The 230,000-nt window shown below is 46.9% G+C and overlaps 4 protein-coding genes and 1 pseudogene across 9 annotated transcripts in view; 2 read left to right on the top strand and 3 right to left on the bottom strand.

Annotated features, from left to right (window-relative positions):
- Positions 1 to 21,327, bottom strand: part of LOC139385935 (SH2B adapter protein 2-like) — a 35,715-nt gene extending 14,388 nt beyond the window's left edge. For both annotated transcript variants that reach the window (XM_071131238.1, XM_071131237.1), the window contains exons 1-2: positions 21,197 to 21,327; positions 9,686 to 10,631 (exon numbers count right to left, since the gene is read on the bottom strand). In XM_071131238.1, coding sequence (XP_070987339.1) covers positions 9,686 to 10,600 — 915 coding nt within the window. In that variant the 5' untranslated portion in view covers positions 10,601 to 10,631; positions 21,197 to 21,327. The remainder of the gene's footprint in view (positions 1 to 9,685; positions 10,632 to 21,196) is intronic.
- Positions 21,328 to 69,435: 48,108 nt separating this feature from the next.
- On the bottom strand, positions 69,436 to 195,223 carry LOC139386125 (homeobox protein cut-like 1). Of its 5 annotated transcripts, none has more exons than XM_071131559.1 (23): positions 195,090 to 195,223; positions 160,331 to 160,441; positions 150,346 to 150,393; positions 136,477 to 136,555; positions 134,347 to 134,484; positions 129,120 to 129,243; positions 124,001 to 124,077; positions 123,833 to 123,899; positions 109,558 to 109,606; positions 106,863 to 106,967; positions 105,841 to 106,029; positions 104,837 to 104,895; positions 98,291 to 98,336; positions 97,806 to 97,902; positions 93,523 to 94,251; positions 91,623 to 91,703; positions 89,453 to 89,554; positions 84,173 to 84,687; positions 83,717 to 83,861; positions 81,315 to 81,704; positions 80,867 to 81,055; positions 78,337 to 78,613; positions 69,436 to 70,592 (listed from the first exon to the last, which is right to left on the bottom strand). In XM_071131559.1, the coding sequence occupies exons 1-23, from the start codon at positions 195,150 to 195,152 to the stop codon at positions 70,136 to 70,138; spliced, it is 4,137 nt and encodes a 1,378-aa protein (XP_070987660.1). In that variant the 5' UTR covers positions 195,153 to 195,223; the 3' UTR covers positions 69,436 to 70,135. The 5 variants fall into 5 exon arrangements, with proteins under 5 accessions (XP_070987660.1, XP_070987657.1, XP_070987656.1 ...); XM_071131556.1 differs by having other exon boundaries at positions 81,315 to 81,701; positions 195,090 to 195,205; XM_071131555.1 differs by having other exon boundaries at positions 84,173 to 84,684; positions 195,090 to 195,205.
- On the top strand, positions 163,056 to 165,160 carry LOC139386425 (piggyBac transposable element-derived protein 4-like; annotated as a pseudogene).
- Positions 195,224 to 208,275: 13,052 nt separating the features above from the next.
- LOC139386267 (alpha-(1,3)-fucosyltransferase 4-like) lies at positions 208,276 to 209,424 on the top strand. Its single transcript, XM_071131764.1, has one exon. The coding sequence runs from the start codon at positions 208,276 to 208,278 to the stop codon at positions 209,422 to 209,424; it is 1,149 nt and encodes a 382-aa protein (XP_070987865.1).
- A 17,675-nt stretch (positions 209,425 to 227,099) lies between these two features.
- Positions 227,100 to 230,000, bottom strand: part of LOC139386134 (collagen alpha-1(XXVI) chain-like) — a 57,781-nt gene continuing 54,880 nt past the window's right edge. The window contains exons 13-15 of the mRNA XM_071131567.1: positions 229,330 to 229,420; positions 228,621 to 229,055; positions 227,100 to 227,335 (exon numbers count right to left, since the gene is read on the bottom strand). Of these exons, the coding sequence (XP_070987668.1) occupies positions 228,835 to 229,055; positions 229,330 to 229,420 (312 nt within the window). The 3' untranslated portion in view covers positions 227,100 to 227,335; positions 228,621 to 228,834. The remainder of the gene's footprint in view (positions 227,336 to 228,620; positions 229,056 to 229,329; positions 229,421 to 230,000) is intronic.

The following is a 230,000-nucleotide window of genomic DNA, read 5'->3' as shown; positions in this document are numbered from 1 at the left end:
GGACTGACTAGCTGTCCTGAGTCCTCCACTCAGCTCATCTACCTGTAGGACTGACTAGCTGTCCTGAGTCCTCCACTCAGCTCATCTCCCTGTACTGACTAGCTGTCCTGAGTCCTCCACTCAGCTCATCTCCCTGTACGACTGACTAGCTGTCCTGAGTCCTCCACTCAGCTCATCTCCCTGTACGACTGACTAGCTGTCCTGAGTCCTCCACTCAGCTCATCTCCCTGTAGGACTGACTAGCTGTCCTGAGTCCTCCACTCAGCTCATCTCCCTGTAGGACTGACTAGCTGTCCTGAGTCCTCCACTCAGCTCATCTCCCTGTAGGACTGACTAGCTGTCCTGAGTCCTCCACTCAGCTCATCTCCCTGTAGGACTGACTAGCTGTCCTGAGTCCTCCACTCAGCTCATCTCCCTGTAGGTCTGACTAGCTGTCCTGCGTCCTCCACTCAGCTCATCTCCCTGTACGGACTAGCTGTCCTGAGTCCTCCACTCAGCTCATCTCCCTGTACTGACTAGCTGTCCTGAGTCCTCCACTCAGCTCATCTCCCTGTAGGACTGACTAGCTGTCCTGAGTCCTCCACTCAGCTCATCTCCCTGTAGGACTGACTAGCTGTCCTGAGTCCTCCACTCAGCTCATCTCCCTGTAGGACTGACTAGCTGTCCTGAGTCCTCCACTCAGCTCATCTCCCTGTAGGACTGACTAGCTGTCCTGAGTCCTCCACTCAGCTCATCTCCCTGTAGGACTGACTAGCTGTCCTGAGTCCTCCACTCAGCTCATCTCCCTGTAGGACTGACTAGCTGTCCTGAGTCCTCCACTCAGCTCATCTCCCTGTACTGACTAGCTGTCCTGAGTCCTCCACTCAGCTCATCTCCCTGTAGGACTGACTAGCTGTCCTGAGTCCTCCACTCAGCTCATCTCCCTGTACTGACTAGCTGTCCTGAGTCCTCCACTCAGCTCATCTCCCTGTACGACTGACTAGCTGTCCTGAGTCCTCCACTCAGCTCATCTCCCTGTACGACTGACTAGCTGTCCTGAGTCCTCCACTCAGCTCATCTCCCTGTAGGACTGACTAGCTGTCCTGAGTCCTCCACTCAGCTCATCTCCCTGTAGGACTGACTAGCTGTCCTGAGTCCTCCACTCAGCTCATCTCCCTGTAGGACTGACTAGCTGTCCTGAGTCCTCCACTCAGCTCATCTCCCTGTAGGACTGACTAGCTGTCCTGAGTCCTCCACTCAGCTCATCTCCCTGTAGGACTGACTAGCTGTCCTGAGTCCTCCACTCAGCTCATCTCCCTGTAGGACTGACTAGCTGTCCTGAGTCCTCCACTCAGCTCATCTCCCTGTAGGACTGACTAGCTGTCCTGAGTCCTCCACTCAGCTCATCTCCCTGTAGGACTGACTAGCTGTCCTGAGTCCTCCACTCAGCTCATCTCCCTGTACTGACTAGCTGTCCTGAGTCCTCCACTCAGCTCATCTCCCTGTACTGACTAGCTGTCCTGAGTCCTCCACTCAGCTCATCTCCCTGTAGTGACTAGCTGTCCTGAGTCCTCCACTCAGCTCATCTCCCTGTAGACTGACTAGCTGTCCTGAGTCCTCCACTCAGCTCATCTCCCTGTAGGACTGACTAGCTGTCCTGAGTCCTCCACTCAGCTCATCTCCCTGTAGGACTGACTAGCTGTCCTGAGTCCTCCACTCAGCTCATCTCCCTGTAGGACTGACTAGCTGTCCTGAGTCCTCCACTCAGCTCATCTCCCTGTACTGACTAGCTGTCCTGAGTCCTCCACTCAGCTCATCTCCCTGTACGACTGACTAGCTGTCCTGAGTCCTCCACTCAGCTCATCTCCCTGTACGACTGACTAGCTGTCCTGAGTCCTCCACTCAGCTCATCTCCCTGTAGGACTGACTAGCTGTCCTGAGTCCTCCACTCAGCTCATCTCCCTGTAGGACTGACTAGCTGTCCTGAGTCCTCCACTCAGCTCATCTCCCTGTAGGACTGACTAGCTGTCCTGAGTCCTCCACTCAGCTCATCTCCCTGTAGGACTGACTAGCTGTCCTGAGTCCTCCACTCAGCTCATCTCCCTGTAGGACTGACTAGCTGTCCTGAGTCCTCCACTCAGCTCATCTCCCTGTACTGACTAGCTGTCCTGAGTCCTCCACTCAGCTCATCTCCCTGTACTGACTAGCTGTCCTGAGTCCTCCACTCAGCTCATCTCCCTGTAGGACTGACTAGCTGTCCTGAGTCCTCCACTCAGCTCATCTCCCTGTAGGACTGACTAGCTGTCCTGAGTCCTCCACTCAGCTCATCTCCCTGTAGGACTGACTAGCTGTCCTGAGTCCTCCACTCAGCTCATCTCCCTGTAGGACTGACTAGCTGTCCTGAGTCCTCCACTCAGCTCATCTCCCTGTACTGACTAGCTGTCCTGAGTCCTCCACTCAGCTCATCTCCCTGTAGGACTGACTAGCTGTCCTGAGTCCTCCACTCAGCTCATCTCCCTGTACTGACTAGCTGTCCTGAGTCCTCCACTCAGCTCATCTCCCTGTAGGACTGACTAGCTGTCCTGAGTCCTCCACTCAGCTCATCTCCCTGTACTGACTAGCTGTCCTGAGTCCTCCACTCAGCTCATCTCCCTGTACGACTGACTAGCTGTCCTGAGTCCTCCACTCAGCTCATCTCCCTGTACGACTGACTAGCTGTCCTGAGTCCTCCACTCAGCTCATCTCCCTGTAGGACTGACTAGCTGTCCTGAGTCCTCCACTCAGGTCATCTCCCTGTAGGACTGACTAGCTGTCCTGAGTCCTCCACTCAGCTCATCTCCATGTAGGACTGACTAGCTGTCCTGAGTCCTCCACTCAGCTCATCTCCCTGTAGGACTGACTAGCTGTCCTGAGTCCTCCACTCAGCTCATCTCCCTGTAGGACTGACTAGCTGTCCTGAGTCCTCCACTCAGCTCATCTCCCTGTACTGACTAGCTGTCCTGAGTCCTCCACTCAGCTCATCTCCCTGTAGGACTGACTAGCTGTCCTGAGTCCTCCACTCAGCTTATCTCCCTGTAGGACTGACTAGCTGTCCTGAGTCCTCCACTCAGCTAATCTCCCTGTAGGACTGACTAGCTGTCCTGAGTCCTCCACTCAGCTCATCTCCCTGTACTGACTAGCTGTCCTGAGTCCTCCACTCAGCTCATCTCCCTGTACTGACTAGCTGTCCTGAGTCCTCCACTCAGCTCATCTCCCTGTAGGACTGACTAGCTGTCCTGAGTCCTCCACTCAGCTCATCTCCCTGTAGGACTGACTAGCTGTCCTGAGTCCTCCACTCAGCTCATCTCCCTGTACTGACTAGCTGTCCTGAGTCCTCCACTCAGCTCATCTCCCTGTACTGACTAGCTGTCCTGAGTCCTCCACTCAGCTCATCTCCCTGTAGGACTGACTAGCTGTCCTGAGTCCTCCACTCAGCTCATCTCCCTGTAGGACTAGCTGCCCTGAGTCCTCCACTCAGCTCATCTCCCTGTAGGACTGACTAGCTGTCCTGAGTCCTCCACTCAGCTCATCTCCCTGTAGGACTGACTAGCTGTCCTGAGTCCTCCACTCAGCTCATCTCCCTGTACTGACTAGCTGTCCTGAGTCCTCCACTCAGCTCATCTCCCTGTACTGACTAGCTGTCCTGAGTCCTCCACTCAGCTCATCTCCCTGTAGGACTGACTAGCTGTCCTGAGTCCTCCACTCAGCTCATCTCCCTGTAGGACTGACTAGCTGTCCTGAGTCCTCCACTCAGCTCATCTCCCTGTACTGACTAGCTGTCCTGAGTCCTCCACTCAGCTCATCTCCCTGTACTGACTAGCTGTCCTGAGTCCTCCACTCAGCTCATCTCCCTGTAGGACTGACTAGCTGTCCTGAGTCCTCCACTCAGCTCATCTCCCTGTAGGACTAGCTGTCCTGAGTCCTCCACTCAGCTCATCTCCCTGTAGGACTGACTAGCTGTCCTGAGTCCTCCACTCAGCTCATCTCCCTGTAGGACTGACTAGCTGTCCTGAGTCCTCCACTCAGCTCATCTCCCTGTAGGACTGACTAGCTGTCCTGAGTCCTCCACTCACCTCATCTCCCTGTAGGACTGACTAGCTGTCCTGAGTCCTCCACTCAGCTCATCTCCCTGTAGGACTGACTAGCTGTCCTGAGTCCTCCACTCAGCTCATCTCCCTGTAGGACTGACTAGCTGTCCTGAGTCCTCCACTCAGCTCATCTACCTGTAGGACTGACTAGCTGTCCTGAGTCCTCCACTCAGCTCATCTCCCTGTACTGACTAGCTGTCCTGAGTCCTCCACTCAGCTCATCTCCCTGTACGACTGACTAGCTGTCCTGAGTCCTCCACTCAGCTCATCTCCCTGTACGACTGACTAGCTGTCCTGAGTCCTCCACTCAGCTCATCTCCCTGTAGGACTGACTAGCTGTCCTGAGTCCTCCACTCAGCTCATCTCCCTGTAGGACTGACTAGCTGTCCTGAGTCCTCCACTCAGCTCATCTCCCTGTAGGACTGACTAGCTGTCCTGAGTCCTCCACTCAGCTCATCTCCCTGTAGGACTGACTAGCTGTCCTGAGTCCTCCACTCAGCTCATCTCCCTGTACTGACTAGCTGTCCTGAGTCCTCCACTCAGCTCATCTCCCTGTAGGACTGACTAGCTGTCCTGAGTCCTCCACTCAGCTCATCTCCCTGTAGGACTGACTAGCTGTCCTGAGTCCTCCACTCACCTCATCTCCCTGTAGGACTGACTAGCTGTCCTGAGTCCTCCACTCAGCTCATCTCCCTGTAGGACTGACTAGCTGTCCTGAGTCCTCCACTCAGCTCATCTCCCTGTAGGACTGACTAGCTGTCCTGAGTCCTCCACTCAGCTCATCTACCTGTAGGACTGACTAGCTGTCCTGAGTCCTCCACTCAGCTCATCTCCCTGTACTGACTAGCTGTCCTGAGTCCTCCACTCAGCTCATCTCCCTGTACGACTGACTAGCTGTCCTGAGTCCTCCACTCAGCTCATCTCCCTGTACGACTGACTAGCTGTCCTGAGTCCTCCACTCAGCTCATCTCCCTGTAGGACTGACTAGCTGTCCTGAGTCCTCCACTCAGCTCATCTCCCTGTAGGACTGACTAGCTGTCCTGAGTCCTCCACTCAGCTCATCTCCCTGTAGGACTGACTAGCTGTCCTGAGTCCTCCACTCAGCTCATCTCCCTGTAGGACTGACTAGCTGTCCTGAGTCCTCCACTCAGCTCATCTCCCTGTAGGACTGACTAGCTGTCCTGAGTCCTCCACTCAGCTCATCTCCCTGTAGGACTGACTAGCTGTCCTGAGTCCTCCACTCAGCTCATCTCCCTGTACTGACTAGCTGTCCTGAGTCCTCCACTCAGCTCATCTCCCTGTAGGACTGACTAGCTGTCCTGAGTCCTCCACTCAGCTCATCTCCCTGTACGACTGACTAGCTGTCCTGAGTCCTCCACTCAGCTCATCTCCCTGTACTGACTAGCTGTCCTGAGTCCTCCACTCAGCTCATCTCCCTGTAGGACTGACTAGCTGTCCTGAGTCCTCCACTCAGCTCATCTCCCTGTAGGACTGACTAGCTGTCCTGAGTCCTCCACTCACCTCATCTCCCTGTACTGACTAGCTGTCCTGAGTCCTCCACTCAGCTCATCTCCCTGTAGGACTGACTATCTGTCCTGAGTCCTCCACTCAGCTCATCTCCCTGTAGGACTGACTAGCTGTCCTGAGTCCTCCACTCAGCTCATCTCCCTGTACTGACTAGCTGTCCTGAGTCCTCCACTCAGCTCATCTCCCTGTAGGACTGACTATCTGTCCTGAGTCCTCCACTCAGCTCATCTCCCTGTACTGACTAGCTGTCCTGAGTCCTCCACTCAGCTCATCTCCCTGTACTGACTAGCTGTCCTGAGTCCTCCACTCAGCTCATCTCCCTGTACTGACTAGCTGTCCTGAGTCCTCCACTCAGCTCATCTCCCTGTACGACTGACTAGCTGTCCTGAGTCCTCCACTCAGCTCATCTCCCTGTACGACTGACTAGCTGTCCTGAGTCCTCCACTCAGCTCATCTCCCTGTACGACTGACTAGCTGTCCTGAGTCCTCCACTCAGCTCATCTCCCTGTACGACTGACTAGCTGTCCTGAGTCCTCCACTCAGCTCATCTCCCTGTACGACTGACTAGCTGTCCTGAGTCCTCCACTCAGCTCATCTCCCTGTACGACTGACTAGCTGTCCTGAGTCCTCCACTCAGCTCATCTCCCTGTACGACTGACTAGCTGTCCTGAGTCCTCCACTCAGCTCATCTCCCTGTACGACTGACTAGCTGTCCTGAGTCCTCCACTCAGCTCATCTCCCTGTACGACTGACTAGCTGTCCTGAGTCCTCCACTCAGCTCATCTCCCTGTACGACTGACTAGCTGTCCTGAGTCCTCCACTCAGCTCATCTCCCTGTAGGACTGACTAGCTGTCCTGAGTCCTCCACTCAGCTCATCTCCCTGTAGGACTGACTAGCTGTCCTGAGTCCTCCACTCAGCTCATCTCCCTGTAGGACTGACTAGCTGTCCTGAGTCCTCCACTCAGCTCATCTCCCTGTAGGACTGACTAGCTGTCCTGAGTCCTCCACTCAGCTCATCTCCCTGTAGGACTGACTAGCTGTCCTGAGTCCTCCACTCAGCTCATCTCCCTGTAGGACTGACTAGCTGTCCTGAGTCCTCCACTCAGCTCATCTCCCTGTAGGACTGACTAGCTGTCCTGAGTCCTCCACTCAGCTCATCTCCCTGTAGGACTGACTAGCTGTCCTGAGTCCTCCACTCAGCTCATCTCCCTGTACTGACTAGCTGTCCTGAGTCCTCCACTCAGCTCATCTCCCTGTACTGACTAGCTGTCCTGAGTCCTCCACTCAGCTCATCTCCCTGTAGGACTGACTAGCTGTCCTGAGTCCTCCACTCAGCTCATCTCCCTGTACTGACTAGCTGTCCTGAGTCCTCCACTCAGCTCATCTCCCTGTAGGACTGACTCGCTGTCCTGAGTCCTCCACTCAGCTCATCTCCCTGTAGGACTGACTAGCTGTCCTGAGTCCTCCACTCAGCTCATCTCCCTGTAGGACTGACTAGCTGTCCTGAGTCCTCCACTCAGCTCATCTCCCTGTAGGACTAGCTGTCCTGAGTCCTCCACTCAGCTCATCTCCCTGTACGACTGACTAGCTGTCCTGAGTCCTCCACTCAGCTCATCTCCCTGTAGGACTGACTAGCTGTCCTGAGTCCTCCACTCAGCTCATCTCCCTGTAGGACTGACTAGCTGTCCTGAGTCCTCCACTCAGCTCATCTCCGGGGGAAGAATATAAAAAGGGATACTTCCTGTTCCTCTCGCCCCACTGAGATCACATCACATCCTTGGCAATAGTCAACAATACCGTGACTCCATTCAAAAACTGTACCTGAAAAACAGTTTGTAACTAATCTCATCTGACATGACTAGATTGATTAAAAGCACCATGGAGGAGACGTACCTACTTCTATAGGAAGTCAAATCTTCGTGGAGTTAAGGAGAACAGGAAGCATTTTGGTACTGGCCCTCTGTCTGTTCTGCCTATGCCTCCCTCGTCTTGTTATAAGACAGGGTGCTGCCTGAAGTGTACCGTATGACAAGAGTATTGTGTATTCTCTCCTCCCGTAGTCTGTCTGTCGGCCTGTCTGTCTGTCTGTCTGTCGGTCTGCTTGGAGATTGATGGTGTGCTGGTGGGGCCTGAAGTGTACCGTATGACAAGAGTATTGTGTATTCTCTCCTCCCGTAGTCTGTCTGTCGGCCTGTCTGTCTGTCTGTCTGTCGGTCTGCTTGGAGATTGATGGTGTGCTGGTGGGGCCTGAAGTGTACCGTATGACAAGAGTATTGTGTGTTCTCTCCTCCCGTAGTCTGTCTGTCTGTCTGTCTGTCTGTCTGTCTGCTGGGAGATTGATGGTGTGCTGGTGAGGCCTGAAGCAAAGGCAGAGCATCCGGACCAGACCGGGGCCAGGCAAGTGAGACTTCATGCCTCAGATACTAAGTCTCACAGACACCGTCGACTCCACAGAGCTTTGGCTTGTGAGAACCTGGACCCATAGCCACTTAGTATCACATCCGGCCGTGATTGGGAGTCCCATAGGATGGCGCACAATTGGCCCAGCGTCGTCCGGGTTAGGCCGTCATTGTAAATAAGAATTTGTTCTTAACGGACTTGCCTAGTTAAATTAAAAGGTTAAATAAATTATTTTGAAGTGTCTCAGAGTACGAGTGCTGATCTAGGATCTGTCCATACAATATTATTAGTATGATCTCTATCAGGCCAATGTTCTCTGTCCTGTTCTCCATCCTGATCACTGTTCTCCTTCCTGATCACTGTTCTCATTCCTGATCACTGTTCTCCTTCCTGATCACTGTTCTCCTTCCTGACTACAGTTCTCCTTCCTGATCACTGTTCTCCTTCCTGATCACTGTTCTCCTTCCTGATCACTGTTCTCCTTCCTGATCACTGTTCTCCTTCCTGATCACTGTTCTCCTTCCTGACTACAGTTCTCCTTCCTGATCACTGTTCTCCTTCCTGATCACTGTTCTCCGCCCTGACCACTATTCTCCATCCTGACTACTGTTCTCCATCCTGATCACAGTTCTCCGTCCTGATCCTACTCTAAGAGGCATTGTGGATACGGGCCCTGATTAGACAGCTGTAGTGAAGCAGTCACTGTTGAGCCGTGGACTTGTACGTCTCTTCAGGGAACAGTGTCTTTGTGGCCATTGGGCACCTGGATCACAACATCAAGTGGTCTCTTTTCCCACCTCAGTGACTGAATCAGTTTACAGAAACTCTCTCTATGTAATAACATTATTAATTCATGTAAAAATCATAAAATGACCAAACCCGTTCACAGGAATGGATAACAGTAGAGTTTCCTCCAGTCTCCACAGATTTGGGAAAATCCACATTTTGTTTTTATACCCCAACTTTGTGGAACATTCTGGAGAGTTCACTGCAGTTAGATGTGCCGGTGCCACTCAGGAAGTTTAAATTATTGATCGAGGACCTCTATGTAGTTGAATGTGATTGTTTTAAAATGTGTATTTTCTATTGTTTTTACTGTGCTGAATGTGATTGTTTTAAAAAATTACTTGTAGTATGTTTTAATATTCAGTTTTTTATTGTCATGTGTACAGGGCTCTCTTATAAAACAGATTAGAATCTCAATGTGACTCCCTGTTTAAATAAAGGTTCAATAAATCAAATCCTCATACTGTGTCTCTCCCCGTAAAGCCATGTGTTCCTGAGTGTGTTTCCCCTGAGTCTGCTGCTTAACAAGCTGCCTGATTTGAGATCCCTCTATCCCCCTCCCTCCCTCCCCCCAGCTCTACCCCCTTCTCCCTCCCCATCCATCTCACTCCCTCCCCCTCCAGCTCTCCCGCCATCCCTCTCACTACAGCTCATCCCCTCCTTCCCTCCCTCGTATCCTTGGGCCCCCTGGTATGAAGGGAGAGCAGAGAGATTTAAACAGCTTCAGTCTTATTTTCTCACTTTAAGGTCAGAACCAGTGATCTGTGAAGCCCACATACAAATATGACAAATATGACAGTGTGTGTGTGTGTGTGTGTGTTTTTGTGTGTGTTTTTTTGTCCACGTCCATATACTGTAACTCTACCTTGGGTGGCACATAGAACTCCAACAGGAACTTGTCACCCCCTTCGTCCCTCCTGGTCTTCCTCAGCAGCAACCTACACTTCTGCCACTGAGGCACCCCTATACAGTTAGTATCATCAGCTACCATGTAACGCAGAGCACCCTCTCTCTGGATCTCCAGCAGCTCAGCCTTGTGCCCCTGAGACCCCCTGGGAAGACGCAGTCTCTGGGACCATCTGTCCCCACCTGGCTCCCCTCCTCCGTTGACCCGTCTGACCCCTCCGGACCCCACTACAGGGTCTGGTTCAGGGGAGGCGTGGCGGTGCCAGATCTCCTTCACCCCGTCCACCACACACAGACTCATGTTCCTCAGAGAGAATCCCTTCTTGAAGCGGGCCTTGGGGTGTCCCACTGACACGTCCTCTGAGCTGCGTGACTGGCCCAGAGCAGAGGGCTTGTGGGCAGGCTGAGGGGTGCGGGAGGTGGCCATAGAGGAGGAACTGCCTATCCCTTCTAGTCCTAAACCTCCACTGTCCATACTGTCCAGGGACTCGCTGGAGGCACCGGCGTCCTTGCGCCGCTGATAGAGGTCGTTGTGTCCGTAGGGCAAAGGGCAGCCCTGGATCCCCAGGAAGGGAACGATGCTGTATTTGGGGGGAGCGTTGGAGCCGTCGTCCCCTGGCAAGAGCGAGGCCTGGTGGTCCCTGGCCTGGGTGACAGCAGCAGAAAAACACTCCAGGAAGTGTCTGGCGAAGTGCTGCGAGAAGCTGCCGTCGGCGCCCAGGGCGTCGTAGCACGGGTTCTCCGTCAAGAAGCGGCGGAACTTGTGGGCAAAGTCGGAGGCGGAGGCACGGGCATGGAGCTCGCAGAACTCTCGCCAGTCGGGCAGCGGGCATGAGGAGAACTCCGGGCTGCCGGGCACTGCCGCACTGTTCATCACTGGGCCATGCCAACCCACCTGGGAGAGGCTGAGAGAGATGACAGAAGGAAAGGAAGAGGGAGAGAGAGAGAGGTGTGAGGTGAGAGAGAGAGAGAGAGGTGTGAGGTGTGAGGTGTGAGAGAGAGCGAGGTGAGAGAGCGCGTTCCAACATACCGTGTGTCTGTCACCAATAGCAGGGAAAGACACATTACAGTGAGAATGTGTGCAGCCTAGCATATACAAATGACAGCGCCAACAGTCCCTGCCATGTGAAAATGAATGTGGGAATGAAACAGACTGCTGAGGCTGGGAGATCGTGAGCGTGTCATTTCCCTAAATAGAGGCGACAGGCCACAGCCCTTCTCTCTCTGTGGAAGAACGATTTCCCCACACAGCCCTGCTACACCGACACACATCAATCACAAGGCTCATATACCAGCTGACATCATATGTTGTTAAGAGGTTATTGACATGGACGTGACTAGAGCCAGATGGAATCTGCAGGAAATCATTTCCTTTTAATAGTTTTTATCCGGCTGTGTTCATCTAATAAAAATAAAAAATCTGTATCCTTGTTTTGTACCAGTGTTTGATTTGGAATTCTACAGATAGCATGACTAAAGCGCAGATACAATATAATTAAATACAATCTAAATACAAGAGAAACTTAATATATGAACTGTTTGTCAGCTAGAAATCTAAATGTCTAAACGCAAACTGATGAGTTCTCCCTCCCTCTCTTCCCTTTGTCTAGAGGCAGCCTGCATTAGTTGTTATCCCTGTAAATTAATGTGACAGAGACCGCCTGGTTCCTCCTCTCCTACTGGAGATACTCATCCCTCTCATATCTCACCCCCCCCCATCTCTCACTCTCATCCCTCTCACCCCCCATCTATCTCATCCATCTCACCCCCCCATCTCTCTCCCTCTCATCCATCTCACCCCCACCCCCCCATCTCTCTCCCTCTCACCCCCCCCATCTCTCTCACTCTCATCCCTCACCCCCCATCTCTCACCCCCCCATCTCTCTCCCTCTCACCCCCCATCTCTCTCTCTCATCCCTCACCCCCCCATCTCTCACCCACCCCCATCTCTCTTCCCCCCTCCCCCATCTCTCTCACCCCCCCCGCCCCATCTCTCTCTCTCATCCCTCACCCCCCCCCCCATCTCTCCCACCCCCATCCCTCACCCCCCCCCTCCCCCATCTCTCCCACCCCCATCTCTCACCCCCCCCTCCCCCATCTCTCTCTGCCTCTCATCCCTCACCCCCCCCATCTCTCCCACCCCCATCTCTCACCCCCCCCTCCCCCATCTCTCTCTGCCTCTCTGGATGTATGACTCAACCATATCCCTTCACTCCCTGCATCGCCAGGCCCAGGCTGTGCCAAACCACATCAGATCACACACAAACACTCTCTCTCGCTCGCTCCCCCCCCCCCCGTTCTCTCCACTCTGAAGCCCTGCAGTAAAGAACCAACTGAGCTGGATTAAAATCAGGTCACATGAAGGACCCTGACTGAGCCCAGGGAAGGATAAGGAGAAACCCCACAGTACATAGAGCTGAGAGAGAAACCCCCCAGTACATACAGCTGAGAGAGAAACCCCCCAGTACATACAGCTGAGAGAGAAACCCCCCAGTACATACAGCTGAGGGAGAAACCCCCCAGTACATACAGCTGAGGGAGAAACCCCCCAGTACATACAGCTGAGGGAGAAACCCCCCAGTACATACAGCTGAGGGAGAAACCCCCCAGTACATACAGCTGAGAGAGAAACCCCCCGGTACATACAGCTGAGGGAGAAACCCCTAAGTACATACAGCTGAGGGAGAAACCCCCCAGTACATAGAGCTGAGAGAGAAACCCCCCAGTACATACAGCTGAGGGAGAAACCCCACAGTACATACAGCTGAGGGAGGGAGCTTCCATCTACCACCTTCTTTCAACATGTAAATACTTGTTTGTGATGCACCGAGATAAAAGTACATCTAGAGTTTGTGGAGGGAAGGGTAAGATAGGGGGAGGAAGGAGGAGAGGATAGGAGGGAGGAAGGAGGGAACAAAGGATAGGGGGAGGAAGGAGGAGAGGATAGGAGGGAGAAAGGAGGGAACAGAGGATAGGGGGAGGAAGGAGGAGAGGATAGGAGGGAACAAAGGATAGGGGGAGGAAGGAGGAGAGGATAGGAGGGAGGAAGGAGGGAACAAAGGATAGGGGGGGGAGGAGGAGAGGATAGGAGGGAGGAAGGAGGGAACAAAGGATAGGGGAGGAAGGAGAGGAAGGAGAGGAAGGAGGAGAAAATCAGAAGTGTTCAAAATCCTCATGTTAAGTGAAATCCCTCGCCTCTCTCAACTCTGGATCCTGTCCCAGAGGAAATACAGCAGGAATGATCGGCATCAATGTCTCCAGTCTTCCCTCAGATGAATCCCAGCCAGAAATCAGCACAATGTAATTGAAGAATCCATAGTCTCGAACCACTTCTGGGAAAATTGGACAACACTAAACAAACAGAGTTATTTATCCAAAATGGAGTTGTACGGGTAAACCACTTCTTCAATCTTTTTGGCCCTAAAACAAAGAACAAACAGCAAAAACATATACATGATCAAATACAAATCTTAGTTGTTATTAAAAGACTACCAGAACCCACTGGATTCTCCAATTACATTGACTGAACAAAATACAAAACCTTCAACCCAAAAAGGCCTGTGGTGTTGATGGTATCCTCAATGAAATGATAAAATATACAGACCACAAATTCCAATTGGCTATACTAAAACTCTTTAACATCATCCTTAGCTCTGGCATCTTCCCCAATATTTGGAACCAAGGACTGATCACCCCAATCCACAAAAGTGGAGACAAATTTGACCCCAATAACTACCGTGGAATATGCGTCAACAGTAACCTTGGGAAAATCCTCTGCATTTTCATTAACAGCAGACTTGTACATTTCCTCAATGAAAACAATGTACTGAGCAAATGTCAAATTGGCTTTTTACCAAATTACCGTACGACAGAATTTTTAAAGGGTCTGCTATGCAAATTGATGGAAAGTGGTGTTGGGGGAAAAACATACGACATTATAGTATGCTAGGCTCAGCGACCAGGAGATAGTATGCTAGGCTCAGCGACCAGGAGATAGTATGCTAGGCTCAGCAACCAGGAGATAGTATGCTAGGCTCAGCGACCAGGAGATAGTTGGCTAGGCTCAGCGACCAGGGGATAGTATGCTAGGCTCAGCGACCAGGAGATAGTATGCTAGGCTCAGCGACCAGTAGCTAGTCTTCTGTTCCCACATGCTTCAAGAGGGCCACCATTGTTCCTGTTCCCAATAAAGCTAAGGTAACTGAGCGAAACGACTACCGCCCCGTAGCACTCACTTCTGTCATCATGAAGTGCTTTGAGAGACGAGTCAAGGACCATATCACCTCCATCCTACCTGACACCCTAGACCCACTCCAATTTGCTTACCGCCCCAATAGGTTCACATGACGCAATCGCAACCACACTGCACACGGCCCTAACCCATCTGGACAAGAGGAATACCTATGTGAGAATGCTGAGACCCTGGGTCTCGACCCCGCCCTGTGCAACTGGTTACTGGACTTCCTGACGGGCCGCCCCCAGGTGGTGAGGGTAGGTAACAACATCTCCACCCCGCTGTTCCTCAACACTGGGGCCCCACAAGGGTGCGTTCTGAGCCCTCTCCTGTACTCCCTGTTCACCCACAACTGAGTGGCCATGCACGCCTCCAACTCAATCATCAAGTTTGCGGACGACACTACAGTGGTAGGCTTGATTACCAACAACAACGAGACGGCCTACAGGGAGGAGGTGAGGGCCCTCGGAGTGTGGTGTCAGGAAATAACCTCACACTCAATGTCAACAAAACAAAGGAGATGATCGTGGACTTCAGGAAACAGCAGAGGGAGCACCCCCCTATCCACATCGATGGTACAGTGGTGGAAAAGGTGGAAAGTGTTAAGTTCCTCGGCGTACACATCACAGACAAACTGAATTGGTCCACCCACACAGACAGTGTGGTGAAGAAGGCGCAGCAGGTCCTCTTCAACCTCAGGAGGCTGAAGAAATTCGGCTCGTCACCAAAAGCACTCACAAACTTCTACAGATGCACAATCCAGAGCATCCTGTCGGGCTGTATCACCGCCTGGTACGGCAACTGCTCCGCCCACAACCGTAAGGCTCTCCAGAGGGTAGTGAGGTCTGCACAACGCATCACCGGGGGCAAACTACCTGCCCTCCAGGGCACCTACACCACCAGATGTCACAGGAAGGCCATAAAGATCATCAAGGACAACAACCACCCGAGCCACTGCCTGTTCACCCCGCTATCATCCAGAAGGCGAGGTCAGTACAGGTGCATCAAAGCAGGGACCGAGAGACTAAAAAACAGCTTCTATCTCAAGGCCATCAGACTGTTAAACAGCCACCACTAACATTGAGTGGCTGCTGCCAACATACTGACTCAACTCCAGCCACTTTAATAAGGGAATTGATGGAAAAATGTATCACTAGCCACTTTAAACAATGCCACTTAATGTTTACATACCCTACATTACTCATCTCATATGTATATACTGTACTCTATACCATCTACTGCATCTTGCCTATGCCGTTCTGTACCATCACTCATTCATATATCTTCATGTACATATTCTTTATCCCTTTACACTTGTGTGTATAAGGTAGTAGTTGTGGAATTGTTAGGTTAGATTACTCGTTGGTTATTACTGCATTGTCGGAACTAGAAGCACAAGCATTTCGCTACACTCACATTAACATCTGCTAACCATGTGTATGTGACAGATAAATTGTGATTTGATTTGAGTTAGTACTACAGGATGCAAATTTCTGTTTGAAAAGGCTAGCCTTAGCTTTCCTACCTGCCTGTATATATTTGTTCCTAACTTCCCTGAAAAGTTGCATATCACGGGGGCTATTCGATGCGAATGCAGAACACCACAGGATGTTTTTGTGCTGCTCAAGGGCAGCCAGGTCTGGAGTGAACCAAGGGCTATATCTATTCCTAGTTCTACATTTTTTGAATGGGGCATTAAGACGGTGAGGAAAGCACTTTTAAAGAATAGCCAGGCATCCTCTACTGACAGGATGAGGTCAATGTCATTCCAGGATACCCCGGCCAGGTCAATTAGAAAGGCCTGCTCGCAGAAGTGTTTTAGGGAGCGTATGACAGTGATGAGGGGTGGTCGTTTGGTCGCAGATCCATTACGGATGCAGGCAATGATCGCTGAGATCTTGATTGAAAACAGCAGAGGTGTATTTGGAGGGCGAGTTAGTTAGGATGACATCTATGAGGGTGCACGTGTTTACAGATTTGGGGTTGTACCTGGTAGGTTCATTGATAATTTGTGTGAGATTGAGGGCATCAAGCTTAGATTGTAGAATAGCCGGGGTGTTAAGCATGTCCCAGTTTAGGTAAACTAGTAGCACGATCTCAAAAGATAGATGGGGGGCAAACAATTCACATATGGTATCGAGGGCACAGCTGGGAGCAGAGGGAGGTCTATAGCAAGCGGCAACAGTGAGAGACTTGTTTCTGGAAAGGTGCATTTTTAGAAGTAGAAGCTTGAATTGTTTGGGTACAGTCTTGCCCTTGGCAGTTCTATCTTGGCGGAAAATTTTATAGTTAGCCATGGAGATTTCAGGGGTTTTGGTGGTTTTCCTAAGCCAGGATTCAGACACGGCTAAGACAAATGGGTTGGCAGAGTGTGCTAAAGCAGGGAGTACAACAAACTTAGGGAATAGGCTTCTAATGTTAACATTCATGAATCCAACCAAGGCTTACGGTTACAGAAGTCAACAAATGAGAGCACCTGGGGAGTGGAGCTAGGCACTCCAGGACCTGGATTAACCTCTACATCACCAGAGGAACAGAGGAGAAGTAGGATAAGGGTACGGCTAAATGCTATACGAACTGGCCGTCTGGCAGGTTTCTGGGCACGATAGCATAGATACATAGTATACAGACAAAGGACTCACTGTAGGATGTGAGTACCTAGGCATTGAGTAATGATGAGAGAGATATAGTCTCTAGAGACGTTTAAACCAGGTGATGTCATCGCATATGTAGAAGGTGGAACAACATGGTTGGTTTTTTATTTTACCTTTATTTAACTAGGCAAGTCAGTTAAGAACAAATTCTTATTTTGAATGGCGGCCTGGGAACAGTGCTGCCTGTTTGTGGGCAGAACGACAGCTCGGGGGTTTGAACTTGCAACCTTCCGGTTACTAGTCCAACGCTCTAACCACTAGGCTACCCTGCCGCCCCAAGGCATATTGTGCAGGGCTACAGTGAAATAAGACAGTAATCACTAACCAGGACAGTAATGGACCAGGCATATTGATATTAGAGAGAGGCATGCGTAGCCAAGTGAACATATGGGTCCAGTGAGTGGTTGGGCTGACTGGGGGACACAGCGATTCAGACAGTTAGCAGGCCGATGCTAACAAGCTAACAGTTAGTAGGCTGGGGCTAAACAAGCTAGCAGTTAGCAGACCGGGGCAGGCAAGCAAGCAGTTAGCAGACTGGGGCTAGCAAGTTAGCCTTTGGGGGACATCGCGATGAGGGTAAGTCTGTTTTTGCCTCTTCGTGCGGTGACGTCGATAGACCAGCCGTGGAATTAGTAGGGTTCCAGGTAGCTCTAGGTAGCTAGCTGGCATAATATACAAAAGTGTGCTAACATAATTGTAATAGGGGTTTTCTAATGATCAATTAGCCTTTTAAAATGGTAAACTTGGATTAGCTAACACAACGTGCCATTGGAACACAGGAGTGATGGTTGCTGATAACGGGCCTCTCTACGCCTATGTAGATATTCCATGTAAAAAAAGAAGCCATTTCCAGCTACAATAGTCATTTAAAACATTAACAATGTCTACACTGTATTTCTGATCAATTTGATGTTATTTTAAATCCACAAAAAAATAAGCTTTTCTTTCAAAAACAAGGACATTTCTAAGTGACCCCAAACTTTTGAACGGTAGTATATATATGTTCATCAGATGGTTTTAGTACCCTAGCAGTAACTGTGTGTGTGTGTGTGTGTGTATCAGATGGTTTTAGTACCATAGCAGTAACTGTGTGTGTGTGTGTGTGTGTGTGTATCAGATGGTTTTAGTACCATAGCAGTAACTGAGTGTGTGTGTGTGTGTGTGTGTGTTGGTTTCAGTACCGTTAACAGTAACTGTGTGTGTGTGTGTGTGTGTGTGTGTGTGTGTGTGTATCAGATGGTTTCAGTACCGTTAACAGTAACTGTCCCAGGGGATATGGACAGGAAAGGGACATTACTTGGAGCAGAGGCACAGAGGCAACTCCCGCCTGCTAAAACACATTGACCAGGAGACATGAGCAGGGCGATCGGATCCAGTCCTCCAAGGAGATGTTCTGTTCAGTACATCACGTTGATTAATACAACAACACTATTACAGCTGCACTCACACAGTCACACAGTGCTCTGAGGACTTCCCTGCCAGCTCAGCAGGGCTGTGGGTTGGGGACTCTCTCCCTCCAATTGGTTGAAATGGACTGCTGGTGATGGCGTTCTCCCACCCGAGGGACTCTGGGCCCTGTCATGCTTTCTAAGATTATCCTGGCCAGGACAAGTCATGTGTTCTCTTTACTACAGTAAACACATACACAGGAAGTCACTGCTGGGAAGAGCAGGAAATTGCACAGGCCAAATTCACAACCAGACACATAAGATAAAATGATAGGCAGACACAGAACACACACAGGCCTACAAGGGTAGAATGTAGTGTAAACACAGGGCCACAGCCACACAGAAGTCTATCCAGAAGTCATCTGTTTCCTCTGGGAATTATATCTCAAATTAACAAGATTTGTTCCTTTGGGATCCATAAGAGCAGATCAGACAGTGGAGGGTAGTCTAGTGTGACAATACTGGGACTGACTTACTCACCAAAGGAAGCCTGGCATCAGAGGCCAGAGAAACCAATGGCAGCCTAAATGCATAGCAGAATAAAGGATGCCAGAGAGGGGGAGCAGCAGACATTCAGAATAAAGGATGCCAGAGAGACGGAGCAGCAGACATTCAGAATAAAGGATGCCAGACATTCAGAAGAAATGATGCCAGAGAGACGGAGCAGCAGACATTCAGAATAAAGGATGCCAGAGAGAGGGAGCAGCAGACATTCAGAATAAAGGATGCCAGAGAGAGGGAGCAGCAGACATTCAGAAGAAAGGATGACAGCCCATAGATTAGACCTCATGAGGTAAGGGGTCAGAGGTCAACGTTATAGAACCCTCCCATACCACACACTATGAACTTTGACCTGACCTCTTTCTTCCCTCATGAGGTCATATCAGCCCTGCTGGCTGCTTCCTGACTCTCAACCAACTATCACAGAGAGGAATGTTCTCTTCTCCAGGTAGAAGTGGGACGTAGCCTAGCAACAGATCTAGAATCAGTTTTGCTCCCCCCTTCACAGATACAGCCTCTCCTATACAGACTGGTGCTTTCACAGATACAGCCTCTCCTATACAGACTGGTGCTTTCACAGATACAGCCTCTCCTATACAGACGGGTTCCTTCACAGATACAGCCTCTCCTATACAGACAGGTGCCTTCACAGATACAACCTCTCCTATACAGACGGGTGCCTTCACAGATACAGCCTCTCCTATACAGACGGGTGCCTTCACAGATACAGCCTCTCCTATACAGATGGGTGCCTTCACAGATACAGCTTCTCCTATACAGAAGGGTGCCTTCACAGATACAGCCTCTCCTATACAGACGGGTGCCTTCACAGATACAGCCTCTCCTATACAGACAGGTGCCTTCACAGATACAGCCTCTCCTATACAGACGGGTGCCTTCACAGATACAGCCTCTCCTATACAGACGGGTGCCTTCACAGATACAGCCTCTCCTATACAGATGGGTGCCTTCACAGATACAGCTTCTCCTATACAGAAGGGTGCCTTCACAGATACAGCCTCTCCTATACAGACGGGTGCCTTCACAGATACAGCCTCTCCTATACAGACTGATAGCGCCAGACTGGGCTGACATGATGACAGCAGTCAGGGCAGGCATAACTTACTGCCCTATGGCCATACTATTTACAAGCATAATGTACTCAGAGTACACACAAGCATGAAAACAATGCCTGAGGTGTGCTGTATCACAGAAATACTACCGACAGGAATCTATCGCTGTGTTCTGATTCTGGATGTGCCTACTGTTGGTCTACAGGCGCCTCCAGTGCTGTAAAAGAAACAAGGAGGTACTTATAAACAACCCACACGCCACTGTGCATGTTAAACACACTAATTAGCGTGAGAGCAGACCGGAGACAAACAGAGCGAATGTAAATATTGAGTGAGCAGCGTTCCTCCATTATGACCAAAGGTGATAAAGGATAGAGCGCGTGAGACGCTCATTCCGCGACTCGTTGCTTCTTCCGGTTTCTCTCACTCACTAAATTAATTTCACAGATGATCAAAACACCCTGAAATTCAAGATGTGGGAGTTTTCTTTTCATCTTGAAACTATAAAATATGACCGGTGCATACATATGCTGTAATCAGAGAATTAATTCTGTGAACAAATAGGTTACTGGATCATGTTTTTTAGTAGACTGGTAACAAAACCAATCAGTAGTAAACATTGCCTAGATTAGCCTACATGTTGCACTGCAATGATCATTTATTAAGTGGCATGATTGTTGTCTGATCTTCACTGTAGCCTCTGTTTGATCATAGTCTATCGAATGAAACAGTCCGCAATAACAACATTATGCCTATAAGAGCCATTACCAATTAGATAGAACTGTAAAATATATATCACTAGCCTATGCCTTTTAATAATCAATGGGAAAAATCAATATGCATGCTGTGGTACCATGTGCGCGCGGACGCGGTGCTCATGAATGAGAAATAACCGGCTATTGAACGGCTGAGCACCGAGTCTGCGACTGAAAAGACGGGTCCCGAAATCCGCGTCAATGAAGGACTGTTAACAGAGTAGACTTTATAGGCAAAGCCAGGACACAGACTCTGAGATTGGCAATGACTGCTGGAGACATGTTATTGTGGTCTTTGTTAATGTCCCCTCGAGAGACCTACCCCTAGATCCGCTAAATGGATTAGGGGAAAAGTCCCTTACCGCATAGTCCCAATCCCGAGTAGCTTTGTCTTGAGGCCTCTCGGAGGAAGCCCATCAATCATTGAGGTGTAATAAGAACGGCATCAATCGAGTCTGTTATAGCCTAGGCTACCAGTGTGTCGCTACAATGTTTTTAAATGGATGCGTTTCAGCACCCGGAGCGTTGTCGGGGCGAATAGACAGACGGCTATCCTTCAGCACCTGGAGCGAACACAGTGAGGGCTGAGACAAACTGCCGAGCCGAGAATTGCTACCCTCCTCACTAAAGCACGACGCAAACATTTTCATAGCCTATAAATAAAATGATATGTGGAACGTAGCCTAAGCTACAGGTTGGCGACCATAAAGGCAAATAGTAAGCTAGAATGCGCGCTATAGCGCCCGGCAACATCCAAGCAGGTCGGAAGCCACAAAATGGATAACATGAACGCAGCAGCGCTCACCTCGATGTCCGACTCACTGCACGGCGCTACGATCCCCGCTGATGTCGGGGAGCCAATCCTTGCACTGTTGGTTGTTGTTATTTTGTTGTCCAATCAAAGCCAATACTATGCATTACTTCTCTTCATATCGGAGATTAGGAGGCTACCGCGGCAACGTTACGTTTTCTCCATATCCGCTCGACGCACACTACACTTTAGGATCCACCGTCTCTCAGCCCAGGGATGGCTGTGTGTGCGTGTGTTGATCTCTCTCTCTGATCTATTTAACAGTCCTCGCAGTCTGCCCTTAAAGGGGCCGAGCGCGATTCCTGCTTTCTCTAGATCGGTTCACATGCCCAAGGTAGAAACGTTGCGTGTTTCTTTGTGAGCTTGATGGAAGTCTATTATGTGTAATCCCACCAGGCTCCCTCTTCCCCCCCCCCCCAACACGTTTGTTTTACTGTCCCCGTGGGGACAAAACAATTGATTCTCATTCAAAATCCTATCTTCCCTAACCTCTAACCTTAAAAGGCATGTTTCCCTATCCAAAACTGCTCGGAACAGTCTGTGTATATATTATGACGAAATGTTGTGAAGTTTTAGTTCGTTTTGGTCAGTGGTGTAAAGTATTTAAGTAAAAATACTACTTAAGTTGTTTTTGGGGGTATCTGTACTTTACTATTTATATTTTTGACAACTTTTACTTGACGACATTCCTAAAGAAAATGATGTACATTTTACTCCTTACATTTTCCCTGACACCCAAAACTACTCGTTACATTTTGAACACTTAACAGGAGAGAGAACTGGTCTAATTCACACACTTATCAAGAGAACATCCCTGGTCATCCCTACTGCCTCTGATCTGACTGACTCACTAAACAGAGAACATTCCTGGTCATCCCTACTGCCTCTGATCTGGAGGACTCACTAAACAGAGGACATCCCTGGTCATCCCTACTGCCTCTGATCTGGAGGACTCACTAAACAGAGAACATCCCTGGTCATCCCTACTGCCTCTGATCTGACTGTCTCACTAAACAGAGAACATCCCTGGTCATCCCTACTGCCTCTGATCTGACTGTCTCACTAAACAGAGAACATCCCTGGTCATCCCTACTGCCTCTGATCTGACTGTCTCACTAAACAGAGAACATCCCTGGTCATCCCTACTGCCTCTGATCTGACTGACTCACTAAACAGAGAACATCCCTGGTCATCCCTACTGCCTCTGATCTGACTGTCTCACTAAACAGAGAACATCCCTGGTCATCCCTACTGCCTCTGATCTGACTGTCTCACTAAGCAGAGAACATCCCTGGTCATCCCTGCTGCCTCTGATCTGACTGTCTCACTAAACAGAGAACATCCCTGGTCATCCCTACTGCCTCTGATCTGGTGGACTCACTAAACAGAGAACATCCCTGGTCATCCCTACTGCCTCTGATCTGACTGTCTCACTAAACAGAGAACATCCCTGGTCATCCCTACTGCCTCTGATCTGGAGGACTCACTAAACAGAGAACATCCCTGGTCATCCCTACTGCCTCTGATCTGACTGTCTCACTAAACAGAGAACATCCCTGGTCATCCCTACTGCCTCTGATCTGACTGTCTCACTAAGCAGAGAACATCCCTGGTCATCCCTGCTGCCTCTGATCTGACTGTCTCACTAAACAGAGAACATCCCTGGTCATCCCTACTGCCTCTGATCTGGTGGACTCACTAAACAGAGAACATCCCTGGTCATCCCTGCTGCCTCTGATCTGACTGTCTCACTAAACAGAGAACATGCCTGGTCATCCCTACTGCCTCTGATCTGGAGGACTCACTAAACAGAGAACATCCCTGGTCATCCGTACTGCCTCTGATCTGACTCACTAAACACACATACTGTATTTGTAAATGATGGCTAGGGGTTGGAGTGGGCCGCTGGCTTTCCGTACATTTAAAAAACAGGAAAATGGTGCTGTGTTTAACATCAGGAATCTGAAATGATTTGTACTTTTACTTTTGATATTTATGTTATTTTATTTGACCTTTATTTAACCTTGTCAGTTATTTATTTATTTACCTTTATTTAACCAGGCAAGTCAGTTAAGAACAAATTCTTATTTTCAATGACGGCCTGGGAACAGTGGGTTAACTGCCTGTTCAGGGGCAGAACGACAGATTTGTACCTTGTCAGCTCGGGGGTTTGAACTGGCACCCTTCCGGTTACTAGTCCAATGCTCTAACCACTAGGCTACCCTGCCCTTACTATTGATACTTAAGTATATTTAAAACCAAATACTTTTAGACTTCTACTCAAGTAGTGTTTTACTGGGTGACTTTCACTTTTACTTGAGTCATTGAGACTGTTTCGCACAGACTGGAATATGTTCCGGGATTCTTCCAATGACATTATACCACATCAGTCACTGGCTTTATCAATAAATGCAATGAGGATGTCGTCTCCACAGTGACTGAACGTACATACCCCAACCAGAATCCACAGGCAACATTCGCACTGAGCTAAAGGCTAGAGCTGCCGCTTTCAAGGAGCGGGACTCTAACCCGGAAGCTTATAAGAAATCCTGCTATGCCCTCAGACGAACCATCAAACAGGCAAAGCGTTAATACAGGACTAAGATTGAATCCTACTACACCGGCTCTAACGCTCGTCGGATGTGACAGGGCTTGCAAACTATTACAGACTACAAAGGGAAGCACAGCTGAGAGCCGCCCAGTGACATGAGCCTATCAGACGAGCTAAATAACTTCTATGCTCGCTTCGTGGCAAGCAACACTGAGGCATGCATGAGAGCATCAACTGTTCCGGATGACTGTGTGATCACGCTCTCCGTAGACGACGTGAGTAAGACCTTTAAACAGGTCAACATACACAAGGCTGCGGGGCCAGAAGGATTAACAGGACGTGTGCTCCGGGCATGTGCTGACCAACTGGCAGGTGTCTTCACTGACATTTTCAAACTTCTCCCTGTCTGAGTCTGCAATACCAACATGTGTCAAGCAGACCACCATAGTCCCTGTGCCCAAGAACACTAAGGTAACCTGCATAAATGACTACTGACCCGTGGCACTCACGTCTGTAGCCATGAAGTGCTTTGAAAGGCTGATCAGGGCTCACATCAAAACCATTATCCCAGAAACCCTAGACCCTAGACCCACTATGCAAATTGCGCCCCCCCCCCCCCCCCCCCCCCAATTAAGGTGCTAACAACCACCTGTGACACACAACACTTAATGTCAATCACTAACCACCAGTGTTCCCTCTAAACTGCATATAACCATATAATACATATGAGCGGATTAACTTAAATCGAAAATTGGGTTAAGAATTGTGCTCGAATCAACGCAATATTAGCCACCTTCAGTGTACCATACCGAAAAACAAAACGAACTATGCAAGATTTAGTATGCAAAACTAACTGTGCAAGATATCTCCTTGTAGGTAGAGCGCATTGGAGAAGGATTATATTGTATTGATAGGCACAATTGGTGCCGCGTTCAAGACAACTGGGAACTCTGAAAAATACGAGGTCAAATCATGACGTCAGCGATCTTCAGGTCGGAAAGTCGGAGCTCTAAAAAGAGGCCAGAGTTGACAAATTGATTTTTTTTCCCAGTCGGAGCTCGTTTTTTCTCCCAGAATTCCCAGTTGTTTTGACGCACTGAAGTCGAAAGTCGGAGTTCTGAGTTCCCAGTTCTGAGTTCCCAGTTGTCTTGAACGCTACACAGACCGGTGCACCGTAACCAATCAGAGCTGCAGAAGGCCTGTATGGCCTATATTGAACACCACACATCTGCTGCAAACATCTGTAGGCTAAATGATAAAACAGCCATTTCCATATACAAATGTAATGGGATGCATTGTTCTCCCTTGTTTTCGATGGTAGGCTTCTCTGCCTACATTGTGATCAAATAGCCACAGTAGCCTACTTGACCACTGGTAAAACTGTAACTGAAAGCGGATACAGTCTCAGTGTTCACAGTGAACACATGCCTGAAGTTACACACAATTTTCACAATGTTCATGTTTGCGCTCAGCAGACCTGAAATTTGCTCAGTGCCTAACATTTATACCTACTCCATTATATCAGAGTTTATAAGCCTGGTCCTGGTCCTGGTCCTGGTCCTGCTCCTACCCCTGGTCCTGCCCCTGGTCCTGGTCCTGCCCCTGGTCCTGCCCCTGGTCCTACCCCTGGTCCTACCCCTGGTCCTGCTCCTTCCCCTGGTATGCCACATGAACATGCAACCTACCCCAGCCATTTAGGCACAGCAAGATACATACATACATACATTCATTAGGTGGGTGGGTGGCAGGCAGGCAAGACAAGACAAGACAAGACAAGACAAGACAAGACAAGACAAGACAAGACAAGACAAGACAAGACAAGACAAGACATACAGACACACACAGTAACTCATTGAGTGCAGAGTGACCCAGCCTCCACCATACGATTTCTCACAGTATTGTTCTTTCAGACTGTCTCCTGAAAATCATTCACAGGGGGCTTCCTGGGGGAGGGGCTCAGACCAGCTGGACACGGACACACACACACACACACACACACACACAGAGCTGCTCTATGGTCCGACCCATTGAGTTCCAGAATGGGGTGAAAATGTCGGCCATATTGTTCAGGGAGAAATCCGAACCAGTCTGACTGGAACGAATGGCCCTCAAGGCATAATCCTGATTTAACATTTACATTTTAGCAATTTAGCAGATTCTCTTATCCAGACCGACTTACAGGAACAGTTAGGGGTTAAGTGCCTTACTCAAGGGCACATCGACAGATTTCTCACCTCGAGGATTCAAACCAGCGACCTTTCGGGCTACTGGCCCAATGCTCTTAACCACTAAGGTTACTGGCCCAACGCTCTTATCCACTAAGGTTACTGGCCCAACGCTCTCAACCACTAAGGTTACTGGCCCAACTCTCTTACCCACTAAGGTTACTGGCCCAATGCTCTTACCCACTAAGGTTATTGGCCCAAATCTCTTAACCACTAAGGTTATTGGCCCAAATCTCTTAACCACTAAGGTTATTGGCCCAAATCTCTTAACCACTAAGGTTATTGGCCCAAATCTCTTAACCACTGAGGTTATTGGCCCAAATCTCTTAACCACTGAGGTTATTGGCCCAAATCTCTTAACCACTAAGGTTATTGGCCCAAATCTCTTAACCACTAAGGTTACTGGCCCAACGCTCTTATCCACTAAGGTTACTGGCCCAATGCTCTTATCCACTAAGGTTACTGGCCCAATGCTCTTATCCACTAAGGCTACTGGCCCAACGCTCTTATCCACTAAGGTTACTGGCCCAACGCTCTTATCCACTAAGGTTACTGGCCCAACGCTCTTATCCACTAAGGTTACTGGCCCAATGCTCTCAACCACTAAGGCTACTGGCCCAATGCTCTCAACCACTAAGGCTATTGGCCCAACGCTCTTATCCACTAAGGTTACTGGCCCAACGCTCTTATCTACTAAGGTTACTGGCCCAACGCTCTTAACCACTAAGGTTACTGGCCCAACGCTCTTACCCACTAAGGTTATTGGCCCAACGCTCTTACCCACTAAGGTTACTGGCCCAATGCTCTTATCCACTAAGGTTACTGGCCCAATGCTCTCAACCACTAAGGTTATTGGCCCAACGCTCTTATCTACTAAGGTTACTGGCCCAACGCTCTTACCCACTAAGGTTACTGGCCCAACGCTCTCAACCACTAAGGTTACTGGCCCAACGCTCTCAACCACTAAGGTTACTGGCCCAAATCTCTTATCCACTAAGGTTACTGGCCCAACGCTCTTACCCACTAAGGTTACTGGCCCAACGCTCTTAATTAACCACTAAGGTTACTGGCCCAACGCTCTTATCCACTAGCTTACTCGGTACGTTACACCGGAACATAAAACCAAGTCATGTGATATATCAGAAATTGTGTAATAGAATTATTGTCAAGCTAAAATATAGAAATATACTTATGAACAGTTTACATGGGTTTTATACCAATTCTCTGTATAAATATCCTCTAGAATGAATGTACACGTGAACAGAGTGTAAATGTCTTCATTTTTGTTTTCTTGGAAAGCTGTTACAGAATCCGTCTGGCGAGGGCGCTACAGGACGCTGTATCACTACGTTGTGTGTGGATTTATTTAGTTATTATCTGGACCCATGCGGTCAGACTCTTACCAATCCTCACCTTTTCCCCCTCGTGACAAATCCATATATCCTCCAGCTTGCGGCTTCAGCCAATCAGACAATAGCCATGTGTCTCACCCTTGTGCCCTGATTGGCTAGCCAGCCTGACCCATGATCTCCAAGGGAGTAAATATACCGTGCGTTGTAGGGAAATCATGCACGCTCTAGAATGCCCTTCAAGCCAATCAGAAACGAGTATTCAACAATGCCATGGTACAATTTGTTCTATTCCTTGCATTCCATAAACTGCAATTAAATGTCTGTACTACAGAACCATCCTCATGTTCATCTTCGTCAGTGTGTGTAAATAAAGTCCCCTGTGTGTGTTAAGTCTTGGGTTGCTTAACTCCACTTTAACCAGGGTGAGGTAGTCATTGGGTCACAGGTCAGCAAATACGTAGAGCCCGGTCGCTCTCTTTCACCCTCCTTCGAGACGGATTGGTGACTTTGCTGACAACACTACAGTATGGTGGCCCGGCGAGACCACACAGGGAACGTTCCTCACTGCCCACCTGAGGTCCAGGACGACTGCTGTAATATCCGAGAGTGCTTTTATATGATACAATATCAGTATTTGTTTCATTTACAACTTGTCTAAGTCCTATAATCAACTGATTTCAGCCAGCGTTTGGCTGTGGATTGACTATATTGTTTACATGGAAACGTTGGCATATTGGCAGTAAATTTGAAATTTGAATATTCCTCTAAATCTGGCTAGCTAGCTAACAAACATACAGTGCAGATAAATTCTTCAAGTTCAGCAATTTTACATAATTACTTATCACAGTACTGGCAAACCATAGTTGACCAACTCCCCTGACCGTCATCCCACCATAAGAAGGTCCATTACCATTCTAGCATTCTAATTCCTAATTCTATGGTCTAGCCATTGATGCTCCACGCTCCACTCCTCCTGGCGGTGTTCCCCTCCATGCTCCATTAGACAGAAACAAGGTGTGTTTCCCTCCATAGACAGAAACAAGGTGTGTTTCCCTCCATAGACAGAAACAAGGTGTGTTTCCCTGACATAGACAGAAACAAGGTGTGTTTCCCTCCATAGACAGAAACAAGGTGTGTCCTCCATGCTCCATTAGACAGAAACCAGGTGTGTTTCCCTCCATGCTCCATTAGACAGAAACAATGTGTGTTTCCCTCCATTAGACAGAAACAAGGTGTGTTTCCCTCCATAGACAGAAACAAGGTGTGTTCCCCTCCATGCTCCATTAGACAGAAACCAGGTGTGTTTCCCTCCATGCTCCATTAGACAGAAACAATGTGTGTTTCCCTCCATAGACAGAAACAATGTGTGTTTCCCTCCATTAGACAGAAACCAGGTGTGTTTCCCTCCATAGACAGAAACAAGGTGTGTTTCCCTCCATTAGACAGAAACAAGGTGCGTTTCCCTCCATAGACAGAAACAAGGTGTGTTTCCCTCCATTAGACAGAAACAAGGTGTGTTTCCCTCCATTAGACAGAAACAAGGTGTGTTTCCCTCCATTAGACAGAAACCAGGTGTGTTTCCCTCCATTAGACAGAAACAAGATGTTTCCCTCCATTAGACAGAAACCAGGTGTATTTCCCTCCATAGACAGAAACAAGGTGTGTTTCCCTCCATAGACAGAAACCAGGTGTGTTTCCCTCCATAGACAGAAACAAGGTGTGTTTCCCTCCATTAGACAGAAACAAGGTGTGTTTCCCTCCATAGACAGAAACCAGGTGTGTTTCCCTCCATAGACAGAAACAAGGTGTGTTTCCCTCCATAGACAGAAACCAGGTGTGTTTCCCTCCATAAACAGAAACAATGTGTGTTTCCCTCTATAGACAGAAACCAGGTGTGTTTCCCTCCATAGACAGAAACCAGGTGTGTTTCCCTCCATAAACAGAAACAAGGTGTGTTTCCCTCCATAGACAGAAACCAGGTGTGTTTCCCTCCATAGACAGAAACAAGGTGTGTTTCCCTCCATAGACAGAAACAAGGTGTGTTTCCCTCCATTAGACAGAAACCAGGTGTGTTTCCCTTCATAGACAGAAACAAGGTGTGTTTCCCTCCATAGACAGAAACCAGGTGTGTTTCCCTCCATAGACAGAAACCAGGTGTGTTTCCCTCCATAGACAGAAACAAGGTGTTTCCCTTCATAGACAGAAACAAGGTGTGTTTCCCTCCATAGACAGAAACAAGGTGTGTTTCCCTCCATAGACAGAAACAAGGTGTGTTTCCCTCCATAGACAGAAACAAGGTGTGTTTCCCTCCATAGACAGAAACCAGGTGTGTTTCCCTCCATAGACAGAAACCAGGTGTGTTTCCCTCCATAGACAGAAACCAGGTGTGTTTCCCTTCATAGACAGAAACAAGGTGTGTTTCCCTCCATAGACAGAAACCAGGTGTGTTTCCTTCCATAGACAGAAACAAGGAACAATTTACCAGACTACGCCATGGCTTGTCCTAATATTTCTAAATTTCATTCTTTAACTTTTTAGATTTGTGTGTTTTGTTGTGTATTGTGAGATATTACTGCACGGTTGGAGCTAGAAACACAAGCTTTTTGCTACATCGGTTATTACATATTCTAAATAAGCGTATGTGGCCAATCACAATTTGAATTTTGAACCCACATAGACGTTTGATTTCCTCTGAAAGCATCTGAAGTGGTTGAAAGGGAGATTGGCGTCTTGGGGGAGTTTGAGGATGGATGTGTGGGTCTTCTCAACCCCCCCAAAACTGCCTCTCTGTCACGAGAGGGACTGGTGACTGCAAGATACCCCTTCCTACTGAGTTACAGAGAGGGACTGGTGACTGCAAGATACCCCTTCCTACTGAGTTACAGAGAGGGACTGGTGACTGCAAGATACCCCTTCCTACTGAGTTACAGAGAGGGCTTACAATGTGAATATGTGGAGATTATAGAGAGAGAGAGAGCAGGGAGAGAGGGAGAGGGAGTTGGATGGAGAGGGAGAGGGAGGGGGATGGAGAGGGAGGGGGAGAGGGAGTTGGATGAAGAGGGAGAGGGAGGGGGATGGAGAGGGAGAGGGAGGGGGATGGAGAGGGAGGGGGAGAGGGAGAGGGAGAGGGAGTTGGATGGAGAGGGAGAGGGAGTTGGATGAAGAGGGAGAGGGAGTTGGATGAAGAGGGAGAGGGAGGGGGAGATGGAGTTGGATGGAGAGGGAGAGGGAGTTGGATGGAGAGGGAGAGGAAGTTGGGGAGTTGGATGGAGAGGGAGAGGGAGTTGGGGAGTTGGATGGAGAGGGACGGGGAGGAGGAGTTGGATGGAGAGGGACAGGGAGGGGAGAGGGTGTTGGATGGAGAGGGAGAGGGAGTAGGATGGAGAGGGAGAGGGTGGGGGAGGGGGAGGGAGGGAATTGGGACTTCTGTTCTCCCTAGTGACTGAGAACAGAAAAGGCCCAATGAACAGAGCTTACTCAGGCTCCCACAATCCCTCAGCACTCATGCGCCTCACTGGGGTTGACAACTACATATTTATTAAAGCAGTTAATGTGTGTGTGCGTATTTTAGTCAAATTACACCTGTTCTCTCACAGAGCCAGGGAGTCATTTGATGATGTCAGTATGTCTGGGGACAGGAGCAGAGACAACACATAGTAGACAACTAAATACTAAATCATCACAGACCAGGAGAGAAGGATGAATGTGCTGATCCAACTTCATCAACAGAGAGACATCAACAGCACTGACGTTCCCATTCACTCCCACAACGACGAAAAAGCCGACAGTATCAATCAATGACATTTCACTGTGCTTTGTAGAAAAATGAATTTGACACAATGTCCCTGACAGTTAATGTATTCATTTTGACGGTGATTGACACAGGGTGCTCTTCAATAAACACTGCAGGAGACTAAGAGTCTGACTGTAAATAAAATGTTTGTTTTTTGTTGTCATGATGCCATGATCAGTGGATTAGTGCAGCAGACCAGAGTCTCCTCCCGGGGGAAGGAGGAGAGGTGGGGAGTCTCTGTCTGCTCTGAGACCCAGCCCCAGAGTCTCCTCCCGGGGGAAGGAGGAGAGGTGGGGAGTCTCTGTCTGCTCTGAGACCCAGCCCCAGAGTCTCCTCCCGGGGGAAGGAGGAGAGGTGGGGAGTCTCTGTCTGCTCTGAGACCCAGCCCCAGAGTCTCCTCCAGGGGGAAGGAGGAGAGGTGGGGAGTCTCTGTCTGCTCTGAGACCCAGCCCCAGAGTCTCCTCCAGGGGGAAGGAGGAGAGGTGGGGAGTCTCTGTCTGCTCTGAGACCCAGCCCCAGAGTCTCCTCCAGGGGGAAGGAGGAGAGGTGGGGAGTCTCTGTCTGCTCTGAGACCCAGCCCCAGAGTCTCCTCCTCCTGTCTGCTCTGAGACCCAGCCCCAGAGTCTCCTCCAGGGGGAAGGAGGAGAGGTGGGGAGTCTCTGTCTGCTCTGAGACCCAGCCCCAGAGTCTCCTCCAGGGGGAAGGAGGAGAGGTGGGGAGTCTCTGTCTGCTCTGGGGAGAGTCTCCTCCAGTCTCTGTCTGCTCTGAGACCCAGAGTCTCCTCCCGGGGGATAGGAGGAGAGGTGGGGAGTCTCTGTCTGCTCTGAGACCCAGCCCCAGAGTCTCCTCCAGAGTCTGAGACCCAGCCCCAGCGTCTCCTCCAGGGGGAAGGAGGAGAGGTGGGGAGTCTCTGTCTGCTCTGAGACCCAGCCCCAGAGTCTCCTCCAGGGGGAAGGAGGAGAGGTGGGGAGTCTCTGTCTGCTCTGAGACCCAGCCCCAGAGTCTCCTCCAGGGGGAAGGAGGAGAGGTGGGGAGTCTCTGTCTGCTCTGAGACCCAGCCCCAGAGTCTCCTCCAGGGGGAAGGAGGAGAGGTGGGGAGTCTCTGCCTCACCAAGGGGTGTAAGGGGGCCGGGTGAAGGGGGTAGCAGGCTCAGAGCGGGAGGGGCGCCTCTAAACATCTGATTGGCTGGACAGGCGGTCACATGTGTGGGTGACTCAGGCCAGTTGCTGTCAGAGCGAATCAGAACGCATTGGGGAGTGTTCAGCAGGAGCAACCTGACGGAGGTCTGTTTCCATGGCAACGACCGGGGGAACCAGGGGGCGAAGCGACTGCATGCTGGGTAAGAGAAATAGAGAGAGGCAGAGCTTGTGTGGGGGAGAGGAGTTCCCTAGGAGATTAAGGGAATGAGGGAGGAGAGGTGGAGGGGAGGAGAGGTGGAGATGTGGAGGGGTGTGGTGAATGATGCCATCGAAAAACCCCTCACACACACTCTGTATTAATGATGGGAACCTTGATTCTAATTTTTCTGAGCTGACGTAGTTAGCAACACAAAAGAGAACGTCTTGAATGATGTTGAATCAGTGGATGAGATTTCCACAGCTACTAAGAAGTGAATGATGCTGCTTCTGAATGGTAAGCTGAGAATGTTTCACATATAGGACTTCTGGCCTGGGGAGCAGGTTTGGGGTCAATTCCATTTCAATTCAGAAAGTAAGCCAAATTCCAATTTCATATTTTCCTCATTGAAAAGCAATAAAGAGAATTGGAATTGGACTTTCAGTGTACTTCCTGAATTGCCTGGAATTGTAATTGAATGAACCCTGACCCCGCAGGGCAGTCTTAAAGCAGGGGTTTAAAGTAACTGTCCATTTGAAAATCTCACTTTTAAAAGTTCCTATTCTGTTAACTCATACCCAAATAATTTTGTTGACGCATCCTATACTCGTATTCGTAGCCAAAGCATAAATAGGATAAAAAACATTTCAAAAACCCTTCCTCAAAGAGACTGTTTCAAACATGCGTGTTATTTCCTCATAGAGAATAACGTCATCCTCCTGGGGAGAATGAGCTGCCCAATCAGCTGTCTACTTACATGAATACTAATGACCTGTATACGCCCACACCATTCTGTTGTTGGGGTACACTGCCACCATTCTGTCATTGGGGTACGCCCACACCATTCTGTCGTTGGGATACGCCCACACCATTCTGTCGCTGGGATACGCCCACACCATTCTGTTGTTGGGGTACACTGCCACCATTCTGTTGTTGGGGTACGCCCCACACCAATCTGTTGTTGGGGTACGCCCACACCATTCTGTTGTTGGGGTACACTGCCACCATTCTGTTGTTGGGGTATGCCCACACCATTCTGTTGTTGGGGTACACTGCCAACATTCTGTTGTTGGGGTACGCCCACACCATTCTGTTGTTGGGGTACGCCCACACCAATCTGTTGTTGGGGTACACTGCCACCATTCTGTTGTTGGGGTGGCACTGCCACCATTCTGTTGTTGGGGTACACCCACACCATTCTGTTGTTGGGGTACATCCACACCATTCTGTTGTTGGGGTACGCCCACACCAATCTGTTGTTGGGGTACGCCCACACCAATCTGTTGTTGGGGTACGCCCACACCATTCTGTTGTTGGGGTACACTGCCACCATTCTGTTGTTGGGGTACACTGCCACCATTCTGTTGTTGGGGTACGCCCACACCATTCTGTTGTTGGGGTACACTGCCACCATTCTGTTGTTGGGGTACGCTGCCACCATTCTGTTGTTGGGGTACGCCCACACCATTCTGTTGTTGGGGTACGCCCACACAATTCTGTTGTTGGGGTACACCCACACCATTCTGTTGTTGGGGTACACTGCCACCATTCTGTTGTTGGGGTACGCCCACACCATTCTGTTGTTGGGGTACACTGCCACCATTCTGTTGTTGGGGTACGCCCACACCATTCTGTTGTTGGGGTACGCCCACACCAATCTGTTGTTGGGGTACACTGCCACCAATCTGTTGTTGGGGTACACCCACACCATTCTGTTGTTGGGGTACGCCCACACCATTTTTTACATTCAGCACCACTACGTGATGGGAAATATATTATTTCTAACAAAGTTGAGAGCATAGTGACAGGGGAGGTTGAGCATAGTGACAGGGGAGGTTGAGCATAGAGCATGGGAGGTTGAGCATAGAGACAGGGGAAGTTGAACATAGAGAGAAGTTTAGAGACAGGGGAGGTTGAGTATAGAGACAGGGGAGGTTGAGCATAGAGACAGGGGAGGTTGAGCATAGAGACAGGGGAAGTTGAGCATAGTGACAGGGGAAGTTGAGCATAGTGACAGGGGAAGTTGAGCATAGTGACAGGGGAAGTTGAGTATAGAGACAGGGGAGATGAGCATAGAGACAGGGGAGGTCGAGCATAGAGACAGGGGAAGTTGAGCATAGAGACAGGGGAAGTTGAGCATAGAGACAGGGGAGGTTGAGCATAGAGACAGGGGAGGTTGAGCATAGAGACAGGGGAGGTTGAGTATAGAGACAGGGGAGGTTGAGCATGGGGACAGGGGAGGTTGAGCATAGAGACAGGGGAAGTTGAGCATAGTGACAGGGGAAGTTGAGCATAGTGACAGGGGAAGTTGAGCATAGTGACAGGGGAAGTTGAGGATAGAGACAGGGGAAGTTGAGAATGGGGACAGGGGAAGTTGAGAATGGGGACAGGGTAAGTTGAGCATAGAGACAGGGGAAGTTGAGCATAGAGACAGGGGAAGTTGAGCATAGAGACAGGGGAAGTTGAGCATAGAGACAGGGGAAGTTGAGCATAGAGACAGGGGAGGTTGAGCATAGAGACAGGGGAGGTTGAGCATAGAGACAGGGGAAGTTGAGCATAGAGACAGGGGAGGTTGAGTATAGAGACAGGGGAGGTTGAGCATGGGGACAGGGGAGGTTGAGCATAGAGACAGGGGAAGTTGAGCATAGTGACAGGGGAAGTTGAGCATAGTGACAGGGGAAGTTGAGCATAGTGACAGGGGAAGTTGAGTATAGAGACAGGGGAGGTTGAGCATAGAGACAGGGGAGGTTGAGCATAGAGACAGGGGAAGTTGAGCATAGTGACAGGGGAAGTTGAGCGTAGTGACAGGGGAAGTTGAGCATAGAGACAGGGGTAGTTGAGCATAGAGACAGGGGAAGTTGAGCATAGAGACAGGGGAGGTTGAGCATAGAGACAGGGGAGGTTGAGCATAGAGACAGGGGAAGTTGAGCATAGAGACAGGGGAGGTTGAGTATAGAGACAGGGGAGGTTGAGCATGGGGACAGGGGAGGTTGAGCATAGAGACAGGGGAAGTTGAGCATAGTGACAGGGGAAGTTGAGCATAGTGACAGGGGAAGTTGAGTATAGAGACAGGGGAGGTTGAGCATAGAGACAGGGGAAGTTGTGCATAGTGACAGGGGAAGTTGAGCATAGTGACAGGGGAAGTTGAGCATAGTGACAGGGGAAGTTGAGTATAGAGACAGGGGAGGTTGAGCATAGAGACAGGGGAGGTTGAGCATAGAGACAGGGGAAGTTGAGCATAGTGACAGGGGAAGTTGAGCATAGTGACAGGGGAAGTTGAGCATAGTGACAGGGGAAGTTGAGTATAGAGACAGGGGAGATTGAGCATAGAGACAGGGGAGGTTGAGCATAGAGACAGGGGAAGTTGAGCATAGAGACAGGGGAAGTTGAGCATAGAGACAGGGGAGGTTGAGCATAGAGACAGGGGAGGTTGAGCATAGAGACAGGGGAAGTTGAGCATAGAGACAGGGGAGTTTGAGTATAGAGACAGGGGAGGTTGAGCATGGGGACAGGGGAGGTTGAGCATAGAGACAGGGGAAGTTGAGCATAGTGACAGGGGAAGTTGAGCATAGTGACAGGGGAAGTTGAGCATAGTGACAGGGGAAGTTGAGTATAGAGACAGGGGAAGTTGAGAATGGGGACAGGGGAAGTTGAGAATGGGGACAGGGTAAGTTGAGCATAGAGACAGGGGAAGTTGAGCATAGAGACAGGGGAAGTTGAGCATAGAGACAGGGGAAGTTGAGCATAGAGACAGGGGAAGTTGAGCATAGAGACAGGGGAGGTTGAGCATAGAGACAGGGGAGGTTGAGCATAGAGACAGGGGAAGTTGAGCATAGAGACAGGGGAGGTTGAGTATAGAGACAGGGGAGGTTGAGCATGGGGACAGGGGAGGTTGAGCATAGAGACAGGGGAAGTTGAGCATAGTGACAGGGGAAGTTGAGCATAGTGACAGGGGAAGTTGAGCATAGAGACAGGGGAGGTTGAGCATAGAGACAGGGGAGGTTGAGCATAGAGACAGGGGAAGTTGAGCATAGTGACAGGGGAAGTTGAGCATAGTGACAGGGGAAGTTGAGCATAGAGACAGGGGAAGTTGAGCATAGAGACAGGGGAAGTTGAGCATAGAGACAGGGGAGGTTGAGCATAGAGACAGGGGAGGTTGAGCATAGAGACAGGGGAAGTTGAGCATAGAGACAGGGGAGGTTGAGTATAGAGACAGGGGAGGTTGAGCATGGGGACAGGGGAGGTTGAGCATAGAGACAGGGGAAGTTGAGCATAGTGACAGGGGAAGTTGAGCATAGTGACAGGGGAAGTTGAGCATAGTGACAGGGGAAGTTGAGTATAGAGACAGGGGAGGTTGAGCATAGAGACAGGGGAAGTTGAGCATAGTGACAGGGGAAGTTGAGCATAGTGACAGGGGAAGTTGAGCATAGTGACAGGGGAAGTTGAGCATAGTGACAGGGGAAGTTGAGTATAGAGACAGGGGAGGTTGAGCATAGAGACAGGGGAGGTTGAGCATAGAGACAGGGGAAGTTGAGCATAGTGACAGGGGAAGTTGAACATAGTGACAGGGGAAGTTGAGTATAGAGACAGGGGAGCTTGAGCATAGAGACAGGGGAAGTTGAGCATAGAGACAGGGGAGGTTGAGCATAGAGACAGGGGAGGTTGAGCATAGAGACAGGGGAAGTTGAGCATAGAGACAGGGGAAGTTGAGCATAGAGACAGGGGAAGTTGAGTATAGAGACAGGGGAAGTTGAGAATGGGGACAGGGGAAGTTGAGAATGGGGACAGGGGAAGTTGAGAATGGGGACAGGGTAAGTTGAGCATAGAGACAGGGGAAGTTGAGCATAGAGACAGGGGAAGTTGAGTATAGAGACAGGGGAAGTTGAGTATTGAGACAGGGGAAGTTGAGTATAGAGACAGGGGAAGTTGAGTATTTAGACAGGGGAAGTTGAGTATAGAGACAGGGGAAGTTGAGCCTTCTTGGGGTAGGTGGGTGATGATGTCCTGTGACAGTAGATGATGGTGCTAGTAGGTCAAAATTAAATCATGGAATGGGAGTGTGGTATTTTGTATAACTTAAATATATGCCTAGATTCAGACATATATCTCTCTGCCAGTTGTCCGGGACAGGGAGGTTGTCTCGATGTGTCAATTATTATGACAGTTCTCTGCATTTGAGGCGACTAAGCCCATGAAACTGGTCCGTGAGATTCTTGATGTGTTTATCAAGCTCAGACTCCATGTCATCAGATAAGACCTGGTGTCCCTCTGCTACTCTGTCAGAGCCTGTCTTAATCAGATAAGACCTGGTGTCCCTCTGCTACTCTGTCAGAGCCTCTCTTAATCAGATAAGACCTGGTGTCCCTCTGCTACTCTGTCATAGCCTCTCTTAATCAGATACAACCTGGTGTTCCTCTGCTACTCTGTCATAGCCTCTCTCAATCAGATAAGACCTGGTGTCCCTCTGCTACTCTGTCAGAGCCTCTCAATCAGATAAGACCTCGTGTCCCTCTGCTACTCTATCATAGCCTCTCTCAATCAGATAAGACCTGGTGTCCCTCTGCTACTCTGTCAGAGCCTCTCAATCAGATAAGACATTGTGTCCCTCTGCTACTCTGTCATAGCCTCTCTTAATCAGATACAACCTGGTGTTCCTCTGCTACTCTATCATAGCCTCTCTTAATCAGATAAGACCTTGTGTCCCTCTGCTACTCTATCATAGCCTCTCAATCAGATAAGACCTTGTGTCCCTCTGCTACTCTGTCATAGCCTCTCTTCCACACAAGTTCATGTTCCTTTCTTGTTTGTCGTCGTCCCTCCTCAGTGTCATTCAGTCTATAGTTTGTCGTCCCTCCTCAGTGTCATTCAGTCTATTGTTTGTCGTCGTCCCTCAGTGTCATTCAGTCTATAGTTTGTCGTCGTCCCTCCTCAGTGTCATTCAGTCTATTGTTTGTCGTCCCTCCTCAGTGTCATTCAGTCTATTGTTTGTCGTCGTCCCTCCTCAGTGTCATTCAGTCTATAGTTTGTCGTCGTCCCTCCTCAGTGTCATTCAGTCTATAGTTTGTCGTTGTCCCTCCTCAGTAACATTCAGTCTATTGTTTGTCATCGTCCCTCCTCAGTGTCATTCAGTAAATTGTTTGTCGTCCCTCCTCAGTGTCATTCAGTAAATTGTTTGTCGTCCCTCCTCAGTGTCATTCAGTCTATTGTTTGTCGTCCCTCAGTGTCATTCAGTCTATTGTTTGTCGTCGTCCCTCCTCAGTGTCATTCAGTCTATTGTTTGTCGTCCCTCCTCAGTGTCATTCAGTCTATTGTTTGTCGTCGTCCCTCCTCAGTGTCATTCAGTCTATAGTTTGTCGTCGTCCCTCCTCGGTGTCATTCAGTCTATAGTTTGTCATCGTCCCTCCTCAGTGTCATTCAGTCTATTGTTTGTCGTTGTCCTTCCTCAGTGTCATTCAGTCTATTGTTTCATCCCTTGCTGCTGTTAGAAATGACTCCTTCCCTTCTATCACTTCCTTGGCTGCTCTCTAGAACCTCGAGAGGGGGGGAGGGAGCAGACCCCTGCTTGCTTTACATTTGTATACTTGAATTCATATGCATGACTCATTGCAAAAATACTATGCATAATTATGCATAAAAACTACCAAATGTAACAATGTGTATCTAGGGTATGGTAGCCATTGGCTCAACTTTCCCTCAAGGCAAACATTGTGACACAGCTACAAGGATGCACTTTCATGCTAGGTCTAGGACCTCATATTGTAGCTCATGGAGATCCCAACTGATGTATAGAACAATCTTAAAACGATCTACTTTGGTTTAAATACAAGTATCATGAACCCTAAAACACAATATATCCGTTTTTTGGACCTAACTTGCTTACCACCTTTTCAATGTGTTTTTCTTTCACAGACTCCATGAAATGCTGGCCTCTTCCTCAATATTTGGTCACATGATTCATTTTGTGTCTGGTTTCCTTGAAACAAGGGGTGGCTCAAATAACTATTTGGCTCAACATACCCCAATCTTCCCATTTCCATTTCTTGGGGAAGGGAAAACGATTTAACTCATATTGTTGTCCTGACCATCTTCATGGACAGAAGATGGTCAGATGCACACTGGAAAGAAAGATAGAACGAAAGAAAGAAAGAACGACGGACAGACGGACGGACAGACAGACAGAGACGGACAGACAGACAGACAGACAGACAGAGACGGGCAGGCGGACAGACAGACAGACAGAGACGGACAGACAGACAGACAGACACAGACGGGCAGACAGACAGACACAGACGGGCAGACAGACAGACAGAGACAGACAGAGACAGACAGACAGACAGACAGACGGACAGACAGACGGACAGACAGACAGAAGGGCAGACAGACAGACAGACAGACAGACAGACGGGCAGACGGGCAGACAGACAGACGGGCAGACGGACAGACAGACAGACAGACAGACAGACAGACAGACGGGCAGGCAAACAGACGGACGGACAGACAGACGGACGGACAGGCGGACAGACAGACAGGGCAGAATGATCCCTTTATCCACATACACACTGGACAACCGCACATATAGAATAAAAGAGAGAGAAATAGACAAACAAACACAGACAAACCTAAGGTGAGGATAAGAGGAGTGCCAGGATGTCAATAAAGAGAACACATTCTCTATCGCCCTCTGCTGACGGCATGTTGTAGACAGACAGTCAACATGTAAGTGTCTGGTATTTCAACTAGCTACTATTTTATCCCATTTTTCATTGTGTGTTTTGAACTTAAGTAAGATGGCACCAACAGACATGGCAGCTCTGCTTCTAGCTCTTAAGCAACTTGGCAGAATTGAGTTTTTGTTGTGTGTTATTTCTTACATTATTAGCCAAGAATGTTTTTTGTGTTATTATATACAGCCAGAAATAACTTTTGGATATCAGAGTGGCGGTACCTTACCAGCATTACGACCAGGAATACGACTTTCCTGGATTGGATCTTTTGTTTGCACTTCCCAGGGAAATTGAACTTATCCCAGAGGCTGCTCCAAGATGCCACCGGTGGAGAAAAGGTATTCGGAGTGGCATACTTCTAGTTTGACTCAGGATGGTCCTTCCGAGTATATTACTCGTTAATGTCTCTGGACAATAAAGTAGACGAGCTCAGGGCGAGGATCTCCTTCCAGAGATACATCAGGGACTGTAACATACTCGGAATCATGGCTCTCTCCGAATATACTGTCCCAGTCCATACAGCCAGCTGGGTTCTCAGAAGAAGGGCGTGGTGTATGTTTCATGATTAACTACTCATGGTGTGATTGTGAAACACGTACAGACACTCAAGTCCTTTTGTTCACCCAACCTAGAATATCTCACAATCAAATGCAGTCACAGCCGTGTACATTCCCCCTCAAGCCAATACCCAGACGGCCCTCAAGGAACTACACTGGACTGTAAACTGTAAACCACACATCCATTTATTTATTGTAGCTGGAGATTTTAACAAAGGTAAATGAGGAAAACGCTAGTGAAGTTCTATCAACACATTGACTGTAGCACTGGGAAAACACTCGACCACTGCTATTCTCTCTTCCGGGATGCCTACAAGGCCCTCCCCCGCCCTCCCTTCAGCAAATCAGATCACAACTCCCTTTTGCTCCTCCCTTCCTATAGGCAGAAACTCAAACAGGAAGTACCCGTGCTAAGATCTATTCATCGCTGGTCTGACCAATCGGAATCCATGCAAGATTGTTTTGATCGTGCCGACTGGGGTATGTTCCCGGGTCGCCTCGGAGAATAACATTGATGTATACACGGACACGGTGACTGTCGGCGCCCTACTTCCGGCGCCGACAGAGATGGCCGCCTCGCTTCGCGTTCCTAGGAAACTATGCAGTTTTTTGTTTTTTTACGTGTTATTTCTTACATTAGTACCCCAGGTCATCTTAGGTTCCATTACATACAGTCGAGAAGAACTACTGAATATAAGATCAGCATCAACTCACCATCAGTACGACCAAGAATATGTTTTTCGCGACGCGGATCCTGTGTTCTGCCTTACAAACAGGACAACGGAGTGGATTCCATGCAGCGACCCAAAAAAAAAAAAAACTCAGAAAAAGAGGGAAACGAGGCGGTCTTCTGGTCAGACTCCAGAGACGGGCACACCGTGCACCACTCCCTAGCATTCTTCTTGCCAATGTCCAGTCTCTTGACAACAAGGTTGATGAAATCCGAGCAAGGGTAGCATTCCAGAGGGACATCAGAGACTGTAACGTTCTTTGCTTCACGGAAACGTGGCTCACTGGAGAGACGCTATCCGAGGCGGTGCAGCCAACGGGTTTCTCCACGCATCGCGCAGACAGAAACAAACATATTTCTGGTAAGAAGAGGGGCGGGGGCGTATGCCTTATGACTAACGTGACATGGTGTGATGAAAGAAACATACAGGAACTCAAATCCTTCTGCTCACCTGATTTAGAATTCCTCACAATCAAATGTAGACCGCATTATCTACCAAGAGAATTCTCTTCGATTATAATCACAGCCGTATATATCCCCCCCCAAGCAGACACATCGATGGCTCTGAATGAACTTTATTTGACTCTTTGCAAACTGGAAACCATTTATCCGGAGGCTGCATTCATTGTAGCTGGGGATTTTAACAAGGCTAATCTGAAAACAAGACTCCCTAAATTTTATCAGCATATCGATTGCGCAACCAGGGGTGGAAAGACCTTGGATCATTGTTACTCTAACTTCCGCGACGCATATAAGGCCCTGCCCCGCCCTCCTTTCGGAAAAGCTGACCACGACTCCATTTTGTTGATCCCTGCCTACAGACAGAAACTAAAACAAGAGGCTCCCACGCTGAGGTCTGTCCAACGCTGGTCCGACCAAGCTGACTCCACACTCCAAGACTGCTTCCACCACGTGGACTGGGACATGTTTCGTATTGCGTCAGACAACAACATTGACGAATACGCTGATTCGGTGTGCGAGTTCATTAGAACGTGCGTTGAAGATGTCGTTCCCATAGCAACGATTAAAACATTCCCTAACCAGAAACCGTGGATTGATGGCAGCATTCGCGTGAAACTGAAAGCGCGAACCACTGCTTTTATTCAGGGCAAGGTGTCTGGTAACATGACCGAATACAAACAGTGCAGCTATTCCCTCCGCAAGGCTATCAAACAAGCTAAGCGTCAGTACAGAGACAAAGTAGAATCTCAATTCCATGGCTCAGACACAAGAGGCATGTGGCAGGGTCTACAGTCAATCACGGACTACAGGAAGAAATCCAGCCCAGTCACGGACCAGGATGTCCTGCTCCCAGGCAGACTAAATAACTTTTTTGCCCGCTTTGAGGACAATACAGTGCCACTGACACGGCCTGCAACGAAAACATGCGGTCTCTCCTTCACTGCAGCCGAGGTGAGTAAGACATTTAAACGTGTTAACCCTCGCAAGGCTGCAGGCCCAGACGGCATCCCCAGCCGCGCCCTCAGAGCATGCGCAGACCAGCTGGCCGGTGTGTTTACGGACATATTCAATCAATCCCTATACCAGTCTGCTGTTCCCACATGCTTCAAGAGGGCCACCATTGTTCCTGTTCCCAAGAAAGCTAAGGTAACTGAGCTAAACGACTACCGCCCCGTAGCACTCACTTCCGTCATCATGAAGTGCTTTGAGAGACTAGTCAAGGACCATATCACCTCCACCCTACCTGACACCCTAGACCCACTCCAATTTGCTTACCGCCCAAATAGGTCCACAGACGATGCAATCTCAACCACACTGCACACCGCCCTAACCCATCTGGACAAGAGGAATACCTATGTGAGAATGCTGTTCATTGACTACAGCTCGGCATTCAACACCATAGTACCCTCCAAGCTCGTCATCAAGCTCGAGACCCTGGGTCTCGACCCCGCCCTGTGCAACTGGGTACTGGACTTCCTGACGGGCCGCCCCCAGGTGGTGAGGGTAGGCAACAACATCTCCTCCCCGCTGATCCTCAACACTGGGGCACCACAAGGGTGCGTTTTGAGCCCTCTCCTGTACTCCCTGTTCACCCACGACTGCGTGGCCACGCACGCCTCCAACTCAATCATCAAGTTTGCGGACGACACAACAGTGGTAGGCTTGATTACCAACAACGATGAGACGGCCTACAGGGAGGAGGTGAGGGCCCTCGGAGTGTGGTGTCAGGAAAATAACCTCACACTCAACGTCAACAAAACAAAGGAGATGATTGTGGACTTCAGGAAACAGCAGAGGGAACACCCCCCTATCCACATCGATGGAACAGTAGTGGAGAGGGTAGCAAGTTTTAAGTTCCTCGGCATACACATCACAGACAAACTGAATTGGTCCACTCACACAGACAGCATTGTGAAGAAGGCGCAGCAGCGCCTCTTCAACCTCAGGAGGCTGAAGAAATTCAGCTTGTCACCAAAAGTACTCACAAACTTCTACAGATGCACAATCGAGAGCATCCTGGCGGGCTGTATCACCGCCTGGTACGGCAACTGCTCCGCCCTCAACCGTAAGGCTCTCCAGAGGGTAGTGAGGTCTGCACAACGCATCACCGGGGGCAAACTACCTGCCCTCCAGGACACCTACACCACCCGATGTCACAGGAAGGCCATAAAGATCATCAAGGACATCAACCACCCTGCCTGTTCACCCCGCTATCATCCAGAAGGCGAGGTCAGTACAGGTGCATCAAAGCTGGGGCCGAGAGACTGAAAAACAGCTTCTATCTCAAGGCCATCAGACTGTTAAACAGCCACCACTAACATTGAGTGGCTGCTGCCAACACACTGACACTGACTCAACTCCAGCCACTTTAATAATGGGAATTGATGGGAAATTATGTAAATATATCACTAGCCACTTTAAACAATGCTACCTTATATAATGTTACTTACCCTACATTATTCATCTCATATGCATACGTATATACTGTACTCTATATCATCGACTGTATCCTTATGTAATACATGTATCACTAGCCACTTTAACTATGCCACTTTGTTTACATACTCATCTCATTTGTACATACTGTACCCGATACCATCTACTGTATCTTGCCTATGCTGCTCTGTACCATCACTCATTCATATATCCTTATGTACATATTCTTTATCCCCTTACACTGTGTACAAGACAGTAGTTTTGGAATTGTTAGTTAGATTACTTGTTGGTTATTACTGCATTGTCGGAACTAGAAGCACAAGCATTTCGCTACACTCGCATTAACATCTTCTAACCATGTGTATGTGACAAATACAATTTGATTTGATTTGAGTTCATCAGGAAGTGTATAGAGGATGTTGTTCCCACTGTGACTATTAAAACCTACCCAAACCAGAGACCGTGGACAGATGGCAGCACTCGCACTAAACTGAAAGCGCCTACTATCACCACATTTAACCTTGGCAAGATGACTGGGAATATGGTTGAATACAAACAGTGTAGTTATTCCCTCCATAAGGCAATCAAACAGGCAAAATGTCAGTACAGAGACAAAATGGAGTCGCAAATCAACGGCTCAGACGCAATACGTATGTTGCAGGGTCTACAGACAATCACAGACTACAAAGGGAAAAGCAGCCACGTCGCGGACACCGACGTCTTGCTCCCAGACCAGCTAAACACCTTCTTCGCTTTGAGGGTAACACAGTGCCATCGACGCGGCCCGCTCCCAAGGACTGTGGGCTCTCGTTCTCCGTGGCCGACGTCAGTGAGAGAGTTAAGCGTGTTAAACGTTGCAAGGCTGCCGGGCCAGATGGCATCCCCAGCCGCGTCCTCAGAGCATGTGCAGACCAGCTGGCTGGAGTGTTTACAGACATATTCAATCTCTCCCTACCCAGTCTGCTGTCCCCTCATGCTTCAAGATAGCCACCATTGTTCCTGTACCCAAGAAAGCAAAGGTAACTGAACTAAATTACTATCATTAGCACTCACTTCTGTCATCATTAAGTGCTTTGAGAGGCTAGTTATCACCTCTACCTTACCTGACACACTAGACCCTCCTCCATTTGCATATCGCCCCAATAGATCCACAGACGATGAAATGGCCATTGGACAATAGGACAATGAGGAATATCTATGTAAGAATGTTGTTCATTGAGTATAGCTCAGCCTTCAACATCATTCTACCCTCCAAGCACATCATCAAGCTCAGGGCCCTGGGTCTGAACCCCGCTCTGTGCAACTGGGTCCTGGACTTCCTGACAGGCCGCCCCCATGTGGTGAAGGTTGGAAACAACACCTTCACTTCACTGATCCTCAACACAGGGGCCCCACAAGGGTGCGTGCTCAGCCCCCTCCTGTTCACCCATGACTGCATGAACACGCACGCCTGCCCTCCAGGACACCTATAGCACCCGATGCCACAGGAAGTCCAAAAATACATTTTTTAAAATTTGATTTAATCTTTATTCAAGTCAGTTAAGAACAAATTCTTATTTACAATAACGGCCTACACCGGCCAAACCCGGACGATGCTGGGCCAATTGTGCGCCACCCTATGGGACTCCCAATCACGGCCGGTTGTGATACAGCCTGGAATCGAACCAGGGTGTCTGTAGTGACGCCTCAAGCACTGCGATGCAGTGTCTTAGACTGCTGCGCCACTTGGGAGCCCAAAAGGACATCATCAATGACATCAACCATCAATCGTCGGCTACCATCCGGTTACTCAACCCTGCACCTTACAGGCTGCTGTCCTATAGACATAGACATGGAATCACTGGTCACTTTAATAATGGAACACTAGTCACTTTAATAATGTTTACATACCGTATTCTATTCTACTGTATTTTAGTCAATGCCACTCTGATATTGCTCATCCTAATATTTAGCTATTTCTTAATTGCATTATTTTACTTTTAGATGTGTGTAATGTGATTTGTTAGATATTACTGCACTGTTGGAACTAGGAACACAGGCATTTCGCTACACCCGCAATAACATTTACTAAACGTGTATGTGACCAATAACATTTACTAAACGTGTATGTGACCAATAACATTCGATTTGACCCATCCCAACTATGCATTATTGAGGAAGTGCCATTTGAGATGATTCCTCCGGCGCAATTAAAACATAGACTCTTTAAGAACTATGCTGTTATCTCAGAGACAGAGGTGAATATTTATGGAGAGGTTGATGAGAGGAGGAAAACTGACTGACTGCAGAGAGCAAGCCTGAATAGAGGATGCACTGATTAGATGTGAGTGGCAGGTGGGGTGAGGGGGAGGGATTAGCTGACAGGTAAATTGGGGAGGAAAAGGTGAATTGAAGTCTCTGAAGATTGGATCAGGCCAGGGTGATTATGCTGACTGGAGGGTGGATGTGAGATGGTCTGTGGGAGGAAGCAGTGGATGTGTGTGTGTGTGTGTGTGTGGTGGTGGTGGTGGGTTTCCTGTGGTCAGAACACCTCTTTAAAGTTGAATGATCCAGTAAGAGGTTTAGAGACGTGTGGAACTCTTTAAAGGGACTCCTCACATGAATAATTCAGTCTCACTCAGAAGCACACACAAGACCTGAGACCTCCCACAACCCCCGCATACCGTAGACAAGAGACCTCTCATTCCAACACATCAAATTATTGGCACGTTTGAGTGGTAGGGCTCGAGCTACTGCCTGGAGACCAACGTCGAAGAGTGAAGTTGGGGGAAGTGCCTCTGCGACAGCAGGAAGTCCAACAGCAAGGCTCAGATCAACGTGGCAGCGTTGCCATGGTTTTATTAAACTGTTTCTTCACAACGTTGAAATAAACACGTCTCTAAGCCCCATACCCCGACACTCAGACTGAAACCGTGTGTACAAACAATTAGTGCGAGAGAACACCTGAAAATCACATTTTATTTGTATATATCCGCTGTATAGGCGATATGAATCGCTGTAAAATTGGTTCTTTGGACACGTTCGCGTGGGTCAATCAAAAACAACCTTAATGATTGGTTGACATTAGAGCGTCCCACAATGCAGGCGATGGCTGCAGGATGTATGTGGTCTAGAGAAAAGTGCAGAAACATGCAGTCGACTGCAGTCAAAATTTCATGACGTCACAATGATCAATGTCTAAATGATGTCACAATGATCAATGTCTAAATGACGTCACAATGATCAATGTCTAAATGATGTCACAATGACCGCATGATTTTGGTCAAGTTCATGCAGTCGACATGCAAGCCCGTCTATTTTTACCCCGATAATGCAACACACTTTTCAGACTTGACAAAAGTGATCCACTCTGACCTGAAGATCACTGACGTCATGATTTGACCTCATTTTCTTTGCGAGTTCCCATAGCGCTTCCAGGACAACTGGGAACTCTTGAAAAATACGACGTCTAATCATGACGTGATCTTCAGGTCAGAGATCTAGAAAGAAAATTCCCCCGAGTTCCCAGTTATCTTGAATGCACTGCAATCAGAGATTTCCGAGTTCCCAGTGGTTTTGAACACTGCACCAGTTGTGTTGAAAACACCATTAGTTCCTGTGATGCAATATGACAGAAAAAAAAATGTTTTATCCCTTACTGTGACAACATTCACTTTGACATCGTCCACTGTAACATTAAGCATTGATGTGACATTGAACATTCTGGCACCACTTATTGTGACATCATTTTGACATCACTCACTGTGACATCATTTTGACATTGTGACATCATTTAGACATTGATCATTGTGACGTCATTATGATTCACATTGTAACATCCATATAAATTGATTATATTTCTATGACTCCCTGCTTAAATAAAGGTGAATCATTCCACATATTGTGACATCTCTCACTGTGACCAAAACACACAGGTAAATGCATAGAGTTTATTTAGAATGATAGCGAATGGTGATGAGAGTGATATATGGTTTGCAGCTCAAGTTAGTACATGTCCTAATAGCAAGTGGAGGGAGGTGGTCGGAATATAGGAATCTATTTCATCATAACAGTCAATCACATGAGACTCAGCAATCCTTCAGGTGAACTACTGCAACAGAAATCATGACCTGTGTGATGGTCATCTGTCCAAATCCATCAATCTAGGAGCCAAAGACCCCTCAACACAACCACATCACCCCTATTCATCTGACTGAAAACAATGTCCCTGCCTGGACACCCACCCTAAGAAAACAACAGCATGTCATGACACAGATACACTTCAACATAAGATACAAGTTAAACCATACTGCCAATCTAGTTCAATTCAGACATTTATAGCAATAAAAGGGTGCTGTGATAATTCAGATTTATAGCAATTACAGGTGCTGTGATAATTCAGATTTATAGCAATTACAGGTGCTGTGATAATTCAGATTTATAGCAATTACAGGTGCTGTGATAATTCAGATTTATAGCAATTACAGGTGCTGTGATAGTTCAGTAAAATGTGAAGAATTATGTAATCTCAAAGAGGGAAATGTAAAAGCCAAAGATGGGAACTTCATCTTTAAACATTATCTCTTAAGTTGTATAGCAATTGTAATATTCAAATCCTTTCACAAATACACACGTACTTTCACAATATTCCTCAACACCCTAAAAATGACCCGAATCAAAGGACAACAAAACACCCCTCTTGTCAATCACTTCTTCGTTCATCAAAATCATTTGTTTAATAATATCAGTATTGGAGACTACAGGCTAGGACAGAATATAGCAAAACTAAACATATTGGTACTTTGAAACCCTTTGGTACTAGGAAATGGTAAGATACCATCGTTAAGGTCAATAATTAACGTTATTCTTTAACATATCAATGTTACGGTAGCAGAGGACTAGAGGCTGTCAAACTAAAGTTTGACATTTTCACACAACATGGTCTAAGGTATGACAAAATGTCTGACAAACGTGGTTAAATTCTCTTTCACAAGCAGTTCGTTTCTATGCCTTGACACTGGGGAGAGAGCCTGACTAGACAACGTCTATAACTGACCTTTACATAAACCCTAACCTTAACCAAAACTCTTAACCTAATTGCAAAATTAAATATGAGTTTGCATGTCAGCCACCTCCCTTTAGTCTCTCACCCCCCCCCCCCAAAGCAGAGAGAAAGCACACCCCACAGTGGGCAAAAGCATCTACTGGAGAAGATAAAGCTGCTCTTCCAGTCTGCCCTTAGTCTCGCCACGACTTGTTGACATCCCGGTTGACATCACAGGTTGTCCCCGTTCTCATGGAAACGATGTAGGTGATCCGAGTACCTGGCAGACGGACAGAAGGGAGGGGAATGAAAGAAGAAGAGACAGAGAGAATTAAAAGGCAAAGCCTAACCTGACACCGCTGTTCTGCTAGCGGGGGGAGGAAGACCGAATGAAGTACTCACTTCTTAGCACAGAAGGCAGAGCAGTCTCGACCGATGCTCTCACTCCAGGCAGTCTTATACAGCACCTGAGAACACACACAAACACACGTTATGACATCGGCACCGACATCTGTGAATCGCCGATGGGGTGGTGGGAGGTGAAAGGTTACATACCAGGAAGACCAGGCAATGCAGGAAGAGGGTGTAAAAGAAAGCAATGGTTCTGGCCATCTTGTTGGAGAGAATACCACGACCCTAAAACACACGGGTGAATTACTACCGTTTGTTCACACACACTGTGAACGAATGAAAGTCAGTTGGCAACCCATCCCTTATGGGATTAATTGACGCATAAACAAACATTAGAATAATTCACTGTGTTAATTAAATGATCATTCTTCTTCTGGTGTTCTCCTCATTTTTACTCTCGCATAAAGAGTAAAAACATGTAAGATAAAAACTATACATAATAGTAAATGATATCCCTAGAGCAGTACAATAACATACAGCCCCTGTGTGTGTGTGTGTGTGACTCACCAGGCTGAGTGTAACCTTGTCCCAGGGGCTGAGGCTCAGGTATCTGCGCTGGCGTTCCTGTAAACACACATGATGTCTCAACAACAACACACACTGACCAATATACTGACCAATACACATCACCACACACTGACCAATACACATCACCACACACTGACCAATACACATCACCACACACTGACCAATACACATCACCACACACTGACCAATACACATCACCACACACTGACCAATACACATCACCACACACTGACCAATACACATCACCACACACTGACCAATACACATCAACACACACTGACCAATACACATCACCACACACTGACCAATACACATCACCACACACTGACCAATACACATCACCACACACTGACCAATACACATCACCACACACTGACCAATACACATCACCACACACTGACCAATACACTGACCAATACACACTGACCAATACACATCAACACACACTGACCAATACACATCACCACACACTGACCAATATACATCACCACACACTGACCAATATACTGACCAATACACATCACCACACACTGACCAATACACATCACCACACACTGACCAATATACATCACCACACACTGACCAATATACTGACCAATACACATCACCACACACTGACCAATACACATCACCACACACTGACCAATATACTGACCAATACACATCAACACACACTGACCAATATACATCACCACACACTGACCAATACACATCACCACACACTGACCAATACACATCACCACACACTGACCAATATACTGACCAATACACATCAACACACACTGACCAATACACATCACCACACACTGACCAATACACATCACCACACACTGACCAATATACTGACCAATACACATCACCACACACTGACCAATATACTGACCAATACACATCACCACACACTGACCAATACACATCACCACACACTGACCAATATACTGACCAATACACAATCTGCCTAAAGTGTGTGTGGTTGTCCTCACCCTCTTGCTGAAGGAGGCGAAGGGGTCCAGTCTCTCCTCATACTGGGAGGAGTAACGCACCGTAACCGTGTCATCACTGCCTCCAGCCTATAGGGGGAGACAGATCAGTCAGTCAGTCCAGCCTATAGGGGGTTACAGATCAGTCAGTCAGGAAGTCAGTCCAGCCTGTAGGGCGAGACAGATCAGTCAGTCAGTCCAGCCTATAGGGGGAGACAGATCAGTCAGTCAGGAAGTCAGTCCAGCCTGTAGGGCGAGACAGATCAGTCAGTCAGTCCAGCCTATAGGGGGAGACAGATCAGTCAGTCAGGAAGTCAGTCCAGCCTGTAGGGGGAGAAAGATCAGTCAGGAAGTCAGTCCAGCCTATATGGAGAGACAGATAGAGTAAAAGGTGAACAGTTTCCGAGTAGGTTCCTCTGGAGGAACCTACTCACCCCGCCAGGGTAGCTGTGGAGGAAGATACTCACCCTGCCAGGGTAGCCTCTGGAGGAACCTACTCACCCTGCCAGGGTAGCCTCTGGAGGAAGATACTCACCCTGCCAGGGTAGCCTCTGGAGGAACCTACTCACCCCGCCAGGGTAGCTCTGGAGGAAGATACTCACCCTGCCAGGGTAGCCTCTGGAGGAACCTACTCACCCTGCCAGGGTAGCCTCTGGAGGAACCTACTCACCCTGCCAGGGTAGCCTCTGGAGGAACCTACTCACCCTGCCAGGGTAGCTGTGGAGGAACCTACTCACCCTGCCAGGGTAGCCTCTGGAGGAACCTACTCACCCTGCCAGGGTAGCTCTGGAGGAACCTACTCACCCTGCCAGGGTATCCTCTGGAGGAACCTACTCACCCTGCCAGGGTAGCCTCTGGAGGAACCTACTCACCCTGCCAGGGTAGCCTCTGGAGGAACCTACTCACCCTGCCAGGGTAGCCTCTGGAGGAACCTACTCACCCTGCCAGGGTAGCCTCTGGAGGAACCTACTCACCCTGCCAGGGTAGCCTCTGGAGGAACCTACTCACCCTGCCAGGGTAGCCTCTGGAGGAACCTACTCACCCTGCCAGGGTAGCCTCTGGAGGAACCTACTCACCCTGCCAGGATAGCCTCTGGAGGAACCTACTCACCCTGCCAGGATAGCCTCTGGAGGAACCTACTCACCCTGCCAGGGTAGCTCTAGAGGAACCTACTCACCCTGCCAGGGTAGCCTCTGGAGGAACCTACTCACCCTGCTAGGGTAGCCTCTGGAGGAACCTACTCACCCTGCCAGGGTAGCCTCTGGAGGAACCTACTCACCCTGCCAGGGTAGCCTCTGGAGGAACCTACTCACCCTGCCAGGGTAGCCTCTAGAGGAACCTACTCACCCTGCCAGGGTAGCCTCTGGAGGAAGATACTCACCCTGCCAGGGTAGCCTCTGGAGGAACCTACTCACCCTGCCAGGGTAGCTCTAGAGGAACCTACTCACCCTGCCAGGGTAGCTCTGGAGGAACTTGATCTTCTCGTAGAGTTTGATGTTGTCGGCACGCAGGCTGTCCAGCTCACTCTGCAGGGCCTGCATGGTCACCTGCACGGAACGACTCTCCTGGAGGACACAGAGAGAGGGAAGGGGGGTAAGAAAGAGGGTGGAAAAGTCTGTGTGTGTGTGTGTGTGTGTGTGCGCGCGCGCGTGTGCGCGTGTGTGTGTATATATATATATATTAGAGGTCGACAGATTAATCGGAATGGCCCGATTAATTAGGGCCGATTTCAAGTTTTCATAACAATCGGAAATCTGTATTTTTGGGTGCCGATTTCGTAGATTTTACATTTTTTATACCTTTATTTATCTAGGCAAGTCAGTTAAGAACACCTTCTTATTTTCAATGACGGTCTAGGAACAGTGGGTTAACTGCCTTGTTCAGGCGCAGAACAACAGATTTTCACCTTGTCAGCTCGGGGGATCCAATCATGCAACCTTACAGTTAACTAGTCCAACGCTCTAAACACCTGCCTCTCATTGCACTCCACGAGGAGCCTGCCTGTTACGCGAATGCAGTAGAAGCCAAGGTATGTTGCTAGCTAGCATTACACTTATCTTATAAAAAACAATCAATCAATCATAATCACTAGTTAACTACACATGGTTGATGATATTACTAGTTTATCTAGCGTGTCCTGCGTTGCATATAATCGATGCGGTGCGTATCGTTGCTCCAATGTGTACCTAACCATAAACAATACACAGAAGTATATATTTTTAAACCTGGATATTTAGCTATTTAGCAGGCAATATTAACCAGGTGAAATTGTGTCACTTCTCTTGCGTTCATTGCACCCAGATTTAGGGTATATGCAACAGTTTGGGCCACCTGGCTCAAACTTCATTCAAACAGCACTTTCGTGAGTTTTGCCAGCAGCTCTTCGCTGTGCTTCAAGCATTGCACTGTTTATGACTTCAAGCCTATCAACTCCCGAGATTAGGCTGTTGTAAACAATGTGAAATGGCCAGCTAGTTAGCGGGGTGCACGCTAATAGCTTTTCAAACGTCACTCGCTCTGAGACTTGGAGTAGTTGTTCCCCTTGCTTTGCATGGGTAATGCTGCTTCGAGGGTGGCTGTCGATACGTTCCTGGTTCGAGCCCAGGTAGGAGCGAGGAGAGGGACGGAAGCTATACTGTTACACTGGCAATACTAAAGTGCCTATAAGAACATCCAATAGTCAAAGGTATATGAAATACAAATGGTATAGAGAGAAATAGTCCTATAAATACTATATTAACTACAACCTAAAAACCTCTTACCTTGGAATATTGAAGTCTCATGTTAAAAGGAACCACCAACTTTCATATGTTCTCATGTTCTGATCAAGGAACTTAAACGTTAGCTTTCTTACATGGCACATATTGCGCTTTTACTTCTCCAACACTTTGTTTTTGCATTATTTAAACCAAATTGAACATGTTTCATTATTTATTTGAGGCTAAATAGATTTTTATTGATGTATTATATTAAGTTAAAATAAGTGTTCATTCAGTATTGTTGTAATTGTCATTACAAATAAATAAATACATACATTTAAAAAAATAAATAAATAAATAAAAACATTATTTTTAAATCGGCCGATTAATCGGTATCGCCTTTTTTGGTCCTCCAATAATCTGTATCGGTGTTGAAAAATCATAATCGGTCGACCTCTAGTGTGTATATATATATATATATATATATGAGTGGGACTCACAGCCTCCAGCTCCTGGTTGCGTGAGCGGAACCTCTCTCTCTGGCTGGAGATTATGGAGAGGAGAGAGTCCATCTGGCCTTGAGGCAGCTCCCCTTGGGGGGCCATACCTGGGAGGGGAGGACACCCAGCACCGTTATAGACACACCCAGCACCGTTATAGACACACCCAGCACCGTTATAGACACACCCAGCACCACCCAGCACCGTTATCGACACACCCAGCACCGTTATAGACACACCCTGCACCGTTATAGACACACCCAGCACCGTTATAGACACACCCAGCACCGTTATAGACACACCCAGCACCACCCAGCACCGTTATAGACACACCAAGCACCGTTATAGACACACCAAGCACCGTTATAGACACACCCTGCACCGTTATAGACACACCCAGCACCGTTATAGACACACCCAGCACCGTTATAGACACACCCAGCACCGTTATAGACACACCCAGCACCGTTATAGACACACCCAGCACCGTTATAGACACACCCAGCACCACCCAGCACCGTTATATACACACCCAGCACCGTTATAGACACACCCAGCACCGTTATAGACACACCCAGCACCGTTATAGACACACCCAGCACCGTTATAGACACACCCAGCACCGTTATAGACACACCCAGCACCGTTATAGACACACCAAGCACCGTTATAGACACACCCTGCACCGTTATAGACACACCCTGCACCGTTATAGACACACCCAGCACCGTTATAGACACACCCAGCACCGTTATAGACACACCCAGCACCGTTATAGACACACCCAGCACCGTTATACACACCCAGCACCACCCAGCACCGTTATAGACACACCCAGCACCGTTATAGACACACCCAGCATCGTTATAGACACACCCAGCACCGTTATAGACACACCCAGCACCGTTATAGACACACCCAGCACCACCCAGCACCGTTATAGACACACCCAGCACCGTTATAGACACACCCAGCACCGTTATAGACACACCCAGCACCACCCAGCACCGTTATAGACACACCAAGCACCGTTATAGACACACCAAGCACCGTTATAGACACACCCTGCACCGTTATAGACACACCCAGCACCGTTATAGACACACCCAGCACCGTTATAGACACACCCAGCACCGTTATAGACACACCCAGCACCGTTATAGACACACCCAGCACCGTTATAGACACACCCAGCACCGTTATAGACACACCCAGCACCACCCAGCACCGTTATATACACACCCAGCACCGTTAGACACACCCAGCACCGTTATAGACACACCCAGCACCGTTATAGACACACCCAGCACCGTTATAGACACACCCAGCACCGTTATAGACACACCCAGCACCGTTATAGACACACCAAGCACCGTTATAGACACACCCTGCACCGTTATAGACACACCCAGCACCGTTATAGACACACCCAGCACCGTTATAGACACACCCAGCACCGTTATAGACACACCCAGCACCGTTATACACACCCAGCACCACCCAGCACCGTTATAGACACACCCAGCACCGTTATAGACACACCCAGCATCGTTATAGACACACCCAGCACCGTTATAGACACACCCAGCACCGTTATAGACACACCCAGCACCACCCAGCACCGTTATAGACACACCCAGCACCGTTATAGACACACCCAGCATCGTTATAGACACACCCAGCACCGTTAACCCCCGTTATATACACACACAGCTCCTACAACATACCTGTAAACATGGCAGTGGCCTCTCTGATTGGCTCAGGGATGCTGTCAATCATGCTGGTCAGGTCAGACCCCTGGTGGAGAAAACATTAAATCAATCTTTATTTAAAGTGCATTTAAATACTGTACACTAATAAGAACAGATTAGACATGGAGTCATTTGGGGTTCAGGACCCGATTCGGACTTAGGTCAACTTCTCTCGTCTGAATAGGGACCTATGTGCATCCCAGTGATGGGGAGACTAACACCAGTCTCGTAGTGATGTCACAGGGTCAGGGTCGGTGAAAGGTCAGAGAGGTGAAAGACAAACCTCAGCATCAGGGCGTGACAGGGAGGACATGGTCTGGATGCTGCTCAGGTCGTGTTCCAGTTTGAGGATGAGCTCCTTCTGCTCGGCACTGGTCCGGACCGCAGACGAGAACTCCAGCTGCAGGTCTGCGTAGCGTCCTGCGGAGGGAACACGTGGAGACAGAGGACAGCCGGTTAAACACACATCATTATAGATCATCAGTGCTTAGGCTTACAATACATTCAATTACATCTGTATGTTCTGGTCATATGTAGCTCCCCAGTCAGTCACTTAGCGGTTTTCAGACGTCAACAGCCGCGGGTCTCGATTACTCCACGAGACATTTTACCTAGGCTTCTGAAGAACACAGGACCAAACAGGTTCTGAAGGACACTTACCAAACAGGTTCTGAAGAACACTTACCAAACAGGTTCTGAAGGACACTTACCAAACAGGTTCTGAAGGACACTTACCAAACAGGTTCTGAAGAACACTTACCAAACAGGTTCTGAAGGACACTTACCAAACAGGTTCTGAAGGACACTTACCAAACAGGTTCTGAAGGACACTTACCAAACAGGTTCTGAAGAACACTTACCAAACAGGTTCTGAAGGACACTTACCAAACAGGTTCTGAAGGACACTTACCAAACAGGTTCTGAAGGACACTTACCAAACAGGTTCTGAAGGACACTTACCAAACAGGTTCTGAAGGACACTTACCAAACAGGTTCTGAAGGACACTTACCAAACAGGTTCTGAAGGACACTTACCAAACAGGTTCTGAAGGACACTTACCAAACAGGTTCTGAAGGACACTTACCAAACAGGTTCTGAAGGACACTTACCAAACAGGTTCTGAAGGACACTTACCAAACAGGTTCTGAAGGACACTTACCAAACAGGTTCTGAAGGACACTTACCAAATACAGGACAGAACAGGTTCTGAAGGACACCGGATGGAACAGGTTCTTGTCTGAGTTCTGTCCTAACTGGCTTGTTTGTTGAAATGACACTTTCAAAGTGAGGCTTCTGCCTAAAATGTCTCTCTCTCTCTGTGTGTGTGTGTCTGTCTCTCTGTGTGTGTGTGTGTCTGTCTCTCTGTGTGTGTGTGTCTGTCTCTCTTGCTCGCTCTCTGTTCTGTGTGCGTCTCTCCCTCTCTGTGTGCGATGTCATTTAAAAAAATTATTATTACATTTTTGAACCCTCAAAGTTCCAGAATGGGGTGAAAATGTCAGCCATATTGTTCAGGGAGAAATTCAAACCCGTCTTACTGGAACGAATGGCCCTAGAGGCATAATCCTGATTCAATGTTTACATTTTAGTAATTTAGCAGACGACTTACAGGTTAAGTGCCTTACTCAAGGGCATATCGGCAGATTTCCCTTTTAGTCTGCTCGGGGATTCGAACCAGCGATCTTTCGGTTACTGGCCCAACTCTCTTAACCACTAGGTTACCTACCGCGCCAGTTAAAAGATGACCCGAGGGAAACCGAGGTCAACAAAGTAATTGTAGAGCATCATGGCATCACATCCTTCAGTAGGGAATGAGATGGCAGAAACTTCAAACAAAGACAACACCATCTGTGTTTGTATAAAAGAGATTTACTTCAATTATTACACCTAGGGTGCACGTGAATAATCCTAATAACAACACTACATTGTTTATTACAGTGATATTGCTTCTCCATGTTGTGTAAGGGACTGTCTTACAGCGCTGAGAACAGACAACATGACAAAAATATTCAACGGAAACAAGCAAAACCCAAGGCAAGGCCAATGAAAGCAGGTTCAGAAAAATGTTTGGAGCAACCCAAGTGCTAGCTAGGGAAACTAGGATCTCCTAGCCATCCTTTAACAACCATACAAAACACCAACCTGGTCTCAGAGCATTTCGCATTTTTCTGTACGTAAATCCGAGACAATTCAACATTTCGATGATATGATATGTATGGTATTACATTTGTGGATGTCCATCACCGATTTCGTATGATATGTTACGAATTACAATTCGTATTACATGTTACGAATTTGCAAAACGTACAATGTTACGAATTAACAAAACGCTAAAGTTGTCTGTGAGGAGATTCGAACATCGCAACCTTTAGGTAGCTAGACGTTTGCGTTATATGCCCACCTGTAACATATTTTACTAAATGGAGTGTCACGGATTTACGCACAGAATAATACGAAATGCTCTTGAGACCGGGTTGAATACACTGAAACACAAACAAGTGACTGGGATAGGATGAGAAGACTTCAACAACAAATTGTTGCTGACTGAAATTAACAAATTGTAACGCTTCACTCTGAACTGACACAAACAAATGATTGGTTCAAGCCACCTAAAGCATATTAAAGCTTTGTGAAGAGGTAAGGATGAACCTCCTCTCTTCATTTTGGTTTACAACTTACTCTGCGCTGATCTCAAGAGTGGGAAAAGGTGTAGGGAGAATTTGGGCTAGACGTTTCTCACCAAAAGTTCACTTCAACCAAAGTTTCATTTCATCTTAATGGCTGATATCATATTGATAAGAATATTAAATAGAAAGTGTCTTAGCTTGTGAATGATATGTGGATTTTGTGCAGTGAACGGAACAACCTTTTCGTTTGGTTGAGATTTTAACTTGGAAAAAAAAAATGCTTAATCTCTGTATACAACTGCTTTTTCACAAAGACCCAGTAGTGTGTTCTGGTCAGAAATAATACCAAGAGACGTTCAAGCGGACATGGTAATCTCATTATGGGAATCCATTGTCCAAACCACAAGTAGCCAGCTAATGACTGGACAGCATGCCAACTCAATAAACAGGAAGTCAGTCCAGTGCAGGGTTGGGGGTCAATTCCATTTAAATTATAGTTTATTCAGGAAGCATACTGAAATTCCAATTATCTTCAATACTTAAAAAAAAAAATTGGGAACATTTAGAATTTGGTTTACTTTCTGAATTGACAGGAATTTAAATGGACTTGACTCTAACCCTGGTCCAGTGCCTTTTACTAACTGGGCCCTTCTACCCAGTCTCCTCGTCCAGCTACTGACAGACCAGAGCCAGTAGAGACAGACAAGGTAGAAACAAAATTATTATGTTCATGTACTATATATATATATGAATGAGAGGTGTGAGTGTCAATAAACAGCCTTAAATAGGAGAGTTCCATGAGGGGCATAAACACGGGCCCGAACATTCTCCAGTGTGATGTGTTTTGTGCTGTGATGTGAGAAAGAGGAAGTGTGTGTGTGTGTGTGTGTGCTGTGTGTGTGTGTGTGTGTGTGTGTGTGTGTGTGTGTGTGTGTGTGTGTGTGCTGTGTATACCAATGATTCTAAAAGTATTTTCCTTCTTACAAAAAATCCACTTCAATAACATGTCTTTTAAAAAGCATTAGAAAACAGAGCATTGTTTTTTCCTAGTCCCTGACATGGAGCCCAGTGCTGCGGTCCAGACCGCCTCTACAACCACACACACTAACAACTACTACTTCAATAGAACGAACACTATCAGCGTTTTACAACTTCGGGAGACACTAACATGATATACAGTCTGTTGCATCTGTACAGCGTTTTATACAACAGTGTATAGAATCATCTGATTTAGCTTTATAGAAAAATATCTGTGGATGGAAAATTCCTGAATTACACCCCCCCCCCCCCCCCACCCCCCCCTCCTTCACCAAACAAAATAAATCCAAAAAATCCAATCAAATCAGACAATAACATCAAATTGTTCAGCTGTAAAAGCCAGATTAGAATATTTATCACAAAACAACCTTTCCCCATCTTCCCATCAGACACTGCAGGCTGAACCTCGTACAGTCCAATCTGAAAACTTGATTTAGGCTTCCAGAAAGTGACCATCCGTCTAGAGGAAACTGACTGTGTAAATAACCAACCCAAAACACACAGCAGATCCCCTTCTACACAGAATCTCTTGAATGCCACCAAAACTTGACCCTTTAAATTTTTGACAGAAAAGATGTTGAGAAACAAAAATAAGCTAAAAAAAAAAATAAAAAAAAATACAAAGATGACAATCGATGCAATATGTTCCTACAGTCTTCATGAAAAATGATTAGAGAGACCGGTCTATTGGCAGTGGCTGAGGAGAGAAACACAAGATAAATGCCTTTAACCTCTTAAGGTGTGTAGGGCTACAGGCCATTGGACATCAGGGAGTAGGGCTACAGGCCATTGGACATCAGGGGAGTAGGGCTACAGGCCATTGGACATCAGGGAGTAGGGCTACGGGCCATTGGACATCAGGGAGTAGGGCTACAGGCCATTGGACATCAGGGGAGTAGGGCTACAGGCCATTGGACATCAGGGAGTAGGGCTACAGGCCATTGGACATCAGGGAGTAGGGCTACGGGCCATTGGACATCAGGGGAGTAGGGCTACAGGCCATTGGACATCAGGGAGTAGGGTACAGGCCATTGGACATCAGGGAGTAGGGCTACGGGCCATTGGACATCAGGGAGTAGGGCTACAGGCCATTGGACATCAGGGGAGTAGGGCTACGGGCCATTGGACATCAGGGGAGTAGGGCTACAGGCCATTGGACATCAGGGAGTAGGGTACAGGCCATTGGACATCAGGGAGTAGGGCTACAGGCCATTGGACATCAGGGGAGTAGGGCTACAGGCCATTGGACATCAGGGAGTAGGGTACAGGCCATTGGACATCAGGGAGTAGGGCTACGGGCCATTGGACATCAGGGAGTAGGGCTACAGGCCATTGGACATCAGGGGAGTAGGGCTACGGGCCATTGGACATCAGGGGAGTAGGGCTACAGGCCATTGGACATCAGGGAGTAGGGTACAGGCCATTGGACATCAGGGAGTAGGGCTACAGGCCATTGGACATCAGGGGAGTAGGGCTACGGGCCATTGGACATCAGGGGAGTAGGGCTACGGGCCATTGGACATCAGGGAGTAGGGCTACAGGCCATTGGACATCAGGGGAGTAGGGCTACAGGCCATTGGACATCAGGGGAGTAGGGCTACAGGCCATTGGACATCAGGGGAGTAGGGCTACAGGCCATTGACATAGGGGAGTAGGGCTACGGGCCATTGGACATCAGGGGAGTAGGGCTACGGGCCATTGGACATCAGGGGAGTAGGGCTACAGGCCATTGGACATCAGGGGAGTAGGGCTACATACCATTGGACATCAGGGAGTAGGGCTACAGGCCATTGGACATCAGGGGAGTAGGGCTACATACCATTGGACATCAGGGAGTAGGGCTACAGGCCATTGGACATCAGGGGAGTAGGGCTACAGGCCATTGGACATCAGGGAGTAGGGCTACAGGCCATTGGACATCAGGGGAGTAGGGCTACGGGCCATTGGACATCAGGGAGTAGGGCTACGGGCCATTCGACATCAGGGAGTAGGGTACAGGCCATTGGACATCAGGGAGTAGGGCTACGGGCCATTGGACATCAGGGAGTAGGGCTACGGGCCATTGGACATCAGGGAGTAGGGCTACAGGCCATTGGACATCAGGGAGTAGGGCTACGGGCCATTGGACATCAGGGGAGTAGGGCTACGGGCCATTGGACATCAGGGGAGTAGGGCTACAGGCCATTGGACATCAGGGAGTAGGGTACAGGCCATTGGACATCAGGGAGTAGGGCTACAGGCCATTGGACATCAGGGGAGTAGGGCTACGGGCCATTGGACATCAGGGGAGTAGGGCTACGGGCCATTGGACATCAGGGAGTAGGGCTACAGGCCATTGGACATCAGGGGAGTAGGGCTACAGGCCATTGGACATCAGGGGAGTAGGGCTACAGGCCATTGGACATCAGGGGAGTAGGGCTACAGGCCATTGGACATCAGGGGAGTAGGGCTACAGGCCATTGGACATAGGGGAGTAGGGCTACGGGCCATTGGACATCAGGGGAGTAGGGCTACGGGCCATTGGACATCAGGGGAGTAGGGCTACAGGCCATTGGACATCAGGGGAGTAGGGCTACAGGCCATTGGACATCAGGGGAGTAGGGCTACATACCATTGGACATCAGGGAGTAGGGCTACAGGCCATTGGACATCAGGGGAGTAGGGCTACATACCATTGGACATCAGGGAGTAGGGCTACAGGCCATTGGACATCAGGGAGTAGGGCTACAGGCCATTGGACATCAGGGAGTAGGGATACGTTGTAATGAGATGTCATCATGCAGATGTAGGGAATACCGTAGCACAGTAACCCTGATTCCTTTCTGAAATCCTGATTAATCAAGAAATATATATGAACTTAGAACTCTGGGAATGCTTTTGGTTTTTAACCAACAGTGAGAGGTGTGAAATTATGTCAAGAGATTGGCTAAGGAGACGCAGTATAATGAAGGGTTTAGAACCAAGTCCCCTGGGTGCTGCTGGCTAATTGTTGTCGCTAAGGGTTGTTGCTAAGTGTTGTCGCTAAGGGTTGTCGCCAGGCATTGTAAGTCAAACTCAGTATAAAGAAGCAGTTGTGCTGGGCTGCAGGTCATGAGTAAAGAGCCTGTGTTTGGTTTGGAACCACGTGTGAAAGGCGTACATTTCCCAGAGTTATTTGGAGTGCTGAGCTGAACAGGAGGGGTTTGCTTAGCAGCCTACAGTGAGTCTATGGATGGGTCTGTTATGGCTGCTATGGATACGGGCCGTTTCTACCGATGCAATAACAGCAGTATTACTATATCAGATCAATCAATAACTGTGTTATGATGGATGGATAATGCTTTGGAGCTAGGCGAGGTCGTACAGTCTGTAATGTATGGAACAGACAACATAAGGGACACGACACTTCCTTATTTCCTGAAATATATACTCTTTCAATCTCAATTCGGGCAGAGATGATTCTCCCGGGGCCGAGATCAGTCAAAACTAGTTGTCATGAGCCTATTTCCTATCACCAGACACCATTTTGACAAAACATACCCACTAACAGGAAAAGGAAACGGCAACAACAAGGTACAGGGATTCTTCTAAAAGCCCCCGACTTGTACATCAAGGACGCCTTGTGTGACTGAGTTTTTATTGCACTGTGTTCTTCAGGCGGCACCGGTGTAATGTGGCGCCTGTGAAATGGAGACAGCATGTTGTTGCCCCAACGACACACCATCAGACATGAGCCATTGGGAGATATAGATGCTCCGATCTAGGAGATAGTGCCAAGAGATACTCTCTCATCTAGGAGATAGTGCCAAGAGATACTCTCTGATCTAGGAGATAGTGCCAAGAGATACTCTCTCATCTAGGAGATAGTGCCAAGAGATACTCTCTCATCTAGGAGATAGTGCCAAGAGATACTCTCTCATCTAGGAGATAGTGCCAAGAGATACTCTCTCATCTAGGAGATAGTGCCAAGAGATACTCTCTCATCTAGGAGATAGTGTCAAGAGATACTCTCATCTAGGAAAGGGTTTCTTAAACTATAGGTGGGGACCCAAAGCGGGCACTGGGCAAGTGAGGTGGGTCCCGAATTATGAGAATACATCTAGAAATCACATACTATTTCTTCTTAATTTGGGTCGTTGTAGGATGATTTTGGTCACGGGAAGATGGTCAATTTCGCATTTGGGTCTTGAGCTGAAAAAAGTGTGTAGAACCCCCTAATCCAATAGATGGTTCTTAGCGATATTCTGTGATTTTGGATAATAGTGCAAGAGATATTGTGTAATCTTGTCTTGCAGATGTATCGTTTGATTCAACGATCAAGAGCATAAGCGTCGTGAGGGAAAGAGTCAATGCCTGAGCGTGTACTGTAGAGGTCATGTAAATGGTACTGTAGAGGTCATGTAAATGGTACTGTAGAGGTCATGTAAATGGTACTGTAGAGGTCATGTAAATGGTACTGTAGAGGTCATGTAAATGGTACTGTAGAGGTCATGTAAATGGTACTGTAGAGGTCATGTAAATGGTACTGTAGAGGTCATGTCAATGGTACTGTAGAGGTCATGTCAATGGTACTGTAGAGGTCATGTAAATGGTACTGTAGAGGTCATGTCAATGGTACTGTAGAGGTCATGTCAATGGTACTGTAGAGGTCATGTCAATGGTACTGTAGAGGTCATGTAAATGGTACTGTAGAGGTCATGTAAATGGTACTGTAGAGGTCATGTAAATGGTACTGTAGAGGTCATGTAAATGGTACTGTAGAGGTCATGTAAATGGTACTGTAGAGGTCATGTAAATGGTACTGTAGAGGTCATGTAAATGGTACTGTAGAGGTCATGTAAATGGTACTGTAGAGGTCATGTAAATGGTACTGTAGAGGTCATGTCAATGGTACTGTAGAGGTCATGTCAATGGTACTGTAGAGGTCATGTCAATGGTACTGTAGAGGTCATGTCAATGGTACTGTAGAGGTCATGTCAATGGTACTGTAGAGGTCATGTCAATGGTACTGTAGAGGTCATGTCAATGGTACTGTAGAGGTCATGTCAATGGTACTGTAGAGGTCATGTCAATGGTACTGTAGAGGTCATGTCAATGGTACTGTAGAGGTCATGTCAATGGTACTGTAGAGGTCATGTCAATGGTACTGTAGAGGTCATGTAAATGGTACTGTAGAGGTCATGTAAATGGTACTGTAGAGGTCATGTAAATGGTACTGTAGAGGTCATGTAAATGGTACTGTAGAGGTCATGTAAATGGTACTGTAGAGGTCATGTAAATGGTACTGTAGAGGTCATGTAAATGGTACTGTAGAGGTCAAATGGTACTGTAGAGGTCATGTAAATGGTACTGTAGAGGTCATGTAAATGGTACTGTAGAGGTCATGTAAATGGTACTGTAGAGGTCATGTAAATGGTACTGTAGAGGTCATGTAAATGGTACTGTAGAGGTCATGTAAATGGTACTGTAGAGGTCATGTAAATGGTACTGTAGAGGTCATGTAAATGGTACTGTAGAGGTCATGTAAATGGTACTGTAGAGGTCATGTAAATGCTACTGTAGAGGTCATGTAAATGCTACTGTAGAGGTCATGTCAATGCTACTGTAGAGGTCATGTCAATGCTACTGTAGAGGTCATGTCAATGGTACTGTAGAGGTCATGTCAATGGTACTGTAGAGGTCATGTAAATGGTACTGTAGAGGTCATGTAAATGGTACTGTAGAGGTCATGTAAATGGTACTGTAGAGGTCATGTAAATGGTACTGTAGAGGTCATGTAAATGGTACTGTAGAGGTCATGTAAATGGTACTGTAGAGGTCATGTAAATGGTACTGTAGAGGTCATGTAAATGCTACTGTAGAGGTCATGTAAATGCTACTGTAGAGGTCATGTAAATGGTACTGTAGAGGTCATGTAAATGGTACTGTAGAGGTCATGTAAATGGTACTGTAGAGGTCATGTAAATGGTACTGTAGAGGTCATGTAAATGGTACTGTAGAGGTCATGTAAATGGTACTGTAAAGGTCATGTAAATGGTACTGTAGAGGTCATGTAAATGGTACTGTAGAGGTCATGTAAATGGTACTGTAGAGGTCATGTAAATGGTACTGTAGAGGTCACGTAAAAGCAACAGAAAAGACACATCCAATAAACTTCACAATTCCTCAATATACAAACGTATGAGAACTAGCTACATCTTGTAAATATTACCCACAATACTGCCGGCAGTCTCAGCCCCCCCCAAAGTCCTTGCCCTCAGGTAATCCATTATGCAATAAAAACATCAAGTCAGATAATAAGCCGTTAAGTGAACAATACAGCTGAATAAAAACCAAACTACATGTACGATATGACCATACAAGGAGTCTACAGTAAAATAATATCACACTACTTCATGATGCTAATAATAAGAATAATAACAACCCATAAAACAGCTTATAGTAGAAATGGTGAGTGGCAGTTGTGCACTCTTAAGTGTGTGCAAGTACGAACGAGAAACGACCCCCATTCAGAATATAAAAACACACACACACACACACACACACACACGACGGAGAGGCAGTGGGCTGACAGGCACTAAGAGAGGATGTTTATGGAGGGGTAAGGGAGGGAGGGAGGGAGAGAAAGAGAGGGAGGGGTAAGGGAGGGAGGGAGAAGGGTAAGGGAAGGAGGTAGAGAGGGGGAGGGGTAAGGGAGGGAGGGAGAGAGAAAGAGGGCTAAGGGAAGGAGGGAGAGAGGGGGAGGGGTAAGGGAGGGAGGGAGAGAGGGGGAGGGGTAAGGGAGGGAGGGAGAGAGAGGGGTAAGGGAAGGAGGGAGAGAGGGGGTGGGAGAGGGAGGAATGAGAGAGAGGGAGGGAGGGGTAAGGGAGAGACGAGAGGGAGAGGGAGGGGTAAGGGAGGGTCGAGAGGGAGAGGGAGGGGTAAGGGAGGGAGAGAGGGGTAAGGGAGGGAGAGAGTTTTCATAAAGGTCTAAACCAATAGGTGTACAGTACTAGCTACAGAATGTACAAACACAGCATACAGCTGCCGTACACTCCATGTGACCCATAGTCTAGTGTGACACCGTGTGGAATGAAGGACAGGGGACTTGTAGCCTTGGAGAAGGGTCTGGAGTAGGGTATATGAAGTAGGGTGTATGGAGCAGGGTATGGTGTAGGGTGTGTGGAGTAGAGTAGGGGGTGTAGAGCAGGGTGTGTAGAGTAGAGTAGGGTGTGTAGAGTAGAGTAGGGGGTGTAGAGTAGAGCAGGGTGTGTAGAGTAGAGCAGGGGGTGTAGAGTAGAGTAGGGTGTGTAGAGTAGAGTAGGGTGTGTAGAGTAGAGTAGGGGGTGTAGAGTAGAGTAGGGCGTGTAGAGTAGGGCGTGTAGAGTAGAGTAGGGCGTGTAGAGTAGAGTAGGGCGTGTAGAGTAGAGTAGGGGGTGTAGAGTAGAGTAGGGCGTGTAGAGTAGAGTAGGGCGTGTAGAGTAGAGTAGGGGGTGTAGAGTAGAGTAGGGTGTGTAGAGTAGAGTAGGGGGTGTAGAGTAGAGTAGGGTGTGTAGAGTAGAGTAGGGTGTGTAGAGTAGAGTAGGGTGTGTAGAGTAGAGTAGGGTGTGTAGAGTAGAGTAGGGTGTGTAGAGTAGAGTAGGGTGTGTAGAGTAGAGTAGGGTGTGTAGAGTAGAGTAGGGGGTGTAGAGTAGAGTAGGGCGTGTAGAGTAGAGTAGGGCGTGTAGAGTAGAGTAGGGCGTGTAGAGTAGAGTAGGGTGTGTAGAGTAGAGTAGGGGGTGTAGAGTAGAGTGTGTAGAGTAGAGTAGGGGGTGTAGAGTAGAGTAGGGTGTGTGGAGTAGAGTAGGGTGTGTAGAGTAGAGTAGGGGGTGTAGAGTAGAGTAGAGTAGGGTGTGTAGAGTAGAGTAGGGGGTGTAGAGTAGAGTAGGGTGTGTAGAGTAGAGTAGGGGGTGTAGAGTAGAGTAGGGGGTGTAGAGTAGAGTAGGGGGTGTAGAGTAGAGTAGGGTGTGTAGAGTAGGGTGTGTAGAGTAGAGTAGGGGGTGTAGAGTAGAGTAGGGTGTGTAGAGTAGAGTAGGGTGTGTAGAGTAGAGTAGGGTGTGTAGAGTAGAGTAGGGGGTGTAGAGTAGAGTAGGGTGTGTAGAGTAGAGTAGGGGGTGTAGAGTAGAGTAGGGTGTGTAGAGTAGAGTAGGGTGTGTAGAGTAGAGTAGGGGGTGTAGAGTAGAGTAGGGGGTGTAGAGTAGAGTAGGGTGTGTAGAGTAGAGTAGGGTGTGTAGAGTAGAGTAGGGGGTGTAGAGTAGAGTAGGGTGTGTAGAGTAGAGTAGGGGGTGTAGAGTAGAGTAGGGTGTGTAGAGTAGAGTAGGGGGTGTAGAGTAGAGTAGGGTGTGTGGAGTAGAGTAGGGTGTGTAGAGTAGAGTAGGGGGTGTAGAGTAGAGTAGAGTAGGGTGTGTAGAGTAGAGTAGGGTGTGTAGAGTAGAGCAGGGGGTGTAGAGTAGAGTAGGGTGTGTAGAGTAGAGTAGGGTGTGTAGAGTAGAGTAGGGGGTGTAGAGTAGAGTAGGGGGTGTAGAGTAGAGTAGGGTGTGTAGAGTAGAGTAGGGTGTGTAGAGTAGAGTAGGGGGTGTAGAGTAGAGTAGGGTGTGTAGAGTAGAGTAGGGGGTGTAGAGTAGAGTAGGGTGTGTAGAGTAGAGTAGGGGGTGTAGAGTAGAGTAGGGTGTGTGGAGTAGAGTAGGGTGTGTAGAGTAGAGTAGGGTGTGTAGAGTAGAGTAGGGGGTGTAGAGTAGAGTAGAGTAGGGTGTGTAGAGTAGAGTAGGGGGTGTAGAGTGGGACTTTACTATAAGCCACCTGCCTCTCTGCATGTAGACGAACACAGCAGCCTGGGTTATTGACCAAACCTGGGACTTCCAGCACAGATGATATTGACCTGTTTCCTGTTGTTCTGTCCAGTTGTCCTGATTTGCCCTGGAAATATATTTTGTGAGGAAAACATTGGCAGAGACACAACAGGTCAGAGCAGGTTGGTTATACAGTGAGGTGTACACTTACTAACCCAGAACAATGACAACAGATAGTTAGCTCACTACGACGTTAGCTCACTACGACGTTTCATCATATATCCCGTTTCAACTGGGAGTTAACCAAGTTTAATTTTTTAAAGTTTCAAAACGGTAACTCTTCTCTTTTTTTAGCTTTTGTAAAAACAATTCTCTAACTTGTACTCTCTAGAGTCAATAGACTGTGCAATCTCTTAGTGGCAACCAAATTGCTGTATAAAAAAAAAACATCATTGGAGGACACTAGGGAACAACAAAAGGTGGTTCCTCTTCCGTTGAGTGGTGATCCTGCAGCTCAGCACCATCACATGGCTGCTAGCAGGACCACACAGGGTGTGGGTCATTCTTCCCTCAGTAACTATGGAAACTTGGCCTTTTTAGGTTTGATTCTTCTCTTCAGCTGAATCATCTTGATCCTCAGACACACACAGACACACAGACACACACAGACACACAGAGACACACACAGACACACACAGACACACAGACACACACGCGCACACGCACACGCGCACACACACACACACTGGAGTAACAAGGTTAAAAAGCCACGGGAACCCTTAAAACAACACACATCAGTGGAGCGAGAACAAGGCAAAAGATTTGCAACAGTCACTGTACAGTGTGGGGGAAAGAGGTGGCTGGGCTCACTACGTGAGGTCACTAGGTGAGGTCACTACGCGAGGTCACTACGTGAGGTCACTACGTGAGGGGAGTTCTGTGGGACAGGACACTGAGTTGACAGGGGGGGAAAAAAAATGGATTTCTTCTAAATTAACACATTAAAGAATTCTCCTCCTGTGAGTGCGTCCATCCATCCTTTAAAACAGCCCCAGCTCAGCCTGCCTTCCTGTCTGTCTGTGGTGCAGCCTGCCAGTAACTGATGGTGTTTGGGGGTACAGCAGGCCCTGTGGCCAGCAGGACAACTAAGTGCTTTACTCAGTAACAAAACTAAACTCAGTATTCAGAGAGCCTAGGATTCAATCCTTTTAGTCTTCTCAGAGTTCATTATATCTTCTCCTACATCTTGGTTTGGGAACCACTTCTCTCCTTTCTCTCCGGAAAGAGACTGTGTATAAAAATGGCCAATGAGCTTGGCTTTGGCTGTTGCCCTCTTCTGTCCAATAGGAGAAGACCAGGGCGAGGGTCAAAGGGCAGAGGTTGTGAGGTCATGAGGAGGGGTGTGAAGGGAGGGGGGGGGGGGGATTCAGAACTCCCACTCAGATGGGTCTTCCTTGCCGGCAGCCTTCTCCAGTCTGTGGATGATATTGTTGAGGTTGGCAGCTTTTTTCTTGCGCAGGTTATTTTCCCTGGGGTTCCTAGCCGGGGTTGAGGTGTGACTGGCTGGGGCTGAGAGAGAGAGACCTGCCTCAGGGGGACCGAAGAGGCTGCTGCTGCTGGAGCCCGGCCCGGCCGAACCTGAGGTAGTGCAGTTTCTCGGGACAGGGGATCCACCTGACACCCCAGCTTCAACCCTGACCTCCATGTCCTGGTCTTCAGGGGCCTCTCTGTGATCCTCTGGCCCTGTAGGCCTCCGGTGGCGACCCTCCACCGTGCCATCGGACTCTGTCCCGTCACAGCTGTCCCCCTCCCCTGCTTTAGCTGCTGCCGCTGACCCTGCAGCCTGAATCTCCTCTATGAAGAGCTCCCTGCGGATACGAGACCTGGGGAGGGATGGAGAGCAGGGGGTTAATGACTAGGTCTACGAAGAGCTATCTGCGGATACGAGACCTGGGGAGGGACGGAGAGCAGGGGGTTAAAGACTAGGTCTACGAAGAGCTCCCTGCGGATAAGAGACCTGGGTAGGGACGGAAAGCAGGGGGTTAACTTCTTTAGGGTAGGGGGCAGCATTAAACTGCCTTCTACTCGGGCCCAGAAGATAGGATATGCATATAATTAGTATAATTGGATAGAAAACACTAAAGTTTCCAAAACTGTTAAAATAATGTCTGTGAGTATAACAGAACTGATTTGGCAGGCGAAAACCTGAGAAAAATCCATTCAGGAAGTAGGATTTGTTTTGTTGTTGTAGTTTTCTATTCAATGCCATTACAGTATCCATTGATTTAGGACTCAAATTGCAGTTCCTATGCCTTCCACTAGACAGTCTTCAGAATTTTTTTCAGGCTTGTATTCTGAAAAATGAGGGATTAAGAGCAGTCTGAGTGAGTGGACCCTGCCGTGTCACAGAGCCTTTTAATTTAGCGCGACCGAGTGCGCGCCTTTTCTTGTTTACCTTTTATATTGAAGACGTTATTGTCCGGTTGAAATATTATAGATAATTTAGGCTAAAAACAACCTGAGGAATGAATATAAACATTGTTTGACATCGTTTCTACAAACTTTACGGATACAATTTGGATTTTTTTGTCTGCCTGTTGTGACTGCGTTTGAGCCTGTTGATTACTGAAGAAAACGCGCGAACAAAACAGAGGTTTTTGCATATAAAGAGATTCTTTATTGAACAAAAGAAACATTTATTGAATAAATGAATGTCTTCTGAGTGCAAACATATGAAGATCATCAAAGGTAAGGGATTAATTTTATCTCTATTTCTGACTTGTGTAACTCTTCTACTTGGCTGGTTACTGTTTGTAATGATTTGTCTGCTGGGCTATGTTCTCAAATAATTGTATGGTATGCTTTCGAAGTAAGGCATTTTTTAAATCTGACACCGTGGTTGGATTCACAAGAAGTTAATCTTTAAACCAATGTTTAATAGTTGAATCTTTACTGAATTTTTATAATGAGTATTTCTGTATTTGAATTTGGCGCTCTGCAATCTCACTGGATGTTGGCCAGGTGGGACGCTAGCGTCCCACATACCTGTTACTGTAATTTAATTATGCCAATGTGTTTTCATTAATTGAAAACCCTTAATCTATTTTATGAGAATTTGTAAGATTCTTGTTTGCATAAAATAGACGGAGACCAGCCATTTCAATAATAGGTAACAGAATTTATTCTCGGAGCGCGCTGCCACGTTACCACGAGCAACAGTTTATATACAATACCATGACGTCATTTCATTGCTCAACAGAATCCCCTCCTCCAGACCGGGTCAAAGGGAACTTTCTGAGTTCATTCTGACCCCCCCAGCACATACACAGGACACACAACACAACTGAATTAACTTTTGACCCCTCAACATTATCGATCACCACTTAGCTGACAGTTCTAATTAACAGAAAACCTAGGAATGCACTCACTGCCTTATCTAAAAAACCCCAGAGCTCAGTTTCGTCGGGTTTAACCATAGGTTAACTACCTTATCTGTTTACTTCATTCCAACTAGGAAGAAAGAAATGGTTTGTGGATTGTGTTCATTAACTTTAATTACTCCTTGTCCGTGTCACACAATCCCTTCTTATGAACTCATATTGTTAATCAGATATAATAAAACCAAATATAAGTTTACTTAGTTACAGTTCCATTTAAAATGATTTGTTCAGTCATTTAATCATAATTTTCCCAACAATACCCTAGAGAGGTTAAAGACTAGGTCTATGAAGAGGGGAGGGACGGAGAGCAGACTCCTCAAACACAACTGGACATCATATGTCAACCAGAAGACCGTAAGTAGAAGTAGATTTGAACTAAACAGTCACCAACTCCACCGTGTGTAATATAATATCACAACATATGTAATATCACAACACTAGGTTTCACAGCAACAGAACAGACATGGTCTAATGAATTAGTTATAGCTCTGTTCCTATCCCACACAGGATTCCTAATTAACATATTTCACTGGTGCTATCAACTTCAAAGACTTAGAAGCACCACATGAAATTTAAGAGCACCAGAAAATAAGATGTATTAAATTGATTGCGATGGAGCCAATATTGGGCCTAATTGAATTCTAGCTGCTTTTTAAGTACACGTTGTGTACTACAAACCAATATGTAACACCGTAAAGACATTGGTCTAGTTTATTATAAAAGCCGAAATGTTCATACGAATACCTGTCATTGAAATTACACGTCATTTGTGGAATATCAGGTTTCTAGATTTTGTAAAAAAAAATTCCATTTAAAAATGTGTTTGAACCTTTATTTAAATCGGCAAGTCAGTTAAGAACAAATTCTTATTTACAATGACGGCCTACCCAAAAACCCGGACGACACTGGGCCAATTGTGCGCCGCTCTATGGGACTCGCAATCAGGGCTGGTTGTGATATGTAATGTAAATCCAAGATGGCGTAGCAGTCGTACGAGTGTTTGTCTTGTCCCGTGTAAATAGTCGGATCTCCATTTTTCTCGTATATATTTCAATCTCACTTTCCACCTACGCTCTAAATATACTTTCCTGCAACCCGCCTCACCCAATGCGGTACGCATCTGCTATTTTTAAACTTCATAACTGGAACCTCCATTAGAAGCAAGCCAGCTAACGAGCTACTAGTCATTGTTAGCCGCAGCTAGCGGCCTTCACCTTTAGCTCGGACAACAACCAGCTTTAGCTCGGTCAATACCTGCCAGTCTGCACAGCGCGATATCAACCCAGAGCATATCGGACTGCTTTTCTCCACCACCAGCTAATTCGTGGGCTACAATACCTCTTTGCCAATTGGCCTGGACCCTTTATTGCCGACACAGAGGCCCGCCGATCCATCGAGACTGGTCTGCGGATGTAATTGTCCGATGTGGTTTCAATAGGCTTTTCCATTGCGATGTCGCCGAAGATCCATATGCTAGCCCCGGCCCGCTAGCTTTCTGAACCCAGTGTCGCCCTCTCGTCTAACAAAGTTGCGACTTCCGAACGGCTCCCTGACTCACCTATTGCTGCTCATTGGACCCTATGATCACTTGGCTACACATGCCTCTCTCTAATGTCATTATGCCTTGTCAACTGCTTTTAATTCACTGTAGAGCCCCCAGTCCTGCTCAACATGCCTTAGATAGCTCTTTTATCCCACTCCCCACACATGCGGAGACCTCACCTGGCTTAACTGGTGTCTCCAGAGATGCAAGCTTTTTCATTGTCACTCAAATGCCTAGGTTTACCTCCAGTGTACTCAAATCATACAATACCCTTGTCTGTACATTATGACCTGGATCTATTCTACCACACCCAAAAATCTGCCCCTTTTATTCTCTGTTCCCATTGCACTAGACAAACAGTTATTTTAGCCGTACCCTTATCCTACTCCTCCTCTGTTCCTCTGGTGATGTAGAGGTTTAACCCAGGCCCTGTAGTCCCCAGCATTACACCTATTCCCCAGGCACTCTCATTTGTTGACTTCTGTAACTGCAAAAGCCTTGGTTTCATGCATGTTGACATCAGAAGCCTCCTCCCTAAGTTTGTTTTATTCACTGCTTCAGCACAGTCCGACAACCCTGATGTCCTAGCCGTGTATCCTGGTTTAGAAGGCCACCAAAAATTCTGAAATTTCCATCCCCAACTACAACATTTTCCGTCAAGATAGAACTGCCAAAGAGAGCAGAGTTGCTGTCAACTGCAGAGAGAGCCTGCAGAGTTCTGTCAAACTATCCAGGTTTGTGCCCAAACAGTTCGAGCTTCTACTTTTAAAAATCCACCTTTCCAGAAATAAGTCTCTCAATGTTGCCGCTTCTTATAGACCCCCCTCAGCCCCTCAGCCCCCAGCTGTGCCCTGGACACCATATATGAATTGATTGCACCCCATCTATCTTCAGAGTTCGTACTGTTAGGTGACCTAAACTGGGAAATGCTTAGCATCCCAGTCGTCCTACAATCTAAGATAGATGCCATCAATCTCACACAAATTATCAAGGAACCTACCAGGTACAACCCTAAAATTGTAAACATGGGCACCCTCATAGATTTAATAATGACCAACTTGCCCTCTAAATACACCTCTGCTGTCTTCAACCAGAATCTAAGCGATCACTGCCTCATTGCCTGCGTCTGTAATGGGTCCGAGGTAAAACGACCACCCCTCATCACTGTCATACGCTCCCTAAAACATTTCTGTGAGCAGGCCTTTCTAATCGACCTGGCCGGGGTATCCTGGAAGGATATTGACCTCATCTCATCAGTAGAGGATGCCTGGTAGTTCTTTAAAAGTGCTTTCCTCACCATCTTAAATAAGCATACCCCATTCAAAAAATGTAGAACTAAGAACAGATATAGCCCCTGGTTCACTCCAGACTTGACTACCCTTGACCAGCACAAAAACATCCTGTGGCGTACTGCATTAGCATCGAATAGCCCCCGCAATATGCAACTTTTCAGGGAAGTGTGGAACCAATATACACAGTCAGTTTGAAAAAGCTAGCCTTAGCTTTCCTAACAGAAGTTAGTATTCTGTAGCACTAATTACCAAAAAGTTTTGGGACACTAAAGTCCATGGAGAATAAGAGCACCTCCTCCCAGCTTCCCACTGCACTGAGGCTAGGAAACACTGTCACCACCGATAAATCTACGATAATCGAGAATTTCAAATAACTTTTTTCCATGGCTGGCCATGCTTTCCACCTGGCAACCCCTACCAACAGCTCTGCACCCCCCGCAGCAACTGGCCCAAGCCACCACCGCTTCTCCTTCACCCAGATAGCTGAAGTTCTGAAAGAGCTGCAAAATCTGGATCCCTACAAATCAGCTGGGCTGGAAAACCTGAACCCTCTCTCTCTAAAATTACCCGCCGAAATTGTTGCAACCCCTATTACTAGCCTGTTCAACCTCTCTTTCATATCGTCTGAGATCCCTAAAGATTGGAAAGCTGCCGCGGTCATCCCCCTCTTCAAATTGGGTGACACTCTAGACCCAAACTGTTACAGACCTATATCCATTTTGCCCTGCCTCTCTAAAGTTAACAAACTGATCACCGACCATTTCAAATCCCACCGTACCTTCTCCACTATGCAATCTGGTTTCTGAGCTGGTCACGGGTGCACCTCAGCCACGTTCAAGGTCCTAAACAATATCATAACTGCCATCGATAAAAGACAGTACTGTGCAGCTGTCTTCATCGACCTGGTCAAGAGTTTCAACTCTATCAATCACCTCATTCTTATCAGCAGACTCAACAGCCTTGGTTTCTCTAATGACTGCCTCGCCTGGTTCACCAACTACTTCTCAGACAGAGTTCAGAATGTCAAATCGGAGGGCCTGTTGTCCGGACCTCTGGCAGTCTCTATGGGGGTGCCACAGTGTTCAATTCTTGGGCCGACTCTTTTCTCTGCATATATCAATGATATCGCTCTTGCTGCTGGTGATTCTCTGATACAACTCTACGCAGACGACACCATTCTGTATACATCTGGCCCTTCCTTGGACACTGTGCTATTAAACTTCTGAACGAGTTTCAATGCCATACAACACTCCTTCCGTGGCTTCCAACTGCTCTTAAATGCAAGTAAAAATAAATGCATGCTCTAAAACCGATTGCTGCCCACACCCGCCTGCCCGACTAGCATCACTACTCTGGACGGTTCTGACTTAGAATATGTGGACAACTACAAATACCTAGGTGTCTGGTTAGACTGTAAACTCTCCTTCTAGACTCACATCAAACATCTCCAATCCAAAATTAAATCCAGAATCCTCTTTTTCAAAGCCTCTTTTACTCATGCTGCCAAACATACCCTTGTAAAACTGACTATCCTACAAATCCTCGACTTCGGCGATGTCATTTACAAAATAGCCTCAAACACTCTACTCCGGAAATTGGATGCAGTCTATCACCGTGCCATCCGTTTTGTCACCAAAGCCCCATATACTACCCACCACTGCGACCTGTATGCTCTCGTTGGCTGGCCCTCGTTACATATTCGTCGCCAAACCCAGTGGCTCCAGGTCATCTATAAGTTTTTGCTAGGTAAAGCGCTGCCTTATCTCAACTCACTGGTCACCATAGCAACACCCACTCGTAGCACGCGCTCCAGCAGGTATATTTCACTGGTCATCCCCAAAGCCATCACCTACTTTGGCCGCCTTTCCTTCCAGTCCTCTGCTGCCAATGACTGGAACGAATTTTAAAAATCACTGAAGCTGGAGTCTTATATCTCCCTAACTAACTTTAAGCATCAGCTGTCAGAGCAGCATACCAAACACTGTACCTGTACACAGCCCATCTGAAAATAGCACACACAACTACCTCATCCCCATATTGTTATTTATTTTTTTGCTCTTTTGCTCCCCAGTATCTCTATTTGCACATCATTATCTGCACATCTATCACTCCAGTGTTATGGCTAAATTGAAATTATTTTGCCTCTATGGCCTATTTATTTCCTTACCTCCCTACTCTTCTACATTTACACACTGTACATATATTTTTCTATTGTGTTATTGACTGTACGTTTGTTTATGTGTAACTCTGTGTTGTTGTTTTTTGTTGCACTGCTTTGCTTCATCTTGGCCAGGTCGCAGTTGAAAATGAGAACTGATTCTCAGTTGGCCTACCTGGTTAACCTCTCTTGGGTAGGGGGTAGTATTTTCACCTCCGGATGAAAAGCATGCCCAAAGTAAACTGCCTGTTACTCAGGCCCAGAAGCTAGGATATGCATATAATTGGTAGATTTGGATAGAAAACACACTAAAGTTTCTAAACATGTTCAAATAATGCCTGAGTATAACAGAACTGATTTGGCAGGTGAAACCCCGAGGACAAACCATCCAGAGGAAAATAAATTGAGGTCATGGGATTGTCCAATGGTTTTCTATGGGACTCCCTTATTATTAGGAACCTGGCTGCAGTTCCTAGGGCTTCCACTAGATGTCAACAGTCTTTAGAAATTGTTCTATGTTATTCTTTTGAGAAATGAAGAAGTAGTCCTATTCATTGTAAGTGTCACTCCAGGTGGACTGTACTGTTTTGGTGCACGTGAACAGGAGCGCGCTCCACGTTGTTTTTATCCGGTATTAGAAACCGTTTATTCCGTCTTAAATTTTATCGATTGTTTACGTTTTAGGGTACCCGAGGTTGGATTAGGAACGTTGTTTGAAATGTTTGGACCAAGTTTACAGGTAACTTATTAGATACTTTGTAGGCATGTTGGGAGAGTTGAAAGCGGTGTATTTCTGAATCAAACGCGCCAAATAAATTGACATTTTTGGGACATAAAGAAGGACATTATCGAACAAAAAGGACCATTTGTGATGTTTCTGGGACATTTTGGAGTGCCAACAGAAGAAAATCTTCAAAGGTAAGGCATGAATTATATTGTTATTTCTGACCTTTGTGTCGCACCTGCCTGGTTGAAAAAGGTGACAAAAAAAAATAAAATACAGCCTGGATTCGAACCAGGGTGTAGTGCTGAGATGCAGTGCCTTAGACCGCTGCGCCACTCCAGGGAGCAAGATTTTTAATCCCAGCCCCCATCCCTGCAGGAGGTGTACTGCCTTTTGGTAGGCCGTCATTGTAAATGAGTTGTACTTTAGATCCCACATCCTAAGCTTAGCCTGATAGTGCAGTAACTGACCTGTAGTTGTGGAACCAGTTGATAACAGTGCTGGTCTTCAGGTGAAGCTGGGAGGCCAGCTCCTCAATGGTTTTGGGGGAGGGGTAGGGTTTCTCTTGGTAAGCCCTCTTCAGAGCCTCCTTCTCCTCGGGACCCAGAACCACTCGGATCTTCTTCTGGTACAGCTGAGGAGGCTGCTGGTGCTGGGGGCTGGCGCTCTGGAGGAAGTCTGGCCCTGCCAGGCCACCGTCCACAGAATGGCCATCACTCAGCGAACTGTGGCGCCTCTTCAGGTAGGCTGGGGAAAGACAGAGAAAGGATGAGATTTCGTTGTAGATAAGCACACAGTGTACTAGTACCAACAACCACTAGGGGGCGGCAATGTCTAACTGTAGCAATACAAGGACAGAGTCAGCCTCTGAAAACACCACAGCCTTAATTCATGTGCAAATGACAGCATGGATTTGACATTCTCTAATCTCCTACAGTACAGTACAGTACACACTGATCCAATAAAAGAGAAGAGAAACCCAAATACAGCACAAGCCTACAAGGCCATGTACATGTGTCTAACTTCAACATGATACACGACACAGGGTCAACTCATGGTTCGTCTGCCTTTCCTCCCAGCTCTGCTATTGGTCAGGTCCACTCCCACAGCTCTATTCTGACCTCTGATCACCGACTAGGGCCAACTTCATCCTGCTGCCTGCACTCAGTGACCTCCAACATGTGGTTCAGCCTCTTCCCTCCAGGCCTGCTGTGGGCATGCTCAATGGGACACTAACCGCCTGCACAGAAACAGCTGGGGTAGCTAGGCCTGGTCACAGTAGCAGTAACAAGTAGCAGTAGCCTGGTCCCAGATCTGTTGGTACTTTTGCCTGCTCCATTGTCATTGTCAAGCAAATCATGTTTCACATGACAATTCCATAAGGAGTTGTCTAGAGACTAGGAACAGACTGGTACCCAGGCTATATTAAAGAGACCAGGAACAGACTGGTACCCAGGCTAGGGAAGCCAGGCCTGCTGGCCACATAATGCCTTCTGAAAACAAACTGCTGGCGTCCCTTACCTTCTAGCCATCTATCTTCAGTACAGCCGAGAGAGAAACAAAGCAGCGATGCGCTTCCTACTCTGATAGAAGTGTAAGCTAAATCGAATCAATGCAAGAAAGATCATTAAAAGTTAGAATCAGCGAGATGATGTAGCAAACCAATAGTACTGCAGATATTTAGATGAGCGCGATGAAAGCTCACACAGAGTATCCGGACGGGTGCGCTTCACGTTGATACAATGTGGTGTCTACGGGGCCGAAGCAGCAGAGAAGTTTAGCCTCGCGCTTCAACGCTCTTAGTTACAGAAATGTAGATATGTGTTTACTTCATGCACGCAACGGCATCTCGATGAGTCTACCTTTAAGTCTCACTAGGAAGAGAGAGACTGATGTGTAAATCAGGAAGCAGTAGATGAATGGAACCCAGGAAGCAGTAGATGAATGGAACCCAGGAAACAGTAGATGAATGGAACCCAGGAAGCAGTAGATGAATGGAACCCAGGAAACAGTAGATGAATGGAACCCAGGAAGCAGTAGATGAATGGAACCCAGGAAGCAGTAGATGAATGGAACCCAGGAAGCAGTAGATGAATGGAACCCAGGAAGCAGTAGATGAATGGAACCAGGAACCAGTAGATGAATGGAACCAGGAAGCAGTAGATGAATGGTACCCAGGAAGCAGTAGATGAATGGTACCCAGGAAGCAGTAGATGAATGGAACCCAGGAAGCAGTAGATGAATGGAACCAGGAAGCAGTAGATGAATGGAACCAGGAAGCAGTAGATGAATGGAACCAGGAAGCAGTAGATGAATGGAACCAGGAAGCAGTAGATGAATGGAACCAGGAAGCAGTAGATGAACGGAACCCAGGAAGCAGTAGATGAACGGAACCCAGGAAGCAGTAGATGAATGGTACCCAGGAAGCAGTAGATGAATGGAACCCAGGAAGCAGTAGATGAATGGAACCAGGAAGCAGTAGATGAATGGAACCCAGGAAGCAGTAGATGAATGGAACCCAGGAAGCAGTGGATGAATGGAACCAGGAAGCAGTAGATGAATGGAACCAGGAAGTAGTAGATGAATGGAACCAGGAGGCAGTGGATGAATGGATCCGTGCAGTAAGGGACTCCAAGTGGCACAGAGGTCTAAGGCACTGCATCTCAGTGCTAAACGCGTCACTAGAGACACCCTGGTTCGAATCCAGGCTGTATCACAACCGGCCTTGATTGGGAATCCCATAGGGCGACGCACAATTGGCTTAGCGTCGCCAGGGGTAGGCCGTCATTGTAAATTAGACTTTGTTCTTAACTGACTTGTCTAGTTAAATAAAAAATTTAATTTTAAAAAAGGGGGAGGAAAAATGATAGTAATCGCTGACTGCTGCTGTTTATAATTGATGAAGCAGGCCCGTGGAGGGCCATCTGATGTCACATCCAATAGAGCTAATTATTATCCGCGAGAGAGACAGAATGCGGAGAGAGAGAGAGAGATCATTACCCTTCTTCTCCAGGCGTTTCATGTCCATTAGTTTCTCCACTTTGTGTGGGTCCTGCAGCCAGAACTGCATGCGGACGAATGGCTCACGTCCCTTCAGACTCAGCTTGTGCCAGGGCTTAGGTCGAGCCAGCAGATCAGACACCGAGCCCTGGGTCAGACCCAGGATACTCTCCCCAAACAGACGCTGCCCTGGGGGGAGAGAGAGTAGAGAGAGAAGGGGGTCAGGCTGGAGGACTGGATAGACTACCATGAATTGGGAGAGCTTGTATATGGAGATGAATCTAAAGTGAGATGGGGTGAAAATATAAGTGAACGACAAAGAGGAAAATATATATATGTAAACAAACAAACAAACAGGAAATAGGTGAGAGATAATAAAGAAGGGAAGAGAGAGAGAAGAGGAAGGAGAAAACAGAGACTGAAGGTATCGTAAAAGTCTGAGTCTCACCAAGGTTGTTATCAGTCAGCACCTCCTTGACCTTCTTGGTGAGGACGTATGTGTCCAGCTCAGGAGACATGGCTATCGTCTCCTGGATGCTGAGGCCTGTGATGGGGCCAGGGAGTGGCAGGGGCGTACCGGGCTGGGACTCTCCCCCTGAGGGCTCACCAGATGGGGGCTCCAGAGAAGGGGCCTGGGGGGCCAGAGGGTCCCGGTCGCCCCCTAAACCATTGAGTGACTCCTCAGCAGAGCTCAGTGGAGACCCTGGAGGAGGGCTGCAGCTGGCTGAGGTCTGGCTGGGAGTGCCCTCTGCTGGGGCAGGGCTGCAGCTGGCTGAGGTCTGGCTGGGAGTGCCCTCTGCTGGGGCAGGGCTGCAGCTGGCTGAGGTCTGGCCCTCTGCTAGAGGAGAGAAAACGCAAGGCAGGAGCAGACAATACAGTAGGTCAGTACGGTATGCATGCTAGTAGATACCAATAGACTTCCAGTCATTGAGCTAAAACTAGTTAACATTGGTTCGCGAGATTACCTCATACTGGACACAGAGACAAAAATGGTATGCATATGAGTTTATCTGACTCTGGGGAAGTTGCCAAAATCCCAAAGTATCCTTTTAATGAAACGTTTCTTAATCCTGGTCCTAGGGAACCAAAGGAGTGCACATTCTTAATCCTGGTCCTAGGGAACCAAAAGGAGTGCACATTCTTAATCCTGGTCCTAGGGAACCAAAGGAGTGCACATTCTTAATCCTGGTCCTCGGGAACCAAAGGAGTGCACATTCTTAATCCTGGTCCTAGGGAACCAAAAGGAGTGCACATTCTTAATCCTGGTCCTAGGGAACCAAAAGGAGTGCACATTCTTAATCCTGGTCCTAGGGAACCAAAAGGAGTGCACATTCTTAATCCTGGTCCTAGGGAACCAAAAGGAGTGCACATTCTTAATCCTGGTCCTAGGGAACCAAAGGAGTGCACATTCTTAATCCTGGTCCTCGGGAACCAAAGGAGTGCACATTCTTAATCCTGGTCCTCAGGAACCAAAGGAGTGCACATTTGTGTTTTTGCTCTAGCACTTTTTAATGAAATGGATGATGAGCTGAATAGTGGAATGAGGTGTAGTGCTAGGGCCCCCCTGTGAGTCCCCAGGACCGGGATTAATAAACACTAAGGGGGCACAATGCAGTCAACAAGCCCAGTCAGAAGGAAGCCTCTAGGGCCCCCCTGTGAGTCCCCAGGACCGGGGTTAATGAACACTGAGGGGGCACACTGCAGTCAACAAGCCCAGTCAGAAGGAAAGCCTCTAGGGCCCCCCTGTGAGTCCCCAGGACCGGGGTTAATAAACACTGCAGTCAGAAGGAAACCTCTAGCCCCTCACTGTTGGCAGGTCTGAGAGAGAGACAACTCAATAGGGATTAACAGTATGGCTGAATCTCCTCTAAACTCATTGGAAGACATTATCCAGTTCCTTCAGATCTGCAAACAAAAAGAGATGTATTCATAGAGTCTATTTTTCCATCCCATAATGCCCTCTGTCCCCTCCCTGTCTCTGTCCTGTTTTGCAGAAGGCTGGAATAGAGCAGTCATGGAGAGCTGTCAGTGTGGGTTATGTACTCCTTGTGCCTAGAGAAAGAGACCCTGCTGCCAAAACAGAGGCCTGACAACAGGGCTGGGGAGGGAGGGAAGGGGCGAGAGGAGGAGGGGTGACAAAATGGTAGCAACCCCCCAGCTATCAACAGGGCTGGGGTGGAAAGGGAGAGAGGGAGGGGGGGGAAGGGGTGACAAAATGGTACTGTAGCAACCCCTAGCTATCAACAGGCTAAGAGAGCAGTGTATGGAGCGAGATACCTGCCAAAAGGTTGAACGTACGTATCATTAGGATCGTAAGAAAATCCATACGTAATTCCTACATTTATTTTGCAACACTTGCACCCACACTGCTCACGCGCGCCAACAAGCGTCTGCGTTGCCAAGGGCTAAAATTTCTGACGCAGATCGTGCTGCAAGTCCTGCCTCTCCCATCTCCTCATTGGTTTATAGAAGCAGGTACCCACCCACGTGCCATCTCATTGGTTATACCCACATGAGTGACTGAAAGACAAACAAGGTCAGTGGCGGTAATGCACCTAATTTATGAAAGTTGCCAATCGCAATATAAAGTCCAGAGAAGGAAAGGCCTGGAAGGAAGCGAGATGACTAGAAATGATTCAATTGACCGTTTTTTGAGTGGATTAATTGGCGGATTAGAGGACCTTGTCCATTTCAGGTCAAATAACAACTCAATGTTTATATCCCAGGACAAATTAGCTAGCAAGTGCACGCTAACTAGCTAAATTGCCATAAATGTTAATTGAGAGATGATCGTCAGCCATACGTCAGTCAGTTGTTTGTCAATACACACACACACACACACTTCATTACCTTGGTTGTGAGCAGGCTTGATGTGTGTGTTCTGGCTCAGGTCACCGTTCAGCCACAGCTGCATACGCAGGCCTCTGGAGGTCATCTTGCTCCAAGGGTTCTGCCGAGACCCCACGCCGTCACACATACTTCCCTGGGAAAGAGCCTAACACACACACACACACAATAAAAAAAAACGTCAGTCACTCATACACGTTATGGCTAAACAGATACAGAGACATAAGCACACACACATTAACTAGGTTACGTATACAATGAATTGTGTTGAGCTCAAAGCTGAGTGATTACTTTAGAGCTGGGTTGATTATAAATGAGGTATGTGAGACACTAACAGACAGGACGGGAGTCTGGATGGCTGTGATAAATGTGGAGACACTCCAGAACCACCCCCCTCCAGTAATGAGTCACAGTGTTCTCACCGAGGGCTTGTGTGTTTATTCGGACTGTGGTACTCACCTCTTTAGAGTCCTCCTGGGTGTGGTTCTCCTCTCCCCCCAGTGTGGGTGTATCTCTGCGGGGGTCTGGGTTCATGTTGCTCCACCACTGATCCCTCCGGTGCCCCCCTCCAGGCCGGGCAGACCCCTCAGGGCTCCGACCCAGCCTGGGCACCCCATCAGCCAGGCTGTCTGGCACTGACACTCCCCTGTCCTCCCTCTTCACACTGGAGCTGAAGTCCAGGACTGTTGAGGGCGAGGAGGGGGAGACTGGGAGGGCGGTGGGGGTGTTCTTCAGGGAGAGAGCCAGAGGGGTGTAGGCAGGGAAGGAGGCAGCCAGATGGGAGACCAGTAAGTCCCTCTGGGAGTGAGAGGATGAAGTGGAGGATTTGAGGCTGGGTTCCACAGCAGCCTGTTGGGCCTCCATCTCTCTTCGAGCTTGTTCTAGGATGGAGCGGATGGCCTCGTCCGAACCACCGCCTCCTCCTCCTCCTCCTCTCAGCCCCCCACCAGGAGAAGGACCAAGGGAGAAGTCTGCTGGGGGGAGAAAGGAGATAACGGATATCAGAGACTCTCTCTCTCTCACACACTCAATTCTGAGTAAGTTAATTGTCTAAGAAGTTAGTATCCTCCAGTAATGTATTTGGCGAACACCAAATGTGTTTGCCTCTTTTTTTTTTTTTTTAAGCAATGGCTTTTTTTCTGGCCACTTCTGTAAAGCCCAGCAGGGATGGTGCCAGGTTTTCTCCAGACACTTGGTATTCAGGCCAAATAATTCAATCTTGGTTTCATCAGACCAGAGAATTTTGTTTCTCACGATCTGAGAGTCCTTTAGGTGCCTTTTGGCAAACTCCAAGCAGGTTGTTGTGCTTTTTACTGAGGAGTTGCTGCCGTCTGGCCACTCTACCATAAAGCCCTGGTTGGTGGAGTGCTGCAGAGATGGTTGTCCTTCTGGAAGGTTCTCCCATCTCAACAGAGGAACTCTAGAGCTCTGTAAGAGTGACCATCAGCTTCTTGTTCACCTCCCTGACCAAGGCCCTTCTCCCCTGATTTCTCAGTTTGGCCGGGCGGCCATCTATAGGAAGAGTTTTGGTGGTTCCAAACTTCTTCCATTTAAGAATGATGGAGGCCACTGTGTTCTTGGGGACCTTCAATGCTGCAGAAATGTTTTGGTACCCTTCCCCAGATCTGTGCCTCGACAAAATCCTGTCTCGGAGCTCTACGGACAATTCCTTTGTTCCCATGGCTTGGTTTCTGTTCTGATATGCACTGTCAACTGTGGGACCTTATATAGACAGGTGTGTGCCTTTCCAAATCATGTCCAATAAAATGAATTTACCACAGGTGGACTCCAACAAGATGTAGAAACATCTCAAGGACGATCAATGGAAACAGAATGCAGCTGAGCTCAATTTTGGGTTTCATAGCAAAGGTTCTGAATGCTTATGAAAACAATGTATTTTTGTTTTTAATATATTTGCAAAAATCAATAAAAACAGTTTATGCTTTGTCATTATGGGGAATTGTGTGTAGTTTGATGAAAAAAACTAAAACATTTTAAAATAAGGATGTAACAACAAAATAGGAAAAAGGGAAGGGGTCTGAATACTTTGAGAGTAACAATTTACTGTCCTCCTATTCCACCAGTCATTTAGGGACAACCGTCCTCCTATTCCACCAGTCATTTAGGGACAACCGTCCTCCTATTCCACCAGTCATTTAGGGACAACCGTCCTCCTATTCCACCAGTCATCATCTAGGGACAACCGTCCTCCTATTCCACCAGTCATCTAGGGACAACTGTCCTCCTATTCCAACAGTCATCTAGGGACAACTGTCCTCCTATTCCACCAGTCATTTAGGGACAACCGTCCTCCTATTCTACCAGTCATCATCTAGGGACAACCGTCCTCCTATTCCACCAGTCATCATCTAGGGACGACTGTCCTCCTATTCCACCAGTCATCATCTAGGGACGACTGTCCTCCTATTCCACCAGTCATCTAGGGACAACTGTCCTCCTATTCCACCAGTCATCATCTAGGGACAACCGTCCTCCTATTCCACCAGTCATCATCTAGGGACAACCGTCATCCTATTCCACCAGTCATCTAGGGGCGACTGTCCTCCTATTCCACCAGTCATCTAGGGACAACTGTCCTCCTATTCCACCAGTCATCTAGGGACAACTGTCCTCCTATTCCACCAGTCATCATCTAGGGACAACTGTCCTCCTATTCCACCAGTCATCATCTAGGGACAACTGTCCTCCTATTCCACCAGTCATCATCTAGGGACAACCGTCATCCTATTCCACCAGTCATCTAGGGACGACTGTCCTCCTATTCCACCAGTCATCTAGGGACAACTGTCCTCCTATTCCACCAGTCATCTAGGGACAACTGTCCTCCTATTCCACCAGTCATCTAGGGACAACTGTCCTCCTATTCCACCAGTCATCATCTAGGGACAACTGTCGTCCTATTCCACCAGTCATCTAGGGACAACTGTCCTCCTATTCCACCAGTCATCTAGGGACAACTGTCCTCCTATTCCACCAGTCATCATCTAGGGACAACAGTCCTCCTATTCCACCAGTCATCATCTAGGGACAACCGTCATCCTATTCCACCAGTCATCTAGGGACGACTGTCCTCCTATTCCACCAGTCATCTAGGGACAACTGTCCTCCTATTCCACCAGTCATCTAGGGACAACTGTCCTCCTATTCCACCAGTCATCTAGGGACAACTGTCCTCCTATTCCACCAGTCACCATCTAGGGACGACTGTCCTCCTATTCCACCAGCCATTTAGGGACAACTGTCCTCCTATTCCACCAGTCATCATCTAGGGACAACCGTCCTCCTATTCCACCAGTCATCATCTAGGGACAACTGTCCTCCTATTCCACCAGTCATCATCTAGGGACGACTGTCCTCCTATTCCACCAGTCATCTAGGGACAACTGTCCTCCTATTCCACCAGTCATCATCTAGGGACAACCGTCCTCCTATTCCACCAGTCATCATCTAGGGACAACCGTCCTCCTATTCCACCAGTCATCTAGGGGCGACTGTCCTCCTATTCCACCAGTCATCTAGGGACAACTGTCCTCCTATTCCACCAGTCATCTAGGGACAACTGTCCTCCTATTCCACCAGTCATCATCTAGGGACAACTGTCCTCCTATTCCACCAGTCATCATCTAGGGACAACTGTCCTCCTATTCCACTAGTCATCATCTAGGGACGACTGCCCTCCTATTCCACCAGTCATCTAGGGACAACTGTCCTCCTATTCCACCAGTCATCTAGGGACAACTGTCCTCCTATTCCACCACGCATCATCTAGGGACAACTGTCCTCCTATTCCACCAGTCATCTAGGGACAACTGTCCTCCTATTCCACCAGTCATCATCTAGGGACAACTGTCCTCCTATTCCACCAGTCATCATCTAGGGACAACAGTCCTCCTATTCCACCAGTCATCATCTAGGGACAACCGTCATCCTATTCCACCAGTCATCTAGGGACGACTGTCCTCCTATTCCACCAGTCATCTAGGGACAACTGTCCTCCTATTCCACCAGTCATCTAGGGACAACTGTCCTCCTATTCCACCAGTCACCATCTAGGGACGACTGTCCTCCTATTCCACCAGTCATTTAGGGACAACTGTCCTCCTATTCCACCAGTCATCATCTAGGGACAACCGTCCTCCTATTCCACCAGTCATCATCTAGGGACAACTGTCCTCCTATTCCACCAGTCATCATCTAGGGACAACTGTCCTCCTATTCCACCAGTCATCATCTAGGGACGACTGTCCTCCTATTCCACCAGTCATCTAGGGACAACTGTCCTCCTATTCCAACAGTCATCTAGGGACAACTGTCCTCCTATTCCACCAGTCATCATCTAGGGACAACCGTCCTCCTATTCCACCAGTCATCATCTAGGGACAACTGTCCTCCTATTCCACCAGTCATTTAGGGACAACTGTCCTTCTATTCCACCAGTCATCATCTAGGGACGACTGTCCTCCTATTCCACCAGTCATCTAGGGACAACTGTCCTCCTATTCCACCAGTCATCATCTAGGGACAACCGTCCTCCTATTCCACCAGTCATCATCTAGGGACGACTGTCCTCCTATTCCACCAGTCATCTAGGGACAACTGTCCTCCTATTCCACCAGTCATCTAGGGACAACTGTCCTCCTATTCCACCAGTCACCATCTAGGGACGACTGTCCTCCTATTCCGCCAGTCATTTAGGGACAACTGTCCTCCTATTCCACCAGTCATCATCTAGGGACAACTGTCCTCCTATTCCACCAGTCATCATCTAGGGACAACTGTCCTCCTATTCCACCAGTCATCATCTAGGGACAACCGTCCTCCTATTCCACCAGTCATCATCTAGGGACAACTGTCCTCCTATTCCACCAGTCATCATCTAGGGACAACTGTCCTCCTATTCCACCAGTCATCATCTAGGGACAACTGTCCTCCTATTCCACCAGTCATCATCTAGGGACAACCGTCCTCCTATTCCACCAGTCATCATCTAGGGACAACCGTCCTCCTATTCCACCAGTCATTTAGGGACAACCGTCCTCCTATTCCACCAGTCATCATCTAGGGACAACTGTCCTCCTATTCCACCAGTCATCATCTAGGGACAACTGTCCTCCTATTCCACCAGTCATCATCTAGGGACAACTGTCCTCCTATTCCACCAGTCATCATCTAGGGACAACTGTCCTCCTATTCCATCAGTCATCATCTAGGGACAACTGTCCTCCTATTCCACCAGTCATTTAGGGACAACCGTCCTCCTATTCCACCAGTCATTTAGGGACAACCGTCCTCCTATTCCACAAGAGTGGGGACAACTGTCCTCATTCCACCAGTCATCTAGGGACAACTGTCCTCCTATTCCACAAGAGTGGGTACAACTGTCATCTTATTCCATCAGTCATCTAGGGACAACTGTCCTCCTATTCCACCCGAGTGGGCACAACTGTCATCTTATTCCACCAGTCATCTAGGGACAACTGTCCTCCTATTCCACCAGTCATCTAGGGACAACTGTCCTCCTATTCCACCAGTCATCTAGGGACAACTGTCCTCCTATTCCACAAGAGTGGGGACAACTGTCCTCCTATTCCACCAATCCTCTAAGGACAACTGTCCTCCTATTCCACCAGAGTGGGCACAACTGTCATCTTATTCCATCAGTTATCTAGGGACAAGCGTCATCCTATTTGACCAAGGTGCAGAGAAGATGACACTCACCAGATTTCTGCACATGCAGCTCTCTCTTGGCCTGCTCCAGGATAGACTTGATGGCGTCGTCTGAACCACACTCTGGGGTACGGATGCGTGTGGTGATGTTACCTGGACAGGGGGAGGGAGGGGGGAGGGGGATTAGACATACCACCAATTAAAAGTTCACTTCAAACAGGTACTGTTTAGAAAGATACAGCAGTATAGCTAATCTACAAAGACACTGCAGACAGACACAATAGTTACAGCAGTTACTTCAAGTAGGTAGTATGTAGAGTGGTTACAGTAGGTAGAGTAGTTACTATAGGTAGAGTAGGTAGAGTAGGTAGAGTGGTTACAGTAGGTAGAGTAGTTACTATAGGTAGAGTAGGTAGAGTAGGTAGAGTGGTTACAGTAGGTAGAGTAATTACTAAAGGTAGAGTAGGTAGAGTAGTTACTATAGGTAGAGTAGTTACAGTAGTTACAGTAGGTAGAGTAGTTACAGTAGGTAGAGTAGTTACAGTAGGTAGAGTAGTTACAGTAGGTAGAGTAGGTAGAGTAGTTACTATAGGTAGAGTAGGTAGAGTAGTTACTATAGGTAGAGTAGTTACAGTAGGTAGAGTAGTTACAGTAGGTAGAGTAGTTACAGTAGGTAGAGTAGTTACAGTAGGTAGAGTAGTTACTGTAGGTAGAGTAGTTACAGTAGGTAGAGTAGTTACTGTAGGTAGAGTAGGTTAAGTAGTCACTATAGGTAGAGTAGTTACTATTAGTTAGTCGGTACAGTAGTTAGTCAGTACTTTAGGTACAGTAGTTAGTCAGTACAGTAGGTAGTCAGTACTTTAGGTACAGTAGTTAGTCAGTACAGTAGGTAGTCAGTACTTTAGGTACAGTAGGTAGTCGGTACAGTAGGTAGTCGGTACAGTAGGTACAGTAGTTAGTCGGTACAGTAGGTAGTCAGTACTTTAGGTACAGTAGGTAGTCGGTACAGTAGGTAGTCGGTACAGTAGGTACAGTAGTTCGTCGGTACAGTAGGTAGTCAGTACTTTAGGTACAGTAGGTAGTCGGTACAGTAGGTAGTCGGTACAGTAGGTACAGTAGTTCGTCGGTACAGTAGTTCGTCAGTACAGTCGGTACAGTAGGTACAGTAGGTAGTCGGTACAGTAGTTAGTCGGTACAGTAGGTACAGTAGTTAGTCGGTACAGTAGGTAGTCGGTACAGTAGTTAGTTGGTACAGTAGTTAGTAAGTACACTAGGTACACAACTGAGAAGCTTCAATCAGCACTGTGACTGACAAGAGGTAGACAGACGGACACAGACAGACAGGGGTCACTCTACAGCTGCCCCCCCCCTCCCTCCGGGAATAGGCCTGCTGGCTACGGGGCAACAACGAGGCAAAGAGAGGGGTAACTGCACTCTACAGCTGCCCCCCCTCCCCCCTCCGGGAATAGGCCTGCTGGCTACGGGGCAACAACGAGGCAAAGAGAGGGGTAACTGCACTCTACAGCTGCCCCCCCTCCCCCCTCCGGGAATAGGCCTGCTGGCTACGAGGCAACAACGAGGCAAAGAGAGGGGTAACTGTGTGGCAAGTGTCAACCGGAACAGTGGGTTGATGTGGAAATAACGACACCATTTTGGGGGGTTTAATCGTGCCGAAAGCCATGCTCAAACCACCATGGTTAAAATACAAAGGAAGGTTAAGGTCGGGGCGTGAGAGTAACTCACATACTTCCCCTTTGACATTGAGACGCTGTTTTTAATAGGTTTTTGTTCACGTCACACACTATGACTGACAACCAAACAGACACATTGTATTCACTGGTGAGCAGCCCCTCCCCACTGAAACCTACTGTCAGCTCATTAACTCTAAATGATACACTGTGGGACAGCTTTGAGAGCGTCTTCTGTGTGACTGTTTCAGCATCCTTTAACGCCTCACACTACTCTGCTTTTACACTGCCAGGCCAGTATGAGCCAGTGTGAGCCAGTATGAGCCAGTGTGAGCCAGTGTGAGCCAGTGTGAGCCAGTATGAGCCAGTGTGAGCCAGTGTGAGCCAGTGTGAGCCAGTGTGAGTGTGGAGAGGGAGGTGGGGAACGGGGTTACGAGTATGACAGTTACATGCACAACACAGGCACACCTCATCCAACACTACAAGGACAGAAACAGAAGTGTGTGTGTGTGTGCGTGTGCGTGTGGACAGACCTGTCCGCGAGGCTTGGTCAGAGCTGGCTCTCTGCATCGGTACGTCCTGTAATGCGTGGCTAAGGGGCTGGCCTGGGCTCTCTGTCAAAAACAACAACAACATGTTGCTCCAACTTTACGCCAACTTCCTGCTTCCATGTGTGCACCTGTATTTCATATCTCTGTTGTGTGTCAATAAAACAAAATGACAACACACACAGCTACTGAACTGTACGACAGGGTGAAACAAGTGGTTACATCTCAAAGCCAACAAGGACATTCAACCCGAGGACTGACAGCTTAAACACAGGGTTAAGATCGTTAAACCCAGACTGTCCACTCCCTGACAACACAGAGCAGAGGTAAAAAACATGCTCGGACGCGGAAAGAAAAGCAGGCAGGGCCCCGATCGAACGTGACTGTGGAAAACCGTAGCCCTGTCCTCCTCTAGGTCAATACTATGGATGTGTCAAAGGTTTCAGTATTGATCATGGATGGCGAAGGGAGGCTTTGGAGGCCTATCTGGTTGACTAAAGCAACAGACCCTTACTGATGGAACAACTGGTGGTTGGTATTAACAGAGGAACAACTGGTGGCCGGTATTAACAGAGGAACAACTGGTGGCTGGTATTAACAGAGAAACAACTGGTGGCTGGTATTAACAGAGGAATAACTGGTGGCTGGTATTAACAGAGAAACAACTGGTGGCTGGTATTAACAGAGGAACAACTGGTGGCCAGTATTAACAGAGGAACAACTGGTGGCTGGTATTAACAGAGGAACAACTGGTGGCCAGTATTAACAGAGGAACAACTGGCGGCCAGTATTAACAGAGGAACAACTGGTGGCCGGTATTAACAGAGGAATAACTGGTGGCCGGTATTAACAGAGAAACAACTGGTGGCTGGTATTAACAGAGGAACAACTGGTGGCCAGTATTAACAGAGGAACAACTGGTGGCTGGTATTAACAGAGGAACAACTGGTGGCCGGTATTAACAGAGGAACAACTGGCGGCCGGTATTAACAGAGGAACAACTGGTGGCCAGTATTAACAGAGGAACAACTGGTGGCCAGTATTAACAGAGGAACAACTGGTGGCCAGTATTAACAGAGGAACAACTGGTGGCCAGTATTAACAGAGGAACAACTGGTGGTTGGTATTAACAGAGGAACAACTGGTGGCCGGTATTAACAGAGGAACAACTGGTGGCTGGTATTAACAGAGGAAAAACTGGTGGCTGGTATTAACAGAGGAAAAACTGGTGGTTGGTATTAACAGAGGAACAACTGGCGGCCAGTATTAACAGAGGAACAACTGGTGGCCGGTATTAACAGAGGAACAACTGGTGGCCAGTATTAACAGAGGAACAACTGGTGGCCGGTATTAACAGAGGAACAACTGGTGGCCGGTATTAACAGAGGAACAACTGGTGGTTGGTATTAACAGAGGAACAACTGGCGGCCAGTATTAACAGAGGAACAACTGGTGGTTGGTATTAACAGAGGAACAACTGGTGGTTGGTATTAACAGAGGAACAACTGGTGGCTGGTATTAACAGAGGAACAACTGGTGGTTGGTATTAACAGAGGAACAACTGGTGGCCGGTATTAACAGAGGAACAACTGGTGGCCAGTATTAACAGAGGAACAACTGGTGGCCGGTATTAACAGAGGAACAACTGGCGGCCGGTATTAACAGAGGAACAACTGGTGGCCAGTATTAACAGAGGAATAGTTTGCGAACAGGCAGCTAGACAGACAGGCAGGCAGACAGACAGACAGGCAGGCAGGCAGGCAGGCAGGCAGGAAGACAGGCAGGCAGGAAGACAGGCAGGCAGGAAGACAGGCAGGAAGACAGGCAGGCAGGAAGACAGGTAGGAAGACAGACAGGCAGGAAGACAGACAGGCAGGACTCTCACCTCTCTGCCGTCCCTGGATGCTGCGTAGTGCCAGGATGTTCTGCTCGTCAGACAGGAACTGCCTCATCTTGTGGAAGGGCTCTTTGCCCCGGATGGTCAGCTTGCTCCAGGGTTTGGGCCGAGCCAGGATCTCACTGACCGAGCCTTGGGACAGGCCCAGTACATAGTGGCCAAACACCCGCTGGCCAATGTTGTGTTTAATCAGTTGCTCCTTGATCTGCCGGGCGATCTCTGTGGTGTCCATGTCCTCCCAGTCAGACACACTGCCCCCAGTCCCCTCAGACTGGCTGGGAGAGGGGGACGGGGCACCGCCACTACCATTCACCTCTGGGCCTGCAGGAAACTGCAGGGGGCTGGCCGAGAGCGGGACAGGGCTAGAGCCAGAGCCGGAGGTGGAGGTAGAGGTGTAGTGGACAGGGGCGAACAGTAGAGCTGCTCCCTGAGTGGACTCCTGCAGGGCTTTGGAGTAGAACGTCTGCATGAGCTGGCGCTGCAGGAGGGAGTTGAGGGACATCTTGCCCCCCACCAGTGGGAAAGGGGGGCTGTAGAAGTCCTGGCCGATGCCCGTGGGGGTGAAGGGGTGCGTCCCGTTGGTGATCGAGGTGTTAAGGGGGTCAGTTGGGGTTCGGGGCTGGGGGGAGGGAGGGAGAAGAGGAGGAGGCAGGGAGGGGGTACTGGGCGTGGTGGTCTCCTCCACGGACGCCTCTTTCCCTTTCCGCCCGGCTGACCCTACAAGAAAGGTCAAACACAAGGCATTATGGGGGAGTCAACAAAAAAGGGGGCGAAAAAAACAAACCCAAAAAAAGTTGTTTATTTTTTAAGGTCAAAAGTTTTTTGTTTTTTTTATGTAAATAGATTCTCTTCCTCTCTCCTTTTTGATAAACCCCCCCAGACAAGATGCCATAGCATTTGTGATTTGTACCTTTCTTGTAAGAGACAGCCTGGGAAGAAAAAAGAAAGCACTTAATAAACCAGTCAAAATGGTTGCTGCCCAGCCTCGACTCTGGCATGCAGGGAGAGGTCCAGTCAGCAGGCCTGAGTCTGGCAGGCAGGGAGGGGTCCAGTCAGCAGGCCTGAGTCTGGCAGGCAGGGAGGGGTCCAGTCAGCAGGCCTGAGTCTGGTAGGCAGGTTGGGGTTTAGTCAGCAGGCCTGAGTCTGGCAGGCAGGTTGGGGTTTAGTCAGCAGGCCTGAGTCTGGCAGGCAGGCAGGGAAGGGTCCAGTCAGCAGGCCTGAGTCTGGCAGGCAGGTTGGGGTTTAGTCAGCAGGCCTGAGTCTGGCAGGCAGGCAGGGAGAGGTCCAGTCAGCAGGCCTGAGTCTGGCAGGCAGGTTGGGGTTTAGTCAGCAGGCCTGAGTCTGGCAGGCAGGCAGGGAGAGGTCCAGTCAGCAGGCCTGAGTCTGGCAGGCAGGTTGGGGTTTAGTCAGCAGGCCTGAGTCTGGCAGGCAGGCAGGGAGAGGTCCAGTCAGCAGGCCTGAGTCTGGGAGGGAGGGAGGGGTCTAGTCAGCAGACCTGAGTCTGGCAGGGAGGGAGGGAGAGGTCCAGTCAGCAGGCCTTAGTCTGGCAGGGAGGGAGAGGTCTAGTCAGCAGGCCTGAGTCTGGCAGGCAGGGAGGGAGAGGTCCAGTCAGCAGGCCTGAGTCTGGCAGGCAGGGAGGGAGAGGTCCAGTCAGCAGGCCTGAGTCTGGCAGGCAGCGAGGGAGAGGTCCAGTCAGGCCTCCCACTGTCTCTCTTCACTAGGTTTACTTGTGTTCACTATGTTCAGGGCCCATTGGTGGAGTGGCTGCAGCGCTGCAGTGTAACAGCGGATCTGATTGGGCCTAATGGCGGTATAGATAGCTTTACAATTGGTCGTCTGTAAGGGTGAAAGATCTGGTTGTGATGGCGCCATGACAGGAGGAACTTGATTGACTTTTTATGAATCCTTAGTTCAGTCTTTAAGCTCCAGAAAAAAAGCCCAGAATGAATGTGAGTAACACTTGATGTTGTAGTCTTTCTGTACACTTAGTCAATTCCATTCCAGATACTTTTGTTTGTTGAGATACTGAGCAAATAAGTAAACAAACAAAACGGTCTTGATAAAAATGGCCGGTCACAGAACGCAAGAACTTCTAGAAATATCCAGTGGAAAAAAAGGTCATGCCAAAATGTAGAGATTGTCAAGCACTCGGGTTTCCTGAAACTGAGCTTGTTACCAGGTGTAGAGACTGTCAAGCACTCGGGCTTCCTGAAACTGAGCTTGTTGCCAGGTGTAGAGACTGTCAAGCACTCGGGCTTCCTGAAACTGAGCTTGTTGCCAGGTGTAGAGACTGTCAAGCACTCGGGCTTCCTGAAACTGAGCTTGTTGCCAGGTGTAGAGACTGTCAAGCACTCGGGCTTCCTGAAACTGAGCTTGTTACCAGGTGTAGAGACTGTCAAGCACTCGGGCTTCCTGAAACTGAGCTTGTTGCCAGGTGTAGAGACTGTCAAGCACTCGGGCTTCCTGAAACTGAGCTTGTTGCCAGGTGTATTGTACAGGAACGTCTCATTATATAAACTGAGCTTGTTGCCATTATATAAACTGAGCTTGTTGTACAGGAACTTCTCATTATATAAACTGAGCTTGTTGCCAGGTGATTTGTACAGGAACTTCTCGTTATATAAACTGAGCTTGTTGCCAGGTGATTTGTACAGGAACTTCTCGTTATATAAACTGAGCTTGTTGCCAGGTGAATTGTACAGGAACTTCTCATTATATAAACTGAGCTTGTTGCCAGGTGATTTGTACAGGAACTTCTCATTATATAAACTGAGCTTCTTACCAGGTGTAGAGACTGTCAAGCACTCGGGCTTCCTGAAACTGAGCTTGTTGCCAGGTGATTTGTACAGGAACTTCTCATTATATAAACTGAGCTTGTTGCCAGGTGATTTGTACAGGAACTTCTCATTATCACAAAAGCTGATGTTTTCTAATCTCTGGTATGCAAGATGTTGTGCAGCTAACTTTAACATGAGAAGATAAATCAGTGAACATCCCCCTCTACCTGAACATGGAATAATCATAATTAATCATACCCACTGCACACACATTTTAACATGAACCCACCAGTATAAGGGGCGGCAGGAAGCCTAGCGGTTAGAGCATTGGGCCAGTAACCGAATCCCTGAGCCGACAAGGTCAAAATCTGTCGTTCTGGCCCTGAACAAGGCAATTAAACCACTGTTCCCTGATAGGCCGTCCCCTGATAGGCCGTCCCCTGATAGGCCTAATCTGAATAGAGCGGCACATATTTTGATTCAAAAACCATTGGTTGGGCAGTTGTAACCCTTGATGATGTATTGTCCCCCAGGCCTTTGGTTAACACCGATGACATTTGAAACACACCAAGACAGAGAGAGGGATATAGAGAGGGCTAGTGCTGAGGGAGAGGCACCGCAGCCTAATTTTCAGAGCTCACTCACTGAAACACCTCTCACACACACTGAAACGCCTCTCACACACACTGAAACGCCTCTCACACACACTGAAACGCCTCTCACACACACTGAAACGCCTCTCACACACACTGAAACGCCTCTCACACACACTGAAACGCCTCTCACACACACTGAAACGCCTCTCACACACACTGAAACGCCTCTCACACACACTGAAGCGCCTCTCACACACACACTGAAACATGTGGGAATGTCTATGAAATGTAGACATTTCACGAGCTCCAGTCTTTATTCAATCCATACTGGTTGGTTTCTTGCTGTTTAAATTTTCTAGTGATGCTTTATTAGAGCATTCAGACAGAATAAATCATTATCTCTAAGAACGTCAGTTTGAGTGTTGAGTGATTAGATAAGTGTTTTAATGACACTTAAAATAAGAATATTCCAGACAAGAACTGGTTCCATCCACTACCCACCTAATTCTGGTCCTGTCTGGAGACAGTCCAATCCAACTCCAGGACAAAGGTCAAACACTCATCCCCCAGTGCAACCTAGCAACCACACATATCCTATTTATCTTTGTTGCCTAAACAGAACTTTCCGGAGTCCTTCTAGTCCAGTGCTTGACTAGGGTCTAGCTCAAGGGAACCGAGTCCCAGAACCTCACATTTTCTATCCTCGAGTTCTGGCACCTCTTATAGAATATCACTTTTAAATTCCTGCAGAGTTCCAGCACCTTAATACAAATAGCACCGGTACCCATTTCAGTCCAAGTCAAGCACTGGTCTAGACTCAATGTGGTGTGTGTTGGTAACCACCCTAACCCCCAGGCCCTAACCCCCAGGCCCTAACCCCCAGGGCAGACTGACTCACCGCTCAGCTCTGTGTTGGCGATGCGCAGAGAGGAACTCTCAGACTGCAGACTACGGTTCTTCTCCAACAACAACACTTCTAGGGGTTTAGACATGTCCTGAGAAAGTGAGAAAGAGAGAGCACGAGAGAGAGAGAGAGAGAGAGAGCAAGAAGGGGGGAGAAGGAGAGAAAGAGGAGAGGGGAGAGGGGGGAAGGAGAGATAGAGAGCGAGGAAAATAGAGAGATAGAGAGCGCGGAAAATAGAGAGATAGAGAGCGCAAGAGAGAGACCCAGAAAGAGAGGGGGGGTATAGAGAGAGAAAGAAAGGGGGGGTATATATACATATATATAGAAAGAAGTAGGTTAGAGAGAGAGACAGAGAGAGAGAGAGAGAGAGAGAGAGATGGGGGAGAATAGAGAGAGAGAGGGGGGTGAGATAAAGGAGAACAGTATTTACAGAAGTCTGTCTGTCTGTCGCTATGCAAAAAGAGGAGTTTTCCCTGTACCTGCACTGAGCTGTCAGTTGGGCCAAACTCCATAGACTTGAGGATGCTGTGGAGAGAGAGACAGAGAGAGAGTGTGGAGAGAGAAAGAGAGAGAGAGTGGAGAGAGAGACAGAGAGAGAGTGTGGAGAGAGACAGAGTGTGGAGAGAGAGAGACAGAGTGTGGAGAGAGAGAGAAAGAGTGTGGAGAGAGAGAGAAAGAGTGTGGAGAGAGAGAGAGAGTGTGGAGAGAGAGAGAGTGTGGAGAGAGAGAGAGTGTGGAGAGAGAGTGTGGAGAGAGAGAGTGTGGAGAGAGAAAGAGAGAGAGTGTGGAGAGAGAGTGGAGAGAGAGAGACAGAGAGAGTGTGGAGACAGAGAGAGTGTGGAGAGAGAGAGAGACAGAGAGAGAGACCAGTGAGACCAGTGCAACCAGTGAAGAACAAACACCATTGTAAATACAACCCATATTGTTGTTATTTATTTTCCCAGGTGTACAATTTGCACATATGACATTTGTAATGTCTATTCTTTTGAAACTTCTGCTTAATGTTAAATCCTCTGCATTATACAGAAGTCATATTCTCTTCTGTTGAAGCCATTGTTGTTGATTTACTTCTGTGTTTTGAGTCGTTGTTCTGTTGCATCACCCAACTTCTGTTGAGCTTCTATTGGCGGACAGATAGCCTTACATTCTCCTGCAAAATGTCTTGATAAAATCAGGAATTCATTTTCCTGTTGATGATAGCAAGCTGTCCAGGCCCTGAGGCAGCAAAGCAGCCCCAAACCATGATGCTCCCTCCACCAGACTTTACAGTTGGGATGAGGTTTTGATGTTGGTGTGCTGTGCTGTGTCTTCTTCTCCACACATAGTGTTGTGTGTTCTTTCCAAACAACTCAACTGTAGTTTCATCTGTCCACAGAATATTTTGCAGGTAGCCTAGTGGTAAGAGGCAGGTAGCCTAGTGGTTAGAGGAGACAGGTAGCCTAGTGGTTAGAGACAAGTAGCCTAGTGGTTAGAGGCAGGTAACCTAGTGGTTAGAGGCAGGTAACCAAGTGGTTAGAGGCAGGTAACCTAGTGGTTAGAGGCAGGTAGCCTAGTGGTTAGAGGCAGGTAGCCTAGTGGTTAGAGGAGACAGGTAGCCTAGTGGTTAGAGACAAGTAGCCTAGTGGTTAGAGGCAGGTAACCTAGTGGTTAGAGGCAGGTAACCAAGTGGTTAGAGGCAGGTAACCTAGTGGTTAGAGGCAGGTAGCCTAGTGGTTAGAGGCAGGTAGCCTAGTGGTTAGAGGCAGGTAGCCTAGCGGTTAGAGGAGGCAGGTAGCCTAGTGGTTAGAGGAGGCAGGTAGCCTAGTGGTTAGAGGAGGCAGGTAGCCTAGTGGTTAGAGGAGGCAGGTAGCCTAGTGGTTAGAGGAGGCAGGTAGCCTAGTGGTTAGAGGAGGCAGGTAGCCTAGTGGTTAGAGGCAGGTAGCCTAGTGGTTAGAGGAGGCAGGTAGCCTAGTGGTTAGAGGAGGCAGGTAGCCTAGTGGTTAGAGGAGGCAGGTAGCCTAGTGGTTAGAGGAGACAGGTAGCCTAGTGGTTAGAGGCAGGTAGCCTAGTGGTTAGAGGAGGCAGGTAGTCTAGTGGTTAGAGGCAGGTAACCAAGTGGTTAGAGGCAGGTAACCTAGTGGTTAGAGGCAGGTAACCTAGTGGTTAGAGGCAGGTAGCCTAGCGGTTAGAGGCAGGTAGCCTAGTGGTTAGAGGAGGCAGGTAGCCTAGTGGTTAGAGGAGGCAGGTAGCCTAGTGGTTAGAGGAGACAGGTAGCCTAGTGGTTAGAGGCAGGTAGCCTAGTGGTTAGAGGAGGCAGGTAGTCTAGTGGTTAGAGGCAGGTAGCCTAGTGGTTAGAGGCAGGTAGCCTAGTGGTTAGAGGAGGCAGGTAGCCTAGTGGTTAGAGGAGACAGGTAGCCTAGTGGTTAGAGGCAGGTAGCCTAGTGGTTAGAGGCAGGTAGCCTAGTGGTTAGAGGCAGGTAGCCTAGTGGTTAGAGGCAGGTAGCCTAGTGGTTAGAGGCAGGTAGCCTAGTGGTTAGCGGCAGGTAACCTAGTGGTTAGAGGCAGGTAACCTAGTGGTTAGAGGCAGGTAGCCTAGTGGTTAGAGGAGGCAGGTAGCCTAGTGGTTAGAGGCAGGTAGCCTAGTGGTTAGAGGCAGGTAGCCTAGTGGTTAGAGGCAGGTAGCCTAGTGGTTAGAGGCAGGTAGCCTAGTGGTTAGAGAGTTGGTTACTGAATCGAATCCTCGAGCTGACAAGGTAAAAATCTTGTAATTCTGCCCCTGAACAAGGCAGTTAACCCACTGTTCCTAGACCAGTTAACCCACTGTTCCTAGACCAGTTAACCCACTGTTCCTAGGCCGTCATTGAAAATAAGGATTTGTTCTTAACTGACCGGTCTAGCTAAATAAAGGTACAAAAAAAAACAAAAAAAACATCCAGGTGCAAATTTCAGACGTGAAAAAATAGATTTATTTTGGACAGCAGTGGCTTCTTCTGTGGTGTCCTCCCATGAACACCATTCATTAGTGCCGCTGTCTGGGAAGGTGGAGTCAGCTAGCCCGTACCGCTGTCTGGGAAGGGGGAGTCAGCTAGCCCATGCCGCTGTCTGGGAAGGTGGAGTCAGCTAGCGCATGTTGCTGTCTGGGAAGGTGGAGTCAGCTAGCGCGTGCCGCTGTCTGGGAAGGTGGAGTCAGCTAGCGCGTGCCGCTGTCTGGGAAGGTGGAGTCAGCTAGCGCGTGCCGCTGTCTGGGAAGGTGGACTCAGCGAGCGCGTGTTGCTGTCTGGGAAGGTGGACTCAGCTAGCGCGTGTTGCTGTCTGGGAAGGTGGAGTCAGCTAGCGCGTGTTGCTGTCTGGGAAGGTGGAGTCAGCTAGCGCATGCCGCTGTCTGGGAAGGTGGAGTCAGCTAGCGCATGCTGCTGTTGGGGAAGGTGGAGTCAGCTAGCGCGTGCTGCTGTCTGGGAAGGTGGAGTCAGCTAGCGCGTGCCGCTGTCTGGGAAGGTGGAGTCAGCTAGCGCGTGCCGCTGTCTGGGAAGGTAGAGTCAGCTAGCGCGTGTTGCTGTCTGGGAAGGTAGAGTCAGCTAGCGCGTGCTGCTGTCTGGGGAAGGTGGAGTCAGCTAGCGCGTGCCGCTGTCTGGGAAGGTGGAGTCAGCTAGCGCGTGCCGCTGTCTGGGAAGGTGGACTCAGCGAGCGCGTGTTGCTGTCTGGGAAGGTGGACTCAGCTAGCGCGTGTTGCTGTCTGGGAAGGTGGAGTCAGCTAGCGCGTGTTGCTGTCTGGGAAGGTGGAGTCAGCTAGCGCATGCCGCTGTCTGGGAAGGTGGAGTCAGCTAGCGCATGCTGCTGTTGGGGAAGGTGGAGTCAGCTAGCGCGTGCTGCTGTCTGGGAAGGTGGAGTCAGCTAGCGCGTGCCGCTGTCTGGGAAGGTGGAGTCAGCTAGCGCGTGCCGCTGTCTGGGAAGGTAGAGTCAGCTAGCGCGTGTTGCTGTCTGGGAAGGTAGAGTCAGCTAGCGCGTGCTGCTGTCTGGGGAAGGTGGAGTCAGCTAGCGCGTGCCGCTGTCTGGGAAGGTGGAGTCAGCTAGCGCGTGCCGCTGTCTGGGAAGGTGGAATCAGCTAGCGCGTGCTGCTGTCTGGGAAGGTGGAGTCAGCTAGCGCGTGCCGCTGTCTGGGAAGGTAGAGTCAGCTAGCGCGTGTTGCTGTCTGGGAAGGTGGAGTCAGCTAGCGCGTGCCGCTGTCTGGGAAGGTGGAGTCAGCTAGCGCATGCTGCTGTTGGGGAAGGTGGAGTCAGCTAGCGCATGTTGCTGTCTGGGAAGGTGGAGTCAGCTAGCGCGTGTCGCTGTCTGGGAAGGTGGAGTCAGCTAGCGCGTGCCGCTGTCTGGGAAGGTGGAATCAGCTAGCGCGTGCTGCTGTCTGGGAAGGTGGACTCAGCTAGCGCATGTTGCTGTCTGGAAAGGTGGAGTCACTTAGCGCGTGTCGCTGTCTGGGAAGGTGGAGTCAGCTAGCGCGTGCCGCTGTCTGGGAAGGTGGAGTCAGCTAGCGCGTACTGCTGTCTGGGAAGGTAGAGTCAGCTAGCGCATGCTGCTGTTGGGGAAGGTGGAGTCAGCTAGCGCATGCTGCTGTTGGGGAAGGTGGAGTCAGCTAGACCATGTTGCTGTCTGGGAAGGTGGAGTCAGCTAGCGCGTGCCGCTGTCTGGGAAGGTGGAGTCAGCTAGCGCGTGCTGCTGTCTGGGAAGGTAGAGTCAGCTAGCGCATGCTGCTGTTGGGGAAGGTGGAGTCAGCTAGCGCGTGTTGCTGTCTGGGAAAGTGGAGTCAGCTAGCGCGTGTTGCTGTCTGGGAAGGTGGAGTCAGCTAGCGCGTGTTGCTGTCTGGGAAGGTGGAGTCAGCTAGCGCATGTTGCTGTCTGGGAAAGTGGAGTCAGCTAGCGCGTGTTGCTGTCTGGGAAGGTGGAGTCAGCTAGCGCATGCTGCTGTCTGAGGAGGTGGAGTCAGCTAGCGCATGCTGCTGTTGGGGAAGGTAGAGTCAGCTAGCGCATACTGCTGTTGGGGAAAGTGGAGTCAGCTAGCGCGTGTTGCTGTCTGGGAAGGTGGAGTCAGCTAGCGCGTGTTGCTGTCTGGGAAGGTGGAGTCAGCTAGCGCGTGTTGCTGTCTGGGAAGGTGGAGTCAGCTAGCGCATGTTGCTGTCTGGGAAGGTGGAGTCAGCTAGCGCGTGTTGCTGTCTGGGAAGGTAGAGTCAGCTAGCGCATGTTGCTGTCTGGGAAGGTGGAGTCAGCTAGCGCGTGTTGCTGTCTGAGGAGGTGGAGTCAGCTAGCGCGTGCCGCTGTCGGGGAAGGTGGAGTCAGCTAGCGCATGCTGCCGTCTGGGAATCACTGGCCTAGAAGAGCAGAGTGGAAGTGAAAGTCTGTCATGGTGACATCATTTGACGCAGCTACGCAACGTTTTGACAGGCGGGGTGTTTTCGACCGTTTGCATGGTGGATTGACTAGAAAACATAGAAAACAACTGTATTGTCCCATTGGTCAGAAAAGAAATGTGTCTTCCGTCTTTGTTAAAAACCCCCAGACACACGTTGAGAACCACAAGGTTAGCAGCAGCAGCGCAGCGACCCCGACCCCCCCCGCTCAACGGCCACGACATGGTAGATGGGATCAGAGGACCAATCAAACGTCAATGATTCCAGCGGAGGGGTTCTACTAAGATTTATGGAATTGTTTTTTAGTTTTAGTTTTTTTTGTATTTTAACCCCCTTTTTTCTCCCCAATTTCGTGGTGTCCAATTGGTAGTTACAGTCTTGTCTCATCGCTGCAACTCCCGTACGGACTCGGGAGAGGCGCGATGAGCCATGGGTATCCCTGCCGGCCAAACCCTCCTCTAACCTCTTTTTTCAGGCACTAAACTATTTCCATACATGTTTTACATCGGTACAGAGTCTTGTGGGCGTCCTAGAGCAAAACCACCAACACGTATGTGTTTGTGGGACATCGACTACAGGGGTTTTTAATAACGCTAGACCATGTGTTTGTGGGACATCGACTCCAGGGGTTTTTAATAACGCTAGACCATGTGTTTGTGGGACATCGATTCCAGGGGTTTTTAATAACGCTAGACCATGTGTTTGTGGGACATCGACTCCAGGGGTTTTTAATAACGCTAGACCATGTGTTTGTGGGACATCGACTCCAGGGGTTTTTAATAACGCTAGACCATGTGTTTGTGGGACATCGACTCCAGGGGTTTTTAATAACGCTAGACCATGTGTTTGTGGGACATCGACTCCAGGGGTTTTTAATAACGCTAGACCATTTGTTTGTGGGACATCGACTCTAGGGGGTTTAATAACGCTAGACCATGTGTTTGTGGGACATCGACTCCAGGGGTTTTTAATAACGCTACACCATGTGTTTGTGGGACATCGACTCTAGGGGGTTTAATAACGCTAGACCATGTGTTTGTGGGACATCGACTCTAGGGGGTTTAATAACGCTAGACCATGTGTTTGTGGGACATCGACTCTAGGGGGTTTAATAACGCTAGACCATGTGTTTGTGGGACATCGACTCTAGGGGGTTTAATAACGCTAGACCATGTGTTTGTGGGACATCGACTCTAGGGGGTTTAATAACGCTAGACCATGTGTTTGTGGGACATCGACTCCAGGGGTTTTTAATAACGCTAGACCATGTGTTTGTGGGACATCGACTCCAGGGGGTTTTAATAACGCTAGACCGTGCCCATTTCAAGAGTACCTTTCTATAAAAAAATAATAAGTTATCTGGCTGCTAACTCATTGATCTGGTTTTGCAGTATTACCCTTCAGGTTGATTATGTGCAGGAGTAACTACTAACAAAGATCCATTAAAACACACTAGGAACCATGTTAATAAACACTCAGTATTGACTTATAGATCGAGGGGAAGAGGACATGCTGCCCTTCTGATGCTGTTAGAGGACCTCAGAGGCAATGACACACACACACACAACTGAGGACATCAATCATTAACTGAATGAGTATATTTTTGCCAGTATTTGGTGTAAGAACAGAGCACAACACACACACTCACCTCAGCTCTTTCTTCACCTCTTCATAGTCAGCATGTTCCTGCAGCTTTTCCTCCAGTTGCTATAGAGAAGAGGGATGGAAAGAGAAGAGAAAAGAGGGCACGAGAGCAGAGCAGAGCGAGGGATGAGAGGGGATGAGAGCAGAGCGAGGGAGGAGAGGGGATGAGAGCAGAGCGAGGGAGGAGAGGGGATGAGAGCAGAGCGAGGGAGGGGGGTTAAATGAATGATGATTGAGAAGGACGGAAACTCCCAGACAGTATAATCACAATCAACTTGTACATACACCTGAAGTTGTGAGAGGTTGTGTATGTGAGGTTGTGAGAGGTGTGTGTGTGAGGTTGTGAGAGGTGTGTGTATGAGAGGTGTGTGAGAGGTGTGTGTGTGAGAGGTGTGTGAGAGGTGTGTGAGGTTGTGAGAGGTGTGTGAGGTTGTGAAAGGTGTGTGAGAGGTGTGTGAGAGGTGTGTGAGGTGTGTGTGAGGTGTGTGAGAGGTGTGTGAGAGGTGTGTGAGAGGTGTGTGAGAGGTGTGTGAGAGGTGTGTGAGAGGTGTGTGAGAGGTGTGTGAGAGGTGTGTGAGAGGTGTGTGAGAGGTGTGTGAGAGGTGTGTGAGAGGTGTGTGAGAGGTGTGTGAGAGGTGTGTGAGAGGTGTGAGAGGTGTGTGAGGTTGTTAGAGGTATGTGAGGTTGTGAGAGGTGTGTGTGTGTGAGGTTGTTAGAGGTATGTGAGGTTGTGAGAGGTGTGTGTGTGTGAGGTTGTGAGAGGTGTGAGAGGTGTGTGTGTGAGAGGTGTGTGTGTGAGAGGTGTGTGAGAGGTGTGTGAGAGGTGTGTGAGAGGAGTGTGAGAGGTGTGTGAGAGGTGTGTGAGAGGTGTGTGAGAGGTGTGTGAGAAGTGTGTGAGAGGTGTGAGAGGTTGTTAGAGGTATGTGAGGTTGTGAGAGGTGTGTGTGTGTGAGGTTGTGAGAGGTGTGTGTGTGAGAGGTGTGAGAGGTGTGTGTATATATAGCCTACCTTGAGGGTGTCCGTCTTGGTGCTGAGCTGTAGTTGCAGCTGTGTGATCTGTGTGCTGGAACTCTCTCTGAGTTTAGACAGGCTGGCCTGCAGTCTCTGAACATCATCCACCAGCTGAACCATCTCCCTGTCCTTGGCCCCCAGCTCTGCCTCCAGACTGGAGAGGGACAGGGCCTCCACCGCCTGGTCCTATAGGGCAACACATACATCAATCTACCAATCTACCAATCAGAACAGTCTGGTCCTATAGGGCAACACATACATCAATCTACCAATCTACCAATCAGAACAGTCTGGTCCTATAGGGCAACACGTACATCAATCTACCAATCTACCAATCAGAACAGTCTGGTCCTATAGGTCAACACATACATCAATCTACCAATCAGAACAGTCTGATCCTATAGGTCAACACATACATCAATACAGCAATCTACCAATCAGAACAGTCTGGTCCTATAGGGCAACACATACATAAATCTACCAATCAGAACAGTCTGGTCCTATAGGGCAACACATACATCAATCTACCAATCTACCAATCAGAACAGTCTGGTCCTATAGGGCAACACATACATAAATCTACCAATCAGAACAGTCTGGTCCTATAGGGCAACACATACATCAATCTACCAATCTACCAATCAGAACAGTCTGGTCCTATAGGGCAACACATACATCAATCTACCAATCTACCAATCAGAACAGTCTGGTCCAATAGGGCAACACATACATCAATCTACCAATCTACCAATCAGAACAGTCTGATCCTATAGGTCAACACATACAGCAATCTACCAATCAGAACAGTCTGATCCTATAGGTCAACACATACATCAATACAGCAATCTACCAATCAGAACAGTCTGATCCTATAGGTCAACACATACATCAATACAGCAATCTACCAATCAGAACAGTCTGATCCTATAGGTCAACACATCAATGTAGCAATCAACCAACCAATACATCAATAGGTCAATCAACCAATCAGAACAGTCTGGTCCTATAGTACAATGTACCGTGTCTGGGGTGGGCTGAATGTGGGTGGTCAGCTGCAGGGATTGGTTAGAAGAGGTCAGTTGCTCCCTCAGAGCTTCCGCCTCCCTCTGTGCTGCCTCGGCTCTCTGAGAGAGAGAGAAAACGAGAGAGCAAGGGCATGAGAGAGAGTGCCAGAGAGAGAGTGCGCGCCAAAGAGAGAGAGAGAGCACGAACGAGAGAGAGACCACGAGAGAGCACGAGAGAGAGAGCACGAGAGAGAGAGCACGAGAGAGAGAGCGAGAGAGCACGAGAGTGCACACGAGAGAGAACGAGAGAGAGAGGGAGAGAACGAGAGAGAGAGGGAGAGAACGAGAGAGAGGGAGAGAACGAGAGAGAGAGGGAGAGAACGAGAGAGCATGAGAGAGAAAGCACAAGAGAGAAAGAGCACACGAGAGAGCGAGAGAAAGAGAGAGCGCACGAGAAAGAGAGCGAGAAAGAGAGAGCGAGAGAAAGAGAGAGCGCACGAGAAAGAGAGCGAGAAAGAGAGAGCGAGAGAGAGAAAGAGAGCGAGAGAGAGAAAGAGAGCGAGAGAGAGAAAGAGAGAGCGAGAGAAAGAGAGAGAAAGAGAGAGCGAGAGAAAGAGAGAGAAAGAGAGAGTGAGAGAAAGAGAGAGTGATAGAAAGAGAGAAAGAGAGAGAGAGCGAAAGAGAGAGAGAGCGAAAGAGAGAGAGAGCGAAAGAGAGAGAGAGCGAAAGAGAGAGAGAAAGAGTTGGAATGTCTGTGTTAACACAGCCTAAGTGGGTGATCGTACTGAGAGACTGCAGAGCACAGCTTTTAATCAACTGCCAGAACTGCAGGCTGAAGTGACAAATCTCCATGGAGAAACACCATGTCTCCTCTATACCCGTTTTGATGTTTCCTGTCAACACCGCGCATATAAAATGATGGTCGGTGTGTGTGTGTGTGTGTGTGTGTGTGTGAGAGAGAGAGCTGAAAGGCATGATGTCATCCTCTTTGACCCAGAGGTGTAACTGGAAACAGAATGACATTGTGTGTGCCGTGTGGGAGATGAGAAAGCTGAGCTCAAGGCTAACATTAGCATTAGGTGGCTAGCTATGCCTTCCCAGACATCCCCAAGTCATCTCAACAATACATGTTAACATTACTGACATTCCCACAATCCTCCGAACAATCTATTATCATGATCAGGGCGTTTAGACTACAGAGGTCTCTGAGCCGAGGGGTAGTTAGATTCATATTTAGAACTCATAACATCCCCCTCAGCGTAGTTAGATTCATATTTAGAACTCATAACATCCCCCCTCAGCGTAATTAGATTAATATTTAGTACTCATAACATCCCCCCTCAGCGTAGTTAGATTCATATTTAGAACTCATAACATTCCCCCTCAGCGTAGTTAGATTCATATTTAGAACTCATAACATTCCCCCTCAGCGTAGTTAGATTCATATTTAGAACTCATAACATCCCCCCCAGCATAATTAGATTCATATTTAGAACTCATAACATCCCCCCTCAGCGTAATTAGATTAATATTTAGTACTCATAACATTCCCCCCCAGCGTAATTGCTTCCTTATTTGTTCATTTACACCTCATTATGAGTAATGAGTGTTAGTGATGAATTTAAACCAATATTCTGCTGTGAAATTCAACATGATAACAGACTCTAGCATCAACTCAGAGGCTCTAGAGAAGTATCTTGTGGTCGACTGTTAGCTCTTACCTCCTTTCAGTAAGGTAACAGGGCCTAGTAATAACCCAGCTGGGGGGGGGGGCTAGTAATAACCCAGTTGGGGGGCTAGTAATAACCCAGTTGGGGGGGCTAGTAATAACCCAGTTGGGGGGGCTAGTAATAACCCAGTTGGGGGGGCTAGTAATAACCCAGTGGGGGTTATTTATTAATTTAACCAGGTAGGCCAGTTAAGAACAAGTTCTCATCTTCAACTGCGACCTGGCCAAGATAAAGCAAAGGAGTGCGACACAAACAACAACACAGAGTTACACATGGAATAAACAAAACACACAGTCAATAACACAATAGAAAAAAAAGAAAGTCTATATACAGTGTGTGCAAATGGCATGAGGAGGTAAGGCAATAAATAGGCCATAGTTGAAGTAATTACAATTTAGCAAATTAACAATGGAGTGACAGATGAGCAGATGATGACGAGCAGATGAAGGTGTGCAAGTAGTGATACTGGTGTGTAAGTAGTGATACTGGTGTGTAAGTCGTGATACTGGTGTGTAAGTAGTGATACTGGTGTGTAAGTAGTGATACTGGTGTGTAAGTAGTGATACTGGTGTGTAAGTAGTGATACTGGTGTGTAAGTAGTGATACTGGTGTGCCAAAGAGCAGCAAAGTAAATAAAAACAATATGGGGATGAGGTAGGTAGATTGGGTGGGCTATTTACAGATGGACTATGTACAGCTGCAGCGATTGGTTAGCTGCTCAGATAGCTGATGTTTAAAGTTAGTGAGGGAAATGTAAGTCTCCAACTTCAGCGATTTTTGCCACTCATTTCAGTCATGACCGCGGCAGCTTTCCAATCTTTAGGGATCTCTGACGATACAAAAGAGAGGTTGAACAGACCCTGGGGGGGGGCTAGTAATAACCCGGGGGGGGGGGGGGCTGGTAATAACCGGAAACATAGAAATAGATCGTGGTTACATTATCCAATAACGACCAAGGCCCTAAAGGGGTGCAGACTAACCTGATTGGCTCTCTCCAGATCTGTCATCACCATTTCAATCTCATCGGCCCTAAGGAGGAGGAGGAAGAGGAGGTGTTACTAAGGAAACACACAGAACAGTGATCACCACAACATGAACACACACATCCCTACACCCACTAACACACCCTGAGGATCACAAAACTTGAAAACACAGTGTTGCATGTACACAACTCAAAACACACCGAGGTTCCCAAAGCTTGAAAACACATGTTGTTGCATGTTACACAACTCAAAACACACCCTGAGGTTCCCAAAACTTGAAAACACATTGGTGTTGCATGTACACAACTCAAAACACACCGAGGTTCCCAAAGCTTGAAAACACATGTTGTTGCATGTTACACAACTCAAAACACACCCTGAGGTTCCCAAAGCTTGAAAACACATGTTGTTGCATGTTACACAACTCAAAACACACCCTGAGGATCCCAAAACTTGAAAACACATTGGTGTTGCATGTTACACAACTCAAAACACACCCCGAGGTTCCCAAAGCTTGAAAACACATTGGTGTTGCATGGACACAAGGCATGTGTGTGCAGCAGTCCTTGTTAAAACCCTCTCAATTTCACCTTCATCCTTTGATTGTGAACGCAATAACCTCTGCAGTTTATGTATGTGTGTGTGTGTGTGTGTGTGTGTGTGTGTCTAAACCCGGCTCACACTAAAACAGAGGGATTACACTAATTGATCTCGGATTCTTACCACTCACTAATCTGATAGATACGGTAGCTAATCTGATAGATACGGTAGCTAATCTGATAGATACGGTAGCTAATCTGATAGGTACGGTAGCTAATCTGATAGATACGGTTTGCTAATCTGATAGATATGGTAGCTAATCTGATAGATACGGTAGCTAATCTGATAGATATGGTAGCTAATCTGATAGATACGGTAGCTAATCTGATAGATATGGTAGCTAATCTGATAGATATGGTAGCTAATCTGATAGATACGGTAGCTAATCTGATAGATACGGTAGCTAATCTGATAGATACGGTAGCTAATCTGATAGATATGGTAGCTAATCTGATAGATATGGTAGCTAATCTGATAGATATGGTAGCTAATCTGATAGATATGGTAGCTAATCTGATAGATATGGTAGCTAATCTGATAGATATGGTAGCTAATCTGATAGATATGGTAGCTAATCTGATAGATATGGTAGCTAATCTGATAGATATGGTAGCTAATCTGATAGATACGGTAGCTAATCTGATAGATATGGTAGCTAATCTGATAGATATGGTAGCTAATCTGATAGATACGATAGCTAATCTGATAGATATGGTAGCTAATGGCAGGAAAGGGAAGCTAACCCGGGTCACTGGCGTAACTTCCCTACGCATCACGCCGATAAGGTTGACGGACTTGGTGGGGACTCTTAAACATGGCTCATCGAGCGGGTCACTACAATATGATCCTGTTCCCACCGCATAGTGTACCCCAATGCTCATCTGCTAGGGGCGTCATCTCTCTCCTGCTAGGTCAGAGTTCAACAAGGAGGATTCCTATTTATTAACCTTTGCTGTAAGGATGGGTGGCTGACACAGTCACAACAGAGCCTGCACGCCAAATGACTCAGCATATAAAATCCTTAATTACATTAACACCCTAACATTTAATTACAGGTGATTATGCATTACGTGCCTAATTACCTTCATTTAGGCTATCTGTAATTCTGCGTCTATGTAAGAGTGTTTTTCAATAACCATTATAAAATCGGGAACACACAGTGCCAAGGTTAATGTGCTGATACAACCACACAGGCAGTGCTGCGAAGCGTCAGTAAGTGTCTCTGTGTGTCTCTGTGTGTGTCATAGTTTACTATTGTCTAATCTGAATAGAGCATTGTAAAACACACAGCTGAGTTGAGGTCACCATGACGCTGGAGGCAATACAGCAGAATGAATGGACCATGGGGGCTATTCCCTCTCTAATGGTTAAAAGCATCTGTCCATTTAGGTAAAGCCATGCTCTGTGTGTCTGTGTGTGGCGCCTCACCAGAGCGATCATGTAAAACTTCCCATCAGGACAGAGAAACAGACACACAGAGAAACAGACACACAGACACACAGAGAAACAGACACACAGACACACAGACACACAGACACACAGACACACACACACGACAGGATGTGTTCCTGTTACTTATCCAACCAAGCACACAATACAACACATCTGGAAATGTGATCACTTAAATCAAAGTAGAGCTACAGATCTGGACAGCGTCAACATACACACACACACACACACACACACACATACACACACACACACACACACACACAAACAGGATGCGTCAACACATGACCGATGAAAAACAAAACAACAAAAACATTTTTCAAAAACATTTGGTAAAATGTAATTCGTCAGAAAACACCAGTCTAACAGAAACTATCTGTTAGAAAGAGGGGGAATGTGAAGAGTGAACAACTAGGATGGGTTGATAATATGACTAGGATGGGTTGATAATATGACCAGGATGGGTTGATAATATGACTAGGATGGGTTGATAATATGACCAGGATGGGTTGGTAATATGACCAGGATGGGTTGATAATATGACTAGGATGGGTTGGTAATATGACTAGGATGGGTTGGTAATATGACTAGGATGGGTTGGTAATATGACTAGGATGGGTTGGTAATATGACCAGGATGGGTTGATAATATGACCAGGATGGGTTGATAATATGACCAGGATGGGTTGATAATATGACCAGGATGGGTTGATAATATGACTAGGATGGGTTGATAATATGGGTTGATAATATGACCAGGATGGGTTGGTAATATGACTAGGATGGGTTGATAATATGACCAGGATGGGTTGGTAATATGACTAGGATGGGTTGATAATATGGGTTGATAATATGACTAGGATGGGTTGATAATATGACTAGGATGGGTTGATAATATGACCAGGATGGGTTGGTAATATGACTAGGATGGGTTGATAATATGGGTTGATAATATGACTAGGATGGGTTGATAATATGACCAGGACGGGTTGATAATATGACCAGGATGGGTTGATAATATGACTAGGATGGGTTGATAATATGGGTTGATAATATGACCAGGATGGGTTGATAATATGACCAGGATGGGTTGATAATATGACTAGGATGGGTTGATAATATGACCAGGATGGGTTGATAATATGACCAGGATGGGTTGATAATATGACTAGGATGGGTTGATAATATGACCAGGATGGGTTGGTAATATGACCAGGATGGGTTGATAATATGACTAGGATGGGTTGATAATATGACCAGGATGGGTTGGTAATATGACCAGGATGGGTTGATAATATGACTAGGATGGGTTGGTAATATGACTAGGATGGGTTGATAATATGACCAGGATGGGTTGATAATATGACCAGGATGGGTTGATAATATGACTAGGATGGGTTGATAATATGGGTTGATAATATGACCAGGATGGGTTGGTAATATGACTAGGATGGGTTGATAATAAGACCAGGATGGGTTGGTAATATGACTAGGATGGGTTGATAATATGGGTTGATAATATGACTAGGATGGGTTGATAATATGACTAGGATGGGTTGATAATATGACCAGGATGGGTTGGTAATATGACTAGGATGGGTTGATAATATGGGTTGATAATATGACCAGGATGGGTTGGTAATATGACTAGGATGGGTTGATAATATGGGTTGGGTTGATAATATGACTAGGATGGGATGGGTTGATAATATGACTATGGGTTGATAATATGACTAGGATGGGTTGATAATATGACCAGGATGGGTTGGTAATATGACTAGGATGGGTTGATAATATGGGTTGATAATATGACTAGGATGGGTTGATAATATGACCAGGACGGGTTGATAATATGACCAGGATGGGTTGATAATATGACTAGGATGGGTTGATAATATGGGTTGATAATATGACCAGGATGGGTTGATAATATGACCAGGATGGGTTGATAATATGACTAGGATGGGTTGATAATATGACCAGGATGGGTTGATAATATGACCAGGATGGGTTGATAATATGACTAGGATGGGTTGATAATATGACCAGGATGGGTTGGTAATATGACCAGGATGGGTTGATAATATGACTAGGATGGGTTGATAATATGACCAGGATGGGTTGGTAATATGACCAGGATGGGTTGATAATATGACTAGGATGGGTTGGTAATATGACTAGGATGGGTTGATAATATGACCAGGATGGGTTGATAATATGACCAGGATGGGTTGATAATATGACTAGGATGGGTTGATAATATGGGTTGATAATATGACCAGGATGGGTTGGTAATATGACTAGGATGGGTTGATAATAAGACCAGGATGGGTTGGTAATATGACTAGGATGGGTTGATAATATGGGTTGATAATATGACTAGGATGGGTTGATAATATGACTAGGATGGGTTGATAATATGACCAGGATGGGTTGGTAATATGACTAGGATGGGTTGATAATATGGGTTGATAATATGACCAGGATGGGTTGATAATATGACCAGGATGGGTTGATAATATGACTAGGATGGGTTGATAATATGACCAGGATGGGTTGATAATATGACCAGGATGGGTTGATAATATGACTAGGATGGGTTGATAATATGACCAGGATGGGTTGATAATATGACCAGGATGGGTTGATAATATGACTAGGATGGGTTGATAATATGACCAGGATGGGTTGGTAATATGACCAGGATGGGTTGATAATATGACTAGGATGGGTTGATAATATGACCAGGATGGGTTGGTAATATGACCAGGATGGGTTGATAATATGACTAGGATGGGTTGGTAATATGACTAGGATGGGTTGATAATATGACCAGGATGGGTTGATAATATGACCAGGATGGGTTGATAATATGACTAGGATGGGTTGATAATATGGGTTGATAATATGACCAGGATGGGTTGGTAATATGACTAGGATGGGTTGATAATAAGACCAGGATGGGTTGGTAATATGACTAGGATGGGTTGATAATATGGGTTGATAATATGACTAGGATGGGTTGATAATATGACTAGGATGGGTTGATAATATGACCAGGATGGGTTGGTAATATGACTAGGATGGGTTGATAATATGACCAGGACGGGTTGATAATATGACCAGGATGGGTTGATAATATGGGTTGATAATATGACTAGGATGGGTTGATAATATGGGTTGATAATATGACCAGGATGGGTTGATAATATGACCAGGATGGGTTGATAATATGACTAGGATGGGTTGATAATATGACCAGGATGGGTTGATAATATGACCAGGATGGGTTGATAATATGACTAGGATGGGTTGATAATATGGGTTGATAATATGACTAGGATGGGTTGATAATATGGGTTGATAATATGACCAGGATGGGTTGATAATATGACCAGGATGGGTTGATAATATGACCAGGATGGGTTGATAATATGACCAGGATGGGCTGATAATATGACTAGGATGGGTTGATAATATGACTAGGATGGGTTGATAATATGACCAGGATGGGTTGATAATATGACCAGGATGGGTTGATAATATGACTAGGATGGGTTGATAATATGACCAGGATGGGTTGATAATATGACCAGGATGGGTTGTTAATATGACCAGGATGGGTTGATAATATGGGTTGATAATATGACCAGGATGGGTTGATAATATGACCAGGATGGGTTGATAATATGACTAGGATGGGTTGGTAATATGACCAGGATGGGTTGATAATATGACTAGGATGGGTTGATAATATGACCAGGATGGGTTGATAATATGACTAGGATGGGTTGATAATATGACCAGGATGGGTTGGTAATATGACCAGGATGGGTTGGTAATATGACCAGGATGGGTTGATAACATGACTAGGATGGGTTGATAACATGACTAGGATGGGTTGATAATATGACCAGGATGGGTTGATAATATGACCAGGATGGGTTGATAACATGACTAGGATGGGTTGGTAATATGACTAGGATGGGTTGATAACATGACTAGGATGGGTTGACAATATGACCAGGATGGGTTGATAATATGACTAGGATGGGTTGATAATATGACCAGGATGGGTTGATAATATGACTAGGATGGGTTGATAATATGACCAGGATGGGTTGGTAATATGACCAGGATGGGTTGGTAATATGACCAGGATGGGTTGGTAATATGACCAGGATGGGTTGGTAATATGACCAGGATGGGTTGGTAATATGACCAGGATTGTGCCTTTGGCTTCTGGACAACGAAATAAAGTTGATATGGAAACCAATAGAACAGGAGAGAAATGCTTGGTTAAACTGTATATGAGGAAGTCTTCAGGAAAATAATTGCCTCCACATTTCAATTGTCTGGTAGCCAGTCAGACCCACAGAGCTGCAGTAGTCTGGTAGCCAGTCAGACCCACAGAGCTGCAGTAGTCTGGTAGCCAGTCAGACCCACAGAGCTGCAGTAGTCTGGTAGCCAGTCAGACCCACAGAGCTGCAGTAGTCTGGTAGCCAGTCAGACCCACAGAGCTGCAGTAGTCTGGTAGCCAGTCAGACCCACAGAGCTGCAGTAGTCTGGTAGCCAGTCAGACCCACAGAGCTGCAGTAGTCTGGTAGCCAGTCAGACCCACAGAGCTGCAGTAGTCTCGTAACCAGTCATGGAGGGATAAAAGTATCACGACAGTAGGCGAGACCTAGACGCAGACACAGGATGCAGATGGTTGGAGTCTTACAATGTTTATTAATCTAAAGGGGTAGACAAGAGAATGGTTGTGGACAGGCAAAAAGGTCAAAACCAGATCAGAGTCCTGGAGATACAAAGTGGCAGACAGGCTAGTGGTCAAGGCAGGCAGAATGGTTAGGCAGGCAGAATGGTCAGGCAGGCAGAATGGTCAGGCAGGCGGGTACAAAAGTCCACAAACAGGCAAGAGTCAAAACCGGGAGGACAGAAAAAAGGAGAAAAGCAAAAAGCAGGAGAACGGGAAAACCACTGGTTGACTTGGAAACATACAAGACGAACTGGCCCAGAGAGACAGGAAACACAGGGATAAATACACTGGGACAGAGAGACAGGAAACACAGGGATAAATACACTGGGACAGAGAGACAGGAAACACAGGGATAAATACACTGGCACAGAGACAGGAAACACAGGGATAAATACACTGGTACAGAGAGACAGGAAACAGAGATAAATACACTGGTACAGAGAGACAGGAAACACAGGGATAAATACACTGGCACAGAGAGACAGGAAACACAGGGATAAATACACTGGTACAGAGAGACAGGAAACACGGGGATAAATACACTGGGACAGAGAGACAGGAAACACAGGGATAAATACACTGGCACAGAGACAGGAAACACAGGGATAAATACACTGGTACAGAGAGACAGGAAACACAAGAGATAAATACACTGGTACAGGGAGACAGGAAACACAGGGATAAATACACTGGTACAGAGAGACAGGAAACACAGGGATAAATACACTGGCACAGAGAGACAGGAAACACAGGGATAAATACACTGGCACAGAGAGACAGGAAACACAGGGATAAATACACTGGCACAAAGAGACAGGAAACAGGGGAAAATAAGCGACACCTGGAGGGGGTGGAGACAATAATAGGTGAAACTGATCAGGGTGTATAGACAAACAGTCTGCTGAACCGGTCAACGCCACGATTCAGGGAGGGTGGCGGGACAGATATTAAGGGGCGTTTGTTGGTGTCAAGTAGTGACCCCATCAATGGTCTATGTATGTGGATGACTCAACACTATACACGTCAGCTACCACAGCGACTGAAATGACTGCAACACTTAAAGAGCTGCAGTTTCAGAATGGGCGGCAAGGAATAAGTTAGGCCTAAATATTTTTTTTAAAAACAGAAAAGCATTGTATTTAGGACAAATCATTCACTAAACCTCAACTAAATCTTGTAATGAATAATGTTGAGCAAGTTGAGGTGACAAATCCAACTGCTTGCATTATTCAGTACATCTCTCTCACTCTATAGGCCTATATTGTTTAATATGCATTTCTCTGATCGGCAAGAGAGGGAGACAGACACCGTTTCTCATCCAAGTCCAGGTCCCATATTCATAAAGATTCTGAGACTAGGAGTGCTGATCTCAAATCAGGTACACCTTTTAGATCATAATGAATACAATTATATGGACAGGAGGGGACCTGATCCTAGACCAGCACTTCTACTCTGAAGCTTTATGGACACGGGTTCAAGTCCCCAGGCATGTCAGTAAAGTGAAGAGGGACATCCATCGTCGGTCAGTCCTCTGAGGGTCCTTCATATCCTGCCTCCTGGCCGGGGCCTGTACTTGGCTCTCCGCCACACACTCCATCTCCGCTCCAAATGAAACCCTATTCCCTACTTGGTGCACTTCTTTTGACTAGGACCCATAGGGAATAGGATGCCAATGGGGAAGCAGTGTCTACAGGAGGGATTTAGCGCTCCTCTCCTGGCCAGCCTTGACAAAAGTCTTTCTTTTCGGGTTTCTCTCTTGGGAACTAGAGGTCATCGGCAGGCCCAAAACAGTTCCGAATGGACCCAGAGACAGTCAGACCCGTTCCAAAAAGGACTGCGGAAAACAGACCCGTGCTGGTTCGGATCCGAGAGTAGAGAGAAAGAAACCTCCAACTGGGCGGTGCCAGCGTCATCACTAAACTACCGACATTGGCCAAACGATCCACAGTTAGGCTACGTGTCCTTAAAAATGGCCAAAAACAAGTTAAGGAAAAAAAAACACGTGTTGTGTTTCAATGTGTAACAAATTTTAAAAAATAGCGGTCTACCTCACGGTTTAGCTGTCGGAGATGTGAGCGCTTAATGGATCGGGGATTAGCCAAGGATCAGCTATTCACCATATTATACTAATATGTAAACAATAATGAATCAGGTATAGCTAGTGGATAGCCAGGTATCAGCTATAGCTAGTGGATAGCCAGGTATCAGCTATAGCTAGTGGATAGCCAGGTATCAGCTATAGCTAGTGGATAGCCAGGTATCAGCTATAGCTAGTGGATAGCCAGGTATCAGCTATAGCTAGTGGATAGCCAGGTATCAGCTATAGCTAGTGGATAGCCAGGTATCAGGTATAGCTAGTGGATAGCCAGGTATCAGGTATAGCTAGTGGATAGCCAGGTATCAGCTATAGCTAGTGGATAGCCAGGTATCAGCTATAGCTAGTGGATAGCCAGGTATCAGCTATAGCTAGTGGATAGCCAGGTATCAGCTATAGCTAGTGGATAGCCAGGTATCAGCTATAGCTAGTGGATAGCCAGGTATCAGGTATAGCTAGTGGATAGCCAGGTATCAGGTATAGCTAGTGGATAGCCAGGTATCAGCTATAGCTAGTGGATAGCCAGGTATCAGCTATAGCTAGTGGATAGCCAGGTATCAGCTATAGCTAGTGGATAGCCAGGTATCAGGTATAGCTAGTGGATAGCCAGGTATCAGGTATAGCTAGTGGATAGCCAGGTATCAGGTATAGCTAGTGGATAGCCAGGTATCAGGTATCCCCTGTATGATACTAATATTTAAACAATAAATATTGAGGAAGACAAGCTTAGGCCGAGAGAGACCAGAAGAGAGAGACATGCCGGCGCCATGTTCCAGACATCAACATGGATTTCTTTACATACTTATCAGATAAGCTACTACTTCTATACAGATATAGGCGTACAGAAGTTGGCTAATTCGTACATTTTCGATCAGAATGTTATAAAGATAAGTATTATACTAACTCCGGGTAGGTCGAAAACAGTCAGCCTCAAGATCAACTGTCAGAGTCCGTTGGCGCGCCAGTGCGCAATGCCTTCATTGTCCTGCACTAGGCAGAGCCTAATAATAGCAACACCACAACAAACCTTTACAGAAATGATTTATTAACTTTATCAGGGTAATATCAAAAGTCAGTCAATGTTTATAGGGGAAATATAAACAAGTTAAGATTGGCGTGTTTGGTTTCTCCTTTTCGTGGTCTGAATGTGAGTAGCATAGCAGGCCCAGCGATCGTTCTATTATACTGAGGCTAACACAACATTACAGCTGGAATTTCATTTGGCCAGCGAAAAGTGTCTCAACAGAATGAAATCGTCAAAAAACAACAACTTTTCAACAGGCTAGGCCTATACTGCAGCTATCACCAAAAAATGAGAATGTCGACCCAACAAATGGGAGGGGGGGGGCAAACAGGCCTATAATAATAATAATAATAATAATAATAATAAATGACTAAACAATTGATAAATACGATATAAATACATGAACGGTAGAAAATTGCATCAAACCTGAATAGCGAGACGTAACCAAAAGAGCCAATCAATGTTCTCCCCTGCGCACCCATATGAAGAATGAACCGGAACAAGGAGGTGTGTGTGTGGAATCATTTATTTGAATGGTAAATCTCTAGTCTATTGATTCACTGGGGAAATAAAGATGTAGCCTAGGTCACAATACAGGTGAATGAATATTCAAGAGGAGTGTGTACCATGCGCATTGGGTTATTGAGCTTGATTTGGTTGATTTCATGAGGCTGTAGATGAAAAACAAATCTGTTTCCCTTCCGTTTGGGACTTATTGTACTGATCAACAGCTTTTACATAGAACAAACAATCTCTCATTTTATAGACGTGTGTGCTGTCTCTTTAAAACCGATGAGTTAATTCTCTCTCACACACACACACACACACACACACACACACTTTGAGGCAAAGACGACCATGACTGGGAGAGACGTGCGGCAGGGGAGACGAAGTTAATTAATTACGTTTTTGGTAAAAATCTACTTTGAAATCAGCAATATTTTGCGTTACGGTTAGCATGTTATCACAAACAAGGTCCTAGGGTAGTGAATAGATTTTAGCTTCAGCTATAAGCTAGCAAGGAAAGTTAGTCTACAACACTGGAAGCTACCTGTATCTTCTTGCATTGTAAAGTGTAGTAATGGACATTGTTTTGCGAACAGTAATTAAAACAGTAATTAACACAACAGTAATTAACAGTAATTAACAGAGCTGAGGAGGTGGTAACCAGGGAGAGATGGAGAGAGCTGAGGTGGTAACCAGGGAGAGATGGAGAGAGCTGAGGTGGTAACCAGGGAGCGATGGAGAGAGCTGCGGTGGTAACCAGGGAGAGATGAGGGGGCTGAGGTGGTGGTAACCAGGGAGAGATGGAGAGAGCTGAGGTGGTAACCAGGGAGAGATGAGGGGGCTGAGGTGGTGGTAACCAGGGAGAGATGGAGAGAGCTGAGGTGGTGGTAACCAGGGAGAGATAGAGAGAGGTGAGGTGGTGGTAACCAGGGAGCGATGGAGAGAGCGGAGGTGGTGGTAACCAGGGAGAGATGGAGAGAGGTGAGGTGGTGGTAACCAGGGAGAGATGGAGAGAGCTGAGGAGGTGGTAACCAGGGAGCGATGGAGAGAGCTGAGGAGGTGGTAACCAGGGAGAGATGGAGAGAGCTGAGGTGGTGGTAACCAGGGAGCGATGGAGAGAGCATAGGTGGTGGTAACCAGGGAGCGATGGAGAGAGCTGAGGAGGTGGTAACCAGGGAGCGATGGAGAGAGCTGAGGAGGTGGTAACCAGGGAGAGATGGAGAGAGCTGAGGAGGTGGTAAGCAGGGAGCGATGGAGAGAGCTGAGGAGGTGGTAACCAGGGAGAGATGGAGAGAGCTGAGGAGGTGGTAACCAGGGAGAGATGGAGAGAGCTGAGGAGGTGGTAAGCAGGGAGCGATGGAGAAAGGAATCGATCCGTTTTAGCAACCGATCAATCCAACAACATCACTAATGCAGAGACATGGAGAGTTCAGGGCAGATGAAATAGGTTGGGGGAAACTCTAAGAGCCAAGTTCAGACTCATCTATACTGTCTACCCTCAGCAGCTGAACTCAGAAAGTGTGTGTGTTCTTTGAAAGCCTTCTCCCTGAGCCTCTTAACCTTCACCATCTCCCATAATCCTCCAGCACTCCTCTGACCGTCGGTTGGGCGGCACTCAGACCAAGCATGGAATTAGGAAAATATTGAGTAAAATCCCCCATAAAGGTATTTATATTCCTGTCATTGAAGATCAGTCTGACATGCTATTCCCGTACAGTGTGTGTAATGGACTTGTCCTATACGACACAGCAGTGTATTATCATATAGAGAACATATGGGTGGTACTGGAGGTAAAGAGAGGCGTTTTGGTGAGGAGCCAAATCTGTGTGATAATACATAATTTTATTCAGTACAAAATCAGGCCAGATTAAATCAGGCACGCAAACCAAGAGGATTAACCCCCCCCCCCCCCAGATAACATGCTGGAGCTCAGGAATACATACAGGTCCTCTCTGCAGCTTCGTTGGTAAAAGCAAGGCTCTTGAAACGCCAGGGTAGTGGGTTCGATTCCAGGGACCATTTGTATGTAAATAATGGAAGCACACATCACTAAAAGTCGCTTGGGATAAAAAAAGCTTCTGCTAAACGGCATATATTAAATACTGAGTGTACAAAAGAAAAACACCTGCTCTTTCCATGACATAGACTGACCAGGTGAGATCTATGATCCCTTATTGATGTCACTTGTTAAATCCACTTCAATCAGTGTAGATGAAGGGGAGGAGACAGGGTTAAAGAAGGATTTGAACAGGGTTTGGTTTTAGGTACCAGGCGCTCTGGTTTGACAGTCCTCAGACCATAATAACAGAGATAGTTTAGTTTAGAGACAAAACAGAGTTCTCCCAGGGGCCCCCAGAGCTAGCTGTACCACTAGAGATTCTGGGTTCGAGTCCAGGCTCTGTCAGCAGCCGGCCGCGACCGGAAGACCCATGGGGCGGAGCACAACTGGCGTGGGGAACCACCCATATGAAAACGTGAACATCCATCATTGTCTATTGTCTCCACGGGGTTACAGCGGGTTCGCTGGAGAGGGAGGAGCCCAGACAGACGACATGTTAAAAAAACATAACGGATGACTCTTTTCTCCCAGCATTCCACAGGGACCCGAGAACCAATCAGCACACTAGAAAATCAGGGGGGAGACAGTGTTTGGCTATCGAACATGTCTAGTGAAAAGTGTCCATTGAGAGCTCGTCACTGAGTAATAGTAAACCAATTACACAAATACAGTAGCACAACAGTCAGTAGATCCAGACCCTGGGTGACAGAGGGAGCCCCCAGTGAATCAGGCCAGGAGACAGAACCTCTCTCTGGGGTTGGGTAGAGTCTGGTTCCCCTGGTGTCTCAGAACTGGGTGGTCAGCCCTGAAATAGCCCAAGAGCCTCAAGGACACACCACATTATTCTCTGACAGAAACATCTGATGACAGCCCAGACACACAGGCAGACCGCCCAGACACACGGCCCAGACACACGGCCCAGACACACGGCCCAGACACACGGCCCAGACACACAGGCAGACGGCCCAGACACACGGCCCAGACACACAGGCAGACGGCTCAGACACACAGGCAGACGGCCCAGACACACGGCCCAGACACACAGGCAGACGGCCCAGACACACAGGCAGACGGCCCAGACACACAGGCAGACGGCCCAGACACACGGCCCAGACACACAGGCAGACGGCCCAGACACACAGGCAGACGGCCCAGACACACGGCCCAGGCAGACGGCCCAGACACACGGCCCAGACACACGGCCCAGACACACGGCCCAGACACACAGGCAGACGGCCCAGACACACAGGCAGACGGCCCAGACACACAGGCAGACGGCCCAGACACACAGGCAGACGGCCCAGACACACGGCCCAGACACACGGCCCAGACACACGGCCCAGACACACGGCCCAGACACACGGCCCAGACACACAGGCAGACGGACACTAGGGAGTAAGGAGCATATAGTCATTCAGAAGCCAACAAACACATCTTTATAAGCGACTATCACAGCTCCCCAGTGTCCCTCACTAAGACTAAAGGGCGTACAGACAGAACCCCATCCAGTGGTATATTTGGTGATTTGGAAAGTATAAACAACAATATAATCTCTCAGTATTTACAGTGTATTGCTAAAGCCTGGATTTAGACTGGCTGTTATTGAGCAGCAAAGAGAAAGTCCAACTCTGGGATTTCCTCTGGATGGAGACGATCACTGGATCACAGGATTATATCAGAGGACTATGAGAGAGCTGTAGTGACTGGAAATGAACCACAGGAGTAAGTGATGGGATGAAGGAAACGTGGAGGAAACACACAGAGGTCAGCTGAAACTCACTTCGCGGTGCAGTCCTCGTCATACTTGGTTTTCAGATCAAAGAGCTCTGCCTGAGTTGTTTCAAGAGCTGAAAAAAAAGGCAAGAAACAACAGCTGTTAGTCAGGCCAACGGTGTGTGTGTGTGTGACAGATACAGGACAGGTAGTGAATGGACTGGTAGCTAGCTACCTGTCTGTAAGGCCTGGGCCTTGTGATCAGCCTCAACCAGCTTAGAGGACATGGAGTTCTGGCTCTCCTGGAGCGTTCTGGAAACAGAAAGAGATGGAGGGATGGGAAGAGAGACAGAGAGAGATGGAGGGATGGGGAGAGAGAGAGAGAGAGAGAGAGAGATGGAGGGATGGGAGAGAGAGAGAGAGAGATGGAGGGATGGGGAGAGAGAGAGAGAGAGAGAGAGAGAGAGAGAGAGAGAGAGAGAGAGAAATGGGAGAGAGAGAGAGAGAGAGAGAGAGAGAGAGAAATGGGAGAGAGAGAGAGAGAGAGAGAGAGAGATGGAGGGATGTGGAGAGAGAGAGATGGAGGGATGGGAGAGACAGAGAGAGATGGAGGGATGGGAGAGACAGAGAGAGATGGAGGGATGGGAGAGACAGAGAGAGATGGAGGGATGGGAGAGACAGAGAGAGATGGAGGGATGGGAGAGACAGAGAGAGATGGAGGGATGGGAGAGACAGAGAGAGATGGAGGGATAGGAGAGACAGAGAGAGGTGGAGGGATGGGAGAGACAGAGCGATGGAGGGATGGGAGAGACAGAGAGATGGAGGGATGGGAGAGACAGAGAGATGGAGGGATGGGAAGAGAGACAGAGAGAGATGGAGGGATGGGAAGAGAGACAGAGAGAGATGGAGGGATGGGAAGAGAGACAGAGAGAGATGGAGAGAGAGAGAGATGGAGGGATGGGAAAGACAGAGAAAAATGGAGGGATGGGAGAGAGAGAGAGAGAGATGGAGAGATGGGGAGAGAGAGAGAGAGAGAGAGAGAGAGAGAGAGAGAGAGAGAGAGATGGAGTGATGGGAGAGAGAGAGAGAGAGAAATGGGAGAGAGAAAGAAAGATGGAGGGATGGGGAGAGAGAGAGATGGAGGGATGGGAGAGACAGAGAGAGATGGAGGGATGGGAGAGACAGAGAGAGATGGAGGGATGGGAGAGACAGAGATGGAGGGATGGGAGAGACAGAGAGATGGAGGGATGGGAGAGACAGAGAGAGACGGAGAGATGGAGGGATGGGAGAGACAGAGAGAGATGGAGGAGACAGAGAGATGGAGGGATGGGAGAGACAGAGAGATGGAGGGATGGGAGAGACAGAGAGAGACGGAGAGATGGAGGGATGGGAGAGACAGAGAGAGACGGAGAGATGGAGGGATGGGAGAGACAGAGAGTCATCAACCATGAGTTACTGAACTCCATTTAGAATAAGACATCAGCCAAGACTCCCTTACAGTTTAATTCTATAACACCAAACAAGGCTACTGTAAAAACTCCCTATTTTCTCACCATTTCTCATCCATTTTTTTCCTTAAATCGAACAAACTACAAACCACTTTATCATTAGCAAGCTGGATTTGTCAGTAATGTGCTCCCTCTCTCCCTCCTCTTCCATTATCTATTGCTCTTCGTCTTCGTCAGGGTCATGTTTCAGAGGTCCATCCATATACTGCCCCTCTAATACAACACATATTCCTAGTAGATACTGTACCCCCCCTCTCTATATTCCTAGTAGATACTGTAACTCTCCTCTCCTCTCTATATTCCTAGTAGATACTGTAACTCTCCTCTCCTCTCTATATTCCTAGTAGATACTGTAACTCTCCTCTCCTCTCTATATTCCTAGTAGACACTGTACCTCTCCTCTCCTCTCTATATTCCTAGTAGATAATGTAACTCTCCTCTCCTCTCTATATTCCTAGTAGATACTGTAACTCTCTATATTCCTAGTAGATACTGTAACTCTCCTCTCCTCTCTATATTCCTAGTAGATACTGTAACTCTCCTCTCTATATTCCTAGTAGATACTGTAACTCTCCTCTCCTCTCTATATTCCTAGTAGATACTGTAACTCTCCTCTCTATATTCCTAGTAGATACTGTACCTCTCCTCTCTATATTCCTAGTAGATACTGTAACTCTCCTCTCCTCTCTATATTCCTAGTAGATACTGTAACTCTCCTCTCTATATTCCTAGTAGATACTGTACCTCTCCTCTCTATATTCCTAGTAGATACTGTAACTCTCCTCTCTATATTCCTAGTAGATACTGTACCCCTCCTCTCTATATTCCTAGTAGATACTGTAACTCTCCTCTCCTCTCTATATTCCTAGTAGATACTGTACCCCTCCTCTCTATATTCCTAGTAGATACTGTACCCCTCTCTATATTCCTAGTTGATACTGTAACTCTCCTCTCCTCTCTATATTCCTAGTAGATACTGTACCCCTCTCTATATTCCCTAGTAGATACTGTACCTCTCCTCTCCTCTCTATATTCCTAGTAGATACTGTACCTCTCCTCTCCTCTCTATATTCCTAGTAGATACTGTACCCCTCCTCTCTATATTCCTAGTAGATACTGTAACTCTCCTCTCTATATACCTAGTAGATACTGTAACTCTCCTCTCTATATTCCTAGTAGATACTGTAACTCTCCTCTCCATATTCCTAGCAGATACTGTAACTCTCCTCTCCTCTCTATATTCCTAGTAGATACTGTAACCCTCCTCTCTATATTCCTAGTAGATACTGTAACTCTCCTCTCCTCTCTATATTCCTAGTAGATACTGTAACTCTCCTCTCCTCTCTATATTCCTAGTAGATACTGTAACTCTCCTCTCTATATTCCTAGTAGATACTGTAACTCTCCTCTCTACATTCCTAGTAGATACTGTAACCCTCTTCTCTATATTCCTAGTAGATACTGTAACTCTCCTCTATATTCCTAGTAGATACTGTAACTCTCCTCTATATTCCTAGTAGATACTGTACCTCTCCTCTCTATATTCCTAGTAGATACTGTACCTCTCCTCTCTATATTCCTAGTAGATACTGTAACTCTCCTCTCCTCTCTATATTCCTAGTAGATACTGTAACTCTCCTCTCCTCTCTATGTTCCTAGTAGATACTGTAACCCTCCTCTCTATATTCCTAGTAGATACTGTAACCCTCCTCTCTATATTCCTAGTAGATACTGTAACTCTCCTCTCTATATTCCTAGTAGATACTGTAACTCTCCTCTCCTCTCTATATTCCTAGTAGATACTGTAACTCTCCTCTCTATATTCCTAGTAGATACTGTAACTCTCCTCTCTATATTCCTAGTAGATACTGTAACCCTCCTCTCTATATTCCTAGTAGATACTGTACCTCTCCTCTCTATATTCCTAGTAGATACTGTAACTTTCCTCTCTATATTCCTAGTAGATACTGTAACTCCCCTCTCTATATTCCTAGTAAATACTGTAACCCTCCTCTCTATATTCCTAGTAGATACTGTACCTCTCCTCTCTATATTCCTAGTAGATACTGTAACTCTCTATATTCCTAGTAGATACTGTAACTCTCCTATCCTCTCTATATTCCTAGTAGATACTGTAACTCTCCTCTCCTCTCTATATTCCTAGTAGATACTGTAACCCTCCTCTCTATATTCCTAGTAGATACTGTAACTCTCCTCTCTATATTCCTAGTAGATACTGTAACTCTCCTCTCTATATTCCTAGTAGATACTCTAACTCTCCTCTCCTCTCTATATTCCTAGTAGATACTGTACCCCTCCTCTCTATATTCCTAGTAGATACTGTAACTCTCCTCTCTATATACCTAGTAGATACTGTAACTCTCCTCTCCATATACCTAGTAGATACTGTAACTCTCCTCTCCATATTCCTAGTAGATACTGTAACTCTCCTCTCCTCTCTATATTCCTAGTAGATACTGTACCTCTCCTCTCTATATTCCTAGTAGATACTGTACCTCTCCTCTCTATATTCCTAGTAGATACTGTAACTCTCCTCTCCTCTCTATATTCCTAGTAGATACTGTAACTCTCCTCTCCTCTCTATATTCCTAGTAGATACTGTAACCCTCCTCTCTATATTCCTAGTAGATACTGTAACCCTCCTCTCTATATTCCTAGTAGATACTGTAACTCTCCTCGCTATATTCCTAGTAGATACTGTAACTCTCCTCTCTATATTCCTAGTAGATACTGTAACTCTCCTCTCCTCTCTATATTCCTAGTAGATACTGTAACTCTCCTCTCTATATTCCTAGTAGATACTGTAACTCTCCTCTCTATATTCCTAGTAGATACTGTAACCCTCCTCTCTATATTCCTAGTAGATACTGTACCTCTCCTCTCTATATTCCTAGTAGATACTGTAACTTTCCTCTCTATATTCCTAGTAGATACTGTAACTCTCCTCTCTATATTCCTAGTAAATACTGTAACCCTCCTCTCTATATTCCTAGTAGATACTGTACCACTCCTCTCTATATTCCTAGTAGATACTGTAACTCTCTATATTCCTAGTAGATACTGTAACTCTCCTCTCCTCTCTATATTCCTAGTAGATACTGTAACTCTCCTCTCCTCTCTATATTCCTAGTAGATACTGTAACCCTCCTCTCTATATTCCTAGTAGATACTGTACCTCTCCTCTCTATATTCCTAGTAGATACTGTAACTCTCTATATTCCTAGTAGATACTGTAACTCTCCTATCCTCTCTATATTCCTAGTAGATACTGTAACTCTCCTCTCCTCTCTATATTCCTAGTAGATACTGTAACCCTCCTCTCTATATTCCTAGTAGATACTGTAACTCTCCTCTCTATATTCCTAGTAGATACTGTAACTCTCCTCTCTATATTCCTAGTAGATACTGTAACTCTCCTCTCCTCTCTATATTCCTAGTAGATACTGTAACCCTCCTCTCTATATTCCTAGTAGATACTGTAACTCTCCTCTCCTCTCTATATTCCTAGTAGATACCGTAACTCTCCTCTCTATATTCCTAGTAGATACTGTAACTCTCCTCTCCTCTCTATATTCCTAGTAGATACTAACTCACCTCTCTATATTCCTAGTAGATACTGTATCTCTCCTCTCTATATTCCTAGTAGATACTGTAACTCTCCTCTCTATATTCCTAGTAGATACTGTAACTCTCTATATTCCTAGTAGATACTGTACCTCTCCTCTCCTCTCTATATTCCTAGTAGATACTGTAACTCTCCTCTCTATATTCCTAGTAGATACCGTAACTCTCCTCTCTATATTCCTAGTAGATACCGTAACTCACCTCTCCTTCTCTGCATAGTCATTGTGGAGCTGGACCTGTTTCTCCTGGACCAGGTTCTCAGCCTGGTTCTTCAGGGACTGCTCATAGTCCCGGATCTTCTCCTTCAGCGCTTTAATAGTCACCTCTAGACCAGGAGAGAGAAGACACCATGAGAGAGAGGGGGGGTGGGTGGGAAAGGAAAGAGGGAGGGGGGAGAGAAGACACCATGAGAGAGAGGGGGGGGGTGGGTGGGAAAGGAAAGAGGGAGGGTGAGAGAAGACACCATGAGAGAGAGGGGGGGTGGGTGGGAAAGGAAAGAGGGAGGGTGAGAGAAGACACCATGAGAGAGAGGGGGGGGGTGGGTGGGAAAGGAAAGAGGGAGGGTGAGAGAAGACACCATGAGAGAGAGGGGGGGTGGGTGGGAAAGGAAAGAGGGAGGGTGAGAGAAGACACCATGAGAGAGAGGGTGGGTGGGTGGGAAAGGAAAGAGGGAGGGTGAGAGAAGACACCATGAGAGAGAGGGTGGGTGGGTGGGAAAGGAAAGAGGGAGGGTGAGAGAAGACACCATGAGAGAGAGGGGGGGGTGGGTGGGAAAGGAAAGAGGGAGGGTGAGAGAAGACACCATGAGAGAGAGGGGGGAGGGTGGGAAAGGAAAGAGGGAGGGGGGAGAGAAGACACCATGAGAGAGAGGGGGGGTGGGTGGGAAAGGAAAGAGGGAGGGTGAGAGAAGACACCATGAGAGAGAGGAGGGAGGGTGGGAAAGGAAAGAGGGAGGGGGGAGGGTGAGAGAAGACACCATGAGAGAGAGAGGGGGGGTGGGTGGGAAAGGAAAGAGGGAGGGTGAGAGAAGACACCATGAGAGAGAGGGGGGGGTGGGAAAGGAAAGAGGGAGGGTGAGAGAAGACACCATGAGAGAGAGGGGGGGTGGGTGGGAAAGGAAAGAGGGAGGGTGAGAGAAGACACCATGAGAGAGAGGGGGGAGGGTGGGAAAGGAAAGAGGGAGGGTGAGAGAAGACACCATGAGAGAGAGGGGGGAGGGTGGGAAAGGAAAGAGGGAGGGTGAGAGAAGACACCATGAGAGAGAGGGGGGGTGGGTGGGAAAGGAAAGAGGGGGGGGTGAGAGAAGACACCATGAGAGATAGAGGGGGGTGGGTGGGAAAGGAAAGAGGGAGGGGGAGGGTGAGAGAAGACACCATGAGAGAGAGGGGGTGGGTGGGAAAGGAAAGAGGGAGGGGGAGGGTGAGAGAAGATACCATGAGAGAGAGGGGGGGGTGGGAAAGGAAAGAGGGAGGGGAGGGTGAGAGAAGACACCATGAGAGATAGTGGGGGTGGGTGGGAAAGGAAAGAGGGAGGGTGAGAGAAGACACCATGAGAGAGAGGGGGGGGTGGGTGGGAAAGGAAAGAGGGGGGGTGAGAGAAGACACCATGAGAGAGAGGGGGGAGGGTGGGAAAGGAAAGAGGGAGGGGGAGAGAAGACACCATGAGAGAGAGGGGGGATGGGTGGGAAAGGAAAGAGGGAGGGGGTGAGAGAAGACACCATGAGAGAGAGGGGGGGTGGGTGGGAAAGGAAAGAGGGAGGGGGGAGAGAAGACACCATGAGAGAGAGGGGGGGGTGGGTGGGAAAGGAAAGAGGGAGGGTGAGAGAAGACATCATGAGAGAGAGGGGGGGTGGGTGGGAAAGGAAAGAGGGAGGGTGAGAGAAGACACCATGAGAGAGGGGGGGGGTTGGGTGGGAAAGGAAAGAGGGAGGGTGAGAGAAGACACCATGAGAGAGAGGGGGGGTGGGTGGGAAAGGAAAGAGGGAGGGTGAGAGAAGACACCATGAGAGAGAGGGTGGGTGGGTGGGAAAGGAAAGAGGGAGGGTGAGAGAAGACACCATGAGAGAGAGGGTGGGTGGGTGGGAAAGGAAAGAGGGAGGGTGAGAGAAGACACCATGAGAGAGAGGGGGGGGTGGGTGGGAAAGGAAAGAGGGAGGGTGAGAGAAGACACCATGAGAGAGAGGGGGGAGGGTGGGAAAGGAAAGAGGGAGGGGGGAGAGAAGACACCATGAGAGAGAGGGGGGGTGGGTGGGAAAGGAAAGAGGGAGGGTGAGAGAAGACACCATGAGAGAGAGGAGGGAGGGTGGGAAAGGAAAGAGGGAGGGGGGAGGGTGAGAGAAGACACCATGAGAGAGAGAGAGGGGGGGTGGGAAAGGAAAGAGGGAGGGTGAGAGAAGACACCATGAGAGAGAGGGGGGGTGGGTGGGAAAGGAAAGAGGGAGGGTGAGAGAAGACACCATGAGAGAGAGAGGGGAGGGTGGGAAAGGAAAGAGGGAGGGTGAGAGAAGACACCATGAGAGAGAGGGGGGAGGGTGGGAAAGGAAAGAGGGAGGGTGAGAGAAGACACCATGAGAGAGAGGGGGGGTGGGTGGGAAAGGAAAGAGGGGGGGGTGAGAGAAGACACCATGAGAGATAGAGGGGGGTGGGTGGGAAAGGAAAGAGGGAGGGGGAGGGTGAGAGAAGACACCATGAGAGAGAGGGGGGTGGGTGGGAAAGGAAAGAGGGAGGGGGAGGGGGAGAGAAGACACCATGAGAGATAGTGGGGGTGGGTGGGAAAGGAAAGAGGGAGGGTGAGAGAAGACACCATGAGAGAGAGGGGGGGTGGGTGGGAAAGGAAAGAGGGGGGGGTGAGAGAAGACACCATGAGAGAGAGGGGGGAGGGTGGGAAAGGAAAGAGGGAGGGTGAGAGAAGACACCATGAGAGAGAGGGGGGATGGGTGGGAAAGGAAAGAGGGAGGGGGAGAGAAGACACCATGAGAGAGAGGGGGGGGTGGGAAAGGAAAGAGGGGGGGTGAGAGAAGACACCATGAGAGATAGAGGGGGGGTGGGTGGGAAAGGAAAGAGGGAGGGGGAGGGTGAGAGAAGACACCATGAGAGAGAGAGGGGGGGTGGGAAAGGAAAGAGGGAGGGGGAGAGAAGACACCATGAGAGACAGAGAGAGGGTGGAATACATTAAGATGTCCCTTAATGAAAGGAATATTACAAACAGGATTAACCCTAGCTTGAAACTAAAAGGCCAATCGGGTGATCAACCCGAGGGATTTGAAATCCCCAAAATATTCCTTCCCTTAGAACACATGAACAGGTGACTATCCCAGGAAATGAGCACACAGAGAGAGGAAACCACAGAGAGAGGAAACCACAGAGAGGGGAAACCACAGAGAGGGGAAACCACAGAGAGGAAAAACCACAGAGAGGAAAAACCACAGAGAGGGGAAACCACAGAGAGGGGAAACCACATAGAGGAAACCACAGAGAGAGGAAACCACATAGAGGGGAAACCACAGAGAGGGGAAACCACAGAGAGGGGAAACCACAGAGAGGGGAAACCACAGAGAGGAAAAGTGGTGTAATAGGTGGATGTCTGAGAGGACAGGGGGATTCCTTTAAGGAAGTGAGATAAAGATTGAGAGCACTGCTGATCGTTGGATTTGATTGAGAGTTCTCAGCACTGTGCACGAGTGAGTGATTTAAACCCCTTTCTCCCTGTTCTGACACACAATCAATAGCAGGGAGTTCTTTCAGAGCCCTCTTACCCTGCTACTGTTCAACACCTTAAACATTTTGGTTGCTGGGATCAATGTCAACTGCTGAGGGTTTCTCTGTCTGTGTGTGTGAGGAGGGGACGGGGGGTTCTCCATCTGTGTGTGTGTGTGAGGGGGGGTGCTCTGTCTGTGTGTGTGTGTGAGGGGGGGTTCTCTGTCTGTGTGTGTGTGTGTGTGTGAGGGGGGGTTCTCTGTCTGTGTGTGTGTGTGAGGGGGGGGTTCTCTGTCTGTGTGTGTGTGTGTGTGGGGGGGGGGGGGGTTCTCTGCCTCTGTGTGTGTGTGAGGGGGGGGGGGGAGTTCTCTGTCTGTGTGTGTGAGGGGGGGGGGTCTATTCAGTTTGAAAGGATAAAGGATTAGGAAGTGGAATAATCAATAGCGGAATAGAACGCTGCTGCTATCGAGGTGTTCCAATTAACTGTCTCACCCTCCCTCCCTCCCTCCCTCCCGACACCCATCCATCTCCCTCCATCTCCCTCCCGACACCCCTCCATCTCCCTCCCGACACCCCTCCATCTCCCTCCCGACATCCATCCATCTCCCTCCCGACATCCATCCATCTCCCACCCGACACCCCTCCATCTCCCACCCGACACCCCTCCATCTCCCTCCCGACACCCCTCCATCTCCCTCCCGACACCCCTCCATCTCCCTCCCGACATCCATCCATCTCCCTCCCGACATCCATCCATCTCCCTCCCGACACCCCTCCCTCCCGACATCCATCCATCCATCTCCCTCCCGACATCCCTCCATCTCCCTCCCGACATCCATCCATCTCCCTCCCGACATCCATCCATCCATCTCCCTCCCTCCCGACACCCCTCCATCCATCTCCCTCCCGACATCCATCCATCTCCCTCCCGACATCCATCCATCTCCCTCCCGACATCCATCCATCCATCTCCCTCCCTCCCTCCCGACACCCCTCCATCCATCTCCCTCCCGACATCCATCCATCTCCCTCCCGACATCCATCCATCTCCCTCCCGACATCCATCCATCTCCCTCCCGACATCCATCCATCTCCCTCCCGACACCCCTCCATCCATCTCCCTCCCGACATCCATCCATCTCCCTCCCGACATCCTCCATCTCCCCCTCGACACCCTCCATCTCCCTCTCGACACCCCCCAACCCCTCTCCTCTTCACCCCACCCCCCCTCCTCTAAACCCCACCCCCTCTCCTCTAAACCCCACCCCCTCTCCTCTTCACCCCACCCCCCCTTCACCCCACCTCTCCTCTCCACCCCACCCCCCTCTTCACCCCATCCCCCCTCTCCTCTTCACCCCCCCTCCTCTACACCCCCCCCCTCTCCTCTTCACCCCCCCTCTTCTCCACCCCACCTCACCCCCCCTCTTCACCCCCCCCCCCTCCTCTCCACCCCCCCCTCTTCACCCCATCCCCCCTCTCCTCTTCACCCCCCCACCCCCTCTCCTCTACACCCCCCCCCCCCTCTCCTCTTCACCCCCCCTCTTCTCCACCCCACCTCACCCCCCCTCTTCACCCCCCCCCCCTCCTCTCCACCCCCCCCTCTTCACCCCATCCCCGATCCTCTCCCCCCCCCAGGGTTTCTAAATATTCCACTGTGTCTGGCACACCTCTTTCCTTCCTCCCTACTCCCTCCGTTGTATTGGTTTGTGAGAGAGTGAGTGAGTGTGACTCACCCTGGTTCTTGACCTCGGCAAACTCTTTGTTGTAGTCCTCTAGAGTCTCTCTGAGTTTGAGGTTCTCTGTCTCGATGTCGTGCATCCGCTGGAGCTTCAGCTGTAACTGCTGACCCAACTCCAGCACAGGGACGGGGTCTGAGAAAACACACACACTACGTTACACACACACACTACGTTACACACACACCACCTTACACACACACCACGTTACACACACACGGAGCTAGCTAGTGTGGGGAGGAGTGGTCCTGTTGAGAAACAGCAGTTAGGATTAGCTAGTCATCCACCCTACTCTACACCGCTGTAGTGCTGAGAGAGAGAGAGAGAGAGAGACCCCTCCATCTCCCTCCTGACACCCCTCCCTCCCGACATCCATCCATCTCCCTCCCGACACCCCTCCATCTCCCTCCCGACATCCATCCATCTCCCTCCCGACATCCATCCATCTCCCTCTCGACACCCCCCCACCCCCTCTCCCCTTCACCCCACCCCCTCTCCTCTTCACCCCACCCCCTCTCCTCTTCACCCCACCCCCTCTCCTCTTCACCCCACCCCCTCTCCTCTTCACCCCACCCCCCTCTCCTCTTCACCCCACCTCTCCCCTTCACCCCACCCCCCTCTCCTCTTCACCCCACCTCTCCTCTTCACCCAACCCCCCCTCTCCTCTCCTCTCCTCTCCTCTCCTCTCCACCCAACGAGAGAGAGAGAGAGAGAGAGAGAGAGAGAGAGAGAGAGAGAGAGAGAGAGAGAGAGAGAGAGAGAGAGAGAGAGAGAGAGAGAGAGAGAGAGAGAGAGAGAGAGAGAGAGAGAGAGAGAGAGAGAGAGAGAGAGAGAGAGAGAAACCATTTCGTACGACAAATGACACGGGTGATTCCCTATGTGCCGCTAGTTTAAGTCGGAGTTGAGTTGCGGATCAGTGTTGTCTGTTGCTCTGATAAAGTGGGGCTTGTCAGTCAGTCTGATTCTCACCGGTGATTGACAGGCGTAAAGTAGGAAGTGACGGGAGAGTGATGCACATCATCATCCCCGCAAAATGAGCAGTGTGTGTGTGTGTGTGTAACATAGTGTGTGTAACGTAACGTAGTGTGTGTGTGTGTGTGTAACGTAGTGTGTGTGTGTGTGTGTGTATGTGTAACGTAGTGTGTGTGTGTGTGTGTGTATGTGTAACGTAGTGTGTGTAATGTAGTGTGTGTAATGTAGTGTGTGTAATGTAGTGTGTGTAACGTAGTGTGTGTAATGTAGTGTGTGTGTGTATCTAGGGTTCTGTTAATGTCCAGGCCTCAACACACAACACCCACTCCAACAAGCTATCCAGGCTGTATCACAACCGGGCGTGACTGGGAGTCCCATAGGGCAGCGCACATTTGGCCCGGCATCATCTGGGTTTAGCCGGTACAGACCGTCATTGTAAATAAATAAATAAAAATGTGTTCTTAACTGACTTGCCTAGTTTAAAAAATAATAATAATAATAATAATAACTTTGAATTAGCATGTATGAAATGACCTCATTATCGCGTGTCAAGTTAAGAACAGCACAGCCAGGGTTGGGACAGACATATTCATCACAGTGAACTACACGTACAACAGGCCTAAAGCATAGACATATAGCAGAGAAATAAATGGTGCTGGGAATGACCCGTCTTCCCCCAGGATGAACTATAGTTCTACAGCTTTGTCTTCCCCTGTTGGTGCTGATGAGCCTGTTTCTATGGATGAGGGAGCAGTCTGAACAGCATGTCACCGAGCTGAGTGGATGAAGGCCTGATACTACGCACAACCATCTCCATCTCTTACCTGGAACATCTATCTCCTCTCTTACCTGGGACGTCTATCTCCATCTCTTACCTGGAACATCTATCTCCATCTCTTACCTGGAACATCTATCTCCATCTCTTACCTGGAACATCTATCTCCTCTCTTACCTGGAACATCTATCTCCATCTCTTACCTGGAACATCTATCTCCATCTCTTACCTGGGACGTCTATCTCCTCTCTTACCTGGAACATCTATCTCCTCTCTTACCTGGAACATCTATCTCCATCTCTTACCTGGAACATCTATCAATCTCTTACCTGGAACATCTATCTCCTCTCTTACCTGGAACATCTATCTCAATCTCTTACCTGGAACATCTATCAATCTCTTGTAGACGTTCAAGAAGGAACCTTCTGCTTCTTTACTTCTTTTGCTCAAGGCATCGATCTGAAAGGAGGATAGGATGAGAAGATGAGAGGAGACGATGAGAGGAGAGAGAAGAGACGATGAGAGGAGAAAAGAGGATAGGATTAGAAGATGAGAGGAGACGATGAGAGGAGAGAGAAGAGACGATGAGAGGAGAAAAGAGGATAGGATTAGAAGATGAGAGGAGACGATGAGAGGAGAGAGAAGAGACGATGAGAGGAGAAAAGAGGATAGGATTAGAAGATGAGAGGAGACGATGAGAGGAGAGAGAAGAGACGATGAGAGGAGAAAAGAGGATAGGATTAGAAGATGAGAGGAGACGATGAGAGGAGAGAGAAGAGACGATGAGAGGAGAAAAGAGGATAGGATTAGAAGATGAGAGGAGACGATGAGAGGATAGAGAAGAGACGATGAGAGGAGAAAAGAGGATAGGATTAGAAGATGAGAGGAGACGATGAGAGGAGAGAGAAGAGACGATGAGAGGAGAAAAGAGGATAGGATTAGAAGATGAGAGGAGACGATGAGAGGAGAGAGAAGAGACGATGAGAGGAGAAAAGAGGATAGGATTAGAAGATGAGAGGAGACGATGAGAGGAGAGAGAAGAGACGATGAGAGGAGAAAAGAGGATAGGATTAGAAGATGAGAGGAGACGATGAGAGGAGAGAGAAGAGACGATGAGAGGAGAAAAGAGGATAGGATTAGAAGATGAGAGGAGACGATGAGAGGAGAGAGAAGAGACGATGAGAGGAGAAAAGAGGATAGGATTAGAAGATGAGAGGAGACGATGAGAGGAGAGAGAAGAGACGATGAGAGGAGAAAAGAGGATAGGATTAGAAGATGAGAGGAGACGATGAGAGGAGAGAGAAGAGACGATGAGAGGAGAAAAGAGGATAGGATTAGAAGATGAGAGGAGACGATGAGAGGAGAGAGAAGAGACGATGAGAGGAGAAAAGAGGATAGGATTAGAAGATGAGAGGAGACGATGAGAGGAGAGAGAAGAGACGATGAGAGGAGAAAAGAGGATAGGATTAGAAGATGAGAGGAGACGATGAGAGGAGAGAGAAGAGACGATGAGAGGAGAAAAGAGGATAGGATTAGAAGATGAGAGGAGACGATGAGAGGAGAGAGAAGAGACGATGAGAGGAGAAAAGAGGATAGGATTAGAAGATGAGAGGAGACGATGAGAGGAGAGAGAAGAGACGATGAGAGGAGAAAAGAGGATAGGATTAGAAGATGAGAGGAGACGATGAGAGGAGAGAGAAGAGACGATGAGAGGAGAAAAGAGGATAGGATTAGAAGATGAGAGGAGACGATGAGAGGAGAGAGAAGAGACGATGAGAGGAGAAAAGAGGATAGGATTAGAAGATGAGAGGAGACGATGAGAGGAGAGAGAAGAGACGATGAGAGGAGAAAAGAGGATAGGATTAGAAGATGAGAGGAGACGATGAGAGGAGAGAGAAGAGACGATGAGAGGAGAAAAGAGGATAGGATTAGAAGATGAGAGGAGACGATGAGAGGAGAGAGAAGAGACGATGAGAGGAGAAAAGAGGATAGGATTAGAAGATGAGAGGAGACGATGAGAGGAGAGAGAAGAGACGATGAGAGGAGAAAAGAGGAACAATTTAATCAAAACACACAGTTGGACAAACTGACAGCTAATAGCACTGCTTCGTTTTGGTGTGTTCCATGTGTGCATGTCTATAATTTGGGGCAGCAGGTTGCCTCGTGGTTAGAGGAGGCAGGTAGCCTAGTGGTTAGAGGCAGGTAGCCTAGTGGTTAGAGGCAGGTAGCCTAGTGGTTAGAGGAGGCAGGTAGCCTAGTGGTTAGAGGCAGGTAGCCTAGTGGTTAGAGGCAGGTAGCCTAGTGGTTAGAGGCAGGTAGCCTAGTGGTTAGAGGCAGGTAGCCTAGCGGTTAGAGGAGGCAGGTAGCCTCCTGGTGACCCACACTAGTCTGTGTGAGCCTCTGGTGACCCACACCAGTCTGTGTGAGCCTCTGGTGACCCACACCAGTCTGTGTGAGCCTCTGGTGACCCACACCAGTCTGTGTGAGCCTCTGGTGACCCACACCAGTCTGTGTGAGCCTCTGGTGACCCACACCAGTCTGCGTGAGCCTCTGGTGACCCACACCAGTCTGCGTGAGCCTCTGGTGACCCACACCAGTCTGCGTGAGCCTCTGGTGACCCACACCAGTCTGCGTGAGCCTCTGGTGACCCACACCAGTCTGTGTGAGCCTCTGGTGACCCACACCAGTCTGTGTGAGCCTCTGGTGACCCACACCAGTCTGTGTGAGCCTCTGGTGACCCACACCAGTCTGTGTGTAACTCTGGCGACCCACACCAGTCTGTGTGTAACTCTGGCGACCCACACCAGTCTGTGTGTAACTCTGGTGACCCACACCAGTCTGTGTGTAACTCTGGTGGACCACACCAGTCTGTGTATATCTCTGGTGGACCACACCAGTCTGAGTATCTCTGGTGGACCACACCAGTCTGTGTATCTCTGGTGGACCACACCAGTCTGTGTATCTCTGGTGGACCACACCAGTCTGTGTGCTCCTCTGGTGGACCACACCAGTCTGTGTGTAACTCTGGTGACCCACACCAGTCTGTGTGCTCCTCTGGTGGACCACACCAGTCTGTGTGTAACTCTGGTGGACCACACCAGTCTGTGTGTAACTCTGGTGGACCACACCAGTCTGTGTGTAACTCTGGTGGACCACACCAGTCTGTGTGTAACTCTGGTGGACCACACAAGTCTGAGTATCTCTGGTGGACCACACCAGTCTGTGTGCTCCTCTGGTGGACCACACCAGTCTGAGTATCTCTGGTGGACCACACCAGTCTGAGTATCTCTGGTGGACCACACCAGTCTGTGTGTAACTCTGGTGGACCACACCAGTCTGTGTATCTCTGGTGGACCACACCAGTCTGTGTATCTCTGGTGGACCACACCAGTCTGTGTGCTCCTCTGGTGGACCACACCAGTCTGTGTATCTCTGGTGGACCACACCAGTCTGTGTATCTCTGGTGGACCACACCAGTCTGTGTGTATCTCTGGTGGACCACACCAGTCTGTGTATCTCTGGTGGACCACACCAGTCTGTGTGCTCCTCACCAGTCTGTGTGCTCCTCTGGTGGACCACACCAGTCTGTGTATCTCTGGTGGACCACACCAGTCTGTGTATCTCTGGTGGACCACACCAGTCTGTGTGTAACTCTGGTGGACCACACCAGTCTGTGTGCTCCTCTGGTGGACCACACCAGTCTGTGTGCTCCTCTGGTGGACCACACCAGTCTGAGTATCTCTGGTGGACCACACCCGTCTGTGTATCTCTGGTGGACCACACCAGTCTGTGTATCTCTGGTGGACCACACCAGTCTATGTATCTCTGGTGGACCACACCAGTCTGTGTATCTCTGGTGGACCACACCAGTCTGTGTATCTCTGGTGGACCACACCAGTCTGTGTATCTCTGGTGGACCACACCAGTCTGTGTATCTCTGGTGGACCACACCAGTCTGTGTATCTCTGGTGGACCACACCAGTCTGTGTGCTCCTCTGGTGGACCACACCAGTCTGTGTATCTCTGGTGGACCACACCAGTCTGTGTGTATCTCTGGTGGACCACACCAGTCTGTGTGTATCTCTGGTGGACCACACCAGTCTGTGTATCTCTGGTGGACCACACCAGTCTGTGTGCTCCTCACCAGTCTGTGTGCTCCTCTGGTGGACCACACCAGTCTGTGTATCTCTGGTGGACCACACCAGTCTGTGTATCTCTGGTGGACCACACCAGTCTGTGTGTAACTCTGGTGGACCACACCAGTCTGTGTGCTCCTCTGGTGGACCACACCAGTCTGTGTGCTCCTCTGGTGGACCACACCAGTCTGAGTATCTCTGGTGGACCACACCCGTCTGTGTATCTCTGGTGGACCACACCAGTCTGTGTATCTCTGGTGGACCACACCAGTCTGTGTATCTCTGGTGGACCACACCAGTCTGTGTATCTCTGGTGGACCACACCAGTCTGTGTATCTCTGGTGGACCACACCAGTCTGTGTATCTCTGGTGGACCACACCAGTCTGTGTATCTCTGGTGGACCACACCAGTCTGTGTATCTCTGGTGGACCACACCAGTCTGTGTATCTCTGGTGGACCACACCAGTCTGTGTATCTCTGGTGGACCACACCAGTCTGTGTATCTCTGGTGGACCACACCAGTCTGTGTATCTCTGGTGGACCACACCAGTCTGTGTATCTCTGGTGGACCACACCAGTATGTGTATCTCTGGTGGACCACACCAGTCTGAGTATCTCTGGTGGACCACACCAGTCTGAGTATCTCTGGTGGACCACACCAGTCTGTGTGTATCTCTGGTGGACCACACCAGTCTGTGTGTATCTCTGGTGGACCACACCAGTCTGAGTATCTCTGGTGGACCACACCAGTCTGAGTATCTCTGGTGGACCACACCAGTCTGTGTATCTCTGGTGGACCACACCAGTCTGAGTATCTCTGGTGGACCACACCAGTCTGTGTATCTCTGGTGGACCACACCAGTCTGTGTATCTCTGGTGGACCACACCAGTCTGTGTGTATCTCTGGTGGACCACACCAGTCTGTGTATCTCTGGTGGACCACACCAGTCTGTGTGCTCCTCACCAGTCTGTGTGCTCCTCTGGTGGACCACACCAGTCTGTGTATCTCTGGTGGACCACACCAGTCTGTGTATCTCTGGTGGACCACACCAGTCTGTGTGTAACTCTGGTGGACCACACCAGTCTGTGTGTAACTCTGGTGGACCACACCAGTCTGTGTGCTCCTCTGGTGGACCACACCAGTCTGTGTGCTCCTCTGGTGGACCACACCAGTCTGTGTGCTCCTCTGGTGGACCACACCAGTCTGTGTATCTCTGGTGGACCACACCAGTCTGTGTATCTCTGGTGGACCACACCAGTCTGTGTATCTCTGGTGGACCACACCAGTCTGTGTATCTCTGGTGGACCACACCAGTCTGTGTATCTCTGGTGGACCACACCAGTCTGAGTATCTCTGGTGGACCACACCAGTCTGTGTATCTCTGGTGGACCACACCAGTCTGTGTGCTCCTCTGGTGGACCACACAAGTCTGTGTGCTCCTCTGGTGGACCACACCAGTCTGTGAGCTCCAACGTCAAAAGTCAAGGTGTCCGAATACCTTTTCGAATGTACAAGTAAACAAACAGAAATGTCACATTTACATAAGTATTCAGAACCTTTACTCAGTACTTTGTTGAAGCACCTTTGCCAGCAATTACAGCCACAATTATTTTGGGTATGACATTACAAGCTTGGCACACCTGTATTTGGGGAGTTTCTCCCATTCTTCTCTGCAGATCCTCTCAAGCTCTGTCAGGTTGGATGGGGAGTGTCGCTGCACAGCTATTTTCAGGTCTCACCATAGATGTTCGATCTGGTTCAAGTCCGGGCTCTGGCTGGGCTACTTAAGGACATTCAGAAACTTGTTCCCGAAGCCACTCCTGCATTGTCTTGGCTTTGTGCTTAGGGTCGTTGTCCTGTTGGAAGGTGAACCTTCACTCCAGTCTGAGGTCCTGAGATCAACAACCTCTCTGTACTTTGCCCTGCTCATCTTTCCCTCGATCCTGAGTAGTCTCCCTGCCTCTGAAAAACAACACCACAGCATGATGCTGCCACCACCATGCTTCACCGTAGGGATGGTACCAGGTTTCCTCCAGACAGGACACTTGGCATTCTGGCCAAAGAATTCAGTCTATCTTGGTTTCATCAGACCAGAGAATCTCATTTCATCAGGTCTGAGAGTCTTTAGGAGACATTTGGTAAACTCCAAGCGGACTGTCATGTGGCTTTTACTGAGGAGTGGCTTCCGTCTAGCCACTATACCGTCTAGCCACTAAGGACTGACTGGTGGAGTGCTGCAGAGATGGTTGTCCTTCTGGAAGGTTCTCCCATCTCCACAGAGGAACTCTGGAGCTCTGTCAGTAACCATCGGGTTCTTGTTCACCTCCCTGACCAAGGCCATTTGGCCGGGCGGCCAGCTCTAGGAAGAGTCTTGGTGGTTCCAAACTTCTTCCATTTTTGGTATTTTTTGGTACCTTTCCATTTTTTGGTACCCTTCCCCAGATCTGTGCCTCAACACAATCCGGTCTGAGCTCTACGGACAATTCCTTCGACGTCATGGCTTGGTTTTTGCTCTGACATGCACTGTCAACTGTGGGATCTTATATAGACAGGTGTGTACCATTCCAAACCATTCCCAATCAATTGAATTTACCACAGGTGGACTCCCAGTCAACATCTCAAGGATGATCAATGGAAACAGAATTAACCTGAGCTCAATTTCTAGTCTCATAGCAAAGGGTCTGAAGCGGAGTCTGAGGGTTAGGATAATGAAGTCAGAGGGTTAGGATAATGTCTGTTTGATTCTCATCATGACCCAGAGAAATCCACTTTTCAATGACAAATCAAGACAGAGGGAAGTATCAGGTTTGGTTTCAGTTACCAAACATACAATATTGCACAAATCCCCTGTCTTGGTCACAGTACTAGAATACAGGGTTGACCACACACAGTGATGTAGGAATCCAACGCCACAGACAAGGAAGGTTAATCAACAACACGGCTACAGACCACTGGACAACAGGATTGACAACAACAGGTCTACAGACCACTGGACAACAGGATTGACAACAACAGGTCTACAGACCACTGGATAACAGGATTGACAACAACAGGTCTAAAATAGATCACTGGATAACAGGGTTGACCAGGTCTATAGACCACTGGATAACAGGGTTGACCAGGTCTATAGACCACTGGATAACAGGGTTGACCAGGTCTATAGACCACTGGATAACAGGGTTGACCACACCAAGTCCAAAACACCCATCACAGGGTTGAAACATGAGGAATTACAACACCATATTAATACCATTACACATGTCTATGTAGCAGGTTCATTTGACAGGGGAAGGGCACAATGATTAGGCCTAGCAATCAGAATACAAGTCGCCAAGGCGGGTGGTCAAACGTGTGTGCGAGCGCTCGGTAAGTACAGAGGAAAATAGCTGACAAGTTGAATAACACCCATACCGCTGCACCACGTCAATACTCACCACCAGACTGTGAAGGCCCTGAAATAACAGCACGTTAAAATAATAACCACAACCCAATGTTACACTGGAATATTCTCTGCCCTGCAGCAAGGCAGCCTTGTCACGGTATCTGTGTGTGTGTGTGTGTGTGTGTGTGTGTGTGTGTGTGTGTCGGTGTGTGTGTGTGTCGGTGTGTGTGTGTCGGTCGGTGTGTGTGTGTTTCGGTGTGTATGTGTGTCGGGCTCATGAAGGTGAAATCATTGGGTAAAACTAGAATGTCCACTCACTCCATCCCCCATAACACCCAGGTTTACAAAAGCAACTTCCACACACGCCCTTTGGACACCCAAATATGAGAGGACAAATAAGCGTTATGCTGAAACTAGGCACAATTGACTCCAAGGGGAATAACCAAGCAAAGTCTTAGAAAACAAAACTAACACAGAAAGAGAAAACGCCTTGATATGGGAAGTATTGCTTCAGTATTGATTAACCCATCAACTACAGAGTTCACACTGGAAACAAAATGAGTGATTTATTAAAAACCTCAGATGAAAAGCAACATCACCCGAGAAACGTGCAGCCATGCAGAATGACAGGAATTAAGATTAGTGGGCTGTGATTGGCTGATGCCAGGGTTTTTGTCGTGTCTCTTTTCACAGGAAGCAATTTAAACATGGCCAGGGGCACAGAGAGAGAGAGAGAGAGAGAGAGAGAGAGAAAGACAGGGAGAGAGAGAGACAGGGAGAGACACAGAGAGAGAGAGAGACACAGAGAGGGAGAGACACAGAGAGACAGAGACACAGAGAGGGAGAGAGAGAGACAGGGAGAGAGAGAGACAGGGAGAGACACAGAGAGGGAGAGACACAGAGAGGGAGAGACACAGAGAGGGAGAGACACAGAGAGGGAGAGACACAGAGGGAGAGACACAGAGAGGGAGAGACACAGAGAGGGAGAGACAGAGAGGGAGAGACACAGAGAGGGAGAGACACAGAGAGGGAGAGACACAGAGAGGGAGAGACACAGAGAGGGAGAGACACAGAGAGGGAGAGACACAGAGAGGGAGAGACACAGAGAGGGAGAGACACAGAGAGGGAGAGACACAGAGAGGGAGAGAGACAGACAGAGGGAGAGAGAGAGAGAGTGGCAGAGAGAGAGAGTGGCAGAGAGAGAGAGCGAGAGAGTGGCAGAGAGAGAGAGTGAGAAATAGAGAGAGAGAGTGAGAAAGAGAGAGAGTGGCAGAGAGAGAGAGAGAGAGAGAGAGTGAGAAACAGAGAGAGAGACAGACAGAGAGGGAGAGTGAGAAACAGAGAGAGACAGAGTGGCAGAGAGAGAGAGAGAGACAGAGAGAGAGAGAGAGAGAGAATCTACATAGGTGTACAGAGGCCCAATATCAGCAACCATCACTCCTGTGTTCCAATGGCACGTTGTGTTAGCTAATCCAAGTATATCATTTTAAAGGGCTAATTGATCATAATTGATCCTTTTGCACTAGAGGTCGACCGATTATGATTTTTCAACGCCGATACCGATTATTGGAGGACCCAAAAAAGGCGATACCGATTAATCGGCCGATTTAAAAATATATATATTTGTAATAATGACAATTACAACAATACTGAATGACACATATTTTAACTTAATATAATACATCAATAAAATCAATTTAGCCTCAAATAAATAATGAAACATGTTCAATATGGTTTAAATAATGCAAAAACAAAGTGTTGGAGAAGAAAGTAAAAGTGCAATATGTGCCATGTAAGAAAGCTAACGTTTCAGTTCCTTGCTCAGAACATGAGAACATATGAAAGCTGGTGGTTCCTTTTAACATGAGTCTTCAATATTCCCGGGTAAGAAGTTTTAGGTTGTAGTTATTATAGGAATTATAGGACTATTTCTCTCTATACAATTTGTATTTCATATACCTTTGACTATTGGATGTTCTTATAGGCACTATAGTATTGCCAGTGTAACAGTATAGCTTCCGTCCCTCTCCTCGCTCCTACCTGGGCTCGAACCAGGAACACATCGACAACAGCCACCCTCGAAGCAGCGTTACCCATGCAGAGCAACTACTCCAAGTCTCAGAGCGAGTGACGTTTGAAACGCTATTAGCGCACACCCCGCTAACTAGCTGGCCATTTCACATCGTTTACACCAGCCTAATCTCGGGAGTTGATAGGCTTGAAGTCATAAACAGCACAATGCTTGAAGCACAGCGAAGAGCTGCTGGCAAAACGCACAAAAGTGCTGTTTGAATGAATGCTTACGAGCCTGCTGGTGCCTACCATCGCTAAGTCAGACTGCTCTATCAAATATCAAATCATAGACTTAATTATAACATAATAACACACAGAAATACGAGCCTTAGGTCATGAATATGGTAGAATCCGGAAACTATCATCTCGAAAACAAAACGTTTATTATTTCAGTGAAATACAGAACCGTTCCATATTTTATCTAACGGGTGACATCCCTAAATCTAAATATTCCTGTTACATTGCACAACCTTCAATGTATGTCATAATTACGTAAAATTCTGGCAAATTAGTTTGCAACGAGCCAGGCAGCCCAAACTGTTGCATATTCCCTGACTCTGCGTGCAATGAACGCAAGAGAAGTGACACAATTCCACCTGGTTAATATTGCCTGCTAACCTGGATTTATTTTAGCTAAATACGCAGGTTTAAAAATATATACTTCTGTGTTTTGATTTTAAGAAAGTCATTGATGTTTATGGTTAGGTACATTCGTGCAACGATTGTGCTATTTTCGCAAATGCGCTTTTGTTAAATCATCCCGTTTGGCAAAGTTGACTGCCTTTGTTAGGAAGAAATAGTCTTCACACAGTTCGCAACGAGCCAGGCGGCCCAAACTGATGCATATACCCTGACTCTGTTGCAAGAACAGTGACACAATATCACTAGTTAAAATAAATTAATGTTAGCAGGCAATATTAACTAAATATGCAGGATTAAAAATCTATACTTGTGCATTGATTTTAAGAAAGGCATTGATGTTTATGGTTAGGTACACGTTGGAGCAACGACAGTCCTTTTTCGCAAATGCGCACCGCATCGATTATATGCAACGCAGGACACGCTAGCTAAACTAGTAATATCATCAACCATGTGTAGTTAACTAGTGATTATGATTGATTGATTGTTTTTTATAAGATAAGTGTAATGCTAGCTAGCAACATACCTTGGCTTCTACTGCATTCGCGTAACAGGCAGGCTCCTCGTGGAGTGCAATGAGAGGCAGGTGGTTAGAGCGTTGGACTAGTTAACTGTAAGGCTGCAAGATTGAATCCACGAGCTGACAAGGTAAAAATCTGTCGTTCTTCCCCAGAACAAGGCAGTTAACCCACTGTTCCTAGGCCGTCATTGAAAATAAGAATGTGTTCTTAACTGACTTGTCTAGTTAAATAATTCCATTCCGATTAATAGGTCGACCTCTAGTTAGCACAGCTGAAAACTGTTGTTCTGGTTAAAGAAGCAATAAAACTGGCCTAGTTGAGTATCTGGAGCAACAGCATTTGTGGGTTCTATTACAGGCTCAAAATGGCCAGAAACAAAGATCTTTCTTCCGAAACTCGTTAGTCTTATTCTTGTTCTGAGAAATTAAGGCTATTCCATGCGAGAAATTGCCAAGAAACTGAAGATCTTGTACAACGCTCTGTACTACTCCCTTCACAGAACAGCGCAGACTGGCTCTAACCAGAATAGAAAGAGGAGTGGGAGGCTCCGGTGCACAACTGAGCAAGAGGACAAGTACATTCGAGTGTCTAGTTTGAGAAACAGACGCCTCACAAGTCCTCAACTGGCAGCTTCATTAAATAGTACCCGCAAAACACCCGTCTCAACATCAACAGTGAAGAGGCGACTCCGGGATACTGGCCTTCTAGGCAGAGTTCCTCTGTCCAGTGTCTGTGTTCTTTTGCCCATCTTAATCTTTTATTTTTATTGGCCAGTCTGAGATATGGATTTTTCTTTGCAACTCCGCATAGAAGGCCAGCATCCTGGAGTCGCCGCCTCACTTACTCAAGAGTTTTTATTTATTTTGACTATTTTCTACATTGCAGAATAATAGTGAAGACATCAAAACTATGAAATAACACATGGAATCATGTAGTAACCAAAAAAGTGTTAAACAAATCAAAATATATTTGTATATATTTAAGATTCTTCAAAGTAGCCACACTTTACCTTGATGACAGCTTCACACACTCTTGGCATTCTCTCAACCAGCTTCATGAGGTAGTCACCTGGAATGCATTTTAATTAACAGGTGTGCCTTGTTAAAAGTTCATTTGTGGAATTTCTTTCCATCTTAATATGTTTTTTTATTGTTTTATTTAACTTTTATTTAACTAAAAAATTGTTATTTACAATGACGGCCTACCCCGGACGACGTTGGGTCAATCACGGCCGGATGTGATGACCGAATCAGTTGCGTTGTGACAAGTTAGGGGGGTTATACAGAAGATAGCCCTATTTGGTTAATACCCAAGGCCATATTATGGCAAGAACAGCTCAAATAAGCAAAGAGAAACAACAGTCCATCATTACTTTAAGACACGAAGGTCAGTCAATACAGAACATTTCGAGAACTTTGAAAGTTTCTTCAAGTTCAGTTGCAAAAACCATCAAGCACTATGATGAAACTGGCTTTCATGAGGACCGCCACAGGAAAGGATGACCCAGAGTTACCTCTGCTGCAGAGGATAAGTCCATTAGAGTTACCAGCCTCAGAAATTGCAGCCCAAATAAATGCTTCACAGAGTTTAACAGACATCTGTACAGAGACTGCGTAAATCAAGCCTACATGGTCGAATTGAAACACGAGCAATGGACATTAGATCGGTGGAAATCTGTCCTTTGGTCTGATTGTGTCCAATTTTCGGATTTTTGGTTCGAACCGCCGTGTCTTTGAGAGACACGGTAATGTTGGATGGATGATCTCTGCATGTGTAGTTCCCACCGTGAAGCATGGAGGAGGTGGTGTGATGGTGCTTTGCTAGTGACACAGTCTGCGATTTATTTAGAATTCAAGGCACACTTAACCAGCATGGCTACCACAGCATTCTGCAGCAATACTCCATCCCATCTGGTTTGGGCAAAGTGGGACTATAATTTGTTTTTCAACAGGACAATGACCCAACATACCTCCAGGGTGTGTATGGGCTATTTGACCAAGCAGGAGAGTGATGGAGTTCTGCATCAGATGAACTGGCCTCCACAATCCCCCGACTTCAACCAAATTGAGATGGTTTGGGATGAGTTGAACCGCAGAGTGAAGGAAAAGCAGCCAACAAGTGCTCAGCATATGTGGATACTCCTTCAAGACTGTTGGAAAAGCATTCCAGGTAAAGCTGGTTGAGAGAATGCCAAGAGTGTGCAAAGCTGTCATCAAGGCAAAGGATGGCTATTTTGAAGAACCTCAAATATAAAATATATTTTGATTTGTCAAATACTTTTTATGTTACTACATAATTCCACATGTGTTATTTCATAGTGTTGATGTCTTCACTATTATTCTACAATGTAGAATATAGTACAAATAAAGAAAAACCCTTGAATGAGTAGGTGTTCGAAAACTTTTGACCGGTAGTGTATGTACTGCAATACAAGATGCTACTCACACAGTACATTTATGTACTGCAATACAAGAGGTTACTCACACAGTACATTTATGTACTGCAATACAAGAGGTTACTCACACAGTACATTTATGTACTGCAATACAAGATGCTACTCACACAGTACATTTATGTACTGCAATACAAGAGGTTACTCACACAGTACATTTATGTACTGCAATACAAGATGCTACTCACACAGTACATTTATGTACTGCAATACAAGATGCTACTCACACAGTACATTTATGTACTGCAATACAAGATGCTACTCACACAGTACATTTATGTACTGCAATACAAGAGGTTACTCACACAATACATGTATGTACTGCAATACAAGATGCTACTCACACAGTACATTTATGTACTGCAATACAAGATGCTACTCACACAGTACATTTATGTACTGCAATACAAGATGCTACTCACACAGTACATTTATGTACTGCAATACAATATGCTACTCACACAGTACATTTATGTACTGCAATACAAGAGGTTACTCACACAATACATGTATGTACTGCAATACAAGATGCTACTCACACAGTACATTTATGTACTGCAATACAAGATGCAACTCACACAGTACATTTATGTACTGCAATACAAGATGCTACTCACACAGTACATGTATGTACTGCAATACAAGATGCTACTCACACAGTACATGTATGTACTGCAATACAAGATGCTACTCACACAGTACATTTATGTACTGCAATACAAGATGCTACTCACACAGTAAAAATGTTTTATTATTTGTTTTACCTTTATTTAAAAAGGCAAGTCAGTTATTATTTTCAATGACGGCCTAGGAACAGTGGGTTAACTGCCTGTTCAGGGGCAGAACGACAGATTTGTACCTTGTCAGCTCGGGGGTTTGAACTTGCAACCTTCCGGTTACTAGCTACTAGCTAACGCTCTAAGCACTAGGCTACCCTGCCGCCCCAATACAAGATGCTACTCACACAGTACATGTATGTACTGCAATACAAGATGCTACTCACACAGTACATCTATGTATTACAAGAAGAGACAAAAGTCTTACCTCTCCCTGGAAACTCTTGAGCAGGGGAGCCACCTGTTTTCTTACATCCTGAAAGACATAGAAGAAACCGTTTAGAATGGATCGTATCCCAGAGTCACGGAGTACACTGATAAAACACACAGTACTAAATCTATACGGTTGTTTTACATCATATAGTTTAACCCACACCTGGCATGAGCCTGTTTGACCACATCAACCCTGTCCATAGCACATTTTTCCACATTGAAAGCAACCTCTCCCCCACAGTCCCATTGCATGGCATTAAAGCATGAGTCAGTGATTTCTGATTAGATACCTAGTGAAGTGTGTATCTCTGGGAACATGCAAATCCACACACTGTCAGTTAGCTAGACTAAAGCCCTGTAGAGATGCAGTGGAGCATGCATTACACTACAGTACATTACACTACAGCACACTACACCACAGCACACTACACCACAGTACAGCACACTACACCACAGCACACTACACCACAGTACATTACAGCACACTACACCACAGGACACTACACCACAGGACACTACACCACAGTACACTACACCACAGCACACTACACCACAGTACATTACAGCACACTACACCACAGCACACTACACCACAGTACACTACACTACACCACAGCACACTACACCACAGCACACTACACCACAGTACATTACAGCACACTACACCACAGCACACTACACCACAGCACACTACACCACAGCACACTACACCACAGCACACTACACCACAGTACACTACACCACAGTACACTACACCACAGCACACTACACCACAGTACATTACAGCACACTACACCACAGCACACTACACCACAGTACACTACACCACAGCACACTACACCACAGCACACTACACCACAGTACACTACACCACAGTACACTACACCACAGCACACTACACCACAGCACACTACACCACAGTACATTACAGCACACTACACCACACTACACCACAGTACACTACACCACAGCACACTACACCACCGTACATTACAGCACACTACACCACAGCACACTACACTACACCACAGTACACTACACCACAGCACACTACACCACAGCACACTTCACACTACACAAGAGCACAGTACACCACAGTACACGACAGTACAGCACACTACACACTACACCACAGTACAGCACACCACACTACACCACAGTACAGCACACCACACTACAGTACAGCACACCACAGCACACTACAGCACACTACACCACAGTACAGCACACTACACCACAGCACACTACACCACAGCACACTACACCACAGCACACTACAGCACACCACACTACAATACACTACACCACAGTACACTACACCACAGTACACTACACCACAGTACAGCACAATAAACTACACTACAGTACAGCACAATAAACTATCCTGTACAGATGGCTCTACCTGTAAGGCTCCTGGCTAAAGATAGATACACTTTAGATCAGGAACACATGATGATACTAACTACCACAGTGGTGTGTGTGTGTGTGTGTGTACACTTATTTGACTGCCCCTGCTTAGGTCAGGTCCTGTATCCACCACGTTTGATTAGGTCAGGTCCTACAATCTTATTCATTGATGATCTTAAAGTCCAAACGGATTCTAGATCAGCAATCCTACTTGGAGATGTTTTGTGGGTAACGGGCCCTAGAGATAGTCACCCCCGTCCTGCTTCCCCCAGCCAAACCCCAAGTTCTGTGAAGGACCCTGAGCAGCTTGAGTGCCCTAAGTTTCCACTAAACCCATTTTTTACATTATTTTTTACATTTTAAATCAGCCCGTTTCTAATTTAGCTGAACAGACTAATTAGTTATTTACAACTAGCAGGAAGCATGCTGAAGGTCTACACATGGGAAAGACCTCATGTGCATCACTATAGACTGTTTATCATGCACGTGTGTGTGTATGCCAGAGCCTCCGTGTTCAACAGCTCCTCGGTCAACAGGGTCAACACAGTAAGATGGATGGCTGGGATGTGCATCCCGCCTCCCTTAGTCATCTGGAATTTCCCCTCGCTGGTCAGTCTGGTTATCTGTCGGTCTATTTGGCTGGGAGGAGGATGAAGTGGTCCCTACCGACACTCGTCGAAGGTTCGTTTTAAGTCTTTCTACCCTGTAGTCAAGGTTAGGATTTTGGAGAGGGTTAACTGCTTCCTGGAGCGTCTCGGCTCACTCCCTTAAAATAAATATATTCAATACCAGCCACAGAACACTGCACTTGGGCCATGGTTGCGACGTCATCATGGCTTCGACTGCATTGTGGCATTACGGTGTCAGGCTCTCAGTAAAAGACGAAGACGAAAACTCGAATGTATTATTCACACATTAGATGAATTATAACACACTGCATCCTGTCTTCCTGAATCAACATTACCAGAAACACTCTGTCCATGAAGAGTACAGCTCAGTAAAGTACTGAGGTGGTCTCCTGATGGCTGAATAATGAAGCGGACAGACTCATCTGGACGAGTCCAACCTGGTCTGATGTGGACGATATCCAACCTGTCCTGGTGTGGACGATATCCAACCTGTCCTGGTGTGGACGATATCCAACCTGTCCTGGTGTGGACGAGTCCAACCTGGTCTGGTGTGGACGAGTCCAACCTGGTCTGATGTGGACGAGTCCAACCTGGTCTGGTGTGGACGAGTCCAACCTGGTCTGGTGTGGACGATATCCAACCTGGTCTGGTGTGGACGATATCCAACCTGGTCTGGTGTGGACGAGTCCAACCTGGTCTGGTGTGGACGAGTCCAACCTGGTCTGGTGTGGACGAGTCCAACCTGGTCTGGTGTGGACGAGTCCAACCTGGTCTGGTGTGGACGAGTCCAACCTGGTCTGGTGTGGACGAGTCCAACCTGGTCTGGTGTGGACGAGTCCAACCTGGTCTGGTGTGGACGAGTCTAATTTAGTCTGAAGTAATCTGATCTCTAGGCTCTTTAGGCTGGCTATTCAAAGCTGGTCCATGGTAGGATCCTTTGTAGCTCAAGTTGGCTGGATGTCCTTGGACCATTCTTGATACCAGTGGCAGTCGGTGCAAATATTTGATGACTGTCATTCATATTCCTTTTACCCAGCTCAATGTAACATTGATAGGTTTAGGCAACTACATGAGGTTGCTACAACCGACGGGCCCAGTGGCAATAAATTAATAAGACCAAAAGCGTATCTTGACTTGGAAGAGTTCCAGTGTTGGGTATCCATAGCCAGCTAGCTAACATATCATCCCCCTCTGTTGGATAGCCATAGCCAGCTAGCTAACATATCATCCCCCTCTGTTGGATAGCCATAGCCAGCTAGCTAACATAACATCCCCCTCTGTTTTAGCCGGGTGTTGGAGTAGGCCAAATGTGAAATAAAAAACTAATAGAGCACTCTCTCGCTCTCGCTTCTCCTTCAAAACTGTTCAACTAATGTCTTTCTCTCTTTGAGTCAACCACTCACCACATTTTATGCCCTGCGGTGCAAGCTAGCTGTAGCTGATGCTTTCAGTACTAGATTCATTCTCTGATCCTTTGATTGGGTGGACAACGTGTCAGTTCATGCGGCAAGAGCTCTGATAGGTTGGAGGACGTCCTCCAGAAGTTATCATATTTACTGTATAAGTCTATGAAAGGGGCTGAGAACCATGAGCCTTCTAGGTTTTGTATTGGAGTCAATGTACCCAGAGGAGGACAGAAACTAGCTGTCCTCAGGCTACACCATGGTGCTATTAAAGCTACTATAGACCTTTATTACAAAACAGTGTTTTAAATCAATTATTTTGTGACATGTGAATATATTTAGCAGAGTTTTATCTAAAAATAATGACTTTAATGTTTCAACATTTTTATGAAATTCACTGAGGATGGTCTTCCCCTTCCTCCTCTGAGGAGCCTCCACTGCTTGATACACACGGGAAACTGTTGAGCGTGAAACACCCAGCAGCATTGCAGTTCTTGACACTCAAACCGGTGCGCCTGGCACTTACTACCCTACCCCGTTCAAAGACACTTCAATATTTTGTCTTGCCCATTCACCCTCTGAATGGCACACATACACAATCCATGTCTAATTGTGTCAAGGCTTAAAAATCCTTCTTTAACCCCGTCTCCTCCCCTTCATCTACACTGATTGAAGTGGATTTAACAACATCAATAAGGGATCATAGATCTCACCTGGATTCACCTGGTCAGTCTATGTCATGGAAAGAGCAGGTGGTTCTAATGTTTTGTATCACTGGGATATTTGTAGGGCTGGGCGGTGTACCGTATTTTACTATATACCAGTATTGATACAAGGACCGGTTTGGGTTTTTACTTTACCTTCTATAACGGTATTTGAATGTTTGGTTTGTTAAAATGTGATACGCTGTGTATAACATCTGTTTTTATAGTTCACATCTCCACTTGAGTCATCCCTCTCGCTCTCCCCACGCCGCTTTCCACACAGACTCAAGGAGCGCATTTGTTGTTACTCCACCAGGAGATGCTTGCCTTCAGTCTGCATGGTCAACACATGCAACAATGTTGTTTTCACTTTGCTTCTTAATGTAAATCCACAAGTGTTCTACAATTACACTATTAGTTTGTTTCTTACATCTGCAAACAGATAACTTTGCTAAATCCTGTTAGACGCTAATGCTAATTGCTAAGTTAGCTGTCTAGATAGCAAAAAAAAATGTACTGAATCAGATCAAGCGTAGCTAGCTACACAGCCTGATACCAGTGATGGTGTAGGTCTAAATCAGCAGGTTGTTTGTGCAACGGTATCTTCTAAATCAAAAGAGGAACAGGCGAAAAAATGAATTTGTTGGCTACATGTTGAAACATGCCAAAGATTATAGGCTCTCCTAGGAAACACTGACCAACACTTTGGTTCCTACCCTGCTACAATAACTCCTCCCTGGCATTTTCATTCGTTGTCATGTCAAACACTGTATTCAAAGTGCCCACTACTATATTCTAACTATGGAATTAGAATAAACATTCTATTTCCGTGATTCCAACAGTTCACCCAAGTGTTTTTCTCTAAAATCACAAGTCAAATTGGTATTACAACAGTTTGTTAAAAATAAGGCCTTAAATTGTTTAACAGCCATACATGGCAGTGTGGAATTATCTCAACTGAGTGCAAGAAATTGCAGGAAATGATTTTTGGTTGAATATAAAACAAATAGGAATGAAGAAAGACCCATTGAAATCACTTGCCACCCCCAGGGTCACGTACTGCTCATAAAGCTCATTTTGAACATGTATTATTCAAAAAACATAAAAGAACATCAATTTTGAAAAAATACCTTGATACTATATTATGGCCATATTACCCAGCCCTAGTTATTTGAGAGGACTTCAGAGCCCCCTCATCTCCTCTCTGGGAGGATCGTGTCACTCTCCCACCAGGGTCAGATTCCTCTCCCTTCCTCCGGCCCCACCTCCTACATACCACAGACCACACAGATGCCCAAAGAACACCCCCTAAAACAAGGGCTTGTTACTGTGATGAATACATGCATGCATGCGTGCGCGTGTCTGTCTGACTGTCTCCCTACGTTTTATGCTTGTAGCTATTGTGTGGTCCCCCCCTGTCTATTTCTGACCTGAATCAGTGTGTCCTGGGTGTTCCTGTGCTCCTTTGTTTGGTGTGTGTTGCTTTGTGTGTGACATAAGTTGATAGGAAGGAGGGGACATGAGGTGGAAGGGGGGGGGGGGGGGGGGGTGTAAAGAGACACCTGTCTCTCCAGTCCTCACAGACACAGCCCTATCCTAGCCTATAGAAATATATAGTCCTACATCATTCACGTCATTATAAATTCTTCATTAGTGTGACACTCCCGATAACAACAACCCTCCTTTGTTTCCAGTCTGTGTTTGATCAGTTAAGTTGCCTTGGAAACACACACACACACACACAGAGACAATTCCCAGGGGCGTCGCCAGGAGAAACGAGACTAACATAATTCCCTCATGATTCCACACAGCAGGACTGTCACATAACACATTCAACACGGAACCAAATAGGTCATACAATCCAGACGACTGGGGGACATTTCTGTTCGGTCTCTTCCCCGCGCTTGGAAAAAGGAAGCACTATTTTGGGAACTTTTGCAAGTCTATAATTTTCCCCCGTCGCCCCCGGCGATATTCCTATTAAAAGCATGTCCAACAGGGCGATGTTGAAAGCAGCAAGAGAAGAAAGAAGCAACTGATGAGTATCGTTTTAGCAACATTAAACGTTATTTAAAAATACACCCCACAACCATTTTCATTTTTTTTTATAGCCACTGCAGTAAATAAAACCTAATAAAATGTTTGGGAATAACGGCGATTTAAGGCTTTTTTTTTATATAGCAATATAGAGTGGGAAAGCAGCTGAGGGTTTGGACAAATAATAGCCACTGCAGTAAATGAAACCTAATAAAAAACATCTGTCTACTTCAGGAATAGTGTGCCAGAGCCAAACAGAGCTACAGGGGGCCTATATGCAGATAAGTCATTTGTCACACGGGCCACCCATCATTCACTCTGAACTGGACTGTGTGTTTACAGGCAGTAGGGCCTGTCATCATTCACTATGAACTGGACTGTGTGTTTACAGGCAGTAGGGCCTGCCATCATTCACTCTGAACTGGACTGTGTGTTTACAGGCAGTAGGGCCTGTCATCATTCACTATGAACTGGACTGTGTGTTTACAGGCAGTAGGGCCTGCCATCATTCACTCTGAACTGGAGTGTGTTTACAGGCAGCAGGGCCACCCATCATTCACTATGAATTGGACTGTGTTTACAGTTAGTAGGGCCTGCCATCATTCACTTTGAACTGGACTGTGTGTTTACAGGCAGTAGGGCCTGCCATCATTCACTCTGAACTGGACTGTGTGTTTACAGGCAGTAGGGTCTGTCATCAATCACTATGAACTGGACTGTGTTTTTACAGTAGCAATTGTGTGACTTTAGACCACTAGAATGTCTTAGCCAAAAGCCCCCCAAAAAATACCCCCTGAATGGATTTCTGCTAATATGTAAAACACCACGGGAGTCGTCTTACATTTGGGAACTTTAAAGTCCTATCGATCAAACAACCATGAAAAGGTAGACTCTCTCTCTCCCTCAGTTGCCTACGCACAACAACAACAAGATCAACAACTAATAATGTCAGCCAGTGAGATGAGCTAAAATCTAAAAACGAGGGAGCACTAGATAAATCCTCTCCAACTGTTTTAGCTTGTAGTTGGCCCGTCAAATTTGGCCTGATAAACTATGGGGAATAGTAGCCGGGTGGCCCTTCAGCAGCTTGCCTGCCAAACCATGTTTTAATAACTGAATGGGAACTTGCCTCCCTCCCTGCGCATTTGATCGACAGGTGTCTGATATATTTAGAATTCAAAGCACACTTAACCAGCATGGCTACCACCGCATTCTGCAGCGATACGCCATCCCATCTGGTTTTCACGTGGTGGGACTGTGATTTGTTTTTCCAACAGGACAATTGACCCAAAACACACCTCCAGGCTGTGTAAGGGCTATTTGACCAAGAAGGAGAGTGATGGAGTGCTGCATCAGATGACCTGGCCTCCACAATCACCCGACCTCAACCCAATTGAGATGTTTTCAGATAAGTTGGACTGTAGAGTGAATGACAAGCAGCCAACAAGTGCTCAGCATATGTGGGAAATCCTTCAAGACTATTGGAAAAGCATTCCTCATGAACCTGGTTGAGAGAATGCCAAGAGCGTGCAAAGCTGTCAAGGCAAACAAAGGGTGGCTACTTTGAAAAATATAAAATATAAATCGATTATTTCACAAGAAGAATTACATTTTGTAAATTATCATTTTGGATTTTAATGAGAAAGTGCTTGATGTGAAGTTAAACATAGAAAAAAACAGGAGTTTGGATGGGTGATGAGCATTCTAAACCTTCCATCCGTATAGAAATTAAATGACTCGGCATCTACATAAGTTGAACGAATTGTGCTAAGAGAAATTTGATTCTAAAATAAGCTATAATACCTGAGCATTAATCAATAATGAGTTCTGTTAGTACGGGGTTCCAACAGGGAGATACTAAAGAGATATTCTTTTTTAAAGTAAACACTTGAGGCCTCTGTGCAGGGAACGTAGGTGTACTCAACATAGTGCTCTGTGTCAGTGATCAGCCTAGCTGTATGGAGAACATGGTGCTCTGTGTCAGTGATCAGCCTAGCTGTATGAGAACATGGTGCTCTGTGTCAGTGATCAGCCTAGCTGTATGAGAACACGGTGCTCTGTGTCAGTTATCAGCCTAGCTGTATGAGAACACAGTGCTCTGTGTCAGTGATCAGTGATCAGCCTAGCTGTATGAGAACATGGTGCTCTGTGTCAGTGGTCAGTGATCAGCCTAGCTGTTTGAGAACACGGTGCTCTGTGTCAGTGATCAGCCTAGCTGTATGAGAACATGGTGCTCTGTGTCAGTGATCAGAGATCAGCCTAGCTGTATGAGATGACGGTGCTCTGTGTCAGTGATCAGCCTAGCTGTATTAGAACATGGTGCTCTGTGTCAGTGGTCAGCCTAACTGTATGAGAACATGGTGCTCTGTGTCAGTGATCAGTGATCAGCCTAGCTGTATGAGAACATGGTGCTCTGTGTCAGTGGTCAGTGATCAGCCTAGCTGTATGAGAACACGGTGCTCTGTGTCAGTGATCAGTTATCAGCCTAGCTGTATGAGAACATGGTGCTCTGTGTCAGTGATCAGTGATCAGCCTAGCTGTATGAGAACATGGTGCTCTGTGTCAGTGATCAGTGATCAGCCTAGCTGTTTGAGAACACGGTGCTCTGTGTCAGTGATCAGCCTAGCGGTATGAGAACATAGTGCTCTGTGTCAGTGATCAGCCTAGCTGTATGAGAACATTGTGCTCTGTGTCAGTGATCAGAGATCAGCCTAGCTGTATGAAAACACGGTGCTCTGTGTCAGTGATCAGCCTAGCTGTATGAGAACATGGTGCTCTGTGTCAGTGATCAGCCTAGCTGTATGAGAGCACGGTGCTCTGTGTCAGTGATCAGTGATCAGCCTAGCTGTATGAGAACACGGTGCTCTGTGTCAGTGATCAGTGATCAGCCTAGCTGTTTGAGAACACGCTGCTCTGTGTCAGTGATCAGCCTAGCTGTATGAGAACACGGTGCTCTGTGTCAGTGGTCAGCCTAGCTGTATGAGAACATGGTGCTCTGTGTCAGTGATCAACCTAGCTGTATGAGAACACGGTGCTCTGTGTCAGTGATCAGTGATCAGCCTAGCTGTATGAGAACATGGTGCTCTGTGTCAGTGGTCAGTGATCAGCCTAGCTGTATGAGAACACGGTGCTGTGTCAGTGATCAGTGATCAGCCTAGCTGTATGAGAACACGCTGCTCTGTGTCAGTGATCAGCCTAGCTGTATGAGAACACGGTGCTCTGTGTCAGTGGTCAGCCTAGCTGTATGAGAACATGGTGCTCTGTGTCAGTGATCAACCTAGCTGCATGAGAACACGGTGCTCTGTGTCAGTGATCAGTGATCAGCCTAGCTGTATGAGAACATGGTGCTCTGTGTCAGTGGTCAGTGATCAGCCTAGCTGTATGAGAACACGGTGCTCTGTGTCAGTGATCAGTGATCAGCCTAGCTGTATGAGAACATGGTGCTCTGTGTCAGTGGTCAGCCTAACTGTATTAGAACATGGTGCTCTGTGTCAGTGGTCAGCCTAGCTGTATGAGAACATGGTGCTCTGTGTCAGTGATCAGCCTAACTGTATGAGAACATGGTGCTCTGTGTCAGTGGTCAGTGATCAGCCTAGCTGTATGAGAACATGGTGCTCTGTGTCAGTGATCAGTGATCAGCCTATCTGTATGAGAACATGGTGCTCTGTGTCAGTGGTCAGCCTAGCTGTATGGAGAACATGCTGATTTCTATATTCACGGTGACCTTTCAAAATGGTTGAATCCTTCTAAACTGTAATGTGATTTGTGGATTGAAATAAAGCATTTAAAATGTGTGTCACCTCCGGTGTGTTCTTCTTGAAGTCGCGGCTCTGGTCGATGAGTTTCTTCCTGGACTGTTCGCTCTCATCCTGTCTGTTGGCGAGCTGTGTGGCGGTGGCGTCTAGTTCTCTCTGAAACACACACACACATTTTGTTAGAGACATAGGATAAGGGCTTGATTTAAGATTGGGAAGTAGAATAATCCCCTCGGATGAAGAGCTCCCCCACCCATTCCCTAGGGTGAACTCTGCTGGCACAGCATCATTGACATGAGAACACAACTTCATGACATTAAATGCCACTAGTCTATGCCTTAATGTTAGAGCAGCCTTTTCCAGACCCCCAGCGGTCTTGAGAGGAGCCCTCTCCCCCAGCGGTCTTGAGAGGAGCCCTCTCCCCCAGCGGTCTTGAGAGGAGCCCTCTTCCCCCAGCGGTCTTGAGAGGAGCCCTCTTCCCCCAGAGGTCTTGAGAGGAGCCCTCTTCCCCCAGAGGTCTTGAGAGGAGCCCTCTCCCCCCAGAGGTCTTGAGAAGAGCCCTCTCCCCCCAGAGGTCTTGAGAAGAGCCCTCTCCCCCCAGAGGTCTTGAGAGGAGCCCTCTCCCCCCAGAGGTCTTGAGAGGAGCCCTCTCCCCCAGAGGTCTTGAGAGGAGCCCTCTCCCCCAGAGGTCTTGAGAGGAGCCCTCTACTTACTACAAGTTCAGATAGCTGGCCGCTAAACTATTCAGTAGATGAAAACTGAAGCAGAAAAGGTACATAGTGAGCACTACGTCATCCCTGATTTGAAATCACAAGTCAGTCTGGTGGAAACACCACTGCTGGGAAAATGCTCATTTTCTTTATACGCCATTTTAATAGAAAACCTAGCTACTGAGCACAAAAAAAACCTAGCTACTGAGCACAAAAAAAACCTAGCTACTGAGCACAAAAAAACCTAGCGACTGAGCACAAAAAAACCTAGCGACTGAGCACAAAAAAAACCTAGCGACTGAGCACAAAAAAAACCTAGCGACTGAGCACAAAAAAAAACTAGCGACTGAGCACAAAAAAGCCTAGCGACTGAGCACAAAAAAAACCTAGCGACTGAGCACAAAAAAACCTAGCGACTGAGCACAAAAAAACCTAGCGACTGAGCACAAAAAAACCTAGCGACTGAGCACAAAAAAACCTAGCGACTGAGCACAAAAAAACCTAGCGACTGAGCACAAAAAAACCTAGCGACTGAGCACAAAAAAACCTAGCGACTGAGCACAAAAAAACCTAGCTACTGAGCACAAAAAAACCTAGCTACTGAGCACTTGGTTACAATTCTAACTGTGGGACAAATGCACACACATAAAGACAGACAGGTCTGTAGTACACTGCTCAAAACAATAAAGGGAACACTAAAATAACACATCCTAGATCTGAATGAATGAAATATTCTTATTAAATACTTTTTTCTTTACATAGTTGAATGTGCTGACAACAAAATCACACAAAAATTATCAATGGAAATCAAATTTATCAACCCATGGAGGTCTGGATTTGGAGTCACACTCACATTTAAAGTGGAAAACCACACTACAGGCTGATCCAACGTTGATGTAATGTCCTTAACCCTCCTGTTGTCTCGGCGGGTCAGAGTGACCCCGGGCAGGGTTACGAGTTGATCCCCCGTGTCTGTGTGGGTCAGAGTGACCCTGGCAGCCTTATCAAGGTGTATGTTGTAACCCTCCTACCCCTGTCTGGGCCGGGTCATAGTGACCCACACTACCACCTGGTGGATACTAGTCAAACAGCAAGGTGTATGTTGTAACCCTCCCGCCCCTGTGTGGGCGGGATCATAGTGACGTCAGAGTGACCCCGGCCAGCGTTACGAGTTGATTCCCCGTGTCTGTGTGGGTCAGAGTGACCCTGGCAGCCTTATCAAGGTGTATGTTGTAACCCTCCTACCACTGTCTGGTCTGGGTCATAGTGACCCAACACTACCATCTGGTGGACACTAGTCAAAGGTCCTGCCCCAGAATTGACACCCGCCACATTCCGGGCAAGGGCCCTGTGTGCGAAGTGGGGGGCCCCACTACCACCTGGTGGATAATAGCGGTACTGCCCTTGGGCCCCGTGTGAGTTTGGGTATTGATTCTAAAAACGCCCCCCTACTACACTGCCTTCCTTTGGTTGTGGAAATTGTGCCTTTTGGGTATGGTTGTTGTTACAATACCCTACCCCTGTCTGGGCCGGGTCATAGTGACCCCGGCCAGCGTTACGAGTTGATTCCCCCCTGTCTGTGTGGGTCAGAGTGACCCTGGCAGCCTTATCAAGGTGTATGTTGTAACCCTCCTACCCCTGTCTGGGCTGGGTCATAGTGACCCCGGGCAGCGTTACGAGTTGATTCCCCGTGTCTGTGTGGGTCAGAGTGACCCTGGCAGCGTTAGCAAGGTGTATGTTGTAACCCTCCTACCACTGTCTGGTCTGGGTCAGAGTGACCCTGGCCCTGTGTTACGAGTTGTTCTCCTGTGTCTGGGCCGGGTCAGAGTGACCCTGGCACCACTTGTCCACAAGAACTCAGTGCAAGACCTCGTTGCAATCACACGGGGAGGCCAGCCAAGCGTACCGGATGGGCCGAAGGAGCAGACAGGGCCAACCACGCGCCTCGTCCGTTCGCGTGCCTCGTCCCATTCACGTGGCCACTGTAAGGCCGCCGTAGAGAGGCTACTAATATTGTCAGGAAGAAGAAGAATAAGATGAGGACTATGATGAGGACGATGATGAGGAGGAATACGACCCCGCCGAGCGCGAGCCCTCCGCCTACGACGCCTCGCAGTCCTTGTTTTAGCGCGGCTCAGGTCCTGGAACAGATATCCTCCAGTGTCGACCAAGAAGACGAAGAAGAGTACTTGGAATCCGAAGAGGAGGACGTTTCGGAAGATGAAGACGGCGAGGAATACAACCCAGAGCGTGATGCGGACGACTACGACGACGACTCGGCCTCGCGGTCGTGCTCCTCTTCGGAGGAAGAGCGAGAGGGAGACACGGCCGCTGCCCGAGAGCGAGACACAGCCAGAGAGCCAGAGCGAGACAGAGAGGACGCGGCGGCAGCCGCCCGAGCCCAAAGGGAGACGTTGCTGTCAAAGAACGTCAAAATCAAATGGTCCTCCGTGGCCTATCGCGGCCCAGACCGGCCCCGCGCCATCCGCCGCCCCGGCTCCGTCGTGACGCCGGGCCCCACGGCCTACGCCGCGTCGCGAGCACTCGACATCGAGTCCACCTTCCGGCTGTTTGTCACACCGGCGATAGAAAGGATCATTGTGGACATGACAAATCTGCAGGGGGTGAGAAAATACGGCGACGGCTGGCGACCCATGGACTCCACCGACCTGCGCGCCTTGGTAGGGCTGCTGATCCTAGCCGGCGTCTACAGGTCCCGAGGCGAGGCCGCGGCCAGCCTGTGGGACGCCGAGAGCGGCAGGACCGTGTTCCGCGCCACCATGCCGCTCAAGGTGTTTCACAAGTACTCGAGGCTGCTGCGATTCGACGACCGCCAGTCGAGACCCGCCAGACTCGCCACCGACAGACTGGCGGCCATAAGAGAGGTATGGGACCTGTGGGAGGAGCGGCTGCCGGCCCTCTACAACCCGGGGCCCGACGTGACGGAGGACGAACAACTGGTCCCGTTCAGAGGTACCGTCTATGTATCTGTGTATGTGCGTGTAGCATAGAGAGGTAGCAGTAGTAGTGTGGGCAGTAGTAGCAATCGGCAGTAGTAGCAATCCGCAGTAGCGGCGGCGGCTGCGTGTAACATAAACGCAGTGCCCCCGCTTTAACGATGACGCTGCTAATCTCCTCTTTCCTCCCTTCTCCCCACCGAAAGGACGCTGTCCTTTCCGACAGTACATTCCCAGCAAGCCGGCCAAATACGGCATCAAGTCGTGGGTGGCCTGCGACGCCAAGTCCAGCTACGCTTGGAAGATGCAAGTCTACACCGGCAAGGCGGCCGGCGGAGGCCCCGAGAAGAACCAGGGCGCCCGCGTCGTCCTCGATCTGACCGAGGGACTGCCGGGCGGTCACAACGTCACGTGTGACAATTTCTTCACCTCCTACGAACTGGGCCAGCGGCTCCTCGAGAGGAACGGTGAGAAAGAACAAGGCCGAGCTCCCGCCCGCGCTGCTCCAGTCAAAGGGCAGACAGGTCCTGTCCTCCAGGTTCGCCTTCACGCCCACCGCCACTCTAGTGTCCTACCTGGCAAAGAGAAATAAGAACGTGCTACTTCTGAGCACGCTGCACGCGGAGCCCGACGTTAGCGATCGCCGCGACCGGAAGCCGGCCCTCATCCTAGACTACAACTGCAACAAGGGCGGCGTGGACAACCTAGACAAGGTGGTCGGGACCTACAGCTGCAGACGGATGACCGCCCGCTGGCCCCTGGTCATCTTCAACAACATCCTCGACGTGTCCTCCTACAACGCCTTTGTCATATGGAGAGAGATCAAGCCCGACTGGATGCCTGGGAAGCGGAACAAGAGGAGGGTGTTCCTGGAGCAGCTCGGAAAGGCACTCGTAAAGCCCTTGATACAAAGAAGGCAGCGTCTCCCCCGCACCCAAGCCGCGTCCGCACTTGTCAAAGTCCTACAGAGTGCCACCGCCGAGGCTCGTCCGCCAGCCCGGGAGCAAGCCGCTGGCCCGGCCGCCGCCGCCCCAGCCGCCCCGCCGGTGGCGAGTAAGAGGAAGAGGTGTCAGCTCTGCCCACCCAAGAAGGACGCCAAGACCTACACCGCGTGCTGCAGGTGTAAGAAATACATCTGCAAAGGCTGTTCACACGCATACTGTCAAACTTGTGCCCACTGGGCCTTTAGCCAAGACGGGACAGGGTGACCCGGGGGGACACTGTGTGCTAGGCATAATAGGAGGACAACGGGAGGGTTAAAACAAGTCAAAATGAGGCTCAGTAGTGTGTGTGGCCTCCACGTGCCTGTATGACCTCCCTACAACGCCTGGGCATGCTCCTGATGAGGTGGCGGATGGTCTCCTGAGGGATCTCCTCCCAGACCTGGACTAAAGCATCCGCCAACTCCTGGACAGTCTGTGGTGCAACGTGGCATTGGTGGATGGAGCGAGACATGATGTCCCAGATGTGGTCAATTGGATTCAGGTCTGGGGAACGGGCGGGCCAGTCCATAGCATCCATGCCTTCCTCTTGCAGGAACTGCTGACACACTCCAGCCACATGAGGTCTAGCATTGTCTTGCATTAGGAGGAACCCAGGGCCAACCGCACCAGCATATGGTCTCACAAGGGGTCTGAGGATCTCATCTCGGTACCTAATGGCAGTCAGACTACCTCTGGCGAGCACATGGAGGGCTGTGCGGCCCCCCCACACCATGACTGACCCACCGCCAAACCGGACATGCTGGAGGATGTTGCAGGCAGCAGAACGTTCTCCACGGCGTCTCCAGACTCTGTCACGTCTGTCACATGTGCTCAGTGTGAACCTGCTTTCATCTGTGAAGAGCACAGGGCGCCAGTGGCGAATTTGCCAATCTTGGTGTTCTCTGGCAAATGCCACACGTCCTGCACGGTGTTGGGCTGTAAGCACAACCCCCACCTGTGGACGTCGGGCCCTCATACCACCCTCATGGAGTCTGTTTCTGACCGTTTGAGCAGACACATGCACATTTGTGGCCTGCTGGAGGTCATTTTGCAGGGCTCTGGCAGTGCTCCTCCTGCTCCTCCTTGCACAAAGGCGGAGGTAGCGGTCCTGCTGCTGGGTTGTTGCCCTCCTACGGCCTCCTCCACGTCTCCTTATGTACTGGCCTGTCTCCTGGTAGCGCCTCCATGCTCTGGACACTACGTTGACAGACACAGCAAACCTTCTTGCCACATCTCGCATTGATGTGCCATCCTGGATGAGCTGCACTACCTGAGCCACTTGTGTGGGTTGTAGACTCCGTCTCATGCAACCACTAGAGTGAAAGCACCGCCAGCATTCAAAAGTGACCAAAACATCAGCCAGGAAGCATAGGAACTTCTCCTCCCCGCTCCGTCTTCTCCTCCCCACTCCGTCTTCTCCTCCCCGCTCCGTCTTCTCCTCCCCTCTCATCCTTCTCCTCCCCTCTCATCCTTCTCCTCCCCTCTCCATCTTCTTCTCCTGCCCCCTCTCCTCCTTCTCACCCAGGAGAGTGATTATGCTGCTGGTCATTACGCTAACTAAACACACAACTAATGACTTAAATATTAAGTGATTTCTTCTAGATATATTACCATAGGGGCCCATAGAGGCCAATCTACAGCATCCCTAGACACACAAAAACCCACACACCAAATTTCTGTCTAAACTCCTGCAATGGGAATACCAGCATAGATTTTTCCATCAAGCTAAATGATTAATCCCAACCACCCATCCATCCTATTCTATCCCAGATCCATCTCTTCCCAGCCCAGATCCCAGTGGGTGTAAAGCCAGACAGATCTCAGTCCAGATCCCAGTGGGTGTAAAGCCAGACAGGTCTCAGTCCAGATCCCAGTGGATGTAAAGCCAGACAGATCTCAGTCCAGATCCCAATGGGTGTAAAGCCAGACAGATCTCAGTCCAGATCCCAGTGGGTGTAAAGCCAGACAGATCTCAGTCCAGATCCCAATGGGTGTAAAGCCAGACAGATCTCAGTCCAGATCCCAGTGGGTGTAAAGCCAGACAGATCTCAGTCCAGATCCCAGTGGGTGTAAAGCCAGACAGATCTCAGTCCAGATCCCAGTGGGTGTAAAGCCAGACAGATCTCAGTCCAGATCCCAGTGGGTGTAAAGCCAGACAGATCTCAGTCCATGCTCTGGAGCCTGGTGTTGTCACCAAGGAGCGTTCAGACTGTCGGGACCAGGTTTCAGCTGCTGCCAAACGCCGACATCCTTCCTCCCATAGATGGTCTGCCTGTACAAGCACCACCTGAACTGGACACAGCTAGACAAACTAATATTTTTGAGACGCTCAGGGAGTTTTTGCAACGAAGAGGCTATGACCTGCATCAAAGTCAAGGGTGGGACAGAAACAGGCACTCCGAATCTAGATTCCCTTGTTCATGCGCGGTTCGGACGGACCAGTCATCAGCACTATCTGTAGTGCCTCTATTCAAATGACTCTCTAACACACACGCCATACGTTTCTGTATGTAATAATATGAATCCTACTGCTCAGCCACTTTACCCCTGACTTTATGCATATAACTACCTCCTCTATCACGGATATCATTATTGATATTGTTCTTGTTCATACTGTATTTATTTCTGATATTACTACCATGCAAGTAACCATTCGGCTGCACCGTATACACCTTCTGTAGAGACCCATCCACTCAGCAAGACTTAGCAAAATATTGGTATATAAAATGAATTTTGGTATGTGTGGTCGTAACATGATTTTGTGACATACCACAACAATATCATGTGGTCGTATCAAGTGATCACCACATAAATGTATGGCGCATCTGTTTATGTACTGTACATGTGCACCTCCCACGGGAGTCGACTCGGGCGTCCACTCGGGAGTCAACTCGGGAGTCAACTCTGCTGTCAACTTGGCTGTCAACTCGGGTAACAACTCGGGTAACAACTCGGGTAACAACTCGGTTTGCATGGCCTTAACTAAAGTATGCTAATATACTGGTGTGTGTAACAGTATATAAAGTATGCTAATATACTGGTGTGTGTAACAGTATATAAAGTATGCTAATATACTGGTGTGTGTAACAGTATATAAAGTATGCTAATATACTGGTGTGTGTAACAGTATATAAAGTATGCTAATATACTGGTGTGTGTAACAGTATATAAAGTATGCTAATATACTGGTGTGTGTAACAGTATATAAAGTATGCTAATATACTGGTGTGAAGGCATTTCAGTGATGTAAAGTACTTAAGTAAAAAATACTTTAAAAAGTACAAAAGTATTTTTTGGGGAGGGGGGGGGGGTGGTATCTGTACTTAACTACTTATATTTCTGGCTACTTTTACTACAATCTGAAAGAAAATAATGTACTTTATAGTCCATACATTTTCCCTGACACCCAAAAGTACTCGTTACATTTTGACAGGATAGCTGTCTAATTCACACACTTACCAAGAGAACATCCCTGGTCATCCCTACTGCCTCCGATCTGGTGGACTCACTAAACAGAGAACATCCCTGGTCATCCCTACAGCCTCTGATCTGGTGGACTCACTAAACAGAGAACATCCCTGGTCATCCCTACTGCCTCTGATCTGGAGGACTCACTAAACAGAGAGCATCCCTGGTCATCCCTACTGCCTCTGATCTGGAGGACTCACTAAACAGAGAACATCCCTGGTCATCCCTACTGCCTCTGATCTGGAGGACTCACTAAACAGAGAGCATCCCTGGTCATCCCTACTGCCTCTGATCTGGAGGACTCACTAAACAGAGAACATCCCTGGTCATCCCTACTGCATCTGATCTGGTGGACTCACTAAACAGAGAACATCCCTGGTCATCCCTACTGCCTTTGATCTGGCAGACTCACTAAACAGAGAATGTCCCTGGTCATCCCTACTGCCTCTGATCTGGAGGACTCACTAAACAGAGAATGTCCCTGGTCATCCCTACTGCCTCTGATCTGGAGGACTCACTAAACAGAGAATGTCCCTGGTCATCCCTACTGCCTCCGATCTGGCAGATTCACTAAAGACAAACGCTTCATTTGTAAATGTTGTGCTGGATTGTGCCCCTGGATATCCGTCCCCCCCAAAAATTACTTGTGCAGTCTGGTTAATTATAAGGAATTTGAAATGATTTATACTTTTACTCAAGTATGACAATTTGGTACTTTTTCCCATCAATTGATATGGCTGGTGGTTATAGCATTTCGTTCACATGACCCATCAATTTAGACAAGTGTGTCTGGGTAAATTACTATCACTTTAAGTCTTAAGTCTTTACTACACTACTCACTGTTTACTACATGACCTCACATTTGAATCCTTAAAGAGATGGGCGGGGCTGGTTTAAGAGGGTGTGAACGATGACCTCACATGTGAATCCTTAAAGAGATGGGCGGGGCTGGTTTAAGAGGGTGTGAACGATGACCTCACATGTGAATCCTTAAAGAGATGGGCGGGGCTGGTTTAAGAGGGTGTGAACGATGACCTCACATGTGAATCCTTAAAGAGATGGACGGGGCTGGTTTAAGAGGGTGTGAACGATGACCTCACATGTGAATCCTTAAAGAGATGGGCGGGGCTGGTTTAAGAGTGTGTGAACGATGCTCAATGGGTGTACACAAAGAAGAGCTCTCCACTAGGTACCAAAACATTCAAAGGCCCTTTTCTCAAAAGTGAGGTTACAAGTTGATCAACTTTCAAAGCAGAATTACTTTCCCATTGTTCCTCAACTGTAGGTGTGTGATATGCCATGTTGTAGCTCTGAGTCTCTACTTTTATCTAATGTAAAAAAAACACAATTTCAAATTTTGCTACATAAGACCAATTTGAGCCGGTCAGTCACATATAAATGTGTCTGACTACCCAGCTTGGCCAGGCTCGTCTGGCTCGGTCTCAGAGTAGTAGGGCTTGTCTAGGTTAATTTGGGTCGGCCACAAACGCTGCTGGAACAGATTACCAATGTTCCCCAGAGAGACGGCAGCCACACCACAGCCAAACACTACCAGACATAGGCTATAGCTTAACGGCAGGGACAGATATAGCCTAGACAAGAGGGAGAAGGAGGGACAGATGGACAGAGGTTGAAAGAAGGAAAAGGAGGGTGTGAGGCTGCCATGTTGGAGAGCACCAGGAGGACTCCTGAATCTACAGATCTTTTCAAATGTCTGCTTTCTTTTCCCAAGGTGAGAAAAAAAATAGAGGAAACCCACACACTGGTTATTGACAGTATCATTGCTCTGGCTGGTATCACTGCTCTGGCTAGTATCACTGCTCTGGCCTGGTATCACTGCTCTGGCCTGCTATCACAGTATCACTGCTCTGGCTGGTATCACTGGTATCACTGCTCTGGCTGGTATCACTGCTTTGGCTGGTATCACTGCTTTGGCTGGTATCACTGCTTTGGCTGGTATCACTGCTCTGGCTAGTATCACTGCTCTGGCTAGTATCACTGCTCTGGCTAGTATCACTGCTCTGGCTGGTATCACTGCTCTGGCTGGTATCACTGCTCTGGCTAGTATCACTGCTCTGGCTGTTATCACCAGCCAGAGCAGTGATACTGTGATACCAGCCAGAGCAGTGATACCGTGATACCAGGCCAGAGCAGTGATACCAGGCCGTGATACCAGCCAGAGCAGTGATACCAGCCAGAGCAGTGATACCAGTGATACCAGCCAGAGTAGTGATACCAGCCAGAGCAGTGATACCAGTGATACCAGCCAGAGCAGTGATACCAGCCAGAGCAGTGATACCAGTGATACCAGCCAGAGCAGTGATACCAGTGATACCAGCCAGAGCAGTGATACCAGTGATACCAGCCAGAGCAGTGATACCAGCCAGAGCAGTGATACCAGCCAGAGCAGTGATACCAGTGATACCAGCCAGAGCAGTGATACCAGTGATACCAGCCAGAGCAGTGATACCAGTGATACCAGTGATACCAGTGATACCAGTGATACCAGCCAGAGCAGTGATACCAGTGATACCAGTGATACCAGCCAGAGCAGTGTGTGAGTTTCCTCTTTTTTCTCTCATCTTATTTCAAATGTTACCATGCACCTGCAACAAAAGATAGCTCAGATGTGCAAGGGCCTTTTTGAAAAATGTTTCCCCAAGGTCTCATTGTTATGCAAAGTACCAGTTCTACCAGGAATCTCCTTTTGGATCACCACTTCCCTGTACAGCCTATAGGCTACTGCCTGCCCTCCTCCTCAAGCGCAAACACATTGTGTTCACATGCATTAATCATTCAAGACTGTATAAATATGGATTCAAGCAAGGCGGAGAAGACAAGCTGCTTATTATTTCAAGTGACCATTAAAATGGAATCTGATTATCCACTGATTATCCCGGGTGGGGTGGGGGGGTGGGGGGGGTATTCAACTCACGGTGCAGCCCAAGCGTATTACAGAATACAATTAGAATACAGAACTGGTTTGTGTACTGTGTTAGAATGGAGGGCCTTTTAGAAGGGTGGTTGTAGAGAAAAACATTTTCAAATACACCTGAGACGCTGTGACCCTCACCCCAAGCAAGAGAGCTATACTCAGGTCACGTTGTGTTTGTAATGGAAGGTTATATGCTAGGGATGTAGCGATTCACCGGTAACGCATCGGTAACCGGTTCTAACGTTTAAGATGCATCGGTCCACGGGAGCCCAAACCGATCTAAATGAACATAAGAAAACCGATTTAAAAGTTACAAATCACCGGTTCACTAAAATGGTTGTACTCATAAATTGCTTTCTGTCTTATCTCAAAAATGTGACTCGTTTCTGTTCTAGGGAAACTAGGTGTACACTACTTCACAGGAAGTGCATTTGTGTCAGAAATGCCTTCTGGAACATGTGAACTTTCAGGTGCATTAATAACAAACTTGTATACCATCTCTAAATATAAACAAAATTATATGAAAATTGCGAGCCTAGTTGGTTTAGCCATGGAAAAAGACAGGAACTTTCCAGCTAACCATGATTGGCTGAGATAATGGGTGGGCTGGATATGCCGAGAGATGAGTTCAGATTGGTCTGCCATGTAGCATGTTTCTGTCTATAACATGAGCTGCTCAGTAGGTCAAATCAAATGTATTTATAAAGCCCTTCTTACATCAGCTGATATCTCAAAGTGCTGTACAGAAACCCAGCCTAAAACCCCCAAACAGCAAGCAATGCAGGTGTAGAAGCACAGTGGCTAGGAAAAACTCCCTAGAAAGGCCAGAACCTAGGAAGAAACCTAGAGAGGAACCAGGCTATGAGGGGTGGCCAGTCCTCTTCTGGCTGTGCCGGGTGGAGATTATAAAGAACATGGTCAAGATGTTAAAATGTTCATAAAAATGTTGACCAGCAGGGTCAAATAATAATAGGTGTAAGTCATGCTTTCTAGTGCAGATTTTTTTTAAATATATCATAAAGAACTGCAAAAGTGTTGCTAATGCTCTCCACTATCTGGAAGACGGAGTGTTTTGAAATCAGTGGAATGTCCGGTGGGAGCTGAGTATGATCGCTAAGGAGATTCGGGCTTTCGATTGCAAATATGCGGATGGAAGTCGAAAAGAGAACCTGCCTTCGGATTACATCTTGCAACTAAGGGCAACCATGGTATCCCATGACAGAGAGGGAGAAGCGTTCATCCATGTATCCAGGTAAGAGAGTCTAGCTAGCTACATTTTTAGATATGAAACTTTTCCTAATTTTGTAAGAAAGTAGTTTTCATTGTAAGTTAAAACGTACGGTTAGCTCGCTAGCTAACGTTAAGTGTATGATCTGTGCAGTAATATTATTTGTATCTCAGAGTCATTTGCATTGCTAGTTATAGCCTAATGTTTCCTAGATAGCCAACATTGAAACCTAGTTGGTTTGCGTTATCTACCTTCAGATTCATGCAGGGTGGTACCTTTTCAAAACGACAAGTTCGACTTCGGACGATAATAGAATGTTCACGATGTCACTGCGATAACTATCTACAGACGTAGTATAAACCAGTCTTTAGTCTTGAAATGTGTGGCTGTTTAGTATGGCTACTGTAAACGTACTCCCTCTGTTTAGCACATGGCCTCATGTGAATCCTTAAAGAGATGGGCGGGGCTAAGACTTACGCTGGTGTTAAGGATTCTGAATGGGTGTAGATAAATAAGAACTCATCAATAGGGGTACCAAATCATTCAACGGGCCATTTTCTCAAAAATGGGGTTACAAGTTTATCAACGTTCAAAGCAGAATTACTTTCTCATTGCTTCTCAACTGTAGTGTATCATATACCATTTTCTAGCCTTGAATCTCTACTTTTATCCAATGTAAAAAAAATTAAATGTTGCTACATTAGACCGAATGGAGTCGGTCGGTCACAAATAATTGACGCGTTCTCTCCTTCAGCCTATCCAACTTCTATGCATGTAACTGGGGATCACATTAATCTAAAAGTCAGATAAATGTGGTCACCATGCAGGAGACAGCTGCTGGCACCAACAAGAGGTAGTAGGCCTACCCATAAACCTTCGTTATTGACCAAATACTTCTTTTCCACAATAATTTGCAAATAAATTAATTAAAAATGAAAATGTGATTTTCTGGATTTTTTTCCTCATTTTGTCTGTCATAGTTGATGTGTACCTATGATGAAAATTACAGGCCTCTCTCATCTTTTTAAGTGGGAGAACTTGCACAATTGGTGGCTGACTAAATACTTTTTTGCCCCACTGTAGAGAGTGACAGTGCTGTGCTGGCTAGCCTGTCTAGGAGGCTGTAGTTCCTCTGTGATATAGAGAAGCTGTGGTTTGTTGGGTCTGTTTATAAACAGAGATGCAAATCTGACAACAAAGGAGCAGCCGTCAGAGCTCACCTCACACAACCCGACGAGTAAACACAGGACTGAAGCCAGACATCAGATTTCAGGCTGTGTGAAGTAAAACACAGGACCAAAGAAAAAAAATCAGTCAAATGAAATGCATTATGCCCTAATCTATGAATTTCACATGACTGGGAATACAGATATGCATCGGTTGGTCACAGATACCTTAAATAAAAGGTTGGGGCGTGGATCAGAAAACCAGTCAGTATCTGGTGTGACCACCATTTTTCACATCCCCTTCACAGAGTTGATAAGGCTGTTGATTTTATCCTGTGGGATGTAGTTCCACTCTTCTTCAATGGCTGTGTGAAGTTGTTGGGTTATGGCAGGGAACTGGAACACGCGGTCGTACACGTCGATCCAGAGCATCCCAAACATGCTCAACGTGTGAGATGTCTGGTGAGTATGCAGGCCATGGAAGAACAGACATTTTGTGTACCGATCTTTGCGACATGAGGCTGTGCATTATCATGCTGAAACATGAGGTGATGGCGGCGGATAAATGGCACGACAATGGGACGCAGGATCACGTCACAGTATCTCGGTGCATTCAAATTGCCATCAATAAAATGCATTTGTGTTCATTGTCCGTAGCTTATGTCTGCCCATACCATAACCCCACCATGGGGCACTCTGTTAACACAACGTTAACATCAGCAAACCGCTCGCCCACGCGACGCCATATAAGCGGTCTACCATCTGCCCGGTACAGTTGAAACCGGGATTTGTCCGTAAAGAGCACACTTCTCCAGCATGTCAGTGGACATCGACGGAGAGCATTTACCCACTGAAGTCGGTTACGACGCCAAACTAGAGTCAGGTCAAGACCCTGGTGAAGACGATGAGCACGCAGAGGAGTTTCACCGAGATGGTTTCTGACAGTTTATGCAGAAATTCTTTGGTGGTGTAAACCCCCAGTATCATCAGCTGTCCGGGTGGCTGGTCTCAGACGATCCCCCAGGTGAAGAAGCCTGATGTGGAGGTCCTGGGCTGGCGCGGTTACATGTGGTCTGCGGTTGTGAGGCCGGTTGGAAGTACTGCCAAATTCTCTAAAACAATGTTGGAGGTAGACATATTGAATATTAAATTATCTGGCAAAAGCTCTGGTGGACATTCCTGCAGCCAGCATGCAGATTGCATGCTCCCTGAAAACTTGAGACATCTGTGGCATTGTGTTGTCTGACAAAACAGCACATTATAGAGTGGCCTTTTATTGTCCCCAGCACAAGTTGCACCTGTGTAATGATCATGCTGTTTAATCAGCATCTTGATATACCACACCTGCCAGGTGGATGGATTATCTTGGTAAAGGAGAAATGCTCACTAACAGGGATGTAAACAAATTTGTGCAAAACATTTGAGAGAAATAGGCTTTTCTGTGCATATTGAATATTTCTAGAAGAGACTGTAGTTCAGTAAAGAACCCTTTGCGAGGGGTAATTGACACGGAGGGTGACGTTAGCCATGTTTCCGTTAACTTGTCCAGTAATTTTTTTTGTCGACATTTAGAAAGTTTGCCTGTTACGGTGCGTTTCCATTCACCGATCCTGGGTGTCAATAAAAACTACTGATGTGATGACATCACACCAAAAAACAGAACAAAAACTAGTGTTGAATCAAAATGAAGAGGTTGAAGTGTTTCCATTACACATTTAGACAAATTACGAAATTAGCGACAGCCCGTATGTCCTCCCACCTATCTGTTTAATGTTTCAGGCAGCCCGTATGTCCTCCCACCTAACTGTTTAATGTTTCAGGCAGCCCGTATGTCCTCCCACCTATCTGTTTAATGTTTCAGGCAGCCCGTATGTCCTCCCACCTATCTGTTTAATGTTTCAGGCAGCCCGTATGTCCTCCCACCTATCTGTTTAATGTTTCAGGCAGCCCGTAAGCCCTCCCACCTATCTGTTTAATGTTTCAGGCAGCCCGTATATGTCCTCCCACCTATCTGTTTAATGTTTCAGGCAGCCCGTATGTCCTCCCACCTATCTGTTTAATGTTTCAGGCAGCCCGTATGTCCTCCCACCTATCTGTTTAATGTTTCAGGCAGCCCGTAAGCCCTCCCACCTATCTGTTTAATGTTTCAGGCAGCCCGTAAGCCCTCCCACCTATCTGTTTAATGTTTCAGGCAGCCCGTATATGTACTCCCACCTATCTGTTTAATGTTTCAGGGAGCCCGTATATGTCCTCCCACCTATCTGTTTAATGTTTCAGGCAGCCCGTATGTCCTCCCACCAACCTGTTTAATGTTTCAGGAAAGCCAGCATGGAAAGAATACAGTAACTGACTGATAATTCTGATGTGCCAACATATTGGGGCGGCAGGTAGCCTAGTGGTTAGAGGCGGCAGGTAGCCTAGTGGTTAGAGGCGGCAGGTAGCCTAGTGGTTAGAGGCGGCAGGTAGCCTAGTGGTTAGAGGCGGCAGGTAGCCTAGTGGTTAGAGGCGGCAGGTAGCCTAGTGGTTAGAGGAGGCAGGTAGCCTAGTGGTTAGAGGAGGCAGGTAGCCTAGTGGTTAGAGGAGGCAGGTAGCCTAGTGGTTAGAGGAGGCAGGTAGCCTAGTGGTTAGAGGAGGCAGGTAGCCTAGTGGTTAGAGGAGGCAGGTAGGCTAGTGGTTAGAGGAGGCAGGTAGCCTAGTGGTTAGAGGAGGCAGGTAGCCTCGTGGTTAGAGGAGGCAGGTAGCCTCGTGGTTAGAGGAGGCAGGTAGCCTCGTGGTTAGAGGAGGCAGTTAGCCTCGTGGTTAGAGGAGGCAGGTAGCCTCGTGGTTAGAGGAGGCAGGTAGCCTCGTGGTTAGAGGAGGCAGGTAGCCTCGTGGTTAGAGGAGGCAGGTAGGCTGGTGGTTAGAGGAGGCAGGTAGGCTGGTGGTTAGAGGAGGCAGGTAGGCTGGTGGTTAGAGGAGGCAGGTAGGCTAGTGGTTAGAGGAGGCAGGTAGGCTAGTGGTTAGAGGAGGCAGGTAGGCTAGTGGTTAGAGGCAGGTAGCCTAGTGGTTAGATGCAGGTAGGCTAGTGGTTAGAGGCAGGTAGGCTAGTGGTTAGAGGAGGCAGGTAGGCTAGTGGTTAGAGGAGGCAGGTAGGCTAGTGGTTAGAGGAGGCAGGTAGGCTAGTGGTTAGAGGAGGCCGGTAGCCTAGTGGTTAGAGGAGGCAGGTAGCCTAGTGGTTAGAGAGGCAGGTAGCCTAGTGGTTAGAGGAGGCAGGTAGCCTCGTGGTTAAGAGCGTTGAACTAGTAACCGAAAGGTTGCTAGATCGAATCCCCGAGCTGACAAGGTAAAAATCTGTTGTTCTGCCCCTGAACAGGCAGTTAACCAACTGTTCCTAGAACACCATTGAAAATAAGAATTTGTTCGTCACTGACTTGCCTAGTTAAATAAAGGTTAAATAAATAAATAAATAAATAAACATATTGCCAGGATCCGTGCCTTGGTGAAATGTACACTCCTGTAGATCTTGAAAGTCAGGACAATCCTTGTCCTGGCAAAGACATTTTATTTTATAGTTGGAAAAAAAATATTATTTCAAGCAGTAGGCATTTAGAATCCAAATGTAGAGCGGAGCATTACATGTCCCACACGTCCCTTAAAAAATATTTGGCAATTATAATTTATTCGAAAAACACTTTCTATCATTCGTAGCAATAAAGAAAGTTTGACAAATGAAAAAAGCCAAACCCCTATTGAATGGATACAAACTTTAACGATCTTTTACGAAACGTCTCATTTCTGCCATGTCCATTACACATTGAATAAACCTGGGTCAATGGAATCCTGCCTACTGACAGTGAGGGTTCGTTGGGTTGGCCTCCGCCTGGACTTCCTTGCAAGACTTTGAGAATTAAGTGGTAAAATACTTAATTTCACCGTGCTCATGTTTGAGACCAGAGATAGTTTAAAATGAGGGTAATTCATTACTTCAGGTAACAAGCACTGAGTGTAATTTCTGAGACCTGTCTAAACCATTTCTGTGCTATTAGTTTGTTGGTACAGATACATTGAAAATATGAATCCTCTTAGCTGAGACTGGCTCACAGGACAATACATGATATGGGCCAATAGCAGGAAATGAGTAGGATGGTTTTAGTATGGTGGAAGTGTAACAAACTGTTGTGGGTCATAGGGGGTGAGGGGAGGCTGGAGAGGGGCGTAGAGGGAAACAGACAGGGGTAATTCATCCTCTCAAGGGCCAGATTTTTCATCCCTGCTTTTACCGAGCGGAACGGCTAGGATATTGAGATGGGATCAGAGGGTAGTGGGATGTTTCAGCAAAGATAAAGACCACATTACAAAACACAGACGCTTCCTCTCTCTACCAGGAAAACAGAGAGAGAACAGGGAGAGAGAGAGAGAGAAGAGAAAGAGAGCACAGAGAGAGGTAAAGAACTATTGAGCCTCTCATCTCTGAATTAATTCCTCCATCCTGCCGAAAAGCCATTCTGTGTCACAGAGGAGATTAGGGACAAGAACAGAGATATGGGGCAAAAAAATGGAAACTGGGTGCAGGGAGAGGGCGCTATGGGGATTAGTCATCTCCAGATGAGGAGCAGGGAGAGGGCGCTATGGGGATTAGTCATCTCCAGATGAGGAGCAGGGAGAGGACGCTATGGGGATTAGTCATCTCCAGATGAGGTGCAGGGAGAGGGCGCTATGGGGATTAGTCATCTCCAGATGAGGAGCAGGGAGAGGACGCTATGGGGATTAGTCATCTCCAGATGAGGTGCAGGGAGAGGGCGCTATGGGGATTAGTAATCTCCAGATGAGGTGCAGGGAGAGGGCGCTATGGGGATTAGTCATCTCTAGATGAGGAGGAGGAGCTACGGGGATTAGTCATCTCTAGATGAGGAGGAGGGAGAGGGCGCTATGGGGATTAGTCATCTCCAGATGAGGAGCAGGGAGAGGGCGCTATGGGGATTAGTCATCTCCAGATGAGGAGCAGGGAGAGGGCGCTATGGGGATTAGTCATCTCTAGATGAGGAGCAGGGAGAGGGCGCTATGGGGATTAGTCATCTCTAGATGAGGAGCAGGGAGAGGGCGCTCTGGGGATTAGTCATCTCTAGATGAGGAGGAGGGAGAGGGCGCTATGGGGATTAGTCATCTCTAGATGAGGAGGAGGAGCTACGGGGATTAGTCATCTCTAGATGAGGAGGAGGGAGAGGGCGCTATGGGGATAAGTCATCTCTAGATGAGGAGGAGGAGCTATGGGGATTAGTCATCTCTAGATGAGGAGGAGGGAGAGGGCGCTATGGGGATTAGTCATCTCTAGATAAGGAGGAGGAGCTATGGGGATTAGTCATCTCTAGATGAGGAGCAGGGAGAGGGCGCTATGGGGATTAGTCACCTCTAGATGAGTAGCAGGGAGAGGGCGCTATGGGGATTAGTCATCTCCAGATGAGGTGCAGGGAGAGGGCGCTATGGGGATTAGTCATCTCCAGATGAGGAGCAGGGAGAGGGCGCTATGGGGATTAGTCATCTCTAGATGAGGAGCAGGGAGAGGGCGCTATGGGGATTAGTCATCTCTAGATGAGGAGCAGGGAGAGGGCGCTATGGGGATTAGTCATCTCCAGATGAGGAGCAGGGAGAGGGCGCTATGGGGATTAGTCATCTCCAGATGAGGTGCAGGGAGAGGGCGCTATGGGGATTAGTCATCTCCAGATGAGGAGCAGGGAGAGGGCGCTATGGGGATTAGTCATCTCCAGATGAGGTGCAGGGAGAGGGCGCTATGGGGATTAGTCATCTCCAGATGAGGAGCAGGGAGAGGACGCTATGGGGATTAGTCATCTCCAGAGGAGGTGCAGGGAGAGGGCGCTATGGGGATTAGTAATCTCCAGATGAGGTGCAGGGAGAGGGCGCTATGGGGATTAGTCATCTCCAGATGAGGAGCAGGGAGAGGGCGCTATGGGGATTAGTCATCTCCAGATGAGGAGCAGGGAGAGGGCGCTACGGGGATTAGTCATCTCCAGATGAGGTACAGGGAGAGGGCGCTATGGGGATTAGTCATCTCCAGATGAGGTGCAGGGAGAGGGCGCTATGGGGATTAGTCATCTCCAGATGAGGTGCAGGGAGAGGGCGCTATGGGGATTAGTCATCTCCAGATGAGGAGCAGGGAGAGGGCGCTATGGGGATTAGTCATCTCCAGATGAGGTGCAGGGAGAGGGCGCTATGGGGATTAGTCATCTCCAGATGAGGAGCAGGGAGAGGACGCTATGGGGATTAGTCATCTCCAGATGAGGAGCAGGGAGAGGGCGCTATGGGGATTAGTCATATCCAGATGAGGTGCAGGGAGAGGGCGCTATGGGGATTAGTCATCTCCAGATGAGGAGCAGGGAGAGGACGCTATGGGGATTAGTCATCTCCAGATGAGGTGCAGGGAGAGGGCGCTATGGGGATTAGTAATCTCCAGATGAGGTGCAGGGAGAGGGCGCTATGGGGATTAGTCATCTCCAGATGAGGAGCAGGGAGAGGGCGCTATGGGGATTAGTCATCTCCAGATGAGGTGCAGGGAGAGGGCGCTATGGGGATTAGTCATCTCTAGATGAGGAGGAGGAGCTACGGGGATTAGTCATCTCTAGATGAGGAGGGGGGAGAGGGCGCTATGGGGATTAGTCATCTCCAGATGAGGAGCAGGGAGAGGGCGCTATGGGAATTAGTCATCTCCAGATGAGGAGCAGGGAGAGGGCGCTATGGGGATTAGTCATCTCTAGATGAGGAGCAGGGAGAGGGCGCTATGGGGATTAGTCATCTCTAGATGAGGAGCAGGGAGAGGGCGCTATGGGGATTAGTCATCTCTAGATGAGGAGGAGGGAGAGGGCGCTATGGGGATTAGTCATCTCTAGATGAGGAGGAGGAGCTACGGGGATTAGTCATCTCTAGATGAGGAGGAGGGAGAGGGCGCTATGGGGATAAGTCATCTCTAGATGAGGAGGAGGAGCTATGGGGATTAGTCATCTCTAGATGAGGAGGAGGGAGAGGGCGCTATGGGGATTAGTCATCTCTAGATGAGGAGGAGGAGCTATGGGGATTAGTCATCTCTAGATGAGGAGCAGGGAGAGGGCGCTATGGGGATTAGTCACCTCTAGATGAGTAGCAGGGAGAGGGCGCTATGGGGATTAGTCATCTCCAGATGAGGTGCAGGGGGAGGGCGCTATGGGGATTAGTCATCTCCAGATGAGGTGCAGGGAGAGGGCGCTATGGGGATTAGTCATCTCCAGATGAGGAGCAGGGAGAGGGCGCTATGGGGATTAGTCATCTCTAGATGAGGAGCAGGGAGAGGGCGCTATGGGGATTAGTCATCTCCAGATGAGGAGCAGGGAGAGGGCGCTATGGGGATTAGTCATCTCCAGATGAGGTGCAGGGAGAGGGCGCTATGGGGATTAGTCATCTCCAGATGAGGAGCAGGGAGAGGGCGCTATGGGGATTAGTCATCTCCAGATGAGGTGCAGGGAGAGGGCGCTATGGGGATTAGTCATCTCCAGATGAGGAGCAGGGAGAGGACGCTATGGGGATTAGTCATCTCCAGATGAGGTGCAGGGAGAGGGCGCTATGGGGATTAGTAATCTCCAGATGAGGTGCAGGGAGAGGGCGCTATGGGGATTAGTCATCTCCAGATGAGGAGCAGGGAGAGGGCGCTATGGGGATTAGTCATCTCCAGATGAGGAGCAGGGAGAGGACGCTACGGGGATTAGTCATCTCCAGATGAGGTACAGGGAGAGGGCGCTATGGGGATTAGTCATCTCCAGATGAGGTGCAGGGAGAGGGCGCTATGGGGATTAGTCATCTCCAGATGAGGAGCAGGGAGAGGGCGCTATGGGGATTAGTCATCTCCAGATGAGGTGCAGGGAGAGGGCGCTATGGGGATTAGTCATCTCCAGATGAGGAGCAGGGAGAGGACGCTATGGGGATTAGTCATCTCCAGATGAGGAGCAGGGAGAGGGCGCTATGGGGATTAGTCATCTCCAGATGAGGTGCAGGGAGAGGGCGCTATGGGGATTAGTCATCTCCAGATGAGGAGCAGGGAGAGGACGCTATGGGGATTAGTCATCTCCAGATGAGGTGCAGGGAGAGGGCGCTATGGGGATTAGTAATCTCCAGATGAGGTGCAGGGAGAGGGCGCTATGGGGATTAGTCATCTCCAGATGAGGAGCAGGGAGAGGGCGCTATGGGGATTAGTCATCTCCAGATGAGGAGCAGGGAGAGGGCGCTACGGGGATTAGTCATCTCCAGATGAGGTACAGGGAGAGGGCGCTATGGGGATTAGTCATCTCCAGATGAGGTGCAGGGAGAGGGCGCTATGGGGATTAGTCATCTCCAGATGAGGAGCAGGGAGAGGGCGCTATGGGGATTAGTCATCTCCAGATGAGGTGCAGGGAGAGGGCGCTATGGGGATTAGTCATCTCCAGATGAGGAGCAGGGAGAGGACGCTATGGGGATTAGTCATCTCCAGATGAGGTGCAGGGAGAGGGCGCTACGGGGATTAGTCATCTCCAGATGAGGTGCAGGGAGAGGGCGCTATGGGGATTAGTCATCTCCAGATGAGGTGCAGGGAGAGGGCGCTATGGGGATTAGTCATCTCCAGATGAGGAGCAGGGAGAGGGCGCTATGGGGATTAGTCATCTCCAGATGAGGTGCAGGGAGAGGGCGCTATGGGGATTAGTCATCTCCAGATGAGGAGCAGGGAGAGGGCGCTATGGGGATTAGTCATCTCCAGATGAGGTGCAGGGAGAGGGCGCCCTAAGCAGAGAGTTGACCCTAAAGTGTAAATCTGGACCCTCTGTAGTTCTGACAGTCTATTAATGCTCTATCCCCAATTATAAACGTTCATCACTGGGATGGTTTAGAGCAAAACACAAGCCCACCTCAGACGAGAGAACAACAAGCTAAACACAGGCTATACCGTGGAGGTGGAGTCAAGTCACACAAAGATCAAATAGACACAGAGTTTATTTACAGATGATGGGATATGGGTGTTCTCATAAAGGGACTACGTGACTGTCTCACCCTTCTCAGTGGGACTAACCTTACAATTACACACTGAATGCAACGCGATGGTTGAGTTCCTGCCCCGACTACAGTGATGACACAGGGCAGATCTTACAATGCCTGGATAGGTACAGTGCAGACATTTATTAGATATTTCAAACTTTTTTAACAAATCAAAAACTGAACAATTGGGCGTGCAAAATGATTCAGCCCCCTTAAATTAATACTTTGTAGCGCCACCTTTTGCTGCGATTACAGCTGTAAGTCGCTTGGGGTATGTCTCTATCAGTTTTGCACATCGAGAGACTGACATTTTTTCCCATTCCTCCTTGCAAAACAGCTCGAGCTCAGTGAGGTTGGATGGAGAGCATTTGTGAACAGCAGTTTTCAGTTCTTTCCACAGATTCTCGATTGGATTCAGGTCTGGACTTTGACTTGGCCATTCTAACACCTGGATATGTTTTAACCATTCCATTGTAGATTTTGCTTTATGTTTTGGATCATTGTCTTGTTGGAAGACAAATCTCCGTCCCAGTCTCAGGTCTTTTGCAGACTCCATCAGGTTCCAGAATGGTCCTGTATTTGGCTCCATCCATCTTCCCATCAATTTTAACCATCTTCCCTGTCCCTGCTGAAGAAAAGCAGGCCCAAACCATGATGCTGCCACCACCATGTTTGACAGTGGGGATGGTGTGTTCAGGGTGATGAGCTGTGTTGCTTTTACGCCAAACATAACGTTTTGCATTGTTGCCAAAAAGTTTAATTTTGGTTTCATCTGACCAGAGCACCTTCTTCCACATGTTTGGTGTGTCTCCCAGGTGGCTTGTGGCAAACTTTAAACAACACTTTTTATGGATATCTTTAAGAAATGGCTTTCTTCTTGCCACTCTTCCATAAAGGCCAGATTTGTGCAATATACGAATGATTGTTGTCCTATGGACAGAGTCTCCCACCTCAGCTGTAGATCTCTGCAGTTCATCCAGAGTGATCATGGGCCTCTTGGCTGCATCTCTGATCAGTCTTCTCCTTGTATGAGCTGAAAGTTTAGAGGGACGGCCAGGTCTTGGTAGATTTGCAGTGGTCTGATACTCCTTCCATTTCAATATTATCGCTTGAACAGTGCTCCTTGGGATGTTTAAAGCTTGGGAAATCTTTTTGTATCAAAATCCGGCTTTAAACTTCTTCACAACAGTATCTCGGACCTGCCTGGTGTGTTCCTTGTTCTTCATGATGCTCTCTGCGCTTTTAACGGACCTCTGAGACTATCACAGTGCAGGTGCATTTATACGGAGACTTGATTACACACAGGTGGATTGTATTTATCATCATTAGTCATTTAGGTCAACATTGGATCATTCAGAGATCCTCACTGAACTTCTGGAGAGAGTTTGCTGCACTGAAAGTAAAGGGGCTGAATAATTTTGCGCGCCCAATTTTTCAGTTTTTGATTTGTTAAAAAAGTTTGAAATATCCAATAAATGTCATTCCACTTCATGATTGTGTCCCACTTGTTGTTGATTCTTCACAAAAAAATACAGTTTTATATCTTTATGTTTGAAGCCTGAAATGTGGCAAAAGGTCGCAAAGTTCAAGGGGGCCGAATACTTTCGCAAGGCACTGTATTTAACATATCAGCCAGCGTCTAAAATTAACACCAGCAACCTGCCAAATGCGGGTAGATTTTGGCATTGACGGTTAATAGAATGTCTAAATCACCAGCCACGTCGGCGGGCGGTCACACTCTGGGCTCTACAGTGAAGGGCATTTGATAAAAAATAAGACCCAAGTCAAGTTGTGATTTATAGCCCAATAAATGGTGCAGTATCTGTTTTGTTTCATATCTGGTAACTAACTTCAGAGCTATCCCACCTCACGCAGCAACACTGCCTGTCTCGGGGGCCGTGAGCGCTGAGTGTTGTGGTGAAAAGATTTATTTTTAGACGCAATTTGCACAAGCATAAAAGTTGGTCTAATTTACTCGAAAGACTACTAAAAAAATGAGACTTTGTCCTCGTGTTTCTTGGCTATTTACATTGGAAAACAACCTCATTTGTGAATAAAACAATGTGAGTTTGCTTCCACTACTCGCAAAAAGAGAACTTTGCTGTCTACTAGTCGGATTCTTTACTAGTCGGTCGCCCCGTTACCAAGGTAACGTTAAAGGGGCAGCTGAACATTTTACTCATTTATTTTTTTATCTTAAAAAAAAAAAAATATTTCAGCTTTATTTAACCAGGTAAACCAGTTGAGAACAAGTTCTCATTTACAACTGCAACCTGGCCAAGATAAAGTAAAGCAGTGTGACAAAAACAACAAGAGTTACACATGGGTATAAATAAACGTAGTCAATAACACTATAGAAAAGGCCTACTACGTACAGTGTGTGCAAATGTAGTTCTCTGAAGACAAAGGCACAGAATATAACATTTAATTGAGCATTATACCACATTACTTCTTATTAGTAATACATTTCTTGTTTTAGATATTACTAAGCATGCCATTATTTTTTGTGTGTGTGTGTGTGTGTCATTTAGGCCAAAAATATATATTGGCTGTTTAAAACTGAGTGGCTGGTAATTATTATTTTGTGGCTCTACCTGCCACAGTAGCTGGTATACTAAAAAGTTAATTTAAGGCCCTGATATCAGCTAATCACATCATAGGACATAGACAAGGCATGCAACCATTGGTTGATTCAATGCAATGCCGGCTCATCTAGTCGGGCAGGAACCAACACCACCTGCTGTGTGACTCACATAATACTGCTCATCTCACTGTGACAGACCCAGAGACAGACAGGCCGACCCAGAGACAGACAGGCCGACCCAGAGACAGACAGGCCGACCCAGAGACAGACAGGCCGACCCAGAGACAACAGCTAGTCTGCATGCGGACTCTCAGAACGCTGACAATGAAACTGTTCACATTAATTCAGTCAGCGTTGGATTGGTTTTAATTCAGTCAGCGTTGGATTGGTTTTAACTCAGTCAGCGTTGGATTGGTTTTAATTCAGTCCGCATTGGATTGGTTTTAATTCAGTCCGCATTGGATTGGTTTTAATTCAGTCCGCATTGGATTGGTTTTAATTCAGTCCGCATTGGATTGGTTTTAATTCAGTCAGCATTGGATTGGTTTTAATTCAGTCAGCATTGGATTGGTTTTAATTCAGTCAGCATTGGATTGGTTTTAATTCAGTCAGCATTGGATTGGTTTTAATTCAGTCAGCATTGGATTGGTTTTAATTCAGTCAGCATTGGATTGGTTTTAATTCAGTCAGCATTGGATTGGTTTTAATTCAGTCAGCATTGGATTGGTTTTAATTCAGTCAGCATTGGATTGGTTTTAATTCAGTCAGCATTGGATTGGTTTTAATTCAGTCAGCATTGGATTGGTTTTAATTCAGTCAGCATTGGATTGGTTTTAATTCAGTCAGCATTGGATTGGTTTTAATTCAGTCAGCATTGGATTGGTTTTAATTCAGTCAGCATTGGATTGGTTTTAAATCAGTCAGCATTGGATTGGTTTTAAATCAGTCAGCATTGGATTGGTTTTAAATCAGTCAGCATGGGATTGGTTTTAATTCAGTCAGCATGGGATTGGTTTAATTCAGTCAGCATTAGATTCTGTTTTCTGTCGTCTTAGAAATATGCTGAAATTAGTCTAAAATGGTTACAAACGTTTCTATTAATTTGAGTTGAAGATCTATATATTTCTTGTGGGCATTCCTCCAGTCTGGAACTGAAATAGTTTAACACAGCCAGACAGTCGATGCTACTGTTTGTCTTATTTCTGAGTTTACACAGTGTTTTATTGACTGCTATTACCATTTCCATAGTGATACTGTCTGTTTTACTGCCGTTTCACAAAAGGATCTGAGAGAGTGAAAAACTAAAGAACACACTAACTCTCACAGACACACATACAGGCCTACAGTAGGACTAGGTTCCAGAGAGAGACAACAGACACACATACAGGCCTACAGTAGGACTAGGTTCCAGAGAGAGACAACACACACACATACAGGCATACAGTAGGACTAGGTTCCAGAGAGAGACAACAGACACATACAGGTCTACAGTAGGACTAGGTTCCAGAGAGAGACAACAGACACATACAGGTCTACAGTAGGACTAGGTTCCAGAGAGAGACAACACACACACGCATACAGGTCTACAGTAGGACTAGGTTCCAGAGAGAGACAACAGACACATACAGACATACAGTAGGACTAGGTTCCAGAGAGAGACAACAGCACATACAGGTCTACAGTAGGACTAGGTTCCAGAGAGAGACAACACACACATACAGGTCTACAGTAGGACTAGGTTCCAGAGAGAGACAACAGACACATACAGGTCTACAGTAGGACTAGGTTCCAGAGAGAGACAACAGACACATACAGGTCTACAGTAGGACTAGGTTCCAGAGAGAGACAACAGACACACATACAGGCATACAGTAGGACTAGGTTCCAGAGAGAGACAACAGACACACATACAGGCATACAGTAGGACTAGGTTCCAGAGAGAGACAACAGACACACATACAGGTCTACAGTAGGACTAGGTTCCAGAGAGAGACAACAGACACATACAGGTCTACAGTAGGACTAGGTTCCAGAGAGAGACAACAGACACACATACAGGCATACAGTAGGACTAGGTTCCAGAGAGAGACAACAGACACACATACAGGTCTACAGTAGGACTAGGTTCCAGAGAGAGACAACAGACACATACAGGTCTACAGTAGGACTAGGTTCCAGAGAGAGACAACAGACACATACAGGTCTACAGTAGGACTAGGTTCCAGAGAGAGACAACAGACTCACATACAGGTCTACAGTAGGACTAGGTTCCAGAGAGAGACAACAGACACACATACAGGTCTACAGTAGGACTAGGTTCCAGAGAGAGACAACAGACACACATACAGGTCTACAGTAGGACTAGGTTCCAGAGAGAGACAACAGACACATACAGGTCTACAGTAGGACTAGGTTCCAGAGAGAGACAACAGACACACATACAGGCATACAGTAGGACTAGGTTCCAGAGAGAGACAACAGACACACATACAGGCATGCAGTAGGACTAGGTTCCAGAGAGAGACAACAGACACATACAGGCCTACAGTAGGACTAGGTTCCAGAGAGAGACAACAGACACATACAGGCCTACAGTAGGACTAGGTTCCAGAGAGAGACGACACATACAGGTCTACAGTAGGACTAGGTTTCAGAGAGAGACAACAGACACACATACAGGCCTACAGTAGGACTAGGTTCCAGAGAGAGACAACAGACACACATACAGCCTACAGTAGGACCCTCTTTAATAACAACACAAGGCTAAACTCAGGCTCAGCCCACAGTCCACTGGGCTGCCTGGCCCTCCTTCACTCCACAATACATAGGCTTTCCCTGCTTCCCTTCTAAAGGGCATAAAACAAAATGATGCTACCGTGAATGGACACAATTCACACACACACACACACACACACACACACACAAAGCTGAATGTTAATCTGCACGTAGCATCTAGTCAGTCACTTATCCCTGATATTCTCAGTAGTGAAAACGTGTGTTCACCACTGTCTGCTAAACCAATCAAATGTAAAAATAAAATACATATATATTTTTACAATAATAATTATTATTTACTACCACTACTACAGCTCACCAGTCCACACTAGCCTGTTATTACAGGATCTCACCACTCCACACTAGCCTGTTATTACAGGATCTCACCACTCCACACTAGCCTGTTATTACAGGATCTCACCACTCCACACTAGCCTGTTATTACAGGATCTCACCACTCCACACTAGCCTGTTATTACAGGATCTCACCAGTCCACACTAGCCTGTTATTACAGGATCTCACCACTCCACACTAGCCTGTTATTACAGGATCTCACCACACCACACTAGCCTGTTATTACAGGATCTCACCAGTCCACACTAGCCTGTTATTACAGGATCTCACCACACCACACTAGCCTGTTATTACAGGATCTCACCACACCACACTAGCCTGTTATTACAGGATCTCACCACTCCACACTAGCCTGTTATTACAGGAGCTCCCCACTCCACACTAGCCTGTTATTACAGGATCTCACCACTCCACACTAGCCTGTTATTACAGGATCTCACCACGCCACACTAGCCTGTTATTACAGGAGCTCACCACTCCACACTAGCCTGTTATTACAGGATCTCAAGTTCAAAGCCAAAATCAATGAGACTGGGTAGCAGGGCCATCATCTGTTTGCTCTAAAAAAATATATATATATATATTTTTTAAAAAAGGTCAGACTAGCAACACACTGGGTCAATGGGTCAAACGACCTCGGAGCCCAGTTCAAGTGTAACAGCTGCAGAGTTCAAAAGGTCAAAGCACAGTCCGGGGCAAAAAGATGAGTAAAAAAAAACAACCTTTGAAATTGAACGAGGTAGATTACCATTAGACAACCGGAGAGCAAAGCCAGTTCACAGCACACAAGATTAGGCCGAAGCAGACTAAATGTCCTTTTGTTTGGCTACATCTGTGTGCCATGCATTACGTGAGCGCAAGAGGTTTAGGCCCCTTTAAACTGACTGCCTGTTGACTTTGCATGGACAGCATTATAAAAGTGATTAGTCCAAAACAGGAAGTTAATAGTGTCAGGGGAAGCGCTTCAAAAACTCCCTAACAGGAATTTCAAGACGCTCTTCTAGCACAGCCATGACAGGGTCAGGTTTGGATGTTGTAAACTAATTGTCGAATGGACAAACGCATATCAGTATACAAGCTAGGTACACTACACACACACACACACACACCAGGAGTCACGTTAACGCAGAACTCAGTATTTTACTGTGTTTTGTAAACGCTGATCTAAAAAAAACATCCTATTGTAATTTCTGATTATTGTAATTTCTGCTTATTGTAATTTCAGACATGTTGTGCTTCAGTCGCACTTCTCCACTCGGATGAGATTTCCCAAACAGGCATTCTATCAGCAGACGGCACTCTGGCTGATGTCTAGATACTTTTCTCCTGTAAAAAAGCTAGACTAACTTAAAGCAAAACATTAGGACATGTAGCTGGCTACATGTCCCATGATAAACATTTGAAATAGAATGGCCATGCATAGTTTTTTGCAAAAAAAAAAAAAAAAACTTGCTATTTCATTATAAGCTATATAAAACACAGCTGAAATGGTTTAAAAACCAGAGCGCGAACACACACACACACACACACACACCTGTGTATACAGCCAGATGAATCATCATAATTGGAGCAGGTTTTCTGCTGAGGCCAGTGGTCTGTGTGTTATTTTTAGGCCTGGCAGCGGCAGCCCATAACCCTCCCCGGGGGCTGGCCAGCCCGTAACCCTCCCCGGGGGCTGGCCAGCCCGTAACCCTCCCCGGGGGCTGGCCAGCCCGTAACCCTCCCCGGGGGCTGGCCAGCCCGTAACCCTCTCCGGGGGCTGGCCAGCCCGTAACCCGAGCGATACAGTACGAAGGGGAGGAGCGATACAGTACGAAGGGGGGGAGAGATAAGCTGAGAGAGGTGTGATGTGTTTAAATGCCAGTTATGGATCCAGTCTCAAGCCCTGATGGACACAAATCACAGTGGTGTGAACTATTAACAGACTGCTGTATCTCAATTCAATCCCTAGATGTACAACCAAGCACCGATATCAAAATTCAATACCTGTAGTCAATAATGTTGACTGAGGACTAAACCTTTAGCCTAATTTAGATCTGTGGGTCAGCATAGGCTACGAGAGATTGAATAAGGGGGGGGGGGGGGGATTTATGTCCCCTTCCATTGTCCAGGCATAGTGCTGTCAGCCAGCCAGCCAGCCACTGGGTCCAGGCATAGTGCTGTCAGCCAGCCAGCCAGCCACTGGGTCCAGGCATAGTGCTGTCAGCCAGCCAGTCAGTTACTGGGTCCAGGCATAGTGCCGTCAGCCAGCCAGCCAGTTACTGGGTCCAGGCATAGTGCTGTCAGCCAGCCAGCCAGTTACTGGGTCCAGGTATAGTGCTGTCAGTCAGCCAGTTACTGGGTCCAGGCATAGTGCTGTCAGCCAGCCAGCCACTGGGTCCAGGCATAGTGCCGTCAGCCAGCCAGTTACTGGGTCCAGGCATAGTGCCGTCAGCCAGCCAGTTACTGGGTCCAGACATAGTGCTGTCAGTCAGCCAGTTACTGGGTCCAGACATAGTGCTGTCAGCCAGCCAGTTACTGGGTCCAGGCATAGTGCTGTCAGCCAGCCAGTTACTGGGTCCAGACATAGTGCTGTCAGCCAGCCAGTTACTGGGCCCAGACATAGTGCTGTCCGTCAGCCAGTTACTGGGTCCAGACATAGTGCTGTCAGCCAGTCAGCCAGTTACTGGGTCCAGACATAGTGCTGTCAGCCAGTCAGCCAGTTACTGGGTCCAGACATAGTGCTGTCAGCCAGTCAGCCAGTTACTGGGTCCAGACATAGTGCCGTCAGCCAGCCAGGGAGTCAGTGGGTTAGGTAGGGGGTCTGGGCAGTGTGGGGTGATGCTCACACTAGAAACAAGACGAGGGGTATATATTTCAGCTTGAGTTTCTGCTCTATATTTAGCTGGATGATGAAGTCGGCATGGCAACACACAGCAAAGCCAACTAACTCCTAAACATATTCAGTTCTATATGGAACACAACAAAACACCCCCCAAGATAACACAGGGCTGACGATAAATTGTTCAATCTTGTATGAGATGTGTGTACGTAAAACACAGATCAAATTCAATAAAACAGACAAACAAAGGAACAGATGTGAAGACAGACAGTAGCCGTGGCAGGATTGGTCACTGGGCAGAGCGCGATACTAACGGCATAGTCTCCTCTAAACTCGGTGTAGCAACAGAGAAGTAAATATATCCACATCAGCTCATCAGTCAGAGTGCAGACCGCCACCTCATAAATTAACACTGATACTCCTACAGACAACACCAGACAAGCCGCTGAGAGATTTAAACCACTCATGTTGGATGTTGCCCCTAAATGATCTGCTTCCTGTCACCTAATCTAACTTTACCCATTAAAAACACTAATCTAGGGGGCAGTTCTGTTCTTCGTCAACCATAGACGGATTGATCAGATCACCACATTGCACATGGATGCATGGCCTTTCTACACCTACCTCTGTACACTAGGGATATACGATCAGCTACACCTATACTAATACTAAGTTCCCTTCACTTGAAACTCATTCCCAGAAGGCTGGGATCGACCTGCACCTGAATCAGGTTTGAATTAACCCTACATATGAATTAAGCACATTTTATGAGTTGGACACTTTTAAATAGGTAGAAGGAAATGATTGGATGTTGGGCATATTTGAGGCATCTCAGGTAGGAATAAAATCCATGTTGTCAAGCAGCATTGTGAAAACGCCAGGAAAAAGATGAAACCTTATAAAGAAACTGAACCCAGCTGTAAATGATTAGGGATGGTAAAACTTTCTCCATCTGTATTCATAGTCACCATGTCATCAACTATGATCCATTTTCCAGTGAGATCCCGCTAAATGAGATCCCGCTAAATTAGATCCAACTAATTGAGATCATGCTAAATGAGATCACGCTAAATGAGATCCCGCTAAATTAGATCCAACTAAATGAGATCACGCTAAATGAGATCCCGCTAAAAGCATTTTTGCAGCTGCAGTGCTGGTTGTCGTTGTGGGTTGGGAAAGTAGGGAAAAAAAACACGCATTTTATGGCTTATAACAGTGTTGAATAGAAAGTGTTGACAGTGCTGAGTAAAAAGTTAAACATGAGCTCACTTATAAAAACAGAAGCTCTTTGCTGTATTCGTTGAGTCCCTCTAGTCATGGTTTTTAAAAGTTTCTAAATCTCACCAGTATGAACCTTGCCGTGCGTTCCAGGGGTCTTTTTACGGTCTATGGCTCAAGGAAATGGTGATCTGAGCTGTCTGATTGGCCAGCGGGCCCTGCCGGATAGGCAGAGGTCTACCTTCAAACGTTCTTAACTGACTTGCCTAGTTAAATAAAGGTTAAATAAATAAAAAGTGAAATGGTTCAAAATGGGAGCACTTTGCCTTCCCGGTGCTAGGGCTGCTGAATCAAATGGTTCAAAATGGGAGCACTTTGCCTTCCCGGTGCTAGGGCTGCTGAATCAAAATGGTTCAAAATGGGAGCACTTTGCCTTCCCGGTGCTAGGGCTGCTGAATCAAAATGCACCTATCGCCAACAGCCTGAAACAAAAACAAAAAAAACGCAAGGCTTTATCGTTGTTTTTTACAGTATTGTTTGGTGGTCGACCAGGAACACCTTGGAGATCGACCAGTCGATCGTGAACGACCGGCAGGTGATCACTGCTCTAGCCCTAACCTGGGGAGACAGAATAACAGCTCAAAGAACTTTGTCCAGTAGTGGTTTCTCATTGAGGGAATAAAACAGTTCAAATGGGCCTTTAAATGGCCATGAACAAGCAGTCTGGTATTTAAGTCCTAAACACATGCAACTGCTATGGATGTCTGTTCTGTTTTGATGCTGTTACAGGATTTTCATGACCACAAACTAAAAGACAACCAATGTAATGCAGCAGGATCCACCCCTGTAAGCACCCGTTTCTGGACAGAGAGGGAGGGAGCTGCCTAACGAGATTGAAAACAACCGACAAGCCTGAGTACAGACAGACCGAGATGATCAGAGATTCTCCTTGGAAGGCAGTCCTCTAGGAGCCGACAGCACAGTGGGAGGGGGAGTAAATAAGACAGCATCAATAATAGACAGTGAATGTTCTGAGCTCACAGCCCTGGCTGGTTCCTATCCTCCAGACAGACCTGCTGGCCTCCGCTCCACACGCACACAGATTCACTGTCCTGACTAATCGGTTCTGATAGGCCTTTGCCATAATTACCCAGGGCCTCATCACAAACTTATGCAATGCATATTTCATGTCCAGGCTGTACAGTAGACTGAACTGGCAGTCAATTGAGGAAAAGCCAAATCCCAGACAAATTTACACACTCCACTTCAAAGAGGGAGAAAATACATTTTAAAAAGGTAGAGAGAGCACACAAGTTACTGAAATATTTTCTGTGATCTCTAGATGAATCACAGGCAACAGTAGAAGGAATCAAATACATTTGGTTTTATGGAGATGAGTTTTGATTATAGAGCACGAGTGCATCTCAGTCTGCATATGGCCAAGCACAAATGTAGACTAGAGCCCTATTGAAAGTGTATTTTTCTCACAATTGTTGTTTCCCCTACAAAAAAAATTGCTTTTCTTATTTTTATTATTATCTTCTTCCAACTTTGGCACATTCCTACCTATTTCATAACCTTCCTGACAACTAATGAAATGTTATTCCACAAATACAACGTCACGTTCAATTGCTGGGAAGCGAGTCAAAATGTGTCACGTGTCTGGCATAGCGAGATAAAAATTTCCAACACTGTTTTTTTGTGTTCGTTTAAAAAAAAAAATATATATATATATATATATATATATATATATATATATATATATATATATATATATATAAAAATATAAAAACATAAACATGTTAAATGAGAAAAAGAGATTAATCCGGGTTTCCCAAGCTGCTGTCTATGTGGAACTGTTACCACGTACACGACAACTTCTCGGAGTCGACGACACACACACACACACAAAAAAACACACAAGTTAGCTTTAGCTCATGTTAGCAACTAGCTAATTCGCTTAGGTGAACTACCTCTCCCTAAAATACAGCGAATGGTGTTCAAATCGATTGTGGGCTAGAAAGTTACCGTCCAAAATAACAAACAAAAATAACCTTGTATAAACGTTTAGGTCTGATTTGACGAAATGGATAGCTAACTACTGTCATCACATCGCCAGCATCGACGTAGAATCACTTCATGTCCAACCTCTCCTCCAAAAAATAAATAATCAGGAAACGCAAAAGCTCCAGACCAAGCTAACAAGCAGGTAGTTGGCCCACACTACTGCATGCAAACAACAACAACAAAAGTTGACAAGGAGACATATGTGTATTTCTGATTGGATATTGTAGTCTGCTCAGCATCCTGAATGATGTATTTATGTAATAACGACGTTACCCCGCGGCATCGCCAGGGCGCCAGACGATCGATGGGAATTTAACAAAGACGATCAATTTCCGATCAGCTAGAAAGCCACTTTCATCAATGCGAAAAGAGATCGGTCTCTCTCTCTCTCTCTCTCTTACAATCGGAATCAAAATACCGACAGAAAAGCCAGTCGAACACAAAACATATCGTCCACGTAGCGAAAGATTTGAAATGGTACGAAACAACTCAAAAGGAGAAAATACTGACCTGCAGTTGTTGTAAATCAAAACGCTTCCAATATTGAAACATTGATCCCGCATTGGCCGCCATCTTGAGACATATTGAGACGGAATGAGAAGCTGATAGAGAGAGCGAGGGTTGGAGTTCAGGGGAAAGGAAGGGGAGAGCGCGGAAAACACGGAACGGATCTCTCGAATAAGGCCCTTCTGATCGAACAGTGGCGCGGAATGGACTTTATTGAACGGGAACATACTGTATTCAATAGTGCCACGGAGTAGGGTTATTGAACGAGAGATGGCAAGTGTCAATAGGGTAAAATGTGGACTGGATTTCTACATGGGCTTTTGAAATCAAGCTCTTTTGTTGGTTAATTAAGGGCGCTTCGTGGTCATTCTGACGTCTGCATTGGCCGCGCAGCATTTATGGTGATATGGCCTCTGCAGAAGTCAAAGCATTCATACTTCTTGTGCTTCGCGTAGCAAGTATAGATGTTGAGCAGAGATGTGGTGAAGGAAGTTGTCAAGGAAGTGAGTTTGTGTTTATACAGAAACTCCCGCCCTCGTCTACTGTCAACCAATCATGTCAGAAATTTGCGTCACGCCATCCATACGTAGACTCCGAACACATTTTCGGAAGAAAAAAAATTATACATTTTCGGATCAAGCTGAAATTGGGTATTAGGCTGTGCACTTCCAATGCTTATCAATAATATTAGCAGTGATGGAAAAAAATACCCAATTGTCATTGTAAAAGTAAAGTTAATAGAAAATGACTCAAGTAAAAGTGAAAGTCTGCCAGATCAGAGGCAGTAGGGATGACCAGGGATGTTCTCTTGATAAGTGCGTAAATTGGACCATTTTCTGTCCTGCTAAGCGTTCAAAATGTAACGAGTACTTTTGGGTGTCAGGGAAAATGTATGGAATAACTTATTTTATATTATTTTCTTTAGGAATGTAGTAAAGTAAAATTTGTCAAAAATATTTTTTTTTAAAAGTACAGATACCCCAAATAACTACTTTAAAGTATTTCTACTAAAGTACTTTACATTACTGAATATAAGTAATAGTAACACACACCACACACCAAATTAGGACACAATCGCAGTTGTAAAAATTCACAATGTAAGCATTGCATTGTAGACAACGTGTTCCATTGTTTTGTATTCTTTTGACTTTTTATCAACCAGTGACCTGATTGCATTTTCCAATTGAGTTATTTGTATAGTGGCCACCAGACTGACTACCCTTTAGGCTGGTGGGATTTTAATGGCCCCTTTGTGAGCCTGGCTTTTAGGCTGTCAAATGAGTTTTAATTTTGTGTTCTAATCATGAACATTTTATTCTTTCACAGCCAGTAGATTTCAAGCCCCGAATTCTAAAAATAAAACCATGGATTTGCAGCAGAGCCAATATAATGTTACCCCTTTAATTACATCTGGAGTTAACTTTTATTGATTCATTACTTTTCGTAATGAATTACCCCAGTTAAAACAATTATTTTTAGGGTAGTTCAGGGCTGGTATGTCATTTCATACTAGATTTCAAGCGCAACTGAAGGCAATAAACAACTTACAGTATCTGATTGAAAACCGGCCTATGTGGCATCGAAATGAGTCAGACACGTTTATTCGAGTGTCAAAATTGACTACAAAGTGTAAATATGTTCTTCCAAAAACAGAGTTTTTTTTCTAAGTCAGTTCATCCTGACTTACTTGAGGGTCGGGTTTTGATTTCGACGATGTTCACTTGCACACTAACACTGAATACACCGTTCCACTGAGCCAGACAAACCTGTCCAGCAGCTCAGAGGATTGGGACTTTGTTTACATAAAAACAACAAGACAGTATTTTTTTTACTTGTGAAATGCTACACCGAACACCCTAGCTAGATGTTACATTGCTCAACTAAAATCTTCACAGCAACAAAAAAAAAACATTAAAAATGTATTATAGATTTCTTGAAATATTTTCAGATAAATTCAGAAAATTTTGGAGGAAGTAATACCAGTTTTGTTCCTATGGTGTCTCATGGGGTACAAACATCAGTAACTGCCACTTCGAACCACACCCCCAATCTGAAATCTTTTCTTTTTTTTGAATGAGCAAAATCAGTGCGTTCAATCACACTCATAATTCAGGAAGAAGAGCCGTTTGGTAAATGACCTCCCCTCCTTATGTGGTGTTGTTCTTATTCTGTCTGCCGACTTAACTCAATATTGTGTTTTTAGCTCAGACAGTAATAAGCTGCGAGACTTGGGTGGGGTGAGATCCTCCCAAATCCATCTAGAAAGACAAGTTTGAGAGAACACCTACAGGTTCACGGCGGGCCCGCTCATTAGGCAGCAGCCTATGGTGGAAGATTGACGAGGGTGGAATTTTCTGAGCTTAACTGGCCAAGACGCACCTCCAACAACAATACATAAAAACAAACTTAATTCGGCCCCGAAACAATGGCAATTTCTTTCAACCAGTGACATTCCCAGCATGCCTCTCCAGGGTACTGTTGGAGAGATGCATCGCTGTGGCGCACCACCAACGTTCCATCAAAAAATTATAATCTAACATAAATCACGTAGAAGATCTAGGATACGGTAGAAAGAGAATGTGACCTTTTCTGTAGCCTACAGGCTGGAGATAAAATGAATGACAATGTAATGAGACGGACACTTTTTACATCATGCAGGTTTCTCTGATCAAATAGTAGCCTAACTTAATAAATCAAAAAAAACATTCTGGCATGTTAACAATCAACACATCCTAAAAACAGGACAGGTCAAAGTGAAATGGACAATATGGAATGAACGATAACAACTGTTGTCAAGGAGTTTCACCCCATTGTCATGATCAGTGGTTTCAAGTTTGTGTCCGTCCATTTATGACTAGCTGATCATAGCGAAAAATAAGACACTCCTGCATTTTCCCACTGTGTAAACACATTGCCAAATAGGTAACTCCTGAGAAAGTTGGGTAGCCGATATTCAGAGCTTAAACAGCCAAATTGACTAGTCACAGGAATCAGGACTAATAAAGCCAATGCAACGGCCTGTTTTGCAAACGGTGGGCCTAACACATAGATAGGCATTCATAAAATTCCATTGAGGCCGACATGGCTAGGCTACACCCCAGTAAGCACGAACCGACGTCTTTTAGATGTCATTTTTTGGTTCTGTCCGGACGTAGTTTTTTGGTGTTTTACAAACGGTAGTCTTACCACATACAGTACCTTGCAAAAGTATTCATCCCCCTTGGCGTTTTAACTATTTTGTTGCATTACAACCTGTAATTTAAATTGATTTTTATTTGGATTTCATGTAATGGACATACACAAAATAGTCCAAACTGGTGAAGTGAAAAAAACTGTAAAGTTGTGTGTGCATATGTATTCATCCCCTTTGCTATGAAGCCCCTAAATAAGATCTGGTGCAACCAATTACCTTCAGAAGTCACACAATTAGTTAAATAAAGCCCACCTGTGTGTAATCTAAGTGTCACATGATCTGTCACATGATCTCAGTATATATACACCTGTTCTGAAAGGCCCCAGAGTCTGCAACACCACTAAGCAAGCAAAACCACCAAGCAAGCGGCACCACGAAGACCAAGGAGCTCTCCAAACAGGTCAGGGACAAAGTTGTGGAGAAGTACAGATCAGAGTTGGGTTATAAAAAAATATCAGAAACTTTGAATATCCCACGGAGCACCTTTAAATCCACTATTAAAAAATAGAAAGAATGTGGGACCACAACAAACCTGCCAAGAGAGGGCCTCCCACCAAAACTCACAGACCAGGGAAGGAGGGCATTAATCAGAGATGCAACAAAGTGACCAAAGATTACCCTAAAGGAGCTGCAAAGCTCCAGAGTGGAAATTGGAGTATCTGTCCATAGGACCACTTTAATTAAGCCGTACACTCCACAGAGCTCTACGGAAGAGTGGCCAGAAAAAGCCATTGCTTAAAGAAAAAAATAAGCAAACACATTTGGTGTTTGCCAAAAGCCATGTGGGAGACTCCCCAAACATATGGAAGAAGGTACTCTGTTCAGATGAGTCTAGAATTGAGCTTTTTGGCCATCAAAGAAAAAACAGTATGTCTGGTGCAAACCCAACACCCATCACCCCGAGAACAGCATCCCCACAGTGAAGCATGTTGGTGGCAGCATCATGCTGTTGGGATGTTTTTCACCTGCAGGGACTGGGAAACTGGTCAGAATTGAAAGAATGATGGATGGTGCTAAATGCAGGGAAATGTTTGAGGGAAACCTGTTTCAGTCTTCCAGAGATTTGAGACTGGGACGGAGGTTCACCTTCCAGCAGGACAATGGCACTAAGCATACTGCTAAAGCAACACCCGAGTGGTTTAAGGGGAAACATTTAAATGTCTTAGAATGGCCTAGTCAAAGCCCAGACCTCAATCTAATTGAGAATCTGTGGTATGACTTAAAATTGCTGGACATCAGCGGAACCCATCCAACTTGAAGGAGCTGGAGCAGTTTTGCCTTGAAGAATGGGCAAAAATCCCAGTAGCCAGATGTGCTAAGCTTATAGAGACATACTCCAAGAGACTTGCAGCTGTAATTGCTGCAAAAGGTGGCTCTACAAAGTATTGACTTTGGGGGGTGGTGAATAATTATACACGTTCAAGTTTTCTGTTTTGTGTCTTTGTTTTGTGTCTTATCTCTTGTTTGTTTCACAAGAAAAAATATTTTGCATCTTCAAAGTGGTAGGCATGTTGTGTAAATCAAATGATACACCCCCCCCCCCCAAAAGAAAAATCCTAGGGGGGTGAATACTTTCGGAAGCCACTGTAGATGGGCAATCATAAAATGTAAATGTCAGACAACGCTGTAGGCTACACCTCAGGATGCACAGACAGACGGCTACGCTTTTTGGGGGTGTGGTCCAGACCGGCCTTCATTTTCAACGTCCACGGACATTGGTTTTTGGTCCGATCCGGACCAAATCTGAACCAATCATAGACGTCTATGACTAGCCCTGTACAGGCTTATAGATCGTGTAGTGAAATCAGAGTGGTCTGATCTAGTCATGATAATGATGAGAAGCAAGGCAAAAGCCAAGAAGATTGTATTTTTTTTACCTTAATGATATGCTTGATCTGCTAATGCACCATTTTAAATTGTACTTTGAGCAAACTGTTTATTTATGTTCATCTGGTCTGAATTCAAAGGCTGAAAATGGTTAGATATTACTGCACTTGTTGGAGCTAGAAACACAAGCATTTCGCTACACCCGCAATAACATTTGCATGTGACCAATACGATTTGATTTGTAGAAATGTAACCACTCTCAAATGAATAGACAGACCTATGGATGTAAGGACTGCCCATCCATGACATTAAAATGATCGTTCTAACCGTGTTGTGTGGCTATACAGTGTTTGTTTACGTTTACATTGTTTACAAACATTGGATTTAAAACAAGCTAATAATTCTGACGAGGTACAGTTAGACTAAGTTCATTAGGCATTTCCACGATTAAATTTACATATTTATTTTGACGTTTTATTCATTTAGCAGACGTTCTTATCCAGAGTGCATTCATCTTGAGATAGTTAGTTGAGATCCACAAATCACAGTCATAGTCAGTAGGATGTAGGAAAAGAAAAGTGAGAGTGTTATTTGTGCACTGGGGGATTTAACCACAATACTTTGTGAAGAGGGAGGTTTTCAGACGGGCAAGGACTCTGCTGTCCTATCATCAGGGGGGGAAGCTCGTTCCACCATTTGGGTGGCAGGAAAGATACACTGAACAAAAATATAAACGCAACATGTAAAGTGTTGGTCCCATGTTTCATGAGCTGAAATAAAAGATCCCAGAAATGTTACATACGTACAAAAAGCTGATAACGCATAGCCCCATGTCACAAGGATCTGTACACAATTCCTGGAAGCTGAAAATGTCCCAGTTCTTCCATTGCTTGCATACTCACCAGACATGTCACCTATTGAGCATGTTCGGGATGCTCTGGATCGACGTGTACAACAGCGTGTTTCAGTTCCCGCCATTATCCAGCAACCTCACACAACCACTGAATAGGAGTGGGACAACATTCCACAGTCCTCAATACACAGCCTGCTCAACTCTATCCGAAGGAGATGGCCCTGACCAACAGATGCATATTTGTATTCCCACTCATGTGAAATCCATAGATTAGGACCTAATTCATTATTTTAATTGACGGATTTCATTATATGAACTGTAACTCAGTAAAGTCTTTGAAATTGTTGCATGTTCCGTTTATATTTTTGTACAGTGTATATTCTTATTCTTCAAAAATCAATGGGTTCATATTTATAAGTCCAGAAATTGGGTGTACCAACTACGGATAGTCCCTTTGATACATCCATCTCTCCTTTCCAGAGTGTGCTGTTGAAACTAACAGATCTGCTGTCTCTCACCTCCACTCCCTTGAGCTGTCTCACTTTCTCAGTTTGTCTTGCTTTCTCTGCTCGTTAACTGAGCCTTTGAGTGCTGATGCTCTTAGCGGCCCCAGCCGTGGCTGTGCTGTGGGGGAGAGGCAGAGATGGATGTGTGGCCCTTGGGGGCTTGGGGCTGAGAGCACCACTAATCATGTCAGACAGCCAGGGGAGGCTGGACAAGATCATCATTGCCCGGCAGTGCAGTGAATCGCTGGAACGGCACTTTCACACAACCTTTTGATCCCAGGGGTCACCTCTGATGTCAAGGTCAGGGGTCAGTGAGGGCCTCAGTGATCAGCGCACGCTCAGAGCCCAGAAGTTTCCAGCCGCCTCTGCATTCTCTCTCTGCAATCCCCCCTCCTTATCTCTCTCTCTCTCTCTCTCTCTCTCTCTCTCTCTCTCTCTCTCTCTCTCTCTCTCTCTCTCTCTCTCACTCTTTCTGTCTCTAGCTCTCCTCATTCTCCATCACTCTTTTTCTCTTTCTCTCCTTCTCGATCTCTCTCCCTGTTTCTCTCTCTCTCTGGGCCTAACTGGACAGAATTGAGGCATCCTGTCCCCTGGGAAAGAGAGAAAGAATTGAGGCATCCTATCCCCTGGGAAAGAGATTTTGAATTGAGACATCCTATCCCCTGAGAGAGAAAGTTTGAATTGAGACATCCTATCCCCTGAGAGAGAGAGTTTGAATTGAGACATCCTGTCCCCTCCTGAGAGAGAGTTTGAATTGAGACATCCTATCCCCTGAGAGAGAGATTTTGAATTGAGACATCCTGTCCCCTCCTGAGAGAGAGTTTGAATTGAGACATCCTATCCCCTGAGAGAGAGTTTGAATTGAGACATCCTGTCCCCTCCTGAGAGAGAGTTTGAATTGAGACATCCTATCCCCTGGGAGAGGGAGAAAAAAGAGAAAAGAATAGAAAGAGGAAATCGATATAGATGAAGAGCCTGGGGCCCATCCAGAGGAGTGTGTCACCCCAGGGAGAGAAGGCCTAAACACACACACACACACACACACACACACACACACACACACACACACACACACACACACACACACTCACACACTCACACACACACACACAGACACACACACACACACTCACACACACACACACACACACACACACACACACACACACACACACACACACACACACACACACACACACACAGGTATTGACATGAAGTGGCTCCGGTTTTCTTGATAGCGATGGAAGGCTTACGAGTGTTTAAACAATCCATCTTTCCTACAACGGCTAAAGATTTAACATGTGTTTCCCAAAACACCATGCAGAGGGAACGGTCATTAAGTGAGTCATTGGAGCCATGTGTGTCCATACTGATAGGATCCAGTGAAAGGGAGCGCTGCTTTTGGATCAGCTTTCTCCATTCAAATCTTACCTTAACATTAGAATGATTTCACAATACTGACCACAGATCAGCTCCGATTACCACCAAATATTGAGGCGGTTTATTCTAATGCTTACCCAAATGGGGGAGGGTCATGCTTTTTCAAGTTCAATCAAGGGGAGGGTTTAGTATATATATATATATATATATGTGTATATAAATATATATATATCTATATATTTTTTTTAAAATCTATTTTTAAATCTAGTCCAGGGGAGAGTCGTGTAATTTGTAATTGATTAAATTTCTATGTTTCTTAGTGTTTTAGAATGAGTTGCTTATTAGGCTATGCATCAATGTGTACCCGATGCCGCCCCTCATCACTCAATCTCTGCTGCTTGTGCAATATCAAGTGGCCTATAGGCTATTTAGTGTGTTCTCAATCAAATGATCCATAGGCTATATGTTGCAAAGTGCATGCTTCTAGCCTATAGCCTATCTTCTGTCCAACTGCTTTTCAACACTAGCAAAACTAAGTGCATGCTCTTCAACCGACTGCTTACCTGGTTAAATAAAGGTTAACTAAAAATAAATAAAACATTTGAGAAGGAGGTCCAGAGGTCAACTTTGATAGCTACTACTATAATAAATTTGAATAAAAACAATGTTTCTTGGGTGACAAGTAGCCTAGTGGTTCAGAGTGTTGGGCCAGTAACCGAAAGGTCACTGTTTCAAATCCCCAAGCCGACTGTTGATGTGCCATTGAACAAAGCACTTAATTAAGGATCGTATATATTTTTTTCAATTTTCACCTAAAATGACATACCCAAATCTAATTGCCTGTAGCTCAGGACCTGAAGCAAGGATATGCATATTTTTGATACCATTTGAAAGGAAACAGTTTGACGTTTGTGGAAATGTGAAAGGAATGTAGGAGAATTTAACACATTACATCTGGTAAAAGATAATGCAAAGAAAAAAACATGATTTTGTTTTGTATTTTTTTGTTCGATCTTTAAAATGCAAGAGAAAGGCCATCATGTATTATTCCAGCCCAGGCACAATTTAGATTTTATCCACTAGATGGCAGCAGTGTATGTACAACGTCTTAGACTGATCCAATGAACCATTGCATTTCGGTTACATTTTTTTTATCAAGTCTGCCCAAATCTGACTAATTTATTAATAACTTTTCAAGTTCACATCTGTGCACTCTCCTCAAACAATAGCATGGCATTATTTCATTGTAATAGCTACTGTAAATTGGACAGTTACTGTAAATTGGCAGTTAGATTAACAAGAATTGAAGCTTTCTGCCGATATCAGATATGTCTATGTCCTGGGAAATGTTCTTGTTACTTACAACCTCATGCTAATCGCATTAGCCTACGTTAGCTCAACCGTCCCGAAGGGGACCCACCAATCCTGTAGAGGTTTTAATTAACCCCAATTGCTCTTGTAAGTCACTCTGGATAATATTGTCTGCTAAATGACTTAAATGTAAATTATGTATTTATCAGAGTTATTGACCTCACAATTAAGCAGATTCTATTAACTTACATTGTGTTGCTGAAACTTGAAGCAGCAGTCACGGCACAATCAGTCGGAAATGCACAGCTCATGGTGCTGAACGTAGGCATATTCAAGTAGGCATATTCAAGTAGGCATATTCAAGTAGGCATATTCAAGTAGGCATAATTCATTTCAATGTCTTCATTTTAATTAGACTTTATTAACAACAAGAGTGCTTTGCGTTGCATCCTATTTCTTCCTATTTAAGAAACAAGAAGAAGGCCTACCTGTTTGACAGACAACATTAGGCTATAGGCTGCTATTTACATAGATTTTTCAGCCAATTTCTCCACCCACCATGCACTCTAAATCATCCAGGACCTACTGTATACTGATAACAAGTTCAAACAGGTGCCATTAATACAGGTAACGAGTGGAGGACAGAGGAGCCTCTTAAAGAAGAAGTTACAGGTCTGTAAGAGCCAGAAATCTTGCTTGTTTGTAGGTGACCAAATACTTATTTCCCACCATAATTTTCAAATAAATTAATTAAAAATCCTACAATGTGATTTTCTGGATTTTTTTCTTCTAATTTTGTCTGTCATAGTTGAAGGGTACCTATGATGAAAATTACAGGCCTCTCTCATATTTTTAAGTGGGAGAACTTGCACAATTGGTGGCTGACTAAATACTTTTTTGCCCCACTGTATATGCTAGGCTATGTCAGGGGAAAGACCAAAAAATTGTCCCAGACTCCAGTCACCCAAGTCATAGACTGTTCTCTCTGCTACAGCACGGCAAGTAGTACCGGAGCACCAAGTCTAGGACAAAAGGCTCCTTAGCAGCTTCTTCCCCCAAATGGCCCCCAGGACTATTTACATTGACCACCCCATTTGTTTTTACACTGCTGCTACATGCTGTTTATTATCGATGCATAGTTACTTCACCCCTACCTACATGTACAAAACAACTTGACTAACCTGTATCCCCGCATATTGTCTCGGTACTGGTACCCCTTGTATATAGCCTTGTTATTGTTAATTTATTGGGTTACTTTTTTAAAATATAATATTTTACTTTAGTTTATTTGGTAAAAATTTTCTTAACTCTATTTCTTGAACTGCATTGTTGGTTAAGGACTTGTCAGTAAACATTTCACTGTAAGGTTCTATGTTGGCCTGGTATGGTTCCCAATCAGAGGCAGCTGTCTATTGTTGTCTCTGATTGGGGATCATATTTAGGAAGCCTTTTCCCACCTGTTGTGTGTGGGATCTTGATTTTGTGTAGTTGCTTTTTAGCCCTACAAAGCTGCACGTTTCGGTGGTTACGCTTTCTTGTTTTGTTGCTGGTTATCATGAAATAAAATGATTAACCTACTGCATCTTGGTCCGACCATTCTTACAACGACGAGCGTTACACATGTGATTCTATGTTGAGCAGCGAACTTCTGCGTGTAAACAAAGAACATGCATGCCGACCACACCGGTCACGTCGCGTGTGCGAGCATTGCAAAATAAATGTACACATACATGTTATTCAATCATTGCACCCACCCTGCTCTCCCCGCATCAAGTGGCTTCAGCCAGATGTTAAAATAGAACTTGGTTCTATTTGTGACGCTTCACGCGCTGCAAGTCCCGCCTCTCCCATCTTCTCATTGGTTTTTAGGAGCATATACAGTGGGGAGAACAAGTATTTGATACACTGCCGATTTTGCAGGTTTTCCTACTTACAAAGCATGTAGAGGTCTGTATTTTTTTTTAATCATAGGTACACTTCAACTGTGAGAGACGGAATCTAAAACAGAAATCGAGAAAATCGGGCCTCCCGGTTCAGGGCGCTGTACTGCAGCGCCAGCTGTGCCACCAGAGACTCTCTTTCTCTTTCTCTCTCGCTCTCTCTCTCTCTCTATCAATCTCTCTCACTTTCTCTGCATATTTTCTGCCATTTTATTCATTAAGACCTAATTTTAAGAACACAGTGCATGGGATTACATTTTAATTATGAATATGAATAAAAAATATATTAAAAAAAAAAATACCTGGAAAATACCTAAAAGCAATTGATGAGGCCTTGACGTACATGACAGCAATACTAGGTGAAGGGAGCCCCCTTGTGGACTGTATGGAAATTAGAACCGGAAGAGGAAAACAGACTTCTGTCGCCATAACGGGTTGAATAGATTTTTTAGGTCAATTGCCTATAGAGAGCCGTCTTTTTTGTGGGCACTCCTCCATGGTTCGTTGGACAAAGCCTATGGGGAAATGAATGGAGTTTAGTAGGGTTTTTGGACAGACTGTTTGCTCACTGCTGTTGCTCTAAGATGGCAACTGTACGCAAATGCTCTTGTGCCAATTGAATCTCAACAAGGAAACCGTCGTTGGTGGAATTTGGTTAATGTTTATTGAAAAAGTATGGGATTTCAGCAAACAAAGGCACGCAACTAAAAAGGACAAACATACAAAAATGGGGCGATTTATAATTCACTTTTTTTTATTTTAAAGTATTGACTTTTGGCGAGTAAATAGTAGTCGGAACAAGATTCCACAAAGCCTTGTCTAAGCACCACTCAGTTGGTTCATCAGAAACTTCCTTCACCATGGAGAGGAGTTTAGTCTGCAAAGTAGATTATAGACCTAACACAGCTAAGGTAATTACCGTTTAACAAATTTAAACACATGCAGGTTACCGCATCTTACCCTCATGGATCATAAATTAAATTAGATAAGATAATTGGAAGTATCTGTGATATTTTTCCCTACATTATATTTATGTTGTTACTTTGTGTCCCTCGTCCATTGGTTCAAGAGGTCTGCATTCTAACTGTGTGATCATTGGTTCAAGAGGTCTGCATTCTAACTGTGTGATCATTGGTTCAAGAGGTCTGCATTCTAACTGTGTGATCATTGGTTCAAGAGGTCTGCATTCTAACTGTGTGATCATTGGTTCAAGAGGTCTGCATTCTAACTGTATGATCATTGATTCAAGAGGTCTGCATTCTAACTGTGTGATCATTGGTTCAAGAGGTCTGCATTCTAACTGTGTGATCATTGGTTCAAGAGGTCTGCATTCTAACTGTGTGATCATTGGTTCAAGAGGTCTGCATTCTAACTGTGTGATCATTGGTTCAAGAGGTCTGCATTCTAACTGTGTGATCATTGGTTCAAGAGGTCTGCATTCTAACTGTGTGATCATTGGTTCAAGAGGTCTGCATTCTAACTGTGTGATCATTGGTTCAAGAGGTCTGCATTCTAACTGTGTGATCATTGGTTCAAGAGGTCTGCATTCTAACTGTGTGATCATTGGTTCAAGAGGTCTGCATTTTAACTGTGTGATCATTGGTTCAAGCCAGTGAGGTATATCATTAAGTTCAGGCACTGCTGCCTCTCGGCTACATAGCAGCCCTCAACCCGAGGGACAGCGTGTTTACTTGTGCCATCCTGAAAGAGCCTCTCAGGGTGACAAAGACCCCATTCACCGGTAACCGGAGCTCGCACGCTGCCACATCAACTATTTGAGCAGGATGGTGTTTAGGCCTATCTGTTTGCGACCACATTAACAACACAGCTCAGGAAATGTCGGTAACACATGATTAAAGTCTGGTGGCGGATGTCCTAATCTCGCCTGACAGAGTAGAAACAAAGAGACTGTAGGCCGAACTTAAATGTTTTCCTGAGACTGGGCCGACTGGTTTTTTCTCTCTCATAGCGCAGGGAGGTAGCAGGTGTGAGGAAGGAGGACCTTAACTTTTGTCCTTGTCATCCTAGCCCAGGTGGAAGAGATCATTATTCTGAGTTCAACGGAGAGGAGAATGTGACAGGGCAGTGGACGTTAAGGTTCTAGAACTTCTGGAGTCAATGACAAAAGGTGCATGAGTAGTTAATGGATATATAAGGACTGGAAGTCTGACGGGATTTCATGGAGCTAACTCAGTGGGCAACTCAGTGGATAACAGGGGGTCGTTCTACCTTTCACAGAGCCGGTAAGCGCCCCAGTCTGTGTCGCTGCAAAACATTTCGAGTGGCTGTTCTGAGAACATCATGCTCGTGGGTGTGTTTCACCGCTTTCGTCTGTGGACTCTTTCTCCTCCTCGGAGTGTGTTTTCTCAATCTCTTTGACCCACGACTCCAACCCCTCCCTCTCACTGGAGTGGAGCCCAGAGATGTCACCCTTCTGTTGTGGACGCACCCCTTCGGCCGTTACCGCAGACTGCCGGACTGTGAGGCGCGCTTTGGGATCCGTGGGTGCGTACTGACCGACGACCGACGCATGTACCCTGGGGCTGACGCCATCATCATGCACCACCGTGAGATAGTGACCAACGCCACGGCGCTCCCGTCTGACCCACGACCCCGTGGCCAGAAGTGGATCTGGATGAATTTTGAGTCCCCGTCTCACACTCGTGGCCTGCAGCAGTTCGAGGGCTTGTTCAACCTCACCATGACCTACCGTGCAGATTCAGACATCTTCCTCCCCTACGGCTACCTGGTGACCCGCCTTCACCCTCAGGCCAACGCCCCCCACACACGCCCCCGACGGCCCCACCTACTGGCTTGGGTCATCAGTAACTGGTCGGAGTCGCAGGCCCGCGTGGCGTATTACCGTCGGCTGGTTAACTACGTTGACGTGGATGTGTTCGGGCGTGCAGGCGTGCCACTGCCAGAGGACAGCACTGTGGTGCGCACGGTGAGGCGTTACCTGTTTTATCTGGCGTTGGAGAACTCCCAGCACCCCGACTACATCACCGAGAAGCTGTGGAACTCCTTACTGGCCGGGGCCGTTCCTGTAGTTCTCGGGCCGCCGCGGGAAAACTACGAACGCTTCCTCCCCCATGATGCCTTCATTCATGTGGACGACTTCTCCTCTCCCCGCCTGCTCGCCCAATACCTGATGCTGCTGCGCCGGAGCCCCACCCTCCTGCAGAGACACCTGGCTTGGAGGAGGAGCTACAGCGTGCACCTGACCGCTTTCTGGGCGGAGCATTACTGCACAGCATGTCGCGTCGTGCGGAACCACAGTCTCCGGACTGACACCATCACCAACCTTCAGCGCTGGTTTGAGTCCTGACCTCAGTGTGGAAACACAGACTCCGGACTGACACCATCACCAACCTTCAGCGCTGGTTTGAGTCCTGACCTCAGTGTGGAACCACAGTCTCCGGACTGACACCATCACCAACCTTCAGCGCTGGTTTGAGTCCTGACCTCAGTGTGGAACCACAGACTCCGGACTGACACCATCACCAACCTTCAGCGCTGGTTTGAGTCCTGACCTCAGTGTGGAACCACAGACTCCGGACTGACACCATCACCAACCTTCAGCGCTGGTTTGAGTCCTGACCTCAGTGTGGAACCACAGACTCCGGACTGACACCATCACCAACCTTCAGCGCTGGTTTGAGTCCTGACCTCAGTGTGGAACCACAGACTCCGGACTGACACCATCACCAACCTTCAGCGCTGGTTTGAGTCCTGACATCGGACTCCTTTTTGACCTTCCAATATGTGGTGACTACTATGAACATGATTGGTCAGATATCTAGCCACAACCCAGTCTGTAGCAGGGAATCTATAGAAACTATCTTCAACACCATTCAGTAAACAGGAAGAAACACTTCATATTTATTGAACATTATTGAACTGTGATACACATGTCTGTAATTTTTGTTGTTGTTATTAGTCAGTGTTCAGTAGTGTTGTGAAGTGAGTTAGACTGTATAAGAAACAGAGATATTGCTCTCATCAGCGTGTTGTGTGGATTGTTAAGACGGGCTGCTTATGGAGGCCTTAAACTTCCTTAAACTTAAGGACGGGACAGTGGGATGGGTTCAGCATCATGGCCATGTTAACCCCAGTAGCCTTGATACTGCCCAGACATTACCAGGTGACCAGCTGCTACTTATCCCACACCACTAGACATGGGCAATGTCAACCCCAGGATAAATCACAACACCAACCCCCGGGGCTCCTGTTCCACCTCCAAAGACATACCTGTGACATACACACACACACACACACACACACACACACACACACACACACACACACACACACACACACACACACACACACACACACACACACACACACACACACACACACACACAGAGCTCCCTCCACCTCTTTGATCCCTCTCATATAAATTGTACAGGCTATATTTACATCAAATGCCCATGTCTGTCTTACCTGTCTTGTCTGATTGGTTCAGTTGTTTCAGTCCAAGGTGTTTTACACTAATGTTTTTCCCCCCACTACATGTGAACATTCTAATGTATGTTAGCAATTGCAACAAATTAAACTTGAACTTGACCTGCTTAAGGAAGTTTTGCCTCCAAAGTAGTCACTCTTACATAGTCACTCTTACATAATCACTCTTACATAGTCACTCTTACATAGTCACTCTTACATAAGTCACTCTTACATCGTCACTCTTACATAGTCACTCTTACATAAGTCACTCTTACATAGTCACTCTTACATCGTCACTCTTACATAGTCACTCTTACATTGTCACTCTTACATAGTCACTCTTACATAGTCACTCTTACATAAGTCACTCTTACATCGTCACTCTTACATAGTCACTCTTACATATTCACTCTTACATCGTCACTCTTACATAGTCACTCTTACATAAGTCACTCTTACATAGTCACTCTTTACATAGTCACTCTTACATAGTCACTCTTTACATAGTCACTCTTACATAGTCACTCTTACATAGTCACTCTTTACATAGTCACTCTTACATAGTCACTCTTTACATAGTCACTCTTTACATAGTCACTCTTACATAGTCACTCTTACATAGTCACTCTTTACATAGTCACTCTTACATAGTCACTCTTTACATAGTCACTCTTACATAGTCACTCTTACATAGTCACTCTTTACATAGTCACTCTTTACATAGTCACTCTTTACATAGTCACTCTTACATAGTCACTCTTACATAGTCACTCTTTACATAGTCACTCTTACATAGTCACTCTTTACATAGTCACTCTTACATAGTCACTCTTACATAGTCACTCTTACATAGTCACTCTTTACATAGTCACTCTTACATAGTCACTCTTACATAGTGCCACACATAATCACAATTGGTGTCGCTTTGTCTTCAAACATAGACCTATCCCATTATTGGACTTTATTTAAAGTCCTATCCCATTATTGGACTTGATTTAAAGGTCTATCCCATTATTGGACTTTATTTAAAGGCCTATCCCATTGTTGGACTTTATTTAAAGGCCTATCCCATTGTTGGACTTTATTTAAAGGCCTATCCTTTGTTGGACTTTATTTAAAGGCCTATCCCATTATTGGACTTTATTTAAAGGCCTATCCCATTGTTGGACTTTATTTAAAGTCCTATCCTTTGTTGGACTTTATTTAAAGGCCTATCCTTTGTTGGACTTTATTTAAAGGCCTATCCCATTATTGGACTTTATTTAAAGTCCTATCCCATTATTGGACTTTATTTAAAGGCCTATCCTTTGTTGGACTTTATTTAAAGGCCTATCCTTTGTTGGACTTTATTTAAAGGCCTATCCCATTGTTGGACTTTATTTAATGGCCTATCCCATTGTTGGAATTTATTTAAAGGCCTATCCCATTGTTGGACTTTATTTAAAGGTCTATCCCATTGTTGGACTTTATTTAATGGCCTATCCCATTGTTGGACTTTATTTAAAGGCCTATCCCATTGTTGGACTTTATTTAAAGGTCTATCCCATTGTTGGACTTTATTTAAAGGCCTATCCCATTGTTGGACTTTATTTAAAGGTCTATCCCATTGTTGGACTTTATTTAAAGGCCTATCCCATTGTTGGTCTTTATTTAAAGGTCTATCCCATTGTTGGACTTTATTTAAAGGCCTATCCCATTGTTGGTCTTTATATATACGTGACCTACTTGTTGTGTGTATGTGCTGACAAGTCTGTGGAACTGATAGATTCACACACATGCTACATGTTAATGGTTTTAAATGTATGTAAATTGTAATGTATTTAAATGTATGTAAATTGTAAAGTATTTTGCCTGTAATGTCTTTTTTAAATTTAAAAAAAAAAATGTGTCGGACCCCAGTAAGACTAGCTGTCACCATTGGCTAATGAGGATCCTGATAAATAAAATCAAAGGCACATTCCATGTTGGCATTTATTTAAAGGCCTATCCCTTGTTGGCATTTATTTAAAGGCCTATCCCTTGTTGGTGTTTATTTAAAGGCCTATCCCTTGTTGGTGTTTATTTAAAGGCCTATCCCTTGTTGGTATTTATTTAAAGGCCTATCCCTTGTTGGTATTTATTTAAAGGCCTATCCCTTGTTGGTATTTATTTAAAGGCCTATCCCTTGTTGGCATTTATTTAAAGGCCTATCCCTTGTTGGTATTTATTTAAAGGCCTATCCCTTGTTGGTATTTATTTAAAGGCCTATCCCTTGTTGGTGTTTATTTAAAGGCCTATCCCTTGTTGGTATTTATTTAAAGGCCTATCCCTTGTTGGTATTTATTTAAAGGCCTATCCCTTGTTGGTGTTTATTTAAAGGCCTATCCCTTGTTGGCATTTATTTAAAGGCCTATCCCTTGTTGGCATTTATTTAAAGGCCTATCCCTTGTTGGTGTTTATTTAAAGTCCTATCCCTTGTTGGTGTTTATTTAAAGGCCTATCCCTTGTTGGACTTTATTTAAAGGCCTATCCCATTGTTGGTCTTTATATATACGTGACCTACTTGTTGTGTGTATGTGCTGACAAGTCTGTGGAACTGATAGATTCACACACATGCTACATGTTAATGGTTTTAAATGTATGTAAATTGTAATGTATTTAAATGTATGTAAATTGTAATGGTTTTAAATGTATGTAAATTGTAATGTATTTAAATGTATGTAAATTGTAATGTATTTAAATGTATGTAAATTGTAAAGTATTTTGCCTGTAATGTCTTTAAAAAAAAAAAAAAAAAAATGTGTCGGACCCCAGTAAGACTAGCTGTCACCATTGGCTAATGAGGATCCTGATAAATAAAATCAAAGGCACATTCCATGTTGGCATTTATTTAAAGGCCTATCCCTTGTTGGTATTTATTTAAAGGCCTATCCCTTGTTGGTGTTTATTTAAAGTCCTATCCCTTGTTGGCATTTATTTAAAGGCCTATCCCTTGTTGGCATTTATTTAAAGGCCTATCCCTTGTTGGTGTTTATTTAAAGGCCTATCCCTTGTTGGTATTTATTTAAAGGCCTATCCCTTGTTGGTGTTTATTTAAAGGCCTATCCCTTGTTGGTATTTATTTAAAGGCCTATCCCTTGTTGGCATTTATTTAAAGGCCTATCCCTTGTTGGCATTTATTTAAAGGCCTATCCCTTGTTGGTATTTATTTAAAGGCCTATCCCTTGTTGGTGTTTATTTAAAGGCCTATCCCTTGTTGGCATTTATTTAAAGGCCTATCCCTTGTTGATATTTATTTAAAGGCCTATCCCTTGTTGGTGTTTATTTAAAGGCCTATCCCTTGTTGGTATTTATTTAAAGGCCTATCCATTGTTGGCATTTATTTAAAGGCCTATCCCTTGTTGGCATTTATTTAAAGGCCTATCCCTTGTTGGCATTTATTTAAAGGCCTATCCCTTGTTGGTATTTATTTAAAGGCCTATCCCTTGTTGGTGTTTATTTAAAGGCCTATCCCTTGTTGGCATTTATTTAAAGGCCTATCCCTTGTTGGTATTTATTTAAAGGCCTATCCCTTGTTGGTGTTTATTTAAAGGCCTATCCCTTGTTGGCATTTATTTAAAGGCCTATCCCTTGTTGGTATTTATTTAAAGGCCTATCCCTTGTTGGTATTTATTTAAAGGCCCATCCCTTGTTGGTATTTATTTAAAGGCCTATCCCTTGTTGGTATTTATTTAAAGGCCTATCCCTTGTTGGTATTTATTTAAAGGCCTATCCCTTGTTGGTATTTATTTAAAGGCCTATCCCTTGTTGGTATTTATTTAAAGGCATATGTTTGGTCTGTAGTTGAGTGAGGCTAGTTCCTGCTGTGTCCCATGGTCTGGACTGTACATCTCTGGCTCTGGTGGTCCATTGTGTGTGATACGTCTCTTAACTTCTGAACATGTCTTATGTTTCTTAAGGAGGCTAGGAAGAAGCAGGAAGCCAGCTTCAATGTGTTCAGCATGTTTCAGCAGAGACTCTCTACTTCTTTAGTCGTCTCCCTCTCTCCTTCTTTAGTTGTCTCCTCTCTCCTTCTTTAGTCATCTCCCTCTCTCCTTTAGTTATCTCCCTTTCTCCTTCTTTAGTTATCTCCCTCTCTCCTTCTTTAGTTATCTCCCTCTCTCCTTTAGTCGTCTCCCTCTCTCCTTCTTTAGGTATCTCCCTCTCTCCATTAGTTATCTCCCTCTCTCCTTCTTTAGTTACCTCCCTCTCTCCTTCTTTAGTTACCTCCCTCTCTCCTTCTTTAGTTATCTCCCTCTCTCCTAATTTAGTTGTCTCCCTCTCTCCTTTAGTTGTCTCCCTCTCTCCTTATTTAGTTGTCTCCCTCTCTCCTTCTTTAGTTATCTCCCTCTCTCCTTTAGTTATCTCCCTCTCTCCTTTAGTTGTCTCCCTCTCTCCTTTAGTTATCTCCCTCTCTCCTTTAGTTGTCCCCCTCTCTCCTTTAGTTGTCTCCTCTCTCCTTCTTTAGTCATCTCCCTCTCTCCTTCTTCAGTTATCTCCCTCTCTCCTTTAGTTATCTCCCTTTCTCCTTCTTTAGTTATCTCCCTCTCTCCTTCTTTAGTTATCTCCCTCTCTCCTTTAGTCGTCTCCCTCTCTCCTTCTTTAGGTATCTCCCTCTCTCCTTTAGTTGTCTCCCTCTCTCCTTTAGTTATCTCCCTCTCTCCTTTAGTTGTCTCCCTCTCTCCTTTAGTTATCTCCCTCTCTCCTTTAGTTGTCTCCCTCTCTCCTTCTTTAGTTATCTCCCTCTCTCCATTAGTTATCTCCCTCTCTCCTTCTTTAGTTATCTCCCTCTCTCCTTCTTTAGTTATCTCCCTCTCTCCTTATTGAGTTGTCTCCCTCTCTCCTTTAGTTGTCTCCCTCTCTCCTTCTTTAGTTATCTCCCTCTCTCCATTAGTTATCTCCCTCTCTCCTTTAGTTGTCTCCCTCTCTCCTTTAGTTGTCTCCCTCTCTCCTTTAGTTATCTCCCTCTCTCCTTTAGTTGTCTCCCTCTCTCCTTCTTTAGTTATCTCCCTCTCTCCTTTAGTTATCTCCCTCTCTCCTTCTTTAGTTATCTCCCTCTCTCCTTCTTTAGTTATCTCCCTCTCTCCTTCTTTAGTTATCTTCCTCTCTCCTTATTTAGTTGTCTCCCTCTCTCCTTTAGTTGTCTCCCTCTCTCCTTCTTTAGTTGTCTCCCTCTCCTTTTGTTATCTCCCCCTCTCCTTCTTTAGTTATCTCCCTCTCTCCTTCTTTAGTTATCTCCCTCTCTCCTTATTTAGTTGTCTCCGTCTCTCCTTTAGTTATCTCCCTCTCTCCTTCTTTAGTTATCTCCCTCTCTCCTTATTTAGTTGTCTCCCTCTCTCCTTTAGTTGTCTCCCTCTCTCCTTCTTTAGTCGTCTCTTCTCTCCTTCTTTAGTTGTCTCCTCTCTCCTTCTTTAGTTATCTCCCTCTCTCCCTCTCTCCTTCATTTACTCTGTTGAACACACATACACAAAATGCCTACACACATTTCTATAGCGAAATGTACATGTTTCGTACATCAAAGGAATGAGAAAATAACATCAATGAATGTGTAATAAACAACAGAACCCGAGACAAATCAACAGAGCTGGTTTCCCATGGCAACGGGCGGGGAGCAGTAATCTGAGAGCTGGTTTCCCATGGCAGCGGGCGGGGAGCAGTAATCTGAGAGCTGGTTTCCCATGGCAGCGGGCGGGGAGCAGTAATCTGAGAGCTGGTTTCCCATGGCTGTATCCCGCTGCCCCATGGACCTCCACTCTGGACCTCTGATGGCTCCTGTGATTGCAATAATCCATCTTGCTGTCAGATGAAAAGAAAGAGAAAATCACACACAGTCTCCCTCCCTTCCTCCCATGTGTCCACCAAACAAGCTACCATGTTGTGTACTGAGCCAACACATGGACCACAGGCCCACTGTGTGTGTGTGTGTGTGTGTGTGTGTGTGTGTGTGTGTGTGTGTGTGTGTGTGTGTGTGTGTGTGTGTGTATGTGTGTGTGTGTGTGTGTGTGTATGTGTGTGTGTATGTGTGTGTGTGTGTGTGTGTGTGTGTGTGTGTGTGTGTGTGTGTGTGTATGTGTGTGTGTATGTGTGTGTGTGTGTGTGTGTGTGTGTGCAGTGCATTATCAGTAACTTTGGTATACACAGGAAGATCTGTGAGATCTCATGAATTATTAAATGGACTGCAGCATTTCCCCAGTGGCCTGCCTGCTAGTCTCATATCAACATATCTCAGTTCACTAGAGAGGAACAACAAGAGAGATAGATCGGACATGAAAGGAGGGAAAGAATAATAAATACATAGTCCCAGTGTCATACACTGACAGAGATGATCAACACATAGTATCAGTGTCATACACTGACAGAGATGATCAACACATAGTCCCAGTGTCATACACTGACAGAGACTATCAACACATAGTCCCAGTGCCATACACTGACAGAGATGATCAACACATAGTCCCAGTGCCATACACTGACAGAGATGATCAACACATAGTATCAGTGTCATACACTGACAGAGATGATCAACACATAGTATCAGTGTCATACACTGACAGAGATGATCAACACATAGTCCCAGTGTCATACACTGACAGAGATGATCAACACATAGTCCCAGTGTCATACACTGACAGAGACTATCAACACATAGTCCCAGTGCCATACACTGACAGAGATGATCAACACATAGTCCCAGTGCCATACACTGACAGAGATGATCAACACATAGTCCCAGTGCCATACACTGACAGGGATGATCAACACATTAGGCCAACAGTTGCAAACGAGAGTTTCTATTGGACAAATTCAGGTATGTTTATCCCTGTTTCATTCTGTTTGCTTCCATTTAAGAAACCCGGGCGACGCTAGGCAAATTGTGGGTCGCCCCACGGACCTCCCGGTCGCGGCCGGTTACGACAGAGCCTGGGCGCGAACCCAGGGACTCTGATGGCACAGCTGGCGCTGCAGTACAGCGCCCTTAACCAATGCTTCTTAACACAGCGCGCATCCATCCCGGAAGCCAGCCGCACCAATGTGTCGGAGGAAACACCTGGCAACCTTGGTTAGCGCGCACTGCGCCCAGCCCGCCACAGGAATCTCTGGTGCACGATGAGACAAGGATATCCCTACCGGCCAAGCCCTCCCTAACCCGGACGACACTAGGCCAATTGTGTGTCGCCCTACGGACCTCCCGGTCGGTTACGACAGAGTCTGGGCGCGAACCCAGAGTCTCTGGTGGCGCAGCTGGCGTTGCAGTACAGCACCCTTTAACCACTGCGCCACCCGGGAGGCTAGCCCAGAATGTTGTTTGTGTTATTATATACAGCTGGAAATAACTTTTGGACATCAGAGCGGAGGTAACTCACCAGCATTATGACCAGGAATATGACTTTCCCGAATTGGATCCTTTGTTCGTACACCCCAGGGCAATTTAACTTATCCCAGGGGCTGCTCCAAGTATTCGGAGTGGACTTCTAGTCTGACTCAGGAGACGTGAACACCATCCTCCGCTTCCGAGTATATTACTCGCTAATGTTCACTTTCTGGACAATAAAGTAGACAAGCTCAGGGCGATGATCTCCTTCCAGAGATACATCAGGGTCTGTAACATACTCTGTTTCACGGCATCATGGCTCTCTGGGATATACTGTCCCCGTCCATACAGCCAGTTGGGTTCTTCCTACATCGTGCAGACAGGAATAAAGAACTCTCTGGGAAGAAGAAAGTCGCTGCTGTATGTTGCATGGTGTTATTGTGACAATGTACAGAAACTCAAGTCCTTTTGTTCAGTGGTGGAAAAAGTACCCAATTGTCATATTTGAGTAAAAGTAAAGATACCTTAATAGAATATGACTCCAGTACAAGTGAAAGTCACCCAGTAAAATACTACTTGAGTAAAAATCAAAAAGCATTTGGTTTTAATTATACTTAAGTATCACAAGTACATGTAATTGCTAAATTATACTTAAGTATCAAAAGTTAAAGGTAAAGTATTAATCTTTTCAAATTGCTTATATGAAGCAAACCAGGTGGCAAAATGTTATTTATTATTTATTTTTATTATTTACAGAAAGCCAGGGGCATGCTCCAACACTTGGTGAGTCCACCAGATCAGAGGCTCCAACACTCAGACATAATTTACAAAGGAAGCATGTGTTTGGTGAGTCCACCAGATCAGAGGCAGTAGGGATTACCAGGGATGTTCTCTTGTGTGAATTAGAAAATGTTTCTGTCTTGCTAACCATTCAAAATGTAATAAATATTTTTGGGTGTCAGGGAAAACATATTAAGTAAAAAGTACAATATTTTCTTTAGGAATGTAGTGGAGTAAAAGTAAAAGTAGTAAAAAATATAAATAATAAAGTTAAATACAGATACTCCAAAAAACGACTTAAGTAGTACTTTAAAAAGTATTTTTACTTAAGTACTTTACCCCACTGCTTTTGTTCACCCAACTTAGAAAACCTCACAATCAAATGTATTACCTCCTAAGATAATTATCTTTGTTTACAGTCAGTTCCCCCTCAAGCTGATACCACAACAGCCCTCAAGGAACTATACGGTGCAAACTGGAAACCACATATCCCGAGACGGCAGTTATTATAACTGGGGATTTTAACAAAGCAAGTTTGAGGAAAACGCTACCAAAGTTCTACCAACACATTGACTGTAGTACACACGCTGCTAAAACGGTCGACCACTGCTACTCCCCCTTCCGGGGGATACAAGGCTCTCCACCATCCTTCCTTTGGCAAATCAGATCACACCTCCATTTTGCTCCCTTCCTATAGGCTGAAACTCAAACAGGAAATAACCGTCTGTTCAATGCTGGTCTGGCCAATCAGAATCCATGCTTCAAGATTGTTTTGATCACACGGACTGGGATACAGTTGAAGTCGGAAGTTTACACACACCTTAGCCAAATACATTTAAACTCAGTTTTTCACAATTCCTGACATTTAATCCTAGTAAAAATTCACTGTCTTAGGTGAGTTAGGATCACAACTTTATTTTAAGAATGTGAAATGTCAAAATAATAGTAGAGTGATTAATTTCAGCTTTTATTTCTTTCATCACATTCCCAGTGGGTCAGAAGTTTACATAAACTCAATTAGTATTTAGTAGCATTGCCTTTAAATTGTTTAAATTGGGTCAAACGTTTCAGGAAGCCTTCCACAAGTTTCCCACAATAAATTGGGTGAATTTTGATCAATTCCTCCTGACACAGCTGGTGTAACTGAGTCAGGTTTGTAGGCCTCCTTGCTTGCACACTCTTTTTCAGTTCTGCCCACACATTTTCTCTAGGATTGAGGTCAGGGCTTTGTGATGGCAACTCCAATACCTTGACTTTGTTGTCCTTAAGCCATTATGCCACAACTTTGGAAGTATGCTTGGGGTCATTGTCCATTTGGGAGACCTATTTGCAACCAAGCTTTAACTGATGTCTTGAGATGTTACTTACATATATCCACATGATTTTCCTGCCTCATGATGCCATCCATTTTGTTAAGTGCACCAGACCTTCCTGCAGCAAAACACCCCCACAACATGATGCTGCCACCCCCGTGCTTCATGGTTGGGGTGGTGTTCTTCGGCTTGCAAGCCACCCCCTTTTTCCTCCAAACATAACAATGATCATTATGGCCAAACAGTTCTATTTTTGTTTCATCAGACCAGAGGACATTTCTCCAAAAAGTACGATCTTTGTCCCCATGTGTAGTTGCAAACCATAGTCTGGCTTTTTTTATGGCGGTTTTGGAGCAGTGGCTTCTTCCTTGCTGAGTGGCCTTTCAGGTTATGTCAATATAAGACTTGTTTTACTGTGGATATAGATACTTTTGTACCTGTTTCCTACAGTATATTCACAAGGTCCTTTGCTGTTGTTCTGGGATTGATTTGCACTTTTCGCACCAAAGTACGCTCATCTCTAGGATGACAGAACGCATCTCCTTCCTGAGCGGTATGACGGCTGTGTGGTCCCATGGTGTTTATACTTGCGTACTATTGTTTGTACAGATCAACGTGGTACGTTCAGGCATCTGGAAATTGTTCCTAAGGATGAACCAGACTTGTGAAGGTCTACATTTGGTTTTCTGAGGTCTTGGCTTTTCCCATGATGCCAATCAAAGAGGCACTGAGTTTGAAGGCAGGCCTTGAAATACATCCACAGGTACACCTCCAATTGACAAATTATGTCAATTAGCCTATCAGAAGCTTCTAAAGCCATGACATCATTTTCTGGAATTTTCCAAGCTGTTTAAAGGCACTTAGTGTATGTAATCTTCTGACCCACTGGAATTGTGATACAGTGAATTATAAGTGAAATAATCTGTCTGTAAACAATTGTTGGAAACATTACTTGTGTCATGCACAAAGTTGATGTCCTAACTGACTTGCCAAAACTATATTTTGTTCACAAGAAATGTGTGGAGTGGTTGAAAAACGAGTTTTAGTAACTCTAAGCTAAGTGTATGTAAACTTCCAACTTTAACTGTATGTTCTAGGTAGCCTCTGAGAATAACTATGACGTATACACGGACACAGTGACTGAGTTCATCAGGAAGTATATTGGGGATGTCGTTCACACTGTAACTATTAAAACCTACCCAGACCAGAAACCGGGGATAGATGCCAGCATTCAAGAAAAACTGGGAAAACCAGCCCTGTCTCGGGACACTGAGGTCCTTCTCCCAGAGCAGTTAAACACCTCCTCCCGCTTTGAGGATAACACAGTACCACTGACGCGGCCCGCACCCAAGGACTGTAGGCTCTCGTTCTCCGTGGCCGACGTGAGTAAGATATTTAAGCTTGTTCACCCTCACAAGGCTGCCGACACAGACGGCATCCCTAGCCGCATTCTCAGAGTTTTGCAGACCAGCTGCTGGGGCCGAGAGATTTGAAAAACAGCTTCGATATCAAGTCCCAGACTGTTAAAAAGCCATCACTTGCCGGCTACCACCAGGTTACTCCACAATGCACCTTAGAGGCTGCTAGACAGACATGGAATCACTAGTCACTGTAATAATGGAACACTAGTCCTTTTAATAATGTTTACATACTGCTTCACTCATTTAATTTGTATATACTGTCTTTTAGTCAATGCCACTCCGACATTGTTCGTTCTAATATTTATATATTTCTTAATTCCATTCTTTTACTTTTAGATTTGTGTGTATTGTTGTAAATTGTTAGATAGTACTGCCTGCCCTGTTGGAGCTAGGAACAGAAGCATTTTGCTACACCTGCAAGAATATATGCTAATAATGTGTATGTGACTAATAAAATGTGATTTGATTTTATTGTCAACATAGCCACTAGAACTAACGTGTTAGTAAATCCACTACAATCATGCAGTACAGTGTACAGTCAGAAAGCAGTTTAGCAGTTACACCATAGGGCCCTGGTGGCAATAAATTAATAAAACCAAAAGCTTACCTTGACTTGGAAGAGTTCCAGTGTTGGGTATCCATAGCCAGCAAGCTAACATAACATCCCCTCTGTTGGGTAGCCATAGCCAGCTAGCTAACATAACATCCCCTCTGTTGGATAGCCATAGCCAGCTAGCTAACATAACATCCCCTCTGTTGGGTAGCCATAGCCAGCTAGCTAACATAACATCCCCTCTGTTGGATAGCCATAGCCAGCTAGCTAACATAACATCCCCTCTGTTGGATAGCCATAGCCAGCTAGCTAACATAACATCCCTCTCTGTTAGATAGCCATAGCCAGCTAGCTAACATAACATCCCCTCTGTTGGATAGCCATAGCCAGCTAGCTAACATAACATCCCCTCTGTTGGGTAGCCATAGCCAGCTAGCTAACATAACATCCCCTCTGTTGGATAGCCATAGCCAGCTAGCTAACATAACATCCCCTCTGTTGGATAGCCATAGCCAGCTAGCTAACATAACATCCCCTCTGTTGGATGGCCATAGCCAGCTAGCTAGCATAACATCCCCTCTGTCGGGTAGCCATAGCCAGCTAGCTAACATAACATCCCTCTCTGTTAGATAGCCATAGCCAGCTAGCTAACATAACATCCCCTCTGTTGGGTAGCCATAGCCAGCTAGCTAACATAACATCCCTCTCTGTTGGATAGCCATAGCCAGCTAGCTAACATAACATCCCCTCTGTTGGGTAGCCATAGCCAGCTAGCTAACATAACATCCCCTCTGTTGGGTAGCCATAGCCAGCTAGCTAACATAACATCCTTCTCTGTTTGAGTCGGGTGTTGGAGTAGGCTAAACTAGCTAGCTGCATTTGCTAGCTAAATAAAAGTGAAAGTTTTAAAAAATACAACCAAATATAGCTAACTCTCTCTCTCTCTTGCTTCTCCATCATTTTTGAAGAAATTAAACTGTTCAACTATTGTCTTTCTCTATCTTTGAGTCAATTACTCAACACATTTTATTGCCTAGTGCTAGCTAGCTGTAGCTTATGCTTTCAGTAATATATTCATTCTCTGATCCTTTGATTGGGCGGACAACTTGTCAGTTCAATCCGCAAGAGCTCTGATAGGTTGGAGGGCGTCCTCCGGAAGTTGTCATATTTACTTTGTAGGTCTATGGAAGGGGGTGAGAACCATGAGCCTCCTAGGTTTTGTATTGAAGTCAATCTACCCAGAGGAGGACAGAAGATAGCTGTCCTCCGGCTACACCATGGTGCTACCCTACAGAGTGCTGTTGAGGCTAATGTAGACCTTCTTCACTAAACAGTGTGTTTTAATCAATTATTTGGTGACATTAATATATTTTGTATAGTTTTATCTAAAAATGATAACTTTTTTAAAAATGTTTAACTATTAAAAAAAAAAATGAAATTCACCAAGTAGCAGTATGTCTTTGTACGGTTAACCTAATGTTTAGCTGTTTATGACCCAGTAGACAGCTCAGTTAACCTAATGTTTATAACCCAGTAGACAGCTCAGTTAACCTAATGTTTATAACCCAGTAGACAGCTCAGTTAACCTAATGTTTAGCTGTTTATAACCCAGTAGACAGCTCAGTTAACCTAATGTGTATAACCCAGTAGACAGCTCAGTTAACCTAATGTTTATAACCCAGTAGACAGCTCAGTTAACCTAATGTTTATAACCCAGTAGACAGCTCAGTTAACCTAATGTTTATAACCCAGTAGACAGCTCAGTTAAACTAATGTTTAGCTGTTCATGGACAGCTCAAATTCAGCTCAAATTCAAATCAAATGTATTTCATAAAGCCCTGTTTACATCAGCAACCCAGCCTAAAACCCCAAAGAGCCAGCAATGCAGAGACAGAAGCACAGTGGCTAGGACAAACTCCTTGGAAGACAGCTCCCCCTAGAGGTAGTATTGGGACTAACAGAGTAGAGATGTGTGTGTTCGTACTCCTCTTTGCAGGTCAACCAGATGCTCCAAAACTTTCACCTGGATGTGGCCGGTAACCTTGACTACAAGAACCTGTGTTACATCATCACCCACAGAGAGGACAAGGAGAATAAGAGGGCACACGTAGAGATAGAGGACTAGATGGATATGACCTTTTTTAACATTGGCATTTCCATTGAGGGATTCCACCAAGACGAGTCGTCTATCTATCTCTATAGCGGGGCGCTGTCAGGGAAAGGAAGAAAGCAAGAAGTTAAACGGAGGAGGGAAGGGATGAAGGGATATTTTGTAAATAGCCTATAACCAGATAACGACACTACTAGTCACCCTAGGCAGACAGACGGGTTGCCTCCTACTTTGACAAAGTTCCGACATACCCTAGGTCTGGGATTTCCTAGACTACTGTACTACTACAACAGAGCTAGTGACTAGTGGGTTATAACAACAGTGACTAGGGGGTTATAACAACAGTGACTAGGGGGTTATGACAACAGTGACTAGGGGGTTATAACAACAGTGACTAGGGGGTTATAACAACAGTGACTAGGGGGTTATAACAACAGTGACTAGGGGTTTATAACAACAGTGACTAGGGGTTTATAACAACAGTGACTAGGGGTTTATAACAACAGTGACTAGGGGTTATAACAACAGGTAGTGACTAGGGGGTTATAACAACAGGTAGTAACTAGGGGTTATATCAACAGTGACTAGGGGTTATAACAACAGGTAGTGGCTAGGGGTTATAACAACAGGTAGTGACTAGGGGTTTATAACAACAGGTAGTGGCTAGGGGTTATAACAACAGGTAGTGACTAGGGGTTTATAACAACAGGTAGTGGCTAGGGGGTTATAACAACAGGTAGTGACTAGGGGTTTATAACAACAGGTAGTGGCTAGGGTGTTATAACAACAGTGACTAGGGGAAAATAACAACAAGTAGTGGCTAGGGGGTTATAACAACAGTTACTAGGGGTTTATAATAACAGGTAGTGACTAGGGTGTTATAACAACAGTGACTAGGGGAAAATAACAACAGGTAGTGGCTAGGGGGTTATAACAACAGTTACTAGGGGTTTATAACAACAGGTAGTGACTAGGGTGTTATAACAACAGTGACTAGGGGGTTATAACAACAGGGGGTTTAGAACCGATGTCTAAAATGTAAGGGGTTCTGCATTGTCCAGCAAAGTTACCAATAGTGTTGTGTATGAATTGCTAGAACAGTGACTATTTTATGATGATAAGACATTGATTATCACAACACAATTATGGAAAGTAATGTTCTGCATTGATGTCACCAGACTCTCTATGTTAACAAAGGGATTTTCAATAGTCACATCGGTAGAGTAGAGAGAGGAAAGTTATTTATGGGGGTCATAAACCTCCCCCCTCAGGCCAACCTCATGACACAACACAGTATGGAAAGTCATGTTATGCATTGATGTAGCATTTGCTCATTTTCACTAACTGAATTAATAAGATGTTGAACGCTGTGAAATTATCACATAGCCAAACAAACACTAGGTGGACTACAGTGTGTATGTGGTGTGTGGTGTGTGTATGTGTGGTGTGTGTGTGTGTGTGTGGTGTGTGCGTGTGTGTGTATGTGTGTATGTGTCTGTGTGTGTGTGTGTGTGGTGTGTGTGTGTATGTCTGTGTGGTGTGTTTGTGTGGTGTGTGTGTGTGTGTGTGTGTGTGTATGTGTCTGTTTGTATGTGTGTGTGTTGTGTGTGTGCGCGTGTGTGTATGTATGTATGTGTGGTGTGTGTGTGTGGGGTGTGTGTGTGTGTGTGTGTGTGTGTATGTGTGTTTGGTGTGTGTGTGTGTAAAACATCAATAACACTGGACATCAGAACTGTATACCAGACAGTAAGTAACTCCATATGTGTGAACTGTGTGAACGGGTTTAATTGAGAGATAGATACAGTACACATCCACTGAGTGCAATGGCTTACAGACAGTACAACCACAACCATAGCCCTCACATAGTCCTCACATAGCCCTCACATAGCCCTCACATAGTCCTCACATAGCCCTCACATAGCCCTCACATAGCCCTCACAGAGCCCTCACAGAGCCCTTACAGAGCCCTCACATAGTCCTCACATAGCCCTCACATAGTCCTCACATAGCCCTCACAGAGCCCTCACATAGCCCTCACAGAGCCCTCACATAGTCCTCACATAGCCCTTACATAGCCCTCACATAGCCCTCACACAGCCCTCACATAGTCCTCACATAGTCCTCACATAGCCATCACATAGCCCTCACACAGCCCTCACATAGCCCTCACATATCCCTCACAGAGCCCTCACATAGCCCTCACATAGCCATCACATAGCCCTCACACAGCCCTTACAAAGCCCTCACATAGCCCTCACATAGTCCTCACATAGCCCTCACATAGCCCTCACATAGTCCTCACATAGCCCTCACATAGCCCTCACATAGCCCTCACATAGTCCTCACATAGCCATCACATAGCCCTCACATAGCCATCACATAGCCCTCACAGAGCCATCACATAGCCCTCACATAGCCCTCACAGAGCCATCACATAGCCCTCACATAGCCCTCACATAGCCATCACATAGCCCTCACATAGCCATCACATAGCCCTCACAGAGCCATCACATAGCCCTCACATAGCCCTCACAGAGCCATCACATAGCCCTCACATAGCCATCACATAGCCCTCACACAGCCCTCACATAGCCCTCACATAGCCCTCACAATCAAATTCAAAAGAGAATGACACATGAATTAACACAGTAACAACAAGAGAACACGTAACAACAAAATGACACGTTCCCTTTTTCCATCTACTAAATCACACTTAAAGGTTGCAACCGGAGGGTGCTCCAGAATCCGTGGTATTCAATACATCATACATGTTAGGTATTACACTGAAAACGGTGTGCAGTAAAAGGAGTACGTCGACATACACTGTGCTATTATAAGAACTTGAAAATACACTCTTAAATGAGACCATGCAGGGTGAATGACCAATGACAGAGACACACTTATTTCTAGCCAATATCAGAAACATGACATGCCAAGAGAGACAGAACAGGACAGATCAGAGCAGACCAGAACCCAGCCACAGCAGCAGGACATCTAATATCACCTCAGAGTTTGAGCCAGGTGGTTTCAGCCGAGCCAAAATACAATTTTTTTCATTTTTTACTTATTTTCTTCAGAGAAGTTATTCGTTTCATTCCACTTATTTTTAATAACGTAAGCAGGAAGGTTGTCCAAAATCCTGCAGAACAGCACAGAACATGGCCTGGTTTCAGCTCTCAGAACAGAACATGGTCTGGTTTCAGCTCTCAGAACAGAACATGGTCTGGTTTCAGCTCTCAGAACAGAACATGGTCTGGTTTCAGCTCTCAGAACAGAACATGGTCTGGTTTCAGCTCTCAGAACAGAACATGGTCTGGTTTCAGCTCTCAGAACAGAACATGGTCTGGTTTCAGCTCTCAGAACAGAACATGGTCTGGTTTCAGCCCTCAGAACAGAAAATGGTCTGGTTTCAGCTCTCAGAACAGAACATGGTCTGGTTTCAGCTCTCAGAACAGAACATGGTCTGGTTTCAGCTCTCAGAACAGAACATGGTCTGGTTTCAGCTCTCAGAACAGAACATGGTCTGGTTTCAGCTCTCAGAACAGAACATGGTCTGGTTTCAGCTCTCAGAACAGAACATGGTCTGGTTTCAGCTCTCAGAACAGAACATGGTCTGGTTTCAGCTCTCAGAACAGAACATGGTCTGGTCTCAGCTCTCAGAACAGAACATGGTCTGGTTTCAGCTCTCAGAACAGAACATGGTCTGGTTTCAGCTCTCAGAACAGAACATGGTCTGGTCTCAGCTCTCAGAACAGAACATGGTCTGGTTTCAGCTCTCAGAACAGAACATGGTCTGGTTTCAGCTCTCAGAACAGAACATGGTCTGGTTTCAGCTCTCAGAACAGAACATGGTCTGGTTTCAGCTCTCAGAACAGAACATGGTCTGGTTTCAGCTCTCAGAACAGAACATGGTCTGGTTTCAGCTCTCAGAACAGAACATGGTCTGGTTTCAGCTCTCAGAACAGAACATGGTCTGGTTTCAGCTCTCAGAACAGAACATGGTCTGGTCTCAGCTCTCAGAACAGAACATGGTCTGGTTTCAGCTCTCAGAACAGAACATGGTCTGGTTTCAGCTCTCAGAACAGAACATGGTCTGGTTTCAGCTCTCAGAACAGAACATGGTCTGGTTTCAGCTCTCAGAACAGAACATGGTCTGGTCTCAGCTCTCAGAACAGAACATGGTCTGGTTTCAGCTCTCAGAACAGAACATGGTCTGGTTTCAGCTCTCAGAACAGAACATGGTCTGGTTTCAGCTCTCAGAACAGAACATGGTCTGGTTTCAGCTCTCAGAACAGAACATGGTCTGGTCTCAGCTCTCAGAACAGAACATGGTCTGGTTTCAGCTCTCAGAACAGAACATGGTCTGGTTTCAGCTCTCAGAACAGAACATGGTCTGGTCTCAGCTCTCAGAACAGAACATGGTCTGGTCTCAGCTCTCAGAACAGAACATGGTCTGGTCTCAGCTCTCAGAACAGAACATGGTCTGGTTTCAGCTCTCAGAACAGAACATGGTCTGGTTTCAGCTCTCAGAACAGAACATGGTCTGGTCTCAGCTCTCAGAACAGAACATGTTATTTATTGTGTACCAATACTACACAGAAGAGAGAATATATATGAGTATATTTCTGAAAATATATCCATTCATGCATTATGTAAATGAATACTTTCTGCAAGCTTTTTGATACTACACCTTTTCTATCAGACACACACACACACACACACACACACACACACACACACACACATACACACATACACACACACACACACACAAGACACTCATCATTGGTGTCTTAAAAAATACATGGTCTCCGTCTGGCCACCAGAGTGCTTCCTTGAGGATGGACGGGAGGAGAGTTGGAGGGGCTGGAGTCGCCTGGTCTTGATGGTGGACTCGGCCAGTCTGGTCTTGATGGCGGACTCGGCCAGTCTGGTCTTGATGGCGGGGAAGGAAAAGGAGTCTGGTAGGCCTTCCAGTCCAGAGCCTGACTCCACTGGACTCTCTGCATACAGAAAAGGACAATGGTAGAAACCATGAGAACCAACATTAAGAGTCTCACTCTATTCTCTGGACCCAAGTAATACTATTATGGAATTACGTTCCAGAGTCAGAAACCCCTCCCCCTTTACCATGGATGCCAATCATGTGTTCCAGAGTCAGAAACCCCTCCCCCTTTACCGTGGATGCCAATCATGTGTTCCAGAATCAGAAACCCCTCCCCCTTTACCGTGGATGCCAATCATGTGTTCCAGAATCAGAAACCCCTCCCCCTTTACCGTGGATGCCAATCATGTGTTCCAGAATCAGAACTCTCTCTGCCAGGATCTTGAGAGCTTCCCTCAGCTGCTGCAATCCTTCAGCTTCCCCCTGAGAGACAGACAGATACAGACACTACTTCAGCTTCCCCCTAAGAGACAGACAGATACAGACATACTCCTTCAGCTTCCCCCTGAGAGACAGACAGATACAGACACTCCTTCAGCTTCCCCCTGAGAGACAGACAGACACAGACACTCCTTCAGCTTCCCCCTGAGAGACAGACACAGACACTCCTTCAGCTTCCCCCTGAGAGACAGACAGATACAGACATACTCCTTCAGCTTCCCCCTGAGAGACAGACAGATACAGACACTCCCCCCCCCTTGGGTTGTGCCGTGGCGGAGGTCTTTGTGGGCTATACTCAGCCTTGTCTCAGGATGGTAAGTTGGTGGTTGAAGATATCCCTCTAGTGTTGTGGGGGCTGTGCTTTGGCAAAGTGGGTGGGGTTATATCCTTCCTGTTTGGCCCTGTCCGGGGGTGTCCTCGGATGGGGCCACAGTGTCTCCTGACCCCTCCTGTCTCAGCCTCCAGTATTTATGCTGCAGTAGTTTATGTGTCGGGGGGCTAGGGTCAGTTTGTTATATCTGGAGTACTTCTCCTGTCCTATTCGGTGTCCTGTGTGAATCTA

This window comes from Oncorhynchus clarkii, chromosome 27 (assembly GCF_045791955.1).
Source record: "Oncorhynchus clarkii lewisi isolate Uvic-CL-2024 chromosome 27, UVic_Ocla_1.0, whole genome shotgun sequence".
Taxonomy (NCBI): domain Eukaryota; kingdom Metazoa; phylum Chordata; class Actinopteri; order Salmoniformes; family Salmonidae; genus Oncorhynchus; species Oncorhynchus clarkii.
The sequence above is the reverse complement of the archived record's forward strand: the minus strand, read 5'-3'. Positions and strand labels throughout refer to the sequence as shown.

Coding starts and splice junctions, on each gene's coding strand:
- LOC139386267 (XM_071131764.1), top strand. CDS start 208,276: ATGGAGCTAACTCAGTGGGCAACTCAGTGGATAACAGGGGGTCGTTCT.
- LOC139386125 (XM_071131559.1), bottom strand. CDS start 195,152: ATGGCGGCCAATGCGGGATCAATGTTTCAATATTGGAAGCGTTTTGAT. Junction 123,900..124,000: donor GGCCCAGGCCTTACAGACAG/GTAGCTAGCTAC, acceptor CTTTTTTTTCAG/CTCTTGAAACAACTCAGGCA. Junction 84,688..89,452: donor GCTGCATGTGCAGAAATCTG/GTGAGTGTCATC, acceptor TTCTCCCCCCAG/CAGACTTCTCCCTTGGTCCT.